Source organism: Mustelus asterias, chromosome 16, assembly GCF_964213995.1.
Source record: "Mustelus asterias chromosome 16, sMusAst1.hap1.1, whole genome shotgun sequence".
In the NCBI taxonomy this organism is placed as follows: Eukaryota; Metazoa; Chordata; class Chondrichthyes; order Carcharhiniformes; family Triakidae; genus Mustelus; species Mustelus asterias.
This window is the reverse complement of record NC_135816.1, coordinates 13,643,728-13,865,520: the sequence shown is the minus strand read 5'-3', so window position 1 is coordinate 13,865,520 and position 221,793 is coordinate 13,643,728. Positions and strand designations below refer to the sequence as shown.

The window sequence follows — 221,793 nt, the reverse complement described above, 5'->3', positions numbered from 1 at the left end:
CGTACAGTTCTGGTCGCCGTATTATAGGAAAGATGTGGAAATGTTGGAAAGGGTGCAGAGGAGATTTACCAGGATGTTGCCTGGTATGGTGGGAAAATCGTATGAGGAAAGGCTGAGGGGCTTGAGGTTGTTTTCGTTAGAGAGAAGGTTAAGAGGTGACTTAATAGAGGCATACAAGATGATCAGAGGATTAGATAGGGTGGATAGTGAGAGCCTTTTTCCTCGGATGGTGTTGGCTAGCACGAGGGGACATAGCTTTAAATTGAGGGGTGAGAGATATAGGACAGATGTTAGAGGTAGGTTCTTTACTCAGAGAGTAGTAAGGGCGTGGAATGCTCTGCCTGCAGCAGTGGTGGACTCGTCAACGTTGAGAGCGTTCAAGTGGTTATTGGATAAACATATGGATGATATTGGAATAGTGTAGATTAGAGGGGCTTTAGATTGGTACCACTGGTCGGCGCAACATCGAGGGCCGAAGGGCCTGTACTGCGCTGTAATGTTCTATGTTCTAGTGTTACAGTCATAGCTAGGGTGCAGAGAAAGATCAACTTAATACAAGGTAAATCCATAGAGTATAAAAGCTGGAGTCTGATGATGCAGCTGTATAGAATGCTGGTTAGGCCACATTTGGAGTACTGCGTCCAGTTCTGGTCGCCGCACTACCAGAAGGACGTGGAGGCGTTAGAGAGAGTGCAGAGAAGGTTTACCAGGATGTTGCCTGGTATGGAGGGTCTTAGCTATGAGGAGAGATTGGGTAGACTGGGGTTGTTCTCCTTGGAAAGACGGAGAATGAGGGGAGATCTAATAGAGGTATACAAGATTATGAAGGGTATAGATAGGGTGAACAGTGGGAAGCTTTTTCCCAGGTCGGAGGTGACGATCATGAGGGGTCACGGGCTCAAGCTGAGAGGGGCGAAGTATAACTCAGACATCAGAGGAACGTTTTTTACACAGAGGGTGGTGGGGGCCTGGAATGCGCTGCCAAGTAAGGTGGTGGAGGCAGGCACGCTGACATCGTTTAAGACTTACCTAGATAGTCACATGAGCAGCCTGGGAATGGAGGGATACAAACGATTGGTCTAGTTGGACCAAGGAGCGGCACAGGCTTGGAGGGCCGAAGGGCCTGTTTCCTGTGCTGTACTGTTCTTTGTTCTTTTGTTCTTTGACAGCAGCAGGGAAGAAGCTGTTCTTGAGTCGGTTGATACGTGACCTCAGATTCGTGCTTAGGGTAACATTAACATGCGAGAGGTCCCGGGTTCAAATCCCAGACGAGCCCAGGAATCAGGGATTTTCAGGATGGCACGGTGGCACAGTGGTTAGCATTGCTGCCTCACAGTGCCAGGGACCCGGGTTCAATTTCAGCCTCGGGTCACTGACTGTGTGGAGTTGGCACATTCTCCCCTTGTCTGCATGGGTTTCCTCCGGATGCTCCAGTTTCCTCCCACAGTCCAAAGATGTGCGGGTTAGGTTGATTGGTCATGCTAGATTGACCCTAGTGTCAGGGGGATTAGCTGGGTAAATATGTGGGGTTATGGGATAGGGCCTGGGTGGGATTGTGGTTGGTGCAGACTTGATGGGCCGAATGGCCTCCTTCTACGTTGTAGGGATTCTATGATTCTATGACCAGAGGGACAACGTTTTCACACAGAGGGAGCTGAGTATATGGAATGAGCTGCCAGAGGAGGTGGTAGACGCAGGTACAATTATAATATTTGAAAGACATTTGGACGGATACATGGATGGGAAAGGTTTAGTGGGTTATGGGCCAAACCCAGGCAAATGGGACTAGTTCAGGGTAGGAAACCTGGTCGATTTGGACGGGTTGGGCTGAAGGGCCTGTTTCTGTGCTGGATATCTCTGTGACTCTGTGACTCAAAGGAGCTGCTCAGAACTGACAGGTTATTTACTCAGCGTGTTGTGATCTGAAATGCAAAGTTGGAAAGGGCGGTGTAGGCAAGAGTCAGTCTTAGAGTTTTGGATAAATATTTGCCTGGCTGGATTTAGGGGGGGGGGGGAAAGTGGGGGTGTGGCACTAATTGAATAGTTCTTCCAAAAGCCTGCACAAGCACAGAAAGGCAGACTGGATTTCTTCTGTGTTGTATTATTCTATGATTTATGTTTAATTCTATGATTTAACACAGAAGCTTTTGATTTGATTCGATTTGATTTATTACTGTCACATGTATTGGGAGTATTATTGTCACATGCATCTCCACAACATGTATTGGGATACAGTGAAAAGGATTGTTTCTTGCGCGCTAAACAGACAAAGCATACCATTCATAGAGAAGGAAAGGAGAGGGTGCAGAATGTAGTGTCACAGTCATAGCTAGGGTGGTGCAGAGTGTAATGTTACAGTCACAGCTCGGAGAAACCTTGTTCCCACAGAGAGTAGTTACCAGGCTGTGAGATTCATTCCCAGGATTTATGGGTGGGGCAGAACCTGTGTCAACTTTGAAGATTAGATTGCAGAGCTCGGTGAAGTAATTGGCAATGGCCACACCCCAGGGCACTCACTCAGCTGGTCAACTGTGATCCAGAGCTCCTTCCGCCTGGTCTGCCTCGCCCTTGTCACAAACTCCTGTTCCTCAAATGCCGTTTGACCATTCCTCATCCTAGCAACCATCTACAATCGAGCTGCTTGCAACCTCTAAATATTGGGTTTGGTCTGGAAATGAGTGGCACGGCGGCACAGTGGTCAGCACTGCTGCCTCACAGCGCCGGGGACCCAGGTTCAATTCCAGCCTCGGGTCACTGACGGTGTGGAGTTTGCACATTCTCCCTGTGTCTTGTCACAGGTTTCCTCCGGGTGCTCTGGTTTCCTCCCACAGTTCAAAGATATGCGGTTTAGGTTGATTGGCCATGCTAAATTGACCCTAGTGTCGGGGGGATTAGCCGGGTAAATATGTGGGGTTATGGGAATAGGGCCTGGGTGGGATTGTGGTCGGTGCAGACTCGATGGGCCGACAGGCCTCCTTCTGCACTGTAGGGATTCTATGGATTCTATGAGCTTCTGACCACACACTCATATTCTGACCAGGTTTCACCAAGACGGCCTATTCCCACCTCTGTAACATAGCCTGACTCCAACCCTGCCTCAGCCTACATGTGGCTGAGACCCTTGTCTGGGTCGATGTTATTTGGAGATTGGGTCAGTGCTGGGCTGCCTCGGCTAGTGAGTGAGCCGCTTGAGCGGCCCTCCTTCATCTCAGTGGGCCGCAAGTTTGAAATCAGACTTGTTCACTAACCATGACCCCATGAATAAGATTAAATACATTTAATACGCTCTGAATATTTCAGAATGAGTTATAAAAAATGCTTAATCGTTCATATATTAATAGAACCCATTTATTAATAGAGGCGGCACGGTGGCATAGTGGTTAACACTGATGTCTCACAGCACCAGGGACCCGGGTTCAAATCCAGGCTCGGGTCACTGTCTGTGCGGAGTTTGCACGTCCTCCCCGTGTCTGCGTGGGTTTTCTCCGGGTGATCCGGTTTCCTCCCACAGTCCAAAGATGTGCGGGTTAAGCTGATTGGCCATGCTAAATTCCCCCTTAGTGTCAGGGGGACTATCAGGTTAAATACGTGGGGATACGGGGATAGGGCCTGGGCGGGATTGTGGTCGGTGCAGACTCGATGGGCCGAATGGCCTCCTTCTGCACTGTGGGGATTCTAAGAACTGTCACCAACTTCAAATGGTGAAATAAAAAGAAATATTTATGCTTTGTACACAGAGGGAGCACATGGCTCTCACTGTGAGCAATCAGCACGCACCTCACTCCACTTGCCCTGATTTTACATGCAAATCACTTCAGTCACACTGGCAGGAAAAAATACATGGATGGAAATGCGTGGAACGTGTGCGTGGTCAGTGGCGAGGAAAATGTTTCCTGGGCTGCACTCGGAACCCAGGTGATCCCGGGCCACAGATGCCCACCACTAGACTAGACTATTCCGGTGCTCTCTTGATCAGCCCCCCATCTCCCATTCTCCATACATTTGTGTCCACATCTTAACTTGCACAAAGTCCCTCTCTCCTCACTGACCTCCTCTGGCACCATGATCCGGCTTCAGTCTTGTTTCCAAATCCTTCCATGGCTTCGCTCCTCCCCATTTATAATCTCCTCCAGCCCTACAAGCCTCCCTGATCTCTGCCCTCCTCCAATTCAGATCTCCTGGCCTTTGTGGATTGTATCCATCATTGGCAGCTGTGCCTTCGGCTGCCTGGGCCCCAAAACTCTGGAATCTCCTCCCCCCTCACCTTGTTAAGTGTCATTCAGCTACATAAGTGCTGGGGAATATGAGCAAGGGGAAAATTGTTGACTTGCCGAGGCTCTGACTTCAGACACACATTTCTGTCACTGGGAAGTGATGGGGAGTGTGAATCCAGACTAAATTCAGTTAACTCAGCATTCCCTCTGTACTGCTCCTCCATCAGTGCAGCATCCCACAGCATCTCTCCCCCAGCCCTGCAGCACTCCCTTAATACTGCCCCTTTGGCAGTGTGACACTCCCTCAGTATCTTCCTTCCAATAATGGCACACTCCCTCTGCAAAATCCCACCAACAGTGCAGCACTCCCACAGTACTGTCCCTCTGACAGTGCAGCACACCCTCAGGACTGTCCCTTTGACAGTGCAGCACTCCCTCTGTACTGACCCTCTGACAGTGCAGCACTCCCTCAGTACTGCCCCTACGACAGTGCAGCACTCCCTCAGTACTGACCCTCGGACAGTGCAGCACTCCCTCAGTACTGTCCCTCTGACAGTGCAGCACTCTCTCAGTACTGACCCTCCGACAGTGCAGCACTCCCTCTGTACTGACCTTCTGACAATGCAACACTCCCTCAGTACTGCCCCTCTGACAGTGCAGCACTCCCTTAGTACTGTCCCTTTGACAGTGCATCACACCCTCAGTACTGCCCCTCTGACAGTGCAGCACTCTCTCAGTACTGTCCCTCTGACAGTGCAGCACTCCCTCAGTACTGATCCTCCGACAGTGCAGCACTCCCTCTGTACTGACCTTCTGACAATGCAACACTCCCTCAGTACTGCCCCTCTGACAATGCAGCACTCCCTCAGTACTGTCCCTTTGACAGTGCAGCACTCCCTCAGTACTGACCCTCTGACAGTGCAGCACTCCCTCAGTACTGCCCCTCTGACAGTGCAGCACTACCTCAGGACTGTCACTCTGACAGTGCAGCGCTCCCTCAGTACTGACCCTCTGACAGTGCAGCACTCCCTCAGTACTGACCCTCTGACAGTGCAGCACTACCTCAGGACTGTCACTCTGACAGTGCAGCGCTCCCTCAGTACTGACCCTCTGACAGTGCAGCACTCCCTCAGTACTGACCCTCTGACAGTGCAGCACTCCCTCAGTACTGACCCTCTGACAGTGCAGCACTCCCTCAGTACTGACCCTCTGACAGTGCAGCACTCCCTCAGTACTGCCCCTCTGATAGTGCAGCACTCCCTCAGTACTATTCCTCTGGCAGTGCAGCACTGCCTCAGTACTGTCCCTCTGGCAGTGCAGCATTCCCTCAGTAGCTCCTCTCTGACAGTGGGGGGTGGGGTGTATCGTGGAGTGAGTGGTGCACGGGTGATGCTCATTGAACCAAGCTCACACCTGCCCACTCGTGACAGGGCAGCCTCCCCCTTTCCCACACTTTGTAGTGGAGGAGGCAGAAAAAAACCAGGAGGTGATTTTGTTCCCAAAGGGTTGAGGCTGATGTAGAAGGAGGAGTAATACACCTCCTGGAACCAGCAGTGAGACAGTCAACAGCAAGACTTTCCAAAGCAATCCTGGGCATAAACATGACGAGTGTTGTACAAAATGCAGAGTATTGGAGATATTTCAATTTCATTCTGTAAATTAAGGAGATCTGCATTTTGCAATGTATTTTAACGATATGTATGCTGAAATATTCCTAATTGTGTAATTATTTTATATTTTATTTAATGATTATTGATAACGATATTATAAATTATGATCACTTGTTTTAGTTCTATCATTATCATATTTCGACACCTGCTGCTCTGATTATTTGTCAATAAAGCAGTTATCCAAACAGCAGGTCGCTGGGATTGGTGAGGTCAGAACACCACCCAAAACACACGGGGCTCCGGGGAATATTATGCAGTAAACAGACTGCCACAGCTTGTGAGCTTGTCTCAGCTCCTGCTCCTGCTCCCACTCCCAGCAGGAACCAGCTGACTGTACTCTGGTCAATCCCCCCACTCCTCATGGACAGAGGCACGAGGAGCTCACTGGGCAGCAACAAGGGGGAATCAACAGTCCCCGACCTATCACAGGGCAGACAGTGCCCCTGGAAACAGCCACGGTGACCGTCTTCCTTCTGAACTGAAAATTGGAAGATAAATACAACACAGGGGAGACCGTATTGTGAGCAGAACACACAGGGGATACTTAATTCCCAATCCCATTCCCAGATCCCAGTGACCCATCACTATTCCCATTCCCAATACCACTCTCTGATCCCAGTGACCCATCACTATTCCCAATCCCACTCTCAGATCCCAGTGACAAATCATTATTCCCAATCCCACTCTCAGATCCCAGTGACAAATCATTATTCCCAATCCTCATCCCATTCTCACATCCCATCATTATTCATAATCCCACTCCCACACTCAGCTCCTAGAGACCGACTGCTGTTCCGAATCATAATCCTATCCTATCCTATCTTGAGGTGAGTCTTGTCCCCGGAAATCTCTAATGTTCTGGCCTGAGTACGAATCTCAGTTTGATGTTGGATTTGTGTGCATTTGTACATGTGTGTATATGTGCTTATGCATGCATGCATGTATGTGTTTGCATTTGCGTGTTTGCTGGTGCACATGTGTTTCTGTGTGTGTGTATTTCGAGTTTGAGTTTATTTATTAGTGTCACAAATAGGCTTACATTAACACTGCAATGAAGTTACTGTGAAAACTCCCTAGTCGCCACACTCCAGCGCCTGTTCGGGTACACTGAGGCAGAATTTAGCACGGCCAATTTAGCACAGCAAGTCTTTCGGACTGTGGGAGGATACCGGAGCACCCGGAGGAAACCCACGGGGAAAATGTGCAGACTCCACACAGATAGTGACCCAAGCTGGGAATTGAACCTCTATCCCTGGCGCTTTGAGGCGGTTGAGGATGCGGTGTTTGCTGTAGAGCTGGTGTATGAAGTAGCAGAATCACTGTGCCATCATGCCGCCCCATTTCTGTGGGCATACCTATGTTTCTGTGTGTGTGTGTATGTTTTTCTATATATGTGTGTGTTTCTATGTGCGCATGTGAGTGTGCGTGTGTGTGTGTTTCTGTGTGTGTGTGTATATGTGTGTGTGTGTTTCTGTGTGTATGTGTGTGTTTTTCTGTGTGTGTATGTGAGTGTGTGTGTTTCTGTGTGTGTGTGTATATGTGTGTGTGTGTTTCTGTGTGTATGTGTGTGTGTTTTTCTGTGTGTGTATGTGAGAGTGTGTGTTTCTGTGTGTGTGTGTGTTTTTCTATGTGTGCGTGTGTGTGTGTGTGTATGAGTGTGTGTGTTTCTGTGTGTATGTATGTGTGTGTTTTTCTATGTGTGCGTGTGTGAGTGTGTGTATATGTGTGTTTTTCTGTGTGTGTGTGTGTGTTTCTGTGTATATGGTGTGTGTGTTTTTCTGTGTGTGCGTGTGTGTATACGTGTGTGTGTGTTTCTCTGTATATATGTGTGTGTGTGTTTCTGTGTGTGTGTTTTTCTGTGTGTATGTGCGTGTGTATGTGTTTCTATGAGTGTGTGTGTTTCTATGTGTGTGCGCGTGTGTGTTTCTATGAGTGTGTGTGTGTGTGTGTGTGCTTGTTGTGAATCTGTCAGTGAGACCAGTCAGACCAGCAGAGTGGGAGATGGCCTGTACTCAGTGTGGAATTTCACTCCTTGCAATGAGTAATGGAGTGGAGGGGGGGTTGGGCCAAGGGAAAGATCAGTCACCGTTAAAAACCTCCTTCCCTTACCCTCGGGGACTTTCCGTGTAATTGAGTTCCGTATATTAACTTGTGTCCTGTGACAACAAACAACATTCCTTATTGAAACGTGGAACAATTTCCAGTGTCCCCTGGAGACGGGAGAATTGTATCTGAATGTTTCCATCTAAAATATTTGAACCATTCCTCCCTCCCCTTCAGCCCTGACTTTAATATCAGTAGATTATCGGCATCAGGTTCTTGTATGAAGCTAGGTGCGCTCACAGAACGCCAGTGCAAAGATCCTGCCACTATGTCATGTGAAGAACCCTACGCACCTCCTCCCCCCCTGCCCCCAATCCCCACGCTGTCCTGGGCCAATAGCCCAGATCACTAAAACAGATGATCTGGTTATCACATTGCTAGTTATGGGATCTTGCTGTCCCCAAATTGGCATTGCAAAAAAAAACGAGACTTGGAGAAGTGTTTCTGTTGGTCTAAGCTGCCCTCGGATGATCAGAGCGAGCAGCTCATCCCTGTCACAGAGTGAACAGCTCAGTGTTTGACTCAGAAGGAGCGAGTCAGGTGAGATGAAATCATTCTTTCCCCGCCCCCTGTCGACAGGTGTGCAGTCAGAGTTTTGCAGACTTGGTGCAGGAATGCAGTTCCTCACTCTCAAGTGACGCTCTTATGCACCAACCACCTACCTCGGGAATGTTGCAGAATCCTGGTGTGATGCCAGCGTGGCACAGTGGTTAACACTTCTTACTGTGCCTCACAGCGCCGGGGACATGGGTTCGATTCCACGCTTGGGTCACTAACTGTGTGGAGTTTGCATCTTCTCCCCATGTCTGTGTGGCTTTCGTCAGAAAGACATGCTGGTTAGGTGCATTGGCCATGCTCAATTCTCCCTCAGTGTTACCCAAACAGGGGCCAGAGTGTGGCGATGAGGGGATTTTCACAGTAACTTCATTGCAGTGTTAATGTAAGCCTACTTGTGACAATAATAGGTAACTAAATAAGTGCAAACCTGGGTTGTTCTCTCCCGCTCTTTCATCTCCGAGCCAGAATTTCATGGGTTCAAGCTCCATTCCAAAATCCTCAGCACAAAACTCATGTTCAGTGCAGTAGTGAGGGAGTGCTGCACTGTCAGTGGGTCAGTACTGAGGGAGTGTTGCACTGTCAGAGGGTCAGTACTGAGGGAGTGCTGCACTATCAGAGGGTCAGTACTGAGGGAGTGCTGCACTGTCAGAGAGGCAGTACTGAGGGAGTGCTGCACTGTCAGAGGGTCAGTACTGAGGGAGTGCTGCACTCTCAGAGGATCAGTACCGAGGGAGTGCTGCACTGTCAGAGGGTCAGTACTGAGGGAGTGTTGCCCTATCAGAGGGTCAGTACCGAGGGAGTGCTGCACTGTCAGAGGGTCAGTACTGAGGGAGTGCTGCACTGTCAGAGGGTCAGTACTGAGGGAGTGCTGCACTTTCAGAAGGGCAGTACTGAGGGAGTGCTGCACTGTCAGAGAGTCAGTACTGAGGGAGTGCTGCACTGTCAGAGGGGCAGAACTGAGGGAATGCTGCACTGTCAGAGGGTCAGTACTGAGGGAGTGCTGCACTGTCAGAGGGTCAGTACTGAGGAAGTGCTGCACTTTCAGAGGGTCTTTCAGACTAAGTCGGCGAGGATTATATTGACTGGAATTTAGAAGAGTGAGGGGGGATCTCATAGAAACTTATAAAATTCTATCAGGGTTAGACAGAGTAGATTCAGAAAGAATGTTCCCAATGGTGGGGGAATCCAGAACTCGGGGGTCATAGTTTGAGATTGAGGAGTAAACCTTTCAGAACTGAGGTGAGGAGAAATTTCTTCACCCAGAGGGTCGTGAATGTGTGGAATTCACTACCACAGAAATTAGTTGAGGCCATAATGTGTGATTTCAGGAAGAAATTAGATACAGCTCTTGGGGCTAAAGGGACCAAGGGATATGGGGGGAAGGGGGATCAGGATATCAAATTCAATGATCAGCCATGATCAAAATGATTGGTGGAGGAAGCTTGAAGGGCTGAATGGCCTACTCCTGCTTCTAGTTTCTATGTAAATGTCTGCAGGTTGTGAAAAGTGATACACAAAGGCAAGTTCTATTTTTCTCTATGTAGAGATGGGGGTACAGGAAAGACCAGAATCCCCTTTGTGCTTCTCCTTACTGCGCTGAAGTTGAAGACTGCCACTGCATCTCCCATTCTCAATCACTCTCCATAATTGTACTCTTTTTCTCCCGACCATTTAATCTCCTCCCTCCCCTTTCCAATCGCCCCTTCCCTCCTGATCCTCCACTCCCATCCTCATTCCCGGTCTGGGAATGATCAGCTGTCTCATGCCTGAATGATGTAGTCAAAGGCAGCTCAATCCCTGACTGAAACTACAGAGAATGAGAAACACTTGGGGAATGCACCTGTTTCCACATCGGAATGACAAGGGTTCGTTCAGCAGGGCCAAATTGGGAGGTCAGGTTGCAGAAACCTGGCTCCTATTTCCTGGTGGTTAGAAGGTTGAGCTGTGAGCTAATCACAATAAAGGATAGGGCAGATCCAGGAAATTCCTTCCTCCGGTTGGGTAAGTCCAGGCGCCAGGGCACAATCGTAAAGACCATTCAGAGATGATGCCTTCTTCACACAATAGTTAGTGGTCATCTGGAACTCTTCCTAATCAAAAGGTTGTTGAGTTGAGATTCCAGAACTGAGATGGATCGATTTTGGTAAGAATGTTTCAGGTCAGGATTATAGACCAAAAACTATGAGGCAAAGCTTAAGAAGCAAGTTCAGCCAAGTTTTGTAGTTAATCATTCCAAGAATAAGTTCCCAATCCGGACTGTCCAGGGTCATAGAATCATAGGAACCCTACAGAGCAGAAGGAGGCCATTCAGCCCATTGGGTCTGCATCTACTCTCTGACAGAGTATCTTAGCCAGGCCCTATCCCCGTAACCCCACGTATTCTCCCTGCTAATCACCCTAACCTACACACTTTGGGACACTAATTGAGCAATTTAGCATGGCCAATGCACCTAACCTGCTCATCTTTGGACTGTGGGAGGAAACCGGAGCACCCAGAGAAAATACACGGGGAGAACGTGCAACTCCACACTGCCACCCAAGGCTAGAAGCGAACTCGGGTCCCTGACGCAGTGAAGCAGCAGTGCTAACCACCGTGCTGCCCCGTGTTAGCTGTGTGTGAGGCCCTTTACTGGACATCATAGAATCATAGAATCCCTACAGTGCAGAAGGAGACCATTCGGCCCATCGAGTCAGCACTGACCACAATCCCACCCAGGCCTTATCCCCATGCATTTACCCTAGCTAGTCTCCCTGACACTGAGGGGCAATTTAGCATAGCCAATCCACCTCACCTGCACATCTTTCCATGTCTTTTGGACATGGAAAGAACGGGGTTAATACTCTTTAAAATGAAGTGGATAAATGCTTGAGAGGGAAAATGTGGTAACAGTATGAGAATAAGATGAGAAAGTAGGTAGACAGATGGACGAGTCAGGAAGAGTGGAACTGTTGTGAGGGGCCGAATGGGCTGCTTCTGTACCATAACATTCTACAGCCCTGATTTTAACGCCTCTGCCCAGTGCCAATGGAAATGGAGCGAACAGGGGGTTAAAATGGGGAATGGATTCCTCCACTCCCCATTCATGTCATACTCCCTCTAACTCCTATTTTAACCCTGGGTAAGGTGTAGGCGGGGATTCATTTAGGCCCTGCCAGGGTTGAGGGTCCTCACAAACACAGCAGAGAGAGAACAAGCTCAACAAGGGAAACACTTTGAAACTTTACTATTTCCCTGGGGCGCTGGGAGGAGCAGGAATTCCTGCACTGGATTAGGAAAACTGTGGGTCTGCCAAAGGCTGATCTGTATCTGAACATAATTGAATGGTTCTGTGTACACAGGTAGCAGCCTGAGTTTCAATATGAGGTGCGGTGGGGCTGAACTGGCTCCAGCCTCACACTGCCACAGCCCACAATTTTGTTGACTGATTTAAGATTGTGGTTTATGATGCGTGGAGAATCCTGTTCTCAATCTCTTTGTCAGCCGTGACTTCACAGAACCACAGAATACCACAGAAGAGGCCCTTCGACCCGTCGAGTCTGCAGCGACGCATGAAAGACCCTGACCTGCCCACCTAATCCCACTTGCCAGCACTTGGCCCATAGCCTTGAATGTTACGGCGTGCCAAATGCTCATCCAGGTACGTTTCAAAGGATATGAGTCATCCCGCTTCCACCACCCTCCCAGGCAGCATATTCCAGATCATCATCACCCACTGGTGACTTGAGTGAGCAGCACTGTCAGCTCTGAACTTGGAGGTCATGGGTTCGAGCCCTGCTTCAGAAACTTGGGTTGACGCTCCCGGGGCAATGCTGAGGGAGCACTACACTGTCGGAGGGTCAGTACTGAGGAAATGCCGCGCTGTCATTGATGCTGACTTTAGACATTAAGCCAAACCCTATTAATTCTACAACCCTATTAACAGTGGAAACACTATTTTATATAATACACTGTGATAAAAGCGAAATACTGTAGATGCTGGAATCTGAAACAAAAACAGAAAATGCTGGAAAATCTCAGCAGGCCTGACAGCATCTGTGGAGAGAGAATGGAGCCAACGTTTCGAATCTGGATGATCTTTGAGGTCATAATTTTCTGTTTTTGTTTTATATAATAGTTACTTAAGGTTCATAAGGTTAAATCTCATGGAATTCAGGGTGAGGTATCTAAATGGATACAAAATTGGCTTCTGAGGGTGGTTGGAGAGAGTCGTTTTCAAACTGGAGGCCTGTGACCAGCGGTGTGCCTCAGGGATCAGTGCTGGGTGCACTGTTATTTGTCATTTATATGAATGATTTGGATGAGAATATAGGAAGCATGGTTAGTAAGTTTGCAGATGACACTAAAATTGGTGGCATTGTGGACAGTGAAGCAAGTTATCTCCAATTGCAACGGGATCTTGATCAATGGGGCCAGTGGGCTGACAAATGGCAGATGGAGTTTAATTTAGACAAATGCGAGGTGATGCATTTTGGTAGATTGAACCTGGGGCAGGACTTACTCAGTTAATGGTAGGGCGTTGGGGAGAGTTACAGAACAAAGAGATCTAGGGGTACATGTTCATAGCTCCTTGAAAGTGGAGTCACAGGTGGACAGAGTGGTGAAGAAGGCATTCGGCATGCTTGGTTTCATCGGTCAGAACATTGAATACAGGAGTTGGAATGTCCTGTTGAAGTTGTACAAGACATTGGTAAGGCCACACTTGGAATACTGTGTGCAATTCTGGTCACCCTATTATAGAAAGGATATTATTAAACTAGAAAGAGTGCAGAAAAGATTTACTAGGATGCTACCGGGACATGATGGATTGAGTTATAAGGAGAGGCTGGATAGACTGGGACTTTTTTCTCAGGAGCGTAGGAGGCTGAGGGGTGATCTTATAGAGGTCTATAAAATAATGAGGGGCACAGATCAGCTAGATAGTCAATATCTTTGCCCAAAGGTAGGGGAGTCTAAAACTAGAGGGCATAGGTTTAAGGTGAGAGGGGAGAGATACAAAAGTGTCCAGAGGGGCAATTTTTTCACACAAAGGGTGGTGAGTGTCTGGAACAAGCTGCCAGAGGTTGTAGTAGAGGCGGGTACAATTTTGTCTTTTAAAAAGCATTTAGATAGTTACATGGGTACGATGGGTATAGAGGAATATGGGCCAAATGTGGGCAATTGGGATTAGTTTAGGGTTTTTTTAAAAAAGCGGCATAGACAAGTTAGGCCAAAGGGCCTGTTTCCATGCTGTAAACCTCTATGACTCTAATTCACCGGTGGAGGTGAAAAGATATCATAGCACAATTCAAAGAACTGATCATTCCTCTAGATGTTCTGGCCCAATATTTTTATCTTAACCAAGATTATCTGGTCATTAGGGGACGACACATTGGCACAGTGGTTAGCACTGCTGCCTCACAGTGTCAGGGACCCAGGTTCAATTGTGGCCTCGGGTCACTGTCTGTATGGAGTCTGCACGTTCTCCCTGTGTCTGCGTGGGTTTCCTCCGGCTGCTCCGGTTTCCTCCCACAGTCCAAAGATGTGCGGGTTAGGTTGATTGGCTATGCTACAATGTCCCTTAGCATCAGGGGGATTAGCAGGATAAATACATAGGGTTACAGGGATAGGGCCTGGTTGGGATTGTGGTCAGTGCAGACTCGATGGGCCGAATGGCTTCCATCTGCACTGTAGGGATTCTTTTCTATGATTAACATAGAAACTAGAAGCAGGAGTAGGCCATTTGGCCCTTCAAGCCTGCTCTGCCATTCATTGTGATCATGGCTGATCATCAAATTCAATATCCCAATCCCCCCTTCCTCCTATATCCCTTGATCCCTTTAGCCCCAAGAGCTATATCTAATTTCTTCCTCAAATCAGACAACGTTTTGGCCTCAACTACATTCTGTGTTCGTGAATTCCACACATTCACCACCCTCCGGGTGAAGAAATTTGTCTTCACCTCAGTCCTAAAAGATTTACCCCTTATCTTCAAACTATGACCCCTAGTTCTGGACTCCCCCACCATGGGGAACATTCGTACTTAACACATTGATATTAGTGCGATCCTGCAGTGCAAAAATTGTTTGTGGCATCCAAATTAATTATTTGGCTGCAAATGATTGGGGAGCTGTAAGGTGCAAAATAAATTGAAGTTCTTTCTCCCTCTCTGAGATTCTCACTGGGAGGCAGTAACTTGTAGAGGCAGTAGGTTTAATATTCAAAGGGATTATTTTTTTGACCTTAGTGATGGGATTTGATAATGATGCAGCGATACACACAGTCATGGAGGTTAAACTGTTTACATTCCAAACAAAGACAACAGCACAAACACCGATTTACACAAGTGCCCGTCGGCTCACGGAGAGTGACACGCTATAGTGAGCAGCATTCACGTCTGGCCCTGCTTACGGGTTTATAATTCATCCCCATTCACAGTGAAAGGCAGCAGCTACAGAAGCTGCTTCACTTGCTGCTAAACCCCTTAGCAGGGGGTGGGGGGGGTCAGGTCGCTTAGCAACAATCAAACCCAAACCGATAACACCAAATCAGTACAAACACCAACTAGATTCTCAACGTCACCATTCACCGAGAGCAGAAACCGGGTTAAAAAATCTTCCTCCAGGAATAATTTACGTTCAAAGCACAAGGGTCATACATCACACATAACTTAGTTCAGCTAGTCTTTGTTCGCTCTGGCACACGCGTCTCATTAACCGCTATCACACTTTGATAAATATTTTATATATTTTGTTAAACAAGGTTGAGATCAAGATCCTGAATCCTCTGTGAGATTCTGTTGCTTGGGGTATCTGCGAAATGATATGTCTATGGTCGGAATTTTACCGCCCCCGCCTGCGGGCCACAGGAATCGGAGCGGGCGAGGGGTGGGGGTCCGCTGACCTCGGGCGGGATTTAATGGTTTCGGGACGAGCGAGGCCGTAACATCCTGTCCGACAGACTTCTAACAAGGGGACTTGACTTGTCTGCCCTCAATGCCAATAGTTTAATCAGTACCTTTTCCCCATCGATAGACTTTTAACAGATAAAATTGGACAGTCACAGAAGGGAGGTCGGCAGGGGATGGGGTGGGGGGAGCCCTGGGAGGGGTGGGGCGGGTGTTGAGGGCACAGCTCAGGCTAAAGGGACGATCCTTTAAAACAGAGATGAGGAGGAATTTCTTCAGCCAGAGAATGGTGAATCTGTGGAACTCTTTGTCACAGTAGGCTGTGGAAGCCAGCTCATTAAGTGTCTTTAAGACAGAGATAGATAGGTTCTTGATTAATAAGGGGATCAGGGGTTATGGGGAGAAGGCAGGAAAATGGGGATGAGAAAAATATCAGCCATGATTGAATGGCGGAGCAGATTCGATGGGCCGAGTGGCCTAATTCTGCTCCCATGTCTTATGGTCTTATGATATCTAGACTGCTGCATTTAAACAACTTTTAAAAAGGAACCCTGAGTTTTTAGCTCCCTTTTTGAATGCTTTGAGTCACAGATCCTGTTGCATCACACACATACCTTTGCCCCTTCCCAATATGAGGAGGGGTGCAATGGGATCGATAACCCCAGGACTCTGTACTGTGTACAAGGCAGTCAGATACCTCGCCCAGCTCCAGCCTCCAGCCAAGACCAGGCGCGCCTCAACGGGTCAGTCTGCCAATCAGGTCCAAAGTCTTGAACCAAACTCTGTGTGTGAAGATTGCCCAAGAACGGGGTGGCCAGAGAGAGCAAGTGGGGAGGCGGGAGCAGGAACCCCGGCGGAATTCTTGTCCAAACCCCATCCTCGGCTCTGCACGATGTAGCCAATTGTTTTCGCTTCTGTTTGCTAGGTTGGCACAGGGGGCCATGCCCGGATCAGTCTAACCCAGAATTGGGCGTTACTGCCTGAACTGGGCTGGAGTGGATTGTGGAGGGGATGAGGGGTTTGATGGGGGCGGGGGGGGGGGGGGGGGGAGGGGGAGGTAATAAGGAGGGGAACACACATGGCTGTGACTGGGTTACAATCGCCCTGCGCCAAATGATAATTCTGCTCAGTTTAACCACAGTCTGGACCTGTCAGAATGTAGCAGGCTGGTTGGGCCTAGTGGGATTTTTGCGCATTTACAAACACTTCTTTAGGGAGGGGGTTTCCTGGTCACCTCAACGCTTATCGGAAAATCAGACAGGGGAGAGCGTGCGCCTATGGAAGGAGGCCAATTTTCCAATATTCCCTGTGCCCTGGTAATTGTTACTCATTTTTAATGTGCGCATCACTGGCAAGAGTGACATTTATTGTTCAGCCTGGTTGCCCTGAGGTGGTGACAGTGGGCCTCCCACTGGAAGCTGGTTCAATATAAACTGGGTGTCTAACCAGGCCACTTTGGTGGACAATTAAAAGTCAACCACATTGATTTGAGATTGGAATCAGTATAGGCCCAGAACGGGGAAGGATGACTGGTTTCCTCCCCTAGCGAACCTGTAGTTTGTTTTATTCTCTGGATTACTTGTCTGGAAAAAAGCAGGGCACCATTGTATTTGATGGTCTGGCAACACACAGGAAAAGCTCCCCTTTCTTTTTGAACTGTTATTTAATTTAACTATTATTTATTGGCAAGATGAAGCCACCTCAACATGAAAAGCTGTGAAGTATAGCTGAATCGTGGAATTGCGAGCTGAGGTGTGTTGAATTGAGGAGTCAGGAAAGAGTTAGCCACTGGTCCACATGTTGTTCAAAAACTGAGTCAGGACATCATTGTTCCAAATCCCACTTCAGGGCCCAGAACCCAGGCCGACATCCCTAGTGTAGTAACTGAGGGAGTACAGCACTGTCAGAGGTGCCTCTATTCAGATGAGATGTTAAACCATGACCCCTTCAGATAAAAGATCCAATGGCATTGTTTCAAAGAGCAGGGAGGTTCTCCCTGGTGTCTCGTCCCAAACCAGGATCAGTAAAACCGATGGTCAATTGGGGTGCCACGGTGGCACAGTGGTTAGCACTGCTGCCTCACAGCGCCAGGGACCCGGGTTCAATTCCCGGCTTGGGTCACTGTCTGTGTGGAGTTTGCACGTTCTCCCCGTATTGGCATAGGTTTTTTCCAGGTGCTCCGGTTTCCTCCCACAGTCCAAAGATGTGCGGGTTAGGTGGATTGGCCATGCTAAATAATGTCGGGGAGACTAGCTAGGCTAAATGTATGGGGTTGTGAGGATGGGGCCTGGGTGGGATGGTGATTGGTGCAGACTCGATGGGCTGAATGGCCTCCTTCTGCACTGTAGGGATTCTATGAATAATTTCATTGCTGACTGTGGGAGTTTGCTGTGCAAATTTCCTCCAATACAGCATTGGCTATACTTCAGAAAGTAGCTGGTTATTAATTGCATTGAATTGTATGAAGTGGTGGGTATGATCTGGGCATTGCCTCGAGCCCAGGCAAACAGACACAGACTGAAATGACATTTGCTGTGTTAGGAGGTGTACGCTTGTACTGTGCAACCGCTGTAAATAAATATTAAAGCGTGTAAAGGTTGGCTCCAGTTCTATCATTCACCGACTGACTTCCTGGACTAGAATGTTGGCTTTGCAATATCCCGAGGATTTGGAAGATGCTTCCCTCCAGGTGCACAAAGAGGAGGAGCTTTTTCAAGGGATGGCTTGTGCAGTGACAGGCCTCGAAATTCCACTGGGAATTTCCAGTGTGTTCAATATTTCTGACAACAGTGCAGAACCCTCAGGGATTTCCCACTGCATTGTAACTCAGGCACGGCAAAGTGCTTAGATATGGCAGGTGGCGGGGTCTGGTGCCCAGGGAGCGTCAGGTTACAACAACATGGCATTGAACCAACCCAGGACATGCTGGGTGGGCAGGACAGCAGAAATGACCAATAAAAAACATCACCATCAGCTCAGTTGCCCTCGTCTGGATCTTCCAATCAGTCATCTTAATTTCACCTCCGAATGACCTCCAAAAGAAAAGCAGCTCAAGTTCAACTTTAGAACAGGCTGCAAAACTCAAGAGGTCAAATAGACATTTTTGCTTTATCTCCAAGCGGCTCAGTGGAAATAAATTGGTGAGGAGAGGCTGGGAGATTAACCCCTCTGACCCGTCGGTGAGGGCTAGGATCACCAGCGAACGCAGATACTACTGAAACCAAAAACCAGAATTTGTTCCACCACAAATGTAAACTCAGTCCCACGTTTGGCTGAACCGGGGTTATGTCTAGCAGGTGGTGGCCAGGGATTGGTGAATCGGCGGCTGGAAGCAGCGCACGTGCTCCACCGTCGAGCTGTCATTCTCCACCGATTTCAGATACTTGTTCAACATGGCGAAAACCTCGTTATTCAGGATCTGGTACTTTCGGATCCGGTCCGCCATCTTCTTCAGGGGCTGGAGGAACACAGAACGAACAAGACTCAGACACAACCAGACTCTTGAGGTGCTCGTAGAATCCCTACAGTGCAGACGGAGGCCATTCGGCCCATCGAATCTGCACCGACCACAATCCCACCCAGGCCCTATCCCCGTAACCCCACATATTTACTCCACTAATCCCTCTAACCTACACATCCCGGGACACTCAGGGGCAATTTAGCACGGCCAATCCACCTAACCTGCACATCTTTGGACTGTGGGATGAAACTGGAGCACGTGAGGAAACCCACGCAGACACGGGGAGAACATGGAACATGGTAGCAAAAAGTGAACTGGGGGTTTTGGTCTCTGAAAGTCCAGCATATGTTAAATGGCCCACATCCTAAAACTCAACCAGTACCCACGCCAGACTCGCTGTGTGTCTTTGACCCTGAGCTGGAGAGCATGTCGGTCCCAAGTGCGACACATAGGGTCAATGGGTCATCACTGTGTTGACCATCTGGTGGTGGTACTGATTCCCATTGGAATTCCGATTGGCTCTATGGCCCTGATATATTTACCACAGGCTGTACTCGCGCATATTAGAAGGTTAAATCATGAGAATGGGATCCACAGATGAGGCTGGTGTTCCCTTGAGTATGGCTTATTAAAGGGGTGATGATGAAAGAATTGGATAGGGAAGATAGTTGGTTCCTGAGTCCAGAATAAGGCGACACAATCTGAATCATGAAAGTGAACCAGTGCCCACTGGAATGTGCATCACGGTTCCTGTCGGGAACACAATTGGCTCTCGAAAAGGGTGATAGAGTGGGCCTGGAGAAGAAAGTTTCCACCTCAACAAAATGAGAGGCCCTGAATGAATAAACTCATAAACCCAGTCGAGAATTTGGGAGAAACGTCTTCACTGAGAGAATGGTGAAACTCATTAACATAAAGAGCAGCTGAGGGGGAAGGTATTTAAGGAGAAGCTAGATAAGCACATGAAGGAGAAAGGAGTAGAGGGAGATAAAGAAGGTAGAAGCTGGTGTACCAGGGCGGCACAGTGGGGGCAGCACAGTGGCACGGTGGGGGCGGCATGGTGGCACAGCGGTTAGCACTACAGCCTCACAGCGCCAGGGACCCGGGTTCGATTCCCGGCTTGGGTCACTGTCTGTGTGGAGTCTGCATGTTCTCCCCGTATCTGCGTGGGTTTCCTCCGGGTGCTCTGGTTTCCTCCCACAGTCCAAAGATGTGCTGGTTAGGGTGCATTGGCCGTGCTAAATTGTCCCTCAGTGTACCCGAACAGGTGCCGGAGTGTGACGACTAGGGGACTTTCACAGTAACCTCATTGCAGTGTTAATGTAAGCCTACTTGTGACACTAATAAATAAAAAAACAAATACTAGTCGGGGTAATTGGGCTAAATGGCCTGTCCTGTAAAATCTTATGTAAATTAGCTGGTTTTAGGTCATTAGGTGATTAGCTTCAGTCATTCATTATCCTTTGCCTGGAGTGCTGAGCACAGATTCTGTGGGACACGAATTTTGAGAATCCCGCTTTTCTGGGGAAAGAACAGGGGTCCCTGGGGTCTGAAAGGAAACCCACACCCATTCTGGTCAAGGAGAAGGGCTCCACTGAGATCAGGGAAACATGGATGGAATTCCTGAGCCTTTTTCCCGACGCTCCCACTTGGCACAAAGGTGGGGGAAGAGAGGTGGGAAAGGGGAGGAGAGGGGGGAATGGAGGATACCCTGCTCCTGCCCCAATGCTCATATACCGTGGAAGAAATCACACATTCTGGTAACCTGAGTTCTGACTCCCCTCCCTTCCCACACTCTCCCTCCCCCTTCCCCCACTCCCTTTCCTTCTGCAGACAAGTAACCACAGCCACGGCCCCTGCTTTGCACCTTCATTGGGTTCTGGGGCCTGAATTGATGCTGTTTGGGGAGCAGATACTAACCACGTTCTTTATAATCTCATCCTTTCCATCCTGCCTCTGAACCTTCAGTAGGTGGTAACAGAAGTCAAACAAGTCGAAGCGCCTCTGTTGTCCGAGGAGGACGATGATGGAACATCCAGCCCAGTTCAGACCATCCCCAAAACACTGCCTGAGGGAGGAAACACAGACAGTAAAACATGGCATTCCTGCATCGTGATGTGGAGATGCCGGCGTTGGACTGGGGTGAACACAGTAAGAAGTCTCACAACACCAGGTTAAAGTCCAACAGGTTTATTTGGTAGCAAATACCATAAGCTTTTGGAGCGCTGCTCCTTCGTCAGATGGAGTGGAAAGTGGGCATTTTCCACTCCATCTGACAAAGGAGCAGCGCTCCGAAAGCTTATGGTATTTGCTACCAAATAAACCTGTTGGACTTTAACCTGGTGTTGTGAGACTTCTTACTATTGCCACTGAATCCCATGGGTAATAAATGCTGGCATTGCCACCCAATCCTAAGTGCGATTTATTATTAATTGTCATTTTAACTGTATTCAGACAGAAGTTCTGAAGATCAGTGGGAGCAGTAAATGCAGTAATTAGTGAGGAACTGACACCGTGTTGGAAATCCCAGTGAATCAGTCCTGGCGGGCAGAGTGGGAAATCTGCCTTTCTTTGCGGCTCCTGATTGTGAATTGGTGACACCTTGTGGAAAGAATGTGTGCGGTGTGCCAGTGTACACGGGCCTCGTGCCAACGTGTTAGCATGTAGGTGCAGCGAGCAATTAGGAAGGCAAATGGCTGGTTCCCCTTTATTGCAAGGGAATTGGGGTACAGGGATCAAGGTGGCTTGCTACAATTGCACTGGGCTTTAGTGAGATCACAAGTGGAGTAGTGTGTGCAGTTTTAACAAGTCCAGTCTTGGGATGTAGGTGTCGCTATGCCAGCATTTTACTGCCCATTCCTTGAGAAGGTGGTGATGAGCTGCTTTCTTGAACTCTCCCCAGTCCCTGTGGTCTCCACATTTAAGGAAGGATAGACTTCCTTGGAGGCAGTACAATGAAGGTTCACTAGCTTGGCCACTGGGATGTCCTTTGCTGAGAGATTGAGTAAATTGGGTCTATATTCTTTGCAGTCTGGAAGAAAGTAGGGCGATCTCATCGAAACCTGGAAGATTCTGAAGGGTGTTGATAGGGAGGATGCTGAGAGATTGTTTCTGCAGGTCGGGGAATCTAAAACAGTGGGGGGCCCAGTTTCCGGATAAGGGGCCGATTGTTTAGGACTGAGATGAGGAGGCAAGTCTTCACTCACAGGGTTGCGAATCTTTGGAAGAATCTAATTCAGATGTAAGAAGTCTCACAACACCAGGTTAAAGACCAACAGGTTTATTTGGAATCACAAGCTTTCGGAGCGCTGCTCCTTCATCAGGTGAGTGACTCACCTCATGAAGGAGCAGCGCTCCGAAAGCTTGTGATTTCAAGTAAACCTGTTGGACTGTAACCCTGGTGTTGTGAAACTTCTTACTGTGCCCACCCCAGTCCAATGCCGGCATCGCCACATCATGGCTACCTCAGATGGCCATCACTCAATATATTTCAGGCCAGAATAGAGAGTTTTGGCCTCTCAGGGAATCGAGGGGTATGAGAAGGGGGCAGGAAAGTGAAGTGAATGTCAGCCATGACCATACTTAATGGCGGTTCAGGTGGACGTTCCATTCCTGTGTATATTGTCTGTGCTCAGTGAGTACATAGTTGTCATTACGTCCTGTGGACCCAGCTCCTCCACCAGGCACTGGGCCGCGCCCTCCCTCCCTCCCTCCCTCCTCTTCACGCTCCAGCACTTACTCCGCCGTGAACTCATTCGTCCCCACGGGGATGCAGTAAACGAACTGCATCGCACTCCACAGCCGATGGAACTCCACGCACTCATCTACATGCATGACGCCATTGGTCGCGGGAGGCCCCTTCCACACCGGGTCCTGCAGATAGTTCCGAATGCGAGTCAGGATGACCTCAAACATGGATAGGCCGCAGCACAGACGCTCCTTGGTGAGCAGGTCCCCCTCGCGAGCGATGGCTATTTGCTGTAGACACGGACACACAACATGAACACCGGTAACACAGCGAGAAATCCAACTGTGAAATAGTCTAAACCAGCACCACACATTCGCCTGATTACTGCTACACAACACAGTTAACAGATACCTTCCTCGATTAGATCAACTTCTTTAGCTCATCTGCTGAGTGCAGCTGGGAACAGCATTACCCACTCGCCCTGACTCTCTGTCTCAGTGCAAGGGGTGCACAGATCCCCAAACTAGACACCACATCACTCAATACTGTTAAAACATTCTTACTCCTTCACTACCACTGACACACAAGCCTAATGCAAGGCTGCAGATTCCGTCCATGGCAGGTTTCCTGAGGTCCCATCTTTCTCGCCCACTGACTTCCGTCCTCCAATGCTCTAGGTTTCTCACTGGGTTCAACATACACACTGACTCTCACTGGGGTACATGTACCACACACTGTGACTCTCATTGGGGTACGGGTTCCACACACACTGACTCTCACTAGGGTACGGCTTCCGCACACACTGACTCTCACGGGGGTACGGGTTCCACACACACTGACTCCAAATGGGGTACAGGTTCCACACACACTGACTCTCACTGGGGTACGGGTTCCACACACACTGACTCTCACTGGGGTACAGGTCCCACAAACTGACTCTCACTGGGGTATGGGTTCCACACACACTGACTCTCATGGGGGGTAGGGGTTCCACACACACTGACTCTCACTGGGGTACAGATCTCACACACACTGACTGTCACTGGGGTATGGGTTCCACACACACTGATTCTCACTGGGGTACATGTACCCCATGACTCTCATTGGGGTACGGGTTCCACACACACTGACTCTCACTAGGGTACGGCTTCCGCACACACTGACTCTCACGGGGGTATGGGTTAAACACACACTGACTCTCAATGGGGTACGGGTTCCACACACACTGACTCTCACTGGGGTACAGGTCCCACAAACTGACTCTCACTGGGGTATGGGTTCCACACACACTGACTCTCATGGGGGGTAGGGGTTCCACACACACTGATTCTTACTAGTGTACGGGTCCCACACACACTGACTCTCACTGGGGCATGTGTTCCACACACATTGACTCTCACTGGGGAATGTGTTCCACACACATTGACTCTCACTGGGGTACGGGTCCCACACACACTGATTTTGACTGGGGTATATGACCCCCTTCACACCCTCCCCCAACCCCAAGGCTGATGTCTGCCGCAGCCCAGGGGCTACCTCGGCTGCGATGAGCTAAAGGTTTTATGGAGTTTACTTACACTGACCGGTAGATTGTCTTTCCATCGCTGCGAAAAGTTCTGGGGGGGTAAAACAATTTTTATTTAGGAAAGAAACTCGTTAGAGGCCAACTCTGTCCGCTGGTCACGATGCTTCAGCTGCTGGAGATGCCTGAGGTCGTGGCTCGGGCAGGTCACAGGGCAAAGGTCAAGCCACGTCCTCAAGCATCGAAACATACAGTATGGGGGGGGGGGGAGGATTTCCTGGATAATTCCACAGTTGTGTGGACGTACAGATCGTGGCTCAGCCTGGGTTCACTGCAGGGCAACCTGTGAGCACTCTGCCAATATTCAAGGGTATTCGCAGAAACTAACCCCCCGTCCCAACTGTTTCAGTTTGCTTACGATCAGGCGACAACAACAATTTGCAATTGCACACTGGCTCTAACATAGTCAAATATCCCAGGATGCTTCACGGGAGCGTAGGTCAGACAATTTCACACAAAGTTACATGAAGGAGATAGCAGGAATGTTAACAAAAAAACCTGGTCAAACAGCTTGGGGTTTAAGGAGCAGCTTTGGAGGAGCAGGATCAATGCAGGAGACTCTTTGACTCCGACTCGATGGATAGGAATGGAATCCCATCCATCCGGATAATGGTGGAGTGGAGTCGGAGGAGGATGAAGCGGTAATCCGCGTTGATAGTTGCAGACAGGTAGAGAAAGGCAGAGACGTTTACCTGTGTAACAGTCACAGAGGATGTCATTTGTGGCTTTGATACCAGACGCTTTGTTACAGTGACAGGGCCTGAAGCCTGATTAGAGTGATTCAGACATGGAGCTACGGGAAAGGCAGGCACGGATGTGGGAGATCACGGACTTTGGAGAGGAACGGGAAGTTTGCAAGGATGGAGATATCAAGGGGTTAGTGTTTTTTTGAGGGGGGTGGTGATGATGGCAGATTTGAAGGAGTTAGGAATGGAACGCATGGAGAGAGAACCGTTAACAATGTCAACCATCGTGGAGGTTGGGTGGAAGAGTTGAATGGTTTGCGGTTTAGTGAGAATAGAGTCTAGAGAGGAGGCTGCGGGTCTCACACACAAGAGATGCAAAATAATTGCTGTTAACTTGTAATATGGCAAAATCTGGTAAGCTAGTAACTGGCCAAGGGAGCATGTAATGACTGTTGCTGGGCATTCATCCCGCTGGGTTAGTCTCCCTCTGGGTGAGACTCCTCTGGGTGAGATTCCTCTGGGAGAGTCTCCCTCTGGATTATGTTCCACTGGGTGAGTTTCGCTCTGGGTGAGGTTCACCTGGGTGATTCTCCCTCTGGGAAAGTCTCCCTCTGGGAAAGGTTCCTTCTGGGAGAGGTTCCTCTGGGAGATGTTCTTCTGGGAGATGTTCCTCTGGGAGATGTTCCTCTGGGAGAGGTTTCTCTGGGAAAGGTTCCCTTTGGGAAAGGTTCCTCTAGGAGAGTCTCCCTCTGGGAGAGGTTCCCTCTGGGAGAGGTTCCTCTGGGAAAGGTTCCCGCTGGATTAGGTTCCTGCAGGATATGTATCCCGCTGTCAGTCTCTACTCAGGAAAATGATCAAATGGTCTGGGGAACACAATGTTAACAGGATAATCGCTCCTTACCTGTGGCGTCCCCAGTCTTTCGATTAAAGGAACAAGGTGGAGAGGAGCGTATTTTGCTTCCAAACGTTTCATTCGGACCTCTAAACGTTCGCCCTCTGTTAACAAAACACCAAACCACGCTCAGTTTCACACCGCTCACCCCTCTGCCTTCTTGCACTCACCAAGTTCAATCTTTCTTTCACCAGGATATGTATCAATCCCCCATTTTCCAGCCGGATAGGCTTGGTGTCGGCTTGCTTATTGATACAGTTCCACACCGTTTCAATCCAGAACCATTGACTGCATCTTTAATGAGTGACCCACTATCACTGTAAATTGTCCACAGCATGGACTGGTATAGCTGTGATCCGCAGCTCTTGTTAACTTTGTCGCTCTCCCTCTCAGCATTAATGGGAGTTCCAGTCTCTTCCCTCTGGGCATCCCCTCAGATAGTTTTTCTTCCCATTCCTGCGCCGCTCTCCCTTTTCGAGATCATACGTCTCATCCCTGACCTCCAACCTCTCCACGTTACCTTCCATCTTTTTTGTCTCTATCTTCTAAGAGGAAAAAGGAAATATTCCACTTTTTGTGCAATGACCTCATGAGGCCCATCAAGTTGGCCTCTTGAGTATGAGCTCCCTGATTGAGGTAATAATTGTCTACCCAAACAGGGAGTCTCACCTGTGTATATATATTGAGGGGTGTCAGGGCTACTGACACTCGGGATTCTGACTCTGTACCTGCAGCACTCTTAGGAGTGGAATTGAGTTTGTAAATAGAGGGAATCTGGGGAGTTCCTCTGAGGAGTCATTCCACATGGTAACCCCTGCCACAAAATGGCCAGAGGCCAATGCAAATTCTAAGCTTTGATTCACCTTTTCTTCCAGTCTCCGAACCATATGGAAAAGTGAAGTGGAAATGTGAATGTGGGAAGAAGGTTTGGCTTTGTCATTACTGGGAAGATGTAAGATTAGGATTAAACTCCTGAAGGAGAGCATCTATTTCCATTGGGAGAGGCAAAGTTTGATCAGGGAGAGTCAGAGGGAGGCCATGCCTAACAAATTTGATTGAATTTTTTGAGGGGGTGACCAGGTGTGTAGATGAGGGTAGTGCAGTCGATGTAGTCTAGATGGATTTCAGCAAAGCCTTTGGCAAGGTTCCACATGGGAGACTTGTAAAGAAGGTAAATTCACATGGGATACAGGGTAATTTGATAAAATGGATTCAAAATTGGCTCAGTTGTAGGAGACAGACGGTGATGACATAAACCTGCTTTAGTGACTGGAGGCCAGTGTCCAGTGGCGTACCACAGGGATCTGTATTGGGACCCCATTATTCGTCATTTATATAAATGACATTGATGACTCAGGGGGTGGGGGCGGGGGAAGGGGGGTGGGCGGGGTAGGATGAGTAAGTTTGCAGATGACACAAAGATTGGACGGGTGGTTAACAGTGAGGTGGAATGACTTGGGCTACAAGAAGATTTAGACAAAATGGTCAAATGGGCAGTTAAGTGGCAGATGGAATTTAACCCTGAAAAGTGTGAGGTGACACACTTTGGAAGGAGTAATTTGACAAGAAGGTACTCAATGAATGGCAGGACACTGGGAAGTTCTGTGGAAGAAAGGGACCTTGACGTCTTTGTCCACAGATCAAGGACATGTAAGTAATGAAAAAGGCATATGGGCCACTTGCCTTTATCAATCAAGGCATAGATGACAAACGTGATGTGGACTTTAACCTGGTGTTGTGAGACTTCTTACCATAGATGACAAAAGCAGGGAAGTCATATTGGAGTTGTATAGAACTTTGGTGAGGCCACAGCTCGAATACTGTGTATAGTTCTGGTCGCCACATTATCGGAAGGATGTGATTGCACAGGAGTGGGTGCGGAGGAGATTCACCAGGATGCTGCTTGGGATGGAGCATTTAAGTTATGAAGAGCAGTTGCATAGATGGGTTGTTTCCATTGGAGCAGAGAAGTTTGAGGAGTACAAGATTATGAGAGACATGGACAGAGTGGATAAGGAGTAGTTGTTCCCCTTAGTTGAAGGGTTAGTCATGAGGGGACATAGGTTCATGGTGAGGGTCAGGAGGTTTAGGGGGGATATGAGGAAAAACCTTTTGACCCAGAGGGTGGTGACGGCCTGGAATGTGCTGCCTGGGAGGGTGGTAGAAGCGGGTTGCCTCACATCCTTTAAAAAGTACCTGGATGAGCACTTGGCACATCATAACATTCAGGGCTATGGGCCAAGTGCTGGAGGATGGGATTAGATGGGAATCCAGGTGTTTCTAATGTGTCGGTGCAGACTCGATGGGCCAAAGGGCCTCTTCTGCGCTGCATGATTCTATGATTTTATGAAAGTATGTTCAGAACAGGAAGTGGGTGGCTTGGATAGTGAGGAGGGATAAACTCTTCTATTACAGTTGATGGGTAAGATTTATGAGAAAGATGATCTGTTGGAAGCTTATGAAGTGTGGTCAGCCTTTGATAAATTTAAGAAGATAGACAGTCAGTCCATGGAAGAGTAAGTTATGGACTTCGATAGGTAGTGTAAGAGATTGACAAAGTTTGCCGATGATTGTGCTCAGATTTCACATAGAGACAGGCTTCTGATATTAAAGGGGGTTCAATTTCACGGACAGGGCACCCTCTTAGACCAGATGGCTGCTTCCCGAAAAACGATTTTTGGAAAAGCAGTCCATTACAACCACTTCCAAATCAAATACAGGTAATTCTGCAAAGTATGGAGCTCTCCATGGCTGCTGAGCTTCGAGATCACCTGAATACCAGACATGGGCGTCAAGAAAGCCCACCAACGCCTCTACTTTCTCAAAAGACTAAGGAAATTTGGCATGTCAGCTACGACTCTCACCAACTTTTACAGATGCACCATAGAAAGCATTCTTTCCGGATGTATCACAGCTTGGTATGGCTCCTGCTCTGCCCAAGACCGCAAGGTGCTACAAAAGGCTGTGAATGTGGCCCATTCCAGCATGCAAACCAGCCTCCCATCCATAGACTCTGCCTACACTTCCCGCTGCTTCAGCAAAGCAACCAGCATAATTAAGGACTCCATGCACCCCGGACATTCTCCCTTCCATCTTCTTCCGTTGGGAAAAAGATACAAAAGTCTGAGGGCACGTACCAACCGACTTAAGAACAGCTTCTTCCCTGCTGCTGTCAGGCTTTTGAATGGACTTACCTTGCATTAAGTTGATCTTCCTCTACACCCTAGCTATGACTGTAACACTACATTCTGCACTCTCTCGTTTCCTTCTCTATGAACGATATGCTTTGTCTGTATAGCGCGCAAGAAACAATACTTTTCACTGCATGTTAATACATGTGACAATAATAAATCAAATCAAAAGATGGGGTTGCTGACTGGCGGTCTGAAGATGATTGCACTTCTGGCCAATTTAAGAATCAAGACCGAAAGGTCTGAGAATATGGTGACCCGTAGGCACTTGAACCCAGGAAATGCACGCTGAATAATTAACTGGTGTTATCGCTGTGAGTCCAAATATCAAAAATGAAAAAATGGTGTCTTTGAAGTAACGCATGGAACAGACAATTCTCACATTGAGAATGATGATGATAATTGTCCTGAAGGAATTCTACTGCTTACTAAGCTTGAGTTTAATGTTTATTTATTGGTCTCACAGGCAGGCTTACATTAACACTCCAATGAAGTTAATGTAAAAGTCATCACACTCCGGCGTCTGTTCGGGTACACTGAGGAAGAATTTAGCATGGCCAATGCATCAAACCAGCATGTCTTTTGGACTGTGGGTGGAAACCAGAGCACCCAGAGGAAACCCACGCAGACACGAGGAGAACGTGCAGACAGTGACCCAAGCTGGGAATCGAACGTGGGACCCTGGCACTGTGAGGCAGCAGTGCTATCCACTGTGCCACCATGCCACTCAATTTGAGCCCGGTGATGAGCGTTTTGGTCGCTGATTCATTTAACTATGCAGTGCTGGATAGCAGGTGCACTTCTGCAGTGTGTTTGTTGGATTGGCTTCATTGTTACTTGGAATCTCCTGATAAGGAAAATCGAAGTAAGGTTAAAGATTATAAAAGCTCCACTTGCTTTAGATTTGCGGACAACAACACACTAAATTCTTTTTAAAAATTGTCATCCCATGCATGTTAGCTGACCTTCATTAGCTGAGGAAAATGGATAGGAAAGATGGCAAAGCAATTTTATTCAGGAAAGTTGTGGATTTGTATTTCACACAATGCATAGCATTATGGAAGTCAGATGTGTCTCGTCGAAAAGTTCCGGAATTATTGCTGACTTCAGAGGATAAAAGTTGGTGGACAAGAAAATAATTATTTGGAAATTACGTAGAAGTTTGTGCATCCTTTACCACAGAAATTAAAAGCTCTTCTGAAGGACGCTGGTGTAATTGACAGGGAAGATGAAACTCTTATTCAGAAAGTTACAATTCAATGTGACATCTGTGTCCAATCCAGCGGATAACAACATGTCCTGCTCGAAGTCTTCCATTAGCAGAGATTTTAATGACATAGCAGCAATGAACCCAAAAGTATCCACAGAATTACACACACACGGAGTTACACACATGGGGTGAAACAGACATGCACACGGAGTTACACACATGGGGTGATACAGACATGCACACGGAGTTACACACATGGGGTGAAACAGACATGCACACGGAGTTACACACATGGGGTGATACAGACATGCACACGGAGTAACACACATGGTGATACAGACATGTACACGGAGTTACACACATGGAAATACAGACATACACTTGGAGATACAGACATACACACAGAGTTACACATACATGGAGTTAGACACACAGCATTACACACTCAGACAAATAGAATTACAGTGTTATAGAAACACAGAATTACACATACAGTTACACACAAGTAATTACATGCATGCACACACACACACACGTGTGCATTCACACATGTATATCTGCCATCTTTACCCGTGATTCCAGACCCACAGCAATGTGGTTGACACTTAACCGCTCTCTGTAAATGGGTTAGCAAGCCATTCTGTTCAAGGGCAATGAAGAATAGGCAACAAATGTGGTCTTACCAGCAATGCCCACATCCCATGAAAGAATTTTAAACATTAACATTTAAATAATTTTAAATAAACATTTAAACCCACACATGGAGATGCAGACACGTACCCACCTGGAGTTACACACAAGGCATTAAAGATGTACACACACACACAGATACAGACATACACATACATATATACATGGAGCTACACACACTCACACACTCACACACACACACACACATGGAGTTACACACACGGAGATACAGACATACACACACATGGGATGGGATTTTCTGGCCTCGCTCATCTTGAAACCGTAAAATCCCACCTGAGGTCAATGGACCTTTCCGTTGACCACCCCTCACCCTCTCTGATTCCCGTGGCAGGCGGGTCAGTAAAATTCCAGCCATGGAGTTACACACACGGAGACACAGACAGACACACAGTCATGTAGACACAATGTTACTTTGAAACTGCTGACCTTTGATGTAGACTCGGGGTAGAATGTTCTGGAAAGGTGCTGCATGCAGAAGGTCACAAACCTCTTCCTGAGACTGGAATTAAGAGGATGTCTAATCAGGTCTTTGAACAAACTGAGATCACAAATCATCACTTTCAATTTGCAAAACAGCAGAAACCCAACAGTTACCAACATCGAACCAACTGAGAAATTCAGAATCACAAAACTCGGAATGGCACCAACCAATCTCTACCGGCTAAAGAAGTGATTTGTCAATACAAACCCACTGTCAGCCTCCCTGGAGAACTAATAGAACCCTAACACCCCTTTCAAAACCCCTCCAATTCTATCATCTGTTGTAGACTGTGAGGTTCATAGAATCCCTACAGTGCAAAAGTAGGCCATTCAGCCCATCAAGTCAGCACCAACTCTCCGACAGAGCATCTTACCCAGGCCCACACCCCTGTCCTATCCCCATAACCCCATGCATATACCCCGCTAATCCCCCTAACCTACACATTTTAGGACACTAAGCGGCAATTTACCATGGCCAATCCACCTAACCTGCACATCTCTGGACTGTGTTGACATCCTCACATCAAAGCCCATCTATCCGCTCCTACAACCCCTCCATCAAAGCCTACACCTCCAGTCCTACAACCCTCACATTAAAGCCTCGCCCTCCATTCCAATGACCCTCCCATCAAGCCCATCCCTCTAGTATTCTAACTCCCTATCGTCCCATTTCTCCCACAATCCCAATGTTCCCAACTTTCCAGGGCCAATGAAGACCACCTCTCTGAGCCTGACTCTCTCACTGAAGTTGTCTTGCTGCTCTCTCTATTTCAGTCCAGTCACTCCTGGATGAATTTGCTTGATATCAATCCTTCAAATTTCAAACACCCCAAAACGTAATGTTTGAAATGCTTTTGATCGGTATTTCCAAATGTTTCCGGAAGCAGGAGGGTTTTAAACATTGAATAGTACCACACCCATCCTCTGGATCATTAGCCCAATACTAACGTTACCATATTCATCCTGGGAAGTGTAACACTGAGATTTTCTAGAATATTCCACCAGTTGTGCCTGTTTCTCAATGCTTACCAAGGCTTGCTCGATCAGCAAACAGAAAAGGATTGCATTGCCGACCTCCCGCAGACTTTGAAACACGTCAGTCTTCAGTTCTGCGTACTCAATGATGTCCTTGAGTTGGTGGTGGAAAAACTCCAGGATTCCTGCAATAGGGAGACACATGTCATCGACTTCCCCGTCATCTCATTACATCTCTGAGTTCCACCATACTGTTCAAAACTCCCAATCACACTGACCCTTGACCCCTTCAACACTGACTCCTGACCTCATCACATTGTCCCAATCACACTGACCCCTGACCCCATCAAACTGACTAAATTACACTGATGTCTGATCCCATCAACACTGATCCCTGACCCCGTCAACACTGACCCCTGACCCCATCAACACTGACCAAATCACACTGACGCCTGACCCCATCATCACTGACCCCTGACCCCATCAACACTGAGCCCTGTCCCCATCAAAACTGACCTCTGACCCCATCAACACTGACCCCTGACCTCATCACACTGACCCAATCACACTGACCCCTGAACCCATCAACACTGACCCCTGACTCCATCAACACTGATCCAATCATACTGACCCCTGACCCCAACAACACTGACCCAATCACATTGACCTCTGATCTATCACACTGACCCCTGAGACCATCAAAACTGACCCAATCATATTGACTGCTGACCCCCATCAACACTGACCCAAACACAATGACCCCTAACTCCATCAATCTGACCCAATCACACTGACCCCTGACCTGTCGCACTAACTCCCGACCCCATCAACACTGACCCAATCAGAGCTGGCTCTGATGAAGGATCATTCAGACTCGAAACGTTGGCTCTATTCTCTCCCACAGATGCTGTCAGACCTGCTGAGATTTTCCAGCATTTTCTGATTTAAAGATTAGATTGGAGAGCTCGATGAAGCCATTGGTAACAGCCACACCCCGGGTCACTCACTCAGCCCCATCCCACTGCATCTCTCGCCCTGGTTTGTGTGGGGGTTGCTCAGAGTCTTATGGTGCCAATTGCCAAGGGTTTCTGCTGCACGTTCTCTGACCCCGGTACCCCTCGCTCGCTGTTGACTGACCTGGGGATCCATACTCATGCCGTGGCAGGCGGCAGATCTTAGGCATCACCTCGATGAGGGTCTTCACATATTGCAAGATGGTGCCCTGTAACTGCAAGAGAGAAGCAGACAGAAGGCATTAACACACTTGCAGCTCTCCGTACGGTGCCTGTCCCAAACCTTATCTAGCCCTGCACTGAATCCATAAACCTTACCTCCCACGGTAGCTCCACCTCCCACTGCTCACCCACCATCCCACAAATCCACCCAGAAGGACAAGGGCAGCAGATGCGTGGGAACACCATCACCTGTAAGTTCCCCTCTGAACCAAACACCATCCTGACTTGGAAATATATCGCCGTTCCTTCACTGTCACTGGGTCAAAATCCTGGAACTCCCTAACAGCACCGTGGGTGTACCTGCATCATGTAGACTGCAATGGTTCAAGCAGGCAGCTCACCACCACCTTCTCAAGGTAATTAAGGATAGGAATATTGCAGGTTTGGAAGGTGTTGTCAAAGGGATCTTGGTGAGTTCCTGCAGTGTATCTCACTGCTGCCAGTGTGTGCCAGTGGGCTGGGAGTGAATGCTCAAAGCGATGGATGGGGTGCCAATCAAGTGTGCCTGCTTTGTCCTGGAGTTTTCTTGAGTGTTGTTGGAGCTGCACTCATCCAGGCAAATGGAGATCATTCCATCACACTCCAGACTTGTGCCTTGGAAATGTTAGACTGGCGTTGGGGAGTAAAGAGGTGAGCCACCTGCCATAGAATACCTTAACCTCTAATTACTTCTCGGAGACACAGTATTTGTGTCGAATCTTGTTAAGAAATTTGCGAGCCCCAAGTGCCAATGTGGAGGGACAAGGCTTGTAGCACTGCCTCATTATTGCCCCTCTGACAGTGCAGCACTCCCTCAGTACTGACCCTCTGACAGTGCGGCACTCCCTCAATACAGCCCTTCTAACAGTGCAGCACTCCCTCAGTACTGACCCTCTGACAGTGCAGCACTCCCTCAGTACTGACCCTCTGACAGTGCAGCACTCCCTCAGTACTGCCCCTCTGACAGTGCAGCACTCCCTCAGCACTGACCCTCTGACAGTGCAGCACTCCTTCAGTACTGACCCTTTGACAGTGGAGCACTTCCTCAGTATCAACCCTCTGACAGTGTAGCACTCCCTCAGTACTGACCCTCTGACAGTGCAACACTCCCTCAGTACTGACCCTCTGACAGTGCAGCACTCCCTCAGTACTGACCCTCTGACAGTGCGGCACTCCCTCAGTACTGACCCTCTGACAGTGCAGCACTCCCTCAGTACTGACCCTCTGACAGTGCAGCACTCCCTCAGTACCAACCCTCTGACAGTGCGGCACTCCCTCAGTACTGACCCTCTGACAGTGCGGCACTCCCTCAGTACTGACCCTCTGACAGTGCGGCACTCCCTCAGTACTGACCCCTGACAGTGCAGCACTCCCTCAGCACTGACCCTCTGACAGTGCAGCACTCCCTCAGCATTGACCCTCTGACAATGCAGCACTCCCTCAGCACTGACCCTCTGACAGTGCAGCACTCCCTCAGTACTGATCCTCTGACAGTGCGGCACTCCCTCCCTCCTGCGGCTGTTGCTGGATTTTCCAGTCCTGCTGAAGACAATGGCCATTTGTGTGGCTCCCCAGCCCCGCTGCCAGTGAAGCCGCCCTGAGATGCTGACTCCGGTGGGCTCTGCCGGCGGGAAGGGCTGGAAAAGCCCACTCAATATTTGGACTAGGTTTGCGGAGGTTTCCCCTGAGTCTTGATCAATATTTCTCCCCTGATCAACATCTACAAAATGAACCATCCGGTCACTGTCACATTCCTGTTGGTGGGAGTTTGCCAATTTCGGAGCACAAGTTGTCACATTTCCTACATTACAACAGTAATTACAGTGTAAAAGTCCTTCATTGAGGGTGCAGTGCTTTGGACGGTCCTGTGTTCTCTACACGAGTACGTTTATCCTTTCTTTAGACTCGCTCTGGTCGGAGACAGTCACTTACCAGACTTTTGACGATTTTCAGCAGCTCCTCCATCACCACGGCGATCCCCTGGTAACCCAGCAGCCGGCAAATGGTCTTGAAGTGAGGGGGGCCCACAAAATTGCGGAAGACACTGTAGATGTGCGTGAAGGCGATGTTGAGGGGCTGAGAGGGGGAGAATTTGGAACAAACACAGCTGGTTAGCAAGAACAGAGTGGGGCCTGTGGCTTAAAATGCCAAAATTCACCAGTCTGAATCAATTCACTGAATGTGACCCTTGGGAAGTGGGGGGAATAGAATCCCTACAGTGCAGAAGGAGACCATTCGGCCCATTGAGTCTGCACCGACTCTCCAACAGAGCATCTTAACCAGGCCCTATCCCCATAACCTCACACATTTCGCATGGCCAATCCACCTCACCTGCATATCTTTGGCGTGTGGGAGGAAACCGGAGCATCCGGAGGAAACCCATGCAGACATGGGGAGAACGTGCAGACTCCACACACACAGTCACCCAAGCCGGGAATCGAACCAGGGTCCCTGGGGCTATGAGGCAGCAATGCTAACCACTGAGCCACCATGCCGGATGTGGCCAGGCCTGTATTATTATCTGATGTGGAATGTTTCTTCCTGTCACAGACAACAAGAGCGCAAACGCAGCAATCGCAGACCCCTGGAACGGCACAGGTTGGATGGAGACTGCGTGGCAGCCACAATCTGTCGACTTGTTCCCCCCATTGAGAGTAGGGGGTTGCTCAATTCCCAACGGGATCTCCTCGATTCCAAATCTGTGCGAGAATGTATTTAAACCGCCGTGTATTATCACTGAAATTCACCCAGAGAGTGGCGAGAATGTGAAATCTGCTACCACAAGGACTGTCTGAGTCATGTAGCAGAGATGCTTTCAAGAGGAAATCAGGTAAGTAAATAAGTGAAAAAGGAATAGCAGGATTGGCGACATGGTGGCACAGTGGTTAGAACTGCTGCCTCACAGCGTCAGGGACCCGGGTTCGATTCGCGGCTTGGGTCACTGTCTGTGTGGAGTTTGCACATTCTCCCCATGTCTGCGTGGGTTTCCTCCGGGAGTTCCAGTTACCTCCCACCTTAAACCTATGCCCCCTAGTAATTGACTCTTCCATCCTGGGAAAAAGCTTCTGATTATCCACTCCGTCCATGCCTCTCATAATCTTGTCGACTTCTATCAGGTCGCCCCTCAACCTCCGTCGTTCCAGTGAGAACAAACCAAGTTTCTCCAACCTCGCTTCATAGCTAATGCCCTCCATACCAGGCAACATCCTGGTAAATCTTTTCTGTACCCTCTCCAAAGCCTCCACATCCTTCTGGTAGTGTGGCGACCAGAATTGAACACTATGTTCCAAGTGCGGCCTAACTAAGGTTCTATAAAACTGCAACATGACTTGCCAATTTTTAAACTCAATGCCCCGGCTGATGAAGGCAAGCATGCCGTATGCCTTCTTGACTACCTTATCCACCTGTGTTGCCACTTTCAGTGACCTGTGTATCTGTACACCCAAAATTCCTTTGCCTATCAATACTCTGAAGGGTTCTACCATTTACTGTATTTTTCCTATCTGTATTAGACCTTCCAAAATGCATTAATTGTGAGGGGTAATTTCCTGATTCCGCACTCTCGCAGCTAGGGAGACCATATCAAAGCCTCAGGAGAAATGCCGCAATTCTTAAAGCAAAATGGTCGGGAAATGGCACACAGCATGAGTTTGAAATTCTGATACACACCTCTGACCTGTTCAACATTGGAAGACTGTGTGGAGAGCCACACAAACATTAGCCCAGGAAAAGCCAATTGGCCAATCAGGTCCACACTTTCCTCCACATATAGTCTGCTGTGATTCCTTCACACCTGTTCTGTTCAGCGAGATGTGAAAGATCCCATGGCCCTATTGAGAGCTCTCCCAGTATCCCGCCAACGTTCTTCCCTCAATCAACACCACCAAGGGACAAACAGATTCTGCAGTCATCCATCTTGTGGCTGCTAGAGGGAGATGGCTGGGACAAAATGGCTGCCATATATTTGCCTTCACAACAGTGAGAGAACTTCAAAGAATCAAGTCCCACATTGGGTCCGAGAATACACCCACACTGACTGGTTAGAAAAATAACTTTCTTCTTAAACAATATTCAGAAACACATTACATTTAAAACTGAACAAATAGTCCTCACAGGTTTCTGGATTGAGTATCCAGTATTTTTTCACAGCATCACATCATTAACCTGCTAGTTAGTCAGCTCCCACTCACCTTTGACCCATACAGGTAATATGGCTGGACACTGGCAGGCTTATCCCTCTGTGGTTCATCTGTAAAGGGAATTGCTGTCCGAACAAACCTGGGTTTGCAAAGAACAAAGGGTTGTTTCACTGCAACAGAAATAAACTTGACTCCGTGAAGATTTTGTTCACTCAGGATCAGATATCTCAGTGACAGAAAGAACACACTGCAGTTCAAGTGCAGCACAGTGGCCCAGTGGTTAGCACTGCTGCTTCGCAGCGCCAGGTACCCGGGTTCAATTCCAGCCTCGGGTCACTGTCTGTGCGGAGTCTGCACATCCTCCTCGTGTCTGCGTGGGTTTCCTTCGGGTGCTCCGGTTTCCTCCCACACTCCAAAGGTGTGCGGGTAGGTGGATTGGCCATGATAAAACCGCCCCATAGTGTCAGGGGGGGAAGCGGTATAAATACGTGGGTTTACTTGCATAGGGCCTGGGTGGGATTGTTGTCGGTGCAGACTCAATGGGCCAAATGGCCTCCTTCTGCACTGTTGGGATTCTATGATTTTAAGTTCATAACATCAGAATAAAACACTCCTAGGACAGGTACAGTACGGGGTTAGATACAGAGTAAAGCTCCCTCTACACTGTCCCCCATCAAACACTTCCAGGACAGGTACAGCGCGGGGTTAGATACAGAGTAAAGCTCCCTCTACACTGTCCCCATCAAACACTCCCAGGACAGGTACAGCACGGGGTTAGATACAGAGTAAAGCTCCCTCTACACTGTCCCCATCAAACACTCCCAGGACAGGTACACCACAGGATTACACACTGGGTAAAGTTCCCTCTATACTGTGCCTGTCAAACACTCCCTGAACAGGTACAGCATGGTGTTAGATAAAGAATAAAGCTCCCTCTACACTGCCCCCATCAAACACTTCCAGGACAGATACAGCATGGGGTTAGATGCAGAGCAAAGCTCCCTCTGCACAGTCCCCATCAAACACTCTCAAGACAGATACAGCACAGGGTTAGATACAGAGTAAAGCTCCCTCTACACTGTCCCCATCAAACACTCCCAGGACAGGTACAGCACGAGGTTAGATACAGGGTAAAGCTCCCTCTACACTGTTCCCATCAAACACTCCCAGGACAGGTACAGCATGGGGTTAGATATAGAGTAAAGCTTCCTCTACACTGTCCCCATCAAACACTCCCAGGACAGGTACAGCACAGGATTAGATACAGGGTAAAGCTCCCTCTACACTGTCCCCATCAAACACTCCCAGGACAGGTACAGCACAGGATTAGATACAGGGTAACGCTCCCTCTACATTATCCCCATCAAACACCCCCAGGACAGGTACAGCACGGGGTTAGACATAAAAGAAAGCCTCCTTTGCATTTATCAAATGTATCTGAGTTTCAATTTCTTTGCAAACATAATTAATATTCCCATTTTTCCCCCAAATATCTACAAAGCTACCTGCCAGCTTAAAAAGCAAATCTGAACACAACCAAATTCTTCCTCGTCTTCAGCAGCTGACCCTGTTCCGGTTGTGTTTCCTGTTGGGTGGACAGTTCTTGCTCAGGTATCTCACAGCTACAGGTGTCCACATGTAAAACATGCAAACTGAGACATCAGGAAACTCAGAATCCAGCATCGAGCCATGGTGAACAACTTGTTTTAAATAATCAAAGAATGGGCTGGGGTAGATAGAAACAAACTGTTTGCAGTGGTTGACTGGTCAAGAACTTTATCAAGTTTTAAAGCTTATTTATTATTGTCACAAGTAGGTTTACATTAACACTGCAATGAAATTACTGCGAAAATCCCCTAGTCGCCACACTCGGGCACCTGTTCGGGTACACTGAGGGAGAATTTAGCACGGCCAATGCACCTAACCCGCACATCTTTCGGACTGTGGGAGGAAACCGGAGCACCCGGAGGAAACCCACGCAGACACAGGGGGAGAACTTGCAGGCTCCGCACAGACAGTGACCCAAGGCCGGAATCGAACCGGGTCCCTAGCGCTGTGAGGCAGCAGTGCTAACCACTGTGTTGCCATGCCGCCCTGATAAGATTAAATGTAAGCGATCGGCGAAGATGGCAGGAGTGAAGGGGTTAAATGCCGTAAAGTTCCTGGGAAGCTGCAAGTTACAGCTGCCAAAACAATGGACAGGGAAGATGTTTGATACCACGGGGGGATATATGTCCATAAATGACTGCTTTCCAGACATTCAAGGACCACCGATGTCTGCGTTGCTGATAACACAACTGTGCATGTGTGCTGGCTGGCAATGAGATATTATAATTAAATCAGTTCATCAAGGTTTTAACTGGCTAAATATACTCACATGACATAAAGGATATAATCAAAATTACTCGCTGCAATTGGACATTAATGACCTTAGAACAAATGTATAATGTTGACTGGTGTATGAAAATGATTTGTAACTGAGCCAGAGGTATAATTACTGCCGTATTTCTTTGTTCTAGGAGTCTATGAGCTGGTCGAAGAACACAGAGTTCCTGGCTATGGCTTGAATAAAGATCTTGAACTGGAACTCCGAGTGTCCTCTGGTCAGTTCAGGGAGTGAGGTACACGATAGTTGAATAGCTGCAAAACACCCACTCCTCAACAAGGAGAAACCTCTCCACACAGAGAAATATGTGGCCACTGGATTCACCTGTGGCATCAACGGCTGAGACAGAAACATCTCCATATTGAAGCTTAATACTGAAGAGATGATTGAAGGAAAAAGGAGTTGAAAGGTATGGGAACAGGGCAGGTAAATGTGACTAGAATTATTTGCTTATGTAGAGGGTGCAGCAAAGGTACAGTGGGCGGCACGGTGGCACAGTGGTTAGCACTGCTGCCTCACAGCGCCAGGGTCCCGGGTTCGATTCCCGGCTTGGGTTCACTGTCTGTGTGGAGTCTGCACATTCTCCCCGTGTCTGCGTGGGTTTCCTCCGGGTGCTCCGGTTTCCTCCCACTGTCTGAAAGACCTGCTGGTTAGGTGCATTGGCTGTGCTAAATTCTCCCTCAGTGCATCCGAACAGGGCGCCGGAGTGGCGCCGATCCGCATGTTACTGAAGGTGGCAGGACAAGTGGACAAGATGGTAAAGAAAGCATATGGAATACATTCCTTTATTGGGTGAGGTATTGAATACAAAAGCAGGGACGTAACATTGGAATGGTATAAAACACTGGTTAGGCCACAGCTGGAGTTTTGTGCACAGTTCTGGTCACCACATTATAGGAACGACATAATGGGGAGGTGATGGCCTAGTGGTATTATCCCTAGATTTTCCCTAGATAGGGGATTTTCACAGTAATTTTCACAGTTCATTACAGGGTTAATGTAAGCCTACTTGTGACACTAATAAATAAACTTTAATTTTACAATGTGTTCCATGTATCTGGTGAGCAGAGATTGCTTCAAACTAAATATCAGAAAGAGCAAAGCCATCGCCTTCAGTCCCTGCCACAAGCTCTGTCTCCTCGCCACTAACTCCATCACCGTCCTGGTAACAACTTGTTCACAGCCAGGGCGTTGTGTTTGTCCCGCGATGAGCGACCGACCACATAGCAGCACCATCTCTAAGGCTGCCTATATCCAACTTTGCAACATCGTCCCCCTACACCCCAATGTTAGTCCATCCCCTTTGTAAAACCATTAAAAAAGTCACAGCACAGAAAGAGGCCATTCAGCCCATCGTGTTTGTGCCGGTCAAAAACAAAAGGAAAAAGTAAATAAACTAGCCATTTTCCAGCCCCGGTCCATAGCCTTGCAGGTTCCAGCTCTTGCTGTGGCTCTGGAGTCACATGTAGGCCAGACCAGGTAAGGACGGCAGGTTTCCTTCCCTAATGGACATTCGTGAAACAGATGGGTTTTTGTGACAATGGTTTCATGGTCATCAGCAAACTTTTAATTCCAGATATTTTTTATTGAATTCAAATGCTACCATCTGCTGTGGCAGAATTCGAACCCGGGTCCCCGGAACATGAGCTAAGTTTCTGGATTCATAGTCTGGGGATAATACCACGAGGCCATCATCTCCCCATGATGTCCTTCTTATAATGTGGTGACCAGAACTGTGCTCAAGACTCCAGCTGTGGCCTAACCAGCGTTTTATACCATTCCAACGCTACATTTTGTATTCAATACCTCACCCAATAAAGGAATGCATTCCATATGCTTTCTTTACCATCTTGTCCACCTGTCCTGCCACCTTCAGTAACATGAGGATCTACACTCTGAGGTCTCTCTCTTTTTCAAGCCTTCTCAGTATCTTCCCATTTATGAGGGCCAATCCCTTTCTTTGTTTGCCCTCCCCAAGCTATTACCTCAGTCTTCCAGATTGAATTCCATTTGCCATTTCTCTACCCGCTCAACCAAATCATTGATATAATTCCAGAGTCGACAGGTATCCTCCTCACTATCAACCACATGGTCACTTTTAATGTCATCTGCCACCCACATTTAAGTCCAAATCATTAATATGTGCAATAGTAAGAAGTCTCACAACACCAGGTTAAAGTCCAAAAGGTTTATTTGGTAGCTTTCGGAGTGCTGCTCCTTCATTAGGTGACGGGGCAGCGCTCTGAAAGCTCGTGCTACCAAACCAAAGCATCGCCACATCATATATGCAACAAACAGCAGGGGACTCAACACTGAACCCTGTGGAACACCACTGGAAACCGCTTTCCATTTGTGAAACCAAACACCAGCCATTAATTACTCTTTGTTTCCTGTCAATGATCCAACTTTGGACCCAATTTGCCACCATCCCCTGTATCCCATGAGAGGTCACTTTTTCATCAAAGTCTTTGTTATCTTTAGACTTGGCTATTTCACACTCTGAGGGTCACACTATGACAAATCTCACCCACCCTCCTCTGCAAGCCTTTCATAGAAATAAGTCTCACAACACCAGGTTAAAGTCCAACAGGTTTATTTGGTAGCAAAAGCCACTAGCTTTCGGAGCGCTTCTCCTTCTTCAGGTGGACAAGAAGGAGCCACGCTCCGAAAGGTAGTGACTTTTGCTACCAAATAAATCTGTTGGACTTTAACCTGGTGTTGTGAGACTTCTTACTGTGTTTACCCCAGTCCAACGCTGGCACCTCCACATCATGCCTTTCATAGAACAGAATCCTTATAGTACAGAAGGAGGCCATTCAGCCCATCGAGTCTGTACCGACCACAATCCCACTCAGGCTCTCTTCCTGTAACCCCACACATTTACCCTGCTAGTGCCCCTGACACTGGGATCAATTTAGTATGGCCAATCCACCTAACCCGCACATCTTTGGACTGTGGGTGGAAACCGGAGCACCCGGAGGAAATCCACGCAGACACGAGGAGAATGTGCAAACTTCACACAGACAGTGACCCAGGCCGGGAATCGAACCCGGGTCCCTGGCGCTGTGAGGTAGCAGTGCTATCCACTGTGCCACCGTGCCGCCCATTGTTGACAAGAGACACAATCAGGTACAGGGAGCTGGAGGGATCACCGGGAGCAATCCCTGAGATTGGAAATGCAGAGGAGAGAGGGGAATGAGTAAATGCAAAACCCGCCCACTGCCCCTCCCATCAAACATGCGACACTGACCGATTGGTTGATCCGTTGTAGCAGTAATTGGGCAGGAAGTCAAAGTTGAGTTCCCAGAAGACGTGAAGAGTGATTCGTCCGTACGGAGCAGACACGTTGTGATTGGCCTCTCTGAACATGGCATCAAAGCTGTCCAGGGTCATGTGTTTGGAGAGGAGGCGGTGAGTGAGTCGATTTACCTCAAACAACCACTCCAGTTCCTGTAGGGGGTAGAAGAGATTTGTGAACAATTTATTCTAACCCCTTATTCCGACAGTTCTAATCCCTTTTCTGTTCTGTTAATTTTTTTAAATTAATTGATGGGATGTGGGCGCTGCTGACAAGGCTAGCATATATTGCCCATCCCTAACTGCCCACGAGAAGGTGGCGGTGAGCTGCCATCTTGAACCTCTGCAGTCCATGAGTTGCAGGTACACCCACAGTGCTGTTAGGGAGGGAATTCCAGAATGTTGATCCAGCGACTGTGAAGGAACAGCTATATATTCCCAAGTCAGGATGGTGAGCGGCTTGGAGGGGAACTTGCAGGTGGTGGTGTTCCCATGTATCTCTGCCCTTGTCCTTCTAGATGGAAGTGGTCAAGAGTTTGGAAGGTGTTGTTAAAAGAGCCTTGGTGAGTTGTTGCGGTGCATCTTGTAGATGGTACACACGGCTGCCACTGTGCATCAGTGTTGGATGGGGTAGATGTTTGTGGAAGGGATGCCAATCAAGTGGGCTGCTTTGTCCTGCATGGTGTGGAGCTTCCCAAGTGTTGTTGGAGCTGCACCCATCCAGACAAGTGGAGAGTATTCCATCACACTCCTGACTTGTGCCGTGTAGATGGTGGACAGGCTTTGGGGAGTCAGGAGGTGAGTTACTCACTGCAGGATTCCCAGCCTCTTGTATCCACAGTATATATATGGCTAGAACAGTTCAGTTTCCGATCAATGGTAATCCCCCAAGATGTTGATAGTGGGGGATTCAGCGATGATAATGCCACTGAATGTCAAGGGGCAATGGTTAGAATCTCTCTTGTTGGAGATGGTCATTGCCTGGCACTTGTGTGGCATCGATGTTATTTATTGTCAGCTCAAGCCTGGATATCGTCCAGGTCTTGCTGCAGTTGGACACAGACTGCTTCAGTCTCTGAGGAGAGGTGAATGGTGCTGAACATTGTTCAATCATCAGTGAACATTCCCACTTCTGACCTTATGATGGAGGGAAGGTCATTGATGAAGCAGCTGAAGATGGTTGGCCCTTGGACACTTCCCTGAGGAACTCCTGCAGTGATGCCCTGGAGCTGAGATAATTGACCTCCAACCAGCACAACCTTAGTGCCAGGTATGACTCCAACCAATGGAGAGTTTGCCACCTGATTCCCATTGACTCCAGTTTGCTAAGTGTCCATGATGCCACACTCAGTCAAATGCGGCCTTAATATTAAGGGCTGTCACTCTCACCTCATCTCTGGAGTTCAGCTCTTTTGACCATGTTTGAATCAAGGTTGTAATGAGGTCAGGAGCTGAGTGACCCTGGTGAAACCCAAACTGGGCGACACAGAGCAGGTGCTGCTTGATAGCACTGTTTATGACCCATTCCATCACTTTACTGATGATCGAGAGTAGACTGATTGGGCGGTAATTGGCCGGGTTGGATTTGTCTTGCTTTTTGTGTACAGGACATACCTGGGCAATTTTCCATATTGCTGGGTAGATGCTAGTATTGTTACTGTACTGGAACAGCTTGGCTAGGGGCGCGGCAAGTTCTGGAGCACAATCTTTAGCACTGTTGCCAGAACAATGTCAGGGCCCATTGCCTTTGCAGTATCCAGTGCCTTCAGCCATTTCGTGATATCACGTGGAGTGAATCCAATCTGAGATGCTGGGGACCACTGGAGGAGGCCAAGATGGATCACCCACTCGGCACTTCTGGCTGAAGATTATTGTGAATGCTTCAGCCTTATCTTTTGCACTGATGTGCTGGGCTCCTCCATCATCGAGGATGGGGATATTTGTGGAGCCTCCTCTTCCAGTGAGTTGTTTAATTGTCCACCACCATTCACAACTGGATGTGGCAGGATTGCTGAGTTTAGATCTGATCCGTGGGTTTTGGGATCGCTTAGCTCTGTATATTACTTGCTGTTTATGCTGTTTGGCACACAAGTAATCCTGTGTTTTAGCTTTATTAGGTTGTCAACTCATTTTTAGGTCTGCCTGGTGCTGCTCCTGGCATGCCCTCCTGCACTCTCCATTGAACCAGGGTTGATCCCCTGGCTTGGTGATAATGGTGGAGTGGGGGACATGCCGGGCCAGGAGGTAACAGATTGTGGTTGAATCCAATTCTGCTGCTGCTAATGGCCCACAGTGCCTGATGGCTGCCCAGCCTTGAGTTGCTGGATCTGTTCGAAATCTATCCGATTTATCATGGTGGTAATGTCACACAAGATGGATGGTATCCTCAGTGTGAAGGCGGAACTTCATCTCCACAAGGACTGTGCGGTGGTCACACTGACCAATACCGTCATGGGGCAGGTGAACCTGTGACAGGCAGGTTGGTGAGGATGAGGTCAAGTAGGGTTTTTCCCTCTTGTTGGTTCCCTCAGCACCTGCCGCAGACCCAGTCCAGCAACTGTATAGGACCCGGCCAGTTCAGTCTGTGGTGGTATCACTGATGTGGAGATGCCGGTGTTGGACTGGGGTAAACACAGTAAGAGTTTTAACAACACCAGGTTAACACCAGGTATTTGCTACCAAATAAACCTGTTGGACTTTAACCTGGTGTTGTTAAAACTCTTACTGTGGTATCACTGAGCCAGTCTTCGTGATGGACATTGGAGTCCCCCCTCCTGGAGTACATTCTGGACCCTTGTCACCCCTAGTGCTTCCTCCAAGGAGGGATACTGATTCTTCAGCAGAGGTTTGGGGGGGAGTGGAGGTACATGCTAATTAGGAGGTTGTTTCCTTGCCCATGTTTGACCTGATGCCATGAGACTTTGTGAGGATCAGAGTCGTCATTGTGGACTCCCAGGGTATCTTCCTCCCGACTATATCCCACTGTGCTACCACCTCTGCTGGGCCCGTCCTGCCAGTGGGACACCCACACGGCCATTTTTTTACATCACGTGCAAAACGTCTCAATCATGGTCCTTAATTCAAGTTCAAATCATTGAATTATATCACAAAAATCAAAGGACCCAACACCGAGACCCTGCAGAACCCCCGCTGGAATTTGCCTCTCAGTCAACCAGCTGAGCTGTCACAAGCACGCCCAGGTTTGTTTCCATTCACACACACATCAGATGTGAGCCAGCCTTGGTGATGAACATTGGAGTCCCCCCTCCTGGAGTACATTCTGGACCCTTGTCACCTCTAGTGCTTCCTCCAACGATGGGTACTGATTCTTCAGCAGAGGTTTTGGGGGGAGTGGAGGTACAGGAGCCCAGGCTGATGATCCATTGGTCAGTTCCAACAACCTCAATCAGACAGGAAGAGAGAAGATGGCAGACTTTAGGTTCCATATTCTGCACTGACTCCCCTGACAGTGCTTAAATACAAAGATGGTGTAGACAATCATGCAATCATACAGCACAGGAGGAGGCCGTTTGGCCCATCATACTTGTGCCAGCCCTTTGTAATGGTCAACCATTATTAGATATTAATCATTTGCAAGGCTAGTGGGAGGTGTTCAAATGCCGCAGGGGGATCTCTTTGCTTCACTTTTAAGAATCTGGTTGCGTTCACCATAACATCAAAACACATCAACACCCACAAGCCATCTCCAAAAACAATTTCCTAGCTCTCTGACGTTGATGATCTTACCACAACAGATGTCAGGTCCTCGCTCTCGAACCTGCTGATGGCGTGATCCAGTGACTTGTACATGGCAGCTGAAATCCTCTGGGTGATGAGCCTGTTTAGGTCGATGGACCTCCCCAAGAGCTGGAAGAGAAAAAATAAAACAATTGGCGGTTAAACCCGGCCAATTGGACCATCAAATCCTTCGCCCCTCTCCTTCCGAAGGATCGCTCGGTAACGGTGCCACTGGGAGACGATTCACCTCAGAACCTCACCCCCGTGACCACTGGACTAATATTAGCCCAGAGCACACTCACTCTCTGACAGTGCAGGATTTGAGAAGCTCATTTTGATTTGATTTGATTTATTATTGTCACATGTATTAGCATACAGTGAAAAGTGTTGTTTCTTGTGCGCTCTGCAGACAAAGCATTCATAAGGAAGAAAAGAAGAGAATGCAGAATGTAGTGTTACAGTCACAGCTAGGATGTAGAGAAAGATCAACTTAGTTCGAGGTAGGTCCATTCAAATGTCTAATGGCAGCAAGGAAGAAGCTGTTCTTGAGACAGTTGGAACTTGACCCCAGACTTCTGTATTTTTTTCTTGATGGAAGAGGGTGGAAGAGAGTATGTCCGGGGTGTGTAGGGTCCTTAATTCTGGTGGCTGCTTTGCCAAGGCAGCGGGAAGTGTAGATAGAGTCAATGGATGGGAGGCTGATTTGAGTGATGGACTGGCTTCTGATGGTGGCTTATCAGCCCAAAGACTTAAAATCCACCCTGGACACTGATGCCTGTTAAAGAGGCAGATTCTGATTTGAAAGGCTTCTAATTCTTCATCCCATAGAGGACATTTCCTTTCTCCTTGGCAGGTGTCAGCAAGTGTTTCATACAGAGGGATACGAGAGTGCAGAGGTTCTATTACTGGACTAATAATCTAGACAACAAAGTTTCAAAGCCCACAGTGGTCAGGAAAGGTGATGGCCTGAAACTCAGCTAATGTTCTGGGGGGGCCTGGATTCGAATCCCGCCACGGCAGATGGCGGAATTTGAATTCAATAGAAAATATCTTGAATTAAGAATCTACTGATGACCATGAAACCATTGTCGGAAAAGCCCATCTGGCTCACTAATGTCCTTTAGAGAAGGAAATCTGCCGTCCTTACCCGATCTGGCCTACATGTGACTCCAGAGCCACAACAATGTGGTTGACTCTCAAATGCCCTCGGGCAACTAGGGATGGGCAATAAATGCTGCGCAACCAGCGATGCCCATGTCCCAGGAATGAATAGAAACAATTGAAGACGTTTACATAAAAGCAGAATATCCAGGGAAGGAAACCTGCCGCTGTCAAAAGTTGGGATAAAATGCAAATTAAGGAATCTAATAAATAGGAATTGGTCAGGTGACAGCCTAGCAACCCTGTAAACAGATATTTACCAAAGCAAAGTGGACAACAATAGGGCATAGCGTTTTAGGAATTAAAATGAATGGTAAAATTCCAAAAGAGAAGATGAGAGTGAATTTTGCACTTACATTCTGAAAAGATGAGCCCATGTAAGAAATAACATTAAAACAAGTAGTTGAGATAAGAAAAGATCAAAAGGAAAAACACTGCATCAGTAGAAGGTTAATCCTATAAACGGATGTGAGTTGAGCTGAGTAGAGCTGCTCTAAGATTACAGCAGGAAGCTGTGTTCACTCCCAACAAGCCATTGTCCGGGGAATCATATTTGAACCACCGGTTGTTGCCATTCTAAACCAGAAGCAATTCCCAAAAGAGGTATTGGTGCCAGGTGTGGTAACTATTGCTGGATTTTGCTTACAGTGTGAAAACCTATGGGATGTTGTTTGGGGAGGTTTAGCTCTGAGTTTAGGAAAATAGAGGGGTTTGGAATTGGGTTGAGTTCATGATATTGTGTGTAGTCATTATTGTAGTTAAGTGTATGTTTTTTAGTTGCCTTTCTTGTGTGTTTTACTGTTTAATAAACATTTATTTTGTTTAATGTTTGTAACAAGACTGTAACATTCCTCACTCTTTGTCACATCTTTCCTCACATTATGCCAAATTGGAAAAAAATATAGTTAGGAACCAGCATTCCAAGTTTTCTTTCTGGGATCACCCTTACCCCATCTGGGCCTATATATCCCACAACAATGTGATTGACTCTTAACTGCCCTCTGAGATGACCAAGCAAGACTCTCACTTTGTTCCAAACCCGCTGTCAGTGCTTCACAAAGACAGCCCACCATCACTTTCCCTGGGAAAATGAAGATGGGTAATAAATGGCGGCCTTATCAACCTTACCCACACATTCTGAGAACATGGGCGGCATGGACAAGCTGGGCCGAAGGGCCTCTACGATTCTATCAAAATTGCCCCAGTTATGTATGACTCAGGTCTCCACAGCTGCTCTTTCTAGCATCTGTCAGTGGATAAGAATCTGGATCGGGATCCCTGGTCAGGTTTATCCCTCTCCTGGGTGCACAGAGGTTAAATTTAGGGTGGTTATCACCATGCTGGCAGAGGTCACAGGTCAGGGATCGAGACTGAATGTCAGTTTGTGGGGCTAAGTTTCACAACGAGCGGGATGAGTTAACAGGACAGTTTCTAACTGGAGTGAAACCTCTGCAAACAGTACCTGTACGTGTCTCTGTTTCAATAACGTCTCATAGCGATTGGACGGGGGATAGGGGATGATGACTCCATAATTCTTGCATTCCGCCCGAAATCTTTTATCTAACAATACACTTTAAAGGAGACAAAAAAAATAACGTCAGTATTTCATAACTTCATCAGTGACCATAGATTTTACAGCTCTGAGGTGATTCCAAAGCTCCAAACAAAACACAGAGGCCAAAACAGGAGCGACACATAAAGGGTATAAACTTAAATATATAAGAAATAGGAGCAGGAGTAGGCCATTCAGCCCCTCGAGCCTGTCCCGCCATTCAATAGAGTCATACTGACCTGATCTTGTCTGAGCCCCACATTCACTGCCTTACCCCCACCCCCATCCTTCACCTGACCCACCCTAATTTCCATTGTTCAAAATCTGTGTAACTCTGCCTTGAATTTATTTTTAAAAGTTTATTTATTGGTGTCACAAGTAGACTTGCATTAACACTGCAATGAAGTTACTGTGAAAATCCCCTAACCGCCACACATCTGTTCGGTTACACTGAGGGAGAATTTAGCATGGCCAATGCACCCTAACCAGCATGTCTTTTGGACTGTGAGAGGAAACCGAAGCGCCCGGAGGAAACCCACGCAGACACGGGGAGAATGTGCTAACCACTGTGCCACCGTGCCGTCCATTTAAGATGGAGATGAGGAAGGATCTTTTCTCTCAGAGTGGTTAGCCTTTGGAATTGTCTCCCTCACTGTGGAGGCTGGGTTGGCACGGCGGCACAGTGGGTGACACAGTGAGGGTGGCATGGTGGCACAGTGGTTAGCACTGCTGCCTCACAGCGCCAGGGACACAGGTTCGATTCCCGGCTTGGGTCACTGTCTGCGCGGAGTCTGCACATTCTCCCCGTGCCTGCGTGGATTTCCTCCGGGTGCTCTGGTTTCCTCCCACAGTCTGAAAGACGTGCTGGTTAGGGTGCATTGGCCGTGCTAAATTCTCCCTCAGTGTACCTGAACAGGCACCGGAGTGTGGCGACTGGGGGGTTTTCACAGTAACTTCATTGCAGTGTTAATGTAAGCCTTACTTGTGACACTAATAAATAAAACTAAAATAGATAAATGGGTGATCTCTAAATCTGAAATTATGCCCCGTGTTCGAGGTGCCCCAGGAGGTTAAATTTAAAGTTAGCAAGAGAAACAGAAAGAGAATTGATTATTACAACACAATGTGAGGTGATTAAATTTAATAGGAAGAATAATTAGAGGCGATATAATAATTAGAAAGGGGTGCACAGAGAGAGAGATCTGAGGCCTGTACTCACATCTTGAAGGTGGTAAAACAAGTTGGGGGCGATGTGAGAAAGTACATGGGCTCCTGGGCTTTAGAAACAGAGACATGGGGTGGGATTTTCCGGCCACGCTCATCCCGAAACTGGAAAATCCCACCCGACGTCAACGGATCTTTCAATGGTCTGCCTCTCGCCCGCTCCAATTCCTGTGGCCAGCGGAATGGGAGAATTCACCCCATGGAGTACAAAATGAAGGAATTTAGAGTGAAGAAACTGGTTAGATCCCAGCTGGAACAGTGTGTTCGGGCACCACACTTTAGGACGGGTGTGAAGAGAGCAGAGACGTTCACCATCATGGTGCCCAGGGATTTCAGTTACATGGGAGAGACTGCAGAGACTAGTTTTGCTCTGCTTAGAGCAGAGAATCATAGAGTTCTACAGTGCAGAAGGAGGCCATTTGGCCCATCAAGTCTGCACTGACCACAATCTCACCCAGGCCCTATCCCCGTAACCCCACATATTTACCCTGTTAGTCCCCCTGATGCTAGAGTCAATTTAGCATGGCCAATCAACCTAACCTGCACATCTTTGGAAGGATAAGAGAAGATTGTGTACAGGTGATTAAAACGGTGAAGGGATTTGATGGAGTGAATAAGGAGTGGCAGAAGGGTCGGAAACCAGAGGACACAGATTAAAGGTAATTGGTGAAAGAAGCAGAGGCAGAGTGAGGGGGGAAAGTAAATAGCACCACAGGAAAGAGCAGGGGAAACAGATTCAATAATAACTTTCAAAAGTGAATTGAGAAACAGAAGGGGAAAAGATCAGCAGGGTTAAAGCAAAAGAACAAGCGAGGGGAGTAATTGGACAGGTCTAATCTAAAGAGCCAGTACAGACTCAATGGGCAGAATGGCCTCCTTCTGTACTATGTCACTCCACCGTTCTATGAACATAGAATGCAACGTCACAAATGCCTACGGAATGGGTGCTGCCAATTCAGGAACAAAGAGGTTCATACTGTACCTGCCGGCCATGGCTTTGTAATAAGCAAAGATTTGATCTGCCAACTTGTAAACAAACTGGTCAAAGCAGAGATTCACCTGGAACGCAAGTGAATAAAGTTAAAGGTGGAACTGCTCGTGCAGTGATTCCCGACTCAATAACCTGAGACTTTGTCAGAGTGAGACAATGACACAGTATATCATTGACATTGTCAATGTATCAGCGGGTACATGCTGTGACAATGACATTGTGAAGCTCATTGCCTTATTAAATGGCAAGTAATGGCTATTGGCTCAACCTTCTAAAGAGTTTAAATGGACACAGTTGGGAAAGTTGCTGTGGGTAATTACATGGAGTTTGTGGGCGGAATTCTTCTGTCCTGCCCGCCATGGGAATGTTAGCAGGCAGGACAGGGCCATGCAAAGGTCCACTGACCTCGGGCAGGATTTTCTGATATTGGAATGCAGCTGGAAAATCCCGCCCTATACCTGTGCTGAGTTGGAAGCAGAATAAACTTGTTGAAGGTAAAAGACAAGTTGTTGTAATATTTCCCTGTCATATACTCACGGTAAGTAGTTACACACATTCCCAATATTGACACAGGCCGGGGGGCACCCAGGTGCGTGGAAGCTACCTTCCGATAGCTCAGGTTACCGTCTCCTCTCTGACCTGGAGATCCTGAGGCTATCTGAGGGGTTGGGATCTGCTAACTCAGTATGCACTCAGCTATCACAGCTGGGATCGTACTGGTCAGTACAGTGGACAGCCACACCGAGCTGAGTTCACACTGAGAGGAAAGCTTAAAGTGGGAAAGCTCACTCACCTCTGCTTCAATCTCATCATACAGGAACTGTTTCTTGAACTTTGTCAGAGTGTAGTACGCACTGTCATTGTACAGATCCAGTGGGTACAAAACATATCTGGAAAGGTGAAAGTCAACAAAAGAATTAAAAATGTCTGTTCCAATTATAATTTGACCATTTTCCTCAGTAACAATGCTGGGTTTCCTGCTCCTATTGGTGAGTAACCAAATTGTTTCTGTCTCAGACTGACTCAATTCTAATAGTGGTCATTAAGAGAACAAAGAATTCCCTCTCCAATCCATTTACCATCCTATTACAGACTCAACCGCACCAATTCACGTCATTCGGCCCATCAAGTCTACACTGACTTTTCAAGAGAACATCTGATCCAAGCCCACCCACCCCGGCCCTATCCTCATGACCCCGTACAGTTACCATGGCTAATCCACCCAACCTTTGGACACTAAGGGCCTGATTTTACCATTTTCATTCTAAGTGCCGAATCTGGGCGTAGTACAGATCCGACTTAGAAATCCGCTTTCAGGCGCCCCCATACACTCTCAGCCATCTCCAGTCCCATTCGCGCTGTGGCTTAGCGCGGCCGAATCGATCGGAGCTCTGAACTGCGCATGCACAGTTAGAAAAAAATTGGAAAAAGCGCGCCCGTCTCAGATCGCTCCCGAGCCGCAAAAAATGGAGAAAGCTGCCCGGGAGCGAAAAGCGGGACCGAGTGTGTATCTCGGGGGGGGGGGGGCAGATGGATCTCTGGTGGGGGGGCAGATGGATATCTGGTGGGGGGGTGGGGGCAGGGGGGTCCGCTGCCACTCAGGGGGGGAGGGGAGCAGGGGTGGCGATCGGTCTGGGTAGTGGGGGTGGTCGATAAGGGGGACACACACACATCACTGTCCCCCTTACCCACCCCCCCCCCACTATCCAGACCGATCACCACCCATGCCCCCCCACCAGAGATCCATCTGCCCCACGAGATACATCTTACCCACCTCCCCCCCCCCAGACGATGATCTGGCCTCACTCCCCCTCCCCCCCCCCACCACCAGACAACAATCGCCTCCCCTCCCCCCACCAGAGATACATCTAACCCGCCTCCTCCTCCTCCCCCCCCAACCAGACAACGATCTGACCTCACTCCCCTCCCCCCCGCAACCAGAGAATGTTCTGACCCACCTCCCTCCTCCCCCCCACCACTGATCTGTGTCAGAGAGCCGTTGGAAGCTCTGAACACGCCCTTCAGAGGCTGGAGCATCCGACTCAGACTTTTATTTAGCAGGTCCGTAACGGCGCGGTTCTGGATCGGCAAATGCGGTGGTAAAGGGGGAAATGCTGATAAAATTGGGCGGGCTATTCATTAATTCAATTTAAATGCATGCAAATGTATTTAAATCGCTGTTGCACCCGTTTTGGGCACGAAGCGGATCGCCGCCATTCCAAGGTTTTGGTAAAGTGGCAATCTGCGCGGATGCGGGTGCAGATCGCGATAAAGGCCTCACACCCGACTTTACCACGATTTCGCACCCAAAAACGGGCGCGAGCTGTTGGTAAAATCGGGCCCTAAGGGGCAATTTAGCATGGCCAATGTTAAGGATCAAACTTAGGTGTGAATTATACTGTAAATTGCAGAACGCTTCGGAACATTACAGAGGGATCTGGGCGTACAGGTCCACAGTTCCCTAAAAGTGACAACACACATGGCCAAGTTGATTGAGAAGGCATATGGCATGCTTGCCTTCATTGGCCAGGGCATTGAGTAGAGGAGTTGGGAAATCATGTTGCAGCTATATAAAACCTTGGTTAGGCCGCATTTGGAGTATTGTGTGTAGTTCTGGGTGCCACATTATTAGAAGAACGTGGAAGTTTTGGAGAGAGTGCCTGGTCTTGAGGGTGTTGGCTATGAGGAGAGGTTGAATAGAATTGTTTTCACTGGAAAGTCAGTGGCTGAGGGGAGACCCTGATAGAGGCCTACAAAATTATGAGAGGCAGAGACAGGGTGGATAGTCAGAGGCTTTTTCCCAGGGTGGAAGTGTCAATTACAAGGGGGCACAGGGTCAAGGTGAGAGGGGGAAAGTTTAAGGGAGATGTGCGGGGGAAGTTTTTCACGCAGAGAGTGGTGGGTGCCTGGAACGCGCTGCCAGAGGAGGTGGTGGAAGCAGGCACATTAGCAACATTTAAGAGGCATCTGGATGGGTCCATGAATAGGGAGGGAATAGAGGGATACGGACCAAGGAAGGGTAGAGGATCTTTTCTTGTAGTTTAGTTAGGGCATCATGATCAGCACAGGTTTGGAGGGCCAAAGGGCCTGTTCCTGCACTGTACTTTGTTCTTTGTTCTAATTCACCGAACCTGTACATCTTTGGACTGCAAAGTTTCACTTACCCCCAGATATCAAAGGGTATCAAACAAAACTATGTATTTGGTGATGGGGTAACTGGAGCTGCACACAACAATCTAACAACGGGATAACCAATGTTTTGTATCAATCGAGAATTTCCCCTTTGCTCTTGTATTCTATTAATGTCTTTCTTTCTCACTGTCAGAGATGCCACCTTTCAGTGGATATGTAAAATTCTCATCCCATCTGCCCTCTCAGGTGGGTTTAAGAGATTCCATAGTCATAGTTTCGAAGGTTAAGAAAGTTTATAGTTAAGTTATAGTTATAGTTATTATAGTTAAGAAAGCCCACCCGCGCCTCTACTTTCTCCCAGCCCACAGTCCCACTTCCGTCAACATGAACAAAATCAGATTATTACGTTGCTGCATTGTGGGATCTTGCTGTGTGCAAATGCCTGTCGTATTTCAGAAATTACAGCTGTGACTACACTTTGCAGATACTTGCTCGGCTGTGAAGCATTTCTAATATCCTGAGGATGTGACAGGCGTTTTGATAAATCCATTTTCTGCTTTTGGCTCAGGCAAGATGGAACAAGCTTCCGCCTAGTATTGTGACAATCTATCTTATCCTCAGCCAATCACTATCCTCGCTCTCTGACTGCCTCCTGCTCATTGGGGTCAGTGTTTAGCCATTCCTGCCTCACTCCGAGTCTGATGTCCTACCATCCCGATGAGTGGAGTTCGGAGTTCTGGTTCGGAATTCTGGGCTGCCATCCTTATTTTGTTTGATTTATTATTGTCACATGTATTAACATACAGTGAAAAGTATTGTTTCTTGCACGCTATACCGACAAAGCATACCGTTCATAGAGAAGGAAAAAAGTTTATTTACTAATCACAAGTAGGTTTAAGTTACTGTGAAAATCCCCTAGTCAGAACACTCCAGCATACCGTCGATAGAGAAGGAAAGGGGAGAGTGCAGAATGTAGTGTTACAGTCATAGCTAGGGTGTCCCATCAACTTAATGCAAGGTAGGCCCATTCAAAAGTCTGATGACAGCAGGGAAGAAGCTGTTCTTGAGTCGGTTGATACATGATCTCATGTATCTTTTTCCAGATGGAGAAGGTGGAAGAGAGGATGTCCGGTGTGGATGGGGTCCCTAATTACGCTGGCTGCTTTTTCGAGACAGCGGGAAGTGTAGACAGAGTCAACGGATGGGAGGCTGCTTGCATTGGGTTGGTGTGGATGACGCCCTCCAACCCTCATCATGTGAGGTTGTTCAAACCCATGAAACCCTTAATGGCACCCGCCTCCCCCCCCCCCCCCCCCCCCCCACGCCTACAACACCCACTCCCAGAAGACACTCTTTTGCCCCCAAGGGCTAGAATGAAGATGGTCAGAGATGCTTCATCTGTATAGTGCACAAGAAACAATACTTTTCAGTGTATACTGAATGCTTTACAGATGTTGTGGCCTGACAGACTGGTAACCCTTCCACTGCTCTTCCAAACCCACGACCTCTACTATCTAGAAGGACAAGGGCAGCAGACACATGGGAACACCATCACCTGGACGTTCCCCACCAAGTCACTCACCATCCTGACTTATCATCGAATCCCGGCAGTGCAGAAGAGGCTATTCAGCCCATCGAGTCTGCACTGACTCTCTGACAGAGTATCTCACCCAGGCCCGATCGAGCACCTGCCACACCCTCTGGATATTAAAAATGCAGTGTAGTCACTGCGTAACCCGAGGCCGGAATCGAACCCAGGTCCCTGGCGTTGTGAAGAAGCAGTGCTAACCACTGTGCCACCTTGGAAATATACTAGCCGTTCCTCCACTGTCACTGGGTCAAAATCCTGGAACTCCCTCCCTAACAGCACTGTGGGTGTACCTACTGCAGCGGGTTCAAGGAGACAGCTCACCATCATCTTCTCAAGGGCAATTAGGATTGGGCAATAAATGCTGGTCTCGCCAAAAGGAAAAGGATGAAGTGGAAATGGTCGAGAATTTCAAATTTTTAGGTGTCCAGGTCACCAACAACCTGTCCTGGTCCCTCCATGCCAACATTATAATTAAGAAAGCCTACCCGCGCCTCTACTTTCTCAGAAGGCTAAGGAAATTTGGCATGTCCGTTATGGCTCTCACCACCTTTTACAGATGCACCACAGAAAACATTCTTTCTGATTGTATCACAGCTTGGTAAGGCTCCTGCTTTGTCCAAGACCGCAAGAAACTCCAGAGAGTCATGAACGAACCCACTCTATCATGCAAACTAGCCTCCCATCCATTGACTCTGTCTACACTTCCTGCTGCCTCGCCAAAGCAGCCAGCATAATCAAGGACCCCACGCACCCCGGACATTCTCTCTTCCACCTTCTTCCGTCGGGGAAAAGATACAAAAGTCTGAGGCCACTTACCAACCGACTCAAGAACAGCTTCTTTCCTGCTGCCATCAGACTTTTGAATGGACCTACCTCGCATTAAGTTGATCTTTCTCTACACCCTAGCTATGACTGTAACACTACATTCTGCACTCTCTCCTTTCCTTCTCTATGAACGGTATGCTTCATCTGTGTAGTGCACAAGAAACAATACTTTTCAGTGTATACTGGTACATGTGACAATAATAAATCAAATCAAAAAAAGAATGAAAGAAACCGTGGAACACACTTGTGGACATTCTGAACCAGTTGCTAAATTAATGTCAGATTTCAAAGAGGCCAGAATCGGAGATTCAGAGAGAATCCTGCATCCCGAATCTGTCTCCGGCTCTGAAATACCTTGTCATTAACCCACACATTGTCCAATACTGTAATCACTGGCTCAGCTAATCCTTTATCACTGAAATGTTGGAGGTGACACAGCAAATTTATTCTGAGTTCTGTTTGTGTGTAAGGAATAGTTTATTTAAAGGTGGCACTGCTAAACTGGCATGTTTTATACCCGAAAAACAGGCACAGTTCACAGTTCAAATCTGACATTAAATTATGAGATGCTCAAAAACGGTCAGTCTGATGAGACCAGAGGCCCCATCCGTTCCTCCAGTCAGTGTTCTGAGTGTCTGTGTTTACGACCTCATTGAAACACTGAGGGGGGGCGTTGTTTGAAGTCACTGTGTTACACCGTGTTGGGTGGCACAGTGGTTAGCACTGCTGCCCCACAGCGCCAGGGATCCGGGTTCGATTCCCGGCTTGGATCACTTTCTGTGTGGAGTCTGCACGTTCTCCCCGTGTCTGCATGGATTTCCTCCGGACGCTCCGGTTTCCTCCCAAAGATGTGCGGGTTAGGTGGATTGGCCATGCTAAATTGCTCCTTAGTGCCAGGGGGGCTAGCTAGGGTAAATGCATTGGGTTATGGGGATAGAGCTTGGTTGGGATTGTGGTCGGCGCAGACGCGATGGGCCGAATGGCCTCCTTCTGCACTGTAGGGATTCTATGATTCTAAAAAGCAGGTGAAGGTGCGTTTTCCCCATAGCGGTTGACAAGAGAAGCTGAAAAGGGCAGAAGGTAGGAAGTAAACTTTACTCCATCATGGACGGTTCTTTGGTTTCCAGAATGTGGTCAGTCAGGATCCACGGCATTGACATCTCAATGGGAAACTGGATGCGTCGGCCCATTGTCAGTTCCAGGAAGAACTCTCTAAACCAGAGCTGGGAGAGGTCGCAACACTGCTGGAGCGATTCTGAAACAATGACAAAACATAACAAATCAGCACATAGCAACTGCATTCACCGGCCTGGGTATAACATCACCGAGAGGGACAGCACAGAATGAAAAGAGAACCTCCAGCTCATCAATCCCTCTCCTCCCAGCGTCCATGTACACTCTACACTATCATAAACTCTATCCACCTATTTAATCTTCCCCCGAGTCCATGTACAGTCTACCCTGTCATAAACTCTACTCGTCCATTTCAATTCAATGTTAGCATTCATTTCTAGAGGGCTAGAATGCAAGAACAGGGATGTACTGCTGAGGCTGTATAAGGCTCTGGTCAGACCCCATTTGGAATATTGTGAGCAGTTTTGGGCCCCATACCTAAGGAAGGATGTGCTGGCCTTGGAGGGGGGTCCAGAGGAGGTTCACAAGAATGATCCCAGGAATGAAAGGTTTGTCATAGAGGAGCGGTTGAAGAGTCTGGGTCTATACTCGATGGAGTTTAGAAGGATGAGGGGGGATCTAAATGAAACTTACAGAATACTGAGAGGCCTAGATAGCGTGGACGTGGAGAGGATGTTTCCACTGGTGGGAGAGACTAGAACTCGAGGGCACAACCTCAGGGTGAAGGGACGTTCCTTTAAAACTGAGATGAAGAGGAATTTCCTCAGCCAGAGGGTGGCAAATCTGTGGAACTCATTGCCATGGAGGGCTGTGGAGGCCAGGTCATTGAGTGTCTTTAAGACAGAGATAGATAGGTTCTTGATCAATAAGGGGATCAAGAGTTATGGGGAGAAGGCAGGCGAATGGGGATGAGAATCATATCAGCCATGATTGAATGGTGGAACAGACTTGATGGGCTGAATGGCCCATTTCTGCTCCTATATTTTGTGGTCTTATGGTTTATTTAATCTCCCCCAGTGCCTATAAAATATGTCCCACGAATTTAGCAAATCCTGTCCACTGGTAAACTTAAAAAATGCAATGCCAACCAATTTCACAATGTCCAAGGTTTACACTTTGTGAAGTGTGGTTCTGTAATCTACACTCAGCCTGTCGCAATCAGATGCACTGCGATTCCTTAGATATGGCTAGCAGTTTTAAGCAGGACATCTCGAGACTCAAAAGACTGTCTTGAGCTTCCAGAATTTTCCACTGTGAAAATCATTCTGCTTGTTTTCTTCCCCCCTCTCTCCTGTTTAGCAGGTGATACAGGAATAGTGATCCGGGCAACATTCTTCACAAAAGAAATTCGGTTTAGACTAGCACAGTGTTTTGTAGGCAGGGTGGTTCCTTGGTTACCGTGGTAACTATCTCATTTCTAAGTGACAATGCAATGTCGTTACTGATGTGATGTTTAGATTTTTGCTTTTTGATAATTTATTCAAGTCAGATTAAATAAAGCACGTACTGAAATTTCTCCCCTGTGCCTTTGCCAATGAGGTTCCTACTTAAATCCACACTAATGAGGCAATGCTAGGTTTCAGAGGGTTACATATAATTGGAAATTAAACCTTGTGAATCTCCTTAATTAGTTCATGAATGAGAATTCGATCTTTGGGACCTGTAATGTAGGAGTGAGAGGCAGCCATTCAGCCCCTCCAGCCTATCCCACCATTCTGCCTGATCTGTATCTCACCCCCATTTACCCACCTTTGCCCCATATCCCTATATCTATATAAAACATATATCCCCAAATCCATCTATCCATATATCCCTCTATCTACACATATACATTTATCCCCATATCCCTATATACGCACACACACACATATATATTTATCCCGATATATACACATATATATGTATATATATATATCTCCACTATATGTATTCCTATTTCCTTATGCATGTATATATTCCATATCCATATCTTCTATATGTATTTATTGATATCCCTATATATATCTATCCCCTTATCCCTCGAGATATTCATATCCCCATGATCCCATATCCCTAGACGTATATACGTTATATATCCATATTTCTCTATGCATGTATATACTCCTATATCTATGTCTTCTATATATATATATCTACCATATTCCTTGTATCCCTTTACATTATACATGGACGGCATGGTGGCACAATGGTTAGCACTGCTGCCTCACAGCGCCTGGGACCCAGGTTCGATTCCGGTCTTGGGTCACTGTGTGTGTGGAGTTTGCACGTTCTCCCCGTGTTTGCGTGGGTTTCCTTCGGGCATTCCGGTTTCCTCCCACACTCCAAAAATGTGCAGGTTAGGTGGATTTTCCATGCTCAATTGCCCCTTAGTGTCCAAAGATGTGTAGGTTAGAGGGATTAGCGGGATAAATGTGTGGGGTTGCGGGGTGGGGGGAGTGGGCCTGGGTGAGATGTTCTTTGGCGAGTTAGTGCAGACTCAATGGGACGAATGGCCTCTTTCTGCGCTGTCGGGGTTCTATGGATTCTATGATATATATTTTTCCCCATTTTCCCGTATCCATAACTCTCACCACTTAGCAAACTCAGTCAAGAAAATTTCAATTGAACCCCAATAGCCACAGGCTTCTGGGGAGAGAGTCGCAGATTTCCACAGCTGTTTAGTGTGAAGGGTTCCAAACATCACTGCTGGTTGTACCAGAACTCATTTTAAAATTACCTCTCCCTGACTCCCCACACCGTAGGAAACATTTTCTCACCATCAAGCCTATAGAATTCATTAACCTTCTTCAATAAATCACCCTTCAAACTTCTCATAAATTAATGATGAAGCGGATAGGTTGTGTCTGCGGTTCAGGACAGTGTATAGTTTGTCTAAAGAGGGTCAGGAGCGACTCGGCTAGACGTCAGGAGAATCTTCTGTTCCAGACAGTATTTGAGCTATGGAACAGGTTTCCATCTCATGTAGCAAATTCCAACTTAATACAAACCTTCAAAATGGAACTGGACGAGTTCATAGCTGGGGGGACAATGCAGTTAAGATCTGGAATGCAGTCTGTGATAGGATGGGGGAATCAGAGCCATGGGAATTTGTAAAAGGCAATTGGACATATACTTGACAGGGATTAATTGACAGGGATATGGGGAATGGAGCTAAATTTGACAGCTCTTTCACGAGCTAGCATGGGCATGATGGGCCAAATGGCCTCCTCCTGTCAGATTCTACAAGTGTATAAAATAGTTGGAATAATAAGGCAAGTAGCTTGCAAGCTCTGGGTGGATTAGGTGGGTTAGGTGGATTGGCCGTGCTAAATTGCCCCTTCGTGTCAGGGGGACTAGCAAGGGGAAATGCATGGGGTTATGGGATAGGGCCTGGGTGGGATTGCGGTCGGTGCAGACTCGATGGGCTGAATGGCCTCCTGCATTGTAGGATTTTATGATTCGAGTTTTGATTAATCAAAAAGGTTTTTTTTCCCCTGAACCAATCAATGGGTTTTAAAATCTGATACATTTTTCCACTCCAGAGAATCACACAGTGATGGGGAGTGCGAGAAGTGATGATGCTCTGGGATGGAGAGAGTAACGTCAACAGCGTGGGTTCAATTCCCGTACTGGCTGAGGTTATTCTCAACCGTGCCCCTGGTCTGGGGTGTGGTGATCCTCAGGTTAACATCATCACCTCAGAGGGCAGAGCAGCCTGTGGTCACCTGGGACTGGGGCGGCCTCACCTTGACATGGCTGTGGTGTGGGCCAGGCTGATTAGACAGGCCTTCCACATTCTCCTGGCATCTCGATCAACATCCTCCGCTTAACCCAACAAACACACAGCCTGATCGCCTGACTCAGATCTCAAACTCTGCCAAGTTCCACCCCTCATATTTCAGTCTGAATCTCTCCTGCCCTCGACCCAATTACACCCTTTGATCCTGTCCTCCGCCCACTCCCCCCTCCAACCCCCGGCACCACCCCCTCCCCATTTCCCCGGCCACAGGCTAACCTGAAGGTTCCTGGTTCTGATGAAAGCCCACTGACTCGAAGCGATAATTCTGTGTGAAGTTTGACTTTGAACGATCTCTTACCGGGGAGAAATGCAAGTTGCCCCCCCCACCCCCCTCCACCACTCCACCCCCCCCCCACCACCCCCCCAACCCCCCCTCCACCCCCCCCCCCGCCCACCACCCCCCCATTCCCACAAAGGTTGACGCTCAGTACAAGTTGTGAGGGTTGCGAGCTTCATGTTTTTAGGTGTCCAGATCACCAACAACCTGTCCTGGTCCCCCCAGGCCGACACTATAGTTAAGGAAGCCCATCAACACCTCTACTTTCTCAGGAGGCTAAGGAAATTTGGCATGTCAGCTACGACTCTCACCAACTTTTACAGATGCACCATAGAAAGCATTCTTTCTGGTTGTATCACAGCTTGGTATGGCTCCTGCTCTGCCCAAGACCGCAAGGAACTATAAAAGGCCGTGAATGTAGCCCAATCCATTACGCAAACTAGCCTCCCATCCATTGAGTCTATCTACACTTCCCACTGCCTCGACAAGGCAGCCAGCGTAATTAAGGACCCCACTCACACCCCGGACATTCTCTCTTCCACCTTCTTCCGTCGGGAAAAAGATACAAAAGTCTCAGGTTAGGTACCAACCGACTCAAGAACAGCTTCTTCCCTGCTGCTGTCAGACTTTTGAATGGACCTACCTTGTATTGAGTTGATCTTTCTCTACACCCTAGCTATGACTGTAACACTACATTCTGCACTCTCTCGTTTCCCTCTCTATGAACGGTATGCTTTGTCTGTATAGCGCGCAAGAAACAATGCATTTCACTGCATGTTAATACATGTGACAATAATAAATCAAATCAAATCAAATCAAAGTTAACTCTGAGGTTCTGGAGTCACAATAAACCGCAAGTCTTTGTCACTCTGAGGATGGTGAGTGGTTGGGAAGGAGGTACTTACCGCTGAAGTTTAAGAGGTGGGTGTGGAAGAAGGACTGTTTGTGGAAGTCCTCGATTGCGATCACAATCGGGCCATCAAGGCTGCTGCGGAGGGTCTTCTTAGAACCACTTTTGTCAGCGATTAGTGACTCCAACATCGTCCTCACCATGTACAGCTAGAAATACAGAGAGCAGTCAATAGGGGGCCCCAGAGAGGCAGCGAGCCATTAAAAGCAGACATCACACGAGAAGCTGCGACACCATTTTAATATCGGACAGGCAATTTGTGCACAGCAAGATCCCACAAACAGCAATATGACGATGACCAGATAATCTGTTCTCTTAGTCGAGGGATCAATATTGGTTCTGGACACCAGGGAGACTCCGTTAGTCTTCTGAGAAGTACAAAAAAGAGATAGAGAATCTGGTGAACTGGTGCGACAACAATAATCTCTCCCTCAATGTTAACAAAATGAAGGAGATTGACATCGACTTCAGGAAGGGTAAAGGAGAACATGCCCCTGTCTACATCAATGGGGATGAAGTGGAAATGGTCGAGAGCTTTAAGTTTTTAGGTGTCCAGATCACCAACAACCTGTCCTGGTCCCCCCCATGCCGACACTATAGTTAAGAAAGCCCACCAATGCCTCTACTTTCTCAGAAGACTAAGGAAATTTGACATGTCAGCTACGACTCTCACCAACATTTACAGATGCCCCATAGAAAGCATTCTTTCTGGTTGTATCACAGCTCGGTATGGCTCCTGCTCTGCCCAAGGCCGCAAGAAACTACAAAAGATCGGAGATGTAGCCCAATCCATCACACAAACCAGCCTCCCATCCATTGACTCTGTCTACACTTCCCACTGCCTCAGCAAAGCAGCCAGCATAATTAAGGACCCCACACACCCCGGACATACTCTTTTCCACCTTCTTCCTTCGGGAAAAAGATACAAAAGTCTGAGGTCACATACTAACTGACTCAAGAACAGCTTCTTCCCTGCTGCTGTCAGACTTTTGAATGGACCTACCTTGCATTAAGTTGATCTTTCTTTACAGCCTAGCTATGACTGTAACATCACATTCTGCACTCTCTCCTTTGGGCGGCACAGTGACAAGCACTGCTACCTCACAGTGCCAGGGACCCAGGTTCGATTCCCGGCTTGGGTCACTGTCTGTGTGGAGTTTGTATGTTCTCCCCGTGTCTGCGTGGGTTTCCTCCGGGTGCTCTGGTTTCCTCCCACAGTCCGAAAGACGTGCTGGTTAGGTGCATTGGCCGTGCTAAATTCTCCCTCAGTGTACCCGAATAGGCGCCGGAGTGTGGCGACTAGGGGATTTTCACAGTAACTTCATTGCAGTGTTAATGTAAGCCTACTTGTGACAATAATAAACCTTTTTCCTTCTCTGTGAACCTCTATGAACGGTATGCTTTGTCTGTATAGTGCGCAAGAAAAAATACTTTTCACTGTATGCTAAATACATGTGACAACAATAAATCAAATCAAAATTAAATTCAAAGAGAAGGTTCCAAGGTGTCCATCTAAATAAAGGATCATAAAGGATTACACAAACTAAAACTGGTGTTTAACCTCAGTGATTGGACTTGGTATGATGCTGCCACTTGGTGGCTATCCTAGGAACTGCAGCAATAAAGAGCTCAGGCTGAACATAGTGTCAGCCCAGCAGAGCCCCCAGGTGTTCCTCAGCCTGAACTACACAGTGGTGGAGAACCTCACCTCGCACAACTCCCTGGCACTTGGCAATCCTCTGCTGAACGAGGAGAAACAGATTAAATTGTGGCCCAGGTTCATCCATTTGTGTTTGTCAGTGTCTCACTTTGCACCTGCTGTCTCCATTGTGCAGGTTTGGGGGATTGGCCATGGTAAATGCGTGGGGCTATGGGGATAGGGTGGGGAGAGGGCCTGGGTGGGGGGCTCTTTTGGGGAGTAGGTGCAGACTCAATGGGCTGAATGGCCTCCTTCTGCACTGGGGGATTTTATCATTTTATATGCAGGGTTACGGAGAATAGATGAGGGAATGGCACTAGGTGCATTGCTCATTCAGAAGGCCAGCACAGACACAGTGGGCCGAATGGCCTCCTTCTCTGCTGCAACCATTCTGTGAAGAGTTCTCGGTGTTTGTGCCACTCACTCACAGAGTGGGAAGCACATAATCGTGTCAGGGAGTTCAGCACAGCGATCCTGCCTTTGGGATTAATTATCCATCCACCCCATCCCGCTATCCTGGTCACAGATCTGGGAAGTGGAATCCCTCTGCTGCGTACCTAGAGCCTGCTGGGAACTACGTCTCTCACACAGAATCTTTATTCAGTTCCAGCAACAAGTCCCACATGAAGTAAAAAATAATTATAAATATATTCTGCTATATAACAAATTTGGTATTAAAGAAACCTCTGTTGTGTTCCAGACTCACAAATTTCTCTCTTCTCTCTCTAACTCAGCAGCAAAATGGTTCAGAATCCTCAAATAGCCCAACACCTCCGACAGTGCGGCACTCCCTCAGTACTGACCCTCTGACAGTGCAGCACTCCCTCAGTACTGACCCTCTGACAGTGCAGCACTCCCTCAGTACTGCCCCTCTGACAGTGCAGCACTGCTCAGTACTGACCCTCTGACAGTGCAGCACTCCCTCAGTACTGACCCTCTGACAGTGCAGTACTCTCTCAGTACTGACCCTCTGACAGCGCAGAACTCCCTCAGTACTGACCCTCTGACAGTGCAGCACTCCCTCAGTACTGACCCTCTGACAGCGCAGCACTCCCTTGGTACTGACCCTCTGAAAGTGCAGCACTCTTTCAGTACTGACCCTCTGACAGCGCAGCACTTCCTCAGCACTGCCCCTCTGACAGTGCAGCATTCCCTCAGTACTGACTCTCTGACAGTGCAGCACTCCCTCAGCACTGGCGCTCTGACATTGCAGCACTCCCTCAGTACTGCCCCTCTGACAGTGCAGCACTCCCTCAGTACTGCCCCTCTGACAGTGCAGCACTCCCTCAGTACTGACCCCTTCACTGCACTGGGACTGTCAGCCTGAATTTGGTGCTTTAATCCATAGAGTTTGATTTAATCCTATGATCTTTTGACCCCCATGGTGTGAACTCACCACCCACAGAGCTAAACCAGAGGAGGTGCTTAGATAATGATCTTGAAACGAACCCTACCTGTGTACTGGAGGGTCCAACCGCACGCCGAGGCACTTTAATGTCAAAACCACCTTTGGGATCCTTGTCCCCCTTCAGACAGGGATCATTTGGAGGTTCCCTCCCACTTTCCCAGTCACAGATAGTCTTCCTGATTGCCTGAAGGACACTGGAAGGGGGAGGAGGAGGGGTGTTAAATGGGAAACAGATACCAGTCACAGCAAACACTGAGCGTCCTAAAGACGGCCTGTTCCCCAGTTTGAACATCTCACACCCTGAGTTAGAGCCAAACTAAGAATGAGGTCAAGCAGCGGATTTATTTCCCAGCCTGCCCCAGGCAGACATTTTGTAATAATTCGAGATCAAAATAATTCACAGAAAGAAAAATCACACCAAGAGCTCGAAAGCACTTGAGGACACCTCAACTATTAATAGATTGTGTCTCTCTGTTCCTTTCACCTCTAACTTTCTCTCTATCCTGCCACCCTCTTCCTCTCCTCCCCTCTGTCCATCGCTTTCTCTCTTCTTGCCCCATCCCTCCTTTCCAGCTTTCCTCTGCTTCCTGCTCTGAGCCTCACTCAGTCCAGGCCTCTCCCTCTCTTCCCATTGCTCCATTCCACCTTCCATATCCTTCCTCACACTCTCTCCTATCCTCCTCCCTTGCCCCCTTTATCCTCTCTTACCCGGTGTTGTGCCCACTCCTCATGCCACCTTCCTCATCCGCTCCCCCTCTTTTGACCACTCCCCTCTCCCTCTGTCTTCCCCCCCACTTACTGCCCCACTCCTGACCCCACCTCCTGCCCTAATCCCCATCATCGCCTGCCTGACCTTCTGCCTCACTTCCCCCTGAACCCCATTCCTCAGCCCTGCGCCACTTCCCCTCCACTTCCCTCCCCCTCACTACCCCCCCGCTACCCCCCCCCCCAATCCCCTCCCCCCACACCCCCCCACTCTCCAGCCACCCCACTCCCCGCCATGGCCCCCAGGTACCTGATGAGGACGTTTTTCTTCTTCCTGGTGGCCTGTCGGAGTGGCTCTCTCAGGGTGACCTGGGCAAAGTCCTGCAGGGCGGCGTAGATGGTGTTGCGAATTGCCTGGTTGAAGACACTCTCCATTCTGCCCATCAGAACCTGCAGCCCTTTAATCATCGCGATAACCTGCAGGAGAAAAGCAGAGCCACAACCCGGTGAGCGCTTCCCACCCAGGAAACCTTGCATGGTGTCCCCGCCCCTGGCCGTGCTCCCCCCCACCCCTGGCCGTGCTCCCCCCCCACCCCTGGCCGTGCTCCCCCTCCTCCTCCCCCTCCCCGCAGACTGAGAGAGTGAGGGGCTTCTCCTCCATTACCCGAGGATGAAGATTTCCGTTGGAACACTCATCTTCTCACAGGAAACCTTCTCCCACCGATCAGCAAAACACTCCTCCACAACAACAACAACAACAACCACTACAACAGTTTGCGTAGCGCCAAACTCAGAAAATGCTGGAAAAGCTCAGCAGGTCTGACAGTATCTGTGGAGAGAGGAACAGAGACTGGGATTTTCCAGCCCCGACACCAGCAGCCACCACCGCAGGCAAGATGGGAAAATTGGGAGAGCCGTTGACTTTTAGCCGGTCTCCGGAATTTCCCGTCCCGCCCGCGATGATGCCCATGTCAGCACTGGAAAGTTCCGCCCAAAGTTCACACTTCCAAACTTCCAAAAAAGACTCGCATTGGACGAGCAGTGTTAACTCCGTTCCTCTCTCCGCAGATGCTGCCGGATCTGCTGAGTTTTTCCTGCATTTGCTGCTATTGTTGCAGAATTTCCAGTGTTCTAATCTCTTCGGCGAACACACGGGGGTGAGGAAGTGAGACTTGACAAGTTGGGCCATTCAGACCTTGAGAGTGTCTCAGTACTGACCCTCTGACAGTGCGGCACTCCCTCAGCACTGTCCCTCTGACAGTGCAGCACTCCCTCAGTACTGACCCTCTGACAGTGCGGCACTCCCTCAGCACTGCCCCTCTGACACTGCAGCACTCCCTCAGTACTGACCCTCTGATAGTGCAGCACTCCCTCACTACTGCCCCTCTCACAGTGCAGCACTCCCTCAGTACTGACCCTCTGACAGTGCAGCACTCCCTCAGTACTGCCCCTCTGACAGTGCAGCACTCCCTCACTACTGCCCCTCTCACAGTGCAGCACTCCCTCAGTACTGACCCTCTGACAGTGCGGCACTCCCTCAGTACTGCCCCTCTGACACTGCAGCACTCCCTCAGTACTGACCCTCTGATAGTGCAGCACTCCCTCACTACTGCCCCTCTCACAGTGCAGCACTCCCTCAGTACTGACCCTCTGACAGTGCAGCACTCCCTCAGTACTGCCCCTCTGACAGTGCAGCACTCTCTCAGTACTGCCCCTCTGACAGTGCAGCACTCCCTCAGTACTGACCCTCTGACAGTGCGGCACTCCATCAACACTGACCCTCAGACAGTGCAGCACTCCCTCAGTACTGCAGTGAGAATATCAGGCCAGATTATGAGCGTACAATCCAGTTTGATAATCTGACTGCTGCACTGAGCGGGTGCTACACTGCCCCCAGAGCGGGGCTCCAATTTCCTGACTCACTCGTGCTATCCACTCAGTCACCGACGAAGATAAAAAGCGGGAAAGCAGAATCCTGCTGCGAGTCGGGAAGCAGCCAGGCATCTGCCAATCGCTCCGAGTTACCTCAACCAGGGCAAACTTCTCCTCACTCGTGTAGTTGTACCGTGTCGCCCGCTCATACTCCTCTGCTGTCCCCGGGCAATCCTTGTTACAGAATTTATCAGTGGGATGAACCAGCTTCCAGGAATACTAATAAAAACAAAACACACTGTTAGAAAGAAACATCTAAATGTGGATATTCAACTGAGAATGTTATTTATTTCATGGAATCCCTACAATACAGAAAGAGGCCATTCTGCCCATCGCATCTGTACCGACCACAATCCCACCCCGGCCCTATTCCCAGAGCCCTCTTTTACTCTGCTAATGCTCCTGTCACTGAGGGGCAATTTAGCATGGCCAATCTACCTAACCCGCACATCTCTGGAGCATGGGTGGAAACCAGAGCACCCGGAGGAAACCCACGCAGACATGGGGAGAATGTGCAAACTCCACACAGACAGTGACCCGAGGCTGGAATCGAACCCGGGTCTCTGACGCTGTGGGGCAACAGTGCTAACCACTGTGCCACCATGGGACGTGACACCGTTGCTGAAGCTGGCCTTTACTGCTGGTCCCCAGATGCCCTGAGAACGTCCTGGTGAGCCGCCTTCTTAAAGCGCGGGTGGCAGCTTTGACACGAGTAGGTCGTCAAGAATCCTTCAACAGCACCTTCCAAACCCATACCTTTACCAGATGGAATGATAAGGACAGCAGGCGTAATGGGAACGCCACCATCCCCAAGTCACAAAGCTTCCTGACGGGGAATAGATCGGCTGTTCCTTCATCACCAAAGCCCCGGAACTCCCTGGCTAACAGCGCCTTCCCCGCACGGCCTGCAGCGGTTCAGGAAGGCGGCTCACCGCCATCTCAAGGGAAACTAGAGATGGAGAATAAATCCTGGCCCAGCCAGTGACTCCCACGTCCAAGAGTGAGGAAATTGATGGGATTGAGGGATATTGGGACAAGGTGGGGGTGAGGGATATTGAACCCCTACAGTACAGAAGGAGGCCATTCGGCCCACTGAGTCTGCGCCAACCACAATCCCACCCAAGCCCTATCGCCATAACCCCATGTATTTACCCCGCTAATCCCCCAGATACAAAGGGGCAATTTAGCATGGCCAATCTTTGGACTGTGGATATGGGAGACGGTGAAGGTATTTGAGAGGGAAACTGGTTCTCATTGAAAAATACAGTTTTTAAAATTTAGCACTTTTTATGAGTGTCATCAAATGTGGTTCATCTGTGTGATTGGCTGGAAATCTGTAACACTGACCCCTCTAACACTGACCCCTCTAACACTGACCCCTCTAACACCGACCCCTCTAACACCGACCCCTCTAACACCGACCCCTCTAACACCGACCCCTCTAACACCGACCCCTCTAACACCGACCCCTCTAACATCGACCCCTCTAACACCGACCCCTCTAACACCGACCCCTCTAACACCGACCCCTCTAACACCGACCCCTCTAACACCGACCCCTCTAACACCGACCCCTCTAACACTGACCCCTCTAACACTGACCCCTCTAACACCGACCCCTCTAACACTGACCCCTCTAACACCGACCCCTCTAACATTGACCCCTCTAACACCGACCCCTCTAACACCGACCCCTCTAACACTGACCCCTCTATCACCGACCCCTCTAACACCGACCCCTCTATCACTGACCCCTCTATCACTGACCCCTCTAACACCGACCCCTCTAACAGTGACCCATCTATCACCGACCCCTCTAACACCGACCCCTCTAACACCGACCCCTCTAACACTGACCCCTCTAACACTGACCCCTCTAACACCGACCCCTCTAACTCCGACGCCTCTAACACTGACCCCTCTAACACTGACCCCTCTAACACTGACCCCTCTATCACCGACCCCTCTAACACCGACCCCTCTAACACTGACCCCTCTAACACCGACCCCTCTAACACCGACCCCTCTAACACCGACCCCTCTAACACTGACCCCTCTATCACCGACCCCTCTAACACCGACCCCTCTAACACCGACCCCTCTAACACCGACCCCTCTAACACCGACCCCTCTAACACCGACCCCTCTAACACTGACCCCTCTATTACTGAGCTGTTTAATAGACTGGTTGATGTGAAGAGACATATTATTGTTTCACACTCACCACCTCCATGACGTGCGTGCTCCACTTGGACAAGAGCTGTAACCCTCGCAGTGCCAGATCGAAGAGCTCTCGGTATTCTTCATCAGACTTCTGGCTGTCCAGTCCCGATCCTGTAACAACCTGCGCAGTGAGGTAATCAGGTCAGTAATGGGCAGGAGGCCAGACTGGGAGGCAATCCCCTGGTGCCACGGCCAAGTGCACAGAGCAGGAGGCCCCAGCCTTTGAAGGGCAGCGATGAACATCCAGCACCCCCCGTACCCCCTCACCAGCTCAGGCTAAAGAACGATGGTTTGGGTGCAGTCCCAAGTAGGTGCCCAAATCTCAGCCGTCTTTGATTCCTTGAGGAAGGGCAGCTTAATAAAACACTGGTTAAACCTCAACTGGAACATTGGAACCAATTCTGAGCGCCACACTTTGGGAAGATTTACCGGAATGGGTCCATCAGCCATCTGGAGAGACTGAGATTATTCTCTCCAGCAGAGAAGCTGATTAAAGAGGTGAAAATCACGAAAGGTTTTGATTAAAGTAACATTAAGCAGATTCCAGAGGCAGAAATGTCTTTAACCAGAGGACACAGATCGAAGATAATTGGCAAAACAAGTCAAAGGTGACGAGAGGAAGCATTGTTCATGCAGCGAGTTATGATCTGCCCGTCACCGTGTGAAATAATGAGGGAAGCCAATGCTATGGCATCATTCAAAATGGAATTGGTTTAACACTTAACTCATTAAGATTGGTCGGGTGTTGTGGGGGTTGGGTGGGTGGGTGAGGGGGGATGGTGGTGTTGGTGTAGATGGTGGCAGAGTGGGAATGTCACTGCTCTGGTAATCCAGAGACCCAGACTAATACTCTGGGGCATGGGTTCAGATCCCACCACCACAGCAACTGGTGGGATTGAAATTCAATTAGTGAAATCTGGAATTGAAAGCTTGACTCAGAAATGGGGACCTTGAAACTGTCATCAATTGTTGTTAGTAATGGTCCTTTAGGGAAGGAAATCTGCCGTCTTTACCCGGTTGGGCCTATATGTGACTCCAGAGCCACAGCCATGTGGCTGAATTTCAACTGCCCTCTGAAATGGGTGGGCAAACAACTCAGTTCAAGGGGCAATTAGGGACGGGCAACAAATGCTGGCCTTGCCAGCGATGCCCACACCCCAAGAACAAATAGGGGGGGAAAAGCTTGAAGAGAAAACATTCCATAGTCATAATGGCACAGAAAGAGGTAATGGAGTCCATGCTAGAATTTGCTGGGACAAAGACAGGGAGGAATTGGATAGCTCGTTCCAAAGCAGGATGGGCCGAATGGTCTGTCTGAGTGCCGGGAGATTCTACGACGTTAAGCAGGCTCTGTCGGACACTCACCTCACTGTTGCTGTAACGGGCAAGTTCAGAGATGAAGCGAATGTGATCATCTCGGATCTGCACCATCTGTTCACAGATGTTATACTGTGGGCTGCTGCTGCTCTGGGTGCAAGTCCACCTGTGTGAAGAGACAGAGCGTTAAACACACAGACAGCGTGTCTCGGACTGGGAGAGGCACCGGCCACGGACCCGATCCAGGCTGAGCCCAGTCAGCAAACGGAAAGACCACCCAGGACGGAATTTTAACCCGTTCGAAGAGGGAGCCACTAAAATCGCAGTGGCAGAGGGTCAGGACCCCATTGCGCCAAGTTACCTCTGCGGCCCCTCGCTGGAATCTCCCCATTTTCCCAGCCGGAATTCAGGAAAGCCACCCACCTCGGGAAGACCAGGACCTAATTAAACGGGACAACCATGGGGAATCACTGCCATTGGCTTCACAACTTTACCTGCCCAGGATCCCACGCTGAACTGGTCAATACTGTCTACATCAAGGCAGGAGAGGCTGGGTAACCCCGGTTTGATTTCACATTTCCTGAAGGCACCTTGTGTTGTGGGAGGAATGGGAATGTCCCCTCCTAATCCAACAAGAGAACCCTGGGGTCTCCGCTCCTTGGGGGTCCACCTTACCCCCACCGGCTACATTACCCAACCTCCTCCCTGATGCCATCTTCTTCCAACTCGGTGAGAACTTGTTCTCAGGAGATTTCCATATTTATTTTATTCATTTTTAATATTAGTGTCACAAGTAGGCTTACATTAACACTGCAATGAAGTTACTGTGAAAATCCCCTAGTCGCCACACTCCGGCGCCTAATCGGGTAACACTGACGGAGAATTTAGCATGGCCAATGCATCCTAACTAGCACGTCTTCTGGACTGTGGGAGGAAACCGGAGCACCCGGAGGAAACCCACGCAGACACGGGGGAGAACGTGCAAACTCCACACAGACAGTGACCCGAGCCGGGAATCAAACCCGGGTCCCTGGCACTGTGAGGCAGCAGTGCTAACCACCGTGCCGCCCACTCATTTACTCAAGTAATAGTCAAATGCATGGAAGAGTCGACCTCTGACCTTTGGCCTCCAAAATCCTTTCATAAACCTTGTGTCGGATTTTGGGAGCGGGGTTGGCGGGAACAGTCCAGTGAGTCTTTTTCACAAAGTCTCTTTTCCCATTTTAACCAGCAGAAATAGGAGAATTGGACCGGAAGCATTAACTCTGTTTCTCGCTCCACAGATGCCGGGTTTCTCCAGCATTTTCTGGTTTTTATTTCAGATGTCCAGCATCAGCAGTATTTTGGTTTTATTTGAGCCTGATGCAGATTCTGTGCTGAGTTCAGGACCACGGACAGCAACCTCTGAGGCAGTGTTGTGGACAGTTCCCACGAACCCGCCCGGATTTCAATCCCTCAATAATTATTCGGGTGAAAGTCGACATCCTGCCTTACTGTCCAAATATCTGACTTTTACACGAGTATATCAGGTGAAGCCACTCAATGCCAGGAGCTCACAGTAGGGTGGTTAGCACTGCTGCCTCACAGCACCAGGGACCCGGGTTCAATTCCCGACTTGGATCATCTCTGTCTGTGTGGACTCTGCACGTTCTCCCCGTGTCTGCGTGGGTTTCCTCCGGTTTCCTCCCGCATTCCAAAGATGTGTGGGTTAGGTTGATTGGTCATGATAAATTGTCAGGGGGATTAGCAGGATACATATGTGGGGTTACAGGGGATAGGCCTGGGTGGGATTGTTGCCGGTGCAGGATCGATGCGCCGATGCGGCCTCCTTCTGCACTGTAGGGATTCTATGATTCCAGCTCAAATTCCTGATTCCGCCTCTCCCTCTGTCTCCCCCTCCCCTTTAGTTCCACTGAGTCCATCTTGAGAGTTATCTCCAATTCCCGCACTCAGCTACAATGGAATTGAGTCTCTGATTGTCTTCACTGGATTATTTGGTAGCAAATGCCATTTGCTACCAAATAAACCTGTTGGACTTTAACCTGGTGTGGTTAAAACTCTTACTGTGTTCACCCCAGTCCAACGCCGGCACCTCCACATCATGTCTTCACTGGGGCAGGCCTGAAGCCTGTCGCCACTAACTGTTGCAATTTTGTGTTTTGCATCTAATTTCTGTTCTGCTTTGTTTAAAATTCAAAGTCATTTTGTAATTTCTTACTTGACAGACATTGATCTTCACCCAATTATGTTTGAGCTTTAATTAACTCATCAATAATAATGAGTGGTGACCTGTTTTTAGACATTTTGTTCTCTCTCTGGCCAGCACTGCTGATGTTCATAAGTTTTTCTTTCTCACTTTCTCAGGCTAGAATACTAAAATACATTTTTATTCCGCATATATTCCAAAGTACTGTTCTACTGCATTCTGTGAGCCTTGAACTGCAAACCGGGTGCTGAGTAATCTTATCTGGTGTGGTCACCACAAGCATCAGAAGATCATAGAATCCACACAGTGCAGAAGGAGGCCATTCGGCCCATCAAGCCTGCACCAACAACAATCCCACACAGGCCTCCTATTCCCGTAACCTCATGTATTCACCCTGCTAATCTCCCTGACACTAAGGGGCAATTTAGCATGGCCAATCTACCTAACCTGCACATCTTTGGACTGTGGGAGGAAACCAAAGCACCCGGAGGAAACCCATGCAAGCATGGGGAGAATGTGCAAACTCCACACAGACTGTAATTGAACCCGGGTCCCTGACGCTGAGAGGCAGCAGTGCTAACCACTGGTGAAGTTTAATTGATGGGCGCAATGCTGGATTGAGTTACTCAGTCCCAAATTTAACTAAATATTATACACAGGAGCTGGACAATTATAAATCGAGTCCTTGAGGGGGTTTTCTGTTTCTTGTAGAACGATGTAACTCTGTAGTCGGAGATGCTTCCACAGGATAAATATTAACAGGAACTGCAATAACGGGAACCTCTTCTGGCACAGACAGCTCATTACTGCTCACTTCCATGGAGACATCCATTACGTCTATAACGAGTCGATCAGATACTTTGGTGCTACAGGTTTGAAAACATTTCTTGACAGCAACACTGACTGGAGCGCCTCTCTCCTCCTCAAATGGGCCATGTGTTTATGAACGATCCGTCGCTCCATATCCCCTGGGTATGACAGGAGTCTGGTCACAGAGACAATAATTCCGGGGATCTGACTTGATCCGCCACCGAAATTTCATATCATGACACCATGTTATATTATGCATTTAATAAGAATTTTTAAATGTAGCTGTGGTGATGGCTCATTGATAAGATCTTGAAGCTTGTGAGTTTAAACATAGTAAGAAGTCTCACAACACAAGGGTTAAAGTCCAACAGGTTTATTTGGAATCACGAGCTTTCGGAGCGCTGCCCCTTCATCAGGTGAGTGATGAGTGACTCGCCTGATGAAGGAGCAGCGTTCCGAAAGCTTGTGATTCCAAATAAACCTGTTGGACTTTAACCCGGTGTTGTGAGACTTCTTACTGTGCCCACTCCAGTCCAACGCCGGCATCTCCACATCATGTTTAAACATAAACGTCTTTATTGGTAGGCTTTAACGATGTTCAGTCCCAAATATGGTCTTGTATGGAGCTGTTCCATGCAGGCTTGATGCTTTTCATTTGTGTGACCAATCTTACTCTGGCACGTAATCTCAGTTTCTTTCTCTGTCTGAATTGGCGTTTCTGCTTCAATTTCAATGTTTTCACCTCTTCGGTTAGTTTCTCATTGCCAAGCTTCCCCTTCTTCAATCTCTTATTCTCCCGATTCCATTCTTCACTGCGCTTGGTTCTTATTTTCCCGTTGCTTTTTCATGGAGTTCAGCTTATTCCACATTGTCTCATTAATTTCTCCTTTTCACTTCATTTTGTAAATTTATTTTCTGCAACTTTTTTTAAGGTTTGCTGTCAATCATTTCATCGTGTTGTTTTAAGGCCTTCTCTAGAGCTTTAATTCTATCTGCCGATTCCTCTTCACATTCAATGGTCTCTTGTTTCTTTTGAAGTATTTAATTTCTGCCTTTCTTCCGAGATGAATCCATGATGTTCTGACTGGACGTAGACACTTACAAATGGAATCTTCATTCCTACTTGATTTCACTTCAACCAAACCCTTTTTAGCTTCATAAACAGAAAATGCTGGAACATCTCAGCGGGTCTGGCAGTATCTGTGAGGAGGGAATAGAACCAACGTTTCAAGACTCGAAATGTTGGTCCTATTCTCTCTCCACAGATGCCGTCAGACCTGCTTAATTTTCCAGCATTTTCTGTTCTTGTTTCAGCTTCCAGCATCCACAGGATTTTGCTTTTATCTTTTAGCTTCATTATTGGTGGGGTCGGTCTCTGATGATGTGTTGACTTGTTTCCATTCTGCAATTCTCTTGTTGGTCTTCATTTGGTTATTTAGTGTCTTTCAGTGCTCCCCTTACAGGGTCTGCCATTGCTCTCTTTCTGGGTTTTTTTTTTACCCACCTTCTGGGTTCTTCCATTGCCTCCACTGAGGTCTTCCGTCACTTTTTCCTTGAGCTCTTTGTTGTTTATGGATCTTCTATGGGGTGGCCCTCTATCTGGTGTTTTCTCTAATGTTCCTATCCATTGCCGAGTGTTTCTTCTTGTGGTTGCCGCTTTAAGTGCGTTGCCACTTTAAATACATCACCTCTTTAAGGGCATTTCTGCTTTAAGACTGTGTCGCACAGGCTGTGTCCCTCACACAGGTTGTAGTTGCTTGGATAGAGTTGGCTTCTATTTTCAGGTCTATCTTGCAACAAATGAATCAATGCAGGTGCAGAGTGTCTCTGGCTGTTTCATTTTTTTAACTCTTAAAGCTGCAGCATCGCTGCCTGGTGCCAGCAATTCTTTGCCTTTTTTTCCCAAAATCCTACTTTACAAATTTGAAGCCTTAGCTTTTCTAGCTGCCAGCACCCTGGGACATATCTCCCTTTCCATCCAAAACACTGCTTTGTGTTCTTTTAACTTTTAAAAAAACTTTGCAGCAATCTCTTTTTTCTTAAACTTAAGTTCCACTTTCCCTTAAACACAAAATCACAGCTCTTGCTTCTGAGGGTTATTTTCCGTTCATTTTGTTTTTCTATATATTCCTAAATTCTTGACTGTATCGGCCCATCCAGGCTCGTTCCGCGTCCGTCCCTCAGTGTCTGGCAATATCTCAAAAGGGTCTATTTGTTCAAAGACAGGCACTTGGGTGAGTATCTTTTTGCTTCAGACTTTGATTGAAACAGGATACTCACATGTGTCGGGCCACAAGCAGTGTTCTCATAATCCATCCCATCCTCGTTGCCAGCGTAATGATGGGCGCTTACAGACTTGGTTAGGAATGCAAAGGGTATTTATGAACAAGGAAAAACTGTACAGAGGCCGACACCCCCCCCCCAAACAAACCACCCCTCTGCCACCCCCCCCCCGCTCCATCCCCTACATGCCTTCTACATGCCTTCTGAATCTGTTCTGCCCAAGGAAGGACTCCACCTCCTGGGATGATAACCCACACTCAGTCCCAATTGGACCCCCCCTCTCCCCCAAGTCGGGTAACCCTTTAATGCTGTTGTCCTTAAGGAGACAATCACTACAAATCGCCACAATGTTATTTCAGCACCTTCCTGTGTCACGACACTTGTCATGAAGGCGTGTTTTGCTTTGTTCTTCTAATCAAAGAGCATTGTTGATCAAAGCGTTCTTCATTACCAAATTCAATATTCTGAAAGAGGTTTCAATTCCGCAATGTGTATCACAGATTAAATAAGTGAGTGGAGTGGATGACAGGGGAAGGCGGACATGGGCTATGGAGGGATATTAAATGGATGGAGATTGTTCGATGTTGTGAGGGGATTTGTCTTGCCTTGTGCTTCCGGATGATGGGCGGTTTTTCAATATTTCTGCTGGGAGATTTTGCTGTGGCAATGCTTCACCAAATGATGTGCTCGCTCTGCCCAAGCACTCGCAGGGAAGAAGGTGTTTTTATTTAATTTTTGCAAAGTGAAAATCCCACCCCAAGGTCCTGAAGTTGAACTAGGCACGGTGGCATAATGGTGAGCACTGCTGTCTCACAGCGCCAGGGACCCGGGTTCAATTCCCGGCTCGGGTCACTGTCTGTGTGGAGTCTGCACCTTCTCCCCGTATCTGAGTGGGTTTCCTCCGGGTGCTCCGGTTTCCTCCCACAGTCCAAAGATGTGCGGGTTAGGTGAATTGGCCATGATAAATTCTTCCTCAGTGCACCTGAACAGGCGCCGGAGTGTGGCGACTGGGGGATTTTCACAGTAACTTCATTGCAGTGTTAATGTAAACCTACTTCTATCTAATCAATAAACTTTCACTAAGGCTGGAGCCCGGTAGTGAGTGAGCAGCATTGACTGCGCTGAGAGAGTGGAGTAGGCAGCTTTGTCCACAGGGCACAGCAGCGGGAGCTTACGGCTTACAGAGAGGCCAACACATCATTCCCACACAGCATGCTGAACTGGGGAAAGCAGGAGGGGAAGATTAAGGAGATCAGGACACGGGGAAATCATTAAAATAACACCCAGTTGGTGTAGTGGAAGCGGGCACAAGAGCAACATTTAAGAGGCAACAAGATGGGTACATGAATAGAGAAGGAATAGAGGGGTACGGACCGAGTAAGGGCAGAATGTTTTTTTTGTATTTAGGGCATTATGATCAGCACGGGCTTGGAGGGCCGAAGGGCCTGTTCCTGCGCTGTACTTTTCTCGTGCGGACGGAGCAGTGTCGGAAGGAGAAACAGCATTTGTTTCACAAAGTCAGGCTGCCCCGAACACTCGACAGCCAATGCAGCGCTTTGTGAAGCATTGCCATTGATCTAACCTGGAGAAATAGTAACCAATTTCCACACAGTAAAAACTCCCAAAAACAGCAATAAGAGAAACAACCAGTTAAGCAGCTGTTTCAGCAGGATTGTTAAAGTATAAATATTAACCCAGCAGAACAGGGTGAACTCCATTGCACTCCCTGCTGGGTGTTCACCCGAAACAGTTTATCAGCGGCACTCCCTCAGTACTGCCCCACTGACAGTGCAGCACTCCCTCAGCACTGACCCTCTGACAGTGTGGCACTCCCTCAGCACTGACCCTCTGACAGTGCAGCACTCCCTCAGTACTGCCCCTCTGACTGTGCAGCACTCCCTCAGTACTGACCCTCTGACAGTGCAGCACTCCCTCAGTACTGACCCTCTGACAGTGCAGCACTCCCTCAGCACTGACCCTCTGACAGTGCAGCACTCCCTCAGCACTGACCCTCTGACAGTGCAGCACTCCCTCAGTACTGACCCTCTGACAGTACAGCACTCCCTCAGCACTGACCCTCTGACAGTGCAGCACTCCCTCAGTACTGACCCTCTGACAGTGCAGCATTCCCTCAATACTGACCCTCTGACAGTGCAGCACTCCCTCAGTACTGACCCTCTGACCGTGCAACACTCCCACAGTACTGACCCTCTGACAGTGCAGCACTCCCTCAGCACTGACCCTCTGACAGTGCAGCACTCCCTCAGTACTGACCCTCTGACAGTGCAGCACTCCCTCAGTACTGACCCTCTGACAGTGCAGCACTCTCTCAGTACTGACCCTCTGACAGTGCAGCACTCCCTCAGTACTGACCCTCTGACAGTGCAGCATTCCCTCAATACTGACCCTCTGACAGTGCAGCACTCTCTCAGTACTGACCCTCTGACAGTGCAGCGCTCCCTCAGTACTGACCCTCTGACAGTGCAACACTCCCTCAGTACTGACCCTCTGACAGTGCAGCACTCCCTCAGTACTGACCCTCTGACAGTGCAGCACTCCCTCAGTACTGAGCCTCTGACAATGCAGCATTCCCTCAGTACTGAGCCTGACAGTGCAGCACTCCCTCTGTACTGGGATGAAAGGAGTTGAAGAGCCTTTTTTCATCTGAACCCACCTTGCCGTGAAGGATCTGGAGAAAAGTTCTACCCGACCGTGCCGATTCCCATTTGGCCGCAACAACCCACCTGCTGGTCTCAAGTGAACCGTGTTCCGACATCTCCCGGTCAGGACGGAGGAGGGAGGCAGGTACGTCTTGGATGCGACTGAGCTCCGAGTAACTTCCCACCCGGAAAGTTCAGGCTTTGGTAAGAAGTTCTCGGAGCTCAAGCTCGCTTTCCTCAGTCCGGCCTTCCTCCTCCCAGTGTCCCCCTGCCGACCGGTTACCAAGGTTACCCCTCACCTCCAGGCTTGCGACTGGCCCAGGCTACATTACGGCTCGCACTCACTTGGATTTGTTCTCCTCATAGTGAGCACTGGTCTTAATGTATCTGGCCAACTCTATCTGCATGTCTCCAAATAGGGGCACCACCTGCAGTTGCTGCAAGAGAACAGAGACAAGGTGTTGATCGCAATGAAAACCCATCAGCTCACACACAACTCACAGGGCTGACTACACTCCAAAGATGTCCAAGGGGAGGCAATGGCCCAGTGGTATTATCGCCAATTAGTCCAGAAACTAACGTTCTGGGGACTCGGGTTCAAATCCCGCCACGGCAGATGGTGGAATTTGAATTCAATAAAAAATGATCTGGAATTTAAAATCTACCATGAAACCATTGTCGATTGTCGGAAAAATCCATCTGGTTCACTAATGCCCCTTTAGGGAAGGAAATCCGCCATCCTTACCTGGTCTGGTCTACATGTGACTCCAGAGCCACAGAAATGTGGTTGACTCTCCACTGCCCACCAAGAGTAACTAGGGATGGGCAATAAATGCTGGCCAGCCAGCAACACCCATGGAATTAGGGTGGATTGGCGATGATAAATTGCCTCTTAATGTCCAAAGATGTGTAGGTTAGGTGGATTGGCCATGGTAAATGCCCAGGGATGGGCCTGAGTAAGATACTCTTTTGGAGAGTGGGTGCAGACTCGATGGGCCGACTGGCCTCTTTCTGCACTGTAGGCATTCTATGGCACACTGCGTATGCGCAAGCTTCCTGCGACAGAAGGCACCCAAATCAAGCTCTGGACAGAATTATAATTGGGTTTACAGAACAGAAACAGGCCATTCAGCCCAACATGCTGGTGTTGATGCTCCAAATGAGACTCATGCTACATCTCCTCCGCCCCCCCACCCCACCATCCTTCTGTTCCTTTCTCCCTCGCGCCTTTACCTGTCTTACTCTTCGATGCTATTCACCTAAACTCTTACGTGTGTCAGAGTAAGAGAGGGCGACAGCCCGGAAAAAGGCCCTTCGGCCCATCATGCCTGCGCCAATCAAAGATGAACTACCTAACTATTGTAATCCCATTTTGCAGCACTTGGCATCGCAAGTGCACATCTAAATGCTTCTTAAATGTTATGAGGGTCTCTGCCTCCACCATCCTTTCAGGCAGTGAGTTCCAGACTCCCACCAACCTTTGGGTGAACAAGTTTTCCTCACATCCCTTCGAAACTTCTTGCCCCTTATCTTAAATCTCTGCCCCCTGGTCATTGATCCCTCCACCAAGGGGAAAAGTTTCTTCCTGTCTACTCTATTCAAGCCCCTCATAATTTTATACATCTCAATCATGTCCCCCCCTCAGTGTCTTCTGCTCCAGGGAAAATAACACCAGTTGGTTTAATCTCTCATCATGACTAAACCTCTCCAGCCCAGGCAACATCCCGGTAAATCTCCTCTGCATCCTTTCCACTGCTATTCTCACCACTCTCTGGTTAGAAACATTTCTCCTGAATTCCCTATTGGATTTTTAAGGGACTATCTTTCATTGATAGTCCCTAGTTCTGGATCCCCCCGCCCGGACAAGTGGAAACATCCTCTCCACATGTGCCCCGTCAAACACTTTCATAATCTTAATGAACTATCACGCCATCCCTCAGCCTTCTTGTTTCTAGAGAAAAGAGCCCAGCCTATTCAATCTTCCCTGATCGATAGATCTTCTCGTTCCTTCTCCAGTGCTCTAGACGCTGTTGGTAAAACCAGGAACAGGTAAGGGGGCACTTTACAAACTCCAGTTCCATGCCGGGTATTGGTGGCACTTTCTTGATAATGATCTAACCAAACTGCCACATCCGGCAAAGTCCAGAGCACCTCCTCCAGGCCCACCCTGAGGAGGGTGGGTCTGGAGGAGGTGAAAGTGTTGAAAGTGTTGAAAGTGGCAGAACGTTCGAGATTGTGGAGTGTGGATCGAGGTGTGAATGAGCATGCTGCACATTGTTTAGCGAGTTTCCTAATCTCAGCTCGCTATTTTAACAATAGTTGGGAGTCAGTTTCAAATGATCACATTCCAGCGTAAAGTCTTCCAGTGGGGCTTCGCTTGGGGGCTGGCAGTCCCTCAACGTTAAGTTGTGCGATTCAGAGAATGTGTCAATAAAAAGCAGAGTGTTTCTCACTGTGGAGACTGGTGTTTCTCGGGGTGGGGTGTGCGGCAGACAGTGGATTCTGAAAGGGGGCTCGTTCACGCTCCTTGAAATTATCTTTCAGAATTCAGTCGATGGTCGGACGGTTAGCTTCCCCAGAGGTACCCGGGTTTGAACAGGGATCCACTGCAGACCAGAGAAACATAGAAACTAGAAGCAGGCGTAGGCCATTTGGCCCTTTGAGCCTGCTCCACCATTCATTGTGATCATGGCTGATCATCGAATTCAATATCCTGATCCTGCCTTTCCCCCATATCCCTTGATCCCTTTAGCCCCAAGACCTATATCTAGCTGCCTCTTGATAGAAACATAGGGGCAAATTTTACCATCCTGCCCACCAAGGGAATCGGAGCAAGCGAGGGGCAGACCATGGAAAGATCCATTGACCTCGGGTGGGATTTTCCGGTTTTGGGACGCGCAAGGCCAGAAAATCCCACCTATAATTTCTTCTCGATAGAAACATAGGGACGAATTCTACCGTCCCACAGGAATTGGAGCAGGCGAGGGGCTGACCATAGAAAGGTCCGTCGACCTCGGGTGGGATTTTCCGGTTTCGGGACGAGCCAGCTGGAAAATCCCACCTATAATTTCTTCCGGATAGAAGATAGACCGATTCACTTAAACTCAGCAAATGAGGAGGCTGTCGCATGGCTCCGGGGATTCTTATTCCAGGATAGGTTCCAGTGTGAACAGATTGGAAGGTAGCAAATGCAGCCCCGCTATTCAGGAAAGGAGGGAGAAAGGAATTGGGAACTGGAGGCCAGCTTGCCTGAGATAGTTAGTGTTGAATTTGTGTTGTAATGGAATACATGTTTAAGTTGGTAATTAAGCACAGTTGTCCCTGTAACAAGGCCCAGGATGTGCACCTCTTAGAATACCAGCTCCCAGATTAAGGCAGTAATGGTTTGTCCAATCAATGAGCCCTGCATGTGTATATAATGTGGAGTGTCACGGTTACTGGACTCTGGGTGAGTCCCTGCATGAGGAAGTACCTGTCCGAATGTTGCTTACTACGCAAAGAAATCTAAACTTGGTGAAGGGATGCCGGCCTTGAAGAAGTTATTTCAGTCCCCAATTGGGGAATATTCGGGGGGGGGGGTCATTGTAAGAGTATATAAACCAGTTCATTCTGAGTGTCTGGAAGGAACTGGGAGAGTCTGGAACTATACAGTCTTGGAAATAAACCTGATTTGATGCACAGGCTAGTTTCAGACACAATTGACAGAGGTCAGTATGAGGGAAAATGTATTATTAGGGATGTGATAACAGGGCATTCAGAAAATGTCATGATTATGCAGATTTATGAAAGGGAAATTGTGTTTGTCAAATCTGTTTTTTTTAGGGTTGTTCCCAGTAGGATTCTCAGGGGGGTTGACAGAGTAGATGCTTAGAGGTTGTCTCCCCTTGTGGGAGAGTCTGGAACCAGAGGGCATCATCTCAGAGTAAGGGGGTCTCCCATTGAAGACTGAGATGAGGAGGAATTTCTTCTCTCAGAGGGGAGTGAATCTGTGGAATGCTTTCCCGCAGAGGGCTGTGGAGGCTGGGTTGTAAAGAATGTTCAAGGCTGAGATAGACGGATTTTTAAACAGTAAGGGAATCGAGGGTTATGGGGATAAGGCGGGGAATTGGAGTTGAGGATTATCACATCAGATCAGTTGCGATCTCATTGAATGGCAGAGCAGATTCGATGGGCCGAATGGCCTACTTCTGTTCCTACGTCTGATGATAGGTAAGAGGAGCAAGTGAATATGGATTTTCAAAAAACATTCAATAAGGTACCTGCAGGTTATTACACAAAATTAGGGCTCATGGGATTGTGGGTAATATAGCAGTGTGAGTTGTTAACAGACAGAAAACACTGAGTGGGAATAAACATTTTCTATTCAGGTTGTCAGGCTTCATCCGTCAACAATCCGAAGAAGGGTGCAGGCGTGATGTAACCACGTTATGGGGATAGGGCCTGGGCGGGACTGTGATCTGTACAGACTCAATGGGGCGAATGGCCTCCTTCTGCACTGTAAGGATTCTATGTTCTGTGTTTGTTGATACCAAGTTAAGTTGTAAAGTAAGCTTGGTGAAGGAAGCTAAGGAGTTACAAAGGGATATGAAGAGGCAGTGGGCAGGAAGATGGCAGACTGAATATCATGAGGGGAGATGTGAAGCTATTCACTTTAATAGGGATTTGGAATATTTCTTAAACGGCGAGAGGCTGGACAATGTTGGCACTCAGAAGGAGATGGCTGTCATTGTCCACAAGTTATAGAGAGCTAACATGCAGGTACAGCAGGCAGTCAGGAAAGCAAATAACATGTCAGGCTTTATTGCAGGAGGATTGGATTATTAGAGTTAAAAAGTCTTAATGCAACCCTATGGTCATTTGCTAGGAAAAAAAGACTTTTGTCAAAGCTTTTCATCTCGACTCATCAGGACATTTCGCAACAATACAAAGGCAAGCGAGAGAATAAATTGATACTGAACGAGAAGAGGGTGCTGATTGGTGGACAATGGAGCACAGTATAGTTTTTGCCTCACTTACTTGTCCTGAAGGGAGTACAATACGTATTTAATAAACTGATATCTGATATGAGGGGATTGTCGTATCAAGAGAGATTAAGTAGAATAGGCCTTATTCATTAGAGCTTAGCAGAAAGTTAGGTTATCCCATTGAAACATAAAATTCTTAGCAGGCTTGAGGGGATATTTCCCACGGATAGAGAGCCTTGGTCTCGGGGTCAAAGCCAGAGGATAAGAGGTCAGAGGTCAGACATTTTAGGGCCCAGGATGAGGAGAAATCTCGTCACTCAATGAGGAGGTTGTGAATTGTTAGAATTTGCTACCCCAGAGCACTGTGGGTACTCAGTTATTCAGTATATTCCAGATTGAAATCAATAGATTGTCATGAAACATGGAAACATAGAAGATAGGAGCAGGAGGAGGCCATTTGGCCTTCAAGCCTGTTCCGCCATTCATCACAATCATGGCTGTTCGTCCAACTCAATAGCCTAATCCTGCTTTCTCCCCATAACCTTTGATCCCATTCATCCCAAGTGCTGTATCCAGCCGCCTCTTCAATACATTCAATGTTTTGGATCAACTACTTCCTGTGGTAATGAATTCCACAGGCTCACCACTCTTTGGGTGAAGAAATGTCTCCTCACATCCGTCCTAAATGGTCTACCCCAAATCCTCAGACTGTGACCCCTGATTCTGGACTCCCCCACCATCGAGAATATCCTCCCTGCATCTACCCTGTCTAGTCCTGTTAGAATTTTATAAGTCTCTATGAGATCCTCCCTCATTCATCTGAACTCCAGCAAAAACAATCCTAACCTAGTCAATCTCTCCTCATACATCAGCCTGGTAAACCTTGCTGCACTCCCTCGAGAGCAAGAACATCCTTCCTCAGAAAAGGAGACCAAAACTGCACACAATACTCTAGGTGTGGCCTCACCAAGGCCCTGTATAATTGCAACAACACATCCCTGCTCCTGTACTCGAAACCTCTCGCAATGAAAACCAACATACCATTTGCCTTCTTTACCGCCTGCTGCATCTGCATGCTTACCTTCAGTGACTGGTGCACAAGGACACCCAGGTCCCGCTGCACACTCCCCTCTCCCAATTTACAGCCATTCAGGTAGTAATCTGCCTTCTTGTTTCTGCTTCCAAAGTGAATAACCTCACATTTATCCAAATTATACTGCATCTGCCATTGATTTGCCCACTCACCCAACCTGTCCAGATCATCCTGAAGGATCTCTGCATTCTCGTCACAGTTCACCCTCCCGCCCAACTTGGTATCATCTGCAAACTTTGAGATGTTACATTTTGTTCCCTCATCCAAATCATTAATATATATTGTGAAATTCTAAAGGAATCAAAGGATGTAGGGCTGGGATGGGATGTGGAGTTGAGGTCAAAGATCACACTGAATGTAGAAGCAGATTGAAAGGGCTGATTGGCCTGCCCTGTTATGATTCCTTATGTTCTAAGGAAATATATCTGGGAGCTGTAATTCCATTCTGGCGGGAGACCATTTCACTTGAGGCTGATGGAATAGAAATGGAAATAGCCTTAAATTTTCCGTGCGAGGTGACAGTTCCCTGACCTCCTTGGGGCGGGGGAGTCCGGCTTCTTACCCGGAAAAACTTGTCGATCTTACTGAGGTTTATCCGTTTCTTGGTGTCCAGTTTGTAGATGTTGCTTACGTTCCCATCCATCAGGTACAAGCCGAACCCCATCACCTGTCGATATAGAACAAACAAGGTTCAGTGGACAGGGATATAAAAACACAGTGGCTACAAGAGCAGGTCAGAGGCTGGGAATTCTGCGGCAGGTAACTCACCTCCTGATTCCCCAAAGCCACTGCACCATCTATATGGCACAAGTGTGATGGAATACTCCCCAGTTGCCTGGATGGATGCAGCTCCAACAACAGTGAAGAAACTCGACACCATCCAGGACAAAGCAGTCCGCTTGATCAGTACCCCATCTCCAATCTTAAAACATTCACTACCTCCGTCAAAGACACGCATATTCTGAATAATCCTGAATGTGCTAATAACTACACCATCAAAAACTTTAAGATAATCTGTCATGCTCATAATGTGGGTCATTTACGCTTGCTGGAAGCGACACACACTCATAAGCAGTGACCCATTCTCTGCATACTAAAGGAATATGTTCAGGCCTTGTACCTTGAAATACCCGGAAGCTTGGGGACCAATAATATGCCCCATTGCTTTTCAGTGGCCATGCCTCCGCCAACCAGAGTAGACTTGAATGTTTATGGAAGTGAGCTGATTTGCCCTGGATGGTGTTGAGCTTCTTGAGTGTTGTTGGAGCTGCACCCATCCAGGCAAGTGGGGAGTATTCTATCACACTCCTGACTTGTGCCTTGTGGATGGTGGACAGGCTTTGGGGAATCAGGAGGTGAGTTACTAGCTGCAGGATTCCTAGCCTCTGACCTGCTCAGATAGCCACAGTATTTATATGGCTCGGCCAGTTCAGTTTCTGGTCAATGATGTTGAAAAGATGTTGAAAGTGGGGAATTCAGCCTTCTGGAAATCAAAATTAACTACATCTACTGGTCTCCCTTTATCTACCCTGCTTGTTCTGTCCTCATGGAACTCTAATACATTTTTAAAACATGGTTTCCCTTTCCCAAACCAGTTGACTCCGTCTGATTGTATTGTGATTTTCCGACACGATCTCCCTAATAATGGATTCTAGCATTTTCCCAATGATAGATATTAGACTAACTGGCCTGTAGTTTCCTGCTTTCTGCCTCTCTCCTCTCTTGAATAGTGGTGTTATATTTGTGGTTTTCCAATCCACTGGGACTTTTCCAGAATTTGGGAAATTTTGGAAGATTACAACTAATGCGTCCACTATCTCTTCCATTAAGACCCTAGAATCCAGACCATCAGGTCCAGGGATCCTGTCCGCTGTAAGACCCATCTGTTTTCCCAGTACTTTTTCTCTCGTGGTTGTAATTGTTTTAAAGTTCCTCCCTCCCTTTCAGCCTCTGCTATCTCACTATTATTGAGCTGCTTTTTGTGTTTTCTACAGTGAAGGCAGAAACAAAATATTCATTCAAATTCTCTGCCATCTCTTTGTTTCCCATTATTCACTCCCTGAATCGCAGCCTCTCAGGGATCGATGCTCACTTTAGCTACTCTTTTCCTTTTTATATATTTTTTGAAGCTTTTACTATGCGGGTGGCATGATGTCACAGTGGTTAGCACTGCTGCCTCACAGCGTGAGGGACCCCAGATTCAATTCCCAGCTTGGGTCACTGTCTGTGTGGAGGTTGCACATTCTCCCCGTGTCTGCATGGGTTTCCTCCGGGTGCTCTGGTTTCCTCCCACAATCCAAAAGATGTGTAGGTTAGGTGCGTTGGCCGTGTTAAATTCTCCCTCAGTGTAACTGAACAGACGCCAGAGTGTGGCGACTAGGGAATTTTCACAGTAACTTCCTTGCAGTGTTAATGTGACAAATAAATAAACTTAAGCATGTTTTTATATTTCCTGCAAGTTTTCTCACATTCTTGAATTTTTCCCTCTTCATTTGTTTTTTTGGTTATCCTTTGCTGGCTTTAAAACATTCCCCAATCTTCTGGCCTATCACTGACTCTGCACAGAGTTTGTACATTTTATGAATTCAATTTGATACCCGTCTGATTCTCAAGACTGTGCATTGCAGCCTCACTCAAGAGACTGATACAACACAGAAGGAGGCCATTCAGCCCATCAGACCTGTACTGGTTCTTTGATAGAGCTATTCAATTCGTCACCATCTCTCTGCTCTTTCCCCATTATCCAGCCATCCTCTCACTGGCGATATCTAATCGATTCCCTGGAGCTTAGAATCAGTTCCTGTCGAGGTTAATTTCGTGTTGCGGGAGGGACATTATGAACTTATGAAGGCAAGGAAATGGGGATGAGGAGCTTATCAGCCATGGTCGAATGGCGGAGCAGACTCGATGGGCCGAATGGCCTAATTCTGCTCCTATATATTATGAACTTATGAATATAGGAGATATGTGCGACAGAGGACAGACCCATCCCGTACATTCCTGATACACAGATTGCGGAGACACACCTGTATCACACGCGTGAATGAATTGTGAGCTGCGTCCCACTGTGTGACACTGAACAATCTCTCTTACCTTCAGCAGCATGTGTTTCTCGCTGGGGGTCAGGTACATCTTATTCTCATAGTAATCGACGCAGATATTGACGATATCGGCTAGGAGCTCCTCGTAACCGGGGATCACCTCCAGTTGCTGGTGCAGACACTGAAACACAGCATGTCTCCGTTAGAGACAGATCAACCCGGCCTTCGACCCCCCCAAACCCTGATCCCTGTTGGACCTCCCCCCCCCCCCACCTCCCCACCCCCCCCCCCCCCCCCCCCCCGCCCCCCCCTATCAATCCCCCAGCCCACGGTCTTCCCCACACCCCACCACCGTGAGCCACCCACCCACAGGAGGCCTGAGACCAGACATTGTATGGTGACAACAAGATGTTCAAACTGAACCGTCTCTATTCTCATAAGATAAAGGCAAAATACTGCAGATGCTGGAATCTGAAACTAAAGCAGAAAATGCTGGAAAATCTCACCAGGTCTGACAGCATCTGTGGAGAGAGAACAGAGCTAATTCTTCAAAATGTTAGCTCTTTCCATTTAAAAAAAATATTCATTCAAGGGACATGGGGGTCGCTGGTTGGCCACAGCACAGGAACAGACCCTTCTGCCCCCCCCATAGCCTGCACCCACCATGCTGCCCGACTGAACTAAAACCCTCTACCCTTCCGTGGACCATATCCCTCTATTCCCATCCTATTCATGTATTTGTCAAGATGCCCCTTAAAAGTCACTATCGTATCTATTTATTGCCCATCCCTAGTTGCCCAAAGGCAGTTGCGAGTCCTCCATATTGCTGTGGCTCTGGAGTCACATGTCGGCCAGACTGGGTAATGACGGCAGATTTCCTTCCCTCAAGGACATTAGTGAACCAGATGGGGTTTTCCGACAATCGGCAATGGTTTCGTGGTCATCAGTAGATTCTTAATTCCAGATATTTTTTATTGAATTCGAATTCTACCATCTGCGGGATTCGAACCCGGGTCCCCAGAACATTAGCTGAGTTTCTGGATCAATAGTCTAGCGATGATATCACGAGGCCATCACCTCCCCGTGGATGCTGCCAGACCTGCTGAGATTTTCCAGCATTTTCTGTTTTTGTTTGTATTCACACCCCAGGCTATCCGGCCCCCGGTACAGAGTTTAACAACTCCGAACATTATCTCCCAACTTTGTCACCATATTCTTCCAATATGGATCATCCCGTTCAGATACTGTCCCTCTCCCACGACCCCCCCACCCCCACTCTCTTCCTCCCCTCCGCTCTTTCCCACTCTTACCTGGGTTATTCTGTTGTGATTCGCCAGGAACATGGAAAGGTTCTGAGATTCCTGGATGGATTGGGGATCGGCCATTTTCCTCAAGAATTGAGCGGCCCTGGAATGGTTCAAGACTCAGAGTGGGTCAGTCATTCCCGACATAGTCCCAGAGAGCTGAACTGGGCAACATCACAGCAAAATCCCACATTCACAGCAGATATTTCCTAAATCAATTCGAGTATTTTAATCCATGTCTCCTATTTTGTTCTTGCTCTCACTGGGGTGGAGTTCCCTCCCTTCCTCCGTCCTCGAACACACTGACCCTCACTGGGGTTCAACTCCCTCCCTTCCTCCCTCTGATCACACTGACCCTCACTGGGGTCCAGTTCCCTCCCTCCCCCTCTGAACACACTGACCCTCACTGGGGTTCAACTCCCTCCCTTCCTCCCTCCGAACACACTGCCCTCACTGGGGTCCAGTTCCCTCCCTCCCCCTCCGAACACACTGACCCTCACTGAGGTCCAGTTCCCTCCCTCCCCTTCCGAACGCACTGACCCTCACTGGGGTCCAGTTCCCTCCCTCCCCCTCCAAACACACTGACCCTCACTGGGGTCCAGTTACCTCCCTCCCCCTCCGAACACACTGACCCTCACTCGGGTCCAGTTCCCTCCCTTCCTCCCTGGAAAACACTGAGCCTCACTGGGGTTTGGTTACCTCCCTCCCTCCCTCCTGGAAATCCGGGAGTCAGGAGTTGACTCGTACTCCCATAACTGAGATTGAACTTTACTGGATAAGAATTTACAGCAAGTAATTGGGGTCATGAAACAAGCTCATTGAATGGAGCAACAGGCTAGAGGGGCTGAATGGTCACTACCTGCTCCTGTGTAACAGGCTTGATCTGCTGAATGGTCATCTCCTGTTCCCATGTAATCAGCTTGAGGGGTCGAATGGCCTCCTCCTGTTCCTCTGTAACAGGCTCGAGGGGACAAATGACCTCTTCCTGTTTCTGTGTAATAGACTGGAGGGGCTGAATAGTCACTACCTGCTTCTGTGTAACAGGGTCAAGAGGCTGAATGGTCATCTCCTGTTCCCATGTAATCAGTGTAAGAGGCGGGAGAGGCTGAATGGCCTCCTCCTGTTCCTATGTAACAAACTGGAGGGGTTGAATGGCCTCCTCCTGTTCCTGTGTAACAGGTTTAAGGGGCTGAATGGCCTTCTTCTGTTCCTGTGTAACAGGTTAGAGGGGCTGAATGGCCTGCTCCTGTTGCTGTGTAACAGGTTATAGAGGGGCTGAATGGCCTGTTCCTGTCCCTGTGTAACAGGTTATAGAGGGGCTGAATGGCCTGTCCCTGTGTTAGTCAGTGTGGTGCCGCACTGACCTTTTGTACGCAGAGTGGTCGTTCTTGACACTGCATTTCATGTTCTTCAGCTCATCCAGCACAGCAAACATGTTGATGAACTTGCCGAGGGTGAGCAGGTAAGCCTCCGACACAAAGTCCTTGCGTCTCTCTGCGTGACACAGCCTCTTCACCTCGTTACAGAAGCGTTCAATGGCCTTGCGCTACATTCAAACAACAGAGAAAAGAAACCCATGTTAAACTGACACAAAATATCACAACACCAGGTTAAAGTCCAACAGGTTTATTTGGAATCACGAGCTTTCAGAGCGCCGCTCCTTCATCAGGTGGGTCAGTGATGAAGGGGCAGCGCTCCGAAAGCTCGTGATTCCAAATAAACCTGTTGGACTTTAGCCTGGTGTTGTGAGACTTCTTACTGTGCCCACCCCAGTCCAATGCTGGCATTGGTTACCAAATGGGATGACAGGCTGTGCAGTAAGTTTTTTTTTATAGTTTATTTATTCGTGTCACAAGTAGGCTTACATTAACACTGCAATGAACTTACTGTGAAAATCCCCTAGTCATCACACTCCGGCACCTGTTCGGGTACACAGAGAGAATTTAACATGGCCAATTCATCTAACCAGCACGTCTTTCAGACTGTAGGAGGACACTGGAGCACCCGGAGGAAACCCACGCAGACACGGGGAGAACGTGCAGACTCTGCACAGACAGTGACCCAAGCTGAGAATCAAACCCGGATCCCTGGCGCTGTGAAGCAGCAGTGCTAATCACTGTGCCACCATAAAGGTCTAGGTGGGATTGCTGTCGGTGCAGGCTTGATGGGCCAAATGGCCTCCTTCTGCACTGTAGGGATTCTATGATTCTATATAATCTCAGCACACTATCTGGAGGAAAGCAGGAGGACATCATGAAGGAGAAACATTTTCCACATTCTCTGCTAACGCCGGGGTCAGGACCTGCCCGCGACCCTGTTTCAATACCTGGAAATACATGAACTTCATCAGCTTAGTAACCTCCGGTTCCAGAACCTCCACAGTCTTCTCATAGATCTCCACACGGTTTGGCTGTTCATTACACTTGACCTGTGGGTTTGAACAGACATTGTAATTATCCAGCAGACTGAATAGTGGGACAGCAGAGCGAACAACATGGGGTGCAACAAGTTGCTTCATCCATGATCCTTTCCCCTTGATAATGTCCGAGTATTTGACGTTTTGGAAAATCGAAAAGGAGGAGGGGTTGTCCTGATAACAAGGATAATAGTGAGGTGGAATTTTGCTTTGAAGATCAGTATTAGTATGGGTGGAGATAGGAATTAACCATGGACAGAGAGCACTTGTGGGAGTAGTTTACACACTCCCTAACAATAGCTATACTACTGGACAGAGCAGCAATCAGGAAATAATGGGAGTTTGTAACAAACGCAATGCAATGGCTGTGGGAGACTTCAATCTTCACAGATCCATTGAATTGTTACAATGCAGAAAGAGGCCATTCGGTCCCTCATGTCTGCACCAGCTCTTCAAATGAGCTATTCACGTCCTGCCATTCCCCTGCCTTCTCCCTGTAACCCTGCACCTTCTTCCTTTTCAGATAACACCCCCTTTCCAACGCCTCGATTGAACCTGCCTCCACCGCACTCTCAGGCAGTGCATGCCAGACCCTAGCCACTCACTGGGTGGAAAGGTATTTTCTCATCTCGCTTTTGCTTCTTTTACTAATTACGTTAACGCTGTGCCCTCTTGGTCTCCATCCTCTCAGCAATGGAAATGTCTACTCTTCCCAGACTCCTGATTTGGAATAACTCTATCAAATCTCCTTTCAGTCTTCTCTTCTCCAAGGAGAATAGTCCTAACTTCTCCAATCAATCTTCATAACTGAAGTTCCTGATCCCTGGAACCATTCTTGTGAACCTTTTCTTCACTCTCTCTAATGCCTTCACATCCTTCTTAAAGTGCAGCACCCAGAACTGAACACAATACTCCAGCTGAGGCCAAACTATTGTCTTACAATCGTTCACTTTCACCTTCTTACTCTTGTAGCCCACATCCCCATTAACTAAGCCCATCATACTGTTTACTTTATTAACCAATCCCTCAGGCTGTCCTGCCACCTTCAATAATCTATACAAAATACTCCCAGGTCCCTCTGCTCCTGCAACCCTTGTAGAGTTGTACCTTTGCAATGACTTTAATCGGGCAATTGAGGTGGGCCTGTTAGAATATGAACTCCCTGATTAAGGGCCAATCAGGGGGCCTCTTGCTTTGTATTTAACCAGGCGTGTCAGTTCCTCTGGGACTCCGAGTGTAGACTGCTAACTGAAATCACTCTGTATGCTGTTGTCAGACTTGTAAATAAAGGGATTTTGGTGAAGGGACTTCTGCCTCCGAGGACTTATTACAACCTTTTATTTCAGGTTGTCTCTCCATGTTCTTCTTCCCAATCTGCATCATTTCACATTGAATCCTTTATCTGCCAACTATCCACACACTCCAACTTGTCTATGTCGTTTTGAAGTTCTAAGCCCTCTTCACAATGCTTCCACGTTTTGTATCATGCACACATTTTGAAATTGTGCTCTGTAACCAAGGTCTGGGTCAATATATAGTCAGGAAAAAGCAAGGGTCCAACACTGACCCCTGGGGAAAGGGAGGTCAAAGCAGATTCAAAAGAAACATCCAAAAGATAAACACTTCGCAGGGCTGTGGAGAAAGACCTCTTTCAAAGGGCCATCACTAGCTAAATGGGTTGAATGGCCTCCTACTGCACTGTATTCTGCTTCTTCAATTTTGTCCTCTTGCACATCCCTGGTTTTCCACCATTAATAGCTGTGCCTTCAGCTCTCTAAGATCTAAGATAGGAATTTCCTCCCTCTCTCTCTCTCTGCCTCCAGCACACTCCTTAAATCCCACCCCCTCGACCGAGCTTTTGGCCACCTGTCTGAATATCTCCTTGTGCATCTCCGTGTCAAACCTTTGTGGGGGCAACTTGTTCCTGGGAGGTATCTGGGGATATTTTACAAGGTTAAGAGGCGCTATGTGAATGCAAGTTGTTGATGTGTGATTCTCTTGACCGTGGGTTGAACGTTAATGTTACCTGTGGAATGGCTCGCGAGCAGCTCCTCCACGTGTAGAGCATCACCGCGTATTCATGCCCCTCCTCCAGCATCTCGTTCTGTCAAAGGAAAGGTTGTAATTCCATTAACAATGCTGCTAACTTATTCCATTGCAGGTGCAGCAGATAGTGTTGCGCTGGTGATGGCCAAAGAGGATGGCAGAATTGGATCTGCCAGTGACAGACAGAGAGTGACGGTAGGGTTGGGTTAGCCAATGAGAGACAGAGAGTGACGGTAGGGTTGGATCTGCCAGTGACAGACAGAGAGTGATGGTAGGGTTGGGTTAGCCAATGAGAGACAGAGAGTGATGGTAGGGTTGGGTTTGCTCGGCAACATTGGCCTCTGTTTGATAATGGGGATCTTCTGAAAGTGGTTGAAAATTAAACCTCTCGAGAAAGAAACGAAAACCCAGATGCCCTTTACTGAAACCATGGTAACATTCGGCTTTGCATGGTCAATTGAACCAATGTTGATTACTGTCTGGCTAACCCAGAGTTGATTTCCTTGGTAGAATTCAACTCTGGACTCCAGATGATAAAAAGCAAAGAGGGAGACACTGGAGAAAATGCAAAAACGTTTTATGAGGGAGAGAGTTTATAACCAATAAAAATGAACAAGCTTTTTTTTCCCTCTTTCCGGAAGAGAGAACGCTGAGGGAGTGATGTGATAGAGGTCTTTTTGACCATGAAAGGGTTTGATAGGGTAGACAAAGAGAAAATGTTCCCTTTTGTGGAAGAAACCAAAACCAGACGCCAGAAATATAAGATAATTCTGAATAAATCCAAAGGGGAATTCAGGAAAAAACTTATTTACCCAGAGTGCTGAGAACATGGCGCTAAGTACCACAGCGAGTGGGTGAGGTGAATAAGATAGATGTATTTAAGTGGATAAACGCAGAGCAGAGAGGAATAGGAGGAGATGATGATGGGAGGAGCGTGAGGAGGCACGTGTGGAGCATCAGCACCAGTATGGACCTTGTTAGGCTGAATGGCCTGTTTCTCAGTTGTAAATGCTGAGTGATGTGATATTCAGTGTGATGCTGATTCACTTCACAGGAGAGAAAAATATATTTCAGCAAAGACCCCCATCAAAATGCTAAATAGATGAAGGACTTCTAATTGGTCATTATTCAATAGGTTGTGAGCATGTCATTTTGGAGTGGCCATAATAAAGTTCACCATCAAATCGCATCGCTGGCAGGATTGGCAAAACAATCTGGCGATTGTGTAACTAATCATCCAGTTAAAAACAACCATAAAGCTGCCAGATTGTCATTAAAAACCCAACTGGTTTACTAATGTGCCTTTAAGGGAAGGAAACCCACTGACCTAATCCAGTTTGGGCCTCCAAATGACTCCAGTCTCGATGTGGTTGACTGTTAATTGACCTCTGACATGATTTAGGGAATCACTCAGTTTCTATTACTCTGTTTCAGTTCCCCATTGGGGTTGAGGTTGGTTTATACATTTTCGTGAAGATCACCATTACAACGCTAAAGGGAGACAGGGAATTGATAATGTTCTTCTCCAACTTGTTCCGGATCAGCATTCTGCTCAAGAGCAAAACAGCCCATTTGATTGGCACCCCATCCACCACTCTCAACATCCACTATCAATGCACAATGGCAGCTGTGTGTATCAACTACAAGACGTATTGCAGGAACTCAACAAGGCTCCTTTGACAGCATCTTCCAAATCCAGGACCACTGGCCTAGCTAGTGATGCCCACATCCTATAAAAGGTAAATAAGTAAATAAAAGAGGGTGGAATAAGCTACATGTTATTCAGTATTAAGAAGGGCAATAGCAGCAGGTACATGTGAACACCACCACCTGCAAAGTCCCCTCCAAGTCACTCACCATCCTGACTTGGAAATATATTGCCATTCCTTCACTGTTGCTGGGTCAAATTCCTGGAACTCCCTCTCAATAACAGCACTGTGGAGTGGCACGGTGGCACAGTGGTTAGCACTGCTGCCTCACAGCGCCAAGGACCCGGATTCGATTCCGGCTTTGGATGACTGCCTGTGTGGAGTCTGCACGTTCTCCCCGTGTCTGCGTGGGTTTCCTCCGGGTTCTCCGGTTTCCTCCCACAGTCCAAAGATGTGCAGGTTAGGTTGATTGGCTAAATTGCCCCTTAGTGTCAAGGGGATTAGCAGGGTAAATACTTGGGGTTACAGGGAGAGGGCCTGGATGGGATTGTTGTCGGTGCAGGCTCGATGGGTCGAATGGTCTCCTTCTGCACTGTAGGGATTCTATGCAGGGAATCAAGAAGGCAGCTCACCGCCACCGTCTTGAGAGTGATTAGGGATGGGCAATAAATGCTGGCCTCGCCAGTGATGCCCACATCCCATGAAAGGGTAAATAAATAAATAAGAGAGTGGAATAAGCTACAGGTTATTCAGTATTAAGTTGAGAAGCACAGGAAGGTGATGGTGCAGATATCAGTGTGCGACATTGCACTGGCACACTGGGGCCTCATAGTGTTTACCCAATGTCCGATAGTCTCACGGACCCTCTGCAAAGTGGTCGGGGCTCCACCCAGCCCACTTTGAAAGCGTTATTAACAGAGGGAGAGCTGGTTGCAGACAGAAGCAGAGTTAGTTTTGGACAGAGCTGAGTGGTGGAGAGTTACTCACCATGCTGGAGTGTACAGTAGCCTGTTCGATGTACCTGGCGATCCCAGTAACAAACGCGTTCCTGTCTTCAAAATTGGTGTCAAAGTTGGCCTGAGGATGAAGGATAAATGCGGAGTTTTACAGAAAAGTGAAATGTGCTCATTCTATGGTGTATGAATGGAACATCCGACATGACCCGCGCACCATGGGACTCCTCCATACTCTGTCACCAGAAACCCAACAATCGTATGCCTCATTTGCAATAGCTGAATCAGGTTCCCTGTCAATACTTGGACCAGGTCACTCTCTTTAGAGAGAGGAGTCACACCAGAGCACAGCATAACATCAGGACCTTGTACAACAGGTTAGTAACGTCAGTCATTATTTTGTTCTTTATTGGTTGCTAATTCACTGGCCGTGGTGAATCGGTTATAACAAAGAACAAAGAAAATTACAGCTCAGGAACAGGCCCTTCGGCCCTCCAAGCCTGCACTGACCATGCTGCCCAACAGAACTAAAACCCCTTACCCTTCCGGGGACCGTATCCTCCATTCCCATCCTATTCATGTATTTGTCAAGATGCCCCTTAAAAATCACTATCATATCCGCTTCCACAACCTCCCCCGGCAATGTGTTCCAGGCACCCACCACTCTCTGAGTAAAAAACTTGCCTCGTACATCTCCCTTAAACCTTGCCCCTCGCACCTTAAAACTACGTCCCCTAGTAATTGACTCTTCTACCCTGGGAAAAAGCTTCTGACTATCCTCTCCGTCCATGCCCCTCACAATCTCCATATGATTGGAGTATTGGTCGGGTGTCCATTAGTCCAACGTCTTGGAGTCTCTACAACACAAACCTACCTGGTACATGATGGAGGAGGGAGGTGGTTCAATGCATGGCTGTTGGTCTGGGAGGGGCAGCTCCTCCAACAGGTCCACATTGGACAGAGCATCCTCCAACGTCACGTGCGTCGTCATGGCTGCGCCCAATCAAAACCTGACAAGATTAATCTGGGGGTGGAAATATAAAAAATAAGGAATATCATTTAGAATGAATGTCACAGAATGGCAATGGTCCCAAACCAAGACAGACAGGAACTGTCAAAACCGATTTCAGAATCCTTTAAATTGTAATCCTCCCTAAATATTTCTCATTCCCTTTGTTTTTCTCTCTCTCTCTTTTCCACTGGATATCCTGAAGGTGCAGACTCTCACTGGGTTTCAGTCCCAAAGCAGCCGCCCCCCCCCCCCACCGCCTCCCCCACTGCCATCCCAGTACCTCACTCAGTCCAACTGTGGAAGAATTTAGCTTCTCTGCCATTTGGCCATTCACACCTTCTATTCTCTCTATGGACTGCCATTAGCAGCCTTTCCCCTTGTTTTTGTGGCTGTGATTCGTCTTTCGTTCCCTCACCCTACAGTGTGGATGTCTCCCACTTTCTGTGCCTTTTGGCTTTGGCGGGGGGTCATCTGGACTCAGGGTGTCGGCTCTTTTCTCTCCTTGCAGAAGCTGCCAGACCTGCTGAGATTTTCCAGCATTCTTTCTTTTGGTTTCAGATTCCACCATCCGCGGTAATTTGCTTTTGTCCTATGTTCAATTAGTCTGCATTTGCAAGCTACCTTGGTCAGAACATTGAATACAGGAGTTGGGACGTCTTGTTGAAATTGTACAAGACATTGGTAAGGCCACATTTGGAATACTGTATACAGTACTGGTCACCTTATTATAGAAAGGATATTATTAAACTAGAAAGAGTGCAGAAGAGATTTACTAGGATGCTACCAGGACTTGATGGATTGAGTTATAAGGAGAGGCTGGATAGACTGGGACTTCATTCTCTGGAGTGTAGAAGGCAGAGGAGTGATCTTATAGAGGTCTATAAAATAATGAGGGGCACAGATCAACTAGATAGTCAATATCTTTTCCCAAAGGTAGGGGAGTCTAAAACTAGAGGACATAGTTTTAAGGTGAGAGGGGAGAGATACAAAAGTGTCCAGAGGGGCAATTTTTTCATACAGAGGGTGGTGAGTGTCTGGAACAAGCTGCCAGAGGTAGTAGTAGAGGTGGGTACAAGTTTGTCTTTTAAAAAACATTTAGACAGTTACATGGGTAAGGTGGGTATAGAGGGATATAGGCCAAATGCGGGCAAATGGGACTAGCTTAGGGTTTTTAAAAAAAGGGCAGCATGGACAAGTTGGACCGAAGGGCCTGTTTCCATGTTGTAAACCTCTATGACTCTATAATCCAGAAGGTGAGGAGGCCATTTTAGCTGAGCCTATCTGGTCTGAAGGGGCACATTCGGGGTACACATTTGCCCCTGTAATACCCTGCATCAGAGCCACCTTGATCAAACCCCCCTCAGGCCTCTCCTTTCTGGGGGGCCCTTTATAACTAGGAGCCACCCAATTAAGGTGGGAATGGGGAGAAATTTCTTCTGCAAAAGGGTCATTAATCTGAAATTCTCCATCCCAGAAATCAATGGGGGCTGGATCACTGAATAGATTTAATGCTGAGTTCGGCAGATGCTTGATTAACAAAAGAGCCAAGGTTTACGGGGGATTGGCAGGAAAGTGGAATTGAGACCGCGATCTCAATTCATGATCTTACTGAATGGTGAAGCAGGCTCGAGGGGCTGAATTGCTTCCTTGCGTTCTTGTGCGGTTAACATAAACAAAACCCAAAAGTTCTCTACCAGCAAGTAAATAGCAAATGGGCAGCAAGTGGCAGGATGGGGCCTACGAGGGACAGAGACAGTGAGATATGTCGAGAGGCACAGCGCAAGGTTTGAACATTTAGAGTGTATTATTTTGTATCGGTGTTTGCTCGGAAAGAGAATGCCAACAAATTATCTTGAGAAGTGGAGATGGTCGAGGTAATGGATGGAATGAAAGTTACAACCAGGAGGTATTGGAACAGCTACGTTTGGAGCGGGTAAATCGTCTGCTCCAGATGGCTGGCATCCAAGGTTTCTAAGGGAAGTGAGGTGGGAGATAGAGGGAAGAATTGCCATAATCACCCAATTCTTCCAAGATGGAGGACTGGGTAGAGGTGTTAAAGGATTGGGGAGTGATATCTTTATTCAAGAAAGGGTCCAAGAACATTTCTGGTAACTACAGGCCAGTCAGTTTGTAATCCCTGCGTGTGTGTGTGTGTGTGCGCGTGTGCAAGAGAGGGAGAAAGTGGATAAGACATAGAGATGGAGAGGCTGAGGGAGAGAGAGAGAGAGAGAGAGTGAGGGAGAGAGAGAGAGTGAGGGAGAGAGAGAGAAGGAGAGGGAGAGAGAGAGCGTGAGGCAGAGAGAGGGCGAGGGGGAGAGAGCTCAAGAATGCGAGGGAGAGGGCAAGGCAGAGAGAGGGAAAGGGCGAGGGAGAGGGTGGGGGAGAGAGAGTAAGAGGGCAAGGGAGAGGGTGAGGGAGACAGAGAGAGAGGACGAGGGAGAGAGTGAGGAAGAGAGAGGGAGGAAGAGAGAGGGAGGGCGAGGGAGAGAGAGGAAGGGCGAGGGAGAGAGAGGGAGGGCGAGGGAGAGAGAGGGAGAGGGCAAGGGAGAGGGTGAGGGTGAGGGAGAGAAGGGGAGGGTGAGGGAGAGAGAGGGTGAGGGTGAGGGAGAGAGAGGGAGGGTGAGGGAGAGGATGAGTAAGAAAGAGGGTGGGTGATGGAGAGGGCGAGTGATGAGCAAGGCTTTAGGAGCTAGAATCATTCCGATTAGCTAAAGGCACACGGATATGGGGATTTAAGGTGCTGCAAACCGATACAGTGTGGGGGGGGGGGGGAAATAAAAGGATGTTTTGTATCGGGGTGGCCGACCTTTAACAGATTAAGTTGTTGACGAGAGCCACATGGTGAGACCCGCCCTCTCGACCTTTCCCCTGACAATGGAGAAAGTTGCTGTTGCTGCCGGCAGCTTTAACGCCGCTTTCCTCGCCCGCTGCACCATCCCACCAGAAAAATGGGAAAATTGCACCCATTGGTTTTCAGCTTCCCAATGTGGAACTGGAATCAATCATACTTCCTCCAGCACTGGGAACCAGGACAGCCACATGGTAAACGGATGGTGCTAGAGGTTTAGAGGGAGGCAGTGGTGAGGGGGAGCTCGGTGCCGTCAGCTGACATGTGGAATCCGACACACTTCCAGAAAGCGTCACCAACGGGCAGCGTGTAGGCGGAAAATAGGAGGGGGAGAAAGTCAGATCCTTGGGCAATACCACAGGTAACCATCCAAGAGAAAAAGAAGCTTTGCAGGTGATCCCTTTGCATAATTGGATAGTTAAGAATGGAACTAAGCAAAGGTAATCCCATTCATGGAATCATAGAATCCCTACATTGCAGAAGGAGGCCATTCAGCCCGCACAGACAACAATCCCACCCAGGCCCTATCCCCGTAACCCACATATATACCCTGCTAATTCCCCTGACACTAAGGGTTAATTCAGCATGGCCAGCACATCTTTGGACTGTGGGAAGAAACCAGAGCACCCGGAGGAAACCCACGCAGACACAGGAAGAACGTGCAGACTCCGCACAGACAGTCACCCAAGGCTGGAATCGAACCCGGGTCCCTGGCGCTGTGAGGCAGCAGTGCTAACCACTGTGCCACCGTGGCGCCCCACTCAGGTTGTCAATGGTGGTGAAGCTGTTGGAGCAGGGATGGGGAGGTCAACTATGCGAGAGAGTGCAAACAGGTCAAATAGAATGGTGAGGGATAGTTTGCCAGGGTTACAACAGATAGGATGTGGACAAAGAACAAAGAAAATTACAGCACAGGAACAGGCCCTTCGGCCCTCCAAGCCTGCACCAACCATGCTGCCCATCTGAATTAAAACCCCCTACCCTTCCAGGGACCATATCCCTCTATTCCCATCCTATTCATGTATTTGTCAAGACGCCCCTTAAAAGTCACTACCGTATCCGCTTCCATGACCTCCCCTGGCAGCGAGTTCCAGGCACCCACCACCCTCTGTGTAAAAAGACTTGCCTCGTACATCTCCTTTAAACCTTGTTCTTTGCACCTTAAACCTATGCCCCCTAGCAATTGACTCTTCCACCCTGGGAAAACGTTTCTGACTATCCACTCTGTCCATGCCCCTCATAATCTTGTGGACTTCGATCAGGTTTCCCCACAACCTCTGTCACTCCAGTGAGAACAAACCAAGTTTCTCCAACCACTCCTCATAGCTAATGCCCTCCATACCAGGCAACATCCTGGTAAATCTTTTCTGTACCCTCTCCAAAGCCTCCACATCCTTCTGGCAGTGTGGCGACCAGAATTGAACACTATATTCCAAGTGCGGCCTAACTAAGGTTCTATAAAGCTGCAACATGACTTGCCAATTTTTAAACTCAATGTCCTGGCTGATGAAGGCAAGCATGCCATATGCCTTCTTGACTACCTTCTCCACCTGCGTTGCCACTTTCAGTGACCTGTGTACCTGTACACCCAGATTCCTCTGCCGATCAATAATCTTCAGGGTTCTGCCATTTACTGCGTATTGTGTGTGTTGCAAGTTTGATAAGAATCGTTTCAGTGTAATGGTCGGGGCAAAAACCTGATTGGAGGGATTTAAACGTGGAATTCTGGGATGAATGGACATGAATTTTGACGGAGTAAGCATGTTCAACAATTTTGGAGAGGAAAGAGATTGGAGGGAAGGGCGGGATCAGGAAGAGCAATCATGGGCGTTCTCTTTTATGGAACGGTTGAGATGGGCAGTACCCGAGGAGAGAGAACCATGGGGCGGCACGGTGGCACAGTGGTTAGCACTGCTGCCTCACAGCGCCAGGGACCCGGGTTCAATTCCGGCCTCGGGCCACTGTCTGTGTGGAGTTTGCACGTTCTCCCCGTGTCTGTGTGGATTTCCTCGGGGTGATCCCATACTTTCCTCCCACACTCCAAAGATGTGCGGGTTAGGTTGATTGGCCATGCTAAATTGACCCTAGTGTCAGTGGGACTAGCAGGGCAAATATGTGGGATTACAGGAATAAGGCCTGGGTGGGATTGTGGTCGGTGCAGGCACGATGGGCTGAATGGCCTCCCTCTGCACTGTAGGGATTCTATGATTAACAGCATCAGCTAACATGGGAGCCAGGAGGACAGGCTGGGTGGTTGACAGATCAGTGGGAATGGGTTGGCGAATGTACGAGGTGTGCCTCATGGATAAGACGAGAAGGAGACATGATGGAAGAATGGAGGGAAAACAGCACTCTGGGAGGTGGAGAGCTGCTTCCAGGTTTCACTCGCTGGGGTAGGGGAGTGGAGAGAAGAGGCAGAGGGAACTGAACAATCTTCGTATCAAAGTAAACATGAATATCTCCGTTACGGGCAAATGTGCTTTGCACAATCCATCACTTCCAGAAAGAAGCTTCTCCCCATCTGTTCAATCCAAATCCTTCATAAACTCAACACCATGTTTCTCTTTGGACTGAGGGCTGTCCCCAGGGTCACTGCCCTCCCACCCCCTTCCCCCCAGGCAGCGAAGAGTAGAACTGGAGCCAATCTTTATACAGCTGCAAGCTTTTCATTGACTGGGACACATGCTATTCCTTTCCAACCAACCCACAGAGATTCAGCTTGGTAAATATGAGCACAAACTAATGCACAGCACCTAGTTAGAATTAAATTCCCAATTAAAATACAGTTAACAATCCCCCCCCCCAGCACCCACCAAACCCCCAGCACCCACCAAACACCCAGCACGCAACAAACACCCAGCACCCACCAAGCCCCCAGCACCACACAAACACCCAGCACCCACCAAGCCCCCAGCACCCACCAAACACCCAGCACCCAACAAACACCCAGCACCCACCAAGCCCCCAGCACCAAACAAATACTCAGCACCCACCAAACCCCCAGCACCCACCAAACCCCCAGCATCCACCAAACCCCCAGCACCCACCAAACACCCAGCACCCACCAAGGCACCAGCACTTGGTGGGTGCTGGCTAATGAACCTGGACAGGTGGAGGATCTCTCGGTGGGTGAGCATCTTGGGGATAGCGATCATAATTCTATCTCCTTCACGATAGCATTGGAAAGAGATAGGATCAGGCAGGCTAGGAAAGTGTTTCTCTGGAGTAAAGGGAAATACAGTGTCATCAGGGAGGAAATTAGACGGGTAAATTGGAAGGAGGCATTCTTGGGGAAAAGTACCGAAGGAAAGTGGAGGATTTTCAAGGAATGTTTGTCTGGAGCTCTGCATGACAACGTTCCGATGAGACAGGGGGGTGTTGGTAGGGTACGGGAACCGTGGTGCACGAAGGTTGTGATGAACCTGGTGAATAAGAAAAGAGAGGCGTACAGAAGGTTCAGAGAGCTAGGAGGTGTTAAGGATTTAGAGGAGTATACGGGATGTAGGAAGGAGCTTAAGAAGGAAATTAGGAGAGCGAGAAGGGGTCATGAGAAGACCTTGGCGGGTAAGATTAAGGAGAATCCCAAGGCTTTCTACAAATATGTCAAGAGTAAAAGGATGAGATCGGAAGGCATAGGACCCTTAAAAGATGAAGGGGGAAAAGTTTGTGCGGAACCGTTAGAAATGGCGGAGGTGCTTAATGAATACTTTACCTCGGTATTCACGGTGGAAAGGGATCTGGGTGGTTGTACTGCTGGTTTGCGGTGGACAGAAAGGATCGAGCATGTGGACATAAAGAAAGAGGATGTGTTGGAACTATTGAATGTCATCAAGGTTGGTAAGTCGCCGGGACCGGATGGGATGTACCCCAGGTTACTGTGGGAGGCGAGGGAGGAGATTGCGGAGCCTTTGGCGATGATCTTTGCATCGTCGATGGAGACGGGAGAGGTTCCGGTGGATTGGAGGATTGCAGATGTGGTCCCTATATTCAAGAAAGGGAACAGGGACAGCCCGGGAAATTACCGACCGGTGAGTCTAACCTCAGTGGTTGGTAAGTTGATGGAGAGGATCCTGAGAGACAGGATTTATGATCATCTAGAGAAGTTTAGTATGATCAAAAGTAGTCAGCACGGCTTTGTCAAGGGCGGGTCGTGCCTTACGAGCCTGGTTGAGTTCTTTGAAAATGTGACCAAACACATTGACGAAGGAAGAGCGGTGGATGTGGTCTATATGGACTTCAGCAAGGCGTTCGATAAGGTCCCCCATGCAAGACTTCTTGAGAAAGTGAGAGGGCATGGGATCCAAGGGGCTGTTGCCTTGTGGATCCAGAACTGGCTTGCCTGCAGAAGGCAGAGAGTGGCTGTGGAGGGGTCTTTCTCTGCATGGAGGTCAGTGACCAGTGGAGTGCCCCAGGGATCTGTTCTGGGACCCTTGCTGTTTGTCATTTTCATAAATGACCTGGATGAGGAAGTGGAGGGATGGGTTGGTAAGTTTGCTGACGACACCAAGGTAGGTGGTGTTGTGGATAGTTTGGAGGGATGTCAGAAGTTGCAGCGAGACATAGATAGAATGCAAGACTGGGCGGAGAAGTGGCAGATGGACTTCAACCCGGATAAGTGTGTAGTGATCCATTTTGGCAGATCCAATGGGATGAAGCAGCAGTATAATATGAAGGGTACCATTCTTAGCAGTGTAGAGGATCAGAAGGACCTTGGGGTCCGGGTCCATAGGACTCTTAAATCGGCCTCGCAGGTGGAGGATGCGGTCAAGAAGGCGTACGGCGTACTAGCCTTCATTAATCGAGGGATTGAGTTTAGGAGTCGGGAGATAATGCTGCAGCTTTATAGGACCCTGGTTAGACCCCACTTGGAGTACTGCGCGCAGTTCTGGTCACCTCATTACAGGAAAGATGTTGAAGCCATTGAAAGGGTGCAGAGGAGATTTACAAGGATGTTGCCTGGATTGGGGGGCATGCCTTATGAGGATAGGTTGAGGGAGCTTGGTCTCTTCTCCCTGGAGAGACGAAGGATGAGAGGTGACCTGATAGAGGTTTACAAGATGTTGAGAGGTCTGGATAGGGTAGACTCTCAGAGGCTATTTCCAAGGGCTGAAATGGTTGCTACGAGAGGACACAGGTTTAAGGTGCTGGGGGGTAGGTACAGAGGAGATGTCAGGGGTAAGTTTTTCATTCAGAGGGTGGTGGGTGAGTGGAATCGGCTGACGTCGGTGGTGGTGGAGGCAAACTCGTTGGGGTCTTTTAAGAGACTTCTGGATGAGTACATGGGATTTAATGGGATTGAGGGCTATAGATAGGCCTAGCGGTAGGGATATGATCAGCGCAACTTGTGGGCCGAAGGGCCTGTTTGTGCTGTGGCTTTCTATGTTCTATGTTCTATGTTCACTCTCCAAACTCGCAGCACTCACCAAACCCCCAGCATCCATCAAATCCCCAGCATCCACCAAGACCCCAGCACCCACCAATCCCCTAGCACCCAGCAGACCCCCAGCTCTGGGGCCTTTTACAGTAAAGGCAGAACCCTTAAGAGTATTGATAGGCAGAGGGATCTGGGTGTACAGATATACAGGTCACTGAAAGTGGCAACACAGGTGGGGAAGGTAGTCAAGAAGGCATACGGCATGCTGGCCTTCATCGGCCGGGACATTGAGTTTAAAAATTGGCAAGTCATGTTGCAGCTTTATAGAACCTTAGTTAGGCTGCACTTGGAATATAGTGTTCAATTCTGGTCGCCACATTACCAGAAGGATGTGGAGGCTTTGGAGAGGGTACAGAAAAGATTTACCAGGATGTTGCCTGGTATGGAGGGCATTAGCTATGAGGACAGATTGGGAAACTTGGTTTGTTCTCACTGGAACGACGGAGGTTGAGGGGCGACCTGATAGAAGTCTACAAGATTATGAGAGGCATGGACAGAGTGGATAGTCAGAAGCTTTTTCCCATGGTGGAAGTGCCAATTACGAGGGGGCATAGGTTTAAAGTGCGAGGGGCAAGGTTTAAAGGAGATATATGAGGCAGGTTTTTTTACACAGAGGGTGGTGGGTGCCTGGAACTCGCTGCCAGGGGAGGTAGTGGAAGCGGATATGGTAGTGACTTTTAAGGGGCGTCTTGACAAATACATGAATAGGATGGGAATGGAGGGATACGGTCCCCGGAGGCTAGGGGGTTTTAGTTCAGACGGACAACATGGTCGGTGCAGGCTTGGAGGGCCAAAGGGCCTGTTCCTGTGCTGTAACTTTCTTTGTTCTTTGTTCACCCACCAAACACCCAGCACCCACCAAGCCCCCAACAGCCACCAAATACCCAGCACCCACCAAACCTCCAGCACCCACCAAACCCCCAGCACCCACCAAGCCCCCAGCACCCACCAGACCTCCAGCACCCACCAGACCCCCAGCACCCACCAAGGCCCCAGAACCCACCAAGGTCCCAGTACCCACTAGACCCCCAGCACCCACCAAACCCCCCGCACCCACCAAGCCCCCAACACCCAACAAACATCCAGCACCCACCAAGCCCCCAGCACCCACTATAGCCCCAGCACCCACCAAGGCACCAGCACCCACCAAGGCCCCAGCACCCACCAAACATCCAGCACGCACCATGCCCCAGCACCCACCAAGGCCCCAGGACCCACCAAACCCCCAGCACCCACCAAGGCCCCAGCACCTACAGCAATCTGGAAGGTTTTTGGGTTTCACAGGGCAGGATTTTTTGGATGATGGGGTTTCATGTTCTGACATTAAGAGTTGGTGTGGAACACATTACTGCCAATACAGGCTGTCTTTAGGCCAGTTAACATCTGGCAGGTCATTCATTGGTGAAGGGTGAGATTTCCACTTCCTTCTGGGGGGGACATCCCACCTAGATCGGACTGGCTGGCAGCTCTGTCATCCCAGCAGCTCCAGGTTCGAGCTGTTGCCTCTGCTGGAACTACAGCCAGTCCCTGAAGAAATGGCCACTTTCTGCAGTGTAGGGACTCTATGATTCGAACATGGGGGCTAGGGAGGCCGGAAGGCTGGTCTGGGCTATCGGCGAGACCTGGCTGGCAGGCCCCTCACTGTGAAGGGGTGAAGGGGATGTGGAGGGCAGGTTTGAGATGCCAGGGAGTAGGGTTGAATATGACCTGGGGAGAGGGGCACAGAAGACCCCGAAAGGATGATGGGGGCAATCCCTCCTTGCCTGACACTAGCTCACCCAGTACAAGTGGCTGAACTACCCACCTGGAGCGAGGCTTCCACTGCCACAGATAAAATCACAGCGGGGCTTGGCAGAAGCACTCAAAGTGACCACTTAACTGGCCACTTAAAGGCTTCAATAGGTGTAAGGGTGGGAAGGCCACCAATCCCCTCCAACACTCCCCATAAAAGGGAGATAAGTCGAGGATGGTTGGGTGGGTGGCGGTTAGGCCATTTTATGAGCCTTCAAACTCACCGGAGTGGCACCATGTAATTCCTGCCCATAGAGATACACAGAATGGACGGCCCAGAAAGGGCCAGCAAGCCCAACCCAGCATTTATCATCTTTGCAAAGCTTTCCCATCCAACTCAACCAGAATAACCCTCTCTTCCCTTCTCCCTCACAGTTTCCCTCGCCTCTGTCTTTCAATGTATCAATACCCTGAGGGCTTCACATGGTTTTACCAGAGACGCTACCCGACTTTATTTACAAAGTAAAGCTAAATTGCAAAGTTTACCGTGTTAAAGGTCGACCTGCCTCGTCCTCTTCCAACTCAGCCCCTCCTCAGAGCGCCACAGACCTGAGCTTCCTCAGTCCTTACAAGCTGCAGCCCAGGCCTTACCCAATCACTGGCTGCACCCTGCGTCATCTCATCTCCTCCCTTACCTCTCTCCAAACGGGCCCAATGTCTCGGTTCCTAACCTTGCCGGCGAGCTTGCCAACTCAACTCAGCGGCAAATTTACATTCTGTTTTTCCTCCGGCAACTACTTGCTCTCACCGCTCATCGCCACGGTGACGTCCTTTTCCTGGCGTAGGTAAAGGAAGAGATTGAAACGCACTTTGAACTCAGCTTCTGACCTTTGCAGAAAGATGCAAGAAATGAAGAACAGGAACAAGAACAGGAAACCCATTTCCTGCTGTGTAGATACAGCCTTTTGTAAAGCAAAGTGTGGGCAGAGGTGTGTGTAGAAACACTGGGGTTGAGACACTTGCTCTTATTATCATTGCAACGTTTCCATACACGGCCTCTCACTCAGAATAAAGAACTTTTAAAATAAACTCTGACCACAGATGAATGAAGAATACCATCCAAGTGATACTCCGCTGGTGTCTCAACTAGAAGACAAAAAAACTCTGATAGCTGGAGCACTGTGACTCAGAGGGAAGCTCACCGTTCTGCCATCTACAGCTCAAATCAGGAATGTGGGCGCAGCTCAGTGCCCAGAAGTCACACAACCCAATGGCACATGGGCTGAGGGACTCATTCACAAGATAAACTGTGCTCAGCTGAGTCTTATTCATCCAGTTATACATCTCCCCAAGCCAACGTACCCCTTAACCAGCCCTAGTGTTTCTATATCCACTCTCCCGCAGAAAACCTACTCCTTGAGAGGAATTCTGGCCCTTTGCACATCCGAGATTTTAACCGCACCACCATCGTCAGCCGTGTCTTCAGGTGCCTAGGCCACAAACATCTGCACTAACTGAGATTATCGAGCTTAATCGTCCTTTCTGGCTTTTGGTTCTTAGCCCTTTAGGCCACAGCATTAGGCAAAAACCCAATAGAAAAGAAACAGTTTGGATCAGTATTCTTATTTCCCAGCTTTTACTGCTTTATCCTTCTAGGACCTACTTAGCAAATGTGACTAATGTTTCTGCCTCTACCATGCTTTGAAAAGTTAGTCATGGCACAAATCAATTCCTGCCTCCCAGACTGCCTGGATCCACTACAGTTCGCCGATAGCCACCACAGGTCCAAAGCAGACACCATCTCCCTGGCTCTACACTCAATCTTCAAACACCTGGATAACAAAGACACTTATGTCAGGCTCCTATTTATTGACTACAGCTCAGCCTTCACCACCGTTATTCCCACAAAACTCATCTCCAAATTCTGTGGCCTGGGGCTCGGCTCCTCCCTCTGCTACTGGATCCTAGACTTCCCAATCCACAGACCACAATCATTTAAGGATAGGCAACAACACCTCCTCCACGATCACCCTCAACACCGGTACCCCACAAGGCTGTGTTCTCAGCCCCCTACTACACTCCTTAAACACCTATGACTGTGCGGCCAAATTCCCCTCCAATTCGATTTTCAGGTTTGCTGATGACGCCACCGTAGCGGGTTGGATCTCAAACAATGATGGAGATGGAGTACAGGAAAGAGATAGAGAATCTGGTGAACGGGTGCGGTAACAATAATTTCCCCCTCAATGTCAACATAATGAAGGAGATAGTCATCGACTTCAGGAGGCATAGTGGAGGACATGTCCCTGTCTACATCAATGGGGATGAAGTGGAAATGGTCGAGAACTTCAAGTTTCTAGGTGTCCAGATCAACAACAACCTCTCCTGGTCCCTCCATGCCGATGTTATTGTTAAGAAAGTCCACTCTACTTTCTCATGAGGCTAAGGAAATTTAGCATGTCTGCTACGACTCTCACCAACTTTTACAGATGCACCATAGAAAGCATCCTTTCTGGTTGTATCACAGCTTGGTATGGCTCCTGCTCTGCCCAAGACTGCAAGAAATTACAAAGGGTCCTGAACGAAGCCCAGTCCATCACTCAAACCAGCCTCCCATCCATTGACATTGTCTACACTTCCTGCTGCCTCGGAAAAACAGCCAGCTTAATCAAGGACCCCATGCACCCCGGACATACTCTCTTCCGCCTTCTTCCATCGGCAAAATGATACAAAAGTCTGAGATCACATACCAACCAACTTAAGAGCAAAGCTTCTTCCCTGCTGCCATCAGACTTTTGAATGGACCTACTTCATCTTAAGTTGATCTTTCTCTACACCTTAGCTATGACTGTAGCACTACATTCTGCACCCTTTCCTTTCCTTCTCTATGAACGGTATGCTTTATCTGTACATCACGCAAGAAACAATACTTTTCACTGTATACTAATACATGTGACAATAAAGCAGCGCTTCGAAAGCTCGTGATACCAAATAAACCTGTTGGACTTTAACCTGGTGTTGTGAGACTTCTTACTGTGCCCACCTCAGTCCAACGCCGGCATCTCCACATCAAATCTTTCTAAACTGCCACCATCTTCTGAGTGAAAACATTCCTCTTCAACTCCTTCTACCAATTATTTTACACCCATCCTAGCCCCGTCCCCCTTTTGTTTCTTGATCTCTCTGCTAATGGGATTGGTTCTTCCTGTCCACTCTTGCTTAGACCTCATGATGTTATTGGGAAAGTGTTGCGGGGGGGGAAGATGGGGGAGGGGTTGTGGGGCTTGTGGCGGGGGGGGGGGGGGGGGGGAGTGTCCTGAGCCAATATTCATCTTACAGCTAACACTGCTGAAACGGAGAGATTTTCCAATCATCATTCTCATTGCTCCTTGTGGGATCTTGCTGTGCATAAGTTGGCTGCCAGTTTTCTCATGTAGGGGATGCGACTTGGCTTCAAAGGTCCCTCACCGACTGTAAAACTCTCCCGATGTCCTGAGCGCGCTGTGCAAACTCAAGTCTTTCTTTTCCTGTCACGAGAGGTAAGTCCTGTGGGTCAGCACCCACCCCTCCCCGTGCCCCACCTCCCCCGCTTACCTCACCTCATCCAGAGACAGACTATTTCCCTGGGATCTTGCTCAGAAGCCTCACATCACAGGCCCGTGACAGTGGGATCTGAGCCAGCGACCAAAGCTAATCCAGGTAAGGAGCTTTATGGAGCGTCTGAGAGACACCAACTCCACAAGTGGTTTGTGTCAGGGTCAAGCACTTCCGGGTCAGGGGCATAGGGACTCCACCTGGGTACCAGAGAGCTGGCCTCAATCCAGCATTCTCCAATCCCCCCAACCTCCCAGCTGCCATCCTGCAGATTCTCTGAGACAATTAGTTAACAGGCGCCGCGAGAGCTTTAGAAAATAATACTGATTGGAGCTTACTCACCTCACACGATATCCTCGGGTCCACTGTTTAAAAAGGAAATTGTTAACTGGATGAGGAGCTCTGCAGTTGGAAGGTTAGACTCACTGGCCACGCAAAGGTAAATATCAAAACACACGCACCCACCAGCAACCCACCAATCACACAATCTGCCTGACTGATCATGTGGGCTTACAACATACACAAACATGACACGTTCATTGACCTGGCTAACCTTTGACCCAAACCAAGTGGTTCACACTGACTGAATGAGTCAAATTCCAACTCTATTACCCGGAATATCTGGTCATTCTTTTGGAGACTGGTGAGGGGTGTAAGGGGGTGAGAATATCGCACTGCACAATTCCCAATAAAGTGCAAAATCTGAGGCCTTGACAAAACATTAGAAGAAATTAAACTTCTAGTCTCATTGGCTGAGCTCCTCACACAGCCTGTATGCCTCCATGGCCCTTTCATAGACATTCCCCTACCCGTGAAGAAAAATAATATGGACTTGCATTTATAGAGCACCTATTGAAAAGTATAGCACCAGAACAGGCCCTTCACCCCCGCCAAACCCATGCCAATCATGATGCCCTAACTAACTAAAAAAAAACCCTATTGTCCTTACCCGGTCCGTATCCCTCTATTCCCTCCCTGTTCATCTACCCATCCAGATGCTTAAATGTTGCTAATGTGCCTGCTTCCACCACCTCCTCTGGCAGCGCGTTCCAGGTACCCACTACTCTCTGCGTGAAAAACTTCCCCTGCACATCTCCCTTAAACTTTCCCACTCTCACCTTGAACCTGTGCCCCCTTGTAATTGACACTTCCACCCTGCCTGTGCCTCTCATAATTTGGTAGACCTCTATCAGGTCTCCAAAACAATCCTAGTTTATTCAACCTCCCCTCATAGTCAACACCCTCGAGACCCTGGTGAACCTTCTTTGCTCTCCCTCCAAAGCTTTGATGAAATTTTGGAGATATCGCAGGGCCATTCGCAGTCGCTGGGTCAAAATCCTGGAATTCCCTCCCTAACGGCATTGTGGGCCAACCCACAGCACGTGGACTGCAGCGAATCAAGAAGGCAGCTCACCACCACCTTCTCAAGGACAACTAGGGATGGGCAATAAATGCTGGCCAGCCAGCAACGCCCATGTCCCATGAATGAATTTTTTAAAATTCTCATCTAAACCTTTGATCATCGCTGAGATGTTCAGGTTCCATAAATGGAACCAACCAGAAGGTGAATCAATCACACAGTTCGGAGCTACTTTAAAGCAATTAGCTGAATACTGTGAATTTGGAGATGTCTTGAACAACACCATTAGAGACAGACAGTGTGGGTTAAGAAGTGAAGCTATCCAGAAAAGGCTGTTAACAGAAAGCAACATGGACCTAAAGAAGGCTTCAGGAGTCTATGGAATTAGCAGTTAAGAAAGCCCAACAATTTAGCTCAAACAATAAAGTCCATAAGGTATCGGCTGAAACCCGAACACAGATACAGGTTTGAAATTGCCACTGACACGCAAAAACTGGGCACACACCAACTGACCTCTGGGGCAAAGATGCAAAATGCAGGAATTGTAAAAAAAAAAGGGGCACATTGAACATGTGCCAAACAAGAATTATAAAAAGCAAGAACCAAGTGTATCAACTGGAAAACTGAACAGAGGGAAATGGATCTTCGTGGTTCAAAAAGGTATGAAAAATGAACAGAGTCGCTGTCAGATGATGAAATGTACTGGCTATTGCAGGTGTAATAAACCATTATTGGGTCACTCCTTTACTGGATGAACAACTGGTGAAAATGGAGGTAGACACTGGAGCAGCAGTTTCACTGGTATCAGAGAAGAGAAACTATGACATATTGCCTTAAAAACCTGAAAGATAAGACTAAAAACCTACACCATAGAAACCATAGAAACCCCACAGTGCAGAAAGAGGCCATTTGGCCCATCGAGTCTGCACCGACCACAATCCCACCCAGGCCCTACCCCCACATCGCCACACATTTACCCGCTAATCCCTCCAACCTACGCATCTCAGGACTCTAAGGGGCAATTTTAGCATGGCCAATCAACCTAACCCGCACATCTTTGGATCTTTACACGGGGCAAGTGGTTCTGTTGAGGAGTCGTATCGATGTAAATGCACAGCTAAAAGGACAGAGTGCAGACTTGTCTCCTCACATGATTAAATCCAGTCCTAAGGGGGAGAGCCTGGCTGGAGAGAATCAAGCTGAACTGGGCCGAGGTGAATCTCATGTTGGAGTCTGAGAAAGGTCTACCGAAGAATTTAAAGAAACACTCCACAGTCTTTGATGGAGAGCACAGAAGCATGAAAGAGATCTCAATCAAACTAAATATTAAGGACAAAAGCTAAACAAGGTGCTTCAAGGCTAGGTCACTGCTGTATGCTATCAAGCCTAAGGTCAAGACAGAATTAGAGAGACTAGCAGGATGGGGTCCTCAAACCTGTTAATATAACTGATTGGGCCACACCCATAGTACCCGTGATGAAGAAAGATTGTTCAGTATGCATATAAAGTCACTCTCAATCTGGCACTATGTGCAGAGCAGTGCCCTCTGCCTTTAATTGATGCTTTATTTGCTGGATTGGCTGGAGACCAGCATTTCAGTAAAGTTGACCTTGGTCAAGTTTATCTCCAGGTGTATGCAGATCCAGAATCACAACAAGATTTGACAATCATAATGCATAAGAACCTATTCAGATATGAAGGACTTCCATTTGGCATCACGTCCACACCTGTGTTGTTCCAATGTGCCATGGATCAAATTCTAAGCAGCCTAGAAGGAGTCCAGTTACACGATATCTTAGTTACTGTAAAGAATGAAGAAGAACATCTTCAAAATTTAGAAGCTACACTGCAGAGATGAGAAGATTACAGACTACGAGTACGGAAGGATAAATGTGAATTCTTCAAATCTTCTACTGAATACCTGGGGCATGTCATAGATGCAAAGGGACTACACAAATCGCCTTCAAAAGTAAAAAACTACAACTGAGGCAATACATAAATCAACTTTGATCATCCTTGGGCTTGTCCCTAATCTAGCAACTATTTGTAAGCCTTCACACAACTTATTGTGTCAAAACAGGAAATGGGTGGATCAGTACAAGAAGGCCTGCATACAAGCTAAGGAGGCATGATTACAATCAGAAGTACTGACACACTCTGATCAGAAGTTACTCTTGCAACTGGCTTGTAATGCATCACCTCACAGGGTGGGGGTAGTGGTTTTCCACACAATGCCCAACATTGAAGAGAAGCCAATAGCGTTTGCATCAAGATCCTTGAATGAAGCAGAAATTAACCATGCATGGATAGAGAAGGAAGATCTAGGGGTGGCACGGTGGCACAGTGGTTAGCACTGCTGCCTCATAGCGCATGGGACCCGGGTTCAATTCCCGGCTTGAGTCTCCGTCTGTGTGGAGTTTGTACGTTCTACATTGTCTGCGTGGGTTTCCTCCGGGTGCTCCGGTTTCCTCCCACAGTCCGAAAGACGTGCTGGTTAGGTGCATTGGCCGTGCTAAATTCTCCCTAAGTGTACCCGAACAGGTGCCAGAGTGTGGCGACTAGGAGATTTTCACAGTAACTTCATTGCAGTGTTAATGTAAGCCTTCTTGTGACACTAATAAATAAATATAATATTAAAATAGGAATTATTTTCGGGATCGAACGTTTTTACCAATATCCATACAGAAAGAAATTTACTAACGGATCATCGATCACTCGCAGCGATACCCGGGCTCCACACCGGAATTCCATCTCTAGCAGCCAGCCAGATGCAGAGAAGGGCGTTCCTGCTGTCAGCACATGCATACACGATAAAATATCATCCATCAAATCTCCATGGGAACACTGCTGGACTCTCAGATTACCCTTACCCAATGATGGACAATGAATAGTTTGAGCGGTAATACTTCCTATTTCCAAGAGGTCGATAACACGCCCGTAACTGCAGGACAAGAAGTATACCAGGAATGATCCATTCCTGTCAGGAATTATGGACATGGTATTTCATGGCAAGACTGCAGGAACAAACCCGGAGTTGAAGCTATACGTTACCCGAAGAGTCGGACTATGCGTACAGACTGGTTGTCTCCTTTGGGGGAATGAGAGTGCTCATTCACAATTGGTAAAGCAATGTGTCCTATTCCAACTTCATGAAGGTCATTGTGGGATGGTAAGGATGAAGGAGATAGCCAGAAGCTACTGTTGGTGGCGAGGGCTCGATAGTGAAATCGAGGAGATGGCTTGTGCAAAAGTTAGAAACCAGCTGCACCCACGGAAATGGCCAGAGGGGACACGGCAAAGAGTCCATATAGATTACGCCGGAGCATTTGATGGACAAATGCTTTTCATTGCGGTAGATGGGCACACTCGATATGACCTGAAATCGCCATTATGAAGATCACATCCGCAGAGAGAACAATGGGAAGACTGGGCGAGATGTTTGCAAGATTCGATTACCCTGAACAACTTGTGAGTGATGTGGAGATGCCAGCGTTGGACTGGGGTAAACACAGTAAGAAGTTTAACAACACCAGGTTAAAGTCCAACAGGTTTATTTGGTAGCAAAAGCCACACAAGCTTTCGGAGCTGCAAGCCCCTTCTTCAGGTGAATTATCCCCTTCTCACCTGAAGAAGGGGCTTGCAGCTCCGAAAGCTTGTGTGGCTTTTGCTACCAAATAAACCTGTTGGACTTTAACCTGGTGTTGTTAAACTTCTCAACTTGTGAGTGACAATGGCCCATAGTTCATTTTGCAAGAATTCATCATTTATCTAAAGGAGAATGGAATCCAACAAACCACTCCTTATCACCCTGGCACAAATGGGCTGGCTGGAAGATTTGTTCAGACAATGAAGGATTTGTTGACGGTAACTTGTGAGCACAGATCATTCTCTAAACGACTGAGCCAATTCCTGATGTCATTCAGGAATACAACATATTCAACAGCCCAAAGTTCTCAAGATAAAATGTTAGTTACGCACAGCATTTGATTTGCTGAAGCTGCCTAAGACAAGAGAAATGGTCGAGAGGAAACAGCAAAGTCAGGTTTTGTGACCTGAGAATTGTGCTAAACGTCATGTTTTCAGAAAGGTCAGGAAGTATTGGCAAGGAATGATCCCAGCAATGAGAAGTGGATACTTGCCATTGTATTGGCACAGATAGGACCGGTCTCCTACACCGTTCAAAGATGGGATGATGTAAGGTGGGGAAGACACACTGATCAACTTTTAGCAACTAGTCTACCAGAGACAGAGTCGAAGAGTCCACAACAAACTGTGCCAAGTGAAGACCTCGACTTTCCTGAGAACCTGACAACACCAGGGACAACTGTGGGAGACAATAACTCAGCTGAGGACAATTCAACACTGAGTCAACCTTCAAATCCTACATCGACTCCGGATTAAATAAGTACAGATGACACCCATACTTAACCAAAACCACAGAGGCTGCAGATAATGCAAACAAACAGGAACCCAAGGTTCGCCAACAACACAGGAATCAGCATCCTCCGAAACAGCTAATTTATTGACTGTATTGACGGGATTAGAGTCATAGAGTCATAGAGGTTTACAGCATGGAAACAGGCCCTTCGGCCCAACTTGTCCACGCCGCCCTTTTGTCTTTAAACCCCTAAGCTAATCCCAATTGCCTGCATTTGGCCCATATCCCTCTATACCCATCTTACCCATGTAACTATCTAAATGATTTTTAAAATGACAAATTTGTACCCGCCTCTACTAGTACCTCTGGCAGCTTGTTCCAGACACTCACCACCCAGGGGTAGTAGCAGGGTAAATATGAGGGGTTACGGGAATAGGGCCTGGGTGGGATTGTGATCGGTGCAGACTTGATGGGCCGAATAGCCTCCTTCTGCACTGTAGGGATTCTATGGATTCTATGATAATGTTATATTGGGCAGGATTTTACGGCCTCGAGCAGGCGAGGCTGGAAATTCCCGCCCAAGGTCAACAGAGATTTCCATTGTCGGACCCTCCCCCCCCGCTGATTCCGTGCCGGGTGAGGTGGTAGAATTGCGGCCATTGCGTTTCACTGCAGGAACCTCTAATGTAAAGAGGGAGGAAAGTGTTGTGCATTCATGTTTGTTCCTAGGTGGCACAAGGTCACTTTAAGAGTCCGATCACGTGATGTAGTGATGACTTCATCGGCCATTTTCACAGGCAAATGGGCAGTCTATCCTAACAGCCCGTAGAGTAAACACTTTTCCAATAAAGCTCTTGTTTGTTTGTACCTCCGTGGTCTGCAAGTCTATCCCTTAAAAATAACACAACCCACTCAACCCTCGGACTAAACTACACATGGGTCATGATCCGAATCTTTAAACGGAGAATTCCCCCTTCCTGCAGACTGCACCAGCTCAAAAGATTAGGTTAATCCCGGGCCATGGTGGACAGATAATAACCAGTAATCTACTGGTTTATTTGAATCTCTCACTCCCATACTCCCCAAAACAAGATTCCCCCCGGGAGCAACGTGAGGGGATTAGAGTGTAAGGGACGGTGATGAGGTGAGCCGGAGATTTGGATTCTCTGGCTTCCTGTCATCAGTTTTGCCCTGTGCCAGCTGTCTCTTAGTGGATTAAAGTTGATAGGTGGCTGATTCAGCAACCCTAGCAACCAGTTCAGCGGCCCTAGCAATCATCATCACACACTCACTCTGACCAATATGCTCACAAAATGTGCAAGTTTTACTCAAATAAAATCACACAGGAAATCGTAACCAAACTCATAACATTATCTAACGGAACAATGTCCTGCCACATAAACACTTTCAGGTGCCTTTTTTCTTAACTTAAGTTCCCTTTAGAGGATCATAGAAACCATAGAATCATAGAAACTCTACAGGGCAGAAGGAGGCCATTTGGCCCATCGAGTCTGCACCGACCACAATCCCACCCAGGCCCTATCCCCTGTAACCTCACATATTTACCCCGCTAATTCCTCTAACCTACACATCCCAGGTCACTAAGGGGCAATTTAGCATGGCCAATGTACCTAACCCACACATCTTTGGGAGGAAACCGGAGCACCCGGAGGAAACCCGCGCAGACACAGAGAGAACGTGCAGACTCTGCACAGACAGTGACTCAAGCCGGGAATTGAACCAGGGTCCCTTGCGCTGTGAGGCAGCAATGCTAACCACTGTGCCACCATGCCACCCATAACAAAGGGCAGCATAGTGGGCATTCTTGATAAATTTCAAATAGCCAGGTTGCCTCAAGGGCAAATTCTTTTCTTCATTAGCTTTTACTGCAATAAAAAATCAAACTTGCATTTAATTAGCACCTAATCATCACATCCTCCGGATGTCCCAAAGCACTTTGTAGACAAAAATTTAACATTAGCGTGTACTGTAGATAAAATGTGCAAAGCAAGTTACCACATTTAGCAACGAGATAAGTGACCTGCTTCTCCTGACCTTCAACTGGTATCCCCAACCTCTTTGACCTGCCCTGTCCAATATTCCAACGTCCACATTCCTGCGCTTGCAGCTGGATTCAGTGGACAGAGATCAGGAGCAAGGTAGAAACATAGAAGATCCGAGCAGGATGAGGCCATTCGGCCCTTCGAGCCTGATCCGCCATTCATCACAATTATGGCTGATCATCCAACTCAATAGCCTAATCCTGCTTTCTCTCCATAACCTTTGATCCCATTTGCCCCAAGTGCTATATCCAGCCGCCTCTTGAATACATTCAATGTTTTGGCATCAACTACTTCCTGTGGTAATGAACATCTTTGGATTGTGGGAGGAAACCGGAGCACCCGGTGGAAACCCATGCAGACACGGAAGAACGTGCAAACTCCACACAGACAGTGACCCAAGCCAGGAATGGAACACAGGTCCCTGTGCCAGGTCCCTGTGCTGGGAGGCAACAGTGCTAACCACTGAGCCACCATGCCACATGGGGTAATGGCTCATCACTCTTTGGGTGAACAAATGTCCCCTCATCTCCATTCTAAATGGTCTACCCTAAATCCTCAGACTGTGACCCCTGGTTCTGGACTCCCCCACCATTGGGAACATCCTCCCTGCATCTACCCTGTCTAGTCCTGTTAGAATTTTATAAGTCTCTATGAGATCCCCCCGGCTGAACTCCAGCGAAAACAATCCTAACCTAGTCAATCTCTCCTCATACATCAGTCCCGCCATCCCCGGAATTGGCCCGGTAAACCTTCGCTGCGCTCCCTTGAGAGCAAGAACATTCTTCCTCAGAAAAGGAGACCAAAACTGCACACAATATTCAATCTGGGAAAATTTCTCACCACCAAAAACCAAAGCCAAATCTAACATCCGCACCAATGTCCACCAGCGGCCAACTAGTGGCAGAGACCGGCGGCTGAATTGAAAGTATTCCTAACCTATATGCCACAGTGTCACATCAGTCAGTGCGTGCACTCACTGAGCCCTGGCGAGAGGGACCTATTAGAAAGGAGGTTATGAGTGACTTGCAAATCTGCTGTGTTTCGCGACAGGTTACCTTGTTGTTGTGGGACACAGAGTGATCGGTGAACTAAATGCTTCGTAAAAAGAGGGCTAATTTCAAGAATTTGGGAATTTCGCTTCAAGGGAGAAGGAGATGTCACTTTTTACGCTTCCTGTTTTACCTCCAGTAATTGGTGAGTCTTTTCCCCTGGTCTCTGAGCTAGGAAACTGTAACCTGCTATCGCCTTACTGAATTAGTAACTGCTTAACTAATCAATTAAATAAATAAGTAATGTTGGACAGACGTGGTAGGGCAGATGGTGTGCGTCACTGCAGCCTGTGGGAGTTTGTGGGCAGCATTGCAATCCCTGACAACCACCTCTGTGGCACATTTAGCTCCAGAGATCCTGAGCTGGAGTCAGAGTTGCAGATGTTGTGGGGCACCAGGCAGGGGGAGAGTTGCCTGGGCACTTTGTTCCAGAGGCAGTCACATCCTTAAGTTAGATAGAACTCTGGAGTTGTTCAAACGTCAGTGACAGGAGGATGCAATTGTGAGTCAGGCGAGTCTGTCGGCGTGGAGCCTGCACATTCTCCTCGTGTCTGCCTGGGTTTCCTCCGGGTGCTCCGGTTTCCTCCCACAGTCCGAAAGACATGCAGGTTAGGCGCATTGGTCATGCTAAATTCTCCCTTGGCGTACCCGAACATGCGGCGGACTGTGACGACTGGGGGATTTTCATGGAATCCTACAGTGCACAAGGACGCCATTTGGCCCATCAAGTCTGCACCGACCCCATGCATTTATCCTAGCTAATCCCCCTGACATTAAGGGGCAATTTAGCATGGCCAATCCACCTAACCCGCACATCTTTGGAATATGGGAGGAAACCGGAGCACCCGGAGGAAACCCTCACAGGCATGGGGAGAACGTGCAAACTCCGCACAGACAGTGACCCAAGCCGGGAATCGAACCCGGGTCCCTGGTGCTGTGAGGCAGCGGTGCTAACCATTTTCACTGTAACTTCATTGTAGTGTTAATGTAAGCCCACTTGTGACACTAATAAATAAATTTTAACTTTAAACTTCAAAAGGAAACTGATTGTTTCACAAAAAGAAATGTTTGTACCAAAGGAATATTTAAGATTTTAGTCGAGCGATGACTTGCATTATGATGCTTTATAGAGAATGTGGAAAATCATTTTTCTTTCAATTTACTTTGGAATATTGTTTGTGAATATTATTTAAGTTTAATTTTTAAAAGATGGAAGGAAATCTTTTAATTACATAAATTAAGGCTCAGTGTATACAGGTTGGGCACACTCATTGGATAATTATCTGTGTGCAAACAAAGAGACACTTACTGACACTGGTGGTGGGTTGTAGAGTTAGAGCAAGAGTTGCAAGCCTCCAATTAAGAATGAAGCTAAAACTAAGTAAAGATTGACATCTCGTCGCCTTCATCAACTGGCGACAAGAAGTTATAAAATAAAGCACAGTATTAGCTTAAAAGAAGATGCTCATAATGTTACAAATAATATCAGTTAGCCTGAGAGTTTAAGGAACCAGCAAAGAATGACTAAAAAGTTGATGGGGGGTGGCGGGGGGGGGGGGGGGGGGGGGTGCGGAGGTGGGGGGGGAGGTGGTGCGGAATAGAGTATAAGGTTAATCTTATCAAGAATGACAAAAATGTTGATGGGGGCGGGGGAGGGGCTGAGAAATGGAATATGTGACCAGTCTAGCCAGGAATATATAAACCATTTGTAGGAACTTCTACAAGTAAATAAAAAGGAGGAGAGTAGCTAAAGTAAACTTTACCCCTTGGAAGCAGAGGCAAGAGAAATCATATTGAGGAATGAGGAAAGGGTAGAGACATTGAACAAATGTGGGGCGGCACGGTGGCACAGTAATTCGCACTGCTGCCTCACAATGTCAGGGACCCGGGTTCAATTCTGGCCTCAGGTGACTGTCTGTGTGAAGTTTACACATTCTCCTGAGTCTGCGTGGATTTCCTCCGGATGCTCCAGTTTCCTCCCACAGCCCAAAGATGTGCAGCTTAGGTGGATTGGCCATGCTAAATTGCCCCTTATTGTCCCAAGATGTGTAGGTTAGGGGGATTAGTGGGGTAAATACTTGAGGTTAGGGGAACAGGTCTGGGTAGGATTTCCCCTTACTGTCAGGGGGATTACGTGGGGTTACAAGGATAGGGTCTGGGTGGGATTGTTGTCAGTGCAGACCTAATAGGCCGAATGGCCTCCTTCTGCGCTGTATTTTGTGTCTCTCTTCACAATGGATGACACAAGTTACATGCCAGGAATAGCGGATGACCGAGAGGCTAATAAGAGTGACGAACTTGATGTAATTATCAGCAGATAAAGAGTATTGAAAACAGTTAAGGGGCTAAAATATGACAAATCCCCAAGAACTGATGGATCACAACCTTGAATACTAAAAGCAGTCGCCACAGAGATAGTGGTTGCGCTGGTTAAGAATTTTCCAAAATTCCCTAGATTCTGGAAAGATCCCAGCAAATTGGAAGTTAGCGAATGTAACGCTGCTGTTCAAGAAAGGAGAGAGAAAACAAGGCAAGCGCAGGACAGCTATGATCATTGCTGGGGCCTCAGCTATTTACAAAAATATTAATGAAAGACCAAGAGTGCTGTATCCAGGTTTGTGGAAGATATGAAGCTAATTGAGTGGCATGGCGGCACAGTGGTTAGCACTGCTGCTTCACCGTGCCAAGGACCCGGGTTCGATTCCAGCCTTGGGTCACTGTCTGTGTGGAGTTTGCACGTTTGCCCCATGTCTGCGTGGGTTTCCTCCAGGTGCTCCAGTTTCCTCCCACAGTCCAAAGATTTTGATTTGATTTATTATTGTCACATGTATTAATATACAATGAAAAGTATTGTTTCTTGCACGCTATACAGACAAAGCATACCGTTCATAGAGAAGGAAATGAGACAGTGCAGAATGTAGTGTTACAGTCATAGCTAGGGTGTAGAGAAAGATCAACTTAATGCGAGGTAGGTCCATTCAAAAGTCTGCGACAGCAGCAGGGAAGAAGCTGCTCTTGAGTCGGTTGGTACGTGACCTCAGACTTTTGTATCTTTTACCCGATGGAAGAAGATGGAAAAGAGAATGTCCGGAGTGCGTGGGGTTCTTAATTATGCTGGCTGGATGTTTGGGTTAGGTGGATTGGCCATGCTAAATTGCCCCTTAGTGTCCCAAGATGTATAGGTTAGGGTACATTAGCATGATAAATATGTGGGGTTACAGGGACTGGATAAGATGCTCTTTCAGAGAGTCGGTGCAGACTCGATGGGCCAAAATGCCTCCTTTTGCACTGTAGGGATTCTATGATTCAATGCATTGGGAAGGTAAGCTGTGAGGAAGACACAAAGAGGTGGGAAGGAAACATGGGCGAGTTAAAGTGAGATAACAACAAGGTGTCAGATGGGAATGTGTGAGGTTATTTACTTTAATAATGACAGAAAAACAGGATTATTTTTAAAAAGCCTTGAAACTTTTAGATGTTAATAGTTAGAGAAACTTGAATCTTCTTGTACAAGGAACACAGAGTCAGCAGGCAGGCCATTGCAGAGGGATTGGAGTACAAGAACAAGGAAGTCTTGTTACGACCATGTAATAACGTGGTCCTTTAAAGGCAGGAGAGGCATTTCCGAGGACCACGTGATTGGCCCAGACACTATGGACTGTCATGGCAGGAAGCTGAGCCAATTGGCAGGAGCGTGTGCACCACGGCTCGAAGAGGGACTCGCAGTTGGAGCCAGGAAGCCTAGTAGGGCAATCGCATTGTAATTTAGTCCAAATTTGTATATGTTATTCTTATTGTTTGGCAATAAAACCTTTATTGATTCAAGCCTCAATGAGTCGCCCTCGATCTATTACAGATCAAACTGAGCTTCAATGAGGCCACACCTGGAGTAAAGGTAAAGTTGCCATAGTCCCAGGTTACCATAGGCTGCTCTGCCCTTTGAGGGAAAGAGCTACCTGATGATGGTTTAACCTGAGGATCATCACACTTCAAGTGAGGGGTGGCACAGTGGTGGCTCACAGCGCAAGGGACCCAGGTTCGATTCCCAGCTTGGGTCACTGTCTGTGTGGAGTTTGCATGTTCTCCCCCTGTCTGCGTGGGTTTCCTCCGGGCGCTCCCACAGTCCAAAGATGTGTGGGTTAGGTGGATTGGCCATGCTAAAATTGCCCTTTAGTGTCAGGTGGGCTAGCTAGGGTAAATAGTGCCCTGGGATGTGTAGGTTAGAGAGCATAGCAGGGTAAATATGTGGGGTTATGGGGATAGGGCCTGGTTGGGATTGCTGTCGGTGTAGACTCGATGGGCCGAATAGCCTCCTTCTGCACTGTAGGGATTTTATGATCCAAACATGAGAATTCATGAATAACCTCAGCCATGCTGTTGGTGTTACTCTTCATCGCTAACCAGCCATCTAGTCAACTGAGCTAAACAGTAGCGTGTGTAGATTTAATCTCTAGATCTAAGGAAGGAGATGCCTGCATTGGCAATGGTTCTGGGATGAGAGAGTTGTCCTCTGATGAGAGGCTGTGTAAATTGGGCCTACGTTTTCTAGAGTTTAGAAGAGTGAGATGAGGTCTCGTTGAAACCGACGGGATTCTGAAAGGGCTTGACAGGGTAGAAAGGTTGCTTCCCTTGTTGGGAAACCTAGAACATGGGGGACAGTCTTGGGATAAGGGGATGATAATTTAGGACTGAGATAAGGGGAAATTTCTTCAATCAGGAGGTTGTGAATCCTTGAAATTCTTTATCCAGAGCGTTGTGGATATTGTTGTATTAAGTACGTTTAAGGCTGAACTGGACAGATTTTTAATCCCTCAACAGGCAGGAAAATCAAATTCAGGCAGGGAATTGGCCATGATCATGCTAAGCGAGCAGACCCGAGGAGCTGTATGGTCAACGCCTCTTCCTATCTCTGACGATTAGAGGGTTTATAATGTACAAAAATAAAATGCAACGTTGCTATTTTAGGAAAACTGAACTCAAACTTCCCCTTTCACTTTGCCATGAATAGCCCTTCATTTCATTCTGTCAACCTTTTCACACAGCGCGTGAGAATGGCTGGTGTTGTCAGTTGGTAGCTTAAGTCTGATGAGTTACTGTGACCTGGGGGTCAGCATGCCCTGGGGTCTGTACCAAGACAGTGTCCAGTTACAAGAACCTTTATCATAGAATCATAGAAACCCTACAGTGTAGAAAGAGGCCATTCGGCCCATTGAGTCTGCACCGACCACAATCCCACCCAGGCTCTACCCCCATATTCCTACATATTTACCTGCTAATCCCTCTAACCTACCCATCTCAAGACACTAAGGGGCAATTTTAGCACGGCCAATCAACCTAACCCGCACATCTTTGGACTGTGGGAGGAAACCGGAGCACCCGGAGGAAACCCACGCAGACACGGGGAGAATGTGCAACTCCACACAGACATTGACCCAAGACGGGAATCGAACCCAGGTCCCTGGAGCTGTGAAGCAGCAGTGCTAACCACTGTGCTACCGTGCCGTCCAATGTTCCCACTGTTTGACTCCTTTAGTGGAGTCAAACAGTGAGAAAGGTGGACAGCGGCTGTGCTGGGCTTGGGTTTCTCGCCGAGAATATAATTCCTTCCTGCAGCTCCCTCATCATTATCCAAAACACGCCCTTCCCAGTCATCAAGGATATCCTGAAGGTCTTGGAGTGGGAGGAATAAAAGTTCACGAGATTGATTTGTGAGATGAGAGGCTGTGTTGCGAGGAGTGATTGGGAAGAGCGATTTCCCCCTGGCTGGACACCCGGAACAAGTAGTCGTAGTCTCAGGAAAAGGAGGGCCATTTAGAATTGAGATGATCATAAAATCCCTACAGTGCAGAAGAAGGCCATTCAGCCCATCAAGCCTGCACTGACCACAATCCCACCCAGGCGTAACCCCAAGAACTTAGCCTGCTAGTCCCCCTGACGGTGAGAGGCAATTTAGCATGGCCAATCCATCTAACCCAAACATCTTTGGACTCTGAGAGGAAACCGGAGCACCCGGAGGAAACCCATGCAGACATGGGGAGAATGTGCAAACTCCACACAGACAGTGACCCAAGGCTGGAATTGAACCTGTGTTCCCTGGTGCTGTGAGGCAGCAGTGCGAGGTAGTGTGAAGAAAAGGTCTTGTGGATCTTAAAAATCGAGGGACATGGGGAAAGGGCTGCAAAGTGGAGTTGATGGAAAAAATCAGCCACAATCTTACTGAATGGCAGAATAGGCCAGAGGGGCTGAATGGCCGACTTTGATGTTCTTTTGTCCATTGGCAGAAGTTCCCACTTCATCTGTATCTTCAGCGTGGGAATTTGTTGTCTATCATGGCTGGAACCTTGGGCAAGATGAGCACCAGCACATTGTAGAATCCACTCCCCTCTCTTTCTTCATTCCTCTGGAAATCTTTCTCCTCCAAATATTTCCCCAATACATTTTGGAAAGTTACACTGAATCCCTTTCAGACAGTGCATTCCAGATCACACCAACTTCTTCATCCTTTCCTCACAGTTCTTTTACTGATCGCCTTCAATCTTTGCCATTCGGCCCATCGAGTCTGCTCCGCCATTCAATCATGGCTGATATTATTCTCATCCCCATCCTCCTGCCTTCTCCCCATAACCCTTGATCCTCTTATTAATCAAGAACCTATCTATCTCTGTCTTAAAGACACTCAATGACCCGGCCTCCACAGCCCTCCATGGCAATGAATTCCACAGATTCACCACGCTCAGGCTGAAGAAATTCCTCCTCATCTCAGTTTTAAAGGCGCGTCCCTTCACTCTGAGGCTGTGCTGTCAAGTTCTAGTCTCTCCCACTAGTGGAAACATCCACTCCACGTCCACTCTATCTAGACTGGTCAGTATCCTGTAAGTTTCAATTAGATCCCCTCTCATTCTTTTAAACTCCATCGCGTATAAGGCCAGACTCAAAGAACAAAGATCAAAGAAAAGTACAAGCACAGGAACAGGCCCTTTGGCCCTCCAAGCCTGCATCGATCATGATGCCTGCCTAAACTAAAACTGTATGCACTGACGGAGTCCGTATCCTTCCATCCCTGTCCTGGTTATGTATTCATCAAGTTGCCCCTCAAATGCTGCTATCGTACCTGCTCCCGCCACCTCCCCGGGCGGCACGTTCCAGACATTCAACACTCTCTGTGTAAAAAACTTGCCTCTCACATCTCCTCTAAACTTTTCCCCACACACCTTAAACCTATGTCCCCGAGTACTTGACTTTTCTACCCGAGGAAAGAGCATCTGACTATCCACTCTGTCCGTGCCACTCATAATCTTAGAAACCTCTATCAGGTCACCCCTCAACCTCCGTCGTTCCAGTGAGAATAAACTGAATTTATCCAACCTCTCCTCATAGTAAATACCCTCCAGACAGGCCTTTTCTGTACCCTCTCGAAAGCATCCACATCCTTCTGGTAGTGTGGCGACCAGAATTGTGCACAATATTCCATGTGAGGCTAACTAAGGTTCTATAAAGCTGCAGCATGACCTGCCAATTTTTATACTCAATGCCCTGACCGATGAAGGTAAGCATGCCACAGGCTTCCTTGACAACCTTATCCACCTGTGTTGCCATTTCCAGTGATTGGTGGACATGTACACTCAGATCTCTCTGCCTGTCAATACTCGGAAGGGTTCTACCATTTACTGTATAATCCCTACATGCATTGGACCTTCCAAAATGCATTATCTCACACTTGTCTGGATTAAACTCCATCTGCCATTGCTCCGCCCAAGTCTATATCTTGCTGTGTCCTCTGACAATCCTCTTCACTATCCGCAACTCCCTCAATTTTTGTGTCGTCTGCGAACTTACTAATCAGACCAGCTACATTTTCCTCCAAATCATTTATATATACTACGAACAACAAAGGTCCCAGAACTGATCCCTGTGGAACACAGCTAGTCACAGCCTTCCATTCAGAAAAGCACCCCTGTACTGCTACCCTCTGTCTTCTATGGCCAAGCCAATTCTATATCCATCTTGCCAGTTATCCTCTGATCACGTGTGACTTCACCTTTCGTACCAGTCTACCATGAGGTACATTGTCTCCTCATATGACAAACCCTTCATTCCTGGGATCATTCTTGTGAAGCTCCTCTGGACCCTTCTCCAAGGCCAGCACATCCTTCCTTAGGTATGGGACCCAAAACTGCTCACAATATTCCAAATGGAGTCTGACCAGAACCTTATATAGCCTCAGCAGTACATCCCTGCTCTTGCATCCTAGCCCTCTAGAAATGAACCCTACCATTGAATTTGCCTTCCTAACTGACCTGACTGCCACAACAAACAGTTTTTTATTCATTGGGTCAAAACCATAGTAAAACACCTCAGCCAAATCTCCCCTTAATTCAAGCCCATAATCTAGGCCGACGCACCATGGAAGTGCTGCTTTGCTGGAAGCTGCCAGCCTTTGCGTTGGATTGCCTGTCCAATTCAGGTGGGCGTTCGAGGTTCCAGAGCACAATCTGAAGAAGGGCAAGAGATGACTCCTGGTGACTCAACCAAGGTTCGTTCTGCATTCCAAAACTGCTTAATCTCCTCGCTGCTTTCTACATACAGCTAAAAAAAATAATTGCAGGGTCATTGGAAGAGGTCAAGGAAACATAATTGGGTAATAGCTCAGGGGTAACAAGCCATTTGGTGCCCACCCCTCAGTTGCCCCCTGAGAACGGGGTGCAGAACAGCCATGTTGAATCACAGGTTTAAGAGAAACTGATTGCACTGGCTTGACTGCTTCAACGTCAGCTAAGAGTCAGCCACATGGATGAGGCACGTATTGGCCAGACCAGGAAGAGAAGGACATTAGTGAAGCAGTGGTCTGAATGACAATCTAACAGCTTCGTGATCAGCCCTGCTAAGACCAGCTTCTTCTTCACAGAGGTTTCCCAAAGCAGGATTCAGATTTCACCAACACGATGGGATTCGAACTCAGGTTCTCTGGATCAGTAACTTAGCAACGCGCAAAGCATCACTGTCAGCTTGGAATGCATCACAGTAACGGGGATAGGAAATGGACCATCGATAATCTTCCCACCAAACAATACTGCAAAGCAGAACAGTGCTCTTTATATATAAGTACACGCAGGGGTGTATGGGAGTCAGTAAATATTGGGAAGACTGAAATCATCCTTTTCCGTTCTCACTCCAAATTCCAATCCCTAACAATTGGCTCCATCCCCGTCTCAGACAGCAGTCTGAGATTAAGCCAATCCTTTTGCAAATCCGGTGTCACATATGACTCCGGGGTGAGTTTCCGATCTCGTAGCATCGCTCAGACTGCCTCCGTCACATTGCCCGACTTCACCCGTTTCAGCTCATCAGCTGCTGAAGCCCTCATCAGGCCTTTGCTACCTTTAGACTTGACCATTCTAAAGCACCCCTGACTGATTTCCCACATCTGACCTCTGTAAACTGCAACTCATCCAAAACTCTGCTACTCGTGTCTATACTCACATCAAGTCCCATTCCCCTATCACCCTCCCAACCCCACCCGCCATGCTCTCTGACCTACACTGGCTTCCAGTCAAGCCATGTTTTTTTTTATTCATTCATGGGACATGGGCATTGCTGGCTGGCCAGCATTTATTGCCCATCCCTAGTTGCCCTTGAAGGGCAGTTGAGAGTCAACCACATTGCTGTGGCTCTGGAGTCACATGTAGGTCAGACCGGGTAAGGACAGCAGATTTCCTTCCCTAAAGGAACAAGATGGGCTTTTCCAACAATCGACAATGGTTTCATGGTCATCAGTAGATTCTTAATTCCAGATATTTTTTATTGAATTCAAATTCCACCACCTGCCGTGGCAGGATTTGTTTGAAAATTCTGATCCTTGTTTTCAAATCTCTCCATGAGCTTGCCCGCCCCGTATCTTTCACCTCCTCCAGCCCCTCAACCTGCCAAGAGAAATCTGCACTCTTCTGATTCTGCTTCTTGTATGTCCCTGTTTTCAATCCTCACCTGAAGAAGGGGCTTGGGGCTCCGAAAGCTTGTGTGGCTTTTGCTACCAAATAAACCGGTTGGACTTTAACCTGGTGTTGTTAAACTTCTTACTGTGTTTACCCCAGTCCAACGCCGGCATCTCCACATCAATCCTCACAACATGGCTGGCCATGTTTTCAGTGTGAGCGGGTGAGGGGGCGAGGGGGGGAACTGGGAAAGCGAGTGAGTGAGGGGAACTCCCGGAAGGAAATAAGGTTTGGACCGGTTGAAGTTTGAACTGTCATTAACTGGTCTGAATTGGCCTTCCTGGTCTCTCCTGAACTCTGTTAGAAATGGTTAATAAACTGGCAACTTTACTGGAGGATTTGGGAGTCTAGTCGGGGTTTCTATCTGACACGTGGGCATTGGTACAGTCCCCAGTACTTATCAGCCGATTCCAACCAGTACTGAAAGCCCTGCGTATTCTATTGAACTCCAGACAGTACAGAGTGCCTCCCTTCACCTGTCTCTATGTAATAATCTCAATCACTTTAATTCATTTTAATTCCATTAATCCTCAGCTATGAGTTTATCACCGTGCCACTGGGTGACTTCATTCTCTCTGATTTGCATACAGCCATGCAGGAATTTCTCTACCCACCCCTGTGTACAAATATCTCCCCCACCCCACATGCTCCCCGACCAGATAGCACCCACCCCCACTTGCCCTCAGGATGTAACATTGGCATGATTTCTCCATGCCTCTCCCTTACCTCCAGCTGCTCCCAACCTGCGCCCAGCTCCATGTCCCTGAATTCCTCACCCACTCACCGACATACTCACTCGCTCATTCACTCACTCACTCACCCACCCACCCACCCACCAACACACTCGCTCGCTCATTCACTCACTCACTCACCCACCCACCCACTCACACTCTCACTCACTCACCCACCGACATACTCACTCGCTCATTCACTCACTCACTCACCCACCCACCCACTCACTCACTCTCACTCACTTACCAACTCACTAACCCACCCACTCGCCACCTCACACACTCACTCACCCACCCAGTCACTCACCCACCCACCACCTCTCACCTCCACCTCACTCACCCTCCACCTCACTCACTCATTCACCCATTCACTCACTCAGTCACTAAGACACTCACTCACCCATCCACTCAGTCACTCAGTCACTCTCTCACACTCACTCACCCACCCACCCACTCACCCACCCACCCACTCACTCTCACTCACTCACTCACTCACTCACATATCCACTCACTCACACCTCCTGGATCTTAACCCTTACCATTCTCCCATGGAGGTTTCTATTGCCTTGGGACATTCAGCCAAGGTGTATGTTGAATTTTTAAATTTTTTTTGTTGCAGAAACAATATTGGAAATGAGGCCTAAATAAATTCCTGACAATTTCACTGCAGATCTGATGGTTTTATTTTCAAATCATTCTCTTTGCCTGTTTATGCGGATTGGGTATTTCAGGAAGAAACGGTTAGCGGTTTATTGGCATGTGGAGATCAGAAAGACAATAAAGGGATTTATTCGTGGAACCAATCACAGTTTTTGTTTTAATTTCATTCCAATTCCTGAGGACAGTATTCGCCCTTGCACCCCCCACACCAGCCCCCCACCTCCCTGCTCCCACCCCCCTCCCCCCACCCCCCCCCCCACCTCCCTGCTCCCACCCCCCGGCGTTTTGGGTGTTGGATTCCCTGCTTGTCCCAGTGGGTCTGCCCTTGCCTCACTGTGATTTTAATTATAAAACGCTGGCTCCCACACCACAACGCGGTGTTATTTCAGAAAATGCTGGAAAATAAACATAGGCCTAGGTCCGCGCCAAGTGATTTGGAAAGTATGCAACGTGGAATCTGCCCCCAAATTCCATTTTAACACAAGGCTCCTACACTGCCTGGGTGTCGGGAGAAATTCCTGTGCAGATCCGCGGATGTGCAACACATCCTGTTTCCAGGTCCTGAAATGGGGCAGTGTCTTGGAGCAATTGTTCTTTGACAATCATGAGGCAATGACCTTGAAACATGAAGATAATCTGTAACTCTCCAACTTGTTTGTTGAGAGATAAAACAATAAAGTTATTTATCTGTGTTGTTTCAGCTCTGTTCTGTGGTGAATAACACTCAGACTTGTGCATTCTGTGGGAAACAGAAGACATTTCATTCCCAATGGTGCAGAATGTCAAGAGGAAATTAGATATCGCTCTTGGGGCTAAAGGGATCGAGGGATATGGGGGAAGGGGGGGATCAGGATATTGAATTCGATGATCAACCATGATCAAAATGAACGGCAGCGCAGGCTCGAAGGGCTGAATGGCCTGCTCCTGCTTCTAGTTTCTATGTTTCGGTGTGTAGACACTTCCAGCTAAAGCTGGTATATTAAGGTTTTGAGGGACACCTCGCTAAAAAGGCCTTCACTCCTCCAAGGGCTTCATACGCACTGTCGCCTTGTTCCTTGGGGCTGAGCACAGCAGAATCTTCCAATGAAAGCTGAGCTTACAACCTCTCCCAGTGGAGTGGCAGATTCGACAGGAGGAAACACTAAGGTAGCATTCTGGGAGGTCATTCCACAACACCCTTCGTGTTGTTACTACAGCCACCGCCTCCCAAAGGGGAAGCAGGAATGAGTCCACTCGGGACCCCCGGAGAGGGGGAGAGAGATTGGGGGAGGGGAGAGACGGGAGAGGAGAGAGGGGGAGGGGGGAGAGGAGAGAGAGGGGGAGTGGGGAGAGGGGGAGTGGGGTGTGGGGGAGGGGGGAGGGGAGGGGGGAGAGGGGGAGGGGGGAGAGTGGGAGGGAGAGGCGGAGGGGGGAGAGGGGGAGGGGTGAGGAGGAGAGAGGGGGAGAGGGGGAGGGGGAGAGAGGGAGGGGGAGAGAGGGAGGGGGAGGGGGAGGCAGGGGAGAGGAAGGGGGGAGGGGAGGAGGGATAGGGGAGGAGGGGGAGGGGGGAGGGAGGGAGGGGGAGGGAGGGGGGAGGGGGAGGGGAGGGGTGAGGAGGGAGGGGGATGGGTGGGAGGAGGGGGAGAGGAGGGAGAGAGAGGGGGAGAGGAGAGAGAGATGGGGGGGCAGTGGGGGAGGGGAGGGGGAGAGTTGGGGATGGGAGAGGGGAGTGAGTTGGGGGATTGAGAGATGGGGGAAGGGGAGAGTTGGGGTGTTGGGGAGGGGGAGAGTTGGGGATGGGGAGGGGGAGTATATGGGGAGGGGGAGAGATGGGGATGGGGAGATTTGGGGAGGGAGAGAGTTGGGGAAGGTGAGAGTTGGGGAGGGGGGAAATGGGGAGGGGGAGAGATGGGGAGGGGAGAGTTGGAGATGGGGAGGGGGGAGAGTTGGGAATGGGGAGGGGGGAGAGTTGGGGAGAGGGGAGAGTTGGGGATGGGGAGAGGGGAGAGTTGGGGATGGGGAGGGGGGAGAGTTGGGGATGGGGAGGGGGGAGGTTGGGGATGGGGAGGGGGGAGAGTTGGGGATGGGGAGGGGGGAGAGTTGGGGATGGGGAGAGGGGAGAGTTGGGGATGGGGGAGAGTTGGGGAGGGGGACAGTTGGGGATGGGAGAGGGGAGAGTTGTGGATGGGGAAGTGGGAGAGATGGGGAGGGGGAGAGTTGAGGATGGGGAGGGGGAGAGTTGGGGATGGGGAGGGGGAGAGTTGGGGAGGGGGAGAGTTGGGGATGGAGAGAGAGGGGGAGAGAGTGGAAGAGATGGGGATGGGGAGTTGGGGGGAAGAGATGGGGAGGGGTAGAGATGGGGAGAGGGATAGGGAGGGGGAGGGGGAGAGTTGTGGATGGGGAGGGGGGAGAGTTGGGGAGGGGGAGTGTTGGGGATGGGGAGGGAGTGAGTTGGGGATGGGGAGTGGGAGAGTTGGGGAGAGAGTGGGAGAGATGGGGAGAGATGGGGAGGGGTAGAGATGGGGAGAGAAATAGGGAGAGGGAGAGGGGAGAGATGGGGGGGAGGGGGAGAGATGGGGAGAGAGAGAGATAGGGAGGGGGAGAGATGGGGAGAGAGAGAGATAGGGAGGGGGAGGGGGAGATAGGGAGGGGGAGAGATGGACTGTCAGAGAGGGGGGAGCTGTCAGGATCTTCCCGGTTCCGGGGCTGAAGCGGCCCCGCAGCAATCAGACAGAATGACAGTGAATCCCGGCTCAGTCCCGGGTAAAAATCAATCCCTTTTACCCAGTGGATTGGCCGCGGCTGAGGATGGAGAATGGAGGCTGCAGCTCCGTGTCCCCACCCTGAGCCACTGAGTGTGGGATGGATTGTAATGACACACAGCCTGATACACAATGAGCAGCGACACTGCACCCTGGCACTCAGCAACCCTGGCTGATCCTCAGTAATCCCCACTCTGTCCGCCACCTGCCTCTCTCTCTCTCTCTGAGTGCTCAGACATTTCATATTTTTGCTGCAGATTCTAAATATTCGCTTCAAACGGGTTCAGAGAAATGAATTCACTTACCGGAGGACCACATCACAGTGGAGCCAGGGGCTGAGAGAGTGAGGGTTGCAGAGGGATCGCAGAGAGCGGATTCACACACACACACACACACAGACAGAGAGAGACAGAGACACAGAGAGAGAGAGAGACAGAGACACACACACTTACAGACTCACACACAGATACACGGAGAGAATCACAGAGAGAGACAGAGGCACACACACCTACAGACACACGCAGAGACAGAGCGAGACACACAGAGAGACAGACACACACAGAGAGACAGGGACAGGCGGAGAGGCAGAGAAAGACACAGGCACACACTTACAGACTCACACACAGTTATAGACTCAAACACAGAGACAGAGACACACACACTTACAGACTCACAGACACAGAGATGCTGTAACACGAGCTGCCAGCTCCAGCACCCACACAAAGCTGCACGAACATGGCTGCAGTGTACATCCTTAAAGTGACACAACTGCTCAGTGATGTGTGGCCCATTCAATACACACCTCAGCAAATCAACAAGCCCTTCCACCCTCTGCAGAGACACAGCATTCACTGAGGCTGAATCTTTCAAAACCAGGGCTTCTGGGAATTGGACCAGGTTATTCCTTTCCAATATCAAGATTTGCACAACTAAACCTGAGAACATTTATTTTTTAAATATCACTGGTTATCAATACCTGTCTCTGAGGTTTAATTACTGCTGTGGGTTTAAGTCCCACTCCTTTTACCATCTGCCTGCACCTCGCTATCCCAGTGTTATCATTCACAGTTCAAGCCATCTCTTATCACTTCCTCCTGTCACCCTGAACTTGTGATCTCCTATTTCCCGTGCCCCTCTCCCCCCTCGCCAACAAACCTCTCATTCTCTCTTCCACCTTCTTCCAGTGGGGAAAAAGGTACAAAAGTCTGAGGTCACAAACCAACTGACCCCAGAACAGCCTCTTCCCTGCTGCCGTCAGACTTTTGAATGGAACTACCTCGCATTAAGTTGATCTTTCTCTACACCCTAGCTATGACTGTAACACTACATTCTGCACTCTCTCCTTTCCTTCTCTATGAACAGTATGCTTTGTCTGTATAGCGCGCAAGAAACAATACTTTTCACTGTATACTAATACATGTGACAACAATAAATCAAATCAAATCACGGTGGCACAGTGGGTTAGCACTGCTACCTCACAGCGCCAGGGACCTGGGTTCGATTCCCGACTTGGGTCACTGTCTGTGCAGAATCTGCATGTTCTTCCCGCATCTGCATAGGTTTCCTCTGAGTGCTCCGGTTTCCTCCCACAATCTGAAAGACGTGCGGGTTAGGTTCATTGACCCGAACAGGGACGAGGGGAATTTCACAGTAATTTCATTGCAGTGTTAATGTAAGCCTTACTTGTGACTCACAAAAAAACTAATTTTAAAATCTAGTTCTGCAGTGTCTGCCGCTGGACTAAAAACTACCCCCCCCCCCCTCCCCCTGCCATTTGCTCCAATGTTTCTGCAACTGCTGATCTGCTCAATGCATCCTCACCTCCTGTCAATCACCTTGGGAATTGTTATCATGATAAAGGCACATTCAAAATACAAGTCATTGTTATATTTCAGCTGTCAGAGGGTCAGTACTGAGGGAGTGCTGCACTGTCAGAGGGACAGGACTGAGGAAGTGCTGCACTGTCAGAGAGTCAGTACTGTGGGAGTGCTGCACTGTCAGAGGGCAGTACTGAGGGAGTGCCGCACTGTCAGAGAGTCAGTACTGTGGGAGTGTTGCACCGTCAGAGAGTCAGTACTGTGGGAGTGTTGCACTGTCAGAGGGTGACTGAGGGAGTGCCGCACTGTCAGAGGGCAGTACTGTGGGAGTGTTGCACTGTCAGAGGGTGACTGAGGGAGTGCCGCACTGTCAGAGGGCAGTACTGAGGGAGTGCTACACTGTCAGAGGGACAGGATTGAGGGAGTGCTGCACTGTCAGAGAGTCAGTACTGAGGGAGTGTTGCACTGTCAGAGGGTGACTGAGGGAGTGCCGCACTGTCAGAGGGCAGTACTGAGGGAGTGCTACACTGTCAGAGGGACAGGATTGAGGGAGTGCTGCACTGTCAGAGAGTCAGTACTGAGGGAGTGCTGCACTGTCAGAGGGCAGTACTGAAGGAGTGCTGCACTGTCAGAGGGTCAGTGCTGAGGGAGTGCTGCAGTGTCAGAGGGGCAATCCTGAGGCAGTGCTGCACTGTCAAAGGGTCAGTACTGAGGGAGTGCTGCTCTGTTAGAGGGTCAGTACTGAGGGAGTGCCGCACTGTCAGAGGGGCAGTACTGAGGGAGCGCTGCACTGTCAGAGGGTCAGTACTGAGGGAGTGCTGCACTGTCAGAGGATCGGTACTGAGGGAGCGCTGCACTGTCAGAGGGTCAGTACTGAGGGAGTGCTGCATTGTCAGAGGGTGAGTACTGAGGGAGTGCCGCACTGTCAGAGGGGCAGTACTGAGGGAGTGCTGCACTGTCAGAGGGTCAGTACTGAGGGAGTGCTGCAGTGTCAGAGGGTCAGTACTGAGGGATTGCTGCACTGTCAGAGGGTCAGTACTGAGGGAGTGCTGCACTGTCAGAGGGTCAGCACTGAGGGAGTGCCGCACTGTCAGAGGGGCAGTACTGAGGGAGTGCTGCACTGTCAGAGGGGCAGTACTGAGGGAGTGCTGCACTGTCAGAGGGGCAGTACTGAGGGAGTGCTGCACTGTCAGAGGGGCAGTACTGAGGGAGTGCTGCACTGTCAGAATGGTACTATTGATGTCAGTGTTTGGCACTTTGGAACTCATATTCCAGTGAGAGTCAGTGAATGTGGAACCCGTATCTCAGTGAGAGTCAGTGTGCTAGAATCTGTGCTAGAATCCCAAATGTTCACATTATTTTTAATGATTTGGAAGAGAGAATTTCATGTATTATCTCCAAATTTGCAGATGATACAAAGTTGGGTGGGAGGGTGAGTTGTGAGGAGGATGCAGAGATGCTTCAGCGTGATTTGGACAGGCTGAGCGTGTGGGCATGCGCATGGCAGATGCAGTATAATGTGGATAAATGTGAGGTTATCCACTTTGGTAGCAATAATAGGAAGACAGATTATTACTTGAATGGGTGTAAATTGAGAGAGGTGGATACTTAGCGAGACCTTGGAGTCCTCGTGCATCAGTCGCTGAAAGTAAGCGTGCAGGTACAGCAGGCAGTAAAGAAGGCAAATGGTATGTTGGCTTTCAAAGCGAGAGGATTTGAGTGTAGTCATAAGGATGTTTTGCTGCAATTGTATTGCGTTGGTGAGGCCACACCTGGAGTATTCTGCAGCTCTGGTGTCCTTATCTGAGAAAGGATGTCCCTGCTATAGAGGGAGTGCAGCGAAGGTTTACCAGGCTGATTCCTGAGATGGCAAATGAGGAGTGACTAAGTTCGTTAGGATTATATTGACTGGAGTTTGGAAGACTGAGAGGGAATCTCATAGAAACTTATAAAATTCTAATAGGGTTAGACAGGGTAGATTCAGAGAGAATGTTCCCAATGGTGGGGGAGTCCAGAACTAGGGCTCATAGTTTGAGGCGAAGGGGTAAAACTTTTAGAACTGAGGTGAGGAGAACTTTCTTCACCCAGAGGGTGGTGAATGTATGGAATTCACTACCACAGAAAGTAGTTGAGGCCAAAACAAAGAACAAAGAACAAAGAAAATTACAGCACAGGAACAGGCCCTCCAGCCCTCCAAGCCTGCACCGACCATGTTGCCCGACTGAACTAAAACTCCCTACCCTTCTGGGGACCATATCCCTCTATTCCCATCCTATTCATGTATTTGTCAAGACGCCCCTTAAAAGTCACTACCGTATCCACTTCGACGACCTCCCCCGGCAATGAATTCCGTGTAAAAAATCTGCCTTGTACATCTCCTTTAAACCTTGCCCCTCGCACCTTAAACCTGTGTCCCCTAGTAATTGCCTCTTCCATCCTGGGAAAAAGCTTCTGACTATCCACTCTGTCCATGCCTCTCATAATCTTGTAGACTTCTATCAGGTCACCCCTCAACCTCCGTCATTCCAATGAGAAGAAACCAAGTTTCTCCAACATCTTCTCATAGCTAATGCCCTCCATACCAGGCAACATCCTGGTAAATCTTTTCTGTACCCTCGCCAAAGCCTCCACTTCCTTCTGGTAGTGTGGCGACCAGAATTGAACACTATATTCCAAGTGCGGCCTAACTAAGGTTCTATAAAGCTGCAACATGGCTTGCCAATTTTTCAACTCAATGGCCTGGCCGATGACGGCAAGCATGCCGTATGCCTTCTTGACTACCTTCTCCACTTGCATTGCCACTTTCAATGACCTGTGTACCTGTACACCCAGATCCCTTTGCCTATCAATACTCTCAAGGGTTCTGCCATTTACTACATATTTCCTATCTGTATTAGACCTTCCAAAACGCATCACCTCACATTTGTCCGGATTAAACTCCATCTGCCATCTCTCCGCCCAAGTCTCCAACTGATCTATATCCTGCTGTATCCTCTGATGGTCCTCATCACTATCTGCAAATCCACCAACCTTTGTGTCGTCCGCAAACTTACTAATCAAACCAGTTACATTTTCCTCCAAATCATTTATATATATTACAAACAGCAAAGGTCCCAGCACTGATCCCTGAGGAATGCCACTTGTCACAGCCCTCCATTCAGAAATGCACCCTTCCACTGCTCCCCTCTGTCTTCTTTGACCGAGCCAGTTTTGTATCCATCTTGCCAGCTCACCTCTGATTCCATGTGACTTCACCTTCTGCACCAGTCTGCCATGAAGGACCTTGTCAAAGGCCTTACTGAAGTCCATGTAGACAACATCCACTGCCCTACCCTCATCAATCATCTTCGTCACTTCCTCGAAAAACTCGTTCAAGTTCGTGAGACACGACCTCCACTTCACAAAACAATGTTGCCTCTCACTAATATGTCCACTTATTTCCAAGTGGGAATAAATCCTGTCTCGAAGAATCCTCTCCAATAATTTCCCTACCACTGATGTAAGGCTCATCGGCCTGTAATTACCTGGATTATCCTTGCTACCCTTCTTAAACAAAGGAACAACATTGGCTATTCTTCAATTCTCTGGGACCTCCCCTGTAGCCAGTGAGGATACAAAGATTTCTCTCAAGGCCCCAGCAATTTCCTCCCTTGCCTCTCTCAGTATTCTGGGGTATATCCCATCAGGCCCTGGGGACGTGTCTACCTTAATGTTCCTCAAGAACCCCAATACCTCCTCCTTTTTGATCTCAACATGACTCAAACTTTCTACACATCCTTTCCCAGACTCATCATCCACCAAGTCTTTCTCTTTGGTGAATACTGACACAAAGTACTCATTTAATACCTCGCCCATTTCCTCTGGCTCCACGCATAGATTCCCTCCTTTGTCCTTGAGTGGGCCAACCCTCTCCCTAGCTACCCTCTTGTTCTTTATATATGTATAAAAAGCCTTGGGATTTTCCTTAATCCTGCTGGCCAATGCTTTTTCGTGACCCCTTTTAGCCCTCCTTACTCCTTGCTTAAGTTTCTTTCTACTTTCCTTGTATTCCACAAGGAACATTGTCCGTTTTCAAGAAAGAATTAGATATAGCTCTTGGGCTAAATGGACCATGGGATATCATAGAATCATAGAATCATAGAAACCCTACAGTGCAGAAGGAGGCCATTCGGCCCATCGAGTCTGCACCGACCACAATCCCACCCAGGCCCTACCCCCACATATTTTACCCGTTAATCCCACTAACCTACGCATCTCAGGACTCTAAGGGGCAATTTTTAACCTGGCCAATCAACCTAACCCGCACATCTTTGGACTGTGGGAGGAAACCGGAGCACCCGGAGGAAACCCACGCAGACACGAGGAGAATGTGCAAACTCCACACAGACAGTGACCCGAGCCGGGAATCGAACCCGGGACCCTGGAGCTGTGAAGCAGCAGTGCTAACCACTGTGCTACCGTGCCGCCCTGATCAGCCATGATCAAAATGAATGGCGGAGCAGGCTCGAAGGGCCGAATGGGCGATTCCTGCTTCTAGTTTCTATGTTCTAACCCGTACCCCAGTGAGAGTCAGTGCGTGTGGAGCTGTTTCATCCTTTGGAAGAATAGCAGGTTAGTTCCCCCAAGTGTACTAATGTAGCACCTCATAAAATAATCTAGTATTTAACTCATTGATATTCATGGGGGGAACGATTCTCCCAGCCCGCTGCGCTGCTTTTATAGCTCAGCGGGCCGGGAGACCCAAGCGGAGGCCTATTCGTGGGTTTCCCACTGGGCGCCAGGGCCTCTGCGAGTTTCCAGCCGCAGAATGTCCGGTGTCATCAGCTCTGCACCGATTTCTGGTGCAGAGTTGAATAAATTATTTAAACCATTTATAAAAATACACATTTACAGCTTTATATCTGTCCATGCAATCATTTCCATACACAGTGTCTGTAGCTTAATACGTTCCAGGCCCGTTAGCCTCTCCCATCCACCAGGTGTGTTTCACTCCAGCAGGGTTTACAATAGCTCCGAACTTGCGGGGAGCTGGTGGCTGGACCCCACTGGAGAGTGAGGAGGCCGTCGAGGCCCTCCAGAGGGTGGGGGCGCTGGAGGTGGGGTACCCCCTGGGCACTGCCACCTTGACAGTGCCAGCCTGCCCCCCCAGCACTGCCCAAGGGACAAAGTGGCAACATCCAGGGTGTAGCTTGGCACTGCCCACCGGGCATTGGGCGGTGCCAAGGGGGCGAGGCTTAATGGGGCGGGGCCTCTGGGGTGGGAGATTGGTGGGGGTGGAGGGTCTTGCTGCCGCTCTGCACTCAGCAGTGACGGCGGGAGGGAGGCCAGCTATCAGGGCTGGACATTGGGGTGGGGGGAGGAAAGGGGCTCGGGACTGGCCCGGACAAGTTCGGGAAGCCAGTGATTGGGCCATGGTGGGGTCGGAAGGCCAGCGATGCGGAGGTCGCAGGGCTGGCCAGCAATCGGGGGGCCGGCAGTGCGGGGCTACTGTGCATGCACTGATCTCAGCGCTGACAGATCGGCGCGTGCGCAATGGCCCACTCAGCGCTATGCTACAGGCCTCTCCAGCGGGAATAGGCCTCATCCCCTGATTATCAGCATGATTCACACTTGTTCACTCTGCAGTGCACAGAGATTCATTTTGAAAACCCCGTTGAAAAAAACAGCAGGATTTACTCCAGTTTTTACGCAAATTCGACATTTAGAATTTTTTGGGAGAATCGTCCCCATGGTGTTCAAATTTGCTGCCTTTTTTCCTACTTTTTAAACACAGATTAAACTTCAAATCTACTTCCTTCCTGTGGCATCCTGAGATTTGAAAGTTGCTACGGTAACCCAAGTTCCTTCTGTTTACCTCACCCTGTGTTGGACACATCGGCCACTTGTCCTGTGAGGCTTCAGAGTTCTGAATCCAATCAGTTCAGTTCCAGTTTCAGTCAAGTTGTCAATCTGGATCCCGTGCTCCAGGTCGCTCCTGAATTAGATCCTGAATTTATCCCAGAGATTCTGCACATCAATCAAAATCTTGGATGTGTGTGTTTGACTGCATGTGTCTGTGTATGTTTATGTGTTTGACTGTGTTTGTGTCTGTGTGTGTATTTATCTGTGCTTGTGTGTGTTTGTCTGTGTTTGTCTGGATTTGTCTGTGTATGTGTCTGTGCCTGTGTTTGTGTATGTGTGTGTTTGTCTGTGTTTGTGTGTGTTTGTGTCTGTGTAGGTGTGCGTTTGTCTGTGTGTTTTTGTGTGTTTGTGTGTGTGTTTGTGTATGTGTGTGTCTGTCTGTGTTTGTGTAGGTCTGTGTTTGTCTGTGTGTGTGTTTGTCTGTGTTTTTGTCTGTGTGTGTGTGTGTCTGTGTTTGTGTAGGTGTGTGTTTGTCTGTGTTTTTGTCTGTGTGTGGGTGTGTTTGTTGGTCCGTGTGTGCGTTTGCATGTTGTCTTACAAATCTTACCGTTCTCTCTGTAAAAATTGTACTCAGCCACAGTGACAGAAAGGGAGCCTCTGTTACTGAGCACAATGTGCGGTTGTGTTGCTCACAGGGACGGTGGCAGCTTGTTTGACGATCCCTTTGCCCATCAGATTAAAAAGAACAGTCTAATGTACAAGATCCTTGGAAATTTAAAAAATAAACTAGATTGAGAAAAATAACCACAATCAGACTTGGAAAGGGGCTTTAAACCCCTATTTACCCATTAGAATATCATCCTAGTTCCAAATAGTTCAACCAGGAACAATATATAGGACAGATATTTATAGTCAATGTTCTCATCATCTGAAATGTGAATTCATTTCAGTCTGTGTGTTTTCCCATTTTGTTACCATTTATAAAAATACACATTTACAGCTTTATATCTGTCCATGCGATCATTTCCATACACAATGTCTGCAGCTTAATACGTTCTGTGTCTGTGCATTCCTTTATTTCATTTGAATTATAAAAAACAAACATTTTATAACTTTAACTCCTATTATACATCCACAGAAATTCTGATTTTTTTTATACAAAGGGGAGCAGAAATCTGTAACTTCCTCTCCCAAAGGGATTGTTGTGGCTGGCAACCAGTTAGAACTGAGAAGGTGGAAGTGAGGGGCATGGGGAGACGGTGGGGGTGAGGGATATGGGGAGACGGTGATTAGGTGTGGGTGAGGGATATGGGAGACAGTGGGGGTGAGGGATATGGGGAGATGATGGGGAGATGTGGGTGAGAGATAGGGGAGGCGGTCGGGGTGAGGGATATGGGGAGATGTGGGTAGGTGTGGGTGAGGGATATGGGAGACAGTGGGGGTGAGGGATATGGGGAGGCGGTGGGGAGATGTGGGTGAGGGATATGGGAGGCGGTCGGGGTGAGGGATATGGGGAGACGGTCGGGGTTAGGGATATGGGGAGATGGTGGGGAGGTGTGGGTGAAGGATATATGGGAGACAGTGGGGTGAGAGATATGGGGAGATGGTGGGGAGGTGTGGGTGAGGGATATGGGGAGACAGTCGGGATGAGGGATATGGGGAGACGGTCAGGGTGAGGGATATGGGGAGACGGTCAGGGTTAGGGATATGGGGAGATGGTGGGTAGGTGTGGGTGAAGGATATATGGGAGACAGTGGGGGTGAGAGATATGGGGAGATGGTGGGGAGGTGTGGGTGAGGGATATGGGAGGCGGTCGGGATGAGGGATATGGGAGGCGGTCGGGGAGAGGGATATGGGAGGCGGTCGGGGTGAGGGATATGGGGAGACTGTCAGGGTGAGGGATATGGGGAGACGGTCAGGGTTAGGGATATGGGGAGATGGTGGGTAGGTGTGGGTGAAGGATATATGGGAGACAGTGGGGGTGAGAGATATGGGGAGATGGTGGGGAGGTGTGGGTGAGGGATATGGGAGGCGGTCGGGATGAGGGATATGGGAGGCGGTCGGGGAGAGGGATATGGGAGGCGGTCGGGGTGAGGGATATGGGGAGACTGTCAGGGTGAGGGATATGGGGAGATGGTGGGGAGGTGTGGGTGAGGGATATGGGGAGACTGTCAGGGTGAGAGATATGGGGAGATGGTGGGGAGGTGTGGGTGAGGGATATGGGAGGCGGTCGGGATGAGGGATATGGGAGGCGGTCGGGGAGAGGGATATGGGAGGCGGTCGGGGTGAGGGATATGGGGAGACGGTCAGGGTGAGGGATATGGGGAGATGGTGGGTAGGTGTGGGTGAGGGATATATGGGAGACAGTGGGGGTGAGGGATATGGGGAGATGGTGGGGAAGTGTGGGTGAGGGATATGGGAGACGGTCGGGATGAGGGATATGGGAGGCGGTCGGGGAGGGGATATGGGAGACGGTCGGGGTGAGGGATATGGGGAGACGGTCAGGGTGAGGGATATGGGGAGATGGCGGGTAGGTGTGGGTGAGGGATTTGGGGAGGGGGTGGCATAGCCTTTGTAAAGGCGTAGGTCAGTTATGTCTGATCATCTGTTCCTGATGTTAAAAGCATCTGAAGGCCCTTTTCTGACTGCAGCATCTCATTGGCTGTGCATTTAATGGAATGGGATTATATTGTTACAGGTCCTGTCCCAAACAAGACTGACCTGTCGCAGCATCATGTGTGTGTGTGTGAGAGTGAGAGTGTGTGTGTGTGTGAGTGAGAGTGTGTGTGTGTGTGAGAGTGTGTGTGTGTGTGTGTGTGAGAGAGTGTGTGTGTGAGAGAGTGTGTGTGTGTGTGTGTGTGTGTGTGAGAGAGTGTGTGTGTGAGAGTGTGTGTGTGTGTGTGTGTGTGAGAGAGTGTGTGTGTGAGAGAGAGTGTGTGTGTGTGTGTGTGTGTGAGAGTGTGTGTGTGTGTGTGTGTGTGTGAGAGAGTGTGTGTGTGAGAGAGTGTGTGTGTGTGTGTGTGTGTGTGAGAGAGTGTGTGTGTGAGAGTGTGTGTGTGTGTGTGTGTGAGAGAGTGTGTGTGTGAGAGAGAGTGTGTGTGTGTGTGTGTGTGTGTGTGAGAGTGTGTGTGTGTGAGTTAGAGTGTGTGAGTAAGTGAGAGTGTGTGACAATGACCCAAGCTGGGAATCGAACCCGGGTCCCTGGTGCTATGAGGCAGCAGCGCGAACCACTGTTCCACCGTGTGTGCGATGTGTGAGTGTGTGTGTGTGTGAGTGATTGTGTGTGTGTGAGTGAGCGTGTGTGTGTTTGTGTGTGTGTGATTGAGTGTCTGTGTGAGTGTGAGAGTGTGTGTGTGAGTGTGATTGTGTGTGTGTGTGTGTGTGTTTATGTTGTGTGAGTGTGTGTGTGATTGAGTGTGTGTGAGTGTGTGAGTGAGTGTGATTGAGTGTGTGTGAGAATGTGTGTGTGTGTATGTTGTGTGAATGTGTGAGTGAGTGTGTGCATGTGAATGAGTGTGATTGAGTGTGAGTGTGTGTGTGTATTGTGTGTGTGTGATTGAGTGTGTAAGTATGTGTGTGTGTTGTGTATGTGTTGTGTGTGTGTTGTGAGTGTGCGTGTGTTGTGCGTGTTGTGTGAGTGTGTGTGTGTTGTGTGAGTGTGTTGTGTGAGTGTGTGTGAGTGTGTGTGATAGAGTGTGTAAGTGTGTGTGTGAGAGAGTGTGTGTGCGTGTGTTGTGTGTGTGATGTGTGTGTGAGGGTGAGTGTGTGTGTGAGTGTGTGTGTGAATGTGTGTGTGAGTGTGTGTGTGTGGTGACAGGCACAATGTGTTCCCTCAGCAAAGTGACCTGATTGTAAAGGCACAAGATTGCAAGGAAATGAAGAAGGATTCAGGTACACACGGGGTCAGACATCCCCAGACATTCTGTATCGGTGTCTCAGAGTCTGAGAATTATAAAATGACACAGCTCCTTTGAATTCAGCCAATACTGGAGTCAGGATACAACAGCTGATCTCAGTACAAGCCGGGTTTGCTGAGGGAGAAGTGCTGAGGACAGGACTGGGCTGAGCTGTGATGCCTCTATGCTCGAACAGCCAAGGTGCACACCTCAACCGAGATCTCCAGAGAGTTCTGCTGCCACGGGAGTGCGTTCCAGCGAGCAGGATTTCCATTGGTAATAAATAAATATTTAATAAACAGTGCACTGTATACAGAGTTCCCGGGTCTCACACTGGGTAGTTGTGTTTGAAAGGTGCAGCATCTCACTCTGTTCACAATTCCCCAGATTCGGAAAGCTCACTCAATTCATTCCAGAGCTCAATAAAGGAAGGCCTTTCCTCAGGTCTCTGGGACGGGAAAAATAGGAAAGACTTTGTTATTTCTTAAATGTTTGTTTACCGTAAAACATCTCCACATCATAAATAATCCGTGTCCAGAGGAAATTGAAGTAATAACTGACTTGGATTAGGACTCATACCAAAACCCACCCAGCCCAGCACGAGGGGCAGTGTGACCCACGCCATTCACTCAGCCCAACACTGGGGGCAGTGTGACTCACCCAGCCCAGCATGAGGGGCAGTGTGACCCACCCAGCCCAGCACGAGGGGCAGTGTGACCCACCCAGCCCAGCACTAGGGGCAGTGTGACCCACCCAGCCCAGCACTGGGGGCAGTGTGACTCACGCCATTCACTCAGCCCAACACTGGGGGCAGTGTGACCCACCCAGCCCAGCACTGGGGGCAGTGTAACCCATTCCATTCACTCAGCCCAACACGAGGGGCAGTGTGACCCACCCAGCCCAGCACGAGGGGCAGTGTGACCCACCCAGCCCAGCACTAGGGGCAGTGTGACCCACCCAGCCCAGCACGAGGGGCAGTGTGACCCACCCAGCCCAGCACTAGGGGCAGTGTGACCGACCCAGCCCAGCACGAGGGGCAGTGTGACCCAACCAGCCCAGCACGAGGGGCAGTGTGACCCAACCAGCCCAGCACTAGGGGCAGTGTGACCCATAGAATCATAGAATCCCTACAGTACAGAAAGAGGCCATTCGGCCCATCGAGTCTGCACCAACCACAATCCCACCCAGGCCCTACCCCCATATCCCTACATATTTACCCTGCTAATCCCTCTAACCTACGCATCTCAGGACTCACACCATTCATTCAGCCCAACACTGGGGGCAGTGTGACCCACTCAGCCCAGCACTGGGGGCAGTGTGACCCACTCCATTCACTCAGCCCAGCACTGGGGGCAGTGTGACCTTCGCCATTCACTCAGCCCAGCATTGGGGGCAGTGTGACTCACGCCATTCACTCAGCCCAACACTGGGGGCAGTGTGACCCACTCAGCCCAGCACTGGGGGCAGTGTAACCCATTCCATTCACTCAGCCCAGCACTGGGGGCAGTGTGACTCACGCCATTCACTCAGCCCAGCATTGGGGCAGCGTAACCCACTCCATTCACTCAGCCCAGCACTGGGGGCAGTGTAACCCATTCCATTCACTCAGCCCAGCACTGGGGGCAGTGTGACCCACTCAGCCCAGCACTGGAAGCAGTGTGACTCACGCCATTCACTCAGCCCAGCACTGGGGGCAGTGTGACTTGGTGGTGACTTTCCATTGCCCCAACAGTGCAGCTGTTCCTCCCACCAAGCGAACCCGCGGTGTGTCAGCAGAATATTTAAACCACAGGAAGTATCACAGAATAAGAATCCTGTCACTCACACACCGAGCTCGCAGCAGGAACCACTGGCTCAGAAACCCCACAATGCCCAGGGTCATGTGTGAGGGAGGCAGGTCCTGCCTTCCTGTGTGTTCACTCAGGCTGCAGACAATATTCCCGCTGCCTAATCATGTCCATCACACAGGTTTGGAATGTGTTCGGTGGTGGGGAAGGGCTGAATATCAGGCATCTCAGAGCTTAAAGGAAGCCAGCAACTCTTAAAGGGACGCACACACTGACTACCTACACAACAACAACTTGTATTTAGGTAGCACTATTAATGAGGGAGGTGGCGATGTAGTGGTAATGTCAATGAGTCAGTAATCCAGAGGCCTAGGCTAATACTCTGAGGACCGGCATTCAAATCCCATCACGTCTGTTGAATCGCTAAATCCCCCTCCGCCATCAACATCCCAGGGATTGAGCAGAAACTGAACTGGAACAGCCATTTCAATACTGTGGCTACAAGAGCAGGTCGGAGGCCGGGACTCGTGCGGACAGTAACTCACCTCCTGACTCCCCAAAGCCAGTCCAACATCTACAAGGCACAAGTCAGGAGTGTGATGGAATGCTCCCCACTTGTCTGGATAAGGACAGCTCTAACAACACTCTGGGAGCTCGGCACCATCCAGGACAAAGCAACCCATTTGACCGGCACCTCATCCACACCTCCAACATCCACTCCCTGCAGCATTGACACACACTGGCAGCTGTGTGTGCCACAAGATGCACTGCAGGAACTCACCAAGGCAGCACCTTCCAAACCCAGGATCACTACTATCTAGGAGGACAAGGCCAGCAGATACAAGGGACCACCACTTGCAAATTCCCCTCCAAGCCATTCATCATCCTGACTTGGAAATATATCGCCGTTCCTTCACTGTTGCTGGGTCAAAAGCTGTTCGAGAAGGCAGCTCACCACCTTCTCAAGGGGCAATAGGGCAGGGTAATAAATGCTGGCCTATGCTGGTGATTTTCTGGCTGCCTTTCCAGCAACGCTCACATCCCATGCCATCATTAAAACCATCGATTTCCACCTTCCTCAAACAACGGCAGCTCTGCCCCAGCTCGTTAGCTGCTGAAATCATCATCCATTCCCTCCTTCCCTCTGGACTTGACCCTTTCAACGCACTTCCAGCTAGTCTCCCACATTCTATCCTCCAAAGCCTTGTGGCCATCTAATACTCTCCTGCCTGTGTTCTAACTCACACCAAGTCCTGATCACTCATCACCTTTGCGTTTGTTCATCTATCTTATTTCCTGGTTAAATAACGCTTCCTTTTATAATTTTCATCTCTGGGTTCAAATCCCTCCATGGCCTTAGAATTACAGAATCCTTACAGAGCAAGGAGGCCATTCAGCCCATCAAGTCTGCACTGACTCTCTGTCAGAATATCTTACCCAAGCTCTCTCCCTCACCCTATCCCTGTAACCGCACACATTTACCATGACTACTCCATCTCATCTACACATCTTTGGACACAAAGGGGAAATTTAGCAAGGCCAGTCCGTCTAACCTGCACATCGTTGGAGTGTGAGGGGAAACCCATGCAGACATGGGAAAATGTGCAGACTCCGCACAGACAGTCACCCGAGGCCAGAATCGGACCAGGGTCCCTGGCACTGTGAGGCAGCAGTGCTAACCACTGTGCCTTGCCACTGCTCATCTCCAATCTCCGACAACCCACAATATCCTCACCCCCCACCACCCTGAGTTGTGTACATGGGCGGCATGGTGACACACTGGTTAACACTGCTGCCTCAACTCCAGGGACCCGGGTTCGATTCCCAGATTGGGTCACTGTCTGTGTGGAGTCTGCACATTCTCCCCGTGTCTGTGCAGGTTTCCTCCGGGTTTCCTCCCACAGTTCGAAAGACGTGCTGGTTAGGTGCATTGCCCGTGCTAAATTCTCCCTCAGTGTACCCAAACAGGCACCAGAGTGTGGCGACTAGGGGATTTTCACAGTAACTTCATCGCAGTGTTAATTAAGCCTACTTGTGACACTAATAAATAAACTTTAAAACTGGGTGCGTACTCACCCACAGATCCTGGTCTCTCGACACCATTTAGAAAATAACCTGATCTCTCTCTCTCTCTCTCTTGATTCAACCTGCCACAGTTTTGCCCATTCGCTTAATCTAGTCCCCTGAGTAACCTGCTCCTATCTCAATTAGGTACTGCTGGCCCTAACATGATCCCCTCTGCAACCTTGGATGTACATCTGACGAATCCCTTCCTCCAGATCACTAATATCTGTGGTGAAAAGCTGAGACTCCAGGACAGGACCCTGAGGGACAACACCAGCCGCGTTCAGTCGGAGATGTTACCGAGGAGGGGGAGGTGAACGGCAGGATTATTTGCGGGTGAATCTCTCGATTGCAACACAAACCTCCAGCCAGCAGCAGCTCATCATTTTATAAATTAAAGGAGAAGCCAGTTTGGGTTTATGAAGACGAAATCCGGCTTCCAGTTCTTCAACTACTTCAGAGTTCAGACGGTTTTCGTATGGCATCTTTCCCTCGGAGAACACCTCCCAAATCAGCACCCCTGCAGGGAAACCAAGAACACAAGCAGTGACTCCCTCATTGTCCAACACAGATACTCATCATTGCTCTATTATTTAGAGTAAGAAGTCTCATAACACCACATCTCCACACCATGGCTATTATTTAGAGTCATAGAGTTTTACAGCACCAAAAGAGGCCCTTCGGCCCATCGTGTCTGCGCCAACCACCAACCACCTATCTATTCTAATCCCTTTCTCCAGCACTTGTATGCTATGGTGTTTCAATTTGATGAATCAGTCTCATGTTCCTGTCCTCCGGACATCTACATCTTTCCCATATGTGGAGAGAGATTTTCTCATCTGTGTGGCCACACTCTCTGTGTGTTTGAAGACTTGGATCATACCCTCCCTCCCCCGCACTTTGATTTCATAGTGAAAAAACTGGTCTGAACCCTTTACCCTTCACACGGTGTATGTAACATTCAGGAATGACACTGGAAGGAGGCTATTCAGCCTGTCATATCTGTGCCAATTCTTTGGATTGCTATCCATCCAGTCCCATTCCCCCTTCCTTTCCCTTCCCTTTATAGCCTTGCAAAACATTCCCCTTCAAGCTTTTATCCAACTCCCTTTGAAAAGTTATCACTGAATCTGCTGCCATCGCCCTTTCAGTAAGAAGTCTCACAACACCAGGTTAAAGTCCGACAGGTTTATTTGGAATCACGAGCTTTCAGAGCACTGCTCCTTCCTCAGCTGAGTGCTCACCTGATGGAGGGGCAGCGCTCCGAAAGCTCGTGATTCCAAATAAACCTGTCGGACTTTAACCTGGTGTTGTGAGGCTTCTTATTGTGCCCACCCCAGTCCAACGCCGGCATCTCCACATCATGATCACCCTTTCAAGCAGTGCATTCCAGATTGTAAGACCCTGCTGCGCAAAAATTCTCCTCACGCCACCTCTGGTCCCTTTTTGCCAACTATCTTGAAGCACGTGAGAAGGTTCCTCACCAAATGACCAGACGTCGGACTTGCTGCTGAACTTGGAGTATCGGAAAACTTCAGGAGCTGACCACTTGACTGGGAACTTTGATCCCGAGGAGCTGGTGTACTGGTCGTCAAGGACAAACCTTCCGCCCGCCACACAGAGAGAGAGAAACAAGACGTCAGTCTCCATCACAGACAGAGGTGGGCAGATGTGCTCTGCACCGTGAGTTTAAATCCAGGAAAGTTCTAATCCCCCCTTACTGTAATATATTTGAAACCAGAACTAAACAGCAGGGGAATATCTCTAACCATAATACACTTAAATATGGGAATAGATTGGCTCATAAATACAAGGGGAGCTGGTTGCAAAGTGCTAATGTGGATTAGTAACCCAGAGGTCCAGGTTAATGTTCTGGGGACATGGGTTCAAATTCCACCACAGTAGCAGCACGATGGCACAGTGGTTAGCACTGCTGCCTCACAGCGCCAGGGACCCGGGTTCAATTCCGGCCTCGGGTGACTGTCCCATGTGGAGTTTGAACATTCTCCCCGTGTCTGCGTGTGTTTCCTCCGGGTGCTCCGGTTTCCTCCCATAGTCCAAAGATGTGCGGTTAGGTTGATTGGCCATGCTAAATTGACCCTAACATCAGGGGGACTAGCAGGGTAAATACATGGGGTTACGGGGATAGGGCCTAGGTGGGACTCAATGGGCCAAATGGCCTCGTTCCGCACGTAGGGATTCTATGATTCTTGCTGCTGAACTTGGTGGAATTTAAATTCAGTTAATAGATCCAGAATTGAAAGCTAGTCTCAGTGATGGTGACCATGAAACTAACATCAATTGATATAAAAACCCATCTGATGCCATTTAGGGAAAGAAATCAGCATCCGTACCCGGTCTGGGCGACATGTGACCCCATAGCAAAGTAGATGATTCCTAACCGACCGCTGAAGTACTCAGTTTAAGAGGCAATTAGGAATGGGCAATAAATGCTGGCCTTGTCAGTGGTGCCGGTGAGTCCAGACCCAGGGGACAAAGGCCAGAATTGTACCGTCCCGCCCGCCAAGGGAATCAGAGCGGGTGAGGGGCGGACCATGGAAAGGTCTGTTCACCTCGGGTGGGAATTGTACAGTTTCAGGATGAGCGCAGCCATAAAATCCCAAGGAAAGCAAAAAGACTATTCAAGGAGCATGGACCATACATATACTGGCATTACCTTGTCATTCCAAAGTCAGACACTTTAACTGACAGCGAGTCTCCCACCAAACAGTTTCTTGCTGCCTGTAAGGCAATGACAAAGTTTGAGATGTCAGGACCAATCCAATCTGAACAGCGTCAGGAGCAGCAAAACACGGCTTCGGGATTCCAATTCCCCAACAGTCCACATCCCAGCGTCAGGCCCGGGAGGGAGCGGTTTCCAGATAAAGGGTAGAAGACATAAGGACACGGGAATATTCAGGATAAGGGCAGGCCATTCAGCCCCTCAACACTGTTCCACCACTCAATCAAACTACAACTGATTCCATTTGGAGCCTTTGTTCCCGATACCTCGATACCCTTTACTGACCCCAGTTTGAAAGTTGTAACTTACTCCGAGCATCAACAACAGGGGGACAGATTTCCAATAATATTTTGTGAAAACTACCCACTCGAATGGCCAAGATTTAGTTTTAAGGTTGTTCTGGTGCTGGTTAGGTGCATTGGCCGTGCTGAATTCTCCCTCAGTGTACACGAACAGGCGCCAGAGTGTGGCAACTCGGAGAATTTCACAGTAACTTCATTGCAATGTTAACGTAAGCCTACTTGTGACACTAATAAATAAACTTCTCCTGGTAGTGGATAGGATTCCTCCTGAGTTTGAGAAAACTGATGCCTGTATTTTCTCGAGTTTTGAAGAGAGAGAGGTGAACTCACTGACACTTACAAGATCCTTACAGGGCGTGACAAGGTGGATGTAGGTCGGATGTTCCCCCTGGCCGGTGAGTCTAGAACCAGGGGACAAAGTCTGGAATTTTACCGTCCTGCCCGCCAAGGGAATCAGAGCGGGCGAGGGGTGGACCATGGAAAGGTCTGTTGACCTTGGGCGGGATTTTACAGTTTCAGGATCGGCACGGTAGCACAGTGGTTAGCACCGCTGCTTCACAGCTCCAGGGACCTGGGTTCGATTCCCGGCTCGGGTCACTGTCTGTGTGGAGTTTGCACATTCTCCTCGTGTCTGCGTGGGTTTCCTCCGGGTGCTCCGGTTTCCTCCCACAGTCCAAAGATGTGCGGGTTAGGTTGATTGGCCATGCTAAAAATTGCCCTTAGTGTCCTGAGATGCATAGATTAGAGGGATTAGTGGGTAAATATGTAGGGATATGGGGGTAGGGCCTGGGTGGGATTGTGGTTGGTGCAGACTCGATGGGCCGAATGGCCTCTTTCTGTACTGTAGGGTTTCTATGATTTCTTCTATGATAGGATGAGCGAGGCTATAAAGTCCCACCCAAAGTCTCAGGATAAGGGACAGGCCATCTAAAATGGGATGAGGAGGAATTTCTTCACTCAGAATCTTTGGAATTCTCTACCCCAGAGGGCTGTGAAAACCCAATTGTTAAATATGTTTCAGACATTCTGAATGACATCAAGGGATATGGGGATGTGGGAAAAATGGCATTTAGATGGATAATCAGCCATGATCTGTTTGAATGACGGAACAGGCTCGATGGGTTGAATGGTCTACTTCTCCTATTTTCTCTGTTCCTCTAGCACAGCTGATTGGCACAATAACAGTTTTGCTTAAAACAATAATTGCGCTTCGATTTAAGAAAGATAAAAATCTTTACCAGGTCCCGATGGATGAATTTGTTGCTCTCCAGATAGGCCATCCCCTCACTCACATCCTGGCACATGCCCAGGAGGGTTTCCTTGCTGAAGGCCCCACGGTTCACCCTGAGATACTCCGACAGGCTTCCAAGTTTCATGTACTCAAAGACCAGGTAGATGGGGCCACCCTGCGTACAGACACCATACAACTGCACGAGCTTCTCATGAGAGAGCTTCCTAGTAACGGAGAAAGAAAGGGTTTGCATTTATATAGCGCCTTTCACAGCTTCAGGCTGCCCCAAAGCCTTGCACAGCCAATGAAGTGCTTTGTGAAGTGCGGTTACTGTTGTAATTGTAGGAAACATGGCAACGTCAGTGTGGTAAACCACTGTTAGCTTATTGCCTGTGTGTGTGACATGCCTGGACACATCCCTGCCAGCCCTACCCGGGACTCCTCCCCCCTGGTCCAGGTATAAAGGCGACTGCTCCCCACCCCCCTGCCTCAGTCTGGACCAGTTCATCGGCATGGGTGTGCTCCAAGTCTTTTGCTAATAAAAGCCTATTTGTTCTTGCATACAAACTAGTCTTTGCTCGATTGATGGTGCATCAGTCAGCTCACAGCAAGATCTCATAGATAACAATGAGCTAAATGACCAGATAAATCAGTTTATTAGTGATGCTAGCTGAAGGATCAATAATGGCCTGGGACAGTGAGGAGAATCGCTCTAAGCTTCTTCAAATAGTGACATGAACCTTTGATGTAGAGTCATAGAATCCTACAGTGCAGAAAGAGGCCATTCGGCCCATTGAGTCTGCACCGAACACAATCTCACCCAGGCCTATAACTCCATGCATTTACCCTAGCTAATCCCCCTGACACTAAGGAGCAATTTACCCTGGCCAATCCACCCAACCCACACATCTTTGGAATGTGGGAGGAAACCGGAGCACCCGGAGGAAACCCGCGCAGACACGGGGAGAACGTGCAGACTCCACACAGACAGTGACCCAATCTGGAAATCAAACCCGGGTCCCTGGTGCTGTGAGGCAGCAGTGCTGACCACTGTGCCACCGTGCCGCCCACTGAACATCCACTGGACAGAGTAGACAGGACTATCTGCCACCCACCTGTAATATTCAGCCCCAAGGGTGGAAGAACTTCACATGGGGCATAATCACCAGCATGGTCCAGTTGTGCCATGCGCACTGTAGGTTCGATGTGCTGAATAATATGGGGGGAGTTGGACAGGACACACCGCCTCCCCCCCCACCCCGAAAACAATGTTGGCCTGGAGCAGACATTCTCCAAACCACCCCACCCCACCCCCCCCCCACCAACAATAAAACACCGTGGGGCAGACTGATGAAGGCCAAGTGAGGCCTCCACCCTCTCATTGGGGCAGAGGTCCCACCCTCGAGAGCCGTCAGCCAACCCAACTGGCCTGGAGCTCCATCAGTCCCATGGCAGCTTCGGGGAGCGCGGGAAGACAGGGCGATCATGGATTCCGAGGGGTAGATAAGGCCGGCAGGTTTGGGGTGGGAGGATTTGGTAAGGTTAGGGAGAGGGACAGTGAGGGGAGGTGGGGAGGGGGCTGGGTTTAAGGGAGGAAGGAGGTTGGAAAGAAAGAGGGTTCAATGTAAGTGGGAGCCGGCCCACGAATGGCAAAAGGATGCCCCCCAAAGAGTGTGTCTCCTCTTCTTTCCTGCACTTTAAGCACTTGGGTTACAAAATCAGGCTGCCCCCTCTCAACCTGCTGCCCACACCAAGCGTTTTATCAGGGGCAATTGGCAGAAAGGCAGTGGGATGGGCATCAACTCTTTTTCATGTGTTCCCCCCCCCCCCCCCCCACCCACATTCCCCCCCACCCCCTCCATACCCACAGGGAGTATATAAAATTCAACCTGACTTATCCTAAATACAAGAGAGACGATTAGCTAGAAAGCAAATGATCAGAAACCACTGGAATCATAGAATCCCTACAGTGCAGAAGAAGCCATTCGGCCCATCGAGGCTGCACTGACTCTCTGACAAAATATCTTATCCAGGCCCTTTCATCTGCCCTATCCCCGTAACCCCACACATTTCCAAGATGTGTAGGTTAAATGGCTAATCCCCCTAACCTACACACCTTGGACACTAAGGATAAATTTAACATGGCCAATCCACCTAACCTGCACATCTTTGGAGTGTGGGAGGAAACCGGAGCACCCGGAGGAAACCCACGCAGACACGGGGAGAACATGCAGACTCCACACAGACAGTCACCCGAGGCCGGAATTGAACTTGGGTCCCTGGCACTGTGAGGCAGCAGTGCTAACCACTCTGCCACCGCGCCACCCCCAAATTCTAAATTTGGCTTCTTCAGATCTGGAGACCCGAGGATCATTAGGGGAACTGGTCACTGCAAAAGAGGAAAGGAAAGTGTGGAGGTGAAAAGGCCAAACGGCTGCCAAGAAGGCTCTGCCAGTTATTTCGTATTCCAACAGCAGGTATTAAAATGCAGAATGAGTAATAATTCTCCTGGTTTGTGCAGTTGGTGGAGAGATTGTTATCATCAATCCCATTGTAAGATCTAACATCATTGCTCCAGTGTCAACGTCCAATCTGCACACTCGCTCTCTCCTTTTCTCTTTCTCTCATCTCTGGGGATCCCAATCCCACATTAGATTAAATCATCCGGTTATCAGTTAATCGACTTACATCATGATCTGAGCTTCCTCGATGAAGTCTTCCTCAGACATGGCTCCTTCACGTATCATTTTGATGGCTACCTGGTACTTATTCTTCCAGTAACCCATGTGCACGATGCCAAACTGACCACAGCCGACCTCCTCAATGAAGGTCAGTGAGGAAGCTGTGATCTCCCACGTCCCTGTTTGAAACCAGAGAAAACATCAACGCCAGATCTTCAGATCAAGCTATCTTCTATGTTCCTTTCCATTTTTCAATAGGATGCCTCTGCAGTTATATCCCTAACTTTGCCTGCATCAGCTCATCTGCTGCTGAAATCCTCAACCATTTCTTTGTTTGGTTAGGTGCATTGACCCGAACAACCCGGAGTGTGATGACTAGGGGATTTTCGCAGTAATGTCATTGTAGTGTTAATGTAAGCCTACTTGTGACTAATAAGTAAACTTTAAACTTTGACTTTGACTATTCCAATGGACAACATGTTGTAAGCTTCAATACTTCCAAAATTCTACTGCTCATGTTCTAACTCACATCAAGTCCCGTTTGACCATCGCCCTGCACTTACTGATCCGCTCCTGGTCCAACAGCATCTCAATTTTAAAATTCAGATTCTTATTTTTAACTTTCTCCTTAGCCTCCCTCTCCCCTGTATCTGTAACCTCTTCCAACCCGAAGACCCTAGTGGTCTCTGCATTTATCATCTCTGACTTCCTGGATGTTGGGAGGGTGTTGATTACGGAATGGTATGTCTTAAAGACACCTTCATACTCTTCTGTAGGTTAGTTGTAAGTATTAAACATGTGCCTTCTAATGTCATGGGTGGCTGGTATTGTACCTCGTTTCACATTAACCCTATATGTGTCAAACCCTTATACCACACCTCCCAAGTCTCTATCCAATACATTGGGAATTATATTAGTTTACATCATGTCTTAAGTTGTTATCGGTCCTATACAGTTACATTGTTGTTACTGCACTATTACTGTATTAACAACATTACCTTATTAACAATATTACTACAATAACACAATCACTGCATTAACAATGTTACTGCATTAACAATATTACTGCAGCAATACTACTGCATTAGCAATATTACTGCATTAACAATTACTGCATTAACAATATTACTACAGTAACAATATTACTGCATTAACAATATTACTGTTTTAGCAATATTACTGCATTAACAATATTACTGCTTTAGCAATATTACTGCATTAACAATATTACTGCATTAACAATATTACTGCTTTAGCAATATTACTGCATTAACAATATTACTGCTTTAGCAATATTACTGCATTAACAATATTACTGCTTTAGCAATATTACTGCATTAACAATATTACTGCTTGAGCAATATTACTGCATTAACAATATTACTGCTTTAGCAATATTACTGCATTAACAATATTACTGCATTAACAATATTACTGTTTTAGCAATATTACTGCATTAACAATATTACTGCATTAACAATATTACTGCATTAACAATATTACTGCTTTAGCAATATTACTGCATTAACAATATTACTGCATTAACAATATTACTGCTTTAGCAATATTACTGCATTAACAATATTACTGCTTTAGCAATATTACTGCATTAACAATATTACTGCTTTAGCAATATTACTGCATTAACAATATTACTGCTTTAGCAATATTACTGCATTAACAATGTTACTGCATTAACAATATTACTGCATTTACAATATTACTGCATTAACAATATTACTGCATTAACAATGTTACTGCATTAACAATATTACTGCATTTACAATATTACTGCATTAACAATATTACTGCTTTAGCAATATTACTGCATTAACAATATTACTGCTTTCGCAATATTACTGCATTAACAATATTACTGCTTTAGCAATATTACTGCATTAACAATATTACTGCTTTAGCAATATTACTGCATTAACAATATTACTGCATTAACAATATTGCTGCTTTAGCAATATTACTGCATTAACAATGTTACTGCATTAACAATATTACTGCATTAACAATGTTACTGCATTAACAATATTACTGCATTTACAATATTACTGCATTAGCAACATTACTGCATTAATTACTGCATTAACACTATTACTGCATTAACAATATTACTGCATTATCAATATTACTGCCATAGCAATATTACTGCATTAACAATATTACTGCATTTACAATATTACTGCATTAGCAACATTACTGCATTAATAATATTACTGCATTAACACTATTACTGCATTAACAATATTACTGCATTTACAATATTACTGCATTAGCAACATTACTGCATTAATAATATTACTGCATTCAAACTATTACTGCATTAACAATATTACTGCATTAATAATGTTACTGCATTAATACTATTACTGCATTAACACTATTACTGCATTAACAATATTACTGCATTAACACTATTACTGCATTAACAATTACTGCATTAACAATATTACTACAGTAACAATATTACTGTATTAGCAATATTACTGCATTAGCAATATTACTGCATTAACAATATTACTGCTTTAGCAATATTACTGCATTAACAATATTACTGCATTTACAATATTACTGCATTAGCAACATTACTGCATTAATAATATTACTGCACTAACACTATTACTGCATTAACAATATTACTGTATTAACAATATTACTGTATTAACAATATTACTACAGTAACAATATTGCTGCTTTAGCAATATTACTGCTTTAGCAATATTACTGCATTTACAATATTACTGCATTAACACTATTACTGCATTAACGATATTACTGCATTAACAATATTACTGCTTTAGCAATATTACTGCATTAACAATATTACTGCTTTAGCAATATTACTGCATTAACAATATTACTACATTAGCAACATTACTGCATTAATAATATTACTGCATTAACACTATTACTGCATTAACGATATTACTGCATTAACAATATTACTGCTTTAGCAATATTACTGCATTAACAATATTACTGCATTTACAATATTACTGCATTAGCAACATTACTGCATTAGCAATATTACTGCATTAACACTATTACTACAGTAACAATATTACTGCATTAGCAATATGACTGCATTAACAATATTACTGCGCTAACACCACCCGAATTCCTGCCTTCAAACCTTTGAATTGAAAGGTTTGGACGGTTTGTAGGTATTATAATTCTTTCATATCTAGTTTGCAGTTCTGTTGGGGGTTTGTTCTGGCTGTTGGGCTGGAGGTTGAGCTAACATCTGGTTATGTTTCACTCTTTTCTATCATTCCTTCGTGTTAAACCTCACTTGTTCAGTCCTGCTGTTGTGATGATTGGTAGTTGCTGCTGCTCTAAGTCATTTCTTGCGGGGTAGACAAACATTGTGTTCGTCTCCTTGTCACTCCTTTCACTTTTCCTGTCATTGTGTGTGTCATCTCGATGTTCTCTGTGGCTGAGGAAGAGCATTGCTGGGGCGAGGAGAAGGTTTAGCGATACACTCACTCTATTATCACTGTGACTGCACTATCACTCTGCTCAGATAGCTACTACCAGGTTCCAGCATCTCTTGTGGCTTTGGCTGGGAATTGCAGTGTTGACCTGCTGTACCATTGTTGGGGTCGGAGGGTAGGAGCTTCTCGGAGTGCCGATCACTCTCTTTCACCTCATCCACTGGAGGCATTGTGGGTATCTCACGGGTGGCTGGCTGTTTTGGCCACTGGGGGTTTTCCACGACCTGTAACGCGAATGGATGAACCTGCTCCACAAAGGGAGACAATCCAGAGCTGAATTTCCAGTCAGGACACTCTCTTTAGTTTCAGTTCTCAGGGGTGTGAGGTTCTGTTTGGTTGACTTGACATCAGCTGCCATCTTGAGGAGGTCCAAGGCTCTGCAGGCCTCCAAGCTCAGGACAGAGAAAGGCTGGTCAGGGATGATGAATGTTGGCTCAAGAACCTGTTTTCCACTCAGTGCTTCCAGGATCATACCAATGACTGGAGGATGGATTCCTTTTCCCCTCTTGAAGTGGTGTGTCAGTTGTTTCAAGCCAGAGGTTTTTTAGCCAATGGTTCTTTGTCCAAAAGGACTGTCACACTGGCTCCTGTAGCTAATTTAAAATCTGCCATTGACAGAAATTTCCGCATTTCAAAATAAGAAGGCAAGATCTTTGACCTCACCCAAAAAGCACGGCTGTGTGTCTTTTCTGGATTGACAATCTCGACCTTATGAATCACCTTAGGGCCTTCTGTGCGTTTCGGAGATCTTATCCTGCACAGTTTGCTTTAGACTGTAATCCTGGTGCGTTGGGAATATTGGACTGAACTTGCAGGACATTCATCTGGTCTTTGAGAGCAACTTGCTCCACAGCAATGGTCGCTCTGCTGGTCAGTTTGGAAGTTGCTTTCCCTGACCTGTGTCTCTGTGAGCTGAGAAACTGGCCTGAGGGTTGCCCTCTGCAACATATTTTCTTCTCTCCCCTGAAGATTGTCCCATGCTGCTCATAAGGTTCTGACTGCCTAACTATCTGGATTGCCTCGACCAGGGTTAGATCTGCTTGTAAGGAGTTAGAGAGGACACCAACTGTTACTCCTTCCACTATTCTGTCACCAGTGAGTTCAGATTTTAAATCTCCATACTCACAACCTTCTCTCATCCTGGATAGATCATTGGTAAATGAATCATTGTGGGCGGCACGGTAGCACAGTAGTTAGCACTGCTGCCTCACAGCTCCAGAGACCCCCAGCTTGGGTCACTGTCCGTGTGGAGTCCGTACGTTCTCCCCCGTGTCTGTATGAGTTTCCTCCAGGTGCTCCGGATACCTCCCACAGTCTAAAGATGTGCAGGTTAGGTTGATTGGCGATGCTAAATTGCCCCTTAGTGTCCTGGGATGTGTATGTTAGAGGGGTCAGCAGGGTAAATATGCGGGGTGTCGGGGATAGGGCCTGGGTGGGGTTGTTCTCGGTGCAGAGTCGATGGGCCGAATGGCCTCCTTCTGCACTGTAGGGTTTCTATGATTCTTTCTCTGATTCTATCAACTGGTCCTTCTGGCAATTGGACTCGTTCATTGAAATTAGCTGTTTTAGAGAATTTTATTGCTGCTTATATTGAAATAAATGTCAAATGATTTTAGAACCTCTTTGAACTTTGCAGATGATTCATTAATTCCCTTTCTTACAATGATGTTGTCTGCAATTGGGCCTATCGAATGAAGCAGCGTGTTGACATACTCTTCTTTTGAACTTTTATTTAAACCTGAAGTGTTGCTGTAACTTATGACTGTTTTCCTCCAACGCCCCAATTTTGTGATTGGTCTGAGCCTTGGAACAGTCTGAACTGCCTTGGAAGTGTAGAATTGCGACTCATGGTCATTTAATATATTTTGCAGTTACAGTTTTAAATGCTGTTGGCCTTGTAAGAATGTCAGTACAGTGATAGTTTCTTTCTCTTTCGGCTCTTCTTCCCCGATTTCTGCTGACAGGGGCGTTTCTTTTTAAACTTATTATCTGCATAACCTTCAAAGGGCGGCACGGTAGCACAGTGGTTAGCACTGCTGCTTCACAGCTCCAGGGACCTGGGTTCGATTCCCGGCTTGGCTCACTGTCTGTGCGGAGTTTGCACATTCTCCTCGTGTCTGCGTGGGTTTCCTCCGGGTGCTCCGGTTTCCTCCCACAGTCCAAAGATGTGTGAGTTAGGTTGATTGGCCATGCTAAAAATTGCCCCTTAGTGTTCTGGGATGCGTAGATTTAGAGGGATAAAGTATGTAGGGATATGGGGGTAGGGCCTGGGTGGGATTGTGGTCGGTGCAGACTCGATGGGCCGAATGGCCTCTTTCTGTACTGTAGGGTTTCTATGATTTCTGATAGTTTTGGCCAACAATTTGCTCAACTAAGCTTTTGAACTCGATTTCTCTTACTTTGCCTTCAGTTTTTTAAAAACTTCCTCAGGAGCTTTAAGTTTAAATTTAAAGTCTATTTATCAGTGTCACAAGTAGGGTTACATTAACACTGCAATGAAGTTACTGTGAAAATCCCCCAGTCGCCACACTCCGGTGTCTGTTCGGGTTACACTGAGGGAGAATTTAGCACGGCCAAAGCACCTAACCTGCACGTCTTTCAGACTGTGGGAGGAAACCGGAGCACCCGGAGGAAACCCACGCAGACACAGGGAGAATGTGTAAACTCCGCACAGACAGTGACCCAAGGCGGGAATCGAACCTGGGTCCCTGGCGCTGTGAGGCAGCAGTGTTAACCACTGTGCCGCCGTGCCGCCCCATCTGGATTTCCCGATGGCATCGCCATTCACTCGGTGACAAAGGGATTTCTCACCCTTGCCAGATTTAGAAATCACCACATTAGTAATCACTTAACATTTTGCTTGACACAAATGTTAAGAATGGACCGGCTGCCTGTAGGTTTCTTTCACTCAATTATTTACTTTACTTTGTAAACTCTTGAGTCAGTGGAATTGGAGGTTCTGTTTATTTTTTTCAATAAACTGAACAGTTGAGATTTTCCCAAAATATACAATTCGTTCTTCCTTTTGCTTTCTTTTGGACGGACCTGGCTGCCACGTGTTCAGGCTCTGACTCGGCGATTGGAACCTAGCGACGGGTTTCTTCCAAACCTTCTCACAGTGGATTACTTAAAGACGCCTGGAACTTTAAAAGATTTAGCTCACCCTTGCAAGTTCTGTCGACTCTGTGCTCTGAAGCTGAACTTTCAAAGGAGATTCAGTGGAGTCGTCTGCTGCAGTAAGGAATTTTAAATATCTGCCTTCAGCTTCCAGGCTTTTCCCCCAGATCATTTTCTGGCCAAATTTCCTCTGTGCCTCTGCTTCTTTAGGAATTTCTTGTGTTCAGGATGATTTATCGAATTTTCTCAGTATTGCAACATTTTGGCCTGTCTGTGCATTTTAGTGAGGTTCTGGCTTTTTATCACTTTACTGACATTAGGTTGGGAGAGTGTTTGTTATAGATCAGTGAGTTTCAAAGAAGGCGCTGAGTTACCTGTTAGTTTCTATTAGCTACTAAAGCTATTAACACATGTACAATAAAGGGTAAAAGCTGGGTGCTGTCTCCATGCTTAGGTCGACACACATCTTTGCTCAACACCAACCCTGGATCTGGATCATGTGACTATTTGATTTGATTTGATTTATTATTGTCACATGTATTGGGATACAGTGAAAAGTATTGTTTCTTGCTTGCTCTACAGACAAAGCATACCGTTCATAGAGAAGGAAATGAGAGGGTGCAAAATGTAGTGTTACAGTCATAGCTAGGGTGTAGAGAAAGATCAACTTAATGCGAGGTAAGTCCATTCAAAGGTTTGATGGTAGCAGGGAAGAAGCTGTTCTTGAGTCTGTTGGTACATGACCTCAGAGTTTTGTATCTTTTTCCCGACAGAAGAAGGTAGAAGAGAGTATGTTGGGGTCTCGACCATTTCACTTCATCCCCATTGATGTAGACAGGGGCATGTTCTCCACTGCGCTTCCTGAAGTCGATGACTATCTCCTTCATTTTGTTGACATTGAGGGAGAGGTTATTGTCGCTGCACCAGTTCACCAGGTTCTCTATCTCTTTCCTGTACTCTGTCTCATCATTGTTTGAGATCCGACCCACTACGGTGATGTTGTCAGCAAACTTGAAAATCGAGTTGGAGGGGAATTTGGCCGCACAGTCATAGGTGTATAAGGAGTATAGTCGGGGGCTGAAAACACAGCTTTGTGAGGCACCGGTGTTGAGGATGATCGTGGAGGAGGTGTTGTTGTCAATCCTTACTGATTGTGGTCTGTGAGTTAGGAAGTTCAGGATCCAGTTTCAGAGGGGGGAGCCGAGGCCCAGGCCACAGAGTTTGCAGATGAGTTTTGTCGGAATAATGGTGTTGAAGGCTGAGCTGTAATCAATAAATAGGAGTCTGACATAGGTGTCCTTGTTATCCAAGTGTTCCAGGGTTGAGTGCAGGGCCAGGGAGATGGCATCTGTTGTGGACCTGTCGCGGCGATAGGCAAACTGTAGTGGATCCAGGCAATCCGGGAGGATGGAATTGATTCGTGCCATGACTAACCTTCAAAGTGCTTCACAGTGATGGATGCCAGAGCCACCGGACAATAGTCATTAAAGCACGTTGCCTGGCTTTTCTTAGGTACCGGGATGATGGTCATCTTCTTGAAGCAGATAGGGACCTCAGATTGGTGTAAAGAGAGGTTAAAGATCTTAAAGATCTTACATCACTGTGTGGGTGGTACTGTACTCCATCCTACATTAACCCTACATGTGCCAGACCTTTATACCACATGGAACAACCCCAACTTGAAGCATTTCATCATTGGCAGCCAAGCCTTCATAGAAAAATAGAAACATAGAGACATAGAAACTTGGAAGATAGGAGCAGGAGGAGGCCATTTAGCCCTTCAAACCTGCTCTGCCATTCATTAAGATCATGGCTGCTCATCCAACTCAGTAGCCTAATCCTGCTTTCTCCCCATAACCTTTGATCCCATTCGCCTCAAGTGCTATATCCAGCTGCCTCTTGGATACATTCAATGTTTTGGCATCAACTACTTCCTGTGGTAATGAATTCCACAGACTCACCACTCTTTGGGTGAAGAACTCACCTCTGTCCTGAATGGTTGACCCGGTATCCTCAGATAGCTGCCTGGATCCTAAGCTCTGGAACTCCTTCCCTAATCCTCTACCCCACTCCACCACAGTCGCTGCTTTGTGAATAGAGGAAGCAAGTATCTTACCGTAACTGAACCCAGCTGTTGAGGGAGCTGTTTCTCGCCACGAAGACACTGGGTATCTCAGCCGGGTAACCAGACCTGATAAAGGCAAGAATCCAATTAATCAGCAAATCCAAGGGGTGACATTTGTCTCCATATTTAACACAAGGGGCAGTCCTGTTAGAACACAATATCACTGAGGGAAAAGGAACTGCTAACGTCCATATAGAAACATAGAAACATAGAAAACTACAGCACAAAACAGGCCCTTCGGCCCCACAAGTTGTGCCGAACATATCCCTACCTTTTAGGCCTACCTATAACCCTCCATCCTATTAAGTCCCATGTACTTATCCAGGAGTCTCTTAAAAGACCCTATTGAGTTTGCCTCCACCACCACTGACGGCAGCCGATTCCACTCACCCACCACCCTCTGTGTGAAAAACTTCCCCCTAACATTTCCCCTGTACCTACCCCCCAGCACCTTAAACCTGTGTCCTCTCGTAGCAGCCATTTCCACCCTGGGAAAAAGCCTCTGAGAGTCCACCCAATCTATGCCTCTCAACATCTTATATACCTCTATTAGGTCTCCTCTCATCCTACGTCTCTCCAAGGAGAAAAGACCGAGCTCCCTCAGCTTAAACTCATAAGGCATGCCACTCAATCCAGGCACCATCCTTGTAAATCGCCTCTGCACCCTTTCAATCTTTTCCACATCCTTCCTCTAATGAGGCGTCCAGAACTGAGCACAGTACTCCAAGTGGGGTCTGACGAGGGTCTTATATAGCTGCATCATTATCCCCGGACTCCTAAACTCAATCCCTTGATTAATAAAGGCCAGCACACCATACGCCTTCTGAACCACCTCCTCCACCTGCGGGGCTGATTTTAGAGTCCTGTGGACCCGGACCTCGAGGTCCTTCTGATCCTCTACAGTACTAAGAGTCTTTCCCTTTATATTGTACTCCTTCATCCCATTTGACCTGCCAAAATGGACCACTACGCATTTATCTGGGTTGAAGTCCATCTGCCACTTCTCCGCCCAGTCTTGCATCCTATCTATGTCCCTCTGTAACTTCTGACATCCCTCCAGACTATCCACAACCCCACCAACCTTCGTGTCATCGGCAAACTTACCAACCCATCCCTCCACTTCCTCATCCAGGTCATTTATGAAAATGACAAACAGTAAGGGTCCCAGAACAGATCCCTGGGGCACACCACTGGTGACCGACCTCCATTTAGAAAAAGACCCATCTACACCCACTCTCTGCCTCCTTTGGGCAAGCCAGTTCTGGATCCACCGGGCAGCAGCCTCTTGGATCCCATGCCCTCTCACTTTTTCTAGAAGCCTTGCATGGGGGACCTTATCGAACGCCTTGCTAAAATCCATATAAACCACATCTACCGTTTAGTCACATTTTCGAAGAACTCCACCAGGCTCGTAAGGCACGATCTGCCTTTGACAAAGCCATGCTGAGTATTCTTGAGCATACTAAACCTCTCTAAATGCTCATAAATCTTGTCCCTCAGGATCTTCTCCATCAGCTTACCAACCACTGAGGTTCGACTCACCGGTCGGTAATTTCCTGGGCTATCCCTATTCCCCTTCTTGAAAATAGGAACCACATCTGCAATCCTCCAATCCTCCGGCATCTCTCCCGCCTCCATCGACGACGCAAAGATCATCGCCAGAGGCTCTGCAATCTCTTCCCTCGTCTCCCACAGTGACCTGGGGTACATCCCATCCGGACCCGGCGACTTATCTATCTTGATGCCATTCAAAGATTCCAGCACAACCTCTTTGTTAAAGTCCACATACTCAATCTTATATATTATATATTATATAAGTCTTCACTTTGGAGGCCATACCTTCTTCGAGTTGGCAAAACAGTCTTAACAATCTGAAGTATTTGGACCTGTCTACTGAGTGAACTCAGCAGCTTTTAGTTCAATTAATTGCTGTGTGTGATCTGGAATCAGGGCATGAAAGCGCAGCTGAATGAGTCAAAGAGTCATTGAGTCATAGAGATTTACAGCATCCAAACAGGCCCTTCAGCCAAACTTGTCCATGCCGCCCTTTTTTTTAACCATTAAGCTGGTCCCAATTGCCTGCATTTGGTTCATATCCCTCTATACCCATCCTACCCATGTAACTGTATAAACGTTTTTTAAAAGACAAAATTGTACCCGCCTCTACTACTACCTCTGGCAGCTTGTTCCAGACACTCACCACCCTCTGTGTGAAACAATTGCCCCTTTGGACCCTTTTGTATCTCTCCCCTCTCACCTTAAACCTATGCCCTCTAATGTTAGACTCCCCTACCTTTGGGAAAAGATGTTGACTATCTAGCTGATCTATGCCCCTCATTATTTAATAGACCTCTCTAAGATCACCCCTAAGTCTCCTACACTCCAGAAAAGAAAGTCCCAGTCTATCCAGCCTCTCCTTATAACTCAAACCGTCAAGTCCCGGTAGCATCCGAGTAAATCTTTTCTGCACTCTTTCTAATTTAATGAGACTGAATAATAACTTTCAAAAGGGAATTGGAGAGATACCTGACAAGGAAAGAAATGACAAGTCCATTGGGAAACTGCATGAGAGAGTGGGGGAAGAGAGGCAGCCCGGATCTGACAGTTCAGGTGGCTGGCTCTGTGCTGTATGGGCGAGACTCAGTCACACGCAGTTAATCCTGCCCATTTCACCGAGATATTTCAGATGGTGGGGTTTCTCGTTCTACCATCTGAAGATCACTGGGAAACACATTCCGGTAAACTTTCCCCGGCCCGCAGCCATCTCACCCTCCAATCAGCATCCACTGTCTGCAGGGGCAAGCTTCACCCTTCACTCAGCAGGAAGTACTTTGAGATCTGATTGGCCAGCGACTCATTGGCCTCTGCGGTCACAGAGGCTACAGTGGACAGATGTGGAAGATCATGACACAGCTTAAATTACCAGGAGCGCACGAAAGGATGGGTTTTTGGGATTTCAGGGTTGGAAGGTCTGGGTTGGCAGGGGTGAGGCGAGGGTGGGTGGACAGGGCAGGGGGATGGGATATTGGGGGAGAGGCCAGGGTGGGGAGAAAGATCCAGTGGCTCTAGTGGGGGGGGGGGGGGGGGGGGGGTGGGTGGGGGGGGGGAAGCGCAATATTAGGAGGCACTTCTGTTGGGAGAGCCTCCGCATTCTCATCCAAGGTCTAAACCCCATCATTTATGGGCTGTCCCCACATCTGGGGAATCCTCCGACCTGCCTTAAAATTGACCATGATTGGTCAAGAAGTGGTCAATAATTGGCCACTTGAGTGCTTCACACGGAGCAAGGATGGGAAAGGTCCGAGGCCTCTCCTTTCCCAGGGTAAAATCACTGTGAGGTCAGGGTGGGCAGGAACCCAGCGGAAAGCACCTCTGTGCCATCTGCGCTCTTTAATGCTCACCTCCCACTCCAACCCACTCCCCCCCGCCATCCCCAACAACCACCCCCCACCCTGGCAAAAAACAGCTGGCAGGGTAGCATTAAAATTCAGGCCATAGAGTCCTCGCGTAACCACGAATATCCCTTTACCTGCTGCATTGTGCTGGTGGTAGGTGATCAGTTCTGGAATGGAATCAAAGATATGTTTCTCTGCCAGATAGTAACGTTTGAGAGCATCGTCAATTTCCTTGATGTGGTAATGTTTGACCCCGGCACTGCTCTCGCTGTGAAAAAAACCGAGAGCATTAATTTATAGAACACATTTCACACCCTCAGGCAGCTCAACGTGCTTCACAACCAATGAGGTCTAGTCACAGTTGTAATGTCATGGAAGGCACCCGCCCCCGGGCAATCAGTTTTAAAGCGACATCTTTCTCAAAGGAAGAAACTGGTGTGAGAAATGAATTTGAGATTTACCAAACCAACTGTTAAAGAAAGCAAGCTGGCCCAGTGATGTCAGAGAAACCGAGGGAGTTTATTGGCTTTTGATCTAAGGTCGCATGGTTGTGTGTCCTTGGCCCTATTCGTATCCCTTCAGTTATCCTTTACAATGATTTTCCTCCCCCCGCACTCTCACTATCTCTCTGCTTCTCCATCTCACTGCCTCCTTCTCTTTCTCTGTCTGTCTGCCTGTTTCTCTCGGTCAGCTCTTCATCTCTTTTTCCCAAACTCCATCTCTCACTCTGTTCATCCCTCCATTTCTCTTTGTTCTCTCACTCTCTTCTCTCTGTCTCTCTCTCACTCTGTTACTCTCACTGTCTCACTGTGTGTGTGTGTGTGTGTGTGTGTCTCTCTCGCTTTCTCTGTCTCTCTTTCAGTTCTCTAACTCTTTTATACTCATCTGTCTCACTTTATATCTCTCTCTCTCTCACTCACCATCTGCCCCAATCAGTGAATGATAAAATTAAAGGCACTAAGATTGGAGAAATGTGTGTGAGGGGATTGTGGAACAGGCGGATCGACAACCTATCTGAATCTATGAGCGAGGCTCAGCAAACATTAAAAATAATGAGGGTTTTCTAGGTCAGCACAAAATATGGACTTGGGGGTGGAGGTTGGGGGGTTAGGGAGGAGTGGGAGCGCGAGTGAAGAGAGAGTCAAAGTATCCCAGGCTACTGTCTGTAGCACCAGGAGAACTGGATTGGACTGGGCTGCAATGGAGGTGGGCTGTTAACAGAATGCAGGGCAGCGGGGCAGAGCAACACAGATCCTGATTCTGAATTTTAGATTAATTTTTAAATCTTATCTCTCAAAATATAACCTGGTTAATTTTCACACATTCGGTGGCATGCTTTGGAGAGCGTAGCTCGAAAGGATGTGGTCTACGACTCCCTTTATGTGTTAGATCCGTGCAGCCTTTGCTGCACCTAACACACACCAGCCGGTTCAGGAGGAAATATCTCAAACCCTGCTCATGTTTCATTTGCAGAACAATTAACTGGCAATCAGACTCAGAGAGGCTTCTCTGCCTCGGCCGTGTTGGAGCTGATAAAATGTCCAATGTGGTCACATTCTTTTATTCATTCATGGGACATGGGCGTCGCTGGCCGGCCCAGCATTTATTGCCCATCCCTAGTTGCCCATGAGAGTCAACCACGTTGAGAGTCAACCACGTTGCTGTGGCTCTGGAGTCACATGTAGGCCAGACCAGGTAAGGATGGCAGATTTCCTCCTCTAAATGACATTAATGAACCAGATGGGCTTTTCCAACAATCGATAACGGTTTCATCAGTAGATTCTTAATTCCAGACATTTTTTACTGAATTCAAATTCCACCATCTGCAGTGGCGGGATTTGAACCCAGGTCCCCAGAACATTAGCTGAGTGTCTGGATTAATAGTTGAGCGATAATACCACTAGGCCATCGACTCCTCTTCAGATATGGGCAGAGTCATATCCCATCAGGCCACAACTGAACCTGCAGTCAAGAAACACGATGCCATCATGGACATATTTTTGATTTGATTTATTATTGTCACATGTATTGGGATACAGTGAAAAGTATTGTTTCTTGCGCGCTATACAGACAAAGCATTCTATTCATAGAGAAGGAAAGGAGAGAGTTCAGAATGTAGTGTTACAGTCATAGCTAGGGTGTAGAGAAAGATCAACTTAATATAAGGTAGGTCCATTCAAACGTCTGACAGCAGCAGGGAAGAAGCTGCTCGTGAGTCGGTTGGTACATGACCTCAGACTTTTATATCTTTTTCCTGACGGAAGAAGGTGGAAGAGAGAATGCCCGGGGTGCGTGGGGTCCTTGATTATCCTGGCTGCTTTGCCGAGGCAGCGGGAAGTGTAGACAGAGTCAATGGATGGGAGGCTGGTTTGAGTGATGGACTGGGCTTCATTCACCACCCTAGACAAGCTTGCCCATGACCTTTTCTCCCCCTGCTCAGTAATTCTCCAGAATATTTTCACTTCATTTCGCCTTCTCGGTTGTGAGATACGCTGAGCTACATTGAGCATAGTGTGTTAGAGTGTGAGACAGGGTTCACTGTATCCAGTGCACTGTGTTAGAGTGTGAGAGAGGATTCACTGTATCCAGTGCACTGTGTTACAGTGTGAGACAGGGTGAGCTGTATCCAGTGCACTGTGTTGGGGTGTGATACAGGGTTAGCTGTATCCAGTGCACTGTGTCGGAGTGTGAGAGAGGGTTCACTGTATCCAGTGCACTGTGTTACAGTGTGAGTGAGGGTTCACTGTATCCAGTGCACTGTGTTACAGTGTGAGACAGGCTGAGCTGTATCCAGTGCACTGTGTTAGAGTGTGAGAGAGGGTTCACTGTATCCAGTGCACTGGGTTAGAGTGTGAGAGTGGGTTCACTGTATCCAGTGCACTGTGTTGGAGTGAGAGAGAGAGGGTTAGCTGTATCCAGTGCACTGTGTTAGAGTGTGAGAGAGGGTTCACTGTATCCAGTGCACTGTGTTGGAGTGAGAGGGAGGGTTCACTGTATCCAGTGCACTGTGTTGGAGTGAGAGAAAGGGTTCACTGTATCCAGTGCACCGTGTTGGTGTGTGAGAGAGGGTTCACTGTATCCAGTGCACTGTGATGGAGTGTGAGAGACAGTTAGCTGTATCCAGTGCACTGTGTTGGAGTGTGAGAGAGGGTTAGTGCATCCAGTGCACTGTGTTAGAGTGTGAGAGAGGGTTCACTGTATCCAGTGCATTGTGTTGGAGTGAGAGAGAGGGTTCACTATATCCAGTACACTGTGTTGGAGTGAGAGAGAGGGTTCACTGTATCCAGTGCACTGTGATGGAGTGTGAGAGAGGGTTCACTGTATCCAATGCACTGTGTTGGAGTGTGAGAGAGGGTTCACTGTATCCAGTCCACTGTGTCGGAGTGTGAGAGAGGGTTAGCTGTATCCAGTGCACTGTGTTGGAGTGTGAGAGAGGGTTAGCTGTATCCAGTGCACTGTGTTGGAGTGTGAGAGAGGGTTCACTGTATCCAGTACACTGTGTCGGAGTGTGAGAGAGGGTTCACTGTATCCAATGCACTGTGTTGGAGTGTGAGAGAGGGTTCACTGTATCCAATGCACTGTGTTGGAGTGTGAGAGAGGGTTCACTGTATCCAGTACACTGTGTCGGAGTGTGAGAGAGGGTTCACTGTATCCAGTCCACTGTGTCGGAGTGTGAGAGAGGGTTAGCTGTATCCAGTGCACTGTGTTGGAGTGAGAGAAAGGGTTCACTGTATCCAGTGCATTGTGATGGAGTGTGAGAGAGGGTTCACCGTATCCAGTGCACTGTGTTGGATTGTGAGAGAGGGTTAGCTGTATCCAGTGCACTGTGTTGGAGTGTGAGAGAGGGTATACTGTATCCAGTACACTGTGTCGGAGTGTGAGAGATGGTTAGCTGTATCCAGTGCACTGTGTTGGAGTGTGAGAGAGTGTTCATTGTATCCAGTGCACTGTGTTGGAGTGTCGGAGATGGTTAGCTGTATCCAGTGCACTGTGTCGGAATGTGAGAGAGGGTTCACTGTATCCAGTGCACTGTGTTGGAGTGAGAGAGAGGGTTCACTATATCCAGTGCGGCATGTTTTAATGTGAGGGAGGGTTCACTGTATCCAGTGCGGTATGTTTTAATAAGAAGGAGGGCTCGCTGTATCCAGGGCGGCATGTTTTAATATGAGAGAGGGTTCACTATATCCAGTGCACTGCGTTGGAGTGTGAGGGAGGGTTCATTGTATTCAGTGCGGTATGTTTTAATGTGGGGGGGGGGGTTCACTGTATCCAGTGCGGTTTGTTCTAATGTGAGGGGGGTTCACTGTATCCAGTGCAGTATGTTTTAATGTAAGGGGGGGTTTCACTGTCTCCAGTGCAGTATGTTTTATTGTGAGGAGGGGTTCACTGTGTCCAGTGCGGTATGTTTTAATGTGTGCGGGGGGTGGGGGGGGTTCACTGTACCCAGTGCGGTACGTTTTAATGTGAGGGAGGGTTCACTGTATCCAATGCACTGCGTTGGAGTGTGAGGGAGGGTTCATTGTATCCAGTGCGGTATGTTTTAATGTGAGGGGGGGTTCACTGTATCCAGTGCGGTAAGTTTTAATGTGAGGGGGTGTTCACTGTATCCAGTGCGGTATGTTTTAATGTGGCGGGGGGGTTCACTGTATCCAGTGCGGTATGTTTTAATGTGTGGGAGGATTAGCTGTATCCTGATGATACAAGGAACGGGCTTGTACTTTTTACGGCACCTTGTTCACCTTTGTATATTTCCAATTGTTTGCCCATTACTGAATTAGGTGTTAGTGTAGTCAGGATTGTAATGTGGCAAATCTGTCTCGGGTTTGAGCTTTGGAGGATCCCTGCATTGTACTGAGATAATGAGTAAATGATCTGTTTTCGTGATGTTCTCTGAGGAATGGATAATGCCTCGGGGATTAGGGGGAATCACACACTCCTGTTAGAAAGATTGCTTTGTGTTGTTTTCATTCAGTTTTCTCTCCCCAAGTGGCTTTTGCTTCTGAAGTAACCTCACCACCCACCCGCCGCCCCCCTCCCCTCTCTCTCTCTCTGTCTGGGTCAGGTGTGACAGAAATTATACAGAAATATAAGACTGGCGCAATGGGTTTGAACCCCCTCACCTGGTAGCTTTACTGAACACTGAGACCGTGTACATCCCAGCCTGCCTGGAATCCCTCACCATAAAAGCTCCTTGTTTACCCTGGAACATGAGGATGAATAATGATCAGAATCACAGCATCACACAATCAAAGGACAGAGATTGACAGACTATCCAGACTAATCCTGACCTTTCCATCAGTTTAAGATAAAACTGCTCAAATTACACGGAACACGTTGAGGCATAAATCCGTAAGATATCGGAGCAGAATTAGGCCATTCGGCCCATCGAGTCTGCTCCGCCATCCGATCATGGCCGATATGCTCCTCATCCCCATTTTCCTGTCTTCTCCCCCATAACCCTTCAACCCATTCCCAATTAAAAATCTGGATAAAAGCAAATTACTGCGGACGCTGGAATCTGAAACCAAAAGAGAAAATGCTGGAAAATCTCAGCAGGTCTGGCAGCATCTGTAAGGAGAGAAAAGAGCTGACGTTTCGAGCCCAGACGATCCTTTGAAAAGCTTTGACAAAGGGCCATGTGCACTCGAAACGTCAGCTCTTTTCTCTCCTCACAGATTCTGCCAGACCTGCTGAGATTTTCCAGCATTTTCCCAATTAAAAATCTGTCTAACTCCTCCTTAAACTCACTGTTCCAGCATCCACCGCACTTTGGGGGAGCGAATTCCACAGATTCACAACCCTTTGGGAGAAGTAGTTTCTCCTCAACTCTGTTTTAAGTTTGCTGCCCCTTATCCTAAGACTAATGGATGAGGCACGCTTTTCAAATACTCGATCAGGCCAAATAAAAAATTTAAATCAACCTCTGATTAACAATACCACACAGGATGTTTGTATCTGAATTGGATTGCTCGCTCGCTCTTTCAATCCTTGACCACATTCACCAGAGTTCTGCTCACAGCAAGTTCGGAAGTGGAGGTGCCCCCCCCCCCCCCCCCCCCCCCGAGTTTCTGACCTGTGCTAACAAGGCCTCAAAGGGTGCAGGTGATAAAGTCACTCCAACCATTTATATTGTGGGTGTAGCATGTCCCGTTGGGAACTGGGAAACACCACAAGAGTGAGCGGTGAGAGGAAAAGGGAGGCTAAGGGGAAAAGCTGGCGAGTGGGACTCATTGGATTTCCAAGAGCTAGCACGGGTTCAATGGGCCAAATGGTGTTACATCATCGCAGTAGCTGCAGTGACGTAGGGATTTTGTTAATAACTCAGAGAACCAGGATTTCAAAACCCTCTGGAACAGTTTGAGAATCATGAATTCAGGTCTTTAAAAAACAATCTGGAATAAAACTCTGTAATCTGGGCTCCTCAGTACAATTGGCCATAACATTTTTGGACTGAGACAAAGATCCGGGGTGGGATTTTCCAGTCGCGCTCGCTCCAAAACGGGAAAATCCCGCCCGAGGTCAACGGACCTTTTCACTGCACCACCACCCCCCCCAATCCCCCCAACCCGCCACGATTCCCATGGCGGGTGGGGTGGGAAAGTTCCACCAATGTCACCAATGTCCTTTAATGAATGAAACGTGCTTGTCTGAGCCTCTGTGTGTTCTTTTCATTCACCCAAGGGATGTGGGCATCGCTGGCTACGCCCGGATTTATTGCCCACCCCTAATTGCCCTTGAGGAGGTTGTGAGAGCCACAATGGGCCAAATGGCCTCCTCCATCGCCACAAATGTTCTAAATCTCTGTGAACAAAACACAGAGAAAATGTGCTCATCTTAGCCTCACACTTCAGGAGGAATTCTCCTTCTCTCTATTGCAGGAAGAGATAAGGAGCCCTGCAGTTATACAGCGCTCTCTGTGTCGAGCCACAGCTTCCCATTTGCAGACGCAGGCCAGAGGAGCCGTGGACGGAGCAATGAGTCCCCTCACCTCCTTCTGAAGCAGCTGCTCCGCTTTAGTCCGGCTGATGTTCTTGTTGTACCATCTGCAAGAGGAGGGAGACTGTGATGAACATCCTTCACACGGGTTAAACACAGAACCAGCTGAGCACACATCCCAGTCCGGGAAATCCTTTCTGACTCCCACCCCGGTGTCGCTGGCTGGACCCAGCATTTATTGACCATCCCTAACTGCCCTTCACTTCAGAGGGCAATTGTGAGTCAACCACATTGCTGTGGCTCTGGGAGTCACGTGTAGGCCAGACCGGGTAAGGACGGCAGATTTCCTACCCTGAAGGGACATTAGTGAACCAGGTGTGTTTTTCCGACAATCGACAATGGTTTCATGGTCATCATAAGAACTCAAATTTCACCATCTGCTGTGGTGAGATTTGAACCCGGGTCCCCAGACCTTGCCCTGGGTCTCTGGATTACTAGTCCAGTGACGATATTACTGTGCCACTGCCTCCCCCTAGGTTATAGATTTCCCGGAATGTTTTTGTGCATGTCCTGTCAACATACAAAAGCTCCCATGATCAGTAAACAGAAAATAGAAGCTTCTTACTCGTAAGCCTGTAGATTCTCTGGACTCTTTTCCACCACATAGCTGCTGGGAATATACCCGGTTATTCTGCATGGAGTCCAAAACAAACGCCATGTTATTACAGGAATAAGTCTCTCCCTCCTCCTGTCTCTAACTTCTCTCCCTCTCTCCATCCAACCCTCTCTACTCCCTCTCCTCCCTCGCTCCCTCTCCTCCCCCTCTCTCTGTACCATTCCCCTTCTCTCTATCTTTGCTCATTTCTCTTCCCTCTCTCTCCCTTTCTCTCCCTCATCCACCATCTCCTTCTCCGCCCTCGCTCTCTTCGTTTCCCAGATCTCTCCCTCTCTCCTCCCCTGCCCCTCACAGCTGGATTTAACATGGACGCCAATGGATGGTTAGCAACTCGGCCAATAATAAGCAGCTCCAACAGGGCAACTAGATCCATTTCTCCTCTGGTTCCTCTGCCAGTTATGTTAAATTTGTGTCCTCTGGTTAGCCACTGCTGATGTAATAGTTTCTCTATGCTTACTGTGTTTGATTTTAGACATGACTATTAAATCTGCCCATAATCCTCTCTGCTCTAAGGAGAGCAAGGCCCATTTCTCGAGTCTGTCGTCATTTAAATTCCTCATCCCGTTCCTCATCCCATTCCTCATTCCATTCCTCATTCCATTCCTCATCCTATTCCTCATCCCGTTCCTCATCCCGTTCTTCATCCCATTCCGGTAAATTTCCCTTTAACCATCTCTACTCTAAAACCAGGTTCTGACAAAGGGCCATCGAGCTATAAGGGTGTTTCCAGGACTGGAAGGTTTGAATTATAAGGAGAGGCTGGGTAAGCTGGGATCATTTTTCCCTGGAGTGTAGGAGGATGAAGGGATGACCTTACAGAGGTTTATAAAATTATGAGGGGGATAGATAACATGAATAGCCAAGGTCTTTTCCCCCAGTGAAGGGAAGTCCAAAACTAGAGGGGCATAGGTTTAAGGTCAGACAGGAAAGATTTAAAATGGACCTGAGGGGGATCTTTTTCACACAGGGGGTGGTGTGTATATGGAATGAGCTGCCAGAGGAGGTGGTAGAGGTGGCTACAGTTACAACATTTAAAAGACATTTTGGATGGGAAAGGTTTAGAGGGATATGGGATAATGCAGGCATGGACAAGTTGGGCCGAAGGGCCTGTTTCTGTGCTGTATATCTCTATGACTTTATCTGATATGTGGGGTTGGAAGATACCCCCATTCCCAACCCATCCCAGCAGCCCCACTGCTGGTAGGTTTGAAGTGGCGGAATGGGGGGGTTGCCCCAGCTGGGGTCCTATCTACCCACACCTGCACCTCCATTGTAATTGTATCAGTGGCAGGGGTGTTATCAGATGGCTTATTCCCAGGGAGCTAATTGAGGCCTTTACACGAGCAATTAATGCCCACTAAAGGCCTTTTCCTGTCATGGCTAGAATTTTTAAGTGGAAGTAGAAGCAGATATGATAGTGACTTTTCAGGGGCGTCTTGACAAATACATGAATAGGATGGAAATAGAGGGATACGGTCCCCGGAAGGGTTGGGGTTTTAGTTCAGTCGGGCAGCATGGTCGGTGCAGGCTTGGAGGGCCAAAGGGCCTGTTCTTGTGCTGTAATTTTCTTTGTTCTTTGTTCTTTAACCTGGGGATGAGATGGGAGGGGCTTGCTGTCAGCCCACCAGACTTGCCCGTGTGGGCTATTGGTGGAGGCAGGGTTGTTCCAGTGAGATTGACCATACCCATTTTTATCACGTGCGTGCCACCAGTTTGCGTCGCTCTTCTCGATGATGATGTACTCCTCACACTTCACCAGTGACAGGTCCCGCACACTCTGGCCATGGAAGTCGTACAGAGCCACCACCACCACAGGCTCCAGCTCCAACTCGGGTTCCAGCTCCACTGGTTCCGGTGGCAAAGGCTTCCACTGAGGTTGCAAAGTGAGAGTTACACAGTAAATTGGGAGAGACCTGAGAAAAATCTGCAAGAGGTCGAATATGTGAGAGACTCACCTTGTTCAGTTCCGGGGTCGGGGGCAGAGGTTTCTTAGCTGAAAAGTAAAAAGAAATACAATTTTTGACACTTACAATATTTGGGAATCTTCACTTAGTGAAAGAGAAACAATGGTCTTCATGTGCTTGAGAATGATTGACTGAGGTTCTTCTTGGGCCACTGCATCCTAGGAGGGCCGAGAAGGCCATCCTAGAAGGCCATCCTCTGAAGTAGGGGTAGAGTGTGTCCTTCTGCTTTCCACTCCATCCAGCAGCCTGGTGAGGGCCCCTCCCCTTCCAAAAAGCATGGCGCTGGCTTTTTGGCTGCCATTCCCTGCAGTCATTGTGGAATGAGGGCTAGGGAGCCATTTATATGAAGCTCCCCAGTGCCGATAGCGGTTAGGTTGGTGTGGGCAAGGGAATCAGAGGGAACACGCCGCAATGTGAAACGTGTGGGCATACGGGTGGCACAGTGGTTATCACTGCTGCCTCACAGTGCCAGGGACCTGGGTTCGATTCCCGGCTTGGGTCACTGTCTGTGCGGGAGTCTACACGTTCTCCCCGTGTCTGCGTGGGTTTCCTTCGGGTGCTCCGGTTTCCTCCCACAGTCTGAAAGATGTGCTGGTTAGGGCGCATTGACCCGAACAGGCGCCAGAGTGTGGTGACTAGGAGAATTTCACAGTAACTTTATTGCAGTGTTAATGTAACACTTACTTGTGACCAATGAATAAACTTTTACTTTTTAAAAAGTATCACCAATGAGGCATAAGATATAGGAACAGAATTAGGCCATTTGGCCCATTGAGTCCATTCTGCCATTCGATCATAGCTGATATGCTCCTCATCCCCATTTTCCTGCCTTCTCCCCATAACCCTTCAACCCATTACCAATTAAAAATCTGTCTAACTCTTCCTTAAACTTACTCACTGTCCCAGAATCCATCACACTTTGGGGGAGCGAATTCCACAGATTCACAACCCTTTGGGAGAAGTAGTTTCTCCTCAACTCTGTTTTAAATTTGCTACCTCTTATCCTAAGACTATGACCTCTTGTCCTAGAATGCCCCACCAGTGGAAGCATGTGCTTCATGTCTACTTTATCCATACCTTTTATCATCTTGTATACCTCAATTTGATCTCCCGTCATTCTTCTAAATTCCAGAGAGTATCGGCCTAAACTGTTCAATCTCTCTTCATACGACAAATCCCTCATCTCTGGAATCAACCTAGTGAACCTCCTCTGAACTGCCTCCAATCCACTACATTTTTCCTCAAATAAGGGGGCCAAAACCGTGCACAATACTCCAGGTGCGGCCTCACCAATGCCTTGAGGCATAAGATTCGATCCAAAAACACGCCCACACTGGTTTCGTGCCAGAAAAAACACTCTGCCATTTTTTGGTAAGATTTCACCCCTTGGCTCTGTACCCAATACAGTCCATGTGCACTGCACCCTACCATGCCTTCCACACATCCTACCATGCACTCCATGCACCCATTTAAGACCACAAGACCATAAGACATGGGAGCAGAATTAGGCCACTCGGCCCATCCGCCAATCAATCATGGCTGATATTTTTCTCATCCCCATTCTCCTGCCTTTTCCCCATAACCCCTGATTAGTCAAGAACCTATCTATCTCTGTCGTAAAGACACTCAATGACATAAGAATTTCCTACCAAACCAATGACCTTCACCTTTCGGGAGAACACCACCACCTGGAAATTCCCCTCCAAGTCACTCACCAACCTGACTTGGGAATATATCGCCCATACCTTCACTGTTGCTGGGTCAAAATCCTGAAACTTCCCCCCTAACAGCACTGTGGGTGCACCTACGCCACATGGGCTGCAACGGTTCAAGAAGGCAGCTCACCACCAGCTTCTCAAGGGCATGGGATGGTCAATGAATGCTGGTCATGTCAATGACACCCATACCACATAAATGAATAAAAAGGTTATTTAAATTTTAGCTCCCTTTCATTCACCATGATCCAGTAATCAAATATCCCCGGGTAGCATGTTATGTAAGTAACAGGAAACGTGTACACTCTATCCTATTACAGACTCTACCCATCCAAATCATAGAATCCCTACAGTGCAGAAGAAGGCTATTTGGCTCATCGAGCCTGCACCAACAACAATCCCACTCAGGCCCTATCCCCCACGTATTTACCCTGCTAACCCCCCCGACACTTAGGGGCAATTTACTATGGCCAATTAACCTAACCTAACCCGCACATCTTTGGACTACGGGAGGAAACCGGAGAACCTGGAGGAAACCCACGCAGACACAGGGAGAACGTGCAAACTCCACACAGTCACCCAAGGCTGCAATTGAACCCAGGTCCCATGGACCGTGAGGCAGCAGTGCTAACCATTGTGTCACCGTGGCACCCTATTTAATCTCTATACACAGTCCACTTATATTCTACCCGACAAGTGAATTTCTTCTCTTGGTCCCTATTTAGAAGCTGAGACTGGCTGTACTCCTTAACTGAGGTTTGTTGAGCATCCCATATCTTGGCTGGGATTCCGCACTGAGCAAGGATCGAATCTGGAGCTGTGCTCACTGAGGTATTGAGGGGTGAGGGGAGCAAGCTAAACCTGCAGTAAATGCAGGAAATGCTGCCTCTTAATGACACATTGCTCTGTGGTGTACGACAGAAGTAAAAATACAACGTACAGTCCCTGTTAGGATCATATAACAGGCACCCCATAGCCAGCTTATCCAGCTGGGCACAACAGCGCCAGTGGCCCTCAGTCCAGAAGTTCGGGTGATATTTGGGGATCAGAATGTTGTTGTTCTTAGTTTCTGAAAGATAAAATAAGAGAGAAAGTGTAAATTTAAAACTGCACTAATTACAGCTGGCTCTGTGTACTGAATTCAATGTGCAACTCCACTGGATAACATTTAGGAGGAGGCCATTCAGCCCCTCAAGCATGTAGGGCCATTCAATCAGATCATGGCTGATCCCGACCTTAGCTCTATTCACTGACCTTAGCTGCATGTCCCTTGGTAACATTAGCAGACAAAAATCTATCAATCTCAGTCTTCCAAATGTCCTTTGACACCCCCTCTCCCCACACCTCCCCCCGACCCCACCCAACAGCCACAGTATTTTGTGATATCACTGACCTTCATGTGAAAAAGTGCTTCCTAATTGTTCACGTAATAACTTAGTCCTAATTTTAAGATTGTGTCCCCTCTGTATTCTTGCAGTTATTTATTAGAATAAACACAGGGAACTCATTTCATTCTTATTTTTAATATTAGGAAAGGTCCTTTAGACCTGCCTCATTTTCAAGATTAATCTCAACCTATCACTCCATATCCCTCAATCCTACTCACCCACCTTCTTCCCACATCCCTCAATCCTACTCACCCACCTTCACTCCATATCCTACTCACCCACCTTCACTCCATATCCTACTCACCCACCTTCACTCCATATCCCTCAATCCTACTCACCCACCTTCACTCCATATCCCTCAATCCTACTCACCCACCTTCTTCCCACATCCCTCAATCCTACTCACCCACCTTCACTCCATATCCTACTCATCCACCTTCACTCGATATCCCTCAATCCTACTCACCCACCTTCTTCCCACATCCCGCAATCCTACTCATCCACCTTCACTCCATATCCCTCAATCCTACTCACCCACCTTCACTCCATATCCCTCAATCCTACTCACCCACCTTCACTCCATATCCCTCAATCCTACTCATCCACCTTCACTCCATATCCCTCAATCCTACTCACCCACCTTCACTCCATATCCCTCAATCCTACTCACCCACCTTCACTCCATATCCTACTCATCCACCTTCACTCCATATCCCTCAATCCTACTCACCCACCTTCACTCCATATCCCTCAATCCTACTCACCCACCTTCACTCCATATCCCTCAATTCTACTCACCCACCTTCACTCCATATCCCTCAATCCTACTCACCCACCTTCTTCCCACATCCCTCAATCCTACTCACCCACCTTCACTCCATATCCCTCAATTCTACTCACCCACCTTCACTCCATATCCCTCAATTCTACTCACCCACCTTCACTCCATATCCCTCAATTCTACTCACCCACCTTCACTCCATATCCCTCAATTCTACTCACCCACCTTCACTCCATATCCCTCAATCCTACTCACCCACCTTCACTCCATATCCCTCAATTCTACTCACCCACCTTCACTCCATATCCCTCAATTCTACTCACCCACCTTCACTCCATATCCCTCAATCCTACTCACCCACCTTCACTCCATATCCCTCAATTCTACTCACCCACCTTCACTCCATATCCCTCAATCCTACTCACCCACCTTCACTCCATATCCCTCAATTCTACTCACCCACCTTCACTCCATATCCCTCAATTCTACTCACCCACCTTCACTCCATATCCCTCAATCCTACTCACCCACCTTCACTCCATATCCCTCAATCCTACTCACCCACCTTCTTCCCACATCCCTCAATCCTACTCACCCACCTTCACTCCATATCCCTCAATCCTACTCACCCACCTTCTTCCCACATCCCTCAATCCTACTCACCCACCTTCACTCCATATCCCTCAATCCTACCCACCCGCCTTCACTCCACATCCCTCAATCCTACTCATGCACCTTCTCTCCATGCTAAATTCTCCCTCAGATGCCAGAGTGTGGCGACTAGGGGGTTTTCATAGTAACTTCATTGCAGTGTTAGCGTGAGCCTACTTGTGACACCAATAAATGAACTTTAAACTATATTCCTCAATCCTACTCGCCCACCATCTCTCCATATCCCTCAATCAACTTCCCCCTTTTCCCTCCAACAACAGGTAGTGAGACCAGCTGTTCAGTTCTTGCAAAGAGCCGGTACAGAGACGATGAACCAAATGGCCTCTTTCCCCGGATGTATGACTCTATGATCAGCTCAGTCCGTTTCTAGACTCACGAATCCCGCGTCTTTTCGATATTTCCATGGGTCTTCTTTTCTGCTCACCTTCTTTCAGAGCGCTCACCCATTTTTGTCGACTCTCTTTACTCGGTGAAAACACGTAGAGAAAATAATTCTCGTGAACAACCTGAGAGAAAGGGAATTAAGAAAGGTGTTTGTATCACTCATGGAGTTTAGATATATTATTACGAACCTGTACACACACCCTCTTTCTACTGTCACCAATTTTGGTCACACTTTTAACATTGGAATTTCTGATGTAAACAGTTGCCTGGTAACGATGAAGTTGTGTGCTTTGGCCAGTAGGCAGCACCATAGAGCGGACCTCTGATGCCTCACTTCCAACTCCATCTCAATCTTGCAGATAAAAAGCTTCCGGTCATGAACTGAATGTGGTCCCTTCCACTCCAGAGGAAGTCCACCCAAGGCAGGTCAGAGACCGTACAATGAATATGTAACCAGCAGAACACCAGCAGATGGAATTTAAAACAGGTGATTAAGCAGTATTTTGTTATCAGTGAGAGATAAGGAACTGTGGAGGAGGGGAAGGATTGAAACCCATGTACTTAAATCACTAAAAACCAGTGAGAAAATGGGTACAAAAATCACTTAAAAAGTTGCATTGAATATTGGCCTTTAACACGAGGGGGTTGGAATACAAAAAGTAGGAAAGTGTTGCTTCAGTTGTACAGAACCCTGGTCAGATCCCATCTGATTTGATTTGATTTATTATTGTCATGTGTATTAGTATATAGCGAAAATACCACATCGCACACCGCATTGAATTCTGGGCACCACAGATTTGACAGGTGGGGCTGTGCTGATTCACCAAATTGATACCAGAATCTAAAGGGTTAAATAATGAGGACATGCTTATAGAATCCCTACAGTGCAGAAGGAGGCCATTCGGCCCATTGAATCTGCCCTGACTCTCTGACGAAGTACCTTACCCAGGCCCACCCATGCCTTATCTCCACAACCCCACTAATCACCCTAACTTGCACACTAAGGGGCAATTTAGCATGGCCAATCCACCTAACCCACACATCTTTGAACTGTAGGAGGAAACTGGAGCACCCGGAGGAAACCCACGCAGACACGGGGAGGACTTGCAGACTCTGCACAGACAGTGACCCAAGCCGGGAATCGAACCCAGGTCCCTGTGAGGCAGCAGTGCTAAGCACTGTGCCACCGTGCCACTCATAAAGTGACCTCGCAAAGAAATATCAGATTATTCAAGGTATCTCTGAATGTTTATTGAAGTTGAGCTGCAGGTAAAGAACTGGGTTTGGGCAGTGCAGCCACAGGATGGAATGAGTGACTAACAATTTCAGAGTTGATATCAAGAAATCGTTCGCATGCAGTGAGCGATCTGCTTCCGCGTGAAGTGCTGGAAGGGGAAGCTCTGACTCCTTTAGGAAACAATCGATTGTCTCAAAGGGCCAATGTTAGAATCTACAGATGGATAAGTGACAATGGGTCAATTAGTCTCTCCTTATCCGTAATTATTTTGTGAGCTAGTGAACCTTTACGAGTCGATACCAGCTCAAGATGGGAAGCAGAACCATCGTCAGACCTGATGCAGTTTTTAAACACGAACATCGGCCTTCTTTCTGGTTTCCTTGCTGGAGAATTTTGTGGCCACATTTGCAAAATACACGAGCAGACAGAAAATTCTAGCATTCATGCAGAACCTTTCACAACCTCAGGAAGTGCCAAGGTACTGCACATGCAATGCATTACTTTGCAAAGTATCGCAAAGCATTTACTGCACGCGAACAGGTCATCCAGCCCGGCTAGTCCTGTGCCAGTATTTATGCTCAAGTGGCACAGTGGTTAGTACTGCTGCCTCACAGCGCCAGGGACCCGGATTCAAAGAACAAAGAACAAAGAACAAAGAACGATACAGCACACAAACAGGCCCTTCGGCCCTCCAAGCCCGCGCCGCTCCCTGGTCCAAACTAGACCATTCTTTTGTATCCCTCCATTCCCACTCCGTTCATGTGGCTATCTAGATAAGTCTTAAACGTTCCCAGTGTGTCCGCCTCCACCACCTTGCCCGGCAGCGCATTCCAGGCCCCCACCACCCTCTGTGTAAAATACATCCTTCTGATATCCGTGTTAAACCTCCCCCACTTCACCTTGAACCTATGATCCCTCGTGAACGTCACCACTGACCTGGGAAAAAGCTTCCCACCGTTCACCCTATCTATGCCTTTCATAATTTTATACACCTCTATTAGGTCACCCCTCATCCTCTGTCTTTCCAGTGAGAACAACCCCAGTTTACCCAATCTCTCCTCGTAACTAAGCCCTTCCATACCAGGCAACATCCTGGTAAACCTCTTCTGCACTCTCTCTAAAGCCTCCACGTCCTTCTGGTAGTGTGGCGACCAGAACTGGGCGCAGTATTCCAAATGCGGCCGAACCAACATTCTATACAACTGCAACATCAGACCCCAACTTTTATACTCTATGCCCCGTCCTATAAAGGCAAGCATGCCATATGCCTTATTCACCACCTTCTCCACCTGTGACGTCACCTTCAAGGATCTGTGGACTTGCACACCCTCTGCGTATCTACACCCTTTATGGTTCTGCCATTTATCGTATAGCTCCCCCCTACGTTAGTTCTACCAAAATGCATTACTTCGCATTTATCTGGATTGAACTCCATCTGCCATTTCTTTGCCCAAATTTCCAGCCTATCTATATCCTTCTGTAGCCTCTGACAATGTTCCTCACTATCTGCAAGTCCAGCCATTTTCATGTCGTCCGCAAACTTACTGATCACCCCAGTTACAATTCTCGGCTTGGGTCACTGTCTGTGTGAAGTTTGCACATTTTCTCCATGTTTGCGTGGGTTTACTCCGGGTGCTCCGGTTTCCTCCCACAGTCCAAAGATGTGCAGGTTAGGTGCATTATCCATGCTAAATTGCTCTAGTTTTGGGGGGATTAACATCGTAAATATGTGGGGTTATGGGGATAGGGTGGGATAGTTGTTGTTGCAGGCTTGATGGGCCAAATGGCCTCCTTCTATACTGTAGAGATTCTATGATTCTATGATAAGTCTCCTATTCCTCTATATCGAATGCTATCAGCATGTCCTTCTATTCCTTTCTCCCTCACGTTTAGCAAGCATCCCCTCAATAGCCTCAACCACTCCCTGTGGTAGCGAGTTGCACATTCTCACCACTCACTGGGTAAAGATGTTTCTCCCAATTGCCCTTCCAACAGACGTTACTGACTGAGTGGGGATACGTGAGTAATTTTCAGGTTGGCAAATGGTGAAGTGCCGCAGGGATCAGTGCTGGGGCCTTAACTTCACACAGCCGACATTGATGGCAAGGATTGAGGGGGCAGTTACATTGTACCCAGATTTGTGGATGATACAAAGATAGGTAGGAAGACAAGTTGTGAGGAGGATACAAAGAGTCTGCAAAGGGATACAGGTAGCTTAGGTGAGTGGGCAGAAATTTGGCCGATGGAGTATTGAGTGGGAAATGTGTTGTTGTCCACTTTGGCAGGAAGAATAGAGAAACAGTATATTATTTAATTGAAGAAAGGCTGCGGAACACTGCACTACAGAGGGACATGGATGTCCTTGTACATGAATCACACAATATTAGTATGCAGGGACAAGTATTTAGGCAGGCAAATGGAATGCCAACCTTTATTATATGGGGGCTGAAGTAATTTTTAAAATTCATTTATGGGATGTGGGCATTCCTGGCTAGACCAGCATTTATTGCTCATCCCTAGTTGCCCTTTAGAAGATGGTGGGTGAGCTGTCTTCTTGAAGCACTGCAGTCCTTGAGGTGTAGGTATACCCACAGTGCTGTTAGGGAAGAAGTTCCAGGAAGGGCCGATGTGTTTCCAAGTCAGGATGGTGAGTGGTTTGGAGGGGAACCTCCAGGTCGTGGTGTCCCCAGGTATCGGCTGCCCTTGTCCTTCTAGATGGTAGTGGTTGTGGGTTTGAAAGGGCTGCCTAAGAAACCTTGGTGAGCTCCTGCAATGCATCTTGTAGATAGTGCACACGGCTGCCACTGTCGATGGTAGTGGAGGGATTGAATGTTTGTGGAAGGGGTAGCAATCGAGTGGGCTGCTTTGAGCTGGATGGTGTTGAGCTTCTTGAGTGTTGTTGGAGCTGCACCCATCCAGGCAAGCGGAGAGTATTCCATCACATTCCTGACTTGTGCCTTGTAGATGGTGGACAGGCTTTGGGGAGTCAGGAGGTGGATTACTCGCTGCAGGATTCCCAGCCTTTGATCTGCTCTGATAGCCACGGTATTTATTTGGCGAGTCCAGTTCAGTTTCTGGTCAATGGCAACTCCCAGGATGTTGAAAGTGGGGGATTCAAAGATGGTAATGCCATTGGATGACAAGGGGAGATGGTTAGGTCCTCTGTTGTTGACGTATACAAGTAGGGAAGTCTTGCTACGACTGAAGACGGTTTTGATAGGACCACAGCTAGGGTACTGCATACAGGGTGGAATCTTGTGTCCTCCATCACCGCAGGCTTGGTGACAGTGCAATCTGATTGGGTGACCGGGTGGCCGGGACGGAACCGACCGTCTTCCTGCCTCCATCCCGATTAAGTACATGATGGGAAGGTTCATGGACAGCCTCCCTACCCTGCCGCCAGTTGGGTCTGTTAAGTAAACAATTCATGCCCATTTAAGGGCATCAACTCTTATTTTTCATCGATGCTGTGATGGCCGAGTGGGCTTGAAATCCAATGGGGTCTCCCTGCGTAGGTTCGAACCCTGCTCACAGCGATTAACACTTAGGGTGGCACAGTAGCACAGTGGTTAGCACTGCTGCTTCACAGAGCCAGGGACCTGGGTTCGATTCCTGGCATGGGTCACTGTCTGTGTGGAGCTTGCACGTTCTCCCCGTGTCTGCGTGGGTTTCCTCCGGGTGCTCCGGTTTCCTCCCACATACTGAAAGACGTGCTGGTTAGGGTGCATTGACCCGAACAGGTGCCGGACTATGGCGACTAGGGGAATTTCGCAGTAACTTCATTGCAGTGTTAATGTAAGTCTTACTTGTGACTAATAAATGAACTTTAACTTTTAACCACCAGTCGCTGGTGATCTTAACCTAGCTGCGGGTGGGGTACTGGCCATGAGAGACACACACATGGTTCTGCCCAATATTTTCAGTCTCCTTATTTAAGGACGGATATACTTGGAGGCATTTCGGAGAAGATTCACTGGATTGTTTCCTGGGATGAAGGGGTTGTCCTATTAGGAAAGGTTGAGCAAATTGGAATACTCTTTGGAATTTAAAAGAATGAGGGGCCTGACAGGATGGGTGATGAGAGGGTGTTTCCCCTCATGGTGGAATCCAGAATAAGGGAACACTGATGAAAAATAAGGAGTCTCCCATTTGCAAAAGAGATGAGGAGGTCAATAATCCTGGGAATTCCGCACACCAGAGAGGAATGGAGGATGGCTCGTCGATATTCAGCCTGGGCTGGACAGGTTTTTGATCTACTCTTATGGGGGTCAAAGGTTATGGGAGGGGTGTTGGAGTCTGCCGGGAAGCAAGAAAGTGGAGTTAAGGCCACAGTCAGATCAGCCATGGTCTTATTGAATGACAGAGCAGGATTGAGGGGCCGAAAGGACTACTCCTGCTCCGACTTCTTGTGTTTCTATGCAGTGGTTGAAGAAGGCAGCTCACCACCACCCTCTCGAGGGGCAGTTAGGGATGGGCAATAAATGTTGTCCTTGTCAGTGATGCTCACAGATAGGAATGAATAAAAAAACAGGAGTAGGACTGATTGGATTTACTTTCACTGGTGAGTCACGGTCAACCTGGGCCTGAATCAGGACAGCAGTTAAAATGATGTCACTGGGATGTGATTTGTCATTACAAATGAGAACTCTATCCCTCTGTGATGGGTGGCCTTCCCATTGCCTGAATTCAAGCAAATAAAAACAGCTTGTGGCCATCCGAACCTTCCTGCCCCCCCATCCCCCTCTCCCTCGTCAACTTTACCCCTTCCCCCTCAAACTTTACTACACCCACTTCCCCTCTTTCTCGCTGCTTATCTTACAGACACAGCAATTCCTGCTGGACAATGGTGGTGGTTGGAGGGGGTGGGGGAGGGGGGGGTGAATGTGAGGGGTTAAAATCAGCCCTTCAGTGAAGAGCTGCTTGTGGCAGGAACTTTCTTGGAGGGCAAGTTAGAACTTCCTGCTCTGCCCAAGACCACAAAGAACTACAAAGGTCGTGAATGAAGTCTAATCCATCACGCAAATCAGCCTCCCATCTGTGGACTCTGTCTACACTTCCCGCTGCCTCGGCAAAGCAGCCAGCATAATTAAAGACCCCACGCACCTGGGCATTCTCTCTTCCACCTTCTCCCGTCGGGAAAAAGATACAAAAGTCTGAGGTCACGTACCAACTGACTCAAGAACAGCTTCTTCCCTGCTGTCATCAGAATTTTGAACGGACTTACCTCACACTAAGTTGATCTTTCTCCACACCCTGACTATGACTGTAACACTAAATTCTGCCCTCTCTCCTTTCCTTCTCTATGAACGGTATGCTTTGTCTGTATAGCGCGCAAGAAACAATACTTTCCACTGTATACTAATACATGTGACAATGACAACTCAAATCAAATCAATTCAATTCAAATCAGTTGAACTGTGAAGCGGCCCAGGTAAACTTATTCAAAGTGCCTTAACGAAGAGCAGGTAAACCTATTCAAAGGGTGATTGGCAGTGCCTTACCTGGAATGGATACTTATAGCTGCAAGGGAAGCTGATATCACTCAGCACAATCTCCACACATTTGATCTTGGAGATTTCGATTGATCCTTTCATGATGAACTTCTTCTGCAAGACACAAAATTCACCATTTAACTCTTGCAAACCAGGAAATGTTCTGAGTTTGTGGAACCAGCCATGAGAAGGTGGTGGGTTCAAACCCCACTCAGAGATTTGAGCACAAGGTCAAGTTCACTGCTTCAGTACAACACTGAGGGAATGCCACATTGTGAGAGATTTCACCAAGTCGGTCCCCGCTGGACTATGCTGATGAACCCTGGGCCTGGAGAGAACAACCATGAAAGATACCAGTAAAACCTGTCCAAATTGGACTTTTATACCTTAAATGGAACTCCAGTATCACTGGTACTGCTGATCTTTACTGGGATTTAAACATTTTGAACTTTTTTTTCCCCCTTCTGACAAGATGAGATTTACTAGAATGGCCCCAGGAATATGGAAACAGGGAGACATTGAACTGTTCTGGCATTCAAAGAGATTTTGGCTGACCAATCTCTTAATAGCATTGATGGGAGACTGATTATGTTAGCAAGGCAAGCAATCCAGAGGTCTGGACTAATGCTCTGAGTTCAAAACCTATCATGAGGAATTTGAGGTCAGTTAAATAAATAAATCTGGAATGAAAGAAGTTAGGGAGGTCTTGTGGCACAATGGATAGTGTCCCTGCCTCTGAGCCAGATGCTCTGGGTTCGAGTCCCACCCAAGGGCTTGATGGACAAGGATAGTGCATCCATAATTCAGCCAAACAGGTTGAATATCAACCTTCGAGTCCTTCCAAACACACCAATGGCTGGCAGCAAGAGTGGGAAAGAATCTTGGTCAATCACGCTTGATGTGGAGTAGCGCCCCTTGAGCTATAAGTCCCTGGCGACAGACTAGCGACCTGTTCCAGGAATTACTGGCTATGAAAACAGGCAAACGTCTGTCTTAGTGCGTCACTAGGTGCGGGAAGAGAATTGGAATGGAAATAAGTTAGCGATAACCATGAAATTATCGGTAATGTTGTAAAAACTCACTCGATTCACTGGTGTCATGGAAGGAAGGAAACTTCTCATCCTTGCCTGCTTGTGACTCCAGACCCACAGCAATGTGGCTGATTTTCCTTCCAAAATGGCCTCTCAAACCTCCCAGAAGATGCACTGATGCCAATTCTCTGTTTCCTGTTAGCTGGTCAATCTTCAATCCATGCCAAATATCTGTCTTGGGAAGGCCTAGTTGTATTATCATGAGGTTATTAATCCAGAAACTCAGCTAATGTTCTGGGGGACCCGGGTTCGAATCCTGCTGCGGCAGATGGGGGAATTTCAATTCAATAAAAAATATCTGGAATTAAAAATCTGCTGATGACCATGAAACCATTGTCGATTGTCGAAAAAAAACCATCTTGTTCTCTAATGCCCTTTAGGGAAGGAAATCTGCCATCCTTATCTGGTCTGGCCTACATGTGACTCCAGAGCCACAGCAATGTGGTTGACTCTCAACTGCCCTCCAAGGGCAACTAGGGATGGACAATAAATGCTGGCCAGCCAGCGACGCCCATGTCCCACGAATGAATTTTAAAAATGTTACCCCTAAACCATGAGCTTTAATTTTACACAATAACCCTCTAATGTGGCAACTTATCAAATACCTCAAGTACATTACATCCACCGGTTCCCCTTTATCTGACTCCTTCAAAGAGTATCAATAAATTGGTTCAATGTGATTTTTCTTTCATGCGCCTTTTAAATTATTTTTTCCTCCACCGGACACCACATTCCACTGCTCTCTGAACGATGTCTCTTTAATCACTTTGGACCTCAACTTCTTCCTAGCTTTTCACTATTGTTAATTTTAATGTCTGAAAGTAAGTGGCTGCAAAGATAGTGGAGACATTGGTGGTAAACTTTCAAAATTCCCTACATTCTGGAAAGGTTACAGCAGATTGCAAAACCACCAATATAACACCTCTGTCTAAGGAGTAGGAAGACCTTTTCATTTTATTTGGTGAGTAGGCCGCTTTCCCCTTCAGGGTATATCTTGATTGTACGTTGAGGGACTGGAAGGTGCTGTCCGGCAAAGTGTTGTTTACTACCAGCAGGAAGTAATATCTCCTCGGTGGTTCAACACAGCAGTGTGAAAGCACTTGCACTGATAACCCCCTCGGCATTGCTTCACATCACTTCACAGCTCTTTGCAACCAATGAAGAACTTTATCAAGTCTCACTGAAATGGAGGCAAACACAGAAGCCAATCAGTACATGGCCTGACCCCAAAAGCAGCGGTGAATTTTGTCATGGTGTTCGGCTGAAGGAGGAATATTAACCAGGGACCACTCTCGTGCCATCTGAATGTACCACACCGGTCGTTACACCCTCTGAATAAACACATGGTACATCCAACTGTTGTGTTTCCCTCAGTACTGACCCTCCAACAGTGCAGCATTCCCTCAGTACTGACCCTCTGAGAGTGCAGCACTCCATCAGCACTGCCCCTCTGACAGGGCAGCACTCCCTCAGTACTGACCCTCTGACAGTGCAGCACTCCCTCACTAATGACCCTCTGACAGTGCAGCACTCCCTCAGTACTGACACTCTGACAGGGCAGCACTCCCTCAATACTGCCCCTCTGACAGTGCAGCACTCCTTCAGTACTGCCCCTCTGACAGTGCAGCACTCCCTCAGTACTGACCCTCTGACAGTGCAGCATTCCCTCAGTACTGCCCCTCTGACAGTGCAGCACTCCCTCAGTACTGACCCTCTGACAGTGCAGCATTCATTCAGTACTGACCCTCTGACAGTGCAGCACTCTCTCAGTACTGCCCCCCTGATAGTGCAGCACTCGCTCAGTACTGACCATCTGACAGTGCAGCACTCCCTCAGTACTGACCCTCCGACAGTGCGGCACTCCCTCAGTACTACTCCTCGAACAGTGCAGCACTCCATCAGTACTGCCCCTCTGACAGTGCAGCATTTCCTCAGTACTGCCCCTCTGACAGTGCAGCACTCCCTCAGTACTGCCCCTCTGACAGTGCAGCACTCCCTCAGTACTGGCCCTCTGACAGTGCAGCACTCCCTCAGTACTGACCCTCTGACAGTGCAGCGCTCTCTCAGTCCTGACCCTCTGACAGTGCAGCACTCCCTCAGTACTATCCCTCTGACACTGCAGCACTTCCTCAGTACTACCCCTCTGACAGTGCAGCACTCCCTCAGTACTGACCCTCTGACAGTGCAGCACTCCCACAGTACTGACCCTCTGACAGTGCAGCACTCCCTCACTAATGACCCTCTGACAGTGCAGCACTAACTCAGTACTGACACTCTGACAGGGCAGCACTCCCTCAATAGTGCCCCTCTGACAGTGCAGCACTCCCTCAGTACTGACCCTCTGACAGTGCAGCACTCCCTCAGCACTGACCCTCTGACAGTGCAGCACTCCCTCAGTACTGCCCCTCTGACAGTGCAGCACTCCCTCAGTACTGACCCTCTGACAGTGCAGCACTCCCTCACTACTGACCCTCTGACAGTGCAGCACTCTCTCAGTACTGACCCTCTGACAGTGCGGCACTCCCTCAGTACTGACCCTCTAACAGTGCAGCACTCTCTCAGTACTGACCCTCTGACAGTGCAGCATTCCCTCAGTACTGCCCCTCTGATAGTGCAGCACTCGCTCAGTACTGACCCTCTGACAGTGCAGCACTCCCTCAGTACTGACCCTCCGACAGTGCAGCACTCCGTCAGTACTACTCCTCTGACAGTGCAGCACTCCCTTAGTACTGACCCTCCGACAGTGCAGCACTCCCTCAGTACTGGCCCTCTGACAGTGCAGCACTCCCTCAGTACTGCCCCTCTGACAGTGCAGCACTCCCTCAGTACTGCCCCTCTGACAGTGCAGCACTCCCTCAGTACTGGCCCTCTGACAGTGCAGCACTCCCTCAGTACTGACCCTCTGACAGTGCAGCGCTCTCTCAGTCCTGCCCCTCTGACAGTGCAGCACTTCCTCAGTACTACCCCTCTGACAGTGCAGCACTCCCTCAGTACTGCCCCTCTGACAGTGCAGCACTTCCTCAGTACTACCCCTCTGACAGTGCAGCACTCCCTCAGAACTGACCCTCTGACAGTGCAGCGCTCTCTCAGTCCTGACCCTCTGACAGTGCAGCACTCCCTCAGTACTGTCCCTCTGACAGTGCAGCACTTCCTCAGTACTACCCCACTGACAGTGCAGCACTCCCTCAGTACCTCCCCTCTGACAGTGCAGCACTTCCTCAGTACTACCCCTCTGAGAGCGCAGCACTTCCTCAGTACTACCCCTCTGACAGTGCAGCACTCCCTCAGTACTGACCCTCTGACAGTGCAGCACTCCCTCAGTACTGACCCTCTGACAGTGCAGCGCTCTCTCAGACCTGACCCTCTGACAGTGCAGCACTTCCTCAGTACTACCCCTCTGACAGTGCAGCACTCCCTCAGTACTGACCCTCTGACAGTGCAGCACTCCCTCAGTACTGTCCCTCTGACAGTGCAGCACTTCCTCAGTACTACCCCTCTGACAGTGCAGCACTCCCTCAGTACTGGCCCTCTGACAGTGCAGCACTCTCTCAGAACTGCCCCTCTGATAGTGCAGCACTCGCTCAGTACTGACCATCTGACAGTGCAGCACTCCCTCAGTACTGACCCTCCGACAGTGCGGCACTCCCTCAGTACTGACCCTTCTGACAGTGCAGCACTCCCTCAGTACTGCTCCTCTGACAGTGCAGCACTTCCTCAGTACTACCCCTCTGACAGTGCAGCACTCCCTCAGAACTGACCCTCTGACAGTGCAGCGCTCTCTCAGTCCTGACCCTCTGACAGTGCAGCACTCCCTCAGTACTGTCCCTCTGTCAGTGCAGCACTTCCTCAGTACTACCCCTCTGACAGTGCCGCACTCCCTCAGTACTGCCCCTCTGACAGTGCAGCACTTCCTCAGTACTTCCCCATCTGAGAGCGCAGCACTCCCTCAGTACTGACCCTCTGACAGTGCAGCGCTCTCTCAGACCTGACCCTCTGACAGTGCAGCACTTCCTCAGTACAACCATTCTGACAGTGCAGCACTCCCTCAGTACTGACCCTCTGACAGTGCAGCACTCCCTCAGTACTGTCCCTCTGACAGTGCAGCACTTCCTCAGTACTACCCCTCTGACAGTGCAGCACTCCCTCAGTACTGACCCTCTGACAGTGCAGCACTCCCTCAGTACTGCCCCTCTGACAGTGCAGCACTCCCTCAGTACTACCCCTCTGACAGTGCAGCACTCCCTCAGTACAACCCCTCTGACAGTGCAGCACTCCCTCAGTACTGACCCTCTGACAGTGCAGCACTCCCTCAGTACTGTCCCTCTGACAGTGCAGCACTTCCTCAGTACTACCCCTCTGACAGTGCAGCACTCCCTCAGTACTGACCCTCTGACAGTGCAGCACTCCCTCAGTACTGCCCCTCTGACAGTGCAGCACTCCCTCAGTACTACCCCTCTGACAGTGCAGCACTCCCTCAGTACTGCCCCTCTGACAGTGCAGCATTCCCTCAGTACTGACCCTCTGACAGTGCAGCACTACCTCAGTACTATCCCTCTGACAGTGCAGCACTCCCTCAGTACTGGCCCTCTGACAGTGCAGCACTCCCTCAGTACTGACCCTCTGACAGTGCAGCGCTCTCTCAGTCCTGACCCTCTGACAGTGCAGCACTCCCTCAGTACTGCCCCTCTGACAGTGCAGCACTTCGTCAGTACTACCCCTCTGACAGTGCAGCACTCCCTCAGTACTGACCCTCTGACAGTGCAGCGCTCTCTCAGTCCTGACCCTCTGACAGTGCAGCACTCCCTCAGTACTGCCCCTCTGACAGTGCAGCACTTCCTCAGTACTGACCCTCTGACAGTGCAGCACTTCCTCAGTACTACCCCTCTGACAGTGCAGCACTCCCTCAGTACTGACCCTCTGACAGTGCAGCACTTCCTCAGTACTACCCCTCTGACAGTGCAGCACTCCCTCAGTACTGACCCTCTGACAGTGCAGCACTCCCTCAGTACTGACCCTCTGACAGTGCAGCGCTCTCTCAGTCCTGACTCTCTGACAGTGCAGCACTTCCTCAGTACTACCCCTCTGACAGTGCAGCACTCCCTCAGTACTGACCCTCTGACAGTGCTGCACTCCCTCAGTACTGCCCCTCTGACAGTGCAGCACTCCCTCAGTACTACCCCTCTGACAGTGCAGCACTACTTCAGTACTGCCCCTCTGACAGTGCAGCACTCCCTCAGTACTGCCCCTCTGACAGTGCAGCACTCCCTCAGTACTACCCCTCTGACAGTGCAGAACTACTTCAGTACTGCCCCTCTGACAGTGCAGCACTCCCTCAGTACTGACCCTCTGACAGTGCAGCACTCCCTCAGTACTGACCCTCTGACAGTGCAGCACTCCCTCAGTACTGACCCTCTGACAGTGCAGCACTCCCTCAGCACTGACCCTCTGACAGTGCAGCACTCGCTCACTACTGCCCCTCTGACAGTGCAGCACTCCCTCAGTACTGACCCTCTGACAGTGCAGCACTCCCTCAGTACTGACCCTCTGACAGTGCAGCACTCTCTCAGTACTGACCCTCTGACAGTGCGGCACTCCCTCAGTACTGACCCTCCAACAGTGCAGCACTCTCTCAGTACTGACCCTCTGACAGTGCAGCATTCCCTCAGTACTGCCCCTCTGACAGTGCAGCGCTCTCTCAGTCCTGACCCTCTGACAGTGCAGCACTTCCTCAGTACTACCCCTCTGACAGTGCAGCACTCCCTCAGTACTGCCCCTCTGACAGTGCAGCACTTCCTCAGTACTACCCCTCTGACAGTGCAGCACTCCCTCAGAACTGACCCTCTGACAGTGCAGCGCTCTCTCAGTCCTGACCCTCTGACAGTGCAGCACTCCCTCAGTACTGTCCCTCTGACAGTGCAGCACTTCCTCAGTACTACCCCTCTGACAGTGCCGCACTCCCTCAGTACTGCCCCTCTGACAGTGCAGCACTTCCTCAGTACTACCCCTCTGAGAGCGCAGCACTCCCTCAGTACTGACCCTCTGACAGTGCAGCGCTCTCTCAGACCTGACCCTCTGACAGTGCAGCACTTCCTCAGTACAACCATTCTGACAGTGCAGCACTCCCTCAGTACTGACCCTCTGACAGTGCAGCACTCCCTCAGTACTGTCCCTCTGACAGTGCAGCACTTCCTCAGTACTACCCCTCTGACAGTGCAGCACTCCCTCAGTACTGCCCCTCTGACAGTGCAGCACTCCCTCAGTACTACCCCTCTGACAGTGCAGCACTCCCTCAGTACTGCCCCTCTGACAGTGCAGCATTCCCTCAGTACTGACCCTCTGACAGTGCAGCACTACCTCAGTACTATCCCTCTGACAGTGCAGCACTCCCTCAGTACTGGCCCTCTGACAGTGCAGCACTCCCTCAGTACTGACCCTCTGACAGAGCAGCGCTCTCTCAGTCCTGACCCTCTGACAGTGCAGCACTCCCTCAGTACTGCCCCTCTGACAGTGCAAAACTTCCTCAGTACTTCCCCTCTGACAGTGCAGCACTCCCTCAGTACTGCCCCTCTGACAGTGCAGCACTTCGTCAGTACTACCCCTCTGACAGTGCAGCACTCCCTCAGAACTGACCCTCTGACAGTGCAGCACTCCCTCAGAACTGACCCTCTGACAGTGCAGCGCTCTCTCAGTCCTGACCCTCTGACAGTGCAGCACTACCTCAGTACTGTCCCTCTGACAGTGCAGCACTTCCTCAGTACTACCCCACTGACAGGGCAGCACTCCCTCAGTACCTCCCCTCTGACAGTGCAGCACTTCCTCAGTACTACCCCTCTGAGAGCGCAGCACTCCCTCAGTACTGACCCTCTGACAGTGCAGCACTTCCTCAGTACTACCCCTCTGACAGTGCAGCACTCCCTCAGTACTGACCCTCTGACAGTGCAGCACTCCCTCAGTACTGACCCTCTGACAGTGCAGCGCTCTCTCAGACCTGACCCTCTGACAGTGCAGCACTTCCTCAGTACTACCCCTCTGACAGTGCAGCACTCCCTCAGTACTGACCCTCTGACAGTGCAGCACTCCCTCAGTACTGTCCCTCTGACAGTGCAGCACTTCCTCAGTACTACCCCTCTGACAGTGCAGCACTCCCTCAGTACTGACCCTCTGACAGTGCAGCACTCTCTCAGTACTGCCCCTCTGATAGTGCAGCACTCGCTCAGTACTGACCATCTGACAGTGCAGCACTCCCTCAGTACTGACCCTCCGACAGTGCGGCACTCCCTCAGTACTACTCCTCTGACAGTGCAGCACTCCATCAGTACTGCCCCTCTGACAGTGCAGCATTCCCTCAGTACTGCCCCTCTGACAGTGCAGCACTCCCTCAGTACTGCCCCTCTGACAGTGCAGCACTCCCTCAGTACTGGCCCTCTGACAGTGCAGCACTCCCTCAGTACTGACCCTCTGACAGTGCAGCGCGCTCTCAGTCCTGACCCTCTGACAGTGCAGTACTCCCTCAGTACTATCCCTCTGACAGTGCAGCACTTCCTCAGTACTACCCCTCTGACAGTGCAGCACTCCCTCAGTACTGACCCTCTGACAGTGCAGCACTCCCTCAGTACTGACCCTCTGACAGTGCAGCACTCCCTCAGTCCTGACCCTCTGACAGTGCAGCACTCCCTCACTAATGACACTCTGACAGTGCAGCACTAACTCAGTACTGACACTCTGACAGGGCAGCACTCCCTCAATAGTGCCCCTCTGACAGTGCAGCACTCCCACAGTACTGACCCTCTGACAGTGCAGCACTCCCTCAGCACTGACCCTCTGACAGTGCAGCACTCCCTCAGTACTGCCCCTCTGACAGTGCAGCACTCCCTCAGTACTGACCCTCTGACAGTGCAGCACTCCCTCAGTACTGTCCCTCTGACAGTGCAGCACTTCCTCAGTACTACCCCTCTGACAGTGCAGCACTCCCTCAGTACTGACCCTCTGACAGTGCAGCACTCCCTCAGTACTGCCCCTCTGACAGTGCAGCACTCCCTCAGTACTACCCCTCTGACAGTGCAGCACTCCCTCAGTACTGCCCCTCTGACAGTGCAGCATTCCCTCAGTACTGACCCTCTGACAGTGCAGCACTACCTCAGTACTATCCCTCTGACAGTGCAGCACTCCCTCAGTACTGGCCCTCTGACAGTGCAGCACTCCCTCAGTACTGACCCTCTGACAGTGCAGCGCTCTCTCAGTCCTGACCCTCTGACAGTGCAGCACTCCCTCAGTACTGCCCCTCTGACAGTGCAGCACTTCGTCAGTACTACCCCTCTGACAGTGCAGCACTCCCTCAGAACTGACCCTCTGACAGTGCAGCGCTCTCTCAGTCCTGGCCCTCTGACAGTGCAGCACTCCCTCAGTACTGCCCCTCTGACAGTGCAGCACTTCCTCAGTACTGACCCTCTGACAGTGCAGCACTTCCTCAGTACTACCCCTCTGACAGTGCAGCACTCCCTCAGTACTGACCCTCTGACAGTGCAGCACTTCCTCAGTACTACCCCTCTGACAGTGCAGCACTCCCTCAGTACTGACCCTCTGACAGTGCAGCACTCCCTCAGTACTGACCCTCTGACAGTGCAGCGCTCTCTCAGTCCTGACCCTCTGACAGTGCAGCACTTCCTCAGTACTACCCCTCTGACAGTGCAGCACTCCCTCAGTACTGACCCTCTGACAGTGCTGCACTCCCTCAGTACTGCCCCTCTGACAGTGCAGCACTCCCTCAGTACTACCCCTCTGACAGTGCAGCACTACTTCAGTACTGACCCTCCGACAGTGCAGCAGTCCCTCAGTACAGGCCCTCTGACAGTGCAGCACTCCCTCAGTACTGCCCCTCTGACAGTGCAGCACTCCCTCAGTACTGCCCCTCTGACAGTGCAGCACTCCCTCAGTACTGGCCCTCTGACAGTGCAGCACTCCCTCAGTACTGACCCTCTGACAGTGCAGCGCTCTCTCAGTCCTGCCCCTCTGACAGTGCAGCACTTCCTCAGTACTACCCCTCTGACAGTGCAGCACTCCCTCAGTACTGCCCCTCTGACAGTGCAGCACTTCCTCAGTACTACCCCTCTGACAGTGCAGCACTCCCTCAGAACTGACCCTCTGACAGTGCAGCGCTCTCTCAGTCCTGACCCTCTGACAGTGCAGCACTCCCTCAGTACTGTCCCTCTGACAGTGCAGCACTTCCTCAGTACTACCCCTCTGACAGTGCCGCACTCCCTCAGTACTGCCCCTCTGACAGTGCAGCACTCCCTCAGTACTGCCCCTCTGACAGTGCAGCATTCCCTCAGTACTGACCCTCTGACAGTGCAGCACTACCTCAGTACTATCCCTCTGACAGTGCAGCACTCCCTCAGTACTGGCCCTCTGACAGTGCAGCACTCCCTCAGTACTGACCCTCTGACAGTGCAGCGCTCTCTCAGTCCTGACCCTCTGACAGTGCAGCACTCCCTCAGTACTGCCCCTCTGACAGTGCAGCACTTCGTCAGTACTACCCCTCTGACAGTGCAGCACTCCCTCAGAACTGACCCTCTGACAGTGCAGCGCTCTCTCAGTCCTGGCCCTCTGACAGTGCAGCACTCCCTCAGTACTGCCCCTCTGACAGTGCAGCACTTCCTCAGTACTGACCCTCTGACAGTGCAGCACTTCCTCAGTACTACCCCTCTGACAGTGCAGCACTCCCTCAGTACTGACCCTCTGACAGTGCAGCACTTCCTCAGTACTACCCCTCTGACAGTGCAGCACTCCCTCAGTACTGACCCTCTGACAGTGCAGCACTCCCTCAGTACTGACCCTCTGACAGTGCAGCGCTCTCTCAGTCCTGACCCTCTGACAGTGCAGCACTTCCTCAGTACTACCCCTCTGACAGTGCAGCACTCCCTCAGTACTGACCCTCTGACAGTGCTGCACTCCCTCAGTACTGCCCCTCTGACAGTGCAGCACTCCCTCAGTACTACCCCTCTGACAGTGCAGCACTACTTCAGTACTGACCCTCCGACAGTGCAGCAGTCCCTCAGTACAGGCCCTCTGACAGTGCAGCACTCCCTCAGTACTGCCCCTCTGACAGTGCAGCACTCCCTCAGTACTGCCCCTCTGACAGTGCAGCACTACTTCAGTACTGACCCTCCGACAGTGCAGCAGTCCCTCAGTACAGGCCCTCTGACAGTGCAGCACTCCCTCAGTACTGCCCCTCTGACAGTGCAGCACTCCCTCAGTACTGCCCCTCTGACAGTGCAGCACTCCCTCAGTACTGGCCCTCTGACAGTGCAGCACTCCCTCAGTACTGACCCTCTGACAGTGCAGCGCTCTCTCAGTCCTGCCCCTCTGACAGTGCAGCACTTCCTCAGTACTACCCCTCTGACAGTGCAGCACTCCCTCAGTACTGCCCCTCTGACAGTGCAGCACTTCCTCAGTACTACCCCTCTGACAGTGCAGCACTCCCTCAGAACTGACCCTCTGACAGTGCAGCGCTCTCTCAGTCCTGACCCTCTGACAGTGCAGCACTCCCTCAGTACTGTCCCTCTGACAGTGCAGCACTTCCTCAGTACTACCCCTCTGACAGTGCCGCACTCCCTCAGTACTGCCCCTCTGACAGTGCAGCACTCCCTCAGTACTGCCCCTCTGACAGTGCAGCATTCCCTCAGTACTGACCCTCTGACAGTGCAGCACTACCTCAGTACTATCCCTCTGACAGTGCAGCACTCCCTCAGTACTGGCCCTCTGACAGTGCAGCACTCCCTCAGTACTGACCCTCTGACAGTGCAGCGCTCTCTCAGTCCTGACCCTCTGACAGTGCAGCACTCCCTCAGTACTGCCCCTCTGACAGTGCAGCACTTCGTCAGTACTACCCCTCTGACAGTGCAGCACTCCCTCAGAACTGACCCTCTGACAGTGCAGCGCTCTCTCAGTCCTGGCCCTCTGACAGTGCAGCACTCCCTCAGTACTGCCCCTCTGACAGTGCAGCACTTCCTCAGTACTGACCCTCTGACAGTGCAGCACTTCCTCAGTACTACCCCTCTGACAGTGCAGCACTCCCTCAGTACTGACCCTCTGACAGTGCAGCACTTCCTCAGTACTACCCCTCTGACAGTGCAGCACTCCCTCAGTACTGACCCTCTGACAGTGCAGCACTCCCTCAGTACTGACCCTCTGACAGTGCAGCGCTCTCTCAGTCCTGACCCTCTGACAGTGCAGCACTTCCTCAGTACTACCCCTCTGACAGTGCAGCACTCCCTCAGTACTGACCCTCTGACAGTGCTGCACTCCCTCAGTACTGCCCCTCTGACAGTGCAGCACTCCCTCAGTACTACCCCTCTGACAGTGCAGCACTACTTCAGTACTGACCCTCCGACAGTGCAGCAGTCCCTCAGTACAGGCCCTCTGACAGTGCAGCACTCCCTCAGTACTGCCCCTCTGACAGTGCAGCACTCCCTCAGTACTGCCCCTCTGACAGTGCAGCACTCCCTCAGTACTGGCCCTCTGACAGTGCAGCGCTCTCTCAGTCCTGCCCCTCTGACAGTGCAGCACTTCCTCAGTACTACCCCTCTGACAGTGCAGCACTCCCTCAGTACTGCCCCTCTGACAGTGCAGCACTTCCTCAGTACTACCCCTCTGACAGTGCAGCACTCCCTCAGAACTGACCCTCTGACAGTGCAGCGCTCTCTCAGTCCTGACCCTCTGACAGTGCAGCACTCCCTCAGTACTGTCCCTCTGACAGTGCAGCACTTCCTCAGTACTACCCCTCTGACAGTGCCGCACTCCCTCAGTACTGCCCCTCTGACAGTGCAGCACTTCCTCAGTACTACCCCTCTGAGAGCGCAGCACTCCCTCAGTACTGACCCTCTGACAGTGCAGCGCTCTCTCAGACCTGTCCCTCTGACAGTGCAGCACTCCCTCAGTACTGTCCCTCTGACAGTGCAGCACTTCCTCAGTACTACCCCTCTGACAGTGCAGCACTCCCTCAGTACTGCCCCTCTGACAGTGCAGCACTCCCTCAGTACTACCCCTCTGACAGTGCAGCACTCCCTCAGTACTGCCCCTCTGACAGTGCAGCATTCCCTCAGTACTGACCCTCTGACAGTGCAGCACTACCTCAGTACTATCCCTCTGACAGTGCAGCACTCCCTCAGTACTGGCCCTCTGACAGTGCAGCACTCCCTAAGTACTGACCCTCTGACAGAGCAGCGCTCTCTCAGTCCTGACCCTCTGACAGTGCAGCACTCCCTCAGTACTGCCCCTCTGACAGTGCAAAACTTCCTCAGTACTTCCCCTCTGACAGTGCAGCACTCCCTCAGTACTGCCCCTCTGACAGTGCAGCACTTCGTCAGTACTACCCCTCTGACAGTGCAGCACTCCCTCAGAACTGACCCTCTGACAGTGCAGCACTCCCTCAGAACCGACCCTCTGACAGTGCAGCGCTCTCTCAGTCCTGACCCTCTGACAGTGCAGCACTACCTCAGTACTGTCCCTCTGACAGTGCAGCACTTCCTCAGTACTACCCCACTGACAGTGCAGCACTCCCTCAGTACCTCCCCTCTGACAGTGCAGCACTTCCTCAGTACTACCCCTCTGAGAGCGCAGCACTCCCTCAGTACTGACCCTCTGACAGTGCAGCACTTCCTCAGTACTACCCCTCTGACAGTGCAGCACTCCCTCAGTACTGACCCTCTGACAGTGCAGCACTCCCTCAGTACTGACCCTCTGACAGTGCAGCGCTCTCTCAGACCTGACCCTCTGACTGTGCAGCACTTCCTCAGTACTACCCCTCTGACAGTGCAGCACTCCCTCAGTACTGACCCTCTGACAGTGCAGCACTCCCTCAGTACTGTCCCTCTGACAGTGCAGCAGTTCCTCAGTACTACCCCTCTGACAGTGCAGCACTCCCTCAGTACTGACCCTCTGACAGTGCAGCACTCTCTCAGTACTGCCCCTCTGATAGTGCAGCACTCGCTCAGTACTGACCATCTGACAGTGCAGCACTCCCTCAGTACTGACCCTCCGACAGTGCGGCACTCCCTCAGTACTACTCCTCTGACAGTGCAGCACTCCATCAGTACTGCCCCTCTGACAGTGCAGCATTCCCTCAGTACTGCCCCTCTGACAGTGCAGCACTCCCTCAGTACTGCCCCTCTGACAGTGCAGCACTCCCTCAGTACTGGCCCTCTGACAGTGCAGCACTCCCTCAGTACTGACCCTCTGACAGTGCAGCGCGCTCTCAGTCCTGACCCTCTGACAGTGCAGCACTCCCTCAGTACTATCCCTCTGACAGTGCAGCACTTCCTCAGTACTACCCCTCTGACAGTGCAGCACTCCCTCAGTACTGACCCTCTGACAATGCAGCACTCCCTCAGTACTGACCCTCTGACAGTGCAGCACTCCCTCAGTACTGACCCTCTGACAGTGCAGCACTCCCTCACTAATGACACTCTGACAGTGCAGCACTAACTCAGTACTGACACTCTGACAGGGCAGCACTCCCTCAATAGTGCCCCTCTGACAGTGCAGCACTCCCACAGTACTGACCCTCTGACAGTGCAGCACTCCCTCAGCACTGACCCTCTGACAGTGCAGCACTCCCTCAGTACTGCCCCTCTGACAGTGCAGCACTCCCTCAGTACTGACCCTCTGACAGTGCAGCACTCCCTCAGTACTGACCCTCTGACAGTGCAGCACTCTCTCAGTACTGACCCTCTGACAGTGCGGCACTCCCTCAGTACTGACCCTCTAACAGTGCAGCACTCTCTCAGTACTGACCCTCTGACAGTGCAGCATTCCCTCAGTACTGCCCATCTGATAGTGCAGCACTCGCTCAGTACTGACCCTCTGACAGTGCACCACTCCCACAGTACTGACCCTCCGACAGTGCAGCACTCCGTCAGTACTACTCCTCTGACAGTGCAGCACTCCCTTAGTACTGACCCTCCGACAGTGCAGCACTCCCTCAGTACTGGCCCTCTGACAGTGCAGCACTCCCTCAGTACTGCCCCTCTGACAGTGCAGCACTCCCTCAGTACTGCCCCTCTGACAGTGCAGCACTCCCTCAGTACTGCCCCTCTGACAGTGCAGCACTTCCTCAGTACTACCCCTCTGACAGTGCAGCACTCCCTCAGAACTGACCCTCTGACAGTGCAGCGCTCTCTCAGTCCTGACCCTCTGACAGTGCAGCACTCCCTCAGTACTGTCCCTCTGACAGTGCAGCACTTCCTCAGTACTACCCCTCTGACAGTGCAGCACTCCCTCAGTACTGCCCCTCTGACAGTGCAGCACTTCCTCAGTACTACCCCTCTGAGAGCGCAGCACTCCCTCAGTACTGACCCTCTGACAGTGCAGCACTTCCTCAGTACTACCCCTCTGACAGTGCAGCACTCCCTCAGTACTGACCCTCTGACAGTGCAGCACTCCCTCAGTACTGACCCTCTGACAGTGCAGCGCTCTCTCAGACCTGACCCTCTGACAGTGCAGCACTTCCTCAGTACAACCCCTCTGACAGTGCAGCACTCCCTCAGTACTAACCCTCTGACAGTGCAGCACTCCCTCAGTACTGTCCCTCCGACAGTGCAGCACTTCCTCAGTACTACCCCTCTGACAGTGCAGCACTCCCTCAGTACTGCCCCTCTGACAGTGCAGCACTCCCTCAGTACTACCCCTCTGACAGTGCAGCACTCCCTCAGTACTGCCCCTCTGACAGTGCAGCACTCCCTCAGTACTACCCCTCTGACAGTGCAGCACTCCCTCAGTACTACCCCTCTGACAGTGCAGCACTCCCTCAGTACTACCCCTCTGACAGTGCAGCACTCCCTCAGTACTGACCCTCTGACAGTGCAGCGCTCTCTCAGACCTGACCCTCTGACAGTGCAGCACTTCCTCAGTACAACCCCTCTGACAGTGCAGCACTTCCTCAGTACTGACCCTCTGACAGTGCAGCACTCCCTCCGTACTGCCCCTCTGACAGTGCAGCACTCCCTCAGTACTACCCCTCTGACAGTGCAGCACTCCCTCAGTACTGCCCCTCTGACAGTGCAGCATTCCCTCAGTACTGACCCTCTGACAGTGCAGCACTACCTCAGTACTATCCCTGTGACAGTGCAGCACTCCCTCAGTACTGGCCCTCTGACAGTGCAGCACTCCCTCAGTACTGACCCTCTGACAGTGCAGCGCTCTCTCAGTCCTGACCCTCTGACAGTGCAGCACTCCCTCAGTACTGCCCCTCTGACAGTGCAGCACTTCGTCAGTACTACCCCTCTGACAGTGCAGCACTCCCTCAGAACTGACCCTCTGACAGTGCAGCGCAGTCTCAGTTCTGACCCTCTGACAGTGCAGCACTCCCTCAGTACTGCCCCTCTGACAGTGCAGCACTTCCTCAGTGCTGACCCTCTGACAGTGCAGCACTTCCTCAGTACTACCCCTCTGACAGTGCAGCACTCCCTCAGTACTGACCCTCTGACAGTGCAGCACTTCCTCAGTACTACCCCTCTGACAGTGCAGCACTCCCTCAGTACTGACCCTCTGACAGTGCAGCACTCCCTCAGTACTGACCCCCTGACAGTGCAGCGCTCTCTCAGTCCTGACCCTCTGACAGTGCAGCACTTCCTCAGTACTACCCCTCTGACAGTGCAGCACTCCCTCAGTACTGACCCTCTGACAGTGCTGCACTCCCTCAGTACTGCCCCTCTGACAGTGCAGCACTCCCTCAGTACTACCCCTCTGACAGTGCAGCACTACTTCAGTACTGCCCCTCTGACAGTGCAGCACTCCCTCAGTACTGCCCCTCTGACAGTGCAGCACTCCCTCAGTACTACCCCTCTGACAGTGCAGCACTACTTCAGTACTGCCCCTCTGACAGTGCAGCACTCCCTCAGTACTGACCCTCTGATAGTGCAGCGCTCTCTCAGTCCTGACCCTCTGACAGTGCAGCACTCCCTCAGTACTACCCCTCCGACAGTGCAAAACTTCCTCAGTACTACCCCTCTGACAGTGCAGCACTCCCTCAGTACTGCCCCTCTGACAGTGCAAAACTTCCTCAGTACTACCCCTCTGACAGTGCAGCACTCCCTCAGTACTGCCCCTCTGACAGTGCAGCACTTCGTCAGTACTACCCCTCTGACAGTGCAGCACTCCCTCAGAACTGACCCTCTGACAGTGCAGCGCTCTCTCAGTCCTGACCCTCTGACAGTGCAGCACTCCCTCAGTACTGACCCTCTGACAGTGCAGCGCTCTCTCAGTCCTGACCCTCTGACAGTGCAGCACTTCCTCAGTACTACCCCTCTGACAGTGCAGCACTCCCTCAGTACTGACCCTCTGACAGTGCTGCACTCCCTCAGTACTGCCCCTCTGACAGTGCAGCACTCCCTCAGTACTACCCCTCTGACAGTGCAGCACTACTTCAGTACTGCCCCTCTGACAGTGCAGCACTCCCTCAGTACTGCCCCTCTGACAGTGCAGCACTCCCTCAGTACTACCCCTCTGACAGTGCAGCACTCCCTCAGTACTGACCCTCTGACAGTGCAGCACTCCCTCAGTACTGACCCTCTGACAGTGCAGCACTCCCTCAGCACTGACCCTCTGACAGTGCAGCACTCCCTCAGTACTGACCCTCTGACAGTGCAGCACTCCCTCAGTACTACCCCTCTGACAGTGCAGCACTACTTCAGTACTGCCCCTCTGACAGTGCAGCACTCCCTCAGTACTGCCCCTCTGACAGTGCAGCACTCCCTCAGTACTACCCCTCTGACAGTGCAGCACTCCCTCAGTACTGACCCTCTGACAGTGCAGCACTCCCTCAGTACTGACCCTCTGACAGTGCAGCACTCCCTCAGCACTGACCCTCTGACAGTGCAGCACTCCCTCAGTACTGACCCTCTGACAGTGCAGCACTCCCTCAGTACTACCCCTCTGACAGTGCAGCACTACTTCAGTACTGCCCCTCTGACAGTGCAGCACTCCCTCAGTACTGCCCCTCTGACAGTGCAGCACTCCCTCAGTACTACCCCTCTGACAGTGCAGCGCTCCCTCAGTACTGACCCTCTGACAGTGCAGCACTCCCTCAGTACTGACCCTCTGACAGTGCAGCACTCCCTCAGCACTGACCCTCTGACAGTGCAGCACTCCCTCAGTACTGACCCTCTGACAGTGCAGCACTCCATTAATGCTACTCTTCCCTCAACACTGCACTGGGAGTGTCAAGCTATGTTACCAAGTCTCCTGAGTTGGAATTTAACCGAGAACGTCTGACCCTCTGCTTCCCTGTGAGGGAATCTGACACATTGAATGGCAAAGAGGCTTTCGATGCAGTCTATTCATCCTCAGGGTCTGGGCGACACTGATGAGGTCAGCATTTACTGCCAATCCTTAACGACAGTAAGAAGTCTCACAACACCAGGTTAAAGTCCAACAGGTTTATTGGGTAGTACAAGCCACTCGCTTTCAGGGTGCTGGGGCAGCGCTCCGAAAGCGAGTGGCTTGTGCAACCCAATAAACCTGTTGGACTTTAACCTGGTGTTGTGAGACTTCTTACTGTGTTTACCCCAGTCCAACGCCGGCATCTCCACATAAATCCTTAATGACCCAGGGAATATTTTGGTGGGATTTCTTTATAAACCAGTGGGATGGTATCATCCCACATGTTGTTTAGCCATTTCCAACGGTGATTCAGCATCAACCACATTGGTGTGGGTCTATTCTCAGTTATAGGACCAGCCAGGTTCGGAATGGCAGGTTCCTTCCCAGAGGTTGAATTTGATGATAATCTGCCGGCTTCATGGTTACTTTTATTGAGACCAACACCATATTTCCAGATTTTTTGAAGATTCTCAAACTGCGTATGTTCTGACTTTCGGCTCCTGCTGTCTGAGTTACGAGTCCACTAACATAACCACTGCACTACAACACAGCATTTGCAGTACCCACATTTCCGATTGGAATTGATTTTGCTCAGATCATAGAATCCCTACAGTGCAGAAGGAGGCCATTTGGCCCTCTGAGGCTGCACCCACCCATCTTTTTATCTTACACAGACCCTATCCCCGTAACCCCACTTATTTACCCCGCTCATCCCCTAACCTACACATCTCGGCGTACTCTGAAGGGCAACTAGGGATGGGCAATAAATGCTGGCCAGCCAGTGACGCCCATGTCCAATGGGTGAATGAAACAAAAATTCAAGTACGCTCAATCAACATAACCCGCACATCATTTTACTGTGGGAGGAAACTGGAGCACCCGGAGGAAACCCTCGCAGACACGGGGAGAACGTGCAGACTCCACACAGACAGTGACCCAAACCAGGAATCGAACCCGGGCCCCTGGCGTGTGTGGCAGCAGTGCTAACCACTGTGCCAGTGTGTCGCCCAGTTTAGTTGCAAGGGTGCATTGAAAGTGGAGGGAGATATTGTGAGATGATTCACAGCACTAGTTATAAACAGCCTCGGTTGATCTATTACTGAGGTGCTCACTGTTCCCTCATTTCCCAGGAGAGAACGTGCAACATTGAGCATCTGGTCACAGTCACAGGATGTCCCCAAGCACTTCACAATTAACACCTTGATTCTGAGTTGTTTTGGCTGTGATGTGTGAGGACACAGCAGCCAATTAACACTCAGCCAGAGGCCAAAAGCAGCAGGTTAGATGGATTATCAATTAATCGAAATGTTTTAATGTTGGTATTGGTGGAAGGAAGAATTCTAACAGGTCACCAGGAGGAAATCTCCCGGCTCTGTTTCAAATACTGTGCTGGGGAATTTCCTGTGAGCAAATAAGACAAAGGCTTCAATTCAACTGAAAAGGATGGCACCTCTGACAGTGCGGCACTCCCTCAGTACTGACCCTCTGACAGTGCAGCACTCCCTCAGTACTGACCCTCTGACAGTGCAGCACTCCCTCAGTACTGCACCTCTGACAGTGCAGCACTCCCTCAGCACTGCACCTCTGACAGTGCAGCACTCCCTCAGTACTGCCCCTCTGACAGTGCGGCACTCCCTCAGTACTGCACCTCTGACAGTGCAGCACTCCCTCAGTATTCACCCTCTGACAGTGCAGCACTCCCTCAGTACTGCACCTCTAACAGTGCAGCATTCCCTCAGTACTCACCCTCTGACAGTGCAGCACTCTCTCAGTACTGCCCCTCTGACAGTGCAGCACTCCCTCAGTACTGACCCTCTGACAGTGCAGCACTCCCTCAGTGTACTGACCCTCTGACAGTGCGGCACTCCCTCAGTACTGCCCCTCTGACAGTGCAGCACTCCCTCAGTGTACTGACCCTCTGACAGTACGGCACTCCCTCAGTACTGCCCCTCTGACAGTGCAGCACTCCCTCAGTACTGACCCTCTAACAGTGCAGCACTCCCTCAGTACTGCCCCTCTGACAGTGCAGCACTCCCTCAGTACTGGCCCTCTGACAGTGCAGCATTCCCTCAGTACTGCCCCTCTGACAGTGCAGCACTCCTTCAGTACTGACCCTCTGACAGAGCAGCACTCCCTCAGTACTGACCCTCTGACAGTGCGGCACTCCCTCAGTACTGACCCTCTGACAGTGCGGCACTCCCTCGTAAAACCATAAGACCGTAAGACATAGGAGCAGAATTAGGCCACTCGGCCCATCGAGTCTGCCCCACCATTCAATCATGGCTGATATTTTTCTCATCCCCATTCTCCTGCCTTTTCCCCATAACCCCTGATCCCCTTATTAATGAAGAACCTATCTATCTCTGTCTTAAAGACACTCAATGACCTGGCCTCCAAAGCCCTCTGTGTCAATGAGTTCCACAGATTGTAACATTCCCCGACTTCCAATCCGTGGAACTCCACATTTTCTTCAGTCTTTCCTTTCCTCTGAGAAAAATCCATCTCCTATTTATTGTGACATGATTTTCTTGCTCGGTGCTCGGCTCTGAATTGTTGACTCTTCATCGCAGGAATTGAAAGGCAGGTTTAGGAATTTTTCAAACCGGATCATCATTCAGGTTGCAGCCAATGGTGATAACATCATCCCAACTAATGATGGTCACATTGTGGCTGGTATATTGGAAATAGTGTGCAGACTAAGCCCAGATTTATGATGTATTACTCCCATTGACATAACGGCAATGGGCGTAATAAGATGTTCAAGGTTATGAGAGACATGGAGAGAGTGGATATAGAGCAGCTGTTGCCCTTAGTTGAAGGGTCAGTCACGAGGGGACATGGGTTCAAGGTGAATGGCAGGAGGTTATGGGGGGAATGTGAGGAAAAACCTCATGGGTGGTGACGGTCTGGAATGTGCTGCCTGGGAGGGTGGTGGAGGCGGGATGCCTCACATCCTTTAAAAAGTACCTGGATGAGCACTTGGCACATCATAACATTCAGGGCTATGGGCCAAGTGCTGGCAGATGGGATTAGGTGGGAGTTCAGGTGTTTCTAATGTGTCGGTGCAGACTCGATGGGCCAAAGGGCAATTCCTGCGCTGTATGGTTCTATAATTCTATGAAACTCACAATTATTTCATGATAGCATTTGTGTAACCGTATCAAGACCTCTTCCATCATTATTATTATACAACAACAGCTTGTATTGATATAGCACCTACAACACGGAGCACTGGTTCCCAAATTGTGGGTCGCGAATCTCTTGCGAAATGTTTCAGTGTGGTTTTTGGGAAAAATTCCATAAGGGAGGAAGCAAAGTGTTTGCCGAAATTCCAAATTGACGGGAAAATGACAATCGATACTTTTTTTTAGAAAGTATAAAAGAATTCGCTGACATTGCCCCATGATTGATTTGATATATCTATAAATAAATAACCAAACAGAATCAAGGAAATACAAACCTATTAGAAGCAGCTCCAGCATAGCTAGAATAGAAATATAGAATAGAATAGAATCCCTCCAGTGCAGAAGGAGGCCATTTGGCCCATCGACCCTGCACCGACAACAATCCCACCCAGGCCTTATCCTTGTTACCCCACTAATCCCCCTGACACAAAGGGGCCATTTAGCATGGCCAATCAACCTAACCCGCACATCTTTGGAGTGTGATGTGGAGATGCTGCCGTTGAACTGAGGTGGGACACAGTAAGAAGTTTCACAACACCAGTTTAAAGTCCAACAGGTTATTTGGTATCATGAGCTTTCGGAGCACTGCTCCTTCAATCAGGTGCATGGGCCCGCTCACCTGATGAAGGAGCAGCGCTCCGAAAGCTCGTGATACCGAATAAACCTGTTGGACTTTATCTTTGGAGTGTGGGAGGAAACCGGAGCACCCGAAGGAAACCCATGCAGAACAAGGGAGAATGTGGAAACTCCACACAGACAGTGACCCGAGGCCGGAATTGAACCCGGTTCCCTGGCACTGTGAGGCAGCAGTGCTAACCACTGTGGCACCGTACCGCCCACCTATGCCACCAGGCCACCCACTAACTAAGTGACATAGTGTTTATTTGCGTTATTCAGAAACAGCTGTCAGTTTGGCGCCCACCAAATGAGCGAATACACATGATAACAGACTATTCTGGCGCTTTGTCTATCAGAGCTAAGATTATTGCAGCGGCAATGCAGTGTCTCAGTCACTCTGGGGACTGTGCTGCTTTGCTCCAATGAGACATAAGTGAATGTTCTCATTTACCCGTTCATTCGCCTGTTTGCGCTGTCAGTGTGTAATTTTTTATTTTAACAGTTTTACCCCCCATACGTGATACGAGTTACGAGAGTGAAATATTGGAAAAGTGTTGCTGTTTTCATAATGTAATAAAATTAATCATGAAATGATTAATAATGTAATTATTAATAGTGTCATAAGAAAATAAATTTTAAATTTCCAAGATCACTGCTTTTATCATTTATACTTCATTTTAATTTATAATTTATTAAGAGAGAAAATCTCTGGAAAATAGTTATTTTTAGGAGGGTGTCTGGCATTTTCATGGCAGGTGTTCATGGGATGTTAAAATTTGGGAATCACTGACTTAGAATGAAAGTCCCAAGGCACTTCACACAAACACAGGTGCACACACATTCACACTCGCACACACTCACACAAACACCGGCTCACACACATTCACACTCGCACACTCTCACACAAACACTGGCTCACACACATTCACACTCGCACACTCTCACACAAACACCGGCTCACACACATTCACACTCGCACACTCTCACACAAACACTGGCTCACACACATTCACACTCGCACACACTCACACAAACACCAGCTCACACACATTCACACTCGCACACACTCACACAAACACAGGCTCACACACATTCACACTCGCACACACTCACACAAACACCAGCTCACACACATTCACACTCGCACACACTCACACAAACACCAGCTCACACACATTCACACTCACATGAACACACAGAAACACAGGCTCACACACATTCACATTCACACTCACACAAACACCGGCTCACACACATTAACACTTGCACACACACACGCAAACACCAGCTCACACACATTCACACTCGCACACACTCACACAAACACAGGCTCACACACATTCACACTCGCACACACACACACAGGCTCACACACATTCACACTCGCACACACTCACACAAACACAGGCTCACACCATTCACTCTTGCACATGCACACACACACAGGCTCACACACATTCACAGTTGCACACATACACAGAAACACAGACACACACATTCACACTCACACAGAAACACAGGCTTACACACCTTCATGCTCGCACGTGCGCACACACAAGCTCACACACATTCACACTTGTACACGCATACACACAAACAAGCTCACGCACATTCACACTCACACACACACAAAAACACAGGCTCACACACACATAAACACAGTTCACACATATTCACACTTGCACACACATACACACAACCACAGGCTCACGCACATTCATATTTGCACACACACACAAAAAACACAGGTTCATACACAATCACACTCGCACACACAAAAACACAGGATCACACACATTTGCACTCACACACACACGCGAACACAGACTCACACACATTCACAGTCGCATACACACACACACATAAACACAGGTTCACACACATTCACACTCGCACACGCACACATAAACACAGGCTCACACACAAACACAGGTTCACACACATTTACACTCGCACGCACTCACATAAACTTACAAACACATACGCAACCGACGTACACTCACACAAAACAAATGCAGAAAACAGGCAACACACAAACTCAGACACACACAGGCACAAAAACGCACAGACACACCAACACAGGCACAGATAACACTATGCCTGCACACACTTAACTTCTCAAACTCAGTGCCACTACACTGGACTTATTCAGTAGCCCTATGGCTACTGATCTGGATCATGGTCTTTGCAAATACATATCTGTGCTACTTCGTGGGTTGGTGAATTCAACAATTGGTATCCAAGAACCAACCATCTTCAGCTGCTTCATAGGAATATAGGAGAAAGAGTAGGCCATTCGGCCCTTTGAGTCTGCTGCACCATACAATAAGATCATGGCTGTTGTGACTGTGGCCTCAAATCCACATTCCTGTCTGTCTTCCATCGCTCTCGACTCTATCAAAAAGCTGTCTAACTCGGACTTGAATGAATTTAATGACTCAGCCTCCATTGTGTTCTGGGGAAGAGTGTTCCACAGACTTACGACCCTCTGAGCGAGAACATTCACCGGAAGTTAAATTGCTCCCCCCAGAACTAATCTCCTCACAAGTGGAAACACTGTACTGGTTCCTACCTCCCTCAGGATCAAACACATTCCAGTAAAATCCGCCATCATTCTTCTAAACTCCAATGAGTATATCCATCAATGGCCTTCTCTCCAACATAAAGTAAGTAGTGGGGATGACTGCACCATTCATGGCTCCTCAAACACTGAAGCAGTCTGTGTCCAAATGCAGCAAGACCTGGGAAATGCTCAGGTTTGGGCTGATAAGGGGCAAGTAACATTCATGCCACACAAGTGCCAGGCAAAGACCATCTCCAACAGGAGAAAATCTACCCATCTCCCTTGTCACTCAATGGCATTAACATCGCTGTATCCCCATTATTAACATCCTGGGGGTTACCACTGAGCAGAAACTGAACTGGACCAGCCATATAAATAGTGTGGCTACAAGAGCAGGTCAGAGGCTGGGAATTCTGCAGCGAGTATGGGCGGCACGGTGGCACAGTGGTTAGCACTGCTGCCTCTCAGCATCAGTGACCTGGGTTCGATTCCCGACTTGGGTCACTGTGTTTGTGGAGTTTGCACGTTCTCCCCGTGTCTGCGTGGGTTTCCTCCAGTTTCTTCCCACAGTCCGAAAGACGTACTGGTTAAGTGCATTGGCCATGCTAAATTCTCTCTCAGTGTATCCGAGCAGGCGCCAGAATGTGGCGACTAGAGGATTTTCACAGTAACTTCATTGCGGTGTTAATGTAAGCCTACTTGTAACACTAATAAATAAACTTTAATGGGTGGCATGGTGGCACAGTAGTTAGCATTGCTGCCTCACAGTGCCAGGGACCCAGGTTCGATTCCCGGCTTGGGTCACTGTCTGTGTGGAGTTTGCACATTCTCCCCGTGTCTGCGTGGGTTTCCTCCAGGTGCTCGAGTTTTCTCCCACAATCCAAAGATGTGCGAGTCACATTGATTAGCCATAGTAAATTGCCACTTAGTGTCAGGGAGACTAGCAGGGTAAATACGTGGGGTTATGGGGATAGGGGTTGGGTTGGATTGCGGTCGGTGCAGACTCGATGGGCTGAATGGCCTCCTTCTGCACTGTGGGGATTCTATGATTTTATGACTAACTCATCTCCTGACTCTCCAAAGCGTGTCCAACATCTCCAAGGCACAAATCAGCAGTGTTATGGAATACTCTCCACTTGCCTGAATGGGTGCGGCTCCAACAACACTCAAGGAGCTCAACACCATCCTGGTCAAAGCAGCTTAGAACATAGAACATAGAACAGTACAGCACAGAACAGGCCCTTCGGCCCACGATGTTGTGCCGAGCTTTATCTGAAACCAAGATCAAGCTATCCCACTCTCTATCATCCTGGTGTGCTCCATGTGCCTATCCAATAACCGCTTAAATGTTCCTAAAGTGTCTGACTCCACTATCACTGCAGGCAGTCCATTCCACACCCCAACCACTCTCTGAGTAAAGAACCTACCTCTGATATCCTGCCTATATCTCCCACCACGAACCCTATAGTTATGCCCCCTTGTAATAGCTCCATCCACCCGAGGAAATAGTCTTTGGCTTATTTGATTGCACCCCATCCACCACCTTAGGGGTGGCACAGTGGCACAGTGGTTGGCACTGCTGCTTCACAATCCTGGGTTCGATTCCTGGCTTGGGTCACTGTCTATGTGGAGTTTGCATGTTCTCCCCATGTCTGCGTGGGTTTCTTCCAGATGCTCTGGTTTCCTCCCACATTCCAAAAGATGTGCTGGTTAGGTGCATTGACCCGAACAGGCGCCGGAGTGTGGCAACTTGGGGAATTTCACAGTAACTTCATTGCAGTGTTGATGTAAGCCTTACTTGTGATGAATAAATAAACTTTAAACATTCACTTCCTCCAAGACCGATATACAATGGCAGCCGTGTGTACCACCTGCAAGATGCACTGCAGCAATTCACCAAAGATCCTTAGACAGCACCTTCCAAACCCGCGACCTCTACCGCCTCGAAGGACAAGGGCAGCAGATACCTAGGAACACCACCACCTTCAAGATCGCCTCCAAGTAATCACCATCCTGGCTTGCAAACATATCGCTGTTTCTTCATTGTCGACGGGTCAAAATCCTGAAACTCCTGCGCTAACAGCACTGTGGGTGTACCTACACCACACGGACTGTCGCGATTCAAGACGGCAAATCACCACCACCTTCTCAAGGGGCGATTAGGGATGGGCAATAAATGCTGAGACACCCACATCCAATGTGCAAATAAGAAACATAATCTAGCACTGTAGCATGTTCCAAGGTGCCTCGTAGAAACCTCCGTCATCGAGAGAGGTTGTGAGCATCTTAAAGGAGAAAGGCAAAGAGGCCAGGAGGTTTAGGGAGGGACTTTCAGAGTTTAATGGCTGGTTAGCTGAAGGAACAGCTTCCAGTGGGGCAATGGAAATCGCTGGTGTATAATTACGGCCTGAATTGGGAGAGTTTACTGATATCTGAACGTTGTACAGCTGGAAGTGACTACAGTGAAAGCAAGGGGCCTGAAGACAAAGATAAGAATTTTGAAACTGAGGTGAGGTCGGGTCAGGAGTTAATATCGATCAACAAACACAGAGATGATAGGAGAACAGGATTTGGCGCCAGTCTGGATGGACATATTTGGATGAGGGTGTATGGAGGGTGGAAGATAGAGCGTTGGCTGAGAGAAACATTGGAAAGTAAAGTTTATTAAAGTTTATTTATTAGTGTCACAAGTAGGCTTACATTAACACTGCAGTGAAGTTACTGTGAAATTCCTCGGGTCGCCGCGCTCCAGTGCCTTCGGGTCAATGCCCCTAACCAGCACGTCTTTCAGAATGTGGGAGGAAACCGGAGCATCCGGAGGAAACCCATGCAGACACGGGGAGAACATGCAGACTCCACACAGACAGTGACCCAAGCCGGGAATCGAACCCAGGTCTCTGTGAGGCAGCAGTGCCAACCACTGGAACATGCAACATGTAACACAGAACAAACTTGATGTTATGCAGTGTACACACCTGATATTCCTCCCGGCTGGGTGGATGAGGTAGGACAGCCGGGAGTGAAATACATATACACATATCGTGTCACAAGTCACCGCGCACAAACACTAAAAGGCTGTGCCAAGTGTTGACACTTTGGTAACTGAGAGACAAATTCAGTTTCACACTTCTATCTCTACCTCAGTGACGAGAAATTAGTTTGCGTTTTCACGAGGACTGTACGGGCTCAAGGCTCAATGGAGCCCACTGGGACTGCCATGTTGGCACTGGGAATTGATAGAACTTGGGCAGGTGAGACACAACCCTGAAGATCTTCACCAACATGCAAGCATGCCAAACAATGAACGAGACCACAAACCCCCCCTGCTGCGCTTGAACAGTTTTCTGGAGACAGAGTCGCAGGGCCATAGCTAATGGAGCGTGCGGGACTGGCATTAGGTGTTGGCAATATCCTGCAATGAATGGGTAGAGAAAATGAGCGAGAGAGACCTACCCCTGTACGACACTCATAGTAGGCCAGCCTGGATTTGGTCAGAATGAAATATCGCTCCTTGTAGTTGGAAGGTGAAGTCCTTCGTTTCTGCTGCGAGCGTTTGATGAGGAACTCCTCAAGGATGGAGTGGTGATCCATTCTAATGGCGAACGTCCCTCCCCATTGAGAGAGACAGAGAGAGAGAGAGAGAGGAGTCTCAGTGAGTGTCACTGTGTGAAGGGAGAGCGTAGGTGCACAGTTACTGATAGCTGAGAAACTGTCAGGAAAACGTTCTACGTAGCTTCAACCTCTGATGAAGGTAAAATGTGAAACCACTTCCTTTGCAAATCCTGCGAACAGGCAGATTAAAAAAAAAACCCAGAGTGTATCGCGCCAAGTTTAGCACAGGCCAATCATTGCCACCAAGTAAAAATAAGAGAGACCAGTCAATCCAATGAGAGGAAGATTTTGCGCAGATAACTCGTTCTTTGTAAGTTCACAAGTGATCAGGGGCCCTGATAAAGTTATTAGTGAGAAAGAATTTCCGTCGGAGTGTGAATAATCAGAGGGAAATTATTCAACCTCCAAACAAACAAAGGCAGAGATGAGAGGAGTTTGTTTTTGACAGAAGGTGGGGAAAGCTTATAGGCCTGAGGTGACCAGAGGCCCAGAATCTACAGCAGCCTATCATAGAGGAGGGGATAAAGATGTGATAGATAGGAGAAGGAAGTGGGGGTGTTTGTAGAGGATGTTGTGCTGAAGGAGCAGGTGGTCTCCCCTCGGAAATAACAGATACCAGCCTGAACCACACTGCTGCGAGAGAGCCGTAAAATAATACAGGAAAATTCAAGCTTCTGATCATCTATATTCAGGAAAGAAACAGAGGGATAGGATGGAGTGCTGCACTGTCAGAGGGTCAGTACTGAGGGAGTGCTGCACTGTCAGAGGGTCAGTACTGAGGGAGTGCTGCACTGTCAGTGGTCAGTACTGAGGGAGTGCTGCACTGTCAGAGGGTCAGTACTGAGGGAGTGCTGCACTGTCAGAGGGTCAGTACTGAGGGAGTGCTGCACTGTCAGAGGGTCAGCACTGAGGGAGTGCTGCACTGTCAGAGGGTCAGTACTGAGGGAGTGCTGCACTGTCAGAGGGTCAGTACTGAGGGAGTGCTGCACTGTCAGAGGGTCAGTACTGAGGGAGTGCTGCACATTCAGAGGGTCAGTACTGAGGGAGTGCTGCACTGTCAGAGATTCAGTACTGAGGGAGTGCGGCACTGTCAGAGGGTCAGTACTGAGGGAGTGCTGCACTGTCAGAGGGCCAGTACTGAGGGAGTGCTGCACTGTCAGAGGGTCAGTACTGAGAGAGTGCTGCACTGTCAGAGGGTCAGTACTGAGGGAGTGCTGCACTGTCAGAGGGTCAGTACTGAGGGAGTGCGGCATTGTCAGAGGGTCAGTACGGAGGTAGTGCTGCACGGTCAGAGGGTCAGTACTGAGGGAGTGCTGCACTGTCAGAGGGTCAGTACTGAGGGAGTGCTGCACTGTCGGAGGGTCAGTACTGAGGGAGTGCTGCACTGTCAGAGGGTCAGTACTGAGGGAGTGCTGAGGGAGTGCCGCACTGTCAGAGGGTCAGTACTGAGGGAGTGCTGCACTGTCAGAGGGTCAGTACTGAGGGAGTGCTGCACTGTCAGAGGGACATACTGAGGGAGTACTGCACTGCCAGAGGGGCTGTACTGAGCGAGTGCCGCATTGTCAGAGGGACAGTACTGAGGGATTGCTGCACTGTCAAGGTTACTATGTAAAATAAGAGCTCATGGTGTAGGGGGTTAACAT

The 221,793-nt window shown here is 48.8% G+C and overlaps 2 protein-coding genes across 6 annotated transcripts; both read right to left on the bottom strand.

Moving 5' to 3' along the window:
- Nucleotides 1-14,777: 14,777 nt before the first annotated feature.
- Nucleotides 14,778-136,604, bottom strand: cyfip2 (cytoplasmic FMR1 interacting protein 2). 5 transcript variants are annotated; one of them, XM_078231817.1, is made up of 32 exons: nucleotides 136,261-136,604; nucleotides 99,237-99,386; nucleotides 98,397-98,486; nucleotides 95,741-95,818; nucleotides 93,625-93,726; nucleotides 92,663-92,844; nucleotides 91,305-91,401; nucleotides 90,047-90,175; nucleotides 87,516-87,620; nucleotides 81,242-81,333; nucleotides 72,986-73,103; nucleotides 71,622-71,741; nucleotides 69,491-69,616; nucleotides 67,776-67,942; nucleotides 66,807-66,954; nucleotides 63,649-63,802; nucleotides 58,653-58,809; nucleotides 52,800-52,896; nucleotides 51,998-52,074; nucleotides 49,702-49,810; nucleotides 47,088-47,207; nucleotides 43,294-43,493; nucleotides 37,709-37,796; nucleotides 35,451-35,594; nucleotides 33,442-33,532; nucleotides 32,359-32,489; nucleotides 31,276-31,348; nucleotides 25,747-25,841; nucleotides 24,155-24,193; nucleotides 22,629-22,867; nucleotides 20,810-20,957; nucleotides 14,778-18,886 (listed from the first exon to the last, which is right to left on the bottom strand). In XM_078231817.1, the coding sequence occupies exons 2-32, from the start codon at nucleotides 99,351-99,353 to the stop codon at nucleotides 18,719-18,721; spliced, it is 3,801 nt and encodes a 1,266-aa protein (XP_078087943.1). In that variant the 5' UTR covers nucleotides 99,354-99,386; nucleotides 136,261-136,604; the 3' UTR covers nucleotides 14,778-18,718. The 5 variants fall into 5 exon arrangements, with proteins under 5 accessions (XP_078087943.1, XP_078087944.1, XP_078087946.1 ...); XM_078231818.1 differs by lacking the exon at nucleotides 136,261-136,604 and adding an exon at nucleotides 113,324-113,387; XM_078231820.1 differs by lacking the exon at nucleotides 136,261-136,604 and adding an exon at nucleotides 110,196-110,252.
- A 10,041-nt stretch (nucleotides 136,605-146,645) lies between these two features.
- On the bottom strand, nucleotides 146,646-220,129 carry LOC144505669 (tyrosine-protein kinase ITK/TSK-like). Its single transcript, XM_078231828.1, has 17 exons — nucleotides 219,992-220,129; nucleotides 191,715-191,819; nucleotides 185,017-185,098; nucleotides 182,692-182,820; nucleotides 180,028-180,065; nucleotides 179,758-179,942; nucleotides 178,022-178,087; nucleotides 177,449-177,503; nucleotides 175,581-175,660; nucleotides 170,595-170,728; nucleotides 167,057-167,131; nucleotides 158,325-158,496; nucleotides 155,644-155,860; nucleotides 154,038-154,102; nucleotides 152,845-152,963; nucleotides 151,723-151,880; nucleotides 146,646-147,957 (listed from the first exon to the last, which is right to left on the bottom strand). Exons 1-17 carry the CDS (start codon nucleotides 220,127-220,129, stop codon nucleotides 147,883-147,885), a joined length of 1,893 nt encoding a protein of 630 aa, XP_078087954.1. The 3' UTR covers nucleotides 146,646-147,882.
- Between the last annotated feature and the right edge of the window lie 1,664 nt (nucleotides 220,130-221,793).

What these genes read in the sequence shown, in the direction of transcription:
- cyfip2 (XM_078231817.1), bottom strand. Translation starts at nt 99,353, where the DNA reads ATGACGACGCACGTGACGTTGGAGGATGCTCTGTCCAATGTGGACCTG. An exon ending in TGAAGTTCATGTATTTCCAG is followed by an intron (nt 92,845 to 93,624) that starts GTATTGAAACAG and finishes GTTTGAATGTAG; the next exon opens with CGCAAGGCCATTGAACGCTT. An exon ending in AAGAAAAACGTCCTCATCAG is followed by an intron (nt 66,955 to 67,775) that starts GTACCTGGGGGC and finishes TCCCCCTTCCAG; the next exon opens with TGTCCTTCAGGCAATCAGGA.
- LOC144505669 (XM_078231828.1), bottom strand. Translation starts at nt 220,129, where the DNA reads ATGGATCACCACTCCATCCTTGAGGAGTTCCTCATCAAACGCTCGCAG. An exon ending in CCACCAGCACAATGCAGCAG is followed by an intron (nt 167,132 to 170,594) that starts GTAAAGGGATAT and finishes TGCCTTTATCAG; the next exon opens with GTCTGGTTACCCGGCTGAGA. An exon ending in AATTCATCCATCGGGACCTG is followed by an intron (nt 154,103 to 155,643) that starts GTAAAGATTTTT and finishes ATTGCCTTACAG; the next exon opens with GCAGCAAGAAACTGTTTGGT.